Source organism: Rhineura floridana, chromosome 3 (assembly GCF_030035675.1).
Source record: "Rhineura floridana isolate rRhiFlo1 chromosome 3, rRhiFlo1.hap2, whole genome shotgun sequence".
In the NCBI taxonomy this organism is placed as follows: Eukaryota; Metazoa; Chordata; class Lepidosauria; order Squamata; family Rhineuridae; genus Rhineura; species Rhineura floridana.
In genome coordinates, this window is record NC_084482.1 from 221,762,864 (window position 1) to 222,049,301 (window position 286,438).

General features: G+C 45.5%; 7 protein-coding genes and 2 pseudogenes across 24 annotated transcripts; 2 read left to right on the forward strand and 7 right to left on the reverse strand.

Annotated features, from left to right (window-relative positions):
• Positions 1–3,357: 3,357 nt before the first annotated feature.
• On the forward strand, positions 3,358–34,167 carry LOC133381710 (zinc finger protein 208-like; annotated as a pseudogene).
• A 9,498-nt stretch (positions 34,168–43,665) lies between these two features.
• LOC133381714 (oocyte zinc finger protein XlCOF6-like) lies at positions 43,666–72,352 on the forward strand. The gene is made up of 4 exons (XM_061621122.1): positions 43,666–43,775; positions 46,796–46,870; positions 53,588–55,077; positions 70,055–72,352. The coding sequence occupies exons 1-4, from the start codon at positions 43,742–43,744 to the stop codon at positions 70,955–70,957; spliced, it is 2,502 nt and encodes an 833-aa protein (XP_061477106.1). The 5' UTR covers positions 43,666–43,741; the 3' UTR covers positions 70,958–72,352.
• Positions 72,353–91,519: 19,167 nt separating this feature from the next.
• Positions 91,520–141,831, reverse strand: LOC133381697 (zinc finger protein 420-like). Of its 2 annotated transcripts, XM_061621097.1 has the most exons (8): positions 141,750–141,831; positions 138,822–138,991; positions 137,897–138,041; positions 129,847–129,924; positions 127,256–128,341; positions 109,315–110,298; positions 99,290–99,299; positions 91,520–92,842 (listed from the first exon to the last, which is right to left on the reverse strand). In XM_061621097.1, the coding sequence occupies exons 1-8, from the start codon at positions 141,826–141,828 to the stop codon at positions 91,621–91,623; spliced, it is 3,774 nt and encodes a 1,257-aa protein (XP_061477081.1). In that variant the 5' UTR covers positions 141,829–141,831; the 3' UTR covers positions 91,520–91,620. The 2 variants fall into 2 exon arrangements, 1 of the variants encoding a protein (XP_061477081.1); XR_009761709.1 differs by lacking the exons at positions 91,520–92,842; positions 99,290–99,299; positions 127,256–128,341; ... (2 more) ...; positions 138,822–138,991; positions 141,750–141,831 and adding exons at positions 103,354–103,440; positions 110,943–111,020; positions 113,924–114,068; positions 122,567–123,043 and having other exon boundaries at positions 108,726–110,550.
• Positions 141,832–146,478: 4,647 nt separating this feature from the next.
• LOC133381699 (zinc finger protein 501-like) lies at positions 146,479–174,148 on the reverse strand. Of its 7 annotated transcripts, XM_061621105.1 has the most exons (6): positions 174,082–174,148; positions 170,201–170,371; positions 168,488–168,632; positions 165,642–167,798; positions 164,131–164,134; positions 146,479–148,692 (listed from the first exon to the last, which is right to left on the reverse strand). In XM_061621105.1, exons 2-6 carry the CDS (start codon positions 170,273–170,275, stop codon positions 147,810–147,812), a joined length of 3,264 nt encoding a protein of 1,087 aa, XP_061477089.1. In that variant the 5' UTR covers positions 170,276–170,371; positions 174,082–174,148; the 3' UTR covers positions 146,479–147,809. The 7 variants fall into 7 exon arrangements, with proteins under 7 accessions (XP_061477089.1, XP_061477088.1, XP_061477084.1 ...); XM_061621101.1 differs by lacking the exons at positions 164,131–164,134; positions 165,642–167,798; positions 168,488–168,632; positions 170,201–170,371; positions 174,082–174,148 and adding exons at positions 151,828–151,882; positions 153,623–153,799; positions 156,222–156,290 and having other exon boundaries at positions 146,480–149,299; XM_061621102.1 differs by lacking the exons at positions 164,131–164,134; positions 165,642–167,798; positions 168,488–168,632; positions 170,201–170,371; positions 174,082–174,148 and adding exons at positions 151,828–152,111; positions 153,623–153,799; positions 156,222–156,290 and having other exon boundaries at positions 146,480–149,296.
• Positions 174,149–176,896: 2,748 nt separating this feature from the next.
• LOC133381738 (zinc finger protein 883-like) lies at positions 176,897–187,130 on the reverse strand. 3 transcript variants are annotated; one of them, XM_061621128.1, is made up of 4 exons: positions 187,065–187,106; positions 184,907–185,083; positions 183,110–183,393; positions 176,897–180,581 (listed from the first exon to the last, which is right to left on the reverse strand). In XM_061621128.1, the coding sequence occupies exons 3-4, from the start codon at positions 183,162–183,164 to the stop codon at positions 178,648–178,650; spliced, it is 1,989 nt and encodes a 662-aa protein (XP_061477112.1). In that variant the 5' UTR covers positions 183,165–183,393; positions 184,907–185,083; positions 187,065–187,106; the 3' UTR covers positions 176,897–178,647. The 3 variants fall into 3 exon arrangements, with proteins under 3 accessions (XP_061477112.1, XP_061477110.1, XP_061477111.1); XM_061621126.1 differs by having other exon boundaries at positions 176,897–180,584; XM_061621127.1 differs by lacking the exon at positions 184,907–185,083 and having other exon boundaries at positions 176,897–180,584; positions 187,065–187,130.
• Positions 187,131–189,820: 2,690 nt separating this feature from the next.
• Positions 189,821–228,513, reverse strand: LOC133381741 (zinc finger protein OZF-like). Of its 2 annotated transcripts, none has more exons than XM_061621141.1 (4): positions 228,400–228,513; positions 194,055–194,225; positions 192,353–192,497; positions 189,821–191,660 (listed from the first exon to the last, which is right to left on the reverse strand). In XM_061621141.1, exons 1-4 carry the CDS (start codon positions 228,427–228,429, stop codon positions 190,315–190,317), a joined length of 1,692 nt encoding a protein of 563 aa, XP_061477125.1. In that variant the 5' UTR covers positions 228,430–228,513; the 3' UTR covers positions 189,821–190,314. The 2 variants fall into 2 exon arrangements, with proteins under 2 accessions (XP_061477125.1, XP_061477124.1); XM_061621140.1 differs by having other exon boundaries at positions 189,821–191,663.
• A 6,373-nt stretch (positions 228,514–234,886) lies between these two features.
• On the reverse strand, positions 234,887–245,809 carry LOC133381739 (zinc finger protein 883-like). 2 transcript variants are annotated; one of them, XM_061621130.1, is made up of 3 exons: positions 245,738–245,809; positions 242,901–243,135; positions 234,887–239,275 (listed from the first exon to the last, which is right to left on the reverse strand). In XM_061621130.1, exons 2-3 carry the CDS (start codon positions 242,953–242,955, stop codon positions 237,285–237,287), a joined length of 2,046 nt encoding a protein of 681 aa, XP_061477114.1. In that variant the 5' UTR covers positions 242,956–243,135; positions 245,738–245,809; the 3' UTR covers positions 234,887–237,284. The 2 variants fall into 2 exon arrangements, with proteins under 2 accessions (XP_061477114.1, XP_061477115.1); XM_061621131.1 differs by having other exon boundaries at positions 242,901–242,955; positions 245,738–245,767.
• A 7,180-nt stretch (positions 245,810–252,989) lies between these two features.
• LOC133381740 (zinc finger protein 420-like) lies at positions 252,990–283,032 on the reverse strand. 7 transcript variants are annotated; one of them, XM_061621138.1, is made up of 6 exons: positions 282,931–283,032; positions 281,366–281,452; positions 280,571–280,697; positions 272,827–272,904; positions 270,971–271,557; positions 252,990–258,661 (listed from the first exon to the last, which is right to left on the reverse strand). In XM_061621138.1, the coding sequence occupies exons 3-6, from the start codon at positions 280,659–280,661 to the stop codon at positions 257,435–257,437; spliced, it is 1,983 nt and encodes a 660-aa protein (XP_061477122.1). In that variant the 5' UTR covers positions 280,662–280,697; positions 281,366–281,452; positions 282,931–283,032; the 3' UTR covers positions 252,990–257,434. The 7 variants fall into 7 exon arrangements, with proteins under 7 accessions (XP_061477122.1, XP_061477117.1, XP_061477116.1 ...); XM_061621133.1 differs by lacking the exons at positions 270,971–271,557; positions 272,827–272,904; positions 280,571–280,697; positions 281,366–281,452; positions 282,931–283,032 and adding exons at positions 262,115–262,187; positions 264,926–264,986; positions 266,985–267,095 and having other exon boundaries at positions 252,990–258,912; XM_061621132.1 differs by lacking the exons at positions 270,971–271,557; positions 272,827–272,904; positions 280,571–280,697; positions 281,366–281,452; positions 282,931–283,032 and adding exons at positions 262,115–262,187; positions 264,926–264,986; positions 266,985–267,095 and having other exon boundaries at positions 252,990–258,915.
• On the reverse strand, positions 281,230–281,348 carry LOC133382563 (5S ribosomal RNA; annotated as a pseudogene).
• Positions 283,033–286,438: the final 3,406 nt, after the last annotated feature.

Sequence of the window (286,438 nt, forward strand, 5' to 3'; positions counted from 1 at the left end):
AGCTCTGACTGGGGGTCTGTGTCTCCTGGCGTGGCCAGCGTCCCCCCTGTCCAAAGCACAATATCTTGGCAGTGGTCGCAAGAGCCCTGTAATGTGGTCCAGGATGAGAGCCTGCGGCTAATGTAGTGGTTAGGGAATATTCTTCAACCCAACGGCCACATTTACACAAAAGCAGCCTTCCAAGGGCCAATTTCCTCAAGGGCCAGAGTGGGTGGAGCTATGGATGTGTCACTGACATGTGTATAGTAGAGTCTCTTGTAGCCAGGAACAAGTCAGACATTTATTCAGTGCAATTAATTAATTATTAGATTTATATCCTGCCCTTCCTCCCAGTAGGAGCCCAGGACAGCAATACAGAGCTCTCTAAGGAGCGGGGTCAGAGCACGGGGGGGGGAGAAAAAAACTGCTTTCCCTCCCAAATTTTCCACTTTTGTTATGGGCCTTCACAACTCTACAGTAGTGTAGTGGCAAATTCGGAAGTGCAGGGTCCATTGATGATGGCCATGCCCCCCTCCCATCCTGTTCCTGCTGGGTTGAGAATGAGATGCATGTTAATGCCTTCTCCCACAGCTAGAAGCCGAAAAGCATGGAAGGGCAAAGTGTTGGCTCCTGAGAAGAGTCTCAGTGGCTGGCTTCACCTCCTTTCACTCTGATTCACTCTAATTATCAGGAAAGAACAAGGAATCATGTTAGAAGACTCTTCTCAGTGGCTAATACACTCTCCTTTCTTGCTGATTGGCTCATAGGTTGCTGGAGACATGGGGACTCTGCTGAGAGCCTGCTCCCAAAAAAGTAAGGGGTCTAAGACCCCTCCCCCCCAGATCTATGCAGGTCTCTGGGTCTACTTTTGTTCAGCCCAGCCCACCTCACTGGATTGTTGTGAGGATAAACTTTTATGTGCCACTCTAGGTTTCAGACATCCACTCTGTGTGGGACCTTCCACATCTGTGGAAGTGTGTGTGTCTATTTATTGGAATCACAGTTTAATGCTGAACTATGTCCACAGAGACCCAGGTTCAAATCCCTGCTCAAGAGTGAAATTCAGGTGGTGTCCTGGGCCCAGTGACAGTGTTGTTGTGAAGACAAAAGGAGGGGGACAAATTATGTTTCCCACGGAGAGCTCATTAGAGGAAAGCCTGCACAGAAATATAAAAATGTATTGAAATGTTTGGATAAACCTATAATAAGCAAATCAACTTATTACCCCAGTTGCTCAACCCTGTGTGGTGAGTTTGCTGTTAAGCTTTCCACCTCGTGCATCACCTCTCCAACTTGGAGTAGTGTTCTGTAACTTGGTGCCCTCCAGGTATGGTTGGACCAACTCCCATCAGCCCTGGACAACATGGCAAAACGCCAGGGATGATGGGAGTTGTAGTCCAGAAATGTCTAAAGGTTAACTCAGATTATACAAGTGGATGGTACCAAATAACGTGTCCTGCTGATATTGAAATGGATGTATTGCAAGCAGTTCTTCATACTCTTTTCATTGCCCAGTGAGCTGAACCAGACTGAATGCATCTCACTTTTCCTCTCCCCATATTTCTGATGGAAAGACTGGAGGTGTTTTGCATCCCCAGGAAGCTCCAAGATGGAGTCATTTGACCAAATTCACCCCCAGTATTTCTTTACAATGTGTGCAAAACCTATTTTTTTGCCAACTGTCAGGGAGATGACATGGAATTAATATCTGTGCAGATTAAAATTTTAATTATATCCCTGATGAAAAGGGCCCAATAATAAAGCCTGAAATGGTTCACAATGTGACGAAGAAACTCTGTGGGGCTCAGGAATTAAAGACTTTGCGGAAGCAGAAGCAGAGATGAGAGGTGAGGGGTCCAAGATGGGTGAAATTCCTGGGGGCAGCAAAGGACAGAAGAGGTGCCCAAGCATGGAGAAAAGTCTGGAAGAAACTGGAGAATGTTCTGAGAGAGATTTGGGGCCTTTAAGGCCTTTTGCAGATCAAGCATTGTGGGGGAAAACAACAGAGGAAAGGGACGTGCCATTTTTTATTTGGATTGAGGCTGCTTATAACATTCAAACCTCTGGAACCCAAATTTGCATGAAGGATGAAATCCCTCCCATCCTCCGTCTCTACCCTGCAGGCCCTTGAGAGCTACTCCCTACAAAACGTGCATCGTGGTGAAAGCTGTGGGAGTCCCAGAGCTGGCCTAGTTTACTCCTCCCTCTCAGGCAGCGCCATGGCCTCAGAGGCACCGTCCGGATTGTCTCTTCTGTGGGATAGAGTGGAAAGAGCAGCCGGGCAGCCCAATCAGGTAAGGGGAGGATCATTGGGGGAGAGACCGAGGGGACAGCTGGGGTGCGTCTCCCTGAGCATAGCGGGGAGGGCTCTGGGAGAATACTACCTCTGAGGCTGCATAAGGAGAGCCTGCCGGATCAGGCCAATAGACCATCTGTTCCAGCAGCCGGTTCTTGCAGTGGCCGACCAGATGCCTGTGGGAAGCCTGCAAGCAGGACCTGAACACATGAGCACTCGCCCCACTTGTGATTCGGTGACACGTGTCTGGCAGAACTCTGGCAAAACTCCTAAAATACACTCTTGGAGAGGTGGGATCTTTTTTGAGAGTCAATCAAGCTCTGCCCTGCAATTGTGTCTGAGCAGTGTAAAATCCAGACATACTTACCCCCACAAAAGCTAAATAAAAAGTAACTGTACTAAAGAAATGCAAAGAAAAAGAGAGTGGGACAGCTTCAAGAGAGTCACAGGGCTTGGTACCAAAATACCTGATGGAACGCCTCTCCTGACACGAACCCACCCGTACACTACGCTTAACATCTAAGGCCCTCTTCCGGGTGCCCACTCCGAGGGAAACTCGGAGTCTGGCAATAAGGGAGAGGGCCTTCTGAGTGGTGGCCCCCAAATTATGGAATGATTTCTGTGATGAGGTGAGCCTGGCGCCAACACTGTTCTCTTTTCGGCGCCAGGTCAAGCCTTTCCTCTTCTCCCAGGCATTTTAGCATGTGCTTTTAAATTGCTTTTTAAAATGTGTTTTTAGATTTCTATATTGTTTTTGTGGTAAACCACCCAGAGAGCTTCGGCTATGGGGTTGTATATAAATGCAATAAAATCAATCAATTAATTAATTAATCCCAGCGTGCCCCACTGGTCAGGCTATTAGTACGATATGAACCAAAGTGTAGCTGCCAAGTGTCCTGCTCTGTTGCCATTCCCAGCATACTGCCTCTGGCAGTGGAGGGAATGCATTGCCATTGTGGCTCGTAGCCACTGATGTCCTGATCCTCCATGGATTTGTCCAATCCTCTTTGAAAGCTATTCAAGTTTTTGGCTGAGCAAATGGTACATGTTGGAGAAACTGCCTCTTCTTCTTTTTCCAGGATCTGTTGCCCTTCCAGGGTCTGGTGACCTTTGAGGAGGTAGCCGTGTATTTCACGGAGGAGGAATGGGCCCTGCTGGATCCCGACCAAAGAGCTCTGCACAGGGAAGTCATGGAGGAGAATTATGAGACGGTGGCCTCTCTCGGTAAGGGCACTTTCCCCCCTTGACTGATGAATGTTGAAGGTATGGATTTAGTACCTGTGCTATTTAACCTTCCACTGCAGGGATGCTGTCCACCTGCTTTGCATGTAGAAGGTCCGAGGTTTAGTCCCTGGCAGCTCCAAGAGGGGTGAAAGGATCCGGTAGGAGGTGCTGGGAAAGGTCTTTCTCTGCCTGACATCCACAGCTAGTTGCTGTAAGCAGGTGGGACTAGATGGACCAATTCTCTGATCTGGTAGAATGCAGCTTCCTCTGTTCTTGGGGCTTTTTGTTCATTCAGTGCGAAAAGTGCCCCTCGCTGCCGCCTTCTGCTGCCCCATGATGATAAATCTTACCTTGCAGCAGGAGGAGGAGAGGGCAGGAGCTCCCAAATTCCAGCAGAGCATCTTCTCCTGCATCCTCAACAGATGATTGACACTCTGTGCCTTGTACTCTAACCTCCCAGTGGGAAGAGATTCTCCCGGGAGCACCTCCTGCCTCCTCCCTCTTCCTTCCTCTGCCCAAAGGTCAGCTTTTGTCTTTGAAGCAGGAAGAAGCGGCAGTTTGGAGAAGAGGAAGCGGAGGTGGAGGCTACAGTTTGTAGGGAATGACCTCCAGAAGACAGGACAGAGAGCAAGATTTAGCTTTGCCAGCCCTGGTGGGAAGTCTGGAAACAGAAATGGAGCACAGAGACTCTTTGACTCAGGCAGGGACACAGCGAAGATAGGAGGCAAGAGGGACCCCGAGAAAGGCTCCTTGGCAGCTGGAACAAGGGCCGTTCCCTCAGCTAGCAGAGATCCCGGGAAAGCAGAAATTGCAGCAGCAACCTTGACGGGACCTTTGTTGCAGCAGGAAAGGGTCCAGAGAAGGCAGGAAGCTGAGGTACGGAAGGAAAAGCAGGGGAGGGTGATGGAGTCAGACCCCAGTTGACATGTGGGGCTAAGATAGATTTCAAGCAGCAAAAGGAACCGCACAAACTGGAACCCAGAGTGGGACCAGGAGTTCAGTTTTATCCACTTTTGGGAAAGGTTTCAAAGCAGATTCCCACATTGGTTAGCTGAGGGAGTTGTCTCTCCTGACCAGGTCATGTCCTGTGCATACGACTTGCAATGTCATCTCAGCTGAGAAGACCAATTTTACTCCTTAGGCTACTTTTTCCCATCAGGCCTCTTTGTTTCTGTTGGAAAGTGACCCATATAGAAGCCATTTTTAAAGCTCATATTATCAATATTGAGCTGGAGGGTCTCCGAGACTCATAAAGTAGTAGCCAGCCAACAACACCCTCACCTGTATGAATCTCCCGTGCTTTAAGATCAGCAGATGAGGCCTTCCTGGTGGTCCCTACACGGGATGAGGTACATGGTGATTTTTCAGTAAAGGCTCCTTGACATGGAACATTCTCCCTACGTCGGGCCTCATCTCTTTATACTTCCATGCCGTCGGTGAAGACACATCTTTTGGGGAAGGTGTTCAGAGGAAGACAGACCCGAAATTCCTGCTGCTTCTTATCTACTTCTTCTTTATTATAAACTGTCCTGTCCAAAAAGGTGACGTATAATTCACCTACATGACAATGAATAAGTAAATATCCACTAATAGCAGAGCTGTAAAAAAATGGAAGAAAATAACGAACTGATAACAGAAACCAGCAATGCGCAATATTGCACCTCATCTTCGTCTCTTCCCTCCTGCAGTAGCAGAAGCAAGACAGGCGTGTCCGTGTGTGATATACATAATAGTTTTTGCCGGCAGTTAGGTCTGACCAGGTGAACCAAGTGGCCAGAGATCCCAGCCAAGAATCTTTTTAGGTCTAGGAATATCTAATGGCCGATCAAGAAAGGAAATCTTTATCAGTGTCTATGTATAATTAACACGTCTAATTTACTATACTTTGTGGACATAGCCACATATCAGAACATAGGTCTTACACAGCACATACAAAGGGGATGTACGCTAACGTGTTGCATTTCAAAGGACAGCATAGGTCACATTGATTTCCATCTGAAAAGGAGTGATCTCACCTTTGCTGCGTGTGGACCTTAACACTCAGAGCAGGTGGTTCTTTCTTCGACCAGTGTCACGGACAACTGGTAAAAATCCCCAAGGCTGTCTGTCTTTTATAGCTCTAGTTTGTATCTATCTAGACCAGGGTTTCCCGACCTTTGAGCCACAGATGTTGTGGGACTACAACTCCCATCAGCCCCATCCAGCATGGCCAATGGTCAGGAATTATGGGAACTGTAGTCCAGCAACATCTGTGGACCAAAGGTTGGGAAACCCTGATCTAGACTCTGTCAGTTCATGCTCATATTACAACTATACTCTTGTTTCCATCATTTGAACTCTCATCCTAACCTGCATCTTGATGCTGATGTTGTATTCTGATAAGTTCTCTTGACTCACCCCTGTACAGCTCCAGCCATATATAGACATGATCATTGGCTGAATGCCCGGACTCCTTATACAATGTTGATACTTTACGGGAAAGAATTTATTTTGGAACTACTGTAAACAAAACTCAAAGGAAAAAAGACACTTTAACTGGCAGCTTGTCTTTTTACTCATGTTTTGGCTTGTATTGTTTGTGCTACTTTTCCACACATAATTTTATGTAAATCAATTATAAAGAATTGGAGATGGCCAATTTCTATAAATACAGGTGGCCTGTGACACAGTGAATTGCATCCGCTGTTGCTGACTTTACTAGGTTCTGCCCTAGTAGTTTGCAGCCTACTAAGAAGCTGGCTTTACTAGGTTCACCCCCAACAGGCATTTCAAGATGAGCTTCATGCCCAGTGGACGCATGTTCACAAGTGCCAGACTGACCCTACTTGGTCCACACAACTCTGTTGTATTCACCGAGAGCAGGACTTACCAGATCAAAATTATACCTTTTCTTATCTATAAAAATCTCTGTTTGTAAGGGCTGAATATTTTCTGGTCAAAAGTAACTAGTCTTGTCTATTTCCTTCAAAGAGTCGGACCTCCATTCGTGTTGGGAAGAAAGAAAAGATCCCTTTATCCAGTATCCCAAAGATGCGACATCAACAGGTAGATGTGCAGCTGCGTTGAGGCCCCATTTTGGTTTGGAAATTGTAGGATTTTTCAGTTCCTGTGTAATATGATTCGTTGCAGATTAATCAGGGTGTGAGTTCTCCTGGAGAACATCTTTGATGTCTTTAAGAAGAGCCTGCTGGATCAGGCCAATGGCAGCATGCCTATAGGAAGCAAGCAAGCAGGACCTGAGTGCAACCCTTGCCCCGTTGGGAGCACAGTGACTGTCTTAAAGCTGCAAAGTGCTCTCTGAAGCACCCTTCCCCCTCCTTTCATAGTGCAGGGAGGGAGGGAAAAAAGGTGCCTTTCAGATGGGCTGCCTGCCAGAGAAGTCCCATGCACAGCCGATCTTTCTAAAAAGCAGTGGCTTCCGAAAGGGAACAGGCACCCACAGCCAAGCTGAGCCCTTGGCTCGCCACCCCACACTGCTTCTTTCAACTTCAGGAGCTGAATGGGGCTGCTTCACAGAGCAGCGCTGAGAGGGAGAAGTGATTTCCATTCATTGGAAACAGCTTCCCCTACCTTGAGCAAAGACTCATTCAACCACTGATCAGCTGACTGGCAGGTGCAAGTGTGCCCCAGTCCAGCAAAGGAGCAATTGGCAGCCCATTTCAAGGTCCTGGTGGTTCTTTTGAAGCCTCACCTTTATCTGCCGCACATCTTATGTCAGATCGGAGGGTGGTGCCTTTATGTCCTCCCTGTAGACTTCCCATTCGCATCTGATCAGGCACTGTGAGGATGCTGGACTAGATATTTATTTTATTTATTTATTTAATTTAATTTATATACTGCCCTAAGCCAAAAAGGCTCTCTGGGCGGTGTACATAAGAGATAAAACAAGCCTATAGAAACCCTAAAGTTATAATTTCTGTTTAATCAGTATCTCTATATTGGCATTATAATTGCATTTAAAGCATCTTCCTTTCTTGCACGTGCGTCCCAGGTTACCTTCCTCAGTTTATCCAGGATGTCTCCCTTTCATCTCTGAAATTAGTTGGTCACTAGCCTTCCACATCACCTTCTTTCCAGGTTACCTTCCTCAATTTAGCTTTCTTGGAGCAAACCAGGATGTCTCCCTTTGCATCCTCCAGCTTGGTACTGTGCTTTGCGTAGAGACATTTAAAATTTCTTGTAACGAATTCACTCTTGCTTGCATTCATTTGTAAAATATCCCCTATACATGATGAAGCTTCATCTCCTTTGAAACTAGATTTTATAGAGTTTAAATCATTTGAACATTGACATGAAATCGAGCCTTCAGTGTCATCGGCCCAGTTCTCTGGAAAGCTCTGCCAACAGAGGTTCAGCAGGCGTCTTCTGTTTTAACTTCGAAGCGCCTGCTGAAAACATTTCTGTTACACCAGGCAGGCAATTAAGAGCATGATCTTTTCACAACACTTGACCTTTGTTTTTATTGTATATTTGATGTTTTTAATTTATGGTGGTTGCCTTTTCTTAACGTGTTGTAAACTGCTTTGACGTTTCTAATGGAATAGCGGTATACAAAGAGCCTATAAATGAATAAATTGATGTGATATCTCTGGAATCAGAAAAACAGCTGGAGCTAAGTGATGCCTTCACGTGCTCCCTGTAGACTTCCCATATGCATCCACTTTGGCACTGTGAGGATGCTGGAATAGATAGGCCTGTGGTCTGATCCAACCGGGCTGTTCATATAAGGAGGGGGAATGGCATCCAGGTTGAAGTTTCCTTCCCATCTGCTGAGAAATCCCCCAAATTAAGATAGCTGGATTGGTTTCCACAGTGTCACTGAATTGAGGTTTTTGAACAGTTTCTTGTCCACAAGAGACATTTGGATCTACATGTCCCTGTGCTATTCATCTCCAGGAGATCTAAGATCGTTCTTTGTTTTGGAGAGAGGAGAATAATTTCAGTTCAGAACTAACTAGCTTATCTGTATCTTTGAAAGAAATGTCAAACCTGGGCTTAGTCTCTTGGCTGGAAGAACAAGATCTAATTGTACAGGGCTTTGATGAAGGGGAGAGATCAGTCGGGCATTCCCCTTACGGTTCAGAGCATCATTGCAAACTCATGTAGTGTTGGTCTTTGGCCATCCCTGTCTTAGCTCAGCTAAGTTTAATCCCTTGAATCTTCAGGTGGAATTTAGAAGTGTCTTTATCTGAAAACCTGCAGAGCAGCTGCCAGCCAGTATTGACAGTACTGAGCTCGAGGGACCAGGGTCTGATTTAGTATATCACAACTTCATTTGTTCCTATATTTCTGTCTGACCGGCTGTTTTGACTGCAGTCAAATTATTATTAAGAATCAAGGAGAAGTGAGCTGTGCCCAGTTTGTCCTGTTCTGCAGTCTTGCTGCCCTTCTCTTCCCCCACACCCCACTTTTCATTGCATACTATTTTAGAAATATATATCACAGTTGTATGGCAGTAGGAGGAAACCCAGACAAATCTGGGCTTAGTGACATCAAGTGTTATATGGACCTGAAAGGAATTTATGTTGCTGTGTGAGACTGCAGGATATTCAGGTAACCTTGCTTTCATCTGGCCATGCAAAGATAAAAGGGGGAGAATAATGGAGATGCAAAAATAGAGAAGCAGATAATTGGGCTTCATCTGTGATGAAATGCTTTGTTTCTGCCTTGAAATTCCAATGTTTTTTTTTCAACCCTCTTCCCCCTCAGCAGGTGACCGGCAGAATGAGAATTATAGAAAACCGCAGATGGTGCCACTGGTAATAGCCAAGGCTGAGAGTCAAAAAGAGATATTTGGAAATCACAGGGGACCAAAAACGTCTGAAAGAAAGCAGCCAAAGAATGGGAGCAAGAAATCCTCTACTTGTCATAGTTTTCATCAAAGAACACACACCGGAGAAAAACCATTTAAATGCATGGAATGTGGAAAGAGCTTCAGTGTAAAAAATAGCCTTACTTCACATCACAGAACCCACACAGGAGAGAAACCATTTAAATGCAGGGAATGTGGAAAAAGCTTTACTCAGAACGATCATCTTACTTCACATAAAAGAACCCACACAGGAGAGAAACCTTTCAAATGCAGAGAGTGTGGAAAGAGCTTCAGTCTAAGCAGTAGCCTTAAATTACATCACCGAAAACACACAGGGGAGAAACCATATAAATGCATGGTGTGTGGAAAGAGCTTCAGTCAGAGCAGTGAGCTGACTTCGCATCAAAGAACCCACACAGGGGAGAAGCCATTTAAATGCAGGGAGTGTGGAAAGAGCTTCAGTCAGAGCAGTCACCTTACTTCGCATCAAAGAACACACACAGGGGAGAAACCATTTAAATGCATGGAGTGTGGAAAGAGCTTCAGTGTAAGCAATAAACTTACTTTACATCAGAGAACTCACACAGGGGAGAAGCCATTTAAATGCAAGCAGTGTGGAAAGAGCTTTAGACACAAGCGGTACCTTACAGTACATGAAAGAACCCACACTGGAGAAAAACCATTTAAATGCAGGGAATGTGGAAAGAGCTTCAGTCAGAGCAGTAAACTTACTTTACATCACAGAACACACACAGGGGAGAAACCATTTAAATGCAGAGAGTGTGGAAAGTGCTTCAGTCAGAACAGTAGCCTTACTTTACATGAAAGAACCCACACAGGCGAGAAACCATTTAAATGCAGGGAATGTGGAAAGAGCTTCAGTCAGAGCATTCACCTTACTTTGCATCACAGAACACACACAGGGGAGAAACCATTTAAATGCAGAGAGTGTGGAATGAGCTTCAGTCAGAGCAGTGACCTTACTTCGCATCAAAGAACTCACACAGGGGAGAAGCCATTTAAATGCAAGCAGTGTGGAAAGTGCTTCAGTCAGAACCATAGCCTTAATTTACATGAAAGAACCCACACAGGCGAGAAACCATTTAAATGCAGGGAATGTGGAAAGAGCTTCAGTCAGAGCAGTGACCTTACTTCGCATCAAAGAACTCACACAGGGGAGAAGCCATTTAAATGCAAGCAGTGTGGAAAGTGCTTCAGTCAGAACCATAGCCTTACTTTACATGAAAGAACCCACACAGGGGAGAAACCATTTAAATGCAGGGAATGTGGAAAGAGCTTCAGTCAGAGCTGTAAACTTACTTTACATCAAAGAACCCACACAGGGGAGAAGCCATTTAAATGCATGGAGTGCGGAAAGAGCTTCAGTCGAAGCAGTGACCTTACTTCGCATCAAAGAACCCACACAGGGGAGAAGCCATTTAAATGCAAAGAGTGTGGAGAGAACTTCAGTCAGAGTGGTAGCCTTACTTCACATCAAAGAACCCACACAGGGGAGAAGCCATTTAAATGCAGTGAGTGCGGAAAGAGCTTCAGTGTAAGCAGTAGCCTGATATTACATCACCGAACACACACAGGGGAGAAACCATTTAAATGCATGGAGTGTGGACAGGGCTTTAGTCAGAGAAGTAAGCTTACTTCACATCAGAGAACTCACACAGGGGAGAAGCCATTTAAATGCAGTGAGTGTGGAAAGAGCTTCAGTGTAAGCAATAGCCTGATATTACATCACCGAACACACACAGGGGAGAAACCATTTAAATGCATGGAGTGTGGACAAGGCTTTAGTCAGAGAAGTAAGCTTACTTCACATCAAAGAACCCACACAGGGGAGAAGCCATTTAAATGTAAGGAGTGTGGAAAGAGCTTCAGTCAGAGCAGTCACCTTACTTCGCATCAAATAACCCATACCGGGGAGAAACCATTTAAATGCAGGGAGTGTGGAAAGAGCTTCAGTCAGAACAGTCACCTTACTTCGCATCAAAGAACCCATACAGGGGAGAAACCATTTAAATGCAGGGAGTGTGGAAAGAGCTTCAGTCAGAACAGTCACCTTACTTCGCATCAAAGAACCCATACAGGGGAGAAACCGTTTAAATGCAGGGAGTGTGGAAAAAGCTTCATAGTAAGCAGTAGCCTTGTTTTACATCACAGAACCCACATGGGAGAAACCATTTAAATGTAGTGAGTGGAAAAAGGTTCAGTCAGAGCACACTTACTTCGCATGAAAAAACACTGTGGAGTAACTTTTTTAATGCACGGAGTATGGAAAGAGATTCAATGAAAGCAGTAGGCTTACATCACAGGGGATACACAGGAGAAACAATTGAAATGTAGGGAGTATGGAAATAACTTCAATGGGAGCTTTATTCTTCATCTTGCAGGCTACATAGATTAAAGCCCTATACAGGTGGGGGCCAGGATGCTTAAAAAATTATCTCACCTGTTATATATGCAGCCCATCACTGAAATCTGCAGAGGATGGCCTCTTACGCATACCATCTCTTTGGGAAGTCCACTGTGCATGATAGAGAAACCTGGCCTTTTGTGTGGTGGCATCTACTTTTTTGAACTTCCTCCTGTTACATATCAGACAGGTGTCTTTTTTGTGTGTGTGTGTGGTGCCTATAGAAGACCTTCCTTTTTCAACAAACCTTTTAAGGGCAGACCTTTATTACTGTTTTTATGGGATTTTAAAATGTTTTTCATTGGTTTGCATATGATTTTTTTATTATTGTTGGTATTTTTGAGATACTTTCAGGGAAGTGATTTATAAATGAAAATAAAATAATACTAGTCCTTGTTTCTAATGGTCTCCTTACTGATTGTTTTCATATAGTTTAGTTTAGCATACAGTTAACTGTTGATTTTATTGATTTTTAGTGTTTTTTAAATGTTGATTTTTTATTGACCATTTTAATGTACATTTTATATCCTTTATAAAATTCTTCTGCAGTGTACACATTTTATTAATATAAATAACTAAAAAATGTATTTTTGTGTATAACATGGTTTTTATTGGCCTCTCAATTGCGGAGTGCCACTGGGATCTATCCTCTCCCCCATGCTATTCAACATCTATGTAAAACCGCTGGGAGCCATCATCAGGAGATTCGGGCTGCAGTTTCACCAATATGCAGATGACACTCAGCTCTATCTCTCGTTTAAGTCCTCACCAGAGTTGGCTGTGGATACCATGTACAAGTGCCTGGATTCCGTAAGTGAATGGATGGGAAGGAATAGGCTGAAACTAAACCGCGACAAGACCGAGGTGTTGCTCATGGGGGACAAGAGAAGGTTGGGGGATATAGACCTGATGTTTAATGGGGTAAGATTACCCCTGAAAGACCAGGTCCGTAGCCTTGGGGTCATTCTTGACTCCCAGCTGTCTATGGAGGCTCAGGTCTCAGCAGTGAGCCGGGTGGCTTGGTGTCAATTACATCTGCTACGGAGGCTACAACCCTGCCTTCCTGTACATCTGCTCCCACGGGTGATACATGCCCTGGTCTCCTCTCGCTTAGACTACTGTAATGTGCTCTACGTGGGGTTACCCTTGAAAACGGTCCGGAAATTACAGCTGGTACAGAATGCGGCACCGCGCTTGATTAAGAACAGCCGTCGCCATGATCATATCACCCCGGTGTTAGTGGATCTACACTGGTTACCAGTTGTTTACCGGGTCCAATTCAAGGTGTTGGTATTGACCTTGAAACCCTATACAGTTCTGCCCAGTTTATCTGAAGAAGCGCTTCCAGCATCACCAATTATGCTGCATGACAAGATCAGCCACACAAGACCTTCTCTCGGTCCCATCAGTTAAAACAGTTAGGCTGGTGAGGACCAGAAAGAGGGCATTTTCGATTGTGGCCCCCACCCTCTGGAACTCCCTTCCTTTCAATCTTCGCCACACCCCCTCCCTGACAGGTTTCCGCCGGGCCTTAAAGACCTGGCTATTCAGGCAGGCCTATGGGGTCTCTGGGGATGGGTCAGTTTCTAATGTTGTTTAATGCTGTTTAATTTTAATTATTATATTTTTGGTTGTATTGTATTTTATCATGATATTGTACGTCGCCTAGAGTGGCCATTTATTCAGCCAGATAGGCGACTCAAAAATAAAATTTTATTTATTATTATTATTTATTATTTTGCTTAGATATTTTTTGTATTGGCTATTCTAACATCTTTCATAAAGTAAAATGAATTCACTAGTTTTCTGCTGATGTATTTTAAATACATTTTCCAAACTGATTTCACTCTGCAGTCTCATCTGGTCTCAGTGCTATTTCCTAGCAGGCAAATGAAGGACCTCACTGTCATCTGGTGCGCATAGAGAAAAGGAGTGAGAATTGGGTTTTGTCAGTGGTCACATAGCCAAATGGCTTCTCCAGGCAATAGAAGGGCCTTTAGAAAAGGCAGCAAAGCTGCAGAAAATCTCTGCTTAAATTATTGGGGGAGGCAGTTTGTTGGGATAGATAGTTCTGGGCCAGATATATGAATGGTCTGGTAACTTCAAACTAATCCATGTTGTGTAACTAATCCATGTTATGCAATTGTTAATGATGCTTCCCTGTAGTTTCTCTCTGGGAAGCAGTATGCCTCTGAATGCCATTTGCTGGGAATCACAAGTGTGAAGATTACTGACTGGGAGGTCAGTTGCACAACTGCTGAACTCGGGGACCAGGTTGCTTGAAGCACTTCCTGTTCCTGTCCCTTCCTGCCTCTTCCTTGGGATCTAGCCAGTAAAAGTGATTAGACTGGTGAGCTGGTGTTGTTGCTGTTGTTCCCAATGTAAATAACAGGTGCAGGTCAGGACCCCACTAGGGATCAACTGCCCTGCACTTTCAATTTAGTGTTGCAAAGCTCATCGTGCAATTGTTTGTTGCATGACTGGTATCTCCTCTAGTTTGGCCCTCAGACTGGCAGTGGCTGTCCAAGGTCCTGTTCTCCAGCCTTCTTGCCTGAGAGCCTTTTGACTGGAAAGTTCTTCTGCCTCCACCTCTTGCTCTCTGTCCAATGAGTAGGAGTCCCTCCCACAGGTTCCAGACTTTAATAACCTTGATTTTGAAAGTAGTTGTGTCAGAAACTCATTTCACAGAAAGCAAACTGGTGAGGTTTGGCCCAGAACTTGAATACAAGGCAGAGGTGGAGTCTGAGCCCAAGCACACAAGAGCACTTCTTTGAACCCAGTTTTTTTCCTGTGATAGCACATCTATTTCACAGAAGGCAAACTCTATTTCTCTCCCCCTTCTGCCAGCCTACTTGCCCCTCCAATCTCTCTTTCTCTCTCCCCAATTCACCAGCCATTCGCAACCTGGTAGCAGCACCAATAGTGCTGCTTAGTGGACCTACAAACAGCAAGAAAGGGTATTGCTGATCACCCCAGAGGTTCCTGGGTCATCCTGTGCTATCTCCCATTTCCCAACAAAAGGAGAGGCAGCAACATGTGTGGTTGGTGAATTTTGGTAGGTCTGGCTGATTGGGAAGTCGCCGTTCCGGACTTTTTTACGTAAAAATGTATTATAGCCCGGAATGGGTATCGGAACGTGGATTGTATGGACGTTTTGTGTCTTACTGCATGCATCCCATGTAGTCATGTGGGACTGGTGAATTTCAGAGGTCTGGCTTGCTAGGAAGTCGCCGTTCTGGGCTGTTCATTCATTCCGGAGGGCATTTTGGTTGTTAAAGTGTCGATAAAAATGCTATCGGAATGGTTTTTGTTCCTAAACGTTGTTCTCATGTGTCTCTAACACATCCTAGTGTTTTTGGCATCAATTTCTTTTCTAAAGAGCCCATTCCGGCGTGTTCCGTTCCAGCTTTTACACCGTCCCTCCTGAACACTTTACTTATTACACACAAATGTGTATATTGTATATATCACACAGCACACACGCACACACCTATCTTGCCACTGTTTCTGAGGGAGGCAAGAGAGGAAGAAGAGGTGCAATATTGGGACAGATGGGAGAGAGGAAACTGTTGGCAGTGGGGGGGCAGAAGCAGCTCTTGCCACTTAGTCCTCCGATGGGTTAAGGCAAGGAGTTCTGGTTCCTGGAGAGGCAGGAAGTCTTAATCACATGGAGGGGGGAGAGCATATTGAAGGGGAAGTGGGGGGGCTGTCTTCATTGGTATTCCGGGTAAAGAAAGTATTAGGCCCAGAGAGGAGGAAGCCGGAGCGTGCAGAGGGCAAAGAGGTGCAAGGGGGGGGATTTGGTATTTTTGTTGGGGGGTGAGGGAAAAGGAGGGAAGAGCCCCACTCCCCCCCTCTTCCTCAGGGGGACCCCTGCTGCATGCAGTCCATTTGCAGAGGGGGGTCCGAAGTGCCGCGTGGTTGGCCTTTCGAGGCCCTCTTGGAAGCCATCGCCCAGGCAAAGGGATGCAGCTGTTGGGGGTTGATGTCCTGTGTTGGTTTTGAGGGCCACAGTTGGGGGAGGGGAGCTGCCTTTGCAATTCGTGGGCCTGACAGGGGACTGGTGGGGGGAGGGGAGAGAGAAGGAAGGTTTGCTTTTTGGGAGGGGGAGGGGGTTGATGGAAGAGGCCCCTCTTCCCTCTGGGAACCCATAGAAAGTGCCCCAGAGCTGGAGGAAGAGCCCCTTTTGGATTTCCTAAACTGGAAGAGGGGCTGGTCAGTTTCCTTCCTGCCAGGCAAGACAAATGGAGGGATGGAGAGAGGAATCTGAACCTGACCAGGGTCTGAATGGGTTTCTAGAAGCTTTCAAGGCAGAGGATGGAGGAAATGGGTGAATAAATGCCCCCTCCTCAGCTGGGCTCCAGGGGAAGGGCTTCTCCAGACATCCCCCTGGAAGTTTGTTTGAGGGGAAGATCAACCCCCTTGGGGTGGACCTCAGCTTCTCTTGCAGGACTGGTCGATCTGTGGCGGTGCTGGGGGCAGAGTTTGGAAAAATTACTGTTTTAAACTACAACTCCCATCAGCCCCAGCCAGCATGGCCACTGGATTGGGCTGATGGGAGTTGTAGTTCAAAAAAATAACTCTTCCAAGCTCTGACTGGGGGTCTGTGTCTCCTGGTGTGGCCAGCCTCCCCCCTGTCCAAAGCACAATATCTTGGCAGTGGTCGCAACAGCCCTGTAATGTGGTCCAGGGTGAGAGCCTGCGGCTAATGTAGTGGTTAGGGAATATTCTTCAACCCAACGGCCACATTTACACACAAGCAGCCTTCGAAGCCCCAATTTCCTCAAGGGCCAGAGTGGGTGGAGCTATGGATGTGTCACTGACATGTGTATAGTAGAGTCTCTTGTAGCCAGGAACAAGTCAGACATTTCTTCAGTGCAATTAATTAATTATTAGATTTATATCCTGCCCTTCCTCCCAGTAGGAGCCCAGGACAGCAATACAGAGCTCTCTAAGGAGCGTGGTCAGAGCACGGGGGGCGGGAGAGAAAAAAACTGCTTTCCCTCCTAAATTTTCCAGTTTTGTTATGGGCCTTCACAACTCTACAGTAGTGTAGTGGCAAATTCAGAAGTGCAGGGTCCATTCATGATGGCCATGCCCCCCTCCCATCCTGTTCCTGCTGGGTTGAGAATGAGATGCATGTTAATGCGTTCTCCCACAGCTAGAAGCCGAAAAGCATGGAAGGGCAAAGTGTTGCCTACTGAGAAGAGTCTCAGTGGCTGACTTCACCTCCTTTCACTCTGATTCACTCTAATTATCAGGAAAGAACAAGGAAGCATGTTAGAAGACTCTTCTCAGTGGCTAATACACTCTCCTTTCTTGCTGATTGGCTCATAGGTTGCTGGAGGCATGGGGACTCTGCTGAGAGCCTGCTCCCAAAAAAGTAAGGGGTCTAAGACCTCTCCCCCCCCAGATCTATGCAGGTCTCTTGGTCTACTTTTGTTCAGCCCAGCCCACCTCACTGGATTGTTGTGAGGATAAACTTTTATGTGCCACTCTAGGTTTCAGACATCCACTCTGTGTGGGACCTTCCACATCTGTGGAAGTGTGTGTGTCTATTTATTGGAATCACAGTTTAATGCTGAACTATGTCCACAAAGACCCAGGTTCAAATCCCTGCTCAAGAGTGAAATTCAGGTGGTGTCCTGGGCCCAGTGACAGTGTTGTTGTGAAGACAAAAGGAGGGGGACAAATTATGTTTCCCACGGAGAGCTCATTAGAGGAAAGCCTGCACAGAAATATAAAAATATATTGAAATGTTTGGATAAACCTATAATAAGCAAATCAACTTATTACCCAAGTTGCTCAACCCTGTGTGGTGAGTTTGCTGTTAAGCTTTCCACCTCGTGCATCACCTCTCCAACTTGGAGTAGTGTTCTGTAACTTGGTGCCCTCCAGGTATGGTTGGACCAACTCCCATCAGCCCTGGACAACATGGCAAAACGCCAGGGATGATGGGAGTTGTAGTCCAGAAATGTCTAAAGGTTAACTCAGATTATACAAGTGGATGGTACCAAATAACGTGTCCTGCTGATCTTGAAATGGATGTATTGCAAGTAGTTCTTCATACTCTTTTCATTGCCCAGTGAGCTGAACCAGACTGAATGCATCTCACTTTTCCTCTCCCCATATTTCTGATGGAAAGACTGGAGGTGTTTTGCATCCCCAGGAAGCTCCAAGATGGAGTCATTTGACCAAATTCACCCCCAGTATTTCTTTACAATGTGTGCAAAACCTATTTTTTTGCCAACTGTCAGGGAGATGACATGGAATTAATATCTGTCCAGATTAAAATTTTAATTATATCCCTGATGAAAAGGGCCCAATAATAAAGCCTGAAATGGTTCACAATGTGACGAAGAAACTCTGTGGGGCTCAGGAATTAAAGACTTTGAGGAAGCAGAAGCAGAGATGAGAGGTGAGGGGTCCGAGATGGGTGAAATTCCTGGGGGTAGCAAAGGACAGAAGAGGTGCCCAAGCATGGAGAAAAGTCTGGAAGAAACTGGAGAATGTTCTGAGAGAGATTTGGGGCCTTTAAGGCCTTTTGCAGATCAAGCATTGTGGGGGAAAACAACAGAGGAAAGGGACGTGCCATTTATTTATTTGGATTGAGGCTGCTTATAACATTCAAACCTCTGGAACCCAAATTTGCATGAAGGATGAAATCCCTCCCATCCTCCGTCTCTCCCCTGCAGGCCCTTGAGAGCTGCTCCCTACAAAACGTGCATCGTGGTGAAAGCTGTGGGAGTCCCAGAGCTGGCCTAGTTTACTCCTCCCTCTCAGGCAGCCCCATGGCCTCAGAGGCACCGTCCGGATTGTCTCTTCTGTGGGATAGAGTGGAAAGAGCAGCTGGGCAGCCCAATCAGGTAAGGGGAGGATCATTGGGGGAGAGACCGAGGGGACAGCTGGGGTGCGTCTCCCTGAGCATAGCGGGGAGGGCTCTGGTAGAATACTACCTCTGAGGCTGCATAAGGAGAGCCTGCCGGATCAGGCCAATAGACCATCTGTTCCAGCAGCCGGTTCTTGCAGTGGCCGACCAGATGCCTGAGGGAAGCCTGCAAGCAGGACCTGAACACATGAGCACTCGCCCCACTTGTGATTCGGTGACACGTGTCTGGCAGAACTCTGGCAAAACTCCTAAAATACACTCTTGGAGAGGTGGGATCTTTTTTGAGAGTCAATCAAGCTCTGCCCTGCAATTGTGTCTGAGCAGTGTAAAATCCAGACATACTTACCCCCACAAAAGCTAAATAAAAAGTAACTGTACTAAAGAAATGCAAAGAAAAAGAGAGTGAGACAGCTTCAAGAGAGTCACACGGCTTGGTACCAAAATACCTGATGGAACGCCTCTCCTGACACGAACCCACCCGTACACTACGCTTAACATCTAAGGCCCTCCTCAGGGTGCCCACTCTGAGGGAAACTCGGAGTCTGGCAATAAGGGAGAGGGCCTTCTGAGTGGTGGCCCCCAAATTATGGAATGATTTCTGTGATGAGGTGAGCCTGGCGCCAACACTGTTCTCTTTTCGGTGCCAGGTCAAGACTTTCCTCTTCTCCCAGGCATTTTAGCATGTGCTTTTAAATTGCTTTTTAAAATGTATTTTCAGATTTCTATATTGCTTTTGTGGTAAACCACCCAGAGAGCTTCGGCTATGGGGTGGTTTATAAATGCAATAAAATTAATCAATTAATTAATTAATCCCAGCGTGCCCCACTGGTCAGGCTGTTAGTCCGATATGAACCAAAGTGTAGCTGCCAAGTGTCCTGCTCTGTTGCCATTCCCAGCATACTGCCTCTGGCAGTGGAGGGAATGCATTGCCATTGTGGCTCGTAGCCACTGATGTCCTGATCCTCCATGGATTTGTCCAATCTTCTTTGAAAGCTATTCAAGTGTTTGGCTGAGCAAATGGTACATGTTGGAGAAACTGCCTCTTCTTCTTTTTCCAGGATCTGTTGCCCTTCCAGGGTCTGGTGACCTTTGAGGAGGTGGCCGTGTATTTCACGGAGGAGGAATGGGCCCTGCTGGATCCCGGCCAAAGAGCTCTGCACAGGGAAGTCATGGAGGAGAATTATGAGACGGTGGCCTCTCTCGGTAAGGGCACTTTTCCCCCTTGACTGATGAATGTTGAAGGTATGGATTTAGTACCTGTGCTATTTAACCTTCCACTGCAGGGATGCTGTCGTGGAAATGGGTGCCTGGGACCTGGATATTTGGGGAGGGACTGCAGCTCAGAAGGGGAACACCTGCTTTGCATGTACAAGGTCCGAGGTTTAGTCCCTGGCAGCTCCAAGAGGGGTGAAAGGATCCGGTAGGAGGTGCTGGGAAAGGTCTTTCTCTGCCTGACATCCACAGCTAGTTGCTGTAAGCAGGCGGGACTAGATGGACCAATTCTCTGATCTGGTAGAATGCAGCTTCCTCTGTTCTTGGGGCTTTTTGATCATTCAGTGCGAAAAGTGCCCCTCCCTGCCGCCTTCTGCTGCCCCATGATGAAAAATCTTACCTTGCAGCAGGAGGAGGAGAGGGCAGGAGCTCCCAAACTCCAGCAGAGCATCTTCTCTTGCATCCTCAACAGATGATTGACACTCTGTGCCTTGTAGTCTAACCTCCCAGTGGGAAGAGATGCTCCCGGGAGCACCTCCTGCCTCCTCCCTCTTTCTTCCTCTGCCCAAAGGTCAGCTTTTGTCTTTGAAGCAGGAAGAAGCGGCAGTTTGGAGAAGAGGAAGCGGAGGTGGAGGCTACAATTTGTAGGGAATGACCTCCAGAAGACAGGACAGAGAGCAAGGTTTAGCTTTGCCAGCCCTGGTGGGAAGTCTGGAAACAGAAATGGAGCACAGAGACTCTTTGACTCAGGCAGGGACACAGTGAAGACAGGAGGCAAGAGGGACCCCGAGTAAGGCTCCTTGGCAGCTGGAACAAGGGCCATTCCCTCAGCTAGCAGAGATCCCGGGAAAGCAGAAATTGCAGCAGCAACCTTGACGGGACCTTTGTTGCAGCATGAAAGGGTCCAGAGAAGGCAGGAAGCTGAGGTACGGAAGGAAAAGCAGGGGAGGGTGATGGAGTCAGACCCCAGTTGACATGTGGGGCTAAGATAGATTTCAAGCAGCAAAAGGAACCGCACAAACTGGAACCCAGAGTGGGACCAGGAGTTCAGTTTTATCCACTTTTGGGAAAGGTTTCAAAGCAGATTCCCACATTGGTTAGCTGAGGGAGTTCTCTCTCCTGACCAGGTCATGTCCTGTGCATACGACTTGCAATGTCATCTCAGCTGAGAAGACCAATTTTACTCCTTAGGCTACTTTTTCCCATCAGGCCTCTTTGTTTCTGTTGCAAAGTGACCCATATAGAAGCCATTTTTAAAGCTCATATTGGCAATATTGAGATGGAGGGTCTCCCAGGCTCATAAATTAGTAGCCAGCCAACATCACCCTCACCTGTATGAATCTCCCGTGCTTTAATATCAGCAGATGAGGCCTTCCTGGTGGTCCCTACACGGGATGAGGTACATGGTCATTTTTCAGTAATGGCTCCTCGACATGGAACATTCTCCCTACGTTGGGCCTCGTCTCTTTATACTTCCATGCCGTCGGTGAAGACACATCTTTTGGGGAAGGTGTTCGGAGGAAGACAGACCCGAAATTTCTGCTGCTTTTAATAGTTGTCATTCAGTGTTTTATTGTGTGTTTGGATAGACTGTGGGAGTTTTTTGGGGATGTTTATATATTCTTATCTACTTCTTCTTTATTATAAACTGTCCTGTCCAAAATGGTGACGTATAATTCACCTACATGACAATCAATAAGTAAATATCCACTAATAGCAGAGCTGTAAAAAAATGGAAGAATATAACGAACTGATAACAGAAACCAGCAATGCCCAATATTGCACCTCATCTTCCTCTCTTGCCTCCTGCAGTAGCAGAAGCAAGACAGGCATGTGCGTGTGTGATATACATAATAGTTTCTGCCGGCAGTTAGGTCTGACCAGGTGAACCAAGTGGCCAGAGATCCCAGCCAAGAATCTTTTTAGGTCTAGGAATATCTAATGGCCGATCAAGAAAGGAAATCTTTATCAGCGTCTATGTATAATTAACACGTCTAATTTACTATACTTTGTGGACATAGCCACATATCAGAACATAGGTCTTACACAGCACATACAAAGGGGATGTACGCTAACGTGTTGCATTTCAAAGGACAGCATAGGTCACATTGATTTCCATCTGAAAAGGAGTGATCTCACCTTTGCTGCGTGTGGACCTTAACACTCAGAGCAGGTGGTTCTTTCTTCGACCAGTGTCACGAACAACTGGTAAAAATCCCCAAGGCTGTCTGTCTTTTATAGCTCTAGTTTGTATCTATCTAGACCAGGGTTTCCCGACCTTTGAGCCACAGATGTTGTGGGACTACAACTCCCATCAGCCCCATCCAGCATGGCCAATGGTCAGGAATTATGGGAACTGTAGTCCAGCAACATCTGTGGACCAAAGGTTGGGAAACCCTGATCTAGACTCTGTCAGTTCATGCTCATATTACTACTATACTCTTGTTTCCATCATTTGAACTCTCACCTAACCTGCATCTTGATGCTGATGTTGTATTCTGATAAGTTCTCCTGACTCACCCCTGTACAGCTTCAGCCATATATAGACATAATCATTGGCTGAATGCCCGGACTCCTTATAAAATGTTGATACTTTACGGGAAAGAATTTATTTTGGAACTATGTAAACAAAACTCAAAGGAAAAAAGACACTTTAACTGGCAGCTTGTCTTTTTACTCATGTTTTGGCTTGTATTGTTTGCGCTACTTTACCACACATAATTTTATGTAAATCAATTATAAAGAATTGGAGATGGCCAATTTCTATAAATACAGGTGGCCTGTGACACAGTGAATTGCATCCGCTGTTGCTGACTTTACTAGGTTCTGCCCTAGTAGTTTGCAGCCTACTAAGAAGCTGGCTTTACTAGGTTCACCCCCAACAAGCATTTCAAGATGAGCTTCATGCCCAGTGGACGCATGTTCACAAGTGCCAGACTGACCCTACTTGGTCCACACAACTCTGTTCTATTCACCGAGAGCAGGACTTACCAGATCAAAATTATACCTTTTCTTATCTATAAAAATCTCTGTTTGTAAGGGCTGAATATTTTCTGGTCAAAAGTAACTAGTCTTGTCTATTTCCTTCAAAGAGTCGGACCTCCGTTCGTGTTTGGAAGAAAGAAAAGATCCCTTTATCCAGTATCCCAAAGATGCGACATCAACAGGTAGATGTTCAGCTGCGTTGAGGCCCCATTTTGGTTTGGAAATTGTAGGATTTTTCAGTTCCTGTTTAATATGATTCGTTGCAGATTAATTGACCCATCAGGGTGTGAGTTCTCCTGGAGAACATCTTTGATGTCTTTAAGAAGATCAGGCCAATGGCAGCATGCCTATAGGAAGCAAGCAAGCAGGACCTGAGTGCAACCCTTGCCCCGTTGGGAGCACAGTGACTGTCTTAAAGCTGCAAAGTGCTCTCTGAAGCACCCTTCCCCCTCCTTTCATTGAGCAGGGGGGGAGGGGAAAAAGGTGCCTTTCAGATGGGCTGCCTGCCAGAGAAGTCCCATGCACAGCCGATCTTTCTAAAAAGCAGTGGCTTCCGAAAGGGAACAGGCACCCACAGCCAAGCTGAGCCCTCGGTTCGCCACCCCACGCTGCTTCTTTCAACTTCAGGAGCTGAATGGGGCTGCTTCACAGAGCAGCGCTGGGAGGGAGAAGTGATTTCCATTCAATGGAAACAGCTTCCCCTTCCTTGAGCAAAGACTCATTCAACCACTGATCAGCTGACTGGCAGGTGCAAGTGCGCCCCAGTCCAGCAAAGGAGCAATTGGCAGCCCGTTTCAAGGTCCTGGTGGTTCTTTTGAAGCCTCACCTTTATCTGGCACACATCTTATGTCAGATCGGAGGGTGGTGCCTTTATGTCCTCCCTGTAGACTTCCCATTCACATCTGATCAGGCACTGTGAGGATGCTGGACTAGATATTTATTTTATTTATTTATTTATTTAATTTAATTGATATACCGCCCTAAGCCAAAAAGGCTCTGTGGGCGGTGTACATGAGAGATAAAACAAGCACAATATATAAATACGATAAGTATAAAAAATCAAAGATCAAAACAAACAATAACAATGAACCAACAACGTCAAAATACAACAATAATGAAAATACTGATAAAATACACTATAAAATACAATTTAAAATACACTTTAAAATGCCTGGGAGTTTAAAAAGGTTTTCACCTGGCGCCGAAAGGATAGCAGTGTCGGTGCCAGGCGTACCTCATCGGGGGGACTATTCCACAGTTCGGGGGCCACTACCGAAAAGGCCCTAGTTCTAGTCACAACCCTCTGGGCTTCTCGATGGGATGGCACCCGTTGGAGGGCCTTAGATGTTGAGCGCAGTGTACGGGTAGGTTCATATTGGGAGAGGCGTTCCACCAGGTATTGCAGTCCCATGCCGTGTAGGGCTTTATAGGTCAAAACCAGCACTTTGAATTTAGCCCGGAAACAAATAGGAAGCCAGTGCAGATGAGCCAGAACAGGTGTTATATGAGCAGACCTTCTGGTCCACGTCAGTAATCTGGCCGCTGCATTCTGGACTAGCTTTAGTTTCTGAACTATCTTCAAGGGCAGCCCAACGTAGAGCGCATTGCAGTAGTCCAGCCTAGATGTTACCAGAGCGTGAACAACTGAGGCGAGGTCATCACTGTCCAGATAGGGACGTAGCTGGGCTACCAGTCGAAGATGGTAGAAAGCATTCCGTGCCACCGAGGCCACCTGGGTCTCGAGAGACAAGGAAGGATCGAAAAGAACTCCCAAGCTACGAACCTGTTCCTTCAAGGGGAGTGTAACCCCATCAAGAACAGGATGAACATCCTCCATCTGGGCAGTGAAGGCACTCACCAACAGCGTCTTGGTCTTGTCAGGATTGATCTTCAGTTTGTTAGCCCCCATCCAGTCCATTATCACGGCCAGGCAGCGGTTTAGCACATTAACAGCCTCACCTGAAGAGGATGAAAAGGAGAAATAGAGCTGCGTGTCATCAGCGTACTGGTGACAACGCACCCCAAAACTCCTGTTGACCACACCCAGTGGCTGCATGTAGATGTTAAAAAGCATGGGGGACAGTACCGATCCCTGCGGGACTCCACAATGGAGAGTCCAGGGTGTCGAGCAATGTTCCCCAAGCACTACCTTCTGGTGACGACCCACCAAGTAGGAGCGGAGCCACTGCCAAGCAGTACCCGCGACTCCCAACTCCGTGAGTCTCCCCAGAAGGATACCATGGTCAATGGTATCAAAAGCAGCTGAGAGATCAAGGAGAATCAACAGGGTCACACTCCCCCTGTCCCTCTCCCGACAGAGGTCATCGTACAGGGCGACCAAGGCTGTTTCGGTGCCATAACCGGGCCTAAAACCGGATTGAAATGGATCAAGATAATCAGTGTCATCCAAGAGCCTCTGGAGCTGGCCGGCAACCACCCGCTCCAGGATCTTGCCCAGGAACGGAACATTCGCCACAGGTCTATAGTTGTTCAAGTTATCTGGGTCCAAGGAGGGTTTCTTCAGGAGCGGTCTCACCACCGCCTCTTTTAGGCAGTCAGGGACCACTCCCTCTCTTAAAGAGGCATTTATTACCTCCTTGGCCCAGCCGGCAGTTCCGGTCCTGCCAGCTTTCACCAGCCAAGAGGGGCAAGGATCCAGTACAGATGTGGTCGCCCGCACCAGTCCAAGGATCCTGTCAACATCCTCAGGCTGCACAGTCTGAAACTCATCCAATAAATGAAGACAAGACCGTGATCTGGATACTTCATTAGGTCCAACTGCTATAATATTGGAGTCTAAGTCCCGGCGAATGCATGCGATCTTATCTTGGAAGTGCTCGGCGAACTCATCACAGCGGGCTACAGATGAATCTATAATATCCCGAGGACCAGAATGTAAAAGCCCTCGCACAATTTTAAAGAGCTCCGCTGGGCGGGAGAGTGATGACTTAATAGTATCAGCAAAATATCTCTTTTTTGCTGCCCTCACCGCTACTATATACTGCTAAGAACAAGCACTTACCCTGGTGTAATTGCATTCATCGGGAGTTCGCCTCCATCTGCACTCAAGCCTCCTCCTCTCTTGCTTCATCGCTCTCAGCTCCAAGGTATACCATGGAGCTGTATGAGCTCTGCATAGGAGGGGGCGCATGGGAGCGATCGTGTCAACCGCCCGGGTCATTTCCGTATTCCACAGTTCAACCAGGGCTTCGACAGGAGCGCCAGTCTTCTCAGTCGGAAAAACCCCCAGAGCCCTTTGGAAACCCTCAGGATCCATTAGTCTCCGGTTGTGGACCAATTTAATTGGTCCCCCGCCTTTGCAGAGGGAAAGGGCTGCTGTGAGCCTAAACTTCAGCAAGCGGTGATCTGTCCATGACAAAGGAATAGATGATAAATCCCCAACCTCCAGATCACCATCTCCATGTCCAGTGACGAAGATCAAATCAAGGGTATGTCCCGACACAAGCGTCGGGCCAGAAACAAATTGAGACAGCCCCATGGTTGTCATGGAAACCATGAAGTCCTGAGCCGCCCCAGATAAAGCAGATAGGCCTGTGGTCTGATTCCACAGGGCTGTTCTGAGGAAGAGCCGCTAGGCTGAAGTTCCTTTTCTACCTGCTGAGGAATCCCCCAAATTAAGATGGCTGGATTGGTTTCCACAGAGCCCCTGAGTGGAGATTTAGAAGCTGTAGAAGGATTTCACAACACTGAATCTTTATATACCCTCACGGATGTTCCCCCTTCTTACTTAAAGATGTTTTAATGTCAAATCTCTGAAATTAGTTGGTCACTAGCCTTCCACATCTCCTTCTTTCCTGGAAAGTGTCTGCCCTGACTACATAAGTTGTTTTCAAAGTGCACACTTGTTTGACTTTTTTAGATTAAACTTTGTGGTTTCTGTCTCCTTTTGGTTTTGCTTCTTGTGACCTTCGAGACTTTCTAAACCTCAAATATCAATCATTGGTGACCCAAAGTGACCTGCTCTTTTAAAGCTTTTCCCTAACAAATACTGATGCCATTTTATGATTAATTGAAACCTATAGAAACCCTAAAGTTATAATCTCTGTTTAATCAGTACCACTATATTGGCATTATAATTGCATTTAAAGCATCTTCCTTTCTTGCACGTGCGTCCCAGGTTACCTTCCTCAGTTTATCCAGGATGTCTCCCTTTCATCTCTGAAATTAGTTGGTCACTAGCCTTCCACATCACCTTCTTTCCAGGTTACCTTCCTCAGTTTAGCTTTCTTGGAGCAAACCAGGATGTCTCCCTTTGCATCCTCCAGCTTGCTACTGTGCTTTGCATAGAGACATTTAAAATTTCTTGTAACGAATTCACTCTTGCTTGCATTCATTTGTAAATTACTCCCTATCCATGATGAAGCTTCATCTCCTTTGAAACTAGATTTCATAGAGTTTAAATGATTTGAACATTGACATGAAATCGAGCCTTCAGTGTCATCGGCCCAGTTCTCTGGAAAGCTCTGCCAACAGAGGTTCAGCAGGCGTCTTCTGTTTTAACTTCGAAGCGCCTGCTGGAAACCTTTCTGTGCCGCCAGGCAGGCAATTAAGAGCATGCTCTTTTCACAACACTTGACCTTTGTTTTTATTGTATATTTGATGTTTTTAATTTATGGTGGTTGCCTTTTCTTAACGTGTTGTAAACTGCTTTGACGTTTCTAATGAAATAGCGGTGTACAAAGAGCCTATAAATGAATAAATAGATGTGATATCTCTGGAATCAGAAAAACAGCTGGAGCTAAGTGATGCCTTCATGTGCTCCCTGTAGACTTCCCATCTGCATCCACTTTGGCACTGTGAGGATGCTGGAATAGATAGGCCTGTGGTCTGATCCAGCCAGGCTGTTCATATAAGGAGGGGGAATGGCATCCAGGTTGAAGTTTCCTTCCCATCTGCTGAGAAATCCCCCAAATTAAGATAGCTGGATTGGTTTCCACAGTGTCACTGAATTGAGGTTTTTAAACAGTTTCTTGTCCACAAGAGACATTTGGATCTACATGTCCCTGTGCTATTCATCTCCAGGAGATCTAAGATCTTTCTTTGTTTTGGAGAGAGGAGAATAATTTCAGTTCAGAATTAATTAGCTTACCTGTATCTTTGAAAGAAATGTCAAACCTGGGCTTAGTCTGTTGGCTGGAAGAACAAGATCTAATTGTACAGGGCTTTGATGAAGGGGAGAGATCAGTCGGGCATTCCCCTTTCGGTTCAGAGCATCATTGCAAACTCGTGTAGTGTTGGTCTTTGGCCATCCCTGTCTTAGCTCAGCTAAATTTAATCCCTTGAATCTTCAGATGGAATTGGGAAGTGTATTTATCTGAAAACCTGCAGAGCAGCTGCCAGCCAGTATTGACAGTACTGAGCTCGAGGGACCAGGGTCTGAGCTAGTATATCACAACTTCATTTGTTCCTATATTCCTGTCTGACCGGCTCTTTTGACTGCAGTCAAATTATTAAGAATCAAGGAGAAGTGAGCTGTGCCCAGTTTGTCCTGTTCTGCAGAGTTGCTGCCCTTCTCTTCCCCCACACCCCACTTTTCATTGCATACTATTTTAGAAATATATATCACAGATGTATGGCAGTAGGAGGAAACCCAGACAAATCTGGGCTTAGTGACATCAAGTGTTATATGGACCTGAAAGGAATTTATGTTGCTGTGTGAGACTGCAGGATATTCAGGTAACCTTGCTTTCATCTGGCCATGCAAAGATAACGTAAAATCTTTATTATGGTCCAAGACCAGCGGTATAATTACGGATCCTCTGAATATCAGAGTGGAGATAGAATAGAATACAGTATCAGTGCAGTGAGAAAGCTAAAAAGCTAAAACCGGGTCCACATAGTAATCTAGCTAAAACCTTCATCTAATAGACATCGCATTAGGTCCCTCCTGCGAGCCATAGCAGCTGTGCAGAACGAGGCGACCTCAGAGTGATCCGTGATTCTGAATCTGCCATTAAATATTGTAAAATCATAGCTTCTGGGCTCAGAGGAAGATTAGATAAATGTGGGGAGATGAACTTAAGGCGGAGATCTGAATAAAAAGGGCAGCAAAGTAGTACAAGGTTCACTGTCTCCACCGCATCTGCTCCACAGGGGCAAGTTCGATCATAATAATCGACTCCCTTGTATCTACCCTCCATTAGTGCCGAGGGCAGAACATTGAATCGTGCCAGGGTAAAAGCTCTCCTGAGTTTCGGGGTAGATAAACTTGAAATGTAAGTGGCCAAGTTACAGGGATTTACATTAATACTGCATTGTGAATAAGCGGCAACTAGGCTCATGTTGTTCTGATACTCAACATCTTTGAGGCGTTGGATAATTGTTGTTTTAGCGGTCGTATGGCCTAGGGCACCAATCGCTGGGAGCGAACAACCGAGAGTTCCGAATTTGTGAATCATTACCCGATGCCATTGAGATTGGAAGGAATCTTCCAAAGTTAATGGGGGCAATCCCGTGGGTAAAAATAGCAGCTTCATCCAGTAGTTAAATCTTAATATCCAAGCGTGGGTCTCAATCAGAAGGGCACCTAATTCCAAGCATAAGGTCACACTGGGGACACATCTCGGAGCGCCCAAAACGGACCTCATGAATTTAGATTGTACCCTCTCCGACAATACGTAATTGCCTCCACTACAAATTTGGGTCCCATAAAGACGTTGAGGAAGCACCTTGGCGTTGAATACCTGGACTGCTGCCGGAATGTACTGACCGCCCTTTGTATAAAAGAAGGTCAGTAAAGCTCTGGCTGATTTCAGTGCTGGTGCAGCAGACTGGACAAAATGCTCATTCCAAGAACCTAAGGGATGGAATGCAATGCCAAGGTAACTGAAGGCGTTGACTTGGTCAATAATATGGTTGTCAATTTGCCAGCGGTGTTTATGTCTACTTTGGCGAAAACTAAAACCTTGCATTTCGCATAGTTAATTCTCAAAAGTTCATCCACACAAAAGGAGGCAAGTTCTCTTAAAAGATGACGTAAGCCCACCTGCGTTTGGGATAACAGGGCAATGTCGTCGGCCTATAGAAGACAGGTTAAATGTCTCCTTGCCAAGACAGGAGGGTGAGAGTTTACTGCCGACAGGCGTTTGTCAGTGAGTTTTATAGATATTGAATAGGGAGGAAGGGCTATGCAAAGATAAAAGGGGGAGAATTATGGAGATGTAAAAATAGAGAAGCAGATAATTGGGCTTCATCTGTGATGAAATGCTTTGTTTTTGCCTTGAAATTCCAATGTATTTTTTTCAACCCTCTTCCCCCTCAGCAGGTGACCGGCAGAATGAGGATTATAGAAAACCACAGATGGTGCCGCTGGTAATAGCCAAGACTGAGAGTCAAAAAGAGATATTTGGAAATCACAGGGGACCAAAATCGTCTGAAAGAAAGCAGCCAAAGAATGGGAGCAAGAAATCCTCTACTTGTCATAGTTTTCATCAAAGAACACACACCGGAGAAAAACCATTTAAATGCATGGAATGTGGAAAGAGCTTCAGTGTAAAAAATAGCCTTACTTCACATCACAGAACCCACACAGGGGAGAAACCATTTAAATGCAGGGAATGTGGAAAAAGCTTTACTCGGAACGATCATCTTACTTCACATAAAAGAACCCACACAGGAGTGAAACCTTTTAAATGCAGAGAGTGTGAAAAGAGCTTCAGTCTAAGCAGTAGCCTTAAATTACATCACCGAAAACACACAGGGGAGAAACCATTTAAATGCATGGTGTGTGGAAAGAGCTTCAGTCAGAGCAGTGACCTTACTTTGCATCAAAGAACCCACACAGGGGAGAAGCCATTTAAATGCAAAGAGTGTGGAAAGAGCTTCAGTCAGAGTGGTAACCTTACATTACATGAAAGAACACACACAGGGGAGAAACCATTTAAATGCATGGAGTGTGGACAGGGCTTTAGTCAGAGAAGTAAGCTTACTTCACATCAAAGAACCCACACAGGGGAGAAGCCATTTAAATGTAAGGAGTGTGGAAAGAACTTCAGTCAGGGCGGTCACCTTGCATCGCATCAAAGAACCCATACAGGGGAGAAGCCATTTAAATGCAGTGAGTGTGGAAAGAGCTTCAGTGTAAGCAGTAGCCTTACTACGCATCACAGAACCCACACAGTGGAGAAACCATTTAAATGCAGGGAATGTGGAAAAAGCTTTACTCAGAACAATCATCTTACTTCACATCAAAGAACCCACACAGGAGAGAAACCTTTTAAATGTATGGAGTGTGGAAAGAGCTTCAGTGTAAGCAATAAACTTATTTTACATCAGAGAACTCACACAGGGGAGAAGCCATTTAAATGCAAGCAGTGTGGAAAGAGCTTTAGACACAAGCGGTACCTTACAGTACATGAAAGAACCCACACTGGAGAAAAACCATTTAAATGCAGTGAGTTCGGAAAGAGCTTCAGTGTAAGCAGTAGCCTGAAATTACATCACCGAACACACACAGGGGAGAAACCATTTAAATGTATGGAGTGTGGAAAGAGCTTCAGTGTAAGCAATAAACTTATTTTACATCAGAGAACTCACACAGGGGAGAAGCCATTTAAATGCAAGCAGTGTGGAAAGAGCTTTAGACACAAGCGGTACCTTACAGTACATGAAAGAACCCACACTGGACAAAAACCAATTAAATGCAGTGAGTGCGGAAAGAGCTTCAGTGTAAGCAGTAGCCTGAAATTACATCACCGAACACACACAGGGGAGAAACCATTTAAATGCAGAGAGTGTGGAAAGTGCTTCAGTCAGAACGGTAGCCTTACTTTACATGAAAGAACCCACACAGGCGAGAAACCATTTAAATGCAGGGAATGTGGAAAGAGCTTCAGTCAGAGCATTCACCTTACTTTGCATCACAGAACACACACAGGGGAGAAACCATTTAAATGCAGAGAGTGTGGAATGAGCTTCAGTCAGAGCAGTGACCTTACTTCGCATCAAAGAACTCACACAGGGGAGAAGCCATTTAAATGCAAGCAGTGTGGAAAGTGCTTCAGTCAGAACAGTAGCCTTACTTTACATGAAAGAACCCACACAGGCGAGAAACCATTTAAATGCAGGGAATGTGGAAAGAGCTTCAGTCAGAGCAGTAAACTTACTTTACATCAAAGAACCCACACAGGTGAGAAGCCATTTAAATGCATGGAGTGTGGAAAGAGCTTCAGTCGAAGCAGTGACCTTACTTCGCATCAAAGAACCCACACAGAGGAGAAGCCATTTAAATGCAAAGAGTGTGGAAAGAGCTTCAGTCAGAGTAGTAGCCTTACTTCACATCAAAGAACCCACACAGCGGAGAAGCCATTTAAATGCAGTGAGTGCGGAAAGAGCTTTAGTGTAAGCAGTAGCCTGAAATTACATCACCGAACACACACAGGGGAGAAACCATTTAAATGCATGGAGTGTGGACAGGGCTTTAGTCAGAGAAGTAAGCTTACTTCACATCAAAGAACCCACACAGGGGAGAAGCCATTTAAATGCAGTGAGTGCGGAAAGAGCTTCAGTGTAAGCAGTAGCCTGAAATTCCATCACCAAACACACACAGGGGAGAAACCATTTAAATGCATGGAGTGTGGACAGGGCTTTAGTCAGAGAAGTAAGCCTACTTCACATCAAAGAACACACACAGGGGAGAAACCATTTAAATGCATGGAGTGTGGACACGGGTTTAGTGAGAGAAGTAAGCTTACTTCACATCAAAGAACCCACACGGGGGAGAAGCCATTTAAATGTAAGGAGTGTGGAAAGAGCTTCAGTCAGAGTGGTAACCTCAGGTTACATGAAAGAACACACACAGGGGAGAAACCATTTAAATGCAGTGAGTGCGGAAAGAGCTTCAGTCAGAGAAGTAAGCTTACTTTGCATCAAAGAACCCATACAGGGGAGAAACAATTTAAATGCCGTGAGTGTGGAAAGAGCTTCAGTCAGAGCAGTGACCTTATTTTACATCAAAGAACCCACACAGGGGAGAAGCCATTTAAATGCAAAGAGTGTGGAAAGAGCTTCAGTCAGAGTGGTAACCTCAGATTACATGAAAGAACACACACAGGGGAGAAACCATTTAAATGCAGTGAGTGCGGAAAGTGCTTCAGTGTAAGCATTAGCCTGAAATTACATCACCAAACACACACAGGGGAGAAACCATTTAAATGCAAGGAGTGTGGACAGGGCTTTAATAAGAGCAGTCACCTTACTTCACATCAAAGAACCCACACAGGGGAGAAGCCATATAAATGTAACGAGTGTGGAAAGAGCTTCAGTCAGAGCGGTCACCTTACTTCACATCAAAGAACACACACAGGGGAGAAACCGTTTAAATGCAAGTAGTGGGGAAAAAGCTTCAGTGTAAGCAGTAACCTTGTTTTACATCACAGAACCCACACGGGAGAAACCATTTAAATGTAGTGAGTGGAAAGAGGTTCAGTCAGAGCACACTTACTTCACATGAAAAAAACACTGTGGAGTAACTTTTTTAATGCATGGAGTATGGAAAGAGATTCAATGAAAGCAGTAGGCTTACATCACAGGGGATACACAGGAGAAACAATTTAAATGCAGGGAGTATGGAAAGAACTTCAATGGGAGCCTCTCTTCATCTTGCAGGCTACATAGATTAAAGCCCTATACAGGTTGGGGCCAGGATGCTTAAAAAATGGGCTGCATATTATATGTGCAGCCCATCACTGAAATCTGCAGAGGATGGCCTCTTACGCATACCATCTCATTAGGAAGTCCACTCTGTATGATAGAGAAACCTGGCCTTTTGTGTGGTGGCATCTACTTTTTTGAACTTCCTCCTGTTACATATCAGACAGGTGTTTTTTTTGTGTGGTGCCTATAGAAGACCTTCCTTTTTCAACAAACCTTTTAAGTGCAGAGCTTTATTACTGTTTCTGTGGGATTTTAAAAGGTAAAGGTGTCCCCGCACTTGTAGTCCGAGTCGTTTCTGACTCTCAGGGTGACGTCTTGCGACATTTACTAGACAGACCGTATATATGAGGTGGGACTGCCAGTTCCTTCCCCGGTCTTTCTTTACCCCCCAGCATATGCCTGGCACTCATTTTACTGACCAGGGATGGATGGGAGGCTGAGTGGACCTCGACCCCTTTTACCGGAGATTTGACTTCCTCCTTCTGTTGGAATCGAACTGCAGACGTGAGCAGAGCTTCGGCTGCGTTACTGCCGCTTACCACTCTGCGTCACGGAGGGTCTGTGTGGGATTTTAAAATGTTTTTAATTGGTTTGCATATGAAATGTTTTTTTTATTGTTGGTATTTTTGAGATACTTTCTGGGAAGTGATTTCTAAATGAAAATAAAATAATACTAGTCCTTGTTTCTAATGGTCTCCTTACTGATTGTTTTCATATAGTTTAGTTTAGCATACCTTTAACTGTTGATTTTATTGATTTTTAGTGTTTTTTAAATGTTGATTTTTTTATTGACCATTTTAATGTACATTTTATATTCTTTATAAAATACTTCTGCATTGTACACATTTTATTAATATAAATAACTAAAAAATGTATTTTTGTGTATAACATGGTTTTTATTTTGCTTAGATGTTTTTTGTATTGGCTATTCTAACATCTTTCATAAAGTAAAATGAATTCACTAGTTTTCTGCTGACGTATTTTAAATACATTTTCCAAACTGATTTCACTCCGCAGTCTCATCTGGTCTCAGTGCTATTTCCTAGCAGGCAAATGAAGGACCTCACTGTCATCTGGTGCGCATAGAGAAAAGGAGTGAGAATTGGGTTTTGTCAGCGGTCACATAGCCAAATGGCTTCTCCAGGCAATAGAAGGGCCTTTAGGAAAGGCAGCAAAGCTGCAGAAAATCTCAGCTTAAATTATTGGGGGAGGCAGTTTGTTGGGATGGATAGTTCTGGGCCAGATATATGAATGGTCTGGTAACTTCAAACTAATCCATGTTGTGTAACTAATCCATGTTATGCAATTGTTAATGATGCTTCCCTGTAGTTTCTCTCTGGGAAGCAGTATGCCTCTGAATGCCATTTTCTGGGAATCAGAAGTGTGAAGATTACTGACTGGGAGGTCAGTTGCACAACTGCTGATCTTGGGGACCAGGTTTCTTGAAGGACTCCCTGTTCCTGTCCCCTCCTGCCACTTCCTTGGGATCTAGCCAGTAAAAGTGATTAGACTGGTGAGCTGGTGTTATTGTTGTTGTTGTTCCCAATGTAAATAACAGGTGCACGTCAGGACCCCACTAGGGATCAGCTGCCCTGCACCTTCAATTTAGTGTTGCAAAGCTCATCGTGCAATTGTTTGTTGCATTATTGGTATCTCCTCTAGTTTGGCCCTCAGACTGGCAGTGGCTGTCCAAGGTCCTGTTCTCCAGCCTTCTTGCCTGAGAGCCTTTTGACTGAAAAGTTCTTCTGCCTCCACCTCGTGCACTCTGCCCAATGAGTAGGAGTCCCTCCCACAGGTTCCAGACTTTAATAACCTTGATTTTGAAAGTAGTTGTGTCAGAAACTCATTTCACAGAAAGCAAACTGGTGAGGTTTGGCCCAGAACTTGAATACAAGGCAGAGGTGGAGTCTGAGCCCAAGCACACAAGAGCACTTCTTTGAACCCAGTTTTTTTCCTGTGATAGCACATCTATTTCACAGAAGGCAAACTCTATTCTCTCCCCCTTCTGCCAGCTGACTTGACCCTCCAATCTCTCTTTCTCTCTCCCTCCCCAATTCACCAGCCATTCGCAACCTGGTAGCAGCACCAATAGTGCTGCTTAGTGGACCTACAAACAGCAAGAAAGGGTATTGCTGATCACCCCAGAGGTTCCTGGGTCATCCTGTGCTATCTCCCATTTCCCAACAAAAGGAGAGGCAGCAACATGTGTGGTTGGTGAATTTTGGTAGGTCTGGGTGATTGGGAAGTCGCTGTTTCGGGCTTTTTTACGTAAAAATGTATTATAGCCCGGAACGGGTATCGGAACGTGGTTTGCGTGGACGTTTTGTGTCTTACTGCATGCATCCCATGTAGTCATGTGGGACTGGTGAATTTCAGAGGTCTGGCTTGCTGGGAAGTCCCCGTTCGGGGCTGTTCATTCCGTTCTGGAGGGCATTTTGGTTGTTAAAGGGTTGATAAAAATGCTATCGGAATGGTTTTTGTTCCTAAACGTTGTTCTCGTGTGTCTCTAACACATCCTAGTGTTTTAGGCATCAATTTCTTTTCTAAAGAGCCCATTCCGGCGTGTTCCATTCCAGCTTTTACACCGTCCCTCCTGAACACTTTACTTATTACACACAAATGTGTATATTGTATATATCACACAGCACACACGCACACACCTATCTTGCCACTGTTTCTGAGGGAGGCAAGAGAGGAAGAAGAGGTGCAATATTGGGACAGATGGGAGGGAGGAGAATGTTGGCAGTGGGGGGGCAGAAGCAGCTCTTGCCACTTAGTCCTCCGATGGGTTAAGGCAAGGAGTTCTGGTTCCTAGAGAGGCAGGAAGTCTTAATCACATGGAGGGGGGAGAGCATATTGAAGGGGAAGTAGGAGGGCTGTCTTCATTGGTATTCAAGGTAAAGAAAGTATTAGGCCCAGAGAGGAGGAAGTCGGAGCGTGCAGAGGGCAAAGAGGTGCAAGGGGGGGGGGATTTGGTATTTTTGTTGGGGGGTGAGGGAAAAGGAGGGAAGAGCCCCACTCCCCTGCTGCATGCAATCCATTTGCAGAGGGGGGTCCGAAGTGCCGCGGGGTTGGCCTTTCGAGGCCCTCTTGGAAGCCATCGCCCAGGCAAAGGGATGCAGCTGTTGGGGGTTGATGTCCTGTGTTGGTTTTGAGGGCCACAGCTGGGGGAGGGGAGCTGCCTTTGCAATTCCTGGGCCTGACAGGGGACTGGTGGGGGGAGGGGAGAGAGAAGGAAGGTTTGCTTTTTGGGAGGGGGAGGGGGTTGATGGAAGAGGCCCCCCTTCCCTCTGGGAACCCATAGAAAGTGTGTGGAGGGGGCCTGATCCATGCAGTCCGGAGGCAAAGTGCGGCCAAAACTGTTTCCACTGAAGCTGCCCCCCAACCCTTTTGCAGGTCAGCCCATTCCCCCCAAGGATGGAACGCAGCTCAGGCAGGGGGGGAAGGGGGGACCTCTTGATGCAGCCTTGTTGGGGGCACATTGGAGGGGAGGGGAGAATGCTGTGCTGCTTTTCTGCCCCACAGCTGGAGGGAGAGCCCCTTTTGGATTTCCTCCACTGGAAGAGGGGCTGGTCAGTTTCCCTCCTGTCAGGCAAGGAAGATGGAGGGATGGAGAGAGGAATCTGAAACTGACTAGGCTCTGAATGGGCTTCTAGAAGCTTTCAAGGCAGAGGATGGAGGAAATGGGTGAATAAATGTCCCCTCCTCAGCTGGGCTCCAGGGGAAGAGGCTTCTCCAGACATCCCCTTGGGAGTGTGTTGGAGGGGAACATCGAAGCCCCCTTGGGGTGGATCTCAGCTTCTCTTGCAGGATTGGCCCATCTGTGGGGGTGCTGGCAGCCAGCGTCCCCCCTGTCCAAAGCACAATAGCTGGGCAGTGGTCGCAAGAGACCTGTAAGGTCTGTGGCTAATGTAGTGGTTAGGGAATATTTTTCAACCCGAGGGCCACATTTACGCACAAGCAGCAGTCCAAGGGCCAATTTACTGTCAAATGCCAGAGTGGGTAGAGCTATGGATGTGTCACTGACATTTGTAGAGTCTCTTGTAGCCAGGAACAAGTCAGACATTTCTTCAGCGCAATTAATTAATTATTAGATTTATATCCTGCCCTTCCTCCCAGTAGGAGCCCAGGAGAGCAACACAGAGCTCTCTAAGGAGCGGGGTCAGAGCACGGGGGGGAACTGCTTTCCCTCCCAAATTTTCCACTTTTGTTATGGGCCTTCACATCTCTACAGTAGTGTAGTGGCAAATTCAGAAGTGCAGGGTCGCTTCATCACAGCCATGCCCCCTCCCATCCTGTTCCTGCTGGGTTGAGAATGAGATGCATGTTAATGCCTTCTCCCACAGCTAGGAGCCAAAAAACATGGAAGGGCAAAGTGTTGCCTCCTGAGAAGAGTCTCAGTGGCTGACTTCACCTCCTTTCACTCTGATTCACTCTAATTATCAGGAAAGAACAAGGAAGCATGTTAGAAGACTCTTCTCAGTGGCTAATACACTCTCCTTTCTTGCTGATTGGCTCATAGGTTGCTGGAGACATGGGGACTCTGCTGAGAGCCTGCTCCCAAAAAAGTAAGGGGTCTAAGACCTCCCCCCCCAGATCTATGCAGGTCTCTGGGTCTACTTTTTTTCAGCCCAGCCCACCTCACTGGATTGTTGTGAGGATAAACTTTTATGTGCCACTCTAGATTTCAGACATCCACTCTGTGTGGGACCTTCCACATCTGTGGAAGTGTGTGTGTCTATGGTATTGGAATCATAGTTTAATGCTGAACTATGTCCACAGAGACCCAGGTTCATATCCCTGCTCAGGAGTGAAATTCAGGTAGTGTCCTGGGCCCAGTGACAGTGTTGTTGTGAAGACAAAAGGAGGGGGACAAATTATGTTTCCCATGGTGAGCTCATTAGAGGAAAGCCTGCATAGAAATATAAAAATATATTGAAATGTTTGGATAAACATATAATAAGCAAATCAACTTATTACCCCAGTTGCTCAACCCTGTGTGGTGAGTTTGCTGTTAAGCTTTCCACCTGGTGCATCACCTCTCCAACTTGGAGTAGTGTTCTGTAACTTGGTGCCCTCCAGGTATGGTTGGACCAACTCCCATCAGCCCTGGACAACATGGCAAAACGCCAGGGATGATGGGAGTTGTAGTCCAGAAATGTCTAAAGGTTAACTCAGATTATATAATTGGATGGTACCAAATAACGTGTCCTGCTGATCTTGAAATGGGTGTATTGCAAGTAGTTCTTCATACTCTTTTCATTGCCCAGTGAGCTGAACCAGACTGAATGCATCTCACTTTTCCTCTCCCCATATTTCTGATGGAAAGACTGGAGGTGTTTTGCATCCCCAGGAAGCTCCAAGATAAGAACATAAGAAGAGCCTGCTGGATCAGGCCAGTGGCCCATCTAGTCCAGCATCCTGTTCTCACAGTGGCCAACCAGGTGCCTGGGGGAAGCCCGCAAGCAGGACCCGAGTGCAAGAACACTCTCCCCTCCTGAGGCTTCCGGCAACTGGTTTTCAGAGCATGCTGCCTCTGACTAGGGTGCCAGAGCACAGCCATCATGGCTAGTAGCCATTGATAGCCCTGTCCTCCATGAATTTGTCTAATCTTCTTTTAAAGCCATCCAAGCTGGTGGCCATTACTGCATCTTGTGGGAGCAAATTCCATAGTTTAACTATGCGCTGAGTAAAGAAGTACTTCCTTTTGTCTGTCCTGAATCTTCCAACATTCAGCTTCTTTGAATGTCCACGAGTTCTAGTATTATGAGAGAGGGAGAAGAACTTTTCTCTATCCACTTTCTCAATGCCATGCATCATTTTATACACTTCTATCATGTCTCCTCTGACCCGCCTTTTCTCTAAACTAAAAAGCCCCAAATGCTGCAACCTTTCCTCGTAAGGGAGTCGCTCCATCCCCTTGATCATTCTGGTTGCCCTCTTCTGAACCTTTTCCAACTCTATAATATCCTTTTGGAGATGAGGCGACCAGAACTGTACACAGTATTCCAAATGCGGCCGCACCATAGATTTATACAACGGCATGATGATATCGGCTGTTTTATTTTCAATACCTTTCCTAATTATTGCTAGCATGGAATTTGCCTTTTTCACAGCTGCCGCACACTGGGTCGACATTTTCATCGTGCTGCCCACTACAACCCCAAGGTCTCTCTCCTGGTCGGTCACCGCCAGTTCAGACCCCATGAGCGTATATGTGAAATTAAGATTTTTTGCTCCAATATGCATAAGTTTACACTTGTTTATATTGAATTGCATTTGCCATTTTTCTGCCCATTCACTCAGTTTGGAGAGGTCTTTTTGGAGCTCTTCGCAATCCCTTTTTGTTTTAACAACCCTGAACAATTTAGTGTCATCAGCAAACTTGGCCACTTCACTGCTCACTCCTAATTCTAGGTCATTAATGAACAAGTTGAAAAGTACAGGTCCCAATACCGATCCTTGAGGGACTCCACTTTCTACAGCCCTCCATTGGGAGAACTGTCCGTTTATTCCTACTCTCTGCTTTCTGCTTCTTAACCAATTTCTTATCCACAAGAGGACCTCTCCTCTTATTCCATGACTGCTAAGCTTCCTCAGAAGCCTTTGGTGAGGTACCTTGTGAAATGGTTTTTGAAAGTCTAAGTACACTATGTCCACTGGATCACCTCTATCTATATGCTTGTTGACACTCTCAAAGAATTCTAATAGGTTACTGAGACAGGACTTTCCCTTGCAGAAGCCATGCTGGCTCTGCTTCAGCAGGGCTTGTTCTTCTATGTGCTTAGTTAATCTAGCTTTAATTCTACCAGTTTTCCTGGGACAGAAGTTAAGCTAACTGGCCTGTAATTTCCGGGATCCCCTCTGGATCCCTTTTTGAAGATTGGCGTTACATTTGCCACTTTCCAGTCCTCAGGCACAGAGGAGGACCCAAGGGACAAGTTACATATTTTAGTTAGCAGATCAGCAATTTCACATTTGAGTTCTTTGAGAACTCTCAGGTGGATGCCATCCGGGCCCGGTGATTTGTCAGTTTTTATATTGTCCATTAAGCTTAGAACTTCCTCTCTCGTTACCACTATTTGTCTCAGTTCCTCAGAATCCCTTCCTGCAAATATTAGTTCAGGTTCAGGGATCTGCCCTATATCTTCCACTGTGAAGACAGATGCAAAGAATTCATTTAGCTTCTCTGCAATCTCCTTATCGTTCTTTAGTACACCTTTGACTCCCTTATCATCCAAGGGTCCAATCGTCTCCCTAGATGGTCTCCTGCTTTGAATGTATTTATAGAATTTGTTGTTGTTGGTTTTTATGTTCTTAGCAATGTGCTCCTCAAATTCTTTTTTAGCATCCCTTATTGTCTTCTTGCATTTCTTTTGCCAGAGTTTGTGTTCTTTTTTATTTTCTTCATTCGGACAAGACTTCCATTTTTTGAAGGAAGACTTTTTGCCTCTAAGAGCTTATTTGACTTTGCTCGTTAACCATGCTGGCATCATCTTGGCCCTGGCGGTACCTTTTCTGATCTGCGGTATGCACTCCAGTTGAGCTTCTAATATAGTGTTTTTAAACAACTTCCAAGCATTTTCGAGTGATGTGACCCTCTGGACTTTGTTTTTCAGCTTTCTTTTTACCAATCCCCTCATTTTTGTGAAGTTTCCTCTTTTGAAGTCAAATGTGACCGTGTTGGATTTTCTTGGCAATTGGCCAGTTACATGTATGTTTAATTTAATAGCACTGTGGTCACTGCTCCCAATTGGTTCAACAACACTTACATCTTGCACCAGGTCCCGGTCCCCACTGAGGATTAAGTCCAGGGTTGCCGTCCCTCTGGTCGGTTCCATGACCAACTGGTCTAGGGAATAGTCATTTAGAATATCTAGAAACTTTGCTTCTTTGTCATGACTGGAACACATATGCAGCCAGTCTATGTCCGGGTAGTTGAAGTCACCCATTACTACCACATTTCCTAGTTTGGATGCTTCCTCAATTTCATATCTCATCTCAAGGTCTCCCTGAGCATTTTGATCAGGGGGACGATAGATCGTTCCCAGTATTAAGTCCCTCCTGGGGCATGTTATCACCACCCACAACGATTCTGTGGAGGAGTCTGCCTCTTTTGGGGTTTCGAGCTTGCTGGATTCAATGCCTTCTTTCATGTATAGAGCGACTCCGCCACCAATACGTCCTGCCCTGTCCTTCCGATATAGTTTATATCCAGGGATAACCGTATCCCACTGGTTTCCTCCATTCCACCAGGTCTCCGTTATGCTCACTATATCAATGCTCTCCTCTAAGACCAAGCACTCCAGTTCTCCCATCTTGGTTCGCAGGCTCCTAGCATTAGCGTACAGGCACTTGTAAGCAGGCCTGTGGTAATTTGACCAATTTCACCCCCAGTATTTCTTTACAATGTGTGCAAAACCTATTTTTTTGCCAACTGTCATGGAGATGACATGGAATTAATATCTGTGCAGATTAAATTTTTAATTATATCCCTGATGAAAAGGGCCCAGTAATAAAGCCTGAAATGGTTCACAATGTGACGAAGAAACTCTGTGGGGCTCAGGAATTAAAGACTTTGCGGAAGCAGAAGCAGAGATGAGAGGTGAGGGGTCCGAGATGGGTGAAATTCCTGGGGGTAGCAAAGGACAGAAGAGGTGCCCAAGCATGGTGAAAAGTCTGGAAGAAACTGGAGAATGTTCTGAGAGAGATTTGGGGCCTTTAAGGCCTTTTGCAGATCAAGCATTGTGGGGGAAAACAACAGAGGAAAGGGATGTGCCATTTATTGATTTGGATTGAGGCTGCTTGTAACATTCAAACCTCTGGAACCCAAATTTGCATGAAGAGTGAAATCCCTCCCATCCTCCGTCTCTCCCCTGCAGGCCCTTGAGAGCTGCTCCCTACAAAACATGTATTGTGGCGAAAGGTGTGGGAGTCCCAGAACTGGCCTAGTTTACTCCTCCCTCTCAGGCAGCGCCATGGCCTCAGAGGCACCATCCGGATTGTCTCTTCTCTGGGATAGAGTGGAAAGAGCAGCCGGGCAGCCCAATCAGGTAAGGGGAGGATCATTGGGGGAGAGACCGAGGGGACAGCTGGGGTGGATCTCCCTGAGCGTAGTGGGGAGGGCTCTGGGAGAATACTACCTCTGAGGCTGCATAAGGAGAGCCTGCCGGATCAGGCCAATAGCCCGTCTGTTCCAGCAGCCGGTTCTTGCAGTGGCCGACCAGATGCCTGTGGGAAGCCTGCAAGCAGGACCTGAACACATGAGCACTCGCCCCACTTGTGATTCGGTGACACGTGTCTGGCAGAACTCTGGCAAAACTCCTAAAATACACTCTTGGAGAGGTGGGATCTTTTTTGAGAGTCAATCAAGCTCTGCCCTGCAATTGTGTCTAAGTAGTGTAAAATCCAGAAATACTCACCCCCACAAAAGCTAAATAAAAAGTAACTGTACTAAAGAAATGCAAAGAAAAAGAGAGTGGGACAGCTTCAAGAGAGTCACACGGCTTGGTACCAAAATACCTGATGGAACGCCTCTCCTGACACGAACCCACCCGTACACTACGCTTAACATCTAAGGCCCTCTTCCGGGTGCCCACTCCGAGGGAAACTCGGAGTCCGGCAACAAGGGAGAGGCCCTTCTCAGTGGTGGCCCCCAAATTATGGAACGATTTCTGTGATGAGGTGAGCCTGGCGCCAACACTGTTATGTTTTCGGCGCCAGGTCAAGACTTTCCTCTTCTCCCAGGCATTTTAGCATGTGCTTTTAAATTGCTTTTTAAAATGTATTTTTAGATTTCTATATTGCTTTTGTGGTAAACCACCCAGAGAGCTTCGGCTATGGGGTTGTATATAAATGCAATAAAATCAATCAATTAATTAATTAATCCCAGCGTGCCCCACTGGTCAGGCTATTAGTACGATATGAACCAAAGTGTAGCTGCCAAGTGTCCTGCTCTGTTGCCATTCCCAGCATACTGCCTCTGGCAGTGGAGGGAATGCATTGCCATTGTGGCTCGTAGCCACTGATGTCCTGATCCTCCATGGATTTGTGCAATCCTCTTTGAAAGCTATTCAAGTTTTTGGCTGAGCAAATGGTACATGTTGGAGAAACTGCCTCTTCTTCTTTTTCCAGGATCTGTTGCCCTTCCAGGGTCTGGTGACCTTTGAGGAGGTGGCCGTGTATTTCACGGAGGAGGAATGGGCCCTGCTGGATCCCGGCCAAAGAGCTCTGCACAGGGAAGTCATGGAGGAGAATTATGAGACGGTGGCCTCTCTCGGTAAGGGCACTTTCCCCCCTTGACTCATCAATGCTAAAGATATGAATTTAGTACCTGTGCTATTTAACCTTCCCCGACAGGGATGTTGTTAGAGAAATGGGTGGCTGAGCCCCAGATATTTGGGGAAGGACTGCAGCTCAGAGGGGGAACACCTGCTTTGCATGTAGAAGGTCCTAGGTTCAGTCCCTGGTAGGTCCAAGAAGGGTGAAATGATCCTGTAGGAGTTGCTGGAAAAGAGGTGCTTTCTCTGCCTGAGATCCTGGAGATCCATTGGTAATTCTACTAGCCAAGGCTGGGCTAGATGGACAAATTCTCTGATCTGGTGTAATGCAACTTCCTCTGTTCTTGGGGCTTTTTGATCATTAAATGTGAGGAAGGAGCTCCAAAACCCCAGCAGAGCATCTTTTCCTGCATCCCCAGCAGGTAATAGACATTCTGTGACTTATACTCTAAACTCCCAGTGGGAAAAGATGCTCCTGGGAGCATCCAGTGCCTCCTCCCTTCCTCTGCCCAAAGGTCAGCTTTTGTCTTTGAAGCAGGAAGAAGTGGCAGTTCGGAGAAGAGGAAGCGGAGGTGGAGGCTACAGTTTGTAGGGAATGACCTCCAGAAGACAGGACAGAGAGCAAGATTTAGCTTTGCCAGCCCTGGTGGGAAGTCTGGAAACAGAAATGGAGCACAGAGACTGTTTGACTCAGGCAGGGACACAGCGAAGACAGGAGGCAAGAGGGACCCCGAGAAAGGCTCCTTGGCAGCTAGAACAAGGGCCGTTCCCTCAGCTAGCAGAGATCCCGGGAAAGCAGGAATTGCAGCAGCGCCCTTGACGGGAACTTTGCTGCAGCAGGAAAGGGTGCAGAGAAGGCAGGAAGCTGCGGTGGTGAATGAAAAGCAGGGGAGGGTGATGGAGTCAGACCCCAGTTGACATCTGGGGCTAAGAGAGATTTCAAGCAGCAAAAGGAACCGCACAAACTGGAACCCAGAGTGGGACCAGGAGTTCAGTTTTATCCACTTTTGGGAAAGGTTTCAAAGCAGATTCCCACATTGGTTAGCTGAGGGAGTTGTCTCTCCTGACCAGGTCATGTCCTGTGCATACGACTTGCAATGTCATCTCAGCTGAGAAGACCAATTTTAATCCTTAGGCTACTTTTTCCCATCAGGCCTCTTTGTTTCTGTTGCAAAGTGACCCATATAGAAGCCATTTTTAAAGCTCATATTATCAATATTGAGCTGGAGGGTCTCCCAGGCTCATAAAGTAGTAGCCAGCCAACATCACCTTCACCTGTATGAATCTCCCGTGCTTTAAGATCAGCAGATGAGGCCTTCCTGGTGGTCCCTACACGGGATGAAGTACATGGTGATTTTTCAGTAAAGGCTCCTTGACATGGAACATTCTCCCTACGTCGGGCCTCGTCTCTTTATACTTCCATGCTGTCGGTCAAGACACATCTTTTGGGGAAGGTGTTCGGAGGAAGACAGACCCGAAATTCCTGCTGCTTCTAATAGTTGTCATTCAGTGTTTTATTGTGTGTTTGGATAGACTGTGGGAGTTTTTTGGGATGTTTATATATTCTTATCTACTTCTTCTTTATTATAAACTGTCCTGTCCAAAAAGGTGACGTATAATTCACCTACATGACAATGAATAAATAAATATCCACTAATAGCAGAGCTGTAAAAAAATGGAAGAAAATAACGAACTGATAACAGAAACCAGCAATGCCCAATATTGCACCTCATCTTCCTCTCTTCCCTCCTGCAGTAGCAGAAGCAAGACAGGCGTGTGCGTGTGTGATATACATAATAGTTTTTGCCGGCAGTTAGGTCTGACCAGGTGAACCAAGTGGCCAGAGATCCCAGCCAGGAATCTTTTTAGGTCTAGGAATATCTAATGGCCGATCAAGAAAGGAAATCTTTATCAGTGTCTATGTATAATTAACACGTCTAATTTACTGTACTTTGTGGACATAGCCACATATCAGAACATAGGTCTTACACAGCACATACAAAGGGGATGTACGCTAACGTGTTGCATTTCAAAGGACAGCATAGGTCACATTGATTTCCATCTGAAAAGGAGTGATCTCACCTTTGCTGCGTGTGGACCTTAACACTCAGAGCAGGTGGTTCTTTCTTCGACCAGTGTCACGGACAACTGGTAAAAATCCCCAAGGCTGTCTGTCTTTTATAGCTCTAGTTTGTATCTATCTAGACCAGGGTTTCCCGACCTTTGAGCCACAGATGTTGTGGGACTACAACTCCCATCAGCCCCATCCAGCATGGCCAATGGTCAGGAATTATGGGAACTGTACTCCAGCAACATCTGTGGACCAAAGGTTGGGAAACCCTGATCTAGACTCTGTCAGTTCATGCTCATATTACTACTATACTCTTGTTTCCATCATTTGTACTCTCATCCTAACCTGCATCTTGATGCTGATGTTGTATTCTGATAAGTTCTCCTGACTCACCCCTGTACAGCTTCAGCCATATATAGACATGATAATTGGCTGAATGCCCGGACTCCTTATAAAATGTTGATACTTTACGGGAAAGAATTTATTTTGGAACTACTGTAAACAAAACTCAAAGGAAAAAAGACACTTTAACTGGCAGCTTGTCTTTTTATTCATGTTTTGGCTTGTATTGTTTGCGCTACTTTTCCACACATAATTTTATGTAAATCAATTATAAAGAATTGGAGATCGCCAATTTCTATAAATACAGGTGGCCTGTGACACAGTGAATTGCATCCGCTGTTGCTGACTTTACTAGGTTCTGCCCTAGTAGTCTGCAGCCTACTAAGAAGCTGGCTTTACTAGGTTCACCCCCAACAAGCATTTCAAGATGAGCTTCATGCCCAGTGGATGCATGTTCACAAGTGCCAGACTGACCCTACTTGGTCCACACAACTCTGTTGTATTCACCGAGAGCAGGACTTACCTTTGAAAAAAAAAAAATCTCTGTTTGTAACGGCTGAATATTTTCTGGTCAAAAGTAACTAGTCTTGTCTATTTCCTTCAAAGAGTCGGACCTCCATTCGTGTTGGGAAGAAAGAAAAGATCCCTTTATCCAGTATCCCAAAGATGCGACATCAACAGGTAGATGTTCAGCTGCGTTGAGGCCCCATTTTGGTTTGGAAATTGTAGGATTTTTCAGTTCCTGTGTAATATGATTCGTTGCAGATGAATCAGGGTGTGAGTTCTCCTGGAGAACATCTTTGATGTCTTTAAGAAGAGCCTGCTGGATCAGGCCAATGGCAGCATGCCTATAGGAAGCAAGCAAGCAGGACCTGAGTGCAACCCTTGCCCCGTTGGGAGCACAGTGACTGTCTTAAAGCTGCAAAGTGCTCTCTGAAGCACCCTTCCCCCTCCTTTCATAGTGCAGGGAGGGAGGGAAAAAAGGTGCCTTTCAGATGGGCTGCCTGCCAGAGAAGTCCCATGCACAACCGATCTTTCTAAAAAGCAGTGGCTTCCAAAAGGGAACAGGCACCCACAGCCAAGCTGAAACCCTTGGCTTGCTTCTTTCAACTTCAGGAGCTGAATGGGGCTGCTTCACAGAGCAGTGCTGGGAGGGAGAAGTGATTTCCATCCAATGGAAACAGCTTCCCCTTCTGTGAGCAAAGCCCCCTCCAACCACTGATCAGCTGACTGGCAGAAGTGCGCCCCAGTCCAGCAAAGGCGCAATTGGCAGCCCATTTCAAGGTCCTGGTGGTTCTTTTGAAGCCTCACCTTTATCTGCCGCACATCTGATGTCAGATCGGAGGGTGGTGCCTTTATGTCCTCCCTGTAGACTTCCCATTCGCATCTGATCAGGCACTGTGAGGATGCTGGACTAGATATTTATTTTATTTATTTATTTATTTAATTTAATTGATATACCGCCCTAAGCCAAAAAGGCTCTCTGGGCGGTGCGCATGAGAGATAAAACAAGCACAATATATAAATACGATAAGTATAAAAAATCAAAGATCAAAACAAACAATAACAAAGAACCAACAACGTCAAAATACAGCAATAATGAAAATACTGATAAAATACACTATAAAATACAATTTAAAATACACTTTAAAATGCCTGGGAGTATAAAAAGGTTTTCACCTGGCGCCGAAAGGATAGCAGCGTCGGTGCCAGGCGTACCTCATCGGGGAGACTATTCCACAGTTCGGGGGCCACTACCGAAAAGGCCCTAGTTCTAGTCACAACCCTCCAGGCTTCTCGATGGGATGGTACCCGGAGGAGGGCCTTAGATGTTGAGCGCAGTGTATGGGTAGGTTCATATTGGGAGAGGCGTTCCACCAGGTATTGCGGTCCCATGCCGTGTAGGGCTTTATAGGTCAAAACCAGCACTTTGAATTTAGCCCGGAAACAAATAGGAAGCCAGTGCAGATGAGCCAGAACAGGTGTTATATGAGCAGACCTTCTGGTCCACGTCAGTAATCTGGCCGCTGCATTCTGGACTAGCTTTAGTTTCCGAACTATCTTCAAGGGCAGCCCAACGTAGAGCGCATTGCAGTAGTCCAGCCTAGATGTTACCAGAGCGTGAACGACTGAGGCGAGGTCATCACTGTCCAGATAGGGACGTAGCTGGGCTACCAGTCGAAGATGGTAGAAAGCATTCCGTGCCACCGAGGCCACCTGGGTCTCGAGAGACAAGGAAGGATCGAAAAGAACTCCCAAGCTACGAACCTGTTCCTTCAAGGGGAGTGTAACCCCATCAAGAACAGGATGAACATCCTCCATCTGGGCAGTGAAGGCACTCACCAACAGCGTCTAGGTCTTGTCAGGATTGAGCTTCAGTTTGTTAGTCCCCATCCAGTCCATTATCACGGCCAGGCAGCGGTTTAGCACGTTAACAGCGTCACCTGAAGAGGATGAAAAGGAGAAATAGAGCTGCGTGTCATCAGCATACTGTTGACAACGCACCCCAAAACTCCTGTTGACCACACCCAGCGGCTGCATGTAGACGTTGAAAAGCATGGGGGACAGTACCGATCCCTGCAGAACTCCACAACGGAGAGTCCAGGGTGTCGAGCAATGTTCCCCAAGCACTACCTTCTGGTGACGACCCACCAAGTAGGAGCGGAGCCACTGCCAAGCAGTACCCCCAACTCCCAACTCCGTGAGTCTCCCCAGAAGGATACCATGGTCAATGGTATCAAAAGCAGCTGAGAGATCAAGGAGAATCAACAGGGTCACACTCCCCCTGTCCCTCTCCCGACAGAGGTCATCATACAGGGCGACCAAGCTGTTTCAGTGCCAAAACCGGGCCTAAAACCAGATTGAAACGGATCTAGATAATCAGTGTCATCCAAGAGTGTCTGGAGCTGGCCGGCAACCACCCGCTCCAGGATCTTGCCCTGGAATGGAACATTCGCCACAGGTCTATAGTTGTTCAAGTTATCTGGGTCCAAGGAGGATTTCTTCAGGAGCGGTCTCACCACCGCCTCTTTTAGGCAGTCAGGGACCACTCCCTCTCTTAAAGAGGCATTTATTACCTCCTTGGCCCAGCCGGCGGTTCCGGTCCTGCCAGCTTTCACCAGCCAAGAGGGGCAAGGATCCAGTACAGACGTGGTCACCCGCACCAGTCCAAGGATCCTGTCAACATCCTCAAGCTGCACAGACTGAAACTCATCCAATAAATGAGGACAAGACCGTGATCTGGATACTTCATTAGGTCCAACTGCTATAATATTGGAGTCTAAGTCCCGGCGAATGCATGCGATCTCATCTTGGAAGTGCTCGGCGAACTCATCACAGCGGGCTACAGATGAATCTATAATATCCCGAGGACCAGAATGTAAAAGCCCTCGCACAATTTTAAAGAGCTCCGCTGGGCAGGAGAGTGATGACTTAATAGTATCAGCAAAATATCTCTTTTTTGCTGCCCTCACCGCTACTATATACAGCTAAGAACAAGCACTTACCAAGGTGTAATTGCATTCATCGGGAGTTCGCCTCCATCTGCACTCAAGCCTCCTCCTCTCTTGCTTCATCGCTCTCAGCTCCAAGGTATACCATGGAGCTGTATGAGCTCTGCATAGGAGGGGGCGCATGGGAGCGATCGTGTCAACCGCCCGGGTCATTTCCGTATTCCACAGTTCAACCAGGGCTTCGACAGGAGCGCCAGTCTTCTCAGTCGGAAAAACCCCCAGAGCCCTTTGGAAACCCTCAGGATCCATTAGTCTCCGGGGGCGGACCAATTTAATTGGTCCCCCGCCTTTGCAGAGGGAAAGGGCTGCTGTGAGCCTAAACTTCAGCAAGCGGTGATCTGTCCATGACAAAGGAATAGATGATAAATCCCCAACCTCCAGATCACCATCTCCATGTCCAGTGACGAAGATCAAATCAAGGGTATGTCCCGACACATGCGTCGGGCCAGAAACAAATTGAGACAGCCCCATGGTTGTCATGGAAACCATGAAGTCCTGAGCCGCCCCAGATAAAGCAGATAGGCCTGTGGTCTGATTCCACAGGGCTGTTCTGAGGAAGAGCCGCTAGGTTGAAGTTCCTTTTCTACCTGCTGAGGAATCCCCCAAATTAAGATGGCTGGATTGGTTTCCACAGAGCCCCTGAGTGGAGATTTATGTACACCTCCAGGCAACTGGTCAGGAGGATAACTTGGGTCCCTGTACTAATCAGTTCCAGATCTAAAATCTTGGTTTGCTTTGGGGAGGAGAGGATAATTTGGGAATGTCAAAACTAGGCTTCACCTCTTGGCTGGAAGAGCATGATCCAGTTGTATGTGGCTCTGATGAAAGGGAGAGATCAGTAGGTATGGACTTGAAAGATGACTCAGGGAAGCCGTAGAAGGATTTCACAACACTGAATCTTGGTGGTCTCCAGGAACCCAGAGGGAGTACCCCAACACCGCAAATACCCCACGCTTCCCCCACATAGGTGTAGGGTTGGCAATAGCGTGTGCTATGTGCCTTTGAAGCACTCTCTATTTTCAGCAGTAATCAAAAGTGTGACATCAAATATAAATGCTTTCTTAAAAGAGGAAAGAGGAAAATTACAAGCATGCACATTCACTCTCAAATCAGCAAAGCTTCTCCAATGGCTCCTTAGCAGCAATGAAGTAGCTTGTAGGCATGAAAGATCTTCCTTACTCTGCCAGCTCAGCAGAGGGGCACCCCCATGCTCCAAAAGCAATGCCCAGGCTACTGGGACTAAGTGGTAGCTCAGAGAACATAGGATCCATCTTTGGATGGTCAGGGAGTGATGACGTGTTCTTTTTATACCCTCACCGATGTTCCCCCCTCTTACTTAAAGATGTTTTAATGTCAAATCTCTGAAATTAGTTGGTCACTACCCTTCCACATCTCCTTCTTTCCTGGAAAGTGTCTGCCCCTGACTACATAGGTTGTTTTCAAAGTGCACACTTGTTTGACTTTTTGAAATTAAACTTTGTGGTTTCTGTCTCCTTTTGGTTCTGCTATTTGTGACCTTCGGGACTTTCTAAACCTCAAATATCAATCATTGGTGACCCAAAGTGACCTGCTCTTTTAAAGCTTTTCCCTAACAAATACTGATGCCATTTTATGATCTACATGTCCCTGTGCTATTCATCTCCAGGAGATCTAAGATCGTTCTTTGTTATGGAGAGAGGAGAATAATTTCAGTTCAGAACTAACTAGCTTATCTGTATCTTTGAAAGAAATGTCAAACCTGGGCTTAGTCTCTTGGCTGGAAGAACAAGATCTAATTGTACAGGGCTTTGATGAAGGGGAGAGATCAGTCGGGCATTCCCCTTACGGTTCAGAGCACCATTGCAAACTCGTGTAGTGTTGGTCTTTGGCCATCCCTGTCTTAGCTCAGCTAAGTTTAATCCCTTGAATCTTCAGATGGAATTGGGAAGTGTCTTTATCTGAAAACCTGCAGAGCAGCTGCCAGCCAGTATTGACAGTACTGAGCTCGAGGGACCAGGGGTCTGATTCAGTATATCACAACTTCATTTGTTCCTATATTTCTGTCTGACCGGCTCTTTTGACTGCAGTCAAATTATTAAGAATCAAGGAGAAGTGAGCTCTGCCCAGTTTGTCCTGTTCTGCAGACTTGCTGCCCTTCTCTTCCCCCGCACCCCACTTTTCATTGCATACTATTTTAGAAATATATATCACAGTTGTATGGCAGTAGGAGGAAACCCAGACAAATCTGGGCTTAGTGACATCAAGTGTTATATGGACCTGAAAGGAATTTATGTTGCTGTGTGAGACTGCAGGATATTCAGGTAACCTTGCTTTCATCTGGCCATGCAAAGATAACGTAAAATCTTTATTACGGTCCAAGACCACCGGTATAATTACGGATCCTCTGAATATCAGAGTGGAGATAGAATACAATACAGTATCAGTGCAGTGAGAAAGCTAAAAAGCTAAAACCGGGTCCACATAGTAATCTAGCTAAAACCTTGATCTAATAGACATCGCATTAGGTCCCTCCTGCGAGCCATAGCAGCTGTGCAGAACGAGGCGACCTCAGAGTGATGCGTGATTTTGAATCTGCCATTAAATATTGTAAAATCATAGCTTCTGGGCTCAGAGGAAGATTAGATAAAAGTGGGGAGATGAACTTAAGGCGGAGATCTGAATAAGAAGGGCAGCAAAGTAGTACAAGGTTCACTGTCTCCACCGCATCTGCTCCACAGGGGCAAGTTCGATCATAATAATCGACTCCCTTGTATCTACCCTCCATTAGTGCCGAGGGCAGAACATTGAATCGTGCCAGGGTAAAAGCTCTCCTGAGTTTCGGGGTAGATAAACTTGAAATGTAAGTGGCCAAGATACAGGGATTTACATTAATATGGCATTGTGAATAAGTGGCAACTAGGCTCATGTTGTTCTGATACTCAACATCTTTGAGGCGTTGGATGATTGTTGTTTTAGCAGTCGTATGGCCTAGGGCACCAATCGCTGGGAGCGAAAAACCGAGAGTTCCGAATTTGTGAATCATTACCCGTTGCCATTGAGATTGGAAGGAATCTTCCAAAGTTAATGGGGGCAATCCCGTGGGTAAAAATAGCAGCTTCATCCAGTAGTTAAATTTTAATATCCAAGCGTGGGTCTCAATCAGAAGGGCACCTAATTCCAAGCATAAGGTCACACTGGGGACACATCTCGGAGCGCCCAAAACGGACCTCATGAATTTAGATTGTACCCTCTCCAACCATGCATAATTGCCTCCACTACAAATTTGGGTCCCGTAAAGAAGTTGAGGAAGCACCTTGGCGTTGAATACCTGGACTGCTGCCAGAATGTACTGACCGCCCTTTGTATAAAAGAAGGTCAGTAAAGCTCTGGCTGATTTCTGTGCGGTCGTAGCAGACTGGACAAAATGCGCATTCCAAGAACCTAAGGGATGGAATGCAATGCCAAGGTAACTGAAGGCGTTGACTTGGTCAATAATATGGTTGTCAATTTGCCAGCGGTGTTTATGTCTACTTTGGCGAAAACTAAAACCTTGCATTTCGCATAGTTAATTCTCAAAAGTTCATCCACACAAAAGGAGGCAAGTTCTCTTAAGAGATGACGTAAGCCCACCTGCGTTTGGGATAACAGGGCAATGTCGTCGGCATATAGAAGACAGGTTAAGTGTCTCCTTGCCAAGACAGGAGGGTGAGAGTTTACTGCCGACAGGCGTTTTGTCAGCGAGTTTTATACATATTGAATAGGGAGGGAGGGCCATGCAAAGATAAAAGGGGGAGAATTATGGAGATGCAAAAATAGAGAAGCAGATAATTGGGCTTCATCTGTGATGAAATGCTTTGTTTTTGCCTTGAAATTCCAATGTGTTTTTTTCAACCCTCTTCCCCCTCAGCAGGTGACCGGCAGAATGTGAATTATAGAAAACCACAGATTGTGCCACTGGTAATAGCCAAGACTGAGAGTCAAAAAGAGATATTTGGAAATCACAGGGGACCAAAAATGTCTGAAAGAAAGCAGCCAAAGAATGGGAGCAAGAAATCCTCTACTTGTCATAGTTTTCATCAAAGAACACACACCGGAGAAAAACCATTTAAATGCATGGAATGTGGAAAGAGCTTCAGTGTAAAAAATAGCCTTACTTCACATCACAGAACCCACACAGGAGAGAAACCATTTAAATGCAAGGAGTGTGGAAAGAGCTTCAGTGAGAGCAGTAAACTTACTTTACATCACAGAACCCACACAGGGGAGAAACCATTTAAATGCAGGGAGTGTGGAAAGTGCTTCAGTCAGAGCAGTCACCTTACTTTACATGAAAGAACCCATACAGGCGAGAAACCATTTAAATGCAGGGAGTGTGGAAAGTGCTTCAGTGTAAACAGTAACCTTACTTTACATGAAAGAACCCATACAGGGGAGAAACCATTTAAATGCAGGGAGTGTGGAAAGAGCTTCAGTCAGAGCAGTCACCTTACTTTACATCACAGAACCCACACAGGGGAGAAACCATTTAAATGCATGGAGTGTGGAAAGAGCTTCATTCAGAGCAGTGAGCTTACTTCGCATCAAAGAACCCACGCAGGGGAGAAACCATTTAAATGCATGGTGTGTGGAAAGAGCTTCCCTCAGAATGGTCAACTTACATCACATGAAAGAACCCACACAGGGGAGAAACCATTTAAATGCAGGGAGTGTGGAAAGAGCTTCAGTGTAAACAGTAAACTTATTTTACATCACAGAACCCACACAGGGGAGAAGCCATTTAAATGCAGTGAGTGTGGAAAGAGCTTCAGTCAGAGCAGTGAAGTTACTTTGCATCAAAGAACCCACACAGGGGAGAAGCCATTTAAATGCAAAGAGTGTGGAAAGCGCTTCAGTCAGAGCAGTCACCTTACATTACATGAAAGAACCCACACAGGGGAGAAACCTTTTAAATGCAGTGAGTGTGGAAAGAGCTTCAGTCTAAGCAGTAGCCTGAAATTACATCACCGGACTCACACAGGGGAGAAACCATTTAAATGCATGGAGTGTGGAAAGAGCTTGAGTCAGAGAGGTCACCTTACTTCGCATCAAAGAACCCATACAGGGGAGAAACCGTTTAAATGCAGGGAGTGTGGAAAAAGCTTCAGTCGAAGCTGTAGCCTTAAATTACATCACAGAACCCACACAGGGGAGAAACCATTTAAGTGCAAGGAGTGTGGAAAGAGCTTCAGTCGAAGCAGTAGCCTTAAATTACATCACAGAACCCACACAGGGGAGAAACCATTTAAATGCAGGGAGTGTGGAAAGAGCTTCAGTCGAAGCAGTCACCTTACTTTGCATCAAAGAACCCATACAGGGGAGGAACCGTTTAAATGCAGGGAGTGTGGAAAAAGCTTCAGTGTAAGCAGTAGCCTTGTTTTACATCACAGAACCCACACGGGAGAAACCATTTAAATGTAGTGAGTGGAAAGAGGTTCAGTCAGAGCACACTTACTTCGCATGAAAAAACACTATGGAGTAACTTTTTTAATGCACGGAGTATGGAAAGAGATTCAATGAAAGAAACAATTGAAATGTAGGGAGTATGGAAAGAACTTCAATGGGAGCTTTATTCTTCATCTTGCAGGCTACATAGATTAAAGCCCTATACAGGTTGGGGCCAGGATGCTTAAAAGATTATCTCACCTGTTATATATGCAGCCCAGCACTGAAGTCTGCAGAAGATGGCCTCTTACGCATACCATCTCATTGGGAAGTCCACTGTGCATGATAGAGAAACCTGGCCTTTTGTGTGGTGGCATCTACTTTTTTGAACTTCCTCCTGTTACATATCAGACAGGTGTCTTTTTTGTGTGTGTGTGTGGTGCCTATAGAAGACCTTTTTCAACAAACGTTTTAAGGGCAGACCTTTATTACTGTTTTTATGGGATTTTAAAATGTTTTTCATTGGTTTGCATATGATTTTTTTATTATTGTTGGTATTTTTGAGATACTTTCAGGGAAGTGATTTATAAATGAAAATAAAATAATACTAGTCCTTGTTTCTAATGGTCTCCTTACTGATTGTTTTCATATAGTTTAGTTTAGCATACCTTTAACTGTTGATTTTATTGATTTTTAGTGTTTTTTTAAATGTTGATTTTTTATTGACCATTTTAATGTACATTTTATATCCTTTATAAAATTCTTCTGCAGTGTACACATTTTATTAATATAAATAACTAAAACATGTATTTTTGTGTATAACATGGTTTTTATTGGCCTCTCAATTGCGGAGTGCCACTGGGATCTATCCTCTCCCCCATGCTATTCAACATCTATGTAAAACCGCTGGGAGCCATCATCAGGAGATTCGGGCTGCAGTGTCACCAATATGCAGATGACACTCAGCTCTATCTCTCGTTTAAGTCCTCACCAGAGTTGGCTGTGGATACCATGTACAAGTGCCTGGATTCTGTAAGTGAATGGATGGGAAGGAATAGGCTGAAACTAAACCCCGACAAGACCGAGGTGTTGCTCGTGGGGGACAAGAGAAGGTTGGGGGATATAGACCTGATGTTTAATGGGGTAAGATTACCCCTGAAAGACCAGGTCCGTAGCCTTGGGGTCATTCTTGACTCCCAGCTGTCTATGGAGGCTCAGGTCTCAGCAGTGAGCCGGGTGGCTTGGTGTCAATTACATCTGCTACGGAGGCTACAACCCTGCCTTCCTGTACATCTGCTCCCACGGGTGATACATGCCCTGGTCTCCTCTCACTTAGACTACTGTAATGTGCTCTACGTGGGGTTACCCTTGAAAACGGTCCGGAAATTACAGCTGGTACAGAATGCGGCGGCGCGCTTGATTAAGAACAGCCGTCGCCATGATCATATCACCCCGGTGTTAGTGGATCTACACTGGTTACCAGTTGTTTACTGGGTCCAATTCAAGGTGTTGGTATTGACCTTTAAAACCCTATACAGTTCCGGCCCAGTTTATCTGAAGGAGTGCTTCCAGCATCACCAATTATGCCGCATGACAAGATCAGCCACACAAGACCTTCTCTCGGTCCCATCAGTTAAAACAGCTAGGCTGGTGAGGACTAGAAAGAGGGCATTTTCGATTGTGGCCCCCACCCTCTGGAACTCCCTTTCGATCTTCGCCACACCCCCTCCCTGACAGGTTTCCGCCGGGCCTTAAAGACCTGGCTATTCAGGCAGGCCTATGGGGTCTCTGGGGATGGGTCAGTTTCTAATGTTGTTTAATGCTGTTTAATTTTATTATATTTTTGGTTGTATTGTATTTTATCATGATATTGTACGTCGCCTAGAGTGGCTGTTTATTCGGCCAGATAGGCGACTCAAAAATAAAATTTTATTTATTATTATTATTTATTATTTTGCTTAGATATTTTTTGTATTGGCTATTCTAACATCTTTCATAAAGTAAAATGAATTCACTACTTTTCTGCTGATGTATTTTAAATATATTTTCCAAACTGATTTCACTCCGCAGTCTCATCTGGTCTCAGTGCTATTTCCTAGCAGGCAAATGAAGGACCTCACTGTCATCTGGTGCGCATAGAGAAAAGGAGTGAGAATTGGGTTTTGTCAACGGTCACATAGCCAAATGGCTTCTCCAGGCAATAGAAGGGCCTTTAGGAAAGGCAGCAAAGCTGCAGAAAATCTCTGCTTAAATTATTGGGGGAGGCAGTTTGTTGGGATAGATAGTTCTGGGCCAGATATATCAATGGTCTGGTAACTTCAAACTAATCCATGTTGTGTAACTAATTCATGTTATGCAATTGTTAATGATGCTTCCCTGTAGTTTCTCTGTGGGAAGCAGTATGCCTCTGAATGCCATTTTCTGGGAATCAGAAGTGTGAAGATTACTGACTGGGAGGTCAGTTGCACAACTGCTGATCTTGGGGACTAGGTTGCTTGAAGCACTTCCTGTTCCTGTCCCTTCCTGCCTCTTCCTTGGGATCTAGCCAGTAAAAGTGATTAGACTGGTGAGCTGGTGGTGTTGTTGTTGTTCCCAATGTAAATAACAGGTGCATGTCAGGACCCCACTAGGGATCAACTGCCCTGCACCTTCAATTTAGTGTTGCAAAGCTCATCGTGCAATTGTTTGTTGCATGATTGGTATCTCCTCTAGTTTGGCCCTCAGACTGGCAGTGGCTGTCCAAGGTCCTGTTCTCCAGCCTTCTTGCCTGAGAGCCTTTTGACTGGAAAGTTCTTCTGCCTCCACCTCGTGCGCTCTGCCCAATGAGTAGGAGTCCCTCCCACAGGTTCCAGACTTTAATAACCTTGATTTTGAAAGTAGTTGTGTCAGAAACTCATTTCACAGAAAGCAAACTGGTGAGGTTTGGCCCAGAACTTGAATACAAGGCAGAGGTGGAGTCTGAGCCCAAGCACACAAGAGCACTTCTTTGAACCCAGTATTTTTCCTGTGATAGCACATCTATTTCACTGAAGGCAAACTCTATTTCTCTCCCCCTTCTGCCAGCCGACTTGCCCCTCCAATCTCTCTTTCTCTCTCCCCAATTTACCAGCCGTTCGCAACCTGATAGCAGCACCAATAGTGCTGCTTAGTGGACCTACAAACAGCAAGAAAAGGTATTGCTGATCACCCCAGAGGTTCCTGGGTCATCCTGTGTTATCTCCCATTTCCCAACAAAAGGAGAGGCAGCAACATGTCTGGCTGGTGAATTTTGGTAGGTCTGGCTGATTGGGAAGTCGCCGTTCCGGGCTTTTTTACGTAAAGAACGGGTATCGGAATGTGGTTTGCGTGGACGTTTTGTGTCTTATTGCATGCATCCCATGTAGTCATGTGGGACTGGTGAATTTCAGAGGTCTGGCTTGCTGGGAAGTCCCCGTTCGGGGCTGTTCATTCCGTTCCGGAGGGCATTTTGGTTGTTAAAGGGTTGATAAAAATGCTATCGGGATGGTTTTTGTTCCTAAATGTTGTTCTCATGTGTCTCTAACACATCCTAGTGTTTTTGGTATCAATTTCTTTTCTAAAGAGCCCATTCCGGCGTGTTCCGTTCCAGCTTTTACACCGTCCCTCCTGAACACTTTACTTTTTACACACAGATGTGTATATTGTATATATCACACAGCACACACGCCTATCTTGCCACTGCTTCTGCGGGAGGCAAGAGAGGAAGATGAGGTGCAATATTGGGACAGAAGGGAGGGAGGAGAATGTTGGCAGTGGGGGGGCAGAAGCAGCTTTTGCCACTTAGTCCTCCGATGGGTTAAGGCAAGGAGTTCTGGTTCCTGGAGAGGCAGGAAGTCTTAATCACATGGAGGGGGGAGGGAATATTGAAGGGGAAGTGGGGGGGCTGTCTTAATTCGTATTCCGGGTAAAGAAAGAATTCGTGCAGAGGAGAAAGAGGTGCAAAGGGGGTGGAGGATTTGGTATTTTTGTTGGGGGGTGAGGGAAGGGGGGGCCACTCCCTCCTTTTCCTCTGGCGGTCCCTGGTGCATGCAATCCATTTGCAAAATGCCGCGGGGTTGGCTTTGCAAGGCCGTCTTGGAAGCCAGAGCCCGGGCAAGGGGACGCAGCTTTGCAGAGGGGCACTTGGGGGGCGGCTGTATGTTGGGGGTTGATGTCCTGTGTTGTTTTGAGGGCCACAGCTGGGGGAGGGGAGCTGCCTTTGCAATTCCTGGGCCTGACAGGGGACTGATGAGGGAAGGAAGATTTGTTTTTTGGGAGGGGGAGGGGGTGATGGAAAAGCCCCCCCTTCCCTCTGGGAACCCATAGAAAGTGTGTGGAGGGGGCCTGATCCACGCAGTCCAGAGGCAAAGTGTGGCCAAAACTGTTTCCACTGAAGCTGCCCCCCAACCGTTTTGCAGGTCAGCCCATTCCCCCCAAGGATGGAATGCAGCTCAGGTAGGGGGAAAGGGGGGACCTCTTGATGCAGCCTTGTTGGGGGGCACATTGGAGGGGAGGGGAGAATGCTGTGCTGCTTTTCTGCCCCACAGCTGGAGGGAGAGCCCCTTTTGGATTTCCTCCACTGGAAGAGGGGCTGGTCAGTTTCCCTCCAACATCGAAGCCCCCTTGGGGTGGATCTCAGCTTCTCTTGCAGGATTGGCCCATCTGTGGGGGTGCTGGCAGCCAGCGTCCCCCCTGTCCAAAGCACAATAGCTGGGCAGTGGTCGCAAGAGCCCTGTAAGGCGGTCTCGGATGAGAGGCTGTGGCTAATGTAGTGGTTAGGGAATATTCTTCAACCCGAGGGCCACATTTACGCACAAGCAGCAGTCCAAGGGCCAATTTACTGTCAAATGCCAGAGTGGGTAGAGCTATGGATGTGTCACTGACATTTGTATAGTAGAGTCTCTTGTAGCCAGGAACAAGTCAGACATTTCTTCAGCGCAATTAATTAATTATTAGATTTATATCCTGCCCTTTCTCCCAGTAGGAGCCCAGGACAGCAATACAGAGCTCTCTAAGGAGCGGGGTCAGAGCACGGGGGGCGGGGGAGAGAAAAAAACTGCTTTCCCTCCAAATTTTCCACTTTTGTTATGGGCCTTCACATCTCTACAGTAGTGTAGTGGCAAATTCAGAAGTGCAGGGTCCATTCATGATAGCGATGCCCCCTCCCATCCTGTTCCTGCTGGGTTGAGAATGAGATGCATGTTAATGCCTTCTCCCACAGCCAGAAGCGAAAAGCATGGAAGGGCAAAGTGTTGCCTACTGAGAAGAGTCTCAGCGGCTGGTTTCACCTCCTTTCACTCTGATTCACTCTAATTATCAGGAAAGAACAAGGAAGCATGTTAGAAGATTCTTCTCAGTGGCTAATACACTCTCCTTTCTTGCTGATTGGCTCATAGGTTGCTGGAGACATGGGGACTCTGCTAAGAGCCTGCTCCCAAAAAAGTAAGGGGTCTAAGACCCCTCCCCCCCAGATCTATGCAGGTCTCTGGGTCTACTTTTGTTCAGCCCAGCCCACCTCACTGGATTGTTGTGAGGATAAACTTTTATGTGCCACTCTAGATTTCAGACATCCACTCTGTGTGGGACCTTCCACATCTGTGGAAGTGTGTGTGTCTATTGTATTGGAATCACAGTTTAATGCTGAACTATGTCCACAGAGACCCAGGTTCAAATCCCTGCTCAGGAGTGAAATTCAGGTGGTGTCCTGGTCCCAGTGACAGTGTTGTTGTGAAGACAAAAGGAGGGGGACAAATTATGTTTCCCACGGTGAGCTCATTAGAGGAAAGCCTGCATAGAAATATAAAAATATATTGAAATGTTTGGATAAACCTATAATAAGCAAATCAACTTATTACCCCAGTTGCTCAACCCTGGGTGGTGAGTTTGCTGTTAAGCTTTCCACCTTGTGCATCACCTCTCCAACTTGGAGTAGTGTTCTGTAACTTGGTGCCCTCCAGGTATGGTTGGACCAACTCCCATCAGCCCTGGACAACATGGCAAAATGCCAGGGATGATGGGAGTTGTAGTCCAGAAATGTCTAAAGGTTAACTCAGATTATACAAGTGGATGGTACCAAATAACGTGTCCTGCTGATCTTGAAATGGGTGTATTGCAAGTAGTTCTTCATACTCTTTTCATTGCCCAGTGAGCTGAACCAGACTGAATGCATCTCACTTTTCCTCTCCCCATATTTCTGATGGAAAGACTGGAGGTGTTTTGCATCCCCAGGAAGCTCCAAGATGGAGTCATTTGACCAAATTCACCCCCAGTATTTCTTTACAATGTGTGCAAAACCTATTTTTTTGCCAACTGTCAGGGAGATGACATGGAATTAATATCTGTGCAGATTAAAATTTTAATTATATCCATGATGAAAAGGGCCCAATAATAAAGCCTGAAATGGTTCACAATGTGATGAAGAAACTCTGTGGGGCTCAGGAATTAAAGACTTTGCGGAAGCAGAAGCAGAGATGAGAGGTGAGGGGTCCGACATGGGTGAAATTCCTGGGGGTAGCAAAGGACAGAAGAGGTGCCCAAGCGTGGAGAAAAGTCTGGAAGAAACTGGAGAATGTTCTGAGAGAGATTTGGGGCCTTTAAGGCCTTTTGCAGATCAAGCATTGTGGGGGAAAACAACAGAGGAAAGGGACGTGCCATTTATTGATTTGGATTGAGGCTGCTTATAACATTCAAACCTCTGGAACCCAAATTTGCATGAAGGATGAAATCCCTCCCATCCTCCGTCTCTCCCCTGCAGGCCTTTGAGAGCTGCTCCCTACGAAACGTGCATCATGGTGAAAGCTGTGGGAGTCCCAGAGCTGGCCTAGTTTACTCCTCCCTCTCAGGCAGCGCCATGGCCTCAGAGGCACCGTCCGGATCGTCTCTTTTGTGGGATAGAGTGGAAAGAGCAGCCGGGCAGCCCAATCAGGTAAGGGGAGGATCATTGGGGGAGAGACCGAGGGGACAGCTGGGGTGCGTCTCCCTGAGCATAGCAGGGAGGGCTCTGGGACAATACTACCTCTGAGGCTGCATAAGGAGAGCCTGCCGGATCAGGCCAATAGCCCGTCTGTTCCAGCAGCCGGTTCTTGCAGTGGCCGACCAGATGCCTGTGGGAAGCCTGCAAGCAGGACCTGAACACATGAGCACTCGCCCCACTTGTGATTCGGTGACACGTGTCTGGCAGAACTCTGGCAAAACTCCTAAAATACACTCTTGGAGAGGTGGGATCTTTTTTGAGAGTCAATCAAGCTCTGCCCTGCAATTGTGTCTAAGTAGTGTAAAATCCAGAAATACTCACCCCCACAAAATCTAAATAAAAAGTAACTGTACTAAAGAAATGCAAAGAAAAAGAGAGTGAGACAGCTTCAAGAGAGTCACACGGCTTGGTACCAAAATACCTGATGGAACGCCTCTCCTGACACGAACCCACCCGTATACTACGCTTAACATCTAAGGCCCTCCTCCGGGTGCCCACTCCGAGGGAAACTCGGAGTCTGGCAATAAGGGAGAGGGCCTTCTGAGTGGTGGCCCCCAAATTATGGAATGATTTCTGTGATGAGGTGAGCCTGGCGCCAACACTGTTATCTTTTCGGCGCCAGGTCAAGACTTTCCTCTTCTCCCAGGCATTTTAGCATGTGCTTTTAAATTGCTTTTTAAAATGTATTTTTAGATTTCTATACTGCTTTGTGGTAAACCACCCAGAGAGCTTCGGCTATGGGGTTGTATATAAATGCAATAAAATCAATCAATTAATTAATTAATCCCAGCGTGCCCCACTGGTCAGGCTATTAGTACGATATGAACCAAAGTGTAGCTGCCAAGTGTCATGCTCTGTTGCCATTCCCAGCATACTGCCTCTGGCAGTGGAGGGAATGCATTGCCATTGTGGCTCGTAGCCACTGATGTCCTGATCCTCCATGGATTTGTCCAATCCTCTTTGAAAGCTATTCAAGTTTTTGGCTGAGCAAATGGTACATGTTGGAGAAACTGCCTCTTCTTCTTCCAGGATCTGTTGCCCTTCCAGGGTCTGGTGACCTTTGAGGAGGTGGCCATGTATTTCACGGAGGAGGAATGGGCCCTGCTGGATCCTGGCCAAAGAGCTCTGCACAGGGAAGTCATGGAGGAGAATTATGAGACGGTGGCCTCTCTCGGTAAGGGCACTTTTCCCCCTTGACTGATGAATGCTGAAGATATGAATTTAGTACCTGTGCTATTTAACCTTCCCCGGCAGGGATTTTGTTAGAGAAATGGGTGGCTGAGCCCCAGATATTTGGGGAGGGACTGCAGCTCAGAGGGGGAACACCTGCTTTGCATGTAGAAGGTCCTTGGTTCATTCCCTGGTAGGTCCAAGAAGGGTGAAATCCTGTAGAGTTGCTGGAAAAGAGGTGCTTTCTCTGCCTGAGATCCTGGAGATCCATTGCTAGTTCTAGTAGCCAAGGCTGGGCTAGATGGACAAATTCTCTGATCTGGTGTAATGCAACTTCCTCTGTTCTTGGGGCTTTTTGATCATTCAATGTGAGGAAGGAGCTCCAAAACCCCAGCAGAGCATCTTCTCCTGCATCCCCAGCAGGTAATTGACACTCTGTGACTTATACTCTAAACTCCCAGTGGGAAGAGATGCTCCCGGGAGCACCTCCTGCCTCCTCCCTCTTCCTTCCTCTGCCCAAAGGCCAGCTTTTGTCTTTGAAGCAGGAAGAAGCGGCAGTTTGGAGAAGAGGAAGCGGAGGTGGAGGCTACAGTTTGTAGGGAATGACCTCCAGAAGACAGGACAGAGAGCAAGATTTAGCTTTGCCAGCCCTGGTGGGAAGTCTGGAAGCAGAACTGGAGCACAGAGACTCTTTGACTCAGGCAGAGACACAGCAAAGGCAGCAGGCAAGAAGGTCCCCGAGAAAGGCTCCCTGCCAGGTGGAACAAGGGCCGTTCCCTCAGCTAGCAGAGATCCCGGGAAGCAGGAATTGCAGCAGCGCCCTTGAAAGGGGACCTTTGCTCCGGCAGGAAAGGGTCCAGAGAAGGCAGGAAGCTGCGGTGATGAATGAAAAGCAGGGGAGAGTGATGGAGTCAGACCCCAGTTGACATCTGGGGCTAAGATAGATTTCAAGCAGCAAAAGGAACCGCACAAACTGGAACCCAGAGTGGGACCAGGAGTTCAGTTTTATCCACTTTTGGGAAAGGTTTCAAAGCAGATTCCCACATTGGTTAGCTGAGGGAGTTGTCTCTCCTGACCAGGTCATGTCCTGTGCATACGACTTGCAATGTCATCTCAGCTGAGAAGACCAATTTTACTCCTTAGGCTACTTTTTCCCATCAGGCCTCTTTGTTGCTGTTGCAAAGTGACCCATATAGAAGCCATTTTTAAATAAATAATTAATAAATAAAATTTTATTTGTGAGTCGCCTATGTGGCCGAATCAACGGCCACTCTAGGCGACATACAATAACACAATGAATACAATATATAATCAAAGAACCACAGTCAATAATTAGTCTAAAACCAGCCTTCCAATTAATAACATCATAAAAACTAATCTACCCCAGAAATCCTATAGGCCTGCCTGAACAGCCAGGTCTTCAAGGCCCGACAAAAACCCATCAGGGAGGGGGCATGGCGAAGGTCAAAAGGAAGGGAATTCCAGAGGGTGGGGGCCACAATCGAAAATGCCCTCTCTCTGGTCCACACCAGTCTGGCTGTTTTGACTGGAGGGACCGAGAGGAGGTCCTGTGTGGCTGATCTCGTCAGGCGGCATACTTGGTGATGCTGGTGGCGCTCCTTCAGATAAACTGAAGCTCATATTATCAATTTTTTAAAGCTCATATTGGCAATATTGAGATGGAGGGTCTCCCAGGCTCATAAAGTAGTAGCCAGCCAGCAACACCCTCACCTGTATGAATCTCCCGTGCTTTAAGATCAGCAGATGAGGCCTTCCTGGTGGTCCCTACACAGGATGAGGTACATGGTGATTTTTCAGTAAAGGCTCCTCGACATGGAACAGTCTCCCTACGTCGGGCCTTGTTTCTTTATATTTCCATGCCGTCGGTGAAGACATCTTTTTGGGAAGGTGTTCGGAGGAAGACAGACCCGAAATTCCTGCTGCTCTTAGTAGTTGTCATTCAGTGTTTTGTTGTGTATTTTGATGGACTGTGGGAGTTTTTGGGGATGTTTATATATTCTTATCTACTTGCTCTTTATTGTAAACTGTCCTGTGGCCTGTCCAAAAAGGTGACATATAATTCACCTACATGACAATGAATAAGTACATATCAGCTAATGGCAGAGCTGTAAAAAATGCAAGAAAATAACCGAGTGATAATCGTCATGAGATTGTAATTTCTGTGTAAAATGGTTTTTGCAACATGGCTCATCTGCAGAGAATTGTGGGGATTTCATCTTGGGAGGAGGTGGACTTGTGAGTAGGAAACTGTTTTTGTTTTCAGCTGTTGCTAATTGGGAGCTGGAGTGGTTATCTTGTTATCTGTCCAGAGCCTGGTACTCAAGGACATGCAGGCCTGAAAAGAGTTGAAATCAGGAAGGCAGGGGGGCCTGCTAAGGTGCAAAAAGTGCAGAAGCTTTGGGGAAATTACTTCATTAGAAAGCCCCCTGATTGGCTGAATCACTATGAATTGTTGCTGGGGGTTTTTTCCTTAAGTGTAAGGGGTGACACACCCATAGTCTTTGTTCCCCTGGTTTCCATCTAGACGGATGGTTAACTGAGTGGGGTTCCACTGCCTTCACTACCCTATGGATGCCTCTCTTAGGGGAGCTGAGTTTACAACAACTACCGCTTCAAGTAAGTAGAGGTAGTTTAGTTAGTTTTGTTATTTTTGGTTGTGTCTGAACTCTCTCATATGTCTTACCTAAATCCCTGGTTGGATGTGGGTTTTGAGGAATTGTTCTCCTGCTAGTGATTGTGCACTTATATTTTATTAATAAAGCCACTTCTGTTTACCTTTGTGTGTTCACTGAGTGAGAACAATTTGGTTCTGAATCCAGCACCTTGACCACTGACCACAAACTACCAAGAGTATATTTGGGGTTTAGCAGAGGGCTTCTAGACGAGGAGTGCCTGCTTGGCTCTTGTCTTAAGAAACCCTTGGTGTAATGTCTGGGCTCTGGGTTCCTGTGACTCAGAGTGAGAACCAGTAGAAGGGGTGGTGGCAGCCTATCTTCTACCTTGCAGGGTTGGTGTTGGTATGCACAGCCTTGGCAAGGGGGAAATTGGGTTCCAGATCAATAGCCCAAGGTGGGGTAATTGGGTTCGAAGCATGTACCGTGACCCTTGTGGGGGGTGCAGGGCATGACAGTAATAGAAACCAAAATGCTCAATATTGCACCTCATCTTCCTCTCTTCCCTCCTGCAGTAGCAGCAGCAAGACAGGCGTGTGTGTGTGTGTGTGTGTGCTGTGTGATATATATCATATACGCATTTGTGTGTAAAAGGTAATGTGTTCAGGGTAACAGAGCTAAAGTGCCCCCATTCCCACAGTTGCTTCCAGTGCTGGTGTCTTCCCCACTAGTACACTCCCTCTTCCCAATGCTGACTTTCTCAGCTCATACCTGGGCACCTTCTCCTGCATATTCCACCCTACGGCACCTTCTGCCCTGTCTCCAACTCAGGGAAACGTCCAACTTCAACCAATCTCAGAGGGTTGCCACATCCTTATTCCTCCCCGTGTGGCATGGTTCCACCTCGCAGCAGTCACTGTTCACATTACTGTTGCAATGGCCTCAAATCATCTCAATCTGAATGCAGGGGATTGAGAATTCTGGCGTCTCTCCCCTTGGTCCGCTCTCTGCCAGCTACCATATGACAAACTTTGTGATCACTTGAGCTTCCAACAGTTTTTGCCAGCAGTTAGGTCTGACCAGGTGAACCAAGTGGTTGGAGATCCCACCCAAGAAACTGCTTAGGTCTAGGAATATCTCAGGTAATTAATGGACAATCAACAAAGGAAATGTTTATCAGTGTCTATTTATAATTAACACATCTAATTTACTATACATTGTGGACATAGCCATATATCAGAACATAGATCTTACACAGCGCATACAAAGGGAGTGTACACTAATGTGTTACATTTCAAAGGACAGCATAGGTCACATTGCATTTCCATCTGAAAAGGAGTGATCTCACCTTTGTTGTGTGTGGGCCTTAACACTCAGAGCAGGTGGTTCTTTCTTCGACCAGTGTCACAGACAACTGGTAAAAATCCCTAAGGCTGTCTGTCTTTTATAGCTCTAGTTTGTATCTATCTAGACTTTGTCAGTTCATGTTCATATTACAACTATACTCTTATTTCCATCATTTGAACTCTCATCCTAACCCTACATCTTGATGCTGATGTTGTATTCTAATAAGTTCTCCTGACTCACCCCTTTACAGCTTCAGCCATATATAGACATGATCATTGGCTGAACGCTCAGACTCCTTATAAAATGTTCATACTACGGGAAACATTTTATTTTGAAACTACTGTAAACAAAACTCAAAGGAAAAAAGATTCTTTAAGTGGCAGCTTGTCTTTTTACTCTCATTTTGGCTTGTATTGTTTGCACCACTTTCCCCCACATAATTTTATATAAATCAATTATAAAGAATTTGAGGTGGCCAATTTTTATAAATACAGGTGGCTTGTGACACTGTGAATTGCATCCACTGTTGCTGGTTTTACTAGGTTCTGCCCTAGTTGGTTGCAACATCTAGGTTGCTGGCTTTACTAGGTTCTGCAGTGTCAACCCAACAGGCATTTCAAGATGAGCTTCATGCCCAGTGGACGCATGTTCACAAGTGCCAGACTGACCCTGCTTGGTCCACATGGCTCTGTTCTTACCAGATCAGTTATACCCTTTCTTATCTTTAATGTTTGTAATGGCTGAATATTTTCTGGTCAAAAGTAACTAGTCTTGTCTATTTCCTTCAAAGAATCGGACCTCCATTCGTGTTGGGAAGAAAGAGAAGATCCCTTTATCCAGGATCCCAAAGACGAGGTGACAGGAACAGGTAGATGTTCAGCTGCGTCATGAGGCCCGTTTTGGTTTGGGAATTGTAGGATTGTTCAGTTCCTGTATAATATCATTCCTGGCAGATTAATTGACCCACCAGGGTGTGAGTTCTCCTGGAGGACATCTTAGATGGCTTTAAGAACATAAGAAGAGCCTGTTGGATCAGGCCAATGGCCCCTCTAGTGCAGCACGTCTACGGGAAGCAAGCAGACAGGACCTGCATGCAACTGTTGCCCCCTCCTGCAGTTCCCAGCAACTGATATTTAGAAGTATACTGTCCCTGAGAGTGGATTTCTGAATGTTTGTTTTATTTGCTTTTATATCCTTTTAAGACTGTTTTATTCGTTGTAGGTTGTATTTTTGCTTTAATGATCCCGCTTAGAGCAGAGCTTTGCAACACTCCCCACTCTTCCCCTTTATACCCTCAATGCTGGAGGTTTAAGAGAGGAACGTGGGGAGACTGGGAAACGGAAGCTTATGAGAAGCAGGCAGGGAGGACCTGAGTGCAACCGTGGCCCCGTTGGGAGTACGGTGACTGTCTTCAAGCTGCAAAGTGCTCTCTGAAGCAGCCTTCCCCCCTCCTTTCATTGAGCAGGGAGGGGAGGGGGAAAAGGTGCCTTTCAGATGGGCTGCCTGCAGGAGAAGTCCCGTGCACAGCCGATCCTTCTAAAAAGCAGTGGCTTCCGAAAGGGAACAGGCACCCACAGCCAAGGTGAGCCCTTGGCTCACCACCCCAGACTGCTTCTTTCAACTTCAGGATCTGAATGGGGCTGCTTCACAGAGCAGCGCTGGGAGGGAGAAGTGATTTCCCTTCAGTGGTCAGGCATTCCCCTTACAGTTCAGAGCATCATTGCAAACTCATGTAGTGTTGGTCTTTGGCCATCCCTGTCTTAGCTCACCTCAGTTTAATCCCTTGAATCTTCAGGTGGAACTGATTGGCAGTACTGAGCTAGAGGGACCAGGGTCTGATTCAGTATACCAGACCTTCCTTTGTTCCTATATTCCTGTCTGACCGCCTCTTTTGACTACAGTCATTAGGAATCAAGGAGAAGTGAGCTGTGACCAGTTTGTCCTGTTCTGCAGTCTTGCTGCCCTTCTCTTCCCCCACACTCCACTTTTCATTGCATATTATTTTAGTAATGCATATCACAGATGTATGGCAGTAGAATAGCCAGATAAATCTGGGCTTAGTGACATCAAGTGTTATATGGACCTGAAAGGAATTTATGTTGCTGTGTGAGACTGTAGGATATTCAGGTAACCTTGGTTTCATCTGGCCATGCAAAGATAAAAGGGGGAGAATTATGGAGATGCAAAAATAGAGAAGCAGATAATTGGCTTGATCTGTGATGAAATGCTTTGTTTTTGCTTGAAATTCCAATTTCAACTCTCTTCCCCCCCAGCAGGTGACGGAGAGAAGAATGAGAATTATAGAGAACCGCAGATGGTGCCACTGGTAATAGGCAAGAGTGAGAGTCAAAAAGAGATGTTTGGAAATCACGGGGGACCAAAAACGTCTGAAAGAAATCAGTCAAAGAATGGGAGCAAGAAATCCTCTACTTCTCATACTCTTGATCAAAGAACACACACCGGAGAAAAACCATTTAAATGCAGGAAGTGTGGAAAGAGCTTCAGTGGCAATGGTCAACTTAAATTAGATGAAAGAACCCACACAGGCAAGAAACCATTTAAATGCATGGTGTGTGGAAAGAGCTTCAGTCGGAGACATAGCCTTACATTACATGAAAGTAGCCACACAGGGGAGAATCCATTTAAATGCATGGAGTGTGGAAAGAGCTTCAGTGTAAGCAGTAGACTTAAAGTACATCACAGAACCCACACAGGGGAGAAACTATTTAAATGCATGGTGTGTGGAAAGAGCTTCAGTCGGAGACATAGCCTTACATTACATGAAAGAAGCCACACAGGGGAGAATCCATTTAAATGCATGGAGTGTGGAAAGAGCTTCAATGTAAGCAGTAGACTTAAAGTACATCACAGAACCCACACAGGGGAGAAACCATTTAAATGCAGGGTGTGTGGAAAGCACTTCAGTCAAAGTGGTAGCCTTAAATTACATCACCGAACACACACAGGAGAGAAACCATTTCAATGCATGGAGTGTGGAAAGAGGTTCAGTCGGAGACATAGCCTTACATTACATGAAAGAAGCCACACAGGGGAGAATTCATTTCAATGTATGGAGTGTGGAAAGAGCTTCAATGTAAGCAGTAGCCTTATATTACATCACCGAAGCCACACAGGGGAGAATCCATTTAAATGCAGGGTGTGTGGAAAGAGCTTCCGTCAGAGCAGTAAGCTTACTTCACATGAAAGAAAGCACACAGGTGAGAAACCATTTAAATGCAGTGTGTGTGGAAAGCACTTCAGTCACAGCGGTAGCCTTAAATTACATCACCGAACACACACAGGAGAGAAACCATTTCAATGCATGGAGTGTGGAAACAGGTTCAGTCGGAGAGATAGCCTTACTTCACATCAAAGAACCCACACAGGGGAGAAACCATTTAAATGTAGGGAGTGTGGAAAGAGCTTCAGTGTAAGCAGTAGCCTTACTTCACATCAAAGAACCCACACAGGGGAGAAACCATTTCAATGCATGGAGTGTGGCAAGAACTTCAGTCAGAGCAGTAAGCTTACTTCACATGAAAGAACCCACACAGGCGAGAAACCATTTAAATGCATGGAGTGTGGAAAGAACTTCAGTCAGAGTAGCACCCTTACTTCGCATCACAGAACACACACAGGGGAGAAGCCATTTAAATGTAAGGAATGTGGAAAGAGCTTCAGTCAGAGCAGTAAGCTTACTTCACATCAAAGAACCCACACGGGAGCAACCATTTAAATTCAGGGAGTGTGGAAATAGCTTCAGTGTAAGCAGTAAACTTACTTTACATGAAAGAAAGCACATGGGTGAAACCATTTAAATGCAAGGAGTATGGAAAAAACTTCAATGGGAACCTTACTCTTCATCTTGCAAGCTAAATATATTAAAGCCCTAAATGGGTTGGGGCCAGGATATTTGAAAGATTATCTCATTTATTATATATGCAGCTAATCACTGAAGTCTGCAGAAGATGGCCTCTTACGCATACCATCTCCTTAGGAAGTCCACTCTGCATGATAAAGAAACGTGGCCTTTTGTGTGGTGGCATCTACTTTTTTGAACTTCCTCCTGTTACATATCAGACAGGTGTTTTTTTCTTTGTGGTGCCTATAGAAGACCTTCCTTTTTCAACTAACCTTTCAAGGGCAGAGCTTTATCACTGTTTCTATAGGATTTTAAAATATTTTTAATTGTTTTGCATATGAATTTGTTTTTATTGTTGGTATTTTTGAGATGCTTTCTGAGAAGTGATGTATAAATTAAAATAAAATAATGCTAATCGTTGTAATGGCCACTTTAGCGAGTGTTTTCATATAGTTTAGCATACCTTTGATTTTATTCATTTTTTTAGTGCTTTTTAAATGTTGATTTATTGATATTTTCAGTGTACATTTTATATTGTTTATAAAATGCTTCTGCAGAGTACACATTTTATTAACATAAATAACTCAACTAGTTTGGTTCACTTTATTTCCCCATTTAGTTATAATAATAAATAAATAATAAATTTAATTTATGTGTCGCCTATCTGGCCAATGGCCACTCTAGGCGACGTACATATAACAATTAAAATACAATACAATAAGATACATTAATACCATAATGCAGCAACAAGAGCAATACTAAAACAGGGTAAGAGGCTTTTCAATCATAACAGTTAACCCTCCCCGGATATCCCAAAGGCCTGTTGAAAGAGCCAGGTCTTTAAGGCTTTACAGAATACATTTAGGGAAGAGGCGTGCCGTAGATCTTGTGGGAGGGAGTTCCAGAAGGTGGGCGCCGCCACTGAGAATGCCCTCTCTCTAGTTCCCGCCAATCTAGCTGTTTCTGTCAGCGGGATTGAGAGAAGGCCCTGTGTGGCTGAACGTGTCGGGCGGCATAATTGGTGGCGTTGTAGGCGCTCCTTTAGATAAACTGGGCCGAAACCGTGTAGGGATTTAAAGGTTAATACCAACACCTTGAATTGGGCCCAGAAAATAACTGGAAGCCAGTGTAGATCGAACAACACTGGTGTGATGTGATCTCTATTCTTATGTATAACTATTCTTATGTATAACGTTATTTTTATTTTGCTTTGATATTTTTTGTATTGACTATTCTAACATCTTTCATAAAGAAAAATGAATTTGCTAGTTTTCTGCTGATGAATTTTAAATACATTTTCCAAACTGATTTCACTCCGCAGTCGCATCTGTCTCAGTCCTATTTCCTAGCAGGCAAATGATGGACCTCATTTTCATCTGGTGCTCACAGAGAAAAGGAGTGAGAATTGGGTTTTGTCAGCGGTCACGTAGACAAATGGGTTCTCCAGGCAATAGAAAGGCAAAGGCAGCAAAGCTGCAGAAAGAATGCTTAAGCTGTTGTAGGAGGCAGTTTGTTAGGATTGATAGTTCGGGCCAGATATATGAATGGTCTGGTAACTTCAAACTAATCCATGTCGTGTAACTAATCCATGTTGTGAGATTGTTAATGATGCTTCCCTGTAGTTTCTCTCTGGGAAGCAGTATGCCTCTGAATGCCATTTTCTGGGAATCACAAGTGTGAAGATTACTGACTGGGAGGTCAGTTGCACAACTGCTGAACTTGGGGACCAGGTTGCTTGAAGCACTTCCTGTTCCTCTCCCTTCCTGCCTCTTCCTTGGGATCTAGCCAGTAAAAGTGATTAGACTGGTGAGCTGGTGTGAAAGGTTGATGTACAAAAAGGCCTTCTGAGTGGAAAAAGAAAACCTTTCTTGTCCTTTTCTCAAAAGCTTTTTTAAAATGTTTGTCTCCCTCAAAAGCCTTTAATAGGGAGCAAAAATAAGGGTACCCCTCTAGGATGCACACCTTAATGTGGTGAGGGTGTCTGAGAGTGTTGAAGAAGCTGAGAGCAATGCCGTCAAGAGGCTAGACTCCTAACAAGGTCTTCCACGGTGGAATGGTCAAAGTTGAGACACCAGACTAAGATGCATCCAAACTCACAGGAAGGCAATGGTAAACCACCTCTGAATAGTTCTTACCACGCAAACCCTATGAACAGAGTATCCAAAATGCAACACAAGACAGTGCTGGAAGATGAGACCCCAGGTCAGAAGGCACTCACCGAGCTACTGGGGAAGAACAAAGGACAAGTATGAGTAGCGCTGTGACTAATGACGCAGCTGGGTCAAAGCCGAAAGGAAGCCCAGAGGCTGATGCGCACAGATGCGAAAGGAGAGTCCAAAGTTGTACAACGCACACAATAGGAACATAGAATGTGAGAAGCATGAACCAGGGAAAGTTAGAAATTATCAAGCAAGAAATGGAACGTATCAACATTCCAATGCTTGACGTGAGTGAACTAAAATGGACGGGAATGGGACATATTCACTCAGGCAACTACAAAATATTTTATGCCAGAAATGAGAAATTAAGAAGAAATGGAGTTGCTTTAATAGTGTGTGTATGTGTATCCAAACCTTATTGCCTAGCCATAAGCCTTTGCAGTGTACAATTTTAAAACGGAAGAGATAGCCAACATTAAAAAAATTTAAAACAAGTAGAACGACCGTATATCACTAAATAAAAAACGTATATCGCTAAATCATGTACATCAGATATAATAGGGAATAGATGGCCATGGTCCCCCTTAGGATTTATTTAGCACTTCTGCAACGTATTTCCCCCATAGCTTTTGTGCCGCAAGGGCAAATAGGGCCACCCTATGCGTGACAAACAAACTATTGAGAAATTTGGATCTGGGATGGGAGTATAATGGACACTCTAGCAGATAATGAAATAGGTCTTCAATCACATCTGCCCCACAAATACATACACGCTGATCCCTGGAGACCTGGCTATATCAGCCTGATAGGACCGCAGATGGCATTGTTTGGAATCTTAAGGCAGTAAATGCATGTCTAAGATTTAAAGGAATGGAATAGGCCAAATAATTTGCCCTCTGATGATCCGTTTCTATTGCTCCATACCACCTTGAGAATTTAGAGTTGCTAATAGCCAGGCAATCAGTCCAGTTGCTATGTTGAAAAATTGCTTCCTTCAACTTAGCTCGGTCTGCATCGATTGTGTTCAGAGTTGTTATATGGTACAGATGGTATAAACTCGATATTCTGGCACTCCAGCAGTTGTCCCTTACAGTCATGTCATGACATAATTTGGTTGGGGCATTTTTTATAGATTCCCAAAAATTTAACAGGGCATAATGAACACGAGCGCTGAGTTGAGGGAGGCCAAGCTCTGCTCGAAGAAATGCCGCCGGAGTACCCAGGGGAAGGCGCAGAAGTTTTCTTATGACCCTATTTTGGATTGCCTCAAGACTGGGCATAATGGAGGATTCCCAACCCCAAACCGGTGCCCCATATAGAGTCTGTGCAAGAACCTTGCTTGTGAAGATTTTCAAAGCGGGGAGGACAAGGTTGCCTCCTGCTGTTCTATAGAAACTCAGGATAACACCACATGATCTTAGGGCTGTAAGTTTGATTTGATTTATATGTTTTTTCCAGGAGAGATTGTCCTGGAAATAGACGCCCAAGTACTTAAAGGCACGGCATTGCTCAATTGGATGGCCATCTAAGAACCAAGAGAGATTCCGGGGCCTCTTGCCGAAGACCATGATTTTAGTTTTAGAATAGTTAATCATGAGATTTTCTTTTGCGCAGAATGCACTGCATTTCTTAAGCAGTCTCCTCAGACCAATTTGTGTGATGGATAATAGTATCATGTCATCAGCATATAAAAGTATCGACACTTTCCTATTTCCAAGGGCAGGGGGAAAGAATTCAGGGCCCATCAGTTCAGAAGTTATTTCATTAAGGTAGAAATTAAAGAGAAAAGGGGCCAATAAACAGCCCTGCTTTACTCCCTTATTGATGGCTATAGGTTCTGTGAGAGAGCCTGTAGAGCCCACCCTAACTCTAGCAGTGTTGTCGGAATAAAGTTCTCTAATGAGGAAAAGAAGGCGCTTATCTATATTAGTTTTAGCTAATTTAGCCCACAGCCTTGCTCTATCTATAGAGTCAAATGCCGCCGCCAAGTCCACAAAGGCGGCATATAGGTGTTTCGTAGGGCCCAGTATACTTTTCTTTGCAATGTGATATAACGTTAGACAATGATCTGTAGTGCTCTGGCCTTTACGAAAACCAGCTTGTACCGGGGAAGTAACCTGGTTAGTGGTTTCCCATTCTTCAACTTTGGATAACACATATTTAGAGTATAATTTAACCCCTGTATCAAGAAGGCTGATAGGGCGATAGTTGTTAGGTTCATGCTTCTCCCCTTTCTTGTAGATGGGGATAACAATGTTTTGCTTCCATCCCTCCGGGAGGATGCCAGTATTATTAATTTGTGTAAATAATTTGGCTACTGTGGGCGACCACCAATCCGAGAAATTTTTGAAAAGTTCAGGGGGGAGCATATCCTCACCGGGGGCTTTCCCCGATTTCAGAGTAGACATGAGTGTTTTTATTTGCGAAGCCAGGACTGGAGGCCAGTCTGGGAGGGGGAGGTCCAAATGATAAGAGGCCTCAAGGGGTCCAGTGGGGGCAGAGTATAACTTGCTGAAGTGTGCATGCCAGACTTCAGCAGGAATCTGCCAAGGGTTTAGGGGGCTTGATGTACGCATCCCTTTGGCCACCAGTTCCCAGAACGAGCATTCATCTTTTTTGCCCACGGCTTGATCTAATAGTTCCCATTGGGTTCTGGCATATATGTCTTTTTTGCATTTTAATAATGCCTTATATGAAGCGTACAAATAAACTAGGTGTGAGCGCTCAAAATTTTCTGGGTGTCTCGTTGCATGGTGGGCATAATTGGTTAGGTGGCGTTTTGCTAATTTGCAGTTCGATGGCCTTAATGCCGGCAGTTGTTTGTTTGAAGTCAGCAAGGGTCTCAGTAGGGACACGATTGATTGGTATGGCTTCGAAACGTCTGATTTGGATGATGGTATTATTTGTCTGATTAAAGCCGGGAGATTACTATGCAGAAATTCCGAGACAGAGGAGCACAGGGTCATAGACCATCGAACTCTCCGTTCAGAGATTTGAATGCCTTCCAGATTTAATTGTGGAAAGGGGGGGATTGAATATAATAACCTCATTTCCATTGATAGGGGGAAATGGTCACTTTCCACTCTAACAGTAATACCCATTTCTTTTTACGAGCCTTTTATGAGCTTTTTATGAGCCTGCGGGACCGTCTAGGGGATGAGGTCTTCTTCTGCAGTGCCTATTAAATTGTTAATTGAAGAAAGTGGTATCAGGCAAAGCAGCCCTACTCTAAACAGTGAATGAGTCGCTGGGCCAGCGCCATATCTTCTGACAACACGTTACTCCCATTTCCCCTTACCGTTGGCTTATATCTTGCAAAGTTTATATCTCATAGGACTCGTTAAAGCCGATTGACTCTAATTTCACCATGTTATGCCGGTTACCATAATTTAACCCAAGTAGGGTTTATATTGACTAAATCCACCTGGCATGCCCAAGCCTGTAAGAGATTAATCCTCAGGCACTGGCAAGCTAGGTAGAACCTCCTTTACATCCTGGCAAACACAATACGGCACTGCATTAATGCCACCTTTTGAGAGCCTCCCCGCCAAGGCGATGCGGATCGAGACGACATGAGAGGCTGGGAGAATCGGCTCTAACCCCCTCCCCTCTCCAAAACCGGAAAAATCTACCTAAGCCCTTTGAGGGGCAATTAAAAGTCACACACTTTTTTACTATGCATGAAGTGTTCCGAGGGGCTCTCTACTCCCATCCAACCTATACCCGCTGAATGCTCTTTTTGCTACAAGGACAACATTCAGTGGAATACAAGTGAATCCCAGGCTGTAAGTCTAGCTGATGAGATTGAGCAGGAGGAGAAGCAAGAGCTTAAAGAGCCAGGATGCCTAGCAGCAGGAACCCAAGAGACTGAAGCGCCACAGGACTTTCAAACTACCCCTAAAGTGCGTCCAGGAGATATTCTACCTAATCCTGTAGCATTTTGATCTTCTTCACCTGAACAAAAGAAGTCACCAATGATGAATCCCCGCCCTGAAAAGGATGTGGGCATGTGTAGCTCATCTAGTACTCCCTCTGTGCCCCATGGCTTAACAGATCATGTCGATCTTTCTGGGCTGGGGTCTTCTCTTTTGGGCTGGCTATTCATGTTGGTGTCAGAGATGGAAAAAGTAAAAGACTTCCTAACAGAAAGCAACTAACTATTGACAACCCTGGTTAAGTTATATCAAAAACCTGTTGTTCACTTAACACCAGATAGGCCGTCTCTGTCTCCGAAACCTATTACATCACCTCTTCCCACCGTGAGCAAGCTCACCGCATCGAACACAAGGCCTTGCCGGACCAAAAAAAAAAAAAAGATCCAATCCACCAAAGTAAAGAAGAGTAAAAACCTCAAAAGTCAAAAACTAGCTCGAGGCAGTAAAATGAATTTTTTAAAATTATTCAATTTATTGGAGAAGGGCCCAACTGTGATGAAAGAGAAAGAGACCCCCCTCTTCCCAAACCCTCTAACACGAGTGGGGTGGCAATACAAAAGGGGACTTGTTTTAATCTCGGCCCCCCTACTCTTCCTCACACCCTAGCTTCTGCCACATCCCCAGAAACTCAGGACTGGCATGATCCTCATCAAGATCTGTGGCAGGGATTTTTAATGAAAGAGTATGGGGAAAAGACACAGAAGCAACCCCCCAGTGTGCCAAGATGCTTTAATAGTGAGAAGTAATGTAGCAAAAGGAATTAGGAGCTATAAAGCAAGGTCTGAGCAAGTTATATCAATGAAACAGGGAACCTATTAACATAACCAAGTTCACGCTCCAACAGCAAACGCAGAAGAAGAGGAACTGGAAATATTTTATGCAGAAGTACAGGAGGAAATAGATCACACACCAAAACAAGATGTTCTGATAATCATGGGGGACTAGAATGCAAAAGCAGGGAACAGAGAAGAACTAGGAATTGTGGGGAAATGGGGCTTAGGAGATAGAAATGAAGCAGGAGAAAGACTTACTGAATTCTGTGAAGCCAATAATTTATTTCTTGCAAACATGTTTTTTGAGCAATCGGAAAGACGACTGTACACATGGACATAACCAGATGGTCAATATAGGAATCAAATTGATTATATAATTGGTAGCAGAAGATGGAGAAGTTCCATACTTTCTGCGAAAACAAGATCAGGAGCAGACTGTGGTACAGATCATGAAATGGTTGTATTGAAAATCAGTAATGTTAAAGAACAACGAAGCAGTCATCATGCCAAAATTCAATGTAAATAACATCCCTGAAGAATATAAAGATCAAATAAGGAACAGATTTGAGGCTTTAAACTTAATTGATAGAAAACCAGAAGAACTATGGAGTGAAGTCAGAGACAGTATCAGGGAAGAATGCAAAAAGACAATACCTCTAGTTAAAAAGAGAGAAAGACCTCAATGGATGACTGACAAATTTCTTAAAATGGTTAAAGAGAGAAGGAAAGCAAAAGGAGATAGAAACAAGGTCAGAACCCTAAATGCAACAATACAGCGACTAGTACGTAGGGACAAAGAGAACTATTACAATAGTGATTGTATAGAAATAGAAGAGGACAACAAAAAGGGAAGAACAAGAGCCCTATTCCAAAAGATTAAATTAAAGGAAAATTTAAACAAACAATCAACAGGGGAACACACTAACAGAGATAAGATAAAAGAAAGATGGAAGCAATCTCCTGAAGAACTCTATAAAAGAGATACAAGGATGACAGATTTATTCATGGAGGAACTGTATGTCAGGAACAGATGACATATCAGTAGAGTTGCCACAAGCTACTGAGAGTGAATCTGTCCACGTTTTTACACAAATGTGTTGCAAATATGGAAAACAAAACAATGGCCCACAGACTGGAAGCGTTCAATATACATCACAATTCCAAAGAAAGAGAATCCCAGGGAATGCAGTAATTATCAAACTATTGCCTTAATATCCCATGCAAGTAAAGTAATGCTCAAGATTCTACAACAAAGGCTCTTACCATATATGGAGAGAGAAATGCCAGATGTCCAAGCTGGATTTAGAAAAGGAAGAGGTACCAGATATATCGCATACGTTGGATAATGGAATGGATCAAGGAATTTCAGAAGAGAATCACCCTGTGCTTTATAGGTTACAACAAAGCTGTTCACTGTGTATGTCATCAAAAACTATGGAATGCTTTAAAAGAAATGGGGGTGCCACAGCATGTGACTGTCCTGATGCACAGCATAAACTGGACAATAGCTACTGTAAGGATAGAATATGGAGAAACTGATTGGTTCCCAATTGGAAAGGGTGTGAGACAGGGTGTACTTTATCACCCTATTTGTTTAATCTATATGCAGAACATATCATACTGAAAGCAGGGTTGGACCAAGATGAAGGAGGTGTGAAAACTGGAGGGAGAAATATCAATAATTTAAGGTATGCAGATGATACCGTATTACTAGCAGAAACCAGTAATGATTTGAAACAAATGCTGCTGAAAGTTGAAAAGGAAAGCACAAAAGCAGGACTACAGCTGAATGTCAAGAAGACTAAAGTAATGACAATAGAAGATTTTTGTAACTGTAAAGTTGACAATGAGGACATTGAACTTGTCAAGGATTATCAATATCTCAGCACAGTCATTAACCAAAATGGAGACAATAGTCAAGAAATCAGAAGAAGACTAGGACTGGGGAGGGCAGCTGTGAGGGAACTAGAAAAGGTCCTCAAATGCAAAGTGAGAAAAGTAAACAAGTGAATGGTGATCCAAATGTTTTTCATTCTCACGTTATGAAGCTAGCTGCCAGATGATGTATCACCTTCCCTATGCATGAAGTGTAGACTGAAAAAATAGCACCCAAGCCACCATTCAATACGTGTACGTGTTCTTTCCAACATGAATCTACAGGTCTCAAAAAGTAATGTGTGACAAGGTCCTCAAACACCTTATCACATGCCTCAAACATGGTCTTTTGTTCTACCAGCATGCCTTCACACCATCACTTTGCCAAAACATAAGGATAGGTAAATTGCTTTTAGGGAGGTTCACAATTACGATTTCCTGTTTATTTAATCTAAAAATATTTAAAATACATAAAAACAGCCAGGGGAAGACATTGGAGAAATATAAAATAAATACAAATAAAAAAGGGGGGGGGGAGGTGAAGAGGCCTTAAATGTGCTACTCACCATCTCTCAGCCTATCCTCCCCTCAGGATGAAAACAATGGAGAACCATGACCACCCCCAGGAAGAAGGGCACACTTAAAATGTAGAGGAAACAATCAGCTACAACCATAGTGTGAAATCAAATACTTATTGGGACACAGGATGAAGAAGTATTTATATAAACATGACTCTCAAATATGTTTATGAATTACATAATCTGTAAATATATTTATAGTGCAATCCGATGTTTGTTTACTCAGAAGCAAGTCCCACTGTATTCAATGGGGCTTACTCAAACTGGGAAGTGTGCAGAGAACTACAGCCTCAAGTGATAAAGAACTTGTTCTTTCAACTTGTTCTTTTAAGTTGAGACTTTATCCTAGTCTGAGTCTGTGTTGGAATTGCTTTTTAATATGTTTTTAAGCCTTTTCTTTTTTTTTAAAAAAAGATTTTTTTTAAAGCTTTTAAAAAATATTTTCAAAGATGTTTTAATATATTTTAAAGTCTGTTTTTTATGATGTTTTAAAGTGTTTTTAGTGCTTTTGTTTGCCGCCCTGGGGTCCTACTGCGAGGAAGGGCAGGATATAAATCAAATAATAAATAAATAAACTTCATTCACCCAACCCAAAATTCAGAATCATGCCTTTTTAGGCTGTTTTCCAACTGTTTATTCTTGCTTTATGGTTATTGGATTTTAAAGGGATTTATTTCTTATTGTGAGTTGCCTTGGTTTCCCAACCCTACCTCACAGGGTTGTTGGAAAGACTCCACACACACACACACACACACACACACACACACACACACACACACACACACACACAGTCTCTTTCTGTCTCCCTCCAGTCCTATTTTAAAGCAACTAGGCAGGTAGTACAGTTTTTATTCTGTAAGAAACTAATACTGATTTTTCTAAAACGAATACTGATTTTTCTGCAATGGCCAACTGGTTTGACAATAAACTATTATATGGGCTGTATGTATTTATACATCTGCAGTGTGTGTGTGTGTGTGTGTGCGTGTATTGAGTCTTTCCAACAACCCTGTGAGGTAGGGTTGGAAACCAAGGCAGCTCACAACAAGAAATAAAGCCATTTAAAATCCAATAACCATAAAAACAAGTATAAACAGTTGCAAAACAGCGTAAAGTGGCATGATTTGGAATTCTGGGTTGTGTGAATGAAGTTGCTTATCACTTGAGGTTGCATGTCTGTCCCTGTTTGAGTACGCACCACTGAATACACTGGGACTTGCTTCTGAATAAATAAACCTAGGATTGCACTATAAATATCTTTACAGTTTGTGTAAATAATAAATATATTTGATAGTCATGCTTATATAAATATTTCATCATTTATCATATTTTTGGTTTTTGGTTAGGAATCCTGACTGGTTGTGAGATGCTTAGTTTTCTGCCTTACTCATAGGAATCTTGTTGTGGTTGGTATGGTATTGCATTTAAGAAATCATGGTACGAAATGGCCTGAATCAGTATAAGGCAGATTCCTTGGTTCCTAAAAGTGGGAAGAGACTCAAGGGCCACAGTGACTCCAACATTTATTTATTTTTATTTACAACATTTATATACCGCTTTAATGTAAAAAAAATCTCAAAGCGGTTTACAGAAAGAATTAAAACAATAAAATTATTGGCAAAACTGTTAAGGACAGATACTTAAAAACATTCAAAATAATAAAATGAGCAATGAGTTAAAAACAGATTTAAAAACACAATAGCTTCTACATGCCTGGAGAGGCTTGCCTCAAGAAAACTGATTTTAGCAGGTGCTGAAAAGAGGCGTCTACCTAATTTCAATAGGCAAGGAGTTCCAAAGTGTAGGTGCTGCCACTTTACAGGACTGATTTCTTACAAGAGCAGAACAAGTACTATGTGGCACCCATAACATGGAAAGCACAGCTTGAACTTGGCCTGGTAGCAAATCAGCAACCAATGCAGATTTCAGAGCAGAGGTATTATGTGCTGATAGGATCTCACTCATGTCAGCAATTGTGCTGCAGCATTCTGCATTAACTGCAGTCCCCAGGTCAGGTTGTGCTGCATGGGGATTTCTGTGATCTTGGCTGACTGGCTGCTAGGATTTTTTTAGTTTGGGTTTTTGCTTATGAATCCTGACTGGTTGTGGGATGCTGAGTTTTCTGCCTTACTCATAGGAATCTTGTTGTGGTTGGTATGGTATTACATTTAGGAAAGTGATACTGCCTTTTGTGTTGTTTTTTCCTATTTGCATTTCACTTATCTTTAACCTCACTCCGTTACAGCCATAGAAGCAACAGCAGCAGATGCAAGGTAATTAACTCCCATTAGTGATAAGAGCAAGAATTTATAATTATTATTTTAATTAAAACAAGAGGCTTATGAGTACTTTGAAGAGGACCAGATATTTATTTTCTTTCTGAGCCCAGGACTAGGTCTTTCATGATGCACGGTGGTGGTGGGGGGAGCAGGAGAGTAGTCGATAAGACAGACATCCTGGCATTGGTAATCTAATTAGCAAGGTATGTGTGGGGTTGTTGCACACTTCCAGGCCCAGTTTCATTTTGAGTATGGAGGTGGAACCTGTGTAGACGTGGTTGATCAAAGGGAGAAGAAATTTTGAGTTAAGCAAAGCTCTGCTTTTATAAAATCTTACAGATACTTTGAATGTCTGAGTGCCTGCACCAGTAGAATACTGCAGGAACTTGTAAAACTTGCTGCAACAGTATTTACAACTGAGCATGTGATATGAAAGACTCCTTTTCCTAACATTTCTCCTCATATCCACAGGACTGTTGGTTGTACTGTCAGCCAGCTCTCGGATCTCCAGCTGCTGGTCAGTTGCTAATAACCCCCCCCTTATCCACGATTTGATCGTGGAGAAAGGTGCCGATCTTGCGTGTATTACCGAGACCTGGGTGGGTGAGCAGGGAGGAGTTGCTCTCTCCCAGCTCTGCCCACCTGGGTATTCGGTGCAGCACTGTGGTAGATCTGAGGGCCGGGGAGGTGGGGTTGCTGTGGTCTATAGGAGTTCTTTCTCTCTCACCAAGCACCCTGTCCAGACGGCGACTGGTTTGGAGTGTCTTCATCTTGTGCTGGGCCGAGGAGACAGACTGGGAATACTGTTGGTGTACCGCCCACCTTGCTGCCCAACGGCTTCCCTAGCTGAGCTGACTGAGATAGTCTCGGACGTATTGTTGAGGTCCCCCAGACTCGTAGTACTGGGGGATTTCAACATCCATGCCGAGGCTGTCTTGCTCTGGGTGGCTCAGGACTTCATGGCCTCCATGACAACCATGGGGCTGTCTCAAATTGTTACTGGCCCGACACATGTATCAGGACATACTCTTGATTTGATCTTCGCCACTGGTCATGGAGATGGTGATCTGAGGGTGGGGTATTTTTCAACTACTCCATTGTCATGGACAGATCACCGCTTGCTGAGTTTTAGACTCACAACAGCTCTTTCCCTCTGCAGAGGTGGGGGACCTATTAAGTTGGTCCACTCCCGGAGGCTTATGGATCCTGTAGCTTTCCAGAGGGCTCTGGGAGTTTTCCCGGCTGATAGCACTGGTGCTCCTGTCGAGGCCATGGTTGACCTGTGGAATACGGAGATGACCCGGGCCATCGACATGATCACTCCCGCGCGCCCCCTTCGGTGCAGAACTCATACAGCACCGTGGTATACCCCGGAGCTGAGAGTGATGAAGCAAGAGAGAAGGAGGCTAGAGTGCAGGTGGAGGCGAACTCCTGACGGATGTAATCATTCCTTGGTAAGTGCTTCCACTAAGTTGTACATAAAAGCAGTTAGGGCGGCGAAAAAGTCTTATTTTGCTACCACCATTAGATCATCCCTTTGCCGCCCAGCGGAGCTTTTTAGGGTGGCATGAGGGCTTTTACATTCTGGCCCTCATGATACTAAGGAAACATCGGAAGCCCGCTGCAACGAATTTGCGGAGCACTTCCAGGACAAGATTGTATGCATCCGTCAGGACTTAGACTCTGAGGTTATGACAGATGAATCCATTGAAGTGTCCAGAGCGCGGCCTTGTCCTTTATTATTGGATGAGTTTCAGTTGGTGCAGCTCGAGGAAGTGGACAAGGTGCTTGGAATGGTGCGGGCGACCACATCTGCTCTGGACCCCTGCCCATCTTGGCTGGTGAAGACTGGCAGGGCTGTAACCACCGGTTGGGCCAGGGAGGTGATAAATGCCTCCTTGAGAGAGGGAGTAGTCCCTGGCAGTCTCAAGGAGGCAGTAGTAAGACCTCTTTTAAAGAAACCTTCTTTGGACCGAGATGTGTTGAACAACTATAGACCGGTGGCGAATGTCCCTTTTTTGGGCAAGGTTTTGGAGCAGGTGGTCGCTGGCCAGCTCCAGGCGCTCTTGGATGAAACCGATTATCTGGATCCGTTTCAATCCGGTTTTAGGTCCGGTTTTGGCACTGAAACAGCCTTGGTCGCCCTGTATGATGACCTTTGTCGGGAGAGGGACAGGGGGAATGTGACTCTGTTGATTCTCCTTGATCTCTCAGCGGCGTTTGATACCATCGACCATGGTATCCTTCTGGGGAGGCTCGCAGAGTTGGGAGTTGGGGGCACTGCTTGGCAGTGGCTCCGCTCCTACTTAGCGGATCGTCGCCAGAAGGTAGTGCTTGGGGAACATTGCTCGACACCCTGGACTCTCCATTGTGGAGTCCCTCAGGGGTCGGTTTTGTCCCCTATGCTCTTTAACATCTACATGCAGCCTCTGGGTGCGGTCATCAGGAGTTTTGGAGTGCGTTGCCATCAGTACGCTGATGACACGCAGCTCTACTTCTCCTTTTCACCTTCTTCAGGTGAGGCTGTTGATGTGCTGAACCGTTGCCTGACCGCGATAATGGACTGGATGAGAGCTAATAAACTGAAAATCCAGACAAGACTGAGACACTGTTAGTGAGCTCTTTCCCTGCTCAGATGGTGGATGTTTCTCCTGTTCTAGATGGGGTTACACTCCCCTTGAAGGAACAGGTTCGTAGTTTGGGGGTCCTTTTTGACCCTTCCTTGTTGCTTGAGGCTCAAGTGGCCTCGGTGGCACGGAACACGTTCTATCATCTTCGCTTAGTAGCCCAACTACACCCCTATCTGGACAGTGATGATCTCGCCTCAGTTGTTCACGCTCTGGTAACTTCTAGACTGGATTACTGTAATGCGCTCTACGTTGGGCTGCCCTTGAAGACTGTTCGGAAACTTCAGCTAGTGCAAAATGCAGCAGCCAGGTTGCTGACGAGAACCCATCGGTCCGCGCATATAACACCTGTCCTGGCTCGCTTGCACTGGCTACCTATTTGTTTCCGAGCCAGATTCAAGGTGCTGGTTTTGACCTATAAAGCCTTACACGGTGTGGGACCGCAATACCTTGTGGAACGCCTCTCCCGCTATGAACCTACCCGCTCACTTCGTTCAGTATCTAAGGCCCTCCTCTGGGTACCAACTCACCAGGATGCCCGGAGGATTGTTACTAGATCTAGGGCCTTTTCTGTGGTGGCCCCCGAACTGTGGAACAGCTTACCGGAGGAGATACGCCTGGCGCCTACGGTTCTTTCTTTTAGGCGCCAGGTTAAGACCTGGTTATACTCCCAGGCATTTTAATGTTCATTGTTTTTATGTTTAATGTTTTAGTTTAATTTTGTTTGTTTTTTGTTACTGATTTTATTCTAATATTGTATTTTAATCTTGTTTTGTACACCGCCCAGAGAGCTATTAGCTATGGGCGGTTTAGAAATGAAATAAATAATAATAATAATAATAATTTTGGCTTCTTGTTTTTCTCCACCCACCACATCTCTGAAATATATCGTTTATGTAATGGTTAACCATACTAAAAAATGTAAATAAGTTTATTTCGGTCAATGACCAGCAAAGGTTAACCGTGCTGCTGCCCTGACTTACTTTATGTTTGTTGCTATTTTGTGTTTTTATTATGTTTTTATATTGATTGTGTATTTTTATTGTTTTTATTATATTTGTAAGCTGTGCTGAGCTCTATTTTTAACAGCAAAAGGGCAGGATATAAATCCTCTTACTCACTCAATAAATACTCCATAGTGTTGGAAACTAGTCTAGGCATTTAAGGCTGAAAATGTTGCTTTTAAAAAAAAGATTTCTCACATCTTTCCCCAGTTTTTGGTGGTAATTCCTAGGCACAAAAACCAAACAACTGGACAATCCAAATATGCAAATTAGCCAGCCCGGATTTGTGGAACTGGAATATGGCAACCCTATACTCAATGAGGATGGCAAAATGATAACAGATCATTTTGTCAAGGCAGAAGTGCTCAATTCCTACTTTGGCTCAGTCTTGTCCCCAAAAAGGGCCTATGACCCTCCCGGGAAACATGAACGAGAAGTGACAGGATTGGAGCTTGAGATTGATAGACAAATGGTCAAGGAATACCTAATCACTTTGAATGAGTTCAAATTGGCAGGGCCTGATAAAATGCATCTTAGAGTATTGAAGGAACTGGCTGAAGAACTCTCAGAACCGCTCTCTATTACCTTTGCGAAATCACGGAGGACTGGTGAAGTGCCGGATGACTGGAGGAGAGCTAATGTTGTCCCTATCTTTAAAAAGAGCAAGAAGGAGGAACTGGGGAACTACAGACCAGTCAGCCTAACATCAATCCCTGGAAGAATTCTGGAGCAGATTATAAAGCAGTCAATCTGTAAGCACCTTGAAAGCAATGCAGTGATTACTAGGAGCCAACATGGATTTCATAGAATCATAGAGTTGGAAGGGGCCTTGTAGGCCATCGAGTCCAACTCCCTGCTCACAGCAGGAAATCCACAGCTAGAGCATCTCCCGCAGATAGCTGTCCAGCCTCTGCTTGAAGACATCCAGCGAAGGGGATCCCACCACCTCCCTAGGCAGTCGGTTCCATTGCCAAACTGCCCTTACTGTCAAGAAGTTCCTTCTAATGTCCAATCTGAATCTACGCTCCTGCAACTTAAAACCATTAGACCTAGTCCTACCCTCTGGGGCAGCAGTGAACAAATCTGTACCCTCCTCTATTTATGAAGAACAAATCCTGCCAAACTAATCTCATCTCATTTTTTGATCGGGTAACCTCCCTTGTAGACTGTGGGAATGCTGTGGACATAATAAATCTCAACTTCAACAAAGCTTTTGACAAAGTGCTCCATGATATTCTCATTTGCAAGCTAGCTAAATGTGGGCTGGATGGAACAACTATTAGATGGATCCACAGTTGGCTCCAGAATCATATTCAAAGAGTGTATATCAATGGTTCCTTCTCAAACTGGGCAGAAGTATAGAGTGGGGTACCACAGGGCTCGGTCCTGGGCCCAGTGCTCTTCAACATTTTTATTAACAACTTGGATGAGGAGGTACAAAGCATGCTTATCAAATTTGCAGATGATACAAAATTGGGGGGCATAGCTAATACAGTGGAAGACAGAAACAAAATTCAAAGGGAACTCGATAGGCTGGAGCATTGGGCTGAAAACAACAGAATGAAATTCAACAGGGATAAATGCCAAGTTCTATACTTAGGAAAAATAAACCAAATGCACAGTTATAAGATGGGGAATAGTTGGCTCAGCAGTACGACATGTGAGAAGGATCTTGGAATTGTCATTGATCACAAGGTGAATATGAGCCAACAGTGTGATGTAGCTGCAAAAAAGGCAAATGCTATATTTGGCTGCATTAACAGAAGTATAGTTTCCAAATCATGTGAAGTATTAGTTCCCCTCTATTCAGCACTGGTTAGGCCTCATCTTGAATACTGTGTCCAGGTCTGGTCTCCGCACTTGAAGAAGGATGCAGACAAACTGGAACAGGTTCAGAGGAGGGCAACAAGGATGATCAGGGGACTGGAAACAAAGCCCTATGAGGAGAGACTGAAAGAACTGGGCATGTTGCCTGGAGAAGAGAAGACTGAGGGGAGATATGATAGCACTCTTCAAGTATATGAAAGGTTGTCACACAGAGGAGGGCCGGGATCTCTTCTCAATCGTCCCAGAGTGCAGGACATGGAATAATGGGATCAAGTTGCAGGAAGCCAGATTTTGACTGGACATCAGGAAAAACTTCCTGTCAGAGCCATACGACAATGGAACCAATTACCTAGAGAGGTAGTGGGCTCTCTGACACTGGAGGCATTCAAGAGGCAGCTGGACAGCCCTCTGTCGGGAATGCTTTGATTTGGATTCCTGCATTGAGCAGGGGGTTGGACTCGATGGCCTTATAGGCCCCTTCCAACACTACTATTCTATGATTCTATGAGAAATGTTAGCCTAATCCACAGAAAAAATATCACAGGAAAATCGAAACCCCCTTCTGTATAAAGACATGGCGGGCATGGAAGGGTGTCATAAAGAGAGCAGCCTGAATGAGAGGAGGAAGAGGAGGAAAACAGGAAAGCTTTCATTTATCGAGAGAAAATGGGGAGACAGAGCAAGATGAGAGCCAGTGTGTCTTAGTGGTTAGAGTGTTGGACTATGTTGGGTAGAAATGCAAGCGCTCCCCCTCCCCGCTGCAGGAGCGAGCTAACACAGCCCTGAGCCTGGGTAGGAGCACAAGCTTGACACTTTAAATACCTGTTTCAGTGGTTCAGCCAGATACCAAAAGTAAAGCAGACACACACACATAATTACTGCTTGATCAAGAGGGGTCTCTGAGCTGCACAGACAGGAGTCTGTCAGGGCAGAGAGCAACGTTTATTCATTGAAGCCTGATTTATATAGGTTTTATAAGCAAAACAAAGTATAATATCATAACAAAAGAATACAAAGGAATAGAGCATTACAGAGATAAAGCAAGCGCAGTTTCTTACCTTGTTACATTTCTTATAATTCTGAAGAAGCGAGGAAGTGATAAAGAACTTATACACCTGTCAATCTGAGAAGCTTAACTTGAGATAAGAACTGATGAAAAGCGAGGAAGAGGGTTAGATTGACACTAGTAAAAGATAAACAATAGGGCTAATGTGCCTGCCCACTCAGCAGTATGACGTAAATCTATGGCCAGCAAAGGATTTTGGAAACACTTCTTCCTTTGTGCTGACTTAGCTAAAATGTGCGGGATGTTATATAGTGAAGCAAGACAGAGAGAAATATCAACAATATCAGAGGGGATACACTTTATCTCTTTTCCAAGATGTTACAGCCTAAGAGGCGCCTTTGTGTATTCATCAGAGAGGAAACGAAACGTTCTATCATTCATTACGTCACTGGTTCTGAAAGCAATTTAGTATTTCTGAACAACTCTTGGGGCCTGGAAAAAATATTTCCTAACAACTACAACCTGGAAGACCCGGGTTCAAATCCCTACAAAGCCATGAAGCTCACTGGGTGACCTTGGGCTAGTCACTGCCTCTCAGCCTCAGAGGAAGGCAATGGTAAACCCCCTCTGAATATCGCTTATCAGGAAAAGCCTATTCATACTGTTGCCATGACTCGGGATCGACTTGAAGGCAGTCCATTTCCAGCCAGAGAGTATTGGGAACAAGAACCCCGGCACACAAACAGTTACAATCAACAATAACATTCAAACCACCGTCAGAAAGCAAGAATAACTTAGCCAACATACCTGCCTCATTCATGCTCCCTGTCAAGGCTTTTGAGGGAGAAAAAGCTTTTTAAAAAGCTTTTGAGAAAAGGACAATAGAGTGTTCCCCCCCCACTCAGAAGCCCTTTTTTTGTACATCATCCTTTCATACCAGCACACCAATCTAATCACTTTTACTGGCTAGATCCCAAGGTAGAGGCAGGAGGGGACAGGAACAGGGAGCTCTTCAAGCAACCTGGTCCCTGAGCTGTTCAGGGCTTTAAAGCAACTGTGCAACTTTATAACTGGGGAATCATTCTCTCCCCCATAATGTAGAAACACCTCCCTTGTCTGTGGATGAGCCAGTTCACCAACCTGCCAGTCAGTAATCTTCACACTTGTGATTCCCAGCAAATGGCATTCAGAGGCACGCTGCTTCCCACAGAGAAACTACAAGGAAGCATTATTAACCATTGCACAACCTGGATTAGTTACTCCTGAAAATTCTGCATGTTTGCAGTTGCCTTCCAGTAAATCAAACCATTGATATATCTGGCCCAGAACTATCTATCCCAAAAAACTGCCTCCCCCAATAAGTTAAGCAGATATTTTCTGCAGCTTTGCTGCCTTCCCAAAGACCCTTCTGTTGCCTGGAGAAGCCATTCTGGCTATGTGACCGCTGACAAAACCCAATTATCACTCCTTTTCTGTGTGAGCACCAGATGAAAGTGAAGTCCTTCTTTTCCCTGCTAGGAAATAGGACTGAGAGCAGATGCGACTGCGGAGTGAAATCAGTTTGGAAAATGTATTTAAAATACATTAGCAGAAAACTAGTGAATTCATCTTGCTTTATGAAAGATGTTAGACTAGTCAATGCAAAAAATATCAATGGAAAATAAAAACCATGTTATACATAAAAATAGTTAATAATTAAATGGGGAAATAAGGTGAAGCAAACTATGTATTTTAGTTATTTATATTAATAAAATGTGTACTCGGCAGAAGGATTTGATAAAGAATATAAAATGTACATCATAATTATCAATAAAAAAATCAACGTTTAAAAAAACTTTAAAAATGAGTAAAATCAACAGTTAAAAGTATGCTAAACTAAAGTATATGAAAACACTTAGTAAAGTGGCCATTACAAACAAGGGTTAGCATTATTTTATTTTCATTTATAAATCACTTCCCATAAAGTACCTCAAAAATACAATAAAACAAAGCAAAACAAAATTCATATGCAAAACAATTAAAAACATTTTCAAATCCCATAGAGACAGGGATAAAGCTCTGCCCTTAAAAGGTTTGTTGAAAAAGGAAGGTCTTCTATAGGCACCACAAAGAAAAAAAAACCACCTGTCTAATATGTAACAGGAGGACGTTCAAAAAAGTAGATGCCACCACACAAAAGGCCACGTTTCTCTATCATGCAGAGTGGACTTCCCAATGAGATGGTATGTGTAAGAGGCCATCCTCTGCAGATTTCAGTGATAGGCTGCATATATAATAGGTGAGATAATCTTTTAAGAATCCTGGACCCAACCTGTATAGGGCTTTAATCTATGTAGCCTGCAAGATGAAGAGAAAGGCTCCCATTGAAGTTCTTTCCATACTCCCTGCATTTAAATGGTTTCTCCCCTGTGTGTGTTCTGTGGTGTAATGTAAGCCTACTGCTGACATTGAAGCTCTTTCCACACTCCATGCATTTAAAAAGTCAATCCATAGTGTGTTCTTTGATGGAAAGTAAGGCTACTGCTCTGACTGAAGTGCTTTCCACACTCCTTGCATTTAAATGGTTTCTCCCCTGTGTGGGTTCTTTCATGTAATGTAAGGTGACCATTTTGACTGAAGCTCTTTTCACACTCCCTGCATTTAAATGGTTTCTCTCCTGTGTGTGTTCTGTGATGTAATTTAAGGCTACTGTTTACACTGAAGCTCTTTCCACACTCCTTGCATTTAAATGGTTTCTCACCTGTGTGGGTTCTTTCATGTAATGTAAGTTTACTGCTTCGACTGAAGCTCTTTCCACACTCCCTGCATTTAAATGGTTTCTCCCCTGTGTGGGTTCTGTAATGTAAAATAAGGTTACTGCTTACACTGAAGCTCTTTCCACACTCCCTGCATTTAAATGGTTTCTCCCCTGTGTGGGTTCTTTCATGTAATGTAAGGTGACCATTCTGACTAAAGCTCTTTCCACATTCCCTGCATTTAAATGGTTTCTCCCCTGTGTGGGTTCTGTGATGTAATATAAGGCTACTGCTTCCACTGAAACTCTTTCCACACACAATGCATTGAAATGGTTTCTCCCCTGTGTGGGTTCTTTGATGTGAAGTAAGTTTACTGCTCCGACTGAAGCTCTTTCCACACTCCATACATTTAAATGGTTTCTCCCCTGTGTGGGTTCTTTGATGCGAAGTAAGGTTACTGCTCTGACTGAAGCTCTTTCCACACTCACTGCATTTAAATGGTTTCTCCCCTGTGTGGGTTCTGTGATGTAAAGTAAGGCTACTGCTTACACTGAAGCTCTTTCCACACTCCCTGCATTTAAATGGTTTCTCCCCTGTATGGGTTCTTTGATGTAAAATAAAGCGATCATTCCTACTGAACCGCTTTCCACACTCCCTGCATTTAAATGGTTTCTCTCCTGTGTGGGTTCTTTGATGCTTTGTAAGATTACTGCTTACACTGAAGCTCTGTCCACACTCCAAGCATTTAAATGGTTTCTCCCCTGTGTGGGTTCGTTGATGTTTAGTAAGGCTACCGCTCTCACTGAAGTTCTGTCCACACTCCATGCATTTAAATGGTTTCTCCCCTGTGTGGGTTCTTTCATGTAAAGTAAGGCTACTGCTCTGACTGAAGCTCTTTCCACATTCCCTGCATTTAAATGGTTTCTCCCCTGTGTGGGTTCTTTGATGTACAGTAAGGTTACTTCCTACACTGAAGCACTGTCCACACTCCATGCATTTAAATGGTTTTTCTCCTGTGTGTGTTCTCAGATGTGAAGTAAGGCTATTCTTTACAGTGAAGCTCTTTCCACACTCGCTGCATTTAAATTGTTTTTCTCCGGTGTGTGTTCTTTGATGAACAGTATGAGAAGTAGAGGATTTCTTGCTCCCATTCTTTGACTGATTTCTTTCAGACGTTTTTGGTCCCCCGTGATTTCCAAACATCTCCTTTTGACTCTCACTCTTGGCTATTACCAGTGGCACCATCTGCGGTTCTCTATAATTTTCATTCTTCTGCCCATAACCTGGTGAGGGGGAAGAGGGTGAAAAAAAAATCAGTGGAATTTCAAGGCAAAAACAAAGCATTTCATCACAGATGAAGCCCAATTATCTGCTTCTAAATTTTTGCATCTCCATAATTCTCCCCCTTTTATCTTTGCATGCCCAGATGAAACCAAGATTACCTGAATATCCTACAGTCTCACACAGCAACATAAATTACTTTCAGGTCCATATAACACTCGATGTCACTAAGCCCAGATTTGTCTGGATTTTCCTCCTACTGTGATCTGCATTACTAAAATAATATGCGATAAACAGTGGGGTGAGGAGGAAGAGGAGGGCAGCCAGTCTGCAGAAGGGGACAAACGGCACAGCTCCTCGATTCTTAATAATTTGACTCCAGTCAAAAGAGGCAGTCAGACAGAAATATAGGAACCAAGGAAGTTGTGATATACTGAATCAGACCACTGGTCCCTCTAGCTCAATACTGTCTATACTGGCTGGCAGCTGCTCTGCAGGCTTTCAGATAAAGACCTTCCAAGTTCCACCTGAAGATTCAAGGGTTTAAACTTAGCTGAGATAAGACAGGGATGGCCAAAGACCAACACTACACGACTTTGCAAAGATGTTCTGAACTGTAACAAGAATGCGGAGTGTGTATTTCGCTGGCAACCACAGGTACGGCATCCTCATTTTGTTCCCGTTATAACCTTCCACAAGATATTTTCCAGATTCATACCAACTGATCTCTTCCATTCGTCTAAGCCCTGTACAATTGGATCTTGTTCTTCCAGCCAAGAGACAAACCCAGGTTTGACATTTCTTTCAAAGATACAGATACGCTAGTTAATTCTGAACTGAAATTATTCTCCCTTCTCCAAAACCAAGACAGATCTTAGATCTCCTGGAGATGAATAGCACAGGGGCGTGTAGATGCAAATGTCACTTGTGGACAGGAAACCGTACATAAATCTGAACTCAGTGGCAGTGTGGACACCAATCCAGCCATCTTAATTTGGTGGATTCCTCAGCAGATAGAAAAGAAACTTCAACCTGGAGAGGTTGAACAGCCCTGTTGGATCAGACCACAGGCCTATCTAGTCCAGCATCCTCACAGTGCCCATGTAGATGCATATGGGAAGTCTACAGGGCGGACATAAAGGTGTCACCCACCGATATGACATCAGATGTGCTGCAGGTAAAAGTGTTACTTGATTCACTCTATTATGCAGAATTATAGCTTATTTGCAGTATTTGTACATTTCAATAAATAGACGACTTTGTATACAGATTCCACGTTCAGCCCTGACGAAGGCCAAGTTCTATGTGGCCGAAATGCATTGGGCTTATTTTTTCAATAAATTCCAATGGAATTTTATCACCTGCGTTCCTTTTCTTCCAGCATCTTGGGGCTTCTCCCCTCCCTTCCCTCACCCTCAGGTAAAACAACCACCAGGACCTTGAAGTAGGCTGCCAATTGCTCCTTTGCTGGAGTGGGCGCACTTGCACCCGTCAGTCAGCTGATCAGAGGTTGGATGAGTCTTTGCTCAAGGAAGGGGAAGCTGTTTCCAATGAATGGAAATCACTTCTCCCTCCCAGCGCTGCTCTGTGAAGCAGCCCTGTTCAGCTCCTGAAGTTGAAAGAAGCAGCGTGGGGTGTCAAGTTAAGGGCTCAGCTTGGCTGTGGGTGCCTGTTCCCTTTGGGAAGCCACTGCATTTGGAAGGATCAGCTTTGCAAGGGAGTTCTCTGGCAGGCAGCCCATCCTTCCAAAAGGCACCTTTTCCCCCTCCCTCCCTGCTCAATGAATGGAGGGGGATGGCTGCTTCAGAGAGCACTTTGCAGCTTGTACACCGCCCTGGGAGCTGTTAGCTATAGGGCGGTTTAGAAATGCAATAAAATAAAATAAATAAATAAAATTTAAGACAGTCACAGTGCTCCCAATGGGGCAACAGTTGCATTCAGGTCCTGCCTGCACGCTTCTCACAGGCTTCCCTTTCCCAGTCTCCCCACATTCCTCTCTTAAACCTCCAGCATTGGGGGTATAAAGGGGAAGAGTAGGGATACTTGCAAAGTTCTGCTCTAAGCGGGATCATTAAAGCAAAAATACAACCTAAAACGAATAAAAAGTCTTAAAGGATATAAAAGCAAATAAAACAAACATTCAGAAATCCACTGTCAGGGACAGTATACTTCTAAATATCAGTTGCTGGGAACTGCAGGAGGGGGCAACAGTTGCATGCAGGTCCTGTCTGCTTGCTTCCCGTAGACATGCTGCACTAGAGGGGCCACTGGCTGATCCAACAGGCTCTTCTTCTGTTCTTAAAGCCATCTAAGACGTCCTCCAGGAGAACTCACACCCTGATGGGTCTATTAATCTGCCAGGAATGATATTACACAGGAACTGAAAAATCCTACAATTCCCAAACCAAAAAGGGCCTCCCAAAGCAGCTGAACATCTACCTGTTGATGTCGCCTCATCTTTGGGATCCTGGATAAAGGGATCTTCTCTTTGTTCCCAACACAAATGGAGGTCTGACTCTTTGAAGGAAGTAGACAAGACTAGTTACTTTTGACCAGAAAATATTCAGCCATTACAAACATTTCTTTAGAGATTGATCTCGTAAGTCCTGCCCTCAGTGAACAGAACAGAGTCGTGTGGACCAAGCAGGGTCAGTCTGGCACTTGTGAACATGCGTCCACTGGGCATGAAGCTCATCTTGAAATACCTGTTGGGGGTGGCACTGCAGAACCTAGTAAAGCCAGCAACAGCGGGCCATCTGCTCTGAGTGTTAAGCTCTACACACAACCAAGGTGAGATCACTCCTTTACAGATGGAAATGCAATGTGATGTACGCTGTCCTTTGAAATGTAACATCTTAGTGTACATCCCCTGTGCACGTGCTGTGTAAGACCTTGTTGTTGTTATGTGCCTCCAAGCCGACCACAACTTATGGCGACCCTATGAATCAGCAATCTCCAAGAGCATCTGTCATGAACCACCCTGTTCAGATCTTGTAAGTTCACGTCTGTGGCTTCCTTAGTGTAAGACCTAAGTTCTGATATACAGCTACGTCCACAAGGTATAGTAAATTAGATGTATTAATAATAAATACAAACTCATAAGCATTTCCTTTGTTGATTGTCCATTAATTACCTGAGATATTCCTAGACCTAAGCAGACTCTTAGGTGGGATCTCTGGCCACTAGGCTCACCTGGTCAGACCTAACTGCTGGGAAAAACCGTTGGAAGCTCAGGTGGCCACAAAGTTTGTCATATAAGTTAACTGGAAGATAGTGGACCAACGGGAGACGCCAGAATCCTTAATCCCGTGCAGCTGCATATTCATAGAATCATAGAGTTGGAAGGGACCTATAAGGCCATCAAGACCAACCCGCTGCTGAATGCAGGAATCCAAATTAAAGCATACCCAACAGGTGCCTGTCCAGCTGCCTCTTGAAGGCCTCCAGTGTTCGAGAACCCACCATCTCCCTAGGTCATTGGTTCCATTGTCATACCACTGTAACAGTTAGGAAGTTTCTCCTGATGTTCAGTCGAAATCTTGCTTCCTGAAACTTGAGCCCAATATTCCATGGCCTGCGCTATGGGATGATTGAGAAGAGATCCCGGCCCTCCTCTGTGTGACAATCTTTCAAGTACTTTAAAAGCGCTATCATATCTTCCCTCAGTCTTCACTTCTCAAGGCTAAACAGGCCCAGTTCTTTCAGTCTCTCCTCATAGGGCTTTGTTTCTAGTCCCCTGATCATCTTTGTTGCCCTCCTCTGAATCCATTCCAGTCTGTTTGCATCTTTCTTAAAGTGTGGTGCCCAGAACTGGATGCAGTATTTAAGACGAGTCTTAACCAATACTGAATAGAGGGGAACCAATACTTCACATGATTTGGAAACTATACTTCTGTTAATGCAGCCTAAAATAGCATTTGCCTTTTTTGCAGCCACACCACATGTTTGGCTCATATTCTGCTTGTGATCAGCAAAAGTCCCAAGATCCTTCTCACATGTAGTATTGCTGAGATGAGTATCCCTCATCTTATTAACTGTGCATTTGGTTTCTTTTTCCTACATGTAGAACTTTGCACTTTTTCCGGTTAAATTTCATTCTGTTGCTTTCAGCCCAATGCTGGAGTTGCAAAAATGTCATAATTGTTTTTGTAGATACTTATGTAAATGGCAGCATTCCACATAGTTTTTTGGTGGTGGAGAAAAACATTGCATAATTTTTAAGTAGCTGCCATGACACTGGCAGTCACGGAGCCACACACACACATTTAGCACAGAGAGAGAGACAGAGAGACCCCTTGGTTAGCTCAGGACAGCAGCAACAAGAGAGGGGTGGGGGTGGGATGGGGCGAGGTGGGAAACGTGGGTCAGTCTCATCATAATGTTTCCCATGCAAGTGATTCAGAATGCTCTCAGATATCTTGTTTGAAAAAGATGACATTGCAGGATGATTTCACAATTAACATTGAAGACATATGTAGCCAACTCGTATTGCATTATATTGCGATCATAATGATATTTTTTGTAATATATATTGGACAAATGGAAATCCTGTGATTGACACAATATCTTAATTATGAAAAAATAACATAAAATAGAGGGAGGATTGTAAAAAAAATGTTGCCAATTGCACTCGCAAAATCCATGCCGTTTACAGCCACGGCCAGCACCAAGACATGGGTGCCGCTCTGAAGGGACAGCGAATTAGTGAATTCAGTCAGGATGCAGTACCACGTTTGATTTTGTCGGATATTCTCCCCCATCCCTAGTGCACACAGGTCTATGGAGGAGGCTTCCTAACAGCGTTCTTGCAGGTATTTGCATATCAGGCTCTTTAGGACTTTAAATGCCAAAGTAAGCATCTTGAATTGGACTCACCAGCTGCAACTTCCAGACCACCTTCAAGGGCAGCCCCATGTACAGTACATTACAGTAGTAAAATATGGAGATAAACAGAGCATGGGTAACCGTGAACAGGCCATCCTGGTCACAGCCTGATGCAAGCACAGGGGTGCCCACCTTGATTCTCCAAACTGCCATTGCCGCTTCTTCCTGCTTCAAAGACAAAAGCTGACCTTTGGGCAGAGGAAGGAAGAGGGAGGAGGCAGCGGGTGCTCCCGGGAGCATCTCTTCCCACTGGGAGGTTAGAGTACAAGGCACAGAGTGTCAATCATCTGTTGAGGATGCAGGAGAAGATGCTCTGCTGGAGTTCGGGAGCTCCTGCCCTCTCCTTCTCCTGCTGCAAGGTAAGATTTTTCATCATGGGCCAGCGGAAGGCAGCAGGGAGGGGCACTTTTCGCATCGAATGATCAAAAAGCCCCAAGAACAGAGGAAGCTGCATTATACCAGATCAGAGAATTGGTCCATCTAGTCCAGCCTTAGAACTAGCAATGGATCTCCAGGATCTCAGGCAGAGAAAGCACCTCTTTTCCAGCAACTCCTACCTGATCTTTTCACCCCTCTTGGAGCTGACAGGACCTTCTACATGCAAAGCAGGTGTTCCCCTTCTGAGCTGCAGTCCCTCCCCAAATATCCGGGGCCCAGCCACCCATTTCCCTAACAGCATCCCAGCCGGGGAAGGTTAAACAGCACAGGTGCTAAATTCATAGCTTCAACATTCATTAGTCAAGGGGGAAAATAATGTCCCTACCGAGAGAGGCCACCGTCTCATAATTCTCCTCCATGACTTCCCTGTGCAGAGCTCTTTGGCCGGGATCCAGCAGGGCCCATTCCTCCTCCGTGAAATCCACGGCCACCTCCTCAAAGGTCACCAGACCCTGGAAGGGCAACAGATCCTGGAAGAAGAAGAAGAGGCAGTTTCTCCAACATGTACCATTTGCTCAGCCTAAAAAGTGAACAGCTTTCAAAGAGGATTGGACAAATCCATGGAGGATCAGGACATCAGTGGCTACGAGCCACAATGGCAAGGCATTGCCTCCACTGCCAGAGGCAGTATGCTGGGAATGGCAACAGAGCAGTTCACTGGGCAGCTACACTTTGGTTCAGATTGGACTAATAGGTAAAGCCTCACCAGTGGGGCACGCTGGGATGCCTCCCTTCTTGACCCCCTCTAGTTTCATGACGAGTTTAATCCCAGAAACGGTTTCACTTTGGTTTCACAACATTGGACCTGCTCCACTCTCTTTCTCTTTGCATTTCCTTAGTATAGTTACTCTTTATTTAGCTGTTGTGGGGGTGAGTATTTCAGGGTTTTAGACTGCTCTGACATCAGGCAGTGTTTGATTGACCTCAAAAAAGATCCCACCTCTCTAAGAGTGTATTTTAGGAGTCATGTCTGTGCATGCGAATTCTGCCAGACACGTGTAACCAGATCACAAGTGGGGCGAGTGCTCTTGTGGTCAGGTCCTCCTTGCAGGCTTCCCACAGGCATCTGGTCGGCCACTGCAAGAACCAGGTGCTGGAACAGACGGGCTATTGGCCTGATCCAGCAAGCTCTCCTTATGGACCTTCAGAAGTAGTATTCTCCCAGAGCGCTCCCCACTACTCACAGGGAGATCCACCCCAGCTGTCCCCTCTGTCTTCCTCCAATGATCCTCTCCTTACCTGATGGGGCTGCCCAGCTGCTCTTTCCACTCTATCCCACAGAAGAGACAATCCGGACGGTGCCTCTGAGGCCATGGCGCTGCCTGAGAGGGAGGAGTAAACTAGGCCAGCTCTGGGACTCCCACGGCTTTCGCCACGATGCACATTTTGTAGGGAGCAGCTCTCAAGTGCCTGCAGGGGGGAGAAACGGGGGATGGGAGGGATTTCATCCTTCATGCCAATTTGGGTTTCAGAGGTTTGAATATTATAAGCAGCCTCAATCCAACTAAATAAATGGCACGTCCCTTTCCTCTGTTGTTTACCCCCACAATGATTGATCTGCAAAAGGCCTTAAAGGTCCCAAATCTCTCTCAGAAGCTTCCCCAGTTTCTTCCAGACTTTTCTCCATGCTTGGGCACCTCTTGTGTCCTTTGCCACCCCCAGGAATTTCACCCATCTCAGACTACCTCCTCTCTCATCTCTCCTTCTGCAAAGCCTTTAATTCCTGCTCACCACAGAGTTTCTTCTCCAAGTTGTGAACAATTTTAGGTTTTATTATTGGGCCCTTTTCATCATGAATATAATTAAAAACTTAGTCTGCACGGATATTAATTACATGTCATGTCCCTGACAGTTGGCCTAAAAATAGGTTTTGCACTTATTGTAAGGAAATGGTGGGGGTGAATTTGGTCAAATGACTCCATCTCGGAGCTTCCTGGGGATGCAAAAAGCCTCCACCTTTTCCAGCAGAAATACGGGGAGAGAAACATTGACCTGCATTCACTCTAGTTCAGCTCACTGGGCAATGAAAAGAGTATGAAGAACTACCTGCAATACATCTATGTCAAAATCAGCAGGAGAAATTATTGGTACCATCTACTTGTATAATCCGAGATAACCTTTAGATGATTTTGAACCACAGTTCCCATCAGCCCCAGCAGGTATGGTGAACAGACAAGATAAATGGGAGTTGTAGTTCAACAACTTCTGGAGGGCCAAAGGTTCCTCACACCTGCTTTACATTCTTGGACTACAACTCCCATCATCCCTGGCGTTTGGCCATGTTGTCTGGGGCTGATGGGAGTTGCAGTCCAACCTTACCTGGAGGGCACCAGGTTATAAAACAGTGCTCCGAGTTGGACAGGTGATGCACAAGGTGGAAATCTTAACAGCAAAGTCATCTACTGTATAGGGTTGAACAACTGAGGCATTTAATTGTTATTATTGTTATCCATACATTTTATTATATTTTTATATTTCTATGCAGGCCTTCCTCTAATGAGCTCTCAGTGGGAAACATAATTTGTCCCCCCCTTTGGCCTTCACCACAACATTGTCACTGGGCTCAGGACACCACCTGAATTTCACTCCTGAGCAGGGATTTGAACCTGGGTCCCTGTGGACATAGTTCAGCATTTAACTGTGATTCCACAGTTGCACAGATGTGGAAGATCCCACGCAGAGTGGATGTCCAAAATCTAAAGTGGCACATAAAAGTTCTGCACTGCTTATCCTCACAACAATCCAGTGAGGTGGGCTGGGCTGAAAAAAAGGAGTCACTGGCCCAAGTTCACCCAGGGACCTGCATAGACGACTGGGGATTTGATTCTGGGCCTCCCTGGTAGAGATGCAGGGGTGTAGTCCTCCAGGGTCTCAGGGGGTGTTAGACTCTTAACTTTTTGGGAGGAGGGTCTCAGCAGAATCCCCATGTCTCCAGCAACCTATGAGCCAATCAGCATGAAAGGAGAGTGTATTAGCCACTGAGAAGACTGTGGGAGAAGGACCTCATTCTCAACCCAGCAGAAAGAAAAACAGCATGGGAGGGGACATGGCTATCATGAATGGACCCTGCACTTCTGAATTTGCCACTGAACTATTGTAGAGATGTGAAGGCCCATAACAAAAGTGGAAAATTTTGGAGGGAAAGCAGTTTTTTTCTCCCCCCCCCCCCCGAGCTCTCTGTCCCCTTTCCGTAGGAAGGGCGGGATATAAATCTATTAATTAATTAATTAATTAACAAATAATTGTGTTGAAGAAACTTCTCACTTGATCCTGGCTACAACTCTACTATACAAATATCAGTGACACATCCACCCACTTTGACCTTTGACAGGAAATTGGCCCTTGGAAGTCTGCTTATGCGTAAATGTGCCCTTGGGTTGAAGAATATTCCCTAAGCACTGCATTAGCCACAGGCTCTCATCCTGGACCACCTTACAGGGCAGCTGCAACCACTGCCAAGATATTGTGCTTTGGACAGGGGGGAGGCTGGCCACGTGAGGAGAGACAGACCCCCAGCACCCCCACAGATGGGCCAATCCTGCAAGAGAAGCTGAGATCCACCCCAAGGGGGCTTCAGTCTTCCCCTTCAATGAACTCCTGAGGGGATGGCTGGAGAAGCCCCTTCCCCTCCAGTCCAGCTGAGGAGGGGGCATTTATTCACCCATTTCCTCCATCCTCTGCCTTGAGACTTTTTAGAAGCCCATTCACATCCTGGTCAGTTTCAGATTCCTCTCTCCATCTTCCTTGCCTGACAGGAGGGAAACTGACCAGCCCCTGTTCCAGTTTAGGAAATCCAAAAGGATCTCACCCTGCAGCTCTGGGGCAGAAAAGCAGCACAGCAAACCCCTCCCCTCCAATGCGCCCCCCAACAAGGCTGTTTCCTCTGCATCAAGAGGTCCCCCCTTTCCCCCCTGCCTGAGCTGCGTTTCCTCCCTGGGGGGACTGGGCTGACCTGCAACAGGGGTGAGGGGGGACAGCTCCAGTGGAAACAGTTTTGCCCACACTTTGCAGCTGGACTGCATAGATCACCTCCCCACCCTTTCTATGGATTCCCTCCACCTGTTCCCCCAACCTCCAAATCATGTTGCACCTCTTTTCTCTCTTCCTCCTCGTGGCCTATTTCTCTTCCCGGATTATGAATGGAACCCCTCCCTCCTTTTCCCTATTTATTATTCTCTCTTCCCCCCCACTTCCTGCCTCTCTAGGAACGACAACTCGGTTCCTTTACCCACTGGAGGACCGAGTCTTCCTCCCTCCATCGCCACTCTCCTCCTCCTCCTCTTCCCCCCGCTGTTGTCTTAGGGCCGCAGCTGCTCCAAGGGTTTGGGGGGCACTTTCCACCGGGGGTCCCTCCCCCCTGCACAGCCTAAAGGGCCTTTGCAGACAGCTTCAGAAACACTCAACTCCATTGACGTCTCAGCGCTCTGACGTCACCCCGTTTCGACGCAAATAAGGACTAAGTTCCGCCTCCCTGTGATGTAAGACATCAGCACTCTCATTTTTGTTGGCCAGACTGAATCCAGCAAAGGTTTAAGTTCTTTTGGCTTCAGTGAAAATCTCAGCCTGGGTGTTGTGTAAACGTTTGCATCAACATTTTAAAAACTTTTATTATTATTATTATTAAAGAACAAAATTAACAAAAACTGGGAATTTCATCTCCTATGATACAAAGTGTAATTGAAACATAAATTGTAGTATGATGTCATGCCCCCCATATGACCATTTCCCCCCCTCCACCCGCTGGCAGACCACAGGACTGGGCAATACTGCAATCCAAATATATATATGTTTCGCTGCTGCTGACAGTTGTCCATGCAAGTCATGCTCCGAAGCATACATGATAAATCCTCTTGTTTTTTCCAGCCCTTGGATAAGGAGATGTTCCAAATATTTCTCAGCCAAGTCAAGATGTTCAAGTCGTTTAGTTCTTTCCATAGCTGAACCACCGTCTGGCTGCTGGCAAAAGCAAGAATGATACCAAGTCCTTAAATTTAACGTCTACATTCTGTCCTTCATATACTGTTCAGTGGCACAAGCAAATACTAATAACCCCTGTAATCCGGAGGAGTTCTCTCTGCACCTCCCCTCCCAAAAAAAACTGAATTCAGGGCAGATCCACCAGAGAGGAAAATATTGGATCCCACCGTTGAGCGCCTGACTGCAAGCCATTTTTAAAAGCCATTTTATATTTTCTATGCTTATTTTAAGTGTTCTATTATACATTATTACATTTTTTTAACAATACTTGCATCATGTTTTTAAAAGGACGACTTGCTGCTCCAGAAATACTGATAGTTATTTCTTATTTATTTATTTATTTATTAAATTCATATCCCGCCTTTCCTCCCAGTAGGAGCCCAGGGCGGCAAACAAAAGCACTAAAAACACTCTAAAACATCATAAAAACAGACTTTAAAACATATTAAAACAAAACATCTTTAAAAACATGTTAAACAAAACACCTTTAAAAATATCTTTTTTTAAAAAAACCAAGCTTTAAAATGAGCCTCTGTGCATATAAATTAGCATACACAATGCTTATGCAAATATGTTAACTTTTATCCACTTTTTTTGGTATTACATAACTTGGCACTCGGGAGCCAGTGTGGTGTAGTGGTTAAAGTGTTGGATTACGACCTGGGAGACCAGAGTTCGGATCCCCACACAGCCATGAAGCGCACTGGGCGACCTTGGGCCAGTCACTGCCTCTGAACCTCAGAGGAAGGCAATGGTAAACCCCCTCTGAATGCCGCTTACCAGGAAAACCCTATTCATAGGGTCGCCATAAGCTGGGATCGACGACTGGAAGGCAGTCCATTTTCATTTCAACTGGGCACTGTAATTTCACAGGAGGTGGGAGGGGGAGGGTTGTCAGTTTTGGTCTGAACGGAGCTGGACTCATGCCTGACTGAGTGAACTGGAATTGATGCCTCAGTTAACCAGCAGAACATACTCTGCACATTTCGTTGTGAAACTGGATATTGTTGACTCACCCCCAACTGCACACATTCACTGTGCAGAGCTTGGAAAAGTTACTTTTTTGAACTACAGTGCCCATCAGCCCAATCCAGTGGCCATGCTGGCTGGGGCTGATGGGAGTTGTAGTTCAAAAAAGTAACTTTTCCAAGCTCTGGCAGGGTACCCAGTCCATCTGCCTCATCTGAACCCAAGGATCCCCTGATGTTGTGTGTTCCCTCTCCTCCATGTGTGTGCGTGCATCCACGCCCTCACCTACCTGTCTCCACTTCCCTTCCCCTGGAGCTACAGGGGCCCCTGAGGGGCTCCTCCGCTCCCCTTCCGCAATCCACTTCCCTCTTCCTCCTTTCCTGGCCTGTCCCTTGCTGCTGTTGCAGCCGCTGTTCTTGCTGCGCCGTTGTCCTCCTCTCCTTGGTGAGGCCTCTGCTCACCCACACAGGCCACAGCAGCGTCAGGCCCCCCTCCTGTCGCGGCTTTTCCGTCGCCATCATCCTCCAGGCCGAACCTCAAGGCCACCACGGATTGCTGGACCAAACAAGGCAGCTGCAGTTCCCAGGCCACCCTTGCCGGGACTTCCTGGGTGCAACTGCAGGTGGCAGGAAATACCGCAGGATCTCTGCTTTGCCTTGGCAGTTGTCCACATATGGGGCCCTCGGGCACTGCGTGTCCATATAACTCGCTTTCCTTGACATGCAGTGCCCCGTGGCACAGCTGCCTCTGGAAACCCAGCAGCCGCTTGGGCACTCTCGGGTCCTTGAAAGCTGCTCTTACCTTCTCCCATTGCTCTGCCTCTTCCTTGGCCTCGACCCCCTCCTCGGCCTGCTCCCTGCTCCACTCCTCCCGGACCCTCCTCAGGAGTTCCTGCCGGTGCACCCGAGCAAAGTGATTGCTCGCAATGCCTGCGTAGAGCCACTGCCGCACCCGCTTCCACCTGAGGTTTGAAACACTGAGACCCTGGCTGAGACGTCCCATGACATCAGCCACCTCCACGCTTGTTCCAGATGCCAGGGGAAAGGGCCCTGCACGACTTATCCCTTATATACCCAGCCGATCACTGCGCTCGGCAGGTGAGGGCCTCCTGCAGATAACATCTCATCAGGAGGTTTGTTCTCCACAGCAGGGCCGCTTCCGGCTTCTTGTTCGGGGCCCAACTCTGCCCCATTAAGAGGGCATCCAGATATCCGGACAGGAAGGAGGGGGGCCTGGGAATGGTGGCCCGCATGGCTGCAGCCTTTCTGGCCTACAATCTTGGCAGGGCAGCAGAGGAGGAAGAGCAGCCAAAGCCGCAGGGGCTCAAGTAGCGGGTCAGAGAATCATAGAATAGCAGAGTTGGAAGGGGCCTATAAGGCCATCAAGTCCAACCTCCTGCGCAATGCAGGAATCCAAATCAAAGCATTCCTGACAGATGGCTGTCCAGGTCAGTAATAGAAATACATGTACTCTGTGAATGTGGCTGATTTTGAATTAATTTCAACAAATTATGAGACCACTGACAGAAAAAAGTCCAACGGGGGTCTAGATTATTTTACTCTTGTTTTAGATTTTGAATTCTCTCTAAGTGTTTTGTGTATCACCATGAAAACTTATAGGATTGTTAAGAAAGCGTTTCTGAGTTGAGGACTATAAATTTTGTAAGATTTTGTTTTGAAACGAGCTAATGGAAAGAAGAATGGCATGGGTGGTGTTTTCAATTTAACATTGCATAATGTCAAAAATCCACACTGGCTATAGTATACAGCCACGAGCCACTCAAGCAGAAGAGGTTATGCTTTTCACCTTACTTCCTAAGAACCTGTGGCTGCCCAAGAGACCTCCCCTCTCTGTCCAGGAATCTTTTTGCTGACCACATCCTAGTCTTCCCTGCCTTTTCTGAGGCATGTGTTAAGAACCAATTTTGCATTTGGTTTAAACTCTTCCTAAAGTCACCCTAGTGTAAGTGTGAAGTTTATCAGTTTTGTTTAATGTATTTAGTAAGTGTGCTAATTCCCTCTAGACAAGAAAGTAATTACCACTTGATGTAATAAATTTACTTTTGCCTTATGTCTGTGTCTATGTTAACTTTTGGTGCTCCAACCTCTGGGGTACATCCAGGGGTCATCATCAAAAGATTCTTAATTGATCGTCAGGATTGTATGTGAGAATGGCAGGTTTGCATGCAACCTGCACCCTTCACAACGGTTTGGTGGACAAATGTGTGCAGACACAGGTTAATTAACCAATGTATTGGTTAAGAAATATGCCAGGACCTAATTTCATTCTGGAACTAAACTGTTACACCTGGATACTCTGTAGAACTTGGTACCCCTCCTTAACCCCCTTTCCTTCTCTTTTTCTCTGCATGTTTCATGCGTGTATGTTTGATGTTGTCCACAGGTGTTTTCCTGGTGGGACTCCATCCCACTCCTTTTTCTACAGGCTGCCCCCTCCTAGCCCTGTCTGATCCGCCACCCACCCCCAGAGGAAGAGGAGGCAGGAGAAGAGGGGGTCCCCAGGCCAAAGGATATAGCGGAGGCGTCTGCAACAGCCTCTCAGCAGGGCCGACCGCAGAAGAGGAACAGGAAGAGGAGGTGCAACAACACTGGGCAAGAGACAGGCTGCAGGCTAGAGCAGGAAAGCATCTGCTTAATTTCAACTGTGGGGAGTCGACATTCAGCAGATATTCACCCACCCCAGCCTGCAGCCTGTCACTTGCTCCGTTGTGTGGTGGTGCCTCCTCTTCCTCTTCCTGTTCCTCTTCATCTTTCATGGTTTGGCGCTGCTGGGGAGGCTGTTGCTGCAGCCTCCTCTGTTGTTCAGCCCCAAGGCCCTTTCTCTCCTGCCTCCTTCTTCTCCATCCTAGTGGGGAGGTGGATCAGCAGTGCCGGTGAGTCCACAGGGTGTGTGTGTGAGAAAGGGTGGTGGTGAAGGGTGTGGTTGCCCAAGGGGGCGTGGCATGAAGAATCTCTGCACTTCTAAATTTGCCACTACACCCGATTGACCCACAATTCATGTCAATGTGTTCTGTTGAAATAACTTTGTGAAAGGGTTAGGGAACCCATGAAATGTTTGAAGTGTCTTCTTCTTTGGGGGGGGGGGGATTTGATGGTGATGCTCTTTGAATTGCATTTGTGTCTTAGTGAACGCTCATAGTCTGCTTGCCACTTCAGAAACTATTACTTTTTTAAAAAATTGTGCACCAAACAATGCATCATAGCTTTTTTGCTTATTTCAGGGAAGTTTACTGGGAGGTCTATCCAAACTGCACTGGAAGCTTTAGTCAGCTTTTCTGGGAGAGGGATCCAGATTTAAAAAGCCTGAGGGGGTGAACTGGGGGATATTGGGAACAAGAAGTTTATAAATATTATAACTTTATAATATTATAAATATTATAAATATAAAATGTACATTAAAATTATCAATAACAAAAATCAACATTTAAAAAACTCTAAAAAGTGAATAAAATCAACAGTTAGGCATACTAAACTAAACTGGATGAAAACACTTGGTAAAGTAGCCATTACAAACAAGGATTAGCATTATTTATTTTCATTTATAAATCGCTTCTGAGAAAGGATTCCATCAGCTATTGATCTCCCCTTTCCTACCACATTTAGGAGCTAAAAGCAACTAGGCCTTAATGTGGCTGGGTCTTTGATTGCAGAAATCATATCAAGCATAAAATAGAGAGTATTTAGAAACAGTCTAAGGGTTCAAAAAACAAGTTGTGGTTCGTTAAAGAAATGCGTCAACAGAAATGTTCAGTTTGAAATGAGTTTGGACTGCACTAGAAGGGTATGAACTGATTGTGTTATAGGATGGCATCCAGCAATCTGGTATATGGATGGGCACGGCCCAAGGTGGGACAAAGGTGCACCCATGGGCATCACATTTAACCATAAATAGATATCTTTGTGCTTTTGCTGTCACATGTATTATGATGTATAATGACTTTATAAACTCATGTATCAAGGGTATCACTCAGAGACGGTCCCTGATGACACTCTCCTGATGGCCATCAGTATATGTTTCCTTGCTTAATAAACTTCTGTCCTTCTGGCTGCTTGATTTTAATTAAATTGAGTTTTGTAGGTGTTTTCCTTCCACACTTCCCATAAAGTACGTCAAAAATACCAACAATAAAAACAAAAACAAAACATTCCATATGCAAAACAATTAAAAACATTTTCAAATCCCACAGAGACAGGGATAAAGACCTGTCCTTAAAAGGTTTGTTGAAAAAGGAAGGTCTTCAATAGGCACCACAAAGAAAAAAAAAGAGACAATACCTGTCTGATATGTAGCAGGAGGAAGTTCAAAAAAGGAGATGCCACCACACAAAAGGCCACGTTTCTCTATCATGCAGAGTGGACTTCAAAATGAGATGGTATACGAAAGAGGCCATCTTCTGCAGACTTCAGTGATTGGCTGCATATATAACAGGTGAGATAATATTTTCGGCATCCTGGTCCCAACCTGTATAGCGCTTTAATGTGTGTAGCCTGCAAGATGACAAGTACAGCTCACATTGAAGTTCTTGCCCTCCCTGCATTTAAATGGTTTCTCCCCTGTGTGTGTTCTGTGGTGTAATGCAAAGCTACTGTTTACACTGAAGCTCTTTCCACACTCCATGCATTTAAAAAAAATGAAGTTAGGCTACTGCTCTGATGGAAGCGCTTTCCACACTCCCTGCATTTAAATCAGAGCTTGGAGAAGTTACTTTTTTGAACTACAACTCCCATCGGCCCAATCCAGTGGCCATGCTGGTTGGGGCTGATGGGAGTTGTAGTTCAAAAAAAGTAACATTTCCAGGCTCTGATTTAAATGGTTTCTTGACTGTGTGGGTTCTTTCATGTAATGTAAGGTGACCATTCTGACTGAAGTTCTTGCCACACTCCCTGCATTTAAATGGTTTCTCCCCTGTGTGGGTTCTGTGATGTAATTTAAGGCTACTGCTTCGACTGAAGCTCTTGCCACACTCCCTGCATTTAAATGGTTTCTCCCCTGTGTGTATTCTGTGATGTAATTTAAGCCTATTGCTTACACTGAAGCTCTTTCCACACTCCCTGCATTTAAATGGTTTCTCTCCTGTGTGGGTTCTTTCATGTACTGTAAGATCACCATTCTGACTGAAGCTCTTGCCACACTCCCTGCATTTAAATGGTTTCTCCCCTGTGTGCTTTCTTTCATGTAAAGTAAGTTTACTGCTTACACTGAAGCTCTTTCCACACTCCCTGCATTTAAATGGTTTCTCCCCTGTATGGATTCTGTGATGTAAATTAAGGTTACTGCTTACACTGAAGCTCTTTCCACAGTCCATGCATTTAAATGGTTTCTCCCCTGTGTGGGTTCTGTGATGTAATATAAGGCTACTGCTTATACGGTAACTCTTTCCACACACAATGCATTGAAATGGTTTCTCCCCTGTGTGGGTTCTTTGATGTGAAGTAAGTTTACAGCTCCGACTGAAGCTCTTTCCACACTCCACACACTTAAATGGTTTCTCTCCAGTGTGGGTTCTTTGATGCTTCATAAGATTACTGCTCTGACTGAAGCTCTTTCCACACTCCCTGCATTGAAATGGTTTCTCCCCTGTGTGGGTTCTTTGATGTGAAGTAAGCTGACCATTTTGACTGAAGCGCTTTCCACACTCCCTGCATTTAAATGGTTTCTCTCCTGTGTGGGTTCTGTGATGCTTTGTAAGATTACTGCTTACACTGAAGCTCTGTCCACACTCCATGCATTTAAATGGTTTCTCCCCTGTGTGGGTTCTTTCATGTAAAGTAAGGCTACTGCTCTGACTGAAGCTCTTTCCACATTCCCTGCATTTAAATGGTTTCTCCCCTGTATGGGTTCTTTGATGTACAGTAAAGCGATCATTCCGACTGAAGCTCTTTCCACACTCCATGCATTTAAATGGTTTCTCTCCAGTGTGTATTCTTTGATTAAAAATATGAGAAGTAGAAGATTCCTTGTTCCCATTCTTTGACTGCTTTCTTTCAGACGTTTTTGGTCCCCTGTGATTTCCAAACATCTCTTTTTGACTCTCAGTCTTGGCTATTACCAGTGGCACCATCTGTGGTTCTCTAGAATTCTCATTCTTCTCCCCATCACCTGGTGAGGGGGGAGAGGGTGTGAAAAAAATCAGTGGAATCTCAAGGCAAAAACAAAGCATTTCATTACAGATCAAGCCCAATTATCTGCTTCTCTATTTTTGCATGTCCATAATTCTCCCCCATTTATCTTTGCATGCCCCGATGAAACCAAGGTTACCTGAATATCCTACAGTCTCACACAGCAACATAAATTACTTTCAGGTCTTGATGTCACTAAGCCCAGATTGGTCTGGGTTTTCCTCCTACTGCCATACAACTGTGATATGCATTACTAAAATAACTCACACCCTGATGGGTTAATTAATCTGCCAGGAATGATATTACACAGGAACTGAAAAATCCTACAATTCTTAAACCAAAAAGGGCCTCACGATGCAGCTGAACATCTACCTGTTGACATTGCCCCTTCTTTGGGATCCTGGATAAAGGGATCTTCTCTTTCTTCCCAACACGAATGGAGGTCCGACTCTTTGAAGGAAACAGACAAGACTAGTTACTTTTGACCAGAAAATATTCAGCCATTACAAACAGAGATTTTTATAGATAAGAAAAGGTGTAATTTTGATCTGGTAAGTCCTGCCCTTGGTGAACAGAACAGGGCCATGTGGACCAAGCAGGGTCAGTCCTTGTGAACATGCGTCCACTGGGCATGAAGCTCATCTTGAAATGCCTGTTGGGGATCAACCTAGTAAAGCCAGCATCCATGGATGCAATTCACTGTGTCACACGCCACCTGTATTTATAGAAATTGGCCATCTTAAATTCTTTATAATTTATTTAATATAACATTATGTGGGGAAAAGTGGTGGAAACAATACAAGCCAAAATACGAGTAAAAAGACAAGCCACCAGTTAAAGAGTCTTTTTTCCTTTGAGTTCCAAAAAAATGTTTCCTGTAAAGTACCAATATTTTATGAGTCTGGGAGTTCAGCTAATGATTATGTCTATGTATGGCTGAAGCTGTTAAGGGTGAGTCAGGAAAACTTATTAGAATACAACATCAAGATGCAGGGTTAGGATGAGAATTCAAACATAAGGTAAAAAGAGAGAAATAAGAGTACAGTAGTAATATGAGCATCAACTGACAAAGTCTAGATAGGTACAAACTAGACCTATAAAAGACACGCAGTCTTAGGCATTTTTCCCAGTTGTCCTGACACTGGTCGAAGAAAGAACCTGTTAAGGTTCACACGCAGCAAAACTGAGACCACTCCTTTACAGATGGAAATGCAATGTGACATATGCTGTCCTTTGAAATGTAACATTAGTGTACATCCCCTGTGCATATGCTATGTAAGATCTATGTTCTGATATGTGACTCTTATTCCTTGTGCGCTTGCTCAGTCTTGCACGTTGTGCGTTAGTTTAGTTGTGGTTATAAGTATTTAGCTAATTCCCTCATGCCAAAGAAATGTTACGGATATTGTTGCTGACTTAACCCCACTGTCATAATAGATATGTTTTGTGGCTGAGCAATTCTCCACTGAAATGTTAAATGTGTGTATGCATCTTCAATAAATATCCCCATTTTTAAGACCTGTGTGAGTGTAATGGGTGAATCGGGCAAGATGCGCTACTGCCACTGTCTAAAGATCCTAATTCAGAAGACTCCTAGCACATGTGTCTGTGCACACAGGGATAGGATTCGCTCCATGGTGCCACATGGATTGCAAAAGTCCGTCGTTTCTTTATTAGTGCATCCTTCTTTTGCTTCCGCTTTCTCCAATGCTTGCCGATTCAATCTGCTGTGCGCGTTTTGGGGTGATTCAATCCACAGGTTTGTTTGTTTTTTCAGGGTTGCAAAAATGTCATAATTGTTTTTGTAGATACTTATGTAAATGACATAGTTTTTTTGGCAGCAGGGAACAACACTGCATAATTTTTAAGTAACTGCCGTGACACTGTCTGTCACTGTCAGTCACACACACACACACACATTTAGCAGAGAGAGAGAGAGAAATAGAGAGCAGCAACAAAAGGGGAGCAGGGTGGGGGCGGGGCGAGATGGGTAACGTGGGTCAGTCTCATCGTCGTAAAGTTTCCCGTGCAAGAGATTCAGAATGCTCTGAGATATCTTGTTTGAAAAACATGACACTGCTGGATGATTTCATATGTAGCCTACTCGTATTGCATTATATTGAGATAATAATGTGGTGGGGGATTTTTTGTATTATATAATGGACAAATGCAAATCCTGTGCTTGACACAATATCTTAAAAAATTACATAAAATAAGGGGAGGATTATAAAAAAAATGTTGCCAATCACACTCATGGCCACAAAATCCATGCTGATTACAGCCACGGCCCGCACCAAGAGATGGGGGCCGCTCTGAAGGGACAGCGAATTAGTGAATTCAGTCGGGATCCAGTACCATGTTCGATTTTGTCAGATATTCTCCCCCATCCCTACTGCACACAGTTCTATGGAGGAGGCTTCCTAACAGCTTTCTTGCAGGTATTTGCATCTCAGGCTCGTTAGGGCTTTAAATACCAAAATAAGCATCTTGAATTGTGCTCAGAAAACAACTGGCAACCAGTGTTGCACTTTTAATAAAGGGATAATAGCCACACAACTTGCATTCTGCACCAGTTGCAACTTCCAGACCACCTTCAAGGGCAGCCCCATGTACAGCAAATTACAGTAGTCCAATATGGAGATTACCAGAGCATGGGTAGCCATGAACAGACCATCCCGCTCACAGCCTGATCCAAGCACAATGGTGCCCACCTTGATTCTCCAAACTGCCATTGCCGCTTCTTCCTGCTTCAAAGACAAAAGCTGACCTTTGGGCAGAGGAAGGAAGAGGGAGGAGGCAGCAGGTGCTCCCGGGAGCATCTCTTCCCACTGGGGGTTTAGAGTACAAGGCACAGAGTGTCAATCATCTGTTGAGGATGCAGGAGAAGATGCTCTGCTGGAGTTTGGGAGCTCCTGCCCTCTCCTCCTCCTGCTGCAAGGTAAGATTTTTCATCATGGGGCAGCAGAAGGTGGCAGGGAGGGGCACTTTTCACATCGAATGATCAAAAAGCCCCAAGAACAGAGGAAGCTGCATTATACCAGATCAGAGAATTGGTCCATCTAGTCCAGCCTTAGAAGTAGCAATGGATCTCCAGGATCTCAGGCAGAGAAAGCACCTCTTTTCCAGCAACTCCTACTGGATCATTTCACCCTTCTCGGAGCTGCCAGGGATTGAACCTAGGATCTTCTACATGCAAAGCAAGTGTTGCCCCTCTGAGCTGCAGTCCCTCCCCAAATATCCGGGGCCCAGGTACCCAGTTCCCTAACAGCATCCCTGCCGGAGAAGGTTAAACAGCACAGGTGCTAAATTTGTACCTTCAACATTCATCAGTCAAGGGGGAAAAGTGCCCTTACCAAGAGAGGCCACCGTCTCATAATTCTCCTCCATGACTTCCCTGTGCAGAGCTCTTTGGCCGGGATCCAGCAGGGCCCATTCCTCCTCCGTGAAATCCACAGCCACCTCCTCAAAGGTCACCAGACCCTGGAAGGGCAACAGATCCTGGAAGAAGGAGAAGAGGCAGTTTCTCCAACATGCACCAGTCACCCAGCCTAAAAAGTGAATATCTTTCAAAGAGGATTCGACAAATCCATGGAGGACAAGGACATCAGTGGCTATGAGCCACAATGGCAATGCATTCCCTCCACTGCCGGAGACAGTATGCTGGGAATTGCAACATAGTAGGCCAGTGGTAGCTTCACTTTGATTAATACTGGACTAATTCGGTAAAGCCTGACCAGTGGGGCATGCTGGGATGACTCCCTAACTGACCCCCTCTCGTTTCATGACATGAGTTTAATCCCAGAAACGGCTTGACTCTGGTTTCACACCATTGGACCTGCCACACCCTCTTTCTTTCTTTAGCTTGTGTATGTGTGAGTATTTCTGGGTTTTAGTTTCCAGCATCCTGTGAGCCAATCAGCAAGAAAGGAGAGTGTATTAGCCACTGAGAAGAGTCTTCTAACATACTTCCTTATTCTTTCCTCCTAATTAGAGTGAATCAGAGTGAAAGAGTGAAGACTCTTCTCAGTAGCTAACACTCTGCCCTTTCATGCTTATTGGCTCCTAGCTGTGGGAGAAGGCATTAACAAGGATCTCATTCTCAAACCCAGCAGGAAAAACAAGAGGATGGGAGGGGGCATGGCTATCATGAAGAGACCCTGCACTTCTGAATTTGCCACTACCCTACTGTAGAGATGTGAAGGCCTATAACAAAAGAGGAAAGTGTTGGGGGGAAAGCAGGTTTTTTCTTGTCCCCCCCTGCACTCTGACCCTGCAGGGGGGAGGGTGGCCACGCCAGGAGAGAAAGACCCCCAGCACCCCCGCAGATGGGCCAATCCTGCAAGAGCAGCTGGGATCCACCACAAGCGGGCTTTGATCTCCTTCAACAAACTGGTCAGTTTCAGATTTCGCTGTCCATCTCTCCAGTTTCCTTGCCTGGCAGGAGGGGAACTGACCAGACTCTCTTCCAGTTTAAGAAATCCAACAGAGGGTGTTCCTCCAGCTCTGGGGCAGAAAAACAGCCCAGCAAACCTCTCCCCTCCAATGTGCCCCCCCCGACAAGGTTGTTTCCTCTGCATCAAGAGGTCCCCCCTTTTCCTCCTGCCTGAGCTGTGCGTCATCCCTGGGGAGTCTGGGCTGACCTGCAAAAGAGGAGTGAGGGGTGGCAGCTTCAGTGGAAACAGTTTTGGCCACACTTTGCAGCTGGACTGCGTAGTTCAGCCCCCCTCCCCACACCCCCTTTCTATGGACTCCCAAAAGAAAACCCTCCTCCCCCCCCAATCATGTTGCACCTCTTCTTCCTATGGGGTTTTATATCGAAGCAAAGCCTAAAAGGCCCTATTACTACCACCTACTTACGACAGAAGGAAAACACACACACACATAAACTAATCGCAATAAACCGAACCAATCTACATTCTTGCATAAATCGCCAAATGGCCGGTAACACTAAAGTCGGCAGATTACAGTCCCTGAGAAGGACTCCCAAGTCCCCCACTGGAGCTCCTCTATCAGCTAACAGACTAATAAAAGACTGCCTTTCGTCTCTATATCGTAAACAATCCCATAGGATACGGTCTATCGTCTCACACACCCCACAAACATCACAAACACCCGAAATCACTCGCCCTATACTGAAACGATTATGACGAGCTGCACAATGCCCTGTTACAACACGCAGTAGACAAACTTGTTGCACTCAACAAGGTTGATTAAATATTTGAAAATCACTCAAAGCAGGGCAAGAGGAAAACACTCTACGTCCTGTAATATCAGCTTCCCACCGATGTTGCCGTTCCATAACCATTTCCCTCTGAAGACAACATTTAACTTCTCTTTGTAATAAAGGCAAGGAGACATCAACAACTGAACGCTGCAAAGCAGTCTTTGCAGTTAAATCAGCCAGTTCATTCCCCAGTATCCCTACATGGGCAGGTATCCAACAAAACTCAAGGCAGATTCCCACGGAGCGAAGTTCTGTATTTAAAGTCCATATTTCATTAATCACATCATTTTTGCAGGCTACACCACCAGACTGAATGGCCTGCAAGCCCGAAAGAGAGTCTGATAAAAAGCAGAACATTGTCTGGTCTAACATCCTTAATCCACTCAAGAGCCAAAAGAATAGCCATCAACTCTGCCGTGAATATTGAAACCCAATTGGATAGCCGAAAACCCTTTTTAATCTCTAAATAAGTGATACAAAAAGCTGCACTCACTTTGCCATCAGAGGAATCCTGGGAACCATCAGTAAAGATCATACAACAGTGTCTCTACCGAGAAAAAATATAATCTAAAGCTAAGTTTTTTAAACCCAAACCCCCAGACCCCTGAGACAGCAATTTACTAATGTGCACATCCACCAAAGGGGGAATCCATAACCAACCATATAAAAATGTAAATGTACTGCCTTCAAGTCAATTCTGACTTATGACAACTCTATAAATAGTACAACACCTTCACCACTACACCACACTGGCTCTCACAACCAACCATAACAACTGGAAATAATTTTCCTTGGAATTGTTGCAGGAGCGAAAGTATGGCCTATACCTGCCAGGTCCGATCCTGGGAGGCCCTAATCAATACCAAGGATTGGCACTTTAATTAGATTCTTTTATTGAATACAAGCAATGGAGCCACACTCAGATAGATTCTCAGTGTAAGCCCCCCGAATGACTACACGCAGGGAGTATATACAGCCTTATAATGACGTAAATTAATTATACAGCTGTTACACAGTTAAACAAAGAAAGTATACATTTGAGAATAACATTGGCATCAGCAATTCTATATCCAGATATACTCATGTCAAAACAACTTGCTTGTTCCTTTCCCACAAAGTGACCATTTCCCTGCATACCTATACCCTATTTCCTAACTGCATCTTGGCAAGCACAGCGTGCTTTTCCCATTTCCTCTCAGAAGCAGTTTCAGCACTCCTATTAATAATAATCTTGCTGTCTTGCTAAAACCAGTGGCCTATTCAGTTTTGGGAGCTCACAGAAGCCTGAACCAAAGATTTCGTCAACAGAATAAAACTATTAACTATGCTATACTTGCAAAACAGCACGGGGAGAAGTAACAAAAGCCCCGTTAATTATTCTCAGAGCCCGGGACTGAACAACTTCAAGTTGCTGTAATAAAGTGGAAGAAGCTGATGCATAGGCCTGACAGCCATAATCCAGCAAAGGTCGTATATAGGCATGATAAAACATCAAAAGAATCTTCCTATCCGCTCACCATGTACTTCCAGAAATAGCCCTTAGCATATTTAACCTAAATTTACTTTTCCAAAGCACAGAATCAAGATAGGCTTTCCATGTTAATTTACTGTCAAAAAGTACTCCAAGAAACTTAAAATTTGGTACCATTTGGATACTACCCTCATCTAACTGCAAATTGATGGGCACAGAAAACCTTCATCGAGTAAAAACCATACCTACAGTTTTGCTTGAAGAAAAACAAAGACCCCAAGAATTACCCCAATCCACTTTACTCAAAGCCACATTAAGGCAGGGTTCAGCAACCTGGAGAGATCTACTCCGAATCCATAATGCACAATCATTGGCATACAAACTAACAGCAACCCCACTGGCAATCATGGAAGGAAGATCATTGATCATAATGTTTAAAAGGGTGGGACTAACTACATTCCCCTGGGGAATACCATTATCCAGCAAACAGGCCTCAGAGAAAACCAAACCCACCTGGACCTCGATTTCCGGCCTTGCAAAAAATCACACAGCCACCAAAAAATCCTCCTCCCCCGCAAACCCAATTGAAACAGTTTATACACCAAGCCCTCCTTCCAAACCATATAATAAGCCTTTTCAATATCAAGAAAAACAGCAACTAAACATTCCCTGGAGCAAAAACTCTTCCAGACTTCTGTTTCCAATCGAATGATGTGCTCCATAGAATGTCAACCACTACAAAAACCACTTTGTACAGGCGTCAAAAATCATAGAATCATAGAATAGTAGAGTTGGAAGGGGCCTATAAGGCCATCGAGTCCAATCCCCTGCTCAATGCAGGAATCCAAATCAAAGCATTCCTGACAGAGGGCTGTCCAGCTGCCTCTTGAATGCCTCCAGTGTTGGAGAGCCCACTACCTCTCTAGTAATTGGTTCCATTGGCATATGGCTCTAACAGTTAGGAGGTTAGAGGTTAAGAGGTTATGCCTCTCCAAAAAAGCCACCAACCTAGCAGTAAGCATACGTTCCATAATCTTGCACATACAAGAAGTACAATAGGCCTATAGGAATTAGGATCAGACAGAATAAGAACATATGAACATAAGAAGAGCCTGCTGGATCAGGCCAGTGGCGCATCTAGTCCAGCATCCTGTTCTCACAGTGGCCAACCAGGTGCCTGGGGGAAGCCCGCAAGCAGGACCCGAGTGCAAGAACACTCTCCCCTCCTGAGGCTTCCGGCAACTGGTTTTCAGAGCATGCTGCCTCTGACTAGGGTGGCACAGCACAGCCATTATGGCTAGTAGCCATTGATAGCCCTGTCCTCCATGAATTTGTCTAATCTTCTTTTAAAGCCATCCAAGCTGGTGGCCATTACTGCGTCTAGTGGGAGCAAATTCCATAGTTTAACTATGCGCTGAGTAAAGAAGTACTTCCTTTTATCTGTCCTGAATCTTCCAACATTCAGCTTCTTTGAATGTCCATGAGTTCTAGTATTATGAGAGAGGGAGAAGAACTTTTCTCTATCCACTTTCTCAATGCCATGCATAATTTTATACACTTCTATTATGTCTCCTCTGACCCACCTTTTCTCTAAACTAAAAAGCCCCAAATGCTGCAACCTTTCCTCGTAAGGGAGTCGCTCCATCCCCTTGATCGTTCTGGTTGCCCTCTTCTGAACCTTTTCCAACTCTATAATATCCTTTTTGAGATGAGGCGACCAGAACTGTACACAGTATTCCAAATGCGGCCGCACCATAGATTTATACAACGGCATTATGATATCGGCTGTTTTATTTTCAATACCTTTCCTAATTATCCCTAGCATGGAATTTGCCTTTTTCACAGCTGCAGCACACTGGGTCGACATTTTCATCGTGCTGTCCACAACCCCGAGGTCTTTCTCCTGGTCGGTCACCGCCAGTTCAGACCCCATGAGCGTATATGTGAAATTCAGATTTTTTGCTCCAATATGCATAATTTTACACTTCTTCCCTGGTTTACCAATAGGGACAACAACTACAGGTTTCCATCCTTCAGGCAACATACCTGTTTTCCACACCAGATTATAAAAGGTAAGAAGTGCTATCAAACACTTACTAGATAAGTGTTAAAATATTTCATATGCAATATTGTCTTCCCCAGGAGAAGTATTCTTACTTCTATACACTGAGGTTTCCAGTTCCCAAAGAGAAAAATCTATATTCAACACATCATCATGTGGTGACCAATCATTTAAAATATCCTTATTAGATTTAAGAAAACCCTCCCACCGGAGTTTAAATGCCTCTGACCAGTTATCAATAATACAAACCTTTTGAAACACCTTTGACAGAATGTTAGCTTTCTCAACAACAGTAGTACAAACTCCTGAGTCAGTGACCAGAGCAGGAATAGGCCACGAATACCACTCATTGCCCTCAGCTGGTGATACAGTGGGCTTGCGTGTTCCAATGAACCCTGTGAGCGATGCCGTCGGGAGTCATGTACTCCCAGCAGGGTCACCCATGGCGGTAAGGTCAAGGGAGAGGAACCAGACAAAGAACGATCCAAGAAAGTCCTCAATGGCAGAACAGGAGGAGGATAACAATGTGTATGTTACAACGGCTGTGAAGGAGGATGAAGGCTGCAGCAGATAAAAGACTTCCAATCGTCGTGGTACCCATGCCATTGGATCAAAGCTTTTTTCTGTCAAGATTGTGTGTTGATCATTATGCACCGATCTCTCCACATAAAACAAATTCACGCACAGGCGTCTTCTAACCAAACCATGAAAATGATGACTACAGAAACGTCACCAGCTATCCCTCTTTGCACTTCTAAGAGTCCTTTTAACCCAGGCTTTACAACGTTTATACTCCATTAAGTTTTCCCCACAGAAAAAACGCCTAACTTTCCGAAAAGCAGCATTATGAGCACGGATCACTGTACTACAATCCTCAGTCCCCCAGGGCACTACAGGATGGAGTCTTTGCAGTGGTCTACACTTTAGAATAGCCTGAGAAGCAGCATCCAATAAGCCAGTCGTAAAATTAGTATGAAATACTTCAACATCATCCACTCCAACACTTGTGCTGAGATAATACCCAGTCAGCCTTTTTTAAAATTCCACGAAGGGATCGAGTTTGTACCATCAATACAGCCCTTCCCCTTATCGATAATTTTCACAGGAAAGTGATCACTCCCCAGAGTACTTTCCTGAAAAACCTCCAATCCACAAAGAACAGCAACATCTCTAGAAAGAATTCCTAAATCCAAACAAGACAGATGACCGGTATAAGAATCAAAACAAGTAGGAGTTCCATCATTTAAAACAACCAAATCAACATCATCACAAAATTCCTCCAGACATTTCCCGTTACTATCAATATTACTACTGCCCCAAAGGGAATTATGACTATTAAAATCACCACAAAAAAACACAAGGTCCTTTTTTCCCTTCCAAAACACTAGCCAATCCTTCCACATCAATATGAAGGCAAGGATTATAGAGATTAACAATTCTTAAAATATTAGAGGAATCTGCTAAAGGAACATCCACTGCAAGATATTCAAAAGCCGTTTCTTTCACTGACAGCTCCAGAAACCCCAAGGGTCCGACACCCCCACCTACTCCATCAACTCGATCTCTATGGAGGGAAACATAACCCAATAGCTTAAAAGCTCCTATCTGGATAGGGAGAACCTCACGTCAGTTATCCATGCTCTGGTAACCTCTAAATTAGATTACTGCAATGCGCTCTATGTGGGGCTGCCTTTGAAGACAGTTTGGAAACTGCAGCTCGTACAAAATGCAGCGGCCAGACTGATAACGGGGACCAGGCGGTCCGAACACATAACACCGATTCTGGCCCGCTTGCATTGGCTGCCTATATGTTTCCAGGCCCGGTTCAAGGTGCTGGTTCTAACCTATAAAGCTTTACACGGCGCGGGACCACAATATCTGGTGGAACGCATCTCCCAATATGAACCTACCTGTACACTACGCTCAACATCAAAGACCCTCCTCCGGGTGCCTACTCATAGGGAAGCTCGGAGGGTGGCAACAAGAAAAAGGGCCTTCTCAGTAGTGGCCCCCGAATTGTGGAATAGTCTTCCTGATGAGGTACGCCTGGCACCAACATTACTATCTTTTCGGCGCCAGGTTAAAACCTTCCTCTTCTCCCAGGCATTTTAATATGTGTTTTAATATGTGTTTAATATGTGTTATAAACGTTTTAGATTTAATAATTTTTAAGGAAGCCCATTTTTACTGTTGTTTGAATTTGTTCTAAAATGTGTTTTATTGTATTTTGATATTGATTGTTGTGAACCGCCCAGGGAGCTTCGGCTATGGGGCGGTATATAAATTTAATAAAATAAATAAATAAATAAATAATAAATAAAATCCAACGGCTCAGATAACCAAGTTTCTTGGATACAATTGAACTATTTACTTACTTACTTACTGTATTTATATACCGCCCCATAGCCGAAGCTCTCTGGGCGGTTTACAATAACTAAAAACACTAAAAGCAAATATACAAATTTAAAAACACATCTTTTAAAAACAATTTAAAACACAATTTCAAACAATTTAAAACACATGCTATGAACATTCCAGCTCAAATTTCAAATACCAGAGCAATTAAATTTCAATACCAGAGCAATTAAACTTCAGGGCTTCCTAGTAATTCATAAATCCGTTCCATAATTAAATCCTCCACTCCCAGAAACCTTCCAGCAGCCTTTAAAATAATCAACATTTTTCAGTGTGTTTTTCTGAGCAGTCCAATTAATCATTTCCACCATAAAAGTTACAAACCGCTCCTTTTAAACAAGTAATAAATCAGCATCTTCCACCCCCTTACGTAACCCAGATATAGGATTAACCATTGGGGAAGGAAAAGGGCTCGCAGTGACTTTATCAACCCCTTTATTCTTCTCCTTATAACACACAACAGCTGCTGCACAGGGAATTCCCAGTTTCACTCTCATAGCTTGAATATCCCAGGACTTCTGAGCCGCTGCGCAACCCCTAAACATTGGACTATGAGCTCCCCCACAATTACAACATACTGGAGTGGAAGAACCATTACATTGATCAAAGGAGCAAAGCTTGGAAAAGTAACTTTTCCAAGCTCTGCAAAGGAGAGAGGACAACCACACTTCCCACATCGAATACCGCCCTGACACACAGCAGCCACATGCCCAAAAACCTGGCAACGAAAACAACGAAGGGGAGGGGGAATGTAAGGTCCAAGCCTAAAAGCCTGATCCCGTCCTGCAATAGAAAAAAAAAACAGTTGTAGATGGACTACTCACCATCTAACCGCTTATCTTCAGTAACTCTTGCTCCCCTAAAGACCTCTTAACATCAGCCTCAGAAACATCCATCGGAACTCCTACATACAACTCCCCGTGTCTCTGCCAGGAAACGAGGCAGTTGGCAAGATATTTTATGTTTCCCTAAAGTCCTGAGATTTAACACTTTATCAGCCTGTTCCTTGCTCTCGCTTTGTACTAGCAAATCACCTCCTTGCACGCGCTGCGCCCGCATTATATCCCCAACAGCTTTCTTTAGCCACTCTGCCAACTTGACCGGATTCACATCTCCCACTTTTCTGTCTCGTGCAACGGATTTAATCACAACAAAATGCCCCGACTCCGTCCTCCCCTGAGTAAAGACAGCAACGCCACGCCTGCCACCAATTTCTTCTTCTTAGCCTGAGCCCCTGCCTGCCTCTTCCGCGTGACCCTCTTTACTCTTCCGGACATTAGAGGGCAGGATTTCTTCCATCCTCCTTCACACCACTCACCCTAACAACAGCTTCAGTTCCTCCCTACTCTAGCCCTCCCTAACACCACAACTTTCCCAATGACATGTTGCACCTCTTTTTTCTCTCTTCCTATTTCTCTTCCCGGATTATGAATGGAGACCATGCTCCTCGTTGCCTCCCATTTATTATTATCTCTCTCCCCCCCACACACACACACTTCCTGCTTCTCTAGGAATCACAACTTGGTTCCTTTACCCACTGGAGGACCGAGTCCCCTTCCTTCGCCGCTCTCCTCTTCCTCTACGCCCCTGCTGTTGTCTTGGGGCTGCAGCTGCTCCAAGGCATTGAGGGGGCACTTTGCAGCAGGGGGTCCCTTCCCCCAGGCTCTGCCTCCCCCCCTGCACAGCTTAAAGGGCCTTTGCTGACAGCTTCAACTCCATTGAGTTTCTCAGCGCTCTGACGTCACCCTGTTTCGATGCAAATAAGGACTAAATTCCTCCTCCCTGTGACATCATTCTTTGTCAGGCTGAATTCAGCAGAGGCAGTTATTTTTGGCTTCGATGAAAATCTCAGCCTGGGTGTTTGCGTAAACGTTTGCATCAACATTTTTTAAAAAATTGTGTTATTATTAAAGAACGAAATTAACAAAAACTTGGCATTGCTTCTGGAACAATACAAAGTGTAATTGAAACATGTTCAATGTCCTCATTGACAACTGTAAAGTTACATAAATCTTCTGTTGTCATTACTTTAGTCTTTTTGACGTTCAGCTGTAGTCCTGCTTTTGTACTTTTTCCTCTTTAACTTTCATCAGCATTCGTTTCACATCATTACTGGTTTCTGCTAACACCCCATGGTCCCTCTTCCCCATCTGACTCCTCTCCTTGCTCCAAGTCTCTCAGGGTCTGGGCGCAACAAACCCTGTTGGACTTTTGTCTGTGAGTGGTCTCATAATTTGTTGAAATTAATTAAAAATCAGCCATGTTCACAGAGTACATGCATTCCCATTACTGACCTTGCCCCATACTCTGACCTTCATCTTCTGCAGTATAAAAGTTAAAAAAGGCCTGGCTGATTTTGAATTAATTTAAGAAAATTAACCTTCGAGTCTATGATAGTGCAGGCCTACTCAGTAAGAACCAACTGTCAGTGTTCTAAAAAGACCACTTGTTTAGCTTGGCTAATCAGGGTCCCCCACCCACACCAGACACTTATTCCACTTTAAACAGTCCTGGCTTTCCCCAAAGAATCTTGGGAAGTGTAGTTTGTGAAGGGTGCTAAGAGTTGATAGGACAATCCTATTCCCCTGACAAAGCTCCAGTGGCCAGAGTAGTTTAACAGTCAGTCTCTCTTCTGGAGATAGTAGCTCTGAGAGGGATATAGGGTATTTCCTAACAGTTCTGATCACCAGTACTACAGTGGCAAACTCAGAAGTGCAGGGTCCCTTCATGATAGTCACAGCCATGACTCTGCCAATGCTTTTTTTTTTTTGCTGCTGAGCTGAGAATGTGATCCTTGTTAATGCCTTCTCCAACAACAACAGCCAATAAGCCTATGAGCCGATAAGCATTAAAGGGGAGAGTGTTAGAAGACTCTTCACAGTGGCTAACACATTCCCCTTTCAAACTGCTTGGTTCATAGGATGCTGGAGAAATAGGGACTCTGCTGGGACCCTGCTTCTAAAAAAGTAAGGGGGCTAAGACCCTCTGAATTCCTGGATGACTATGGCCCTGCTTATAATTCTCTGCCATGATTTCCCTGCACAGAGCAACTTTACCCTCAAAGTGCCTTGCAAATATCTCACAGTGGGCCTCCGAAGGGTCAAAGACTCCATTTCCTGGAGTTGATGTCAACAGACCCCTGACAATACGGAAAAGCTCCACCGGACGGCTACTTGAGGATGCGATGGAAGTACAGAAGTGGGCTTTATTTGCTGCCCTCACTACCACACAGTAGGCACTGTTATATTTTACTCCTGCCCGATCAGCCTCACAGCACGTCTTTCGCCACTTCTGCTCTAGCCGTCATCCAGCCTGTTTCATTGCCCTTAGCTCACTGGTGTACCAAGGTGCAAGCCAGGCTCCACAATGGCAGAGAGGGCGCTCAGGGGCAACCATGTCAAGAGCCCGACTCTCCTCGCTGTTCCACAGCGTGACAAGGTCTTCAACAGAGTCATCTGCTCTATCTACTGGGAACTCCCCCAGGGCATTCAGGAATCCTTTGGATTCCATTAGTCTCTGGGAAGACCATCTTAATCTGTCCACCACCCCTGCAGGGAAAGATCAGAGCTACTAGTCTAAACTTCACCAGGAAGTGGTCTGACCAGGACAATGGGGTGACATCCCCCTCATCTCTAGACCACCCCTTCCTCCATCTAAAGCAAAAACCAAGTCGAGGGTGTGCCCTGCCCTATGAGTTGGGCTGGGGACAACTTGAGACAGCCCCATGGTAGTCATGGAGGCAATGAAGTCCCAACCCGGAACACTAGAGGCAGCCTCAGCATGGACAATGAAGTCACCCAGCACTATCGTTCTGGGCTCCTCTAATGCCACAGCCGAGATGACCTCTGCCAGCTCAATCAGAGAAGCTGCCGGGCAGCAGGGTGGACGGTACACCAGCAGCAACCCTAGTTTACTGTCTCCTTGGCCCGACATCAGGTGCAGGCCCTCACAGCCAGCTCCAGGACAGAGTGGTTTCCTGGTGACAGTGATGGAAGTTCTGTACACCACAGCAACTCTGCCCCCCCATCCCTGCAGCCTGTGCTGGTGTTGCACCGAGTATCCAGGTGGGCAAAGCTGGGTCAGATCAACTCCTCCCAGCTCACCCACCCAGGTCTCGGTAATGCACACCAAATCAGCACCTTCATCCATCTTACTGTGTTCCGATCTGGTGCGCAATGAGGAACCCATCCATGAGAAGAGCGGGAGGAACAAGGAGTGGATAGCATTGCCCTCATCTTCTATGGCAATTCACCCCCCCATGGCTATACTTCCCTCTACCCGTGACACTGAAATTGGGGTGGCATCACCCATGTCCCTCCTTACTAAGACTCCTCCTAAACACCTGATATGGACCCAACAAGAGCCCACCAACAAAACCTATCTGAGCCAATTGTCCCAGTAGGCTTCTGCGAGAATTGGGAACAGTCAGACGCACTCAATATTTATCACACAGGGCACATCTACTCCCCCTCTGTCTCACACCCAGGGAGGGCCAGCCTTCTGCCAGTTACAGACTCTCACTCTGAAGGCATCTGGCAACTTACTCCTATTATTCAGTTCACTGCACAGGCTCCCACCCTGCACAGGAACTACACATGAGCCATACGCTCTCCCCACTACCAACCTCCCCCAGATTGATTAGGAGAAAAAGAAAGAGAGTGGCACCCTCACCCTCGGGACTCCCTAAGGGGCTCCCCTTTGGTGGTGACCCCGCCGGCGGCAGACCCGCCACCCAAGGGAAGCTGGGCTTTTATGCCTCCTGACCCAGCCAGTAGCTGAGGCAAAAGGCTGCAAGACTAACTGCAGCCTCTCTCGGGAGCAAGGGTCAGGCAGGGGGTCCCAGTCCTTGCAGCGCTTACCAGGGATGTCAGCTGTCTCAAAAGACAGCAACCCAGGAGGGAGCAGCAAGCACCCAGATGCTCAGAGACTCACTCCCAGGGCAGGTCTTCTTCAGTGCTTCTTCTAGTGCTGCAGCTGTTCCAGTAGTGCTGCAGTTAAAGGTTTGCTAAAGTAAACTGTATGAAAACACTTGGTAAAGTGGCCATTACAAACAAGGATTAGTGCTATTTATTTTCATGTATAAATCACTTCCCATAAAGTACCTCAAAAATACCAACAATAAAAACAAAACAAAAAAGCATTTTGTATGCAAAACAATTAAAAACATTTTCAAATCCCATAGAGACATGGAAAAAGTTCTGTCCTTAAAAGGTTTGTTGAAAAAGAAAGGCCTTCTATAGGCACCACAAGGAAAAAAACAAACACCTCTCTGATATGTAACAGGAGGAAGTTCAAAAAGGCAGATGCCACCACAGAAAAGGCCAGGTTTATATATGAAGCAAAGAGGACTTCCTGATGCTACTGCTCTGACTGAAGAGCTTTCCACAGTTTGTGCATTTAAATGGTTTCTCCTTTGTGGGTTCTTTCATGTAATATAAGGTGATCATTCTGACTGAAGCTCTTGCCACACTCCATGCACTGAAATGATTTCTCCCCTGTGTGGGTTCTTTGATGTGAAGTAAGGTTACTGCTCCGACTGAAGCTCTTTCCACACTCCATGCATTTAAATGCTTTCACCCCTGTGTGGGTTCTTTGATGTGAAGTAAGGCTACTGCTCTGACGGAAGCTCTTGCCACACTCCCTGCATTTAAATGGTTTCTCCCCTGTGTGGGTTCTGTGATGTAATTTAAGGCTATTGCTAACACGGAAGCTCTTTCCACACTCCTTGCATTGAAATGGTTTCTCTCCTGTATGTGTTCTGTAATGTAATTTAAGGTTACCGCTTACACTGAAGCTCTTTCCACAGTCCTTGCATTTAAATGGTTTCTCCCCTGTGTGGGTTCTTTCATGATATTTAAAGCTACTGTTCCGACTGAAGCTCTTTCCACACTCCCTGCATTGAAATGGCTTCTCCCCTGTGTGAGTTCTTTCATGTAATGTAAGATGACCATTCTGACTGAAGCTCTTTCCACACTCCCTGCATTTAAATTGTTTCTCCCCTGTGTGGGTTCTGTGATGTAATATAAGGCTACTGCTTACACTGAAGCTCTTTCCACATTCCATGCATTGAAATGGTTTCTCCCCTGTGTGGGTCCTTTGATGTGAAGTAAGGTTATTCTTTGCACTGAAGCTCTTTCCACATTCCATGCACTTAAATGGTTTTTCTCCTGTATGGGTTCTGTGATGTGAAGTAAGGCTATTCTTTACACTGAAGCTCTTTCCACACTCCATGCACTGAAATGGTTTTTCTCCTGTGTGGGTCCTTTGATGAGAAGTAAGATTATTCTTTACACTGAAACCCTTTCCACACTCCATGCATTTAAATGGTTTTTCTCCTGTGTGGGTTCTCTGATGTGAAATAAGGCTATTCTTCACACTGAAGCTCTTTCCACACTCCATGCATTTAAATGGTGTTTCTCCAGTGTGTGTTCTTTGATGAGAAGAAGAGGATTTCTTGCTCCCATTCTTTGGCTGGTTTCTTTCAGACTTTTTTGGTCCTCCGTGATTTCCAAACATCTCTTTTTGACCTTCACTCTTGGCTATTACCAGTGGCACCATCCGTGGTTCTGTATAATTCTCATTCTTCTGCCTGTCACCTGCTGAAGGGGAAGAGGGTTGAAATTGGAATTTCAAGGCAAAAACAAAGCATTTCATCACAGATCAAGTACAATAATCTGCTTCTCTAGTTTGCAGATAAGAGAGAAATCAACTACTTTTGAAATGTGGTGCTGGAGGAGAGCTTTGCGCATACCATGGACTGCGATAAAGACAAATAATTGGGTGTTAGAACAAATTAAACCAAAACTATCATTAGAAGCTAAAATGATGAAACTGAGGTTGTCATACTTTGGACACATCATGAGAATACCTGATTCACTAGAAAAGACAATAATGCTGGGAAAAACAGAAGGGAGTAGAAAAGGAGGAAGGCCAAACAAGAGATGGATTGATTGCATAAAGGAAGCCACAGACCTAAACTTGCAAGATCTGAACAGGGTGGTTCATGACAGATGCTCTTGGAGGCCACTGATTCATAGGGTCGCCATAAGTCATAATCGACTTGAAGGGACATAACAACAAGCAATAGGTGCAGGGGCCAGCTTTTCATACATCAAACGTTCCCATTGTTTTAAAAATATATTTTTTGGTCCTGGCTTTTGCTGAACTAGAGGCCTGGTGGGAAGCCCTGGTAGCGTGCCAAATTAAGTTCACTTTTTTGTTGCATTTCACTTGCATCTGCCAGTCAGCTGATGAGCAGTCAGAGGGGGCTTTGCTCAAGGAAGGGGAAGCTGTTCCTAATGAAGGCAGATCACTTCTCCCTCCCAGTGCTGCTCTGTGAAGCAGCCCCACTCAGATCCTGAAGTTGAAAGAAGCAGCGTGGGGTGGTGAGCCAAGGGCTCAGCTTGGCTGTGGGTGCCTCTTCCCTTTTGGAAGCCACTGCTTTTTAGAAGGATCGGCTGTGCACGGGACTTCTCCTGCAGGCAGCCCATCTGAAAGGCACCTTTTTCCCCTTCCCCTCCCTGCTCAATGAAAGGAGGGGGGAGGCTGCTTCAGAGAGCACTTTGCAGCTTGAAGACAGTCACCATGCTCCCAATGGGGCCACGGTTGCACTCAGGTCCTGCCTGCACTCTTCCCTTAGGCTTCCCTTCCCAGTCTCCCTGCATTCCTCTCTTAAATCTCTAGCAAATGGGAACCATGGGGAGCGTTGCAAAGCTCTGCTCTAAGCAGGATCATTAAAACAAAAATACAACCTAAAATGAATGAAACAGTTTTGAAAGGATATAAAAGCAAATAAAACAAACATTCAGAAATCCACTGTCAGGCACAGTATACTTCTAAGTGTCAGTTGCTGGGAACTACAGGAGGGGGCAACAGTTGCATTCAGGTCCTGTTTGCTTGCTTCCCATAGGCATGCTGCACTAGAGGGGCCACTGGCCTGATCCAGCAGTCTCTTCTTATGTTCTTAAAGCCATCTAAGATGTCCTCCAGGAGAACTCATACCCTGGTGGGTCAATTAATCTGCCAGGAATTATATTATACAGGAACTGAAAAATCCTACAATTCCCAAACCAAAACGGGCCTCATGATGCAGCTGAACATCTACCTGTTGATGTCGCCTTGTCTTTAGGATCCTGGATAAAAGGATCTTTTCTTTTTTCCCAACACGACTGGAGGTCCGACTCTTTGAAGGAAATAGACGAGACTAGTTACTTTTGAACAGAAAATATTCAGTCATTACAAATAGAGATTTTTATAGATAAGAAAAGGTGTACTTTTGATCTGGTAAGAACAGAGGCATGTAAACAGAGCAGAGCAGAGCAGAGCTTGGAAGATTACTTTTAAAAAGTAATAAATTACAGTTACAATTACCTGGCCCAAAAAAGTAGTAATTACCGTTACAATTACAATTGCTCTGAAAGTAACTGATTACTTTACTTTTTTCTCAAAAGTAATCACTACAATTACATTTCAGTTACTTTTTTTAAAAAACTCCTACAAGGTGCTGGCCTTGGCTGCTGCACATCTAAGAAGCCTAAAACAATATTAAAAATAAACACACACACACAGGGGGTAGTAGAGTAAAAAAATTTATCCATAAGATTAACATAATGGCATAACAGAATCTCACATCCCCCCAAGCAATGAAGATACCCCAACTCTTGAAATCAAATTTTACACTTGAAATGCTTTTATAATGTTTTTGTTATGTCTCAAAAGAACAAGATGCTCAAAGAGCATGTCAGACAAGGAATGTCTTTTTACAGTCATTACGTTGCCACCAGTACTGAACAGGCGTTCTACTGCGGCGCTTGAAGGCATGCCTGTGTTGTGCTGCAAAAAACACCGCAGCACACGTGGAAAGCCATGGAGTGATGACACTTCCCTGCTGGGAGACCTCAGGTACCTCACCAGTTCCTCCTCAGCAGTGTCCACTGCTGACTTCTTGCCCTGGGGCAGAAAGTTAAAGAAGTCATCTGCTAAGTCATCTCCTTCCTGGTCTTTATCTGAAGACTGATCACTGTCCTCATTAAGTACACCCATCTTTATTTCAGCTTTCAACAAGGCTTCCATTGTGTATCTAAGAAAGAGAGAGGATATGTTAACACATATATGTTAGGAAACCACCGTCTGCTCCTGATTTCCTGATGCTTGTCATGTCCCCTGGTTCAGGGTCCAGCCTGAGCCTGTGGGTGATGACATGGAAGGTAGGAAGGTGACCAAGTCACCACACTCATGGGGCAGCACAGCAGACCCTTAAGGATTACCTGCAGCAACCCAAGGTTGTGATGAGGAGCCCCAGGAAGAAAAGGCCCAGCCCCTGCCTACCACCTTAAGCCCTCTGATGCCTCCCTTGAGACAACATTTCCCTTGGAGTAATCCACCCAAAGGGCTTCCCTAATGTTCTTACTTGTTGGTATGGGTGGTGGCCTGACACGATTCCAGCCAATCTAGCTTGAAGCGAGGGTGTAGGCAGGCTGCCAGAAGAAGCCTCTTGTCCTCCCAGATAGCTGCAAACCGCTTTCTTAGGGCTTCGCGCACACCTCTCAGCAGCTGAAAACAGTATGTGTACCTCTCAGGTTTGTTTTCCAGTCCTTCTAACTTGCGGTCCAGATTGCAGAGCGTTGGTAGCAAATACCCCATGAACATGCCGTTCTCCCGTTGCAGGATATCTAGGGACTGGGCTAGTGGCTCCATAATCTCTGTGTATTCCTGTACCACTTCAATCTCAGCAGCTGTGATCCTGGACAAGGAGCAGCGGTCCATTATGGCATGCATTTTTAGTGGCACAGTTGACAGGAGCTCATGTAGTTGCTTCAGTGCATCAAAGGTGGAATTCCACCTGGTCTTATTCGGTACCTTCAGATACACACCACATTGCGCACGGATATACTCAGCAATCTGGGCTGACTGGTTCTGCTTGGACCACAACTTGCTGCACTTTCCCATCAAGGAACGAAACTGTTTCTTGAAAACAGTTCTTGAAGACTACTTTTGGAGGAGTCAGAAAGCATGGCCTCTATGTCTTGTGTTGCCACAAGGTTGAGGGTGTGGCTAGCACATCTCTGGTGTGGTGGTAAAACAAAATCCTCTCCTGAGTCTGCAGCTTCTTCCTCTGCCTCAGGTCCTGTGTCCAGGATCTCACAGATAGGCACGAACTCCACCTCAGCCTCCTCCTCCTCCTGGTTATCACCATCATCGTCACTGGTGCCTGCAGCTTCCACTGGTTCTTTGGCCATGAAAACTCTGAACGCTTTCACAAAGTTGGAGCCATTGTCTGTAGTAGTGCACATAACTTTGTTGTGGATCCTGTACTGCACATGTACATCATGCAGTGCTTTGGAAAGGACATCATATGTATGGCGCCCCTTCAGACGCTTACAAGCCAAGGCCCCGACCTCACGTTTCAGGGTAGTTGGGTTGATCCAGTGGGCTGTTACCCCAAAGGAACTCTTCTTGCCATTGGTCCAACAATCTGCAGTGGTTGCTATATATGCCACAGCACCCATTCGGTTTGCAAGAGTTTCTCTCATGTGGCATGCTCTCTTCTCAATTCCGTCTCTCAGAGTCTTGGCACATATGATGGTGAGATCTTTGGGGAGTCCAATGCGAACCAGATTAATGAATGATGGTTTGTCCACAGTCTGAAGTGGTAATGTCTCCTCTACAATGAAATCAATGATTCTCCTGTTGAGATTGCTCTGGGTGACAGGCTCCCTGCCAGATCCCCACCTCTCAAGGGTTGTCTGCTGCTGCTTCAGCATTTTGGGAGGAGGGGTGTCATGCATTGGTTCAGGAAGGCCACGTCTCCTTGCCTTTATTGCTCCTTCAATTGCTCTCAGCTTCTCAGGGTGTGCCCTCTGAGGAAGAAGAACAAAGCATGAATCCAAGAAAAAATGGAAGAGGAACTTCACAATTTAAACATAAATAGACAATGGACACTCTTTGAGGACCAGCATGACAAAGGCTTACCTCAAAATGTTTCTTCACATTGGATGAGGAGGAAACAGCTGATCTCAGATTTTTGATCCTTGGAAGGCAGTAATTGCATCGTACAACAACATTTTCCCCACTCTGGCTCACAAATGTACAAGCTTTCTCAAAGCCAAACCATGGTACTTGCTGTTCTGCAGATGTGGCTGTGGGCAACTGGCACTGCTTCATGCCCTCCTCCTCCTCGTGCACAGGGCCTCCTTTCTGAACCTCACTTTCTAGTTTTGCCTCCTCAGGATCAACAAGCTGTGACTCAAGTGGCCGCACTAACTGACTGCTGCTCTCAGCAGCAAAACCTGCAACAGGCGTCTCTGTAATAAACAAGAGATAATGCTCCTATATGGGTGAACTTCAGCTGTGATGTGCCCCCATCTCTTCCCCATGCTGCAAGATGCCCCAGTCAGAGTGGAAGTAAGCAGGTCGATAGCACAATTAAAAGAGATCCTATCTGCATCATTTTTGCTCACTGAATAACCCTGCCTGGGCCAGTCTAACCTACTATCTCACAGGGTTGTTGTGAGAACAAAATGAGACTAGGGTTCAAATCCCCACATAGCCATGAAGCTCACTGGGTGACCTTGGGCCAGTCACTGCCTCTCAGCCTCATGAAAACCCTATTCATAGGGTCACCATAAGTTGGAATCAACTTGAAGGCGGTACATATATTTTTTATTTTGAATATGATGATTATGATAATAAATATGCAGCATTTCAAATTAATTCTGTATGAGAAGCATTCCATGCCAAGCTTGGAAAACCAAGGATGAGGTATAAAATGTAGACAAAAATACTTTTGACAAAATGCCGTTTATCTTTTATATCTATATCTATAATTAGCAATACAGCTGAATGATGTATGTAAAGTATTTTTTCTTTCCCTTTTTTTATTAATATTTTAGTACTACTGCTAAAGTTCTGATGAAAGAATAAAGCATTCATTAGCCAAATTCAAATGATTAGAACACATCACATAAATTCCACTGAAGTTGGAGTTTTTGCCATAGAAAATGAAAAAAACATATAACCTATGATAGCCCAATAGACAATCAGAACTAATATAAAACCCTATTGCTTCTCATTTGCAAATCTTGCAAGATCTAAGGTAACTCTAGATCATGTGAGTTCAGGTGATGCATGTTATGTACATTTGTATAGATATTAGCAGAGATTGTCAACAGTCTATCTCTCTCTTGGACTGGGAATCTCTCTCTTTCTCACAGAACATGAGTTTGAGAGCTGGGGGACTGAGAGGAAGAGCTGCAAGGACCCTACTTCTCACCTCATCTCTGCCAAGAACAAAAAAATCAGCCTTAAGCCATTTATTATACGCCTAATGATTTTTTATTTTTATTATTATTATTACTGACACAGTTTTTGTCCCACATACAATTCAGTCTTGTGATTAAACAGGACAAAAATACAAATAAAAAGAAAGATGGAGTTCAAATAAATATACAATAAAAAGCTAGCCGGCATTTTAAAAGGCAGGAGTGCTCTGTCTGGATAAATACAGCACACAGCTATGCATGGGAACAAGGGGGAGAGTTCAAAAAGGGGGGGAAGGAAGAGAAGTTTGAGGCCGAAGTTTCAGAAGTGCCTTGTGATTGATGGAGGGGGCGGCAACGAGGTAAGGAGAGGCAGTGGGGGGAGCAGAAGGGGCCGTGGGGGGCACACACATACACACACACACACACAAATCATCATCACTCACCTCCACAGCTCTTCGCCATTCTGCTGCTGCCTTCTCCTCCGTTGTCCTTGCCCTGGCTTTTTCCTCCTGCGTCCATTTTGTCCTCTCAGACGCTAGCAGGCCCTGCCTATTCACCTCTTCCCTCATGCCTCCTAACACAGATCACGAGGGAAGAGAGAGTCTGCGCAGAGGTCCAATCAGTGTGAGGCACATGTCTTGTGTTAACCAATCACAGCCAGGAGCTGACTTCCCCTTGTTCCCACCCCCAAGTAACGTCCAACCTAACGTGGAAACGTTAAAGTTGCAGCTGAAAAGTAGGGAAATTACTAGTTGTTCCGTTACTTGCCAAATGTAATGGAATTACCCACTTGTTATTTAAAATTGTAACGAATTACAAGTAACTTGTTAAAAATAACGAGTTACTTCCAAGCTCTGGAGCAGAGTCATGTGGACCAAGCAGGGTCAGTCTGGCACTTGTGAACATGCATCCACTGGGCAGGAAGCTCATCTTGAAATGCCTGTTGGGGGTGGCACTGCAGAACCTAGTAAAGCCAGCAACAGCGGATGCAATTCACTGAGTCACAGGCCACCTCTATTTATAGAAATTGGCCATCTTCTTTATAATTGATTTATATAAAGTTATGTGGGAAAATGTGGTGCAAACAGTACAAGCCAAAATGAGAGTAAAAAGAGAAGCTGCCACTGAAAGAGTCTTTTTTTCTTTGAGTTTTGTTTACAATATTTCCAAAATAAGCGTTTCCTGTAAAGAATCAACATATTATAAGGAGTCTGGGCGTTCAGCCAACGATTGTGTCTGTGTATGGCTGAAGCTGTTAAGGGTGAGTCAGGAGTACTTATTAGAATACAACATCAAGATGCAGAGTTAGGATGAGAATTCAAATAGATGTTAAAAAGATAGAAATAAGAGGATAGTAGTAACATGAGCGTGAACTGACAGACAGCCTTAGGGATTTCTACCAGTTGTCCGTGACACTGGTCGAAGAAAGAACCACCTGCTCTGAGTGTTAAGGCCCACACACAACAAAGGTGAGACCACTCCTTTTCAGATGGAAATGCAATGTGACCTATGCTGTCCTTTGAAATGTAACACGTTAGTGTACATTCCCTTTGTACGTGCTGTGTAAGACCTATGTTCTGATATGTGGCTATGTCCACAAGGTATAGTAAATTAGATGTATTAATAATAACTGATAAGGATTCCTTTGTTGATTGTCCATTAGATATTCCTAGACCTAAGAAGATTAAGCATCTTGAATTGGGCTCAGAAAACAACTGGCAACCAGTGTTGCACTTTTAACATAGGGATAATAGACTCACAAGCAGCCCCATGTACAGCACATGACAGTAGTCCAATATGGAGATTACCAGAGCATGGGTAGCCATGAACAGACCATCCTGCTCACAGCCTGATGCAAGCACAATGGTGCCCACCTTGATTCTCCAAACTGCCACTGCTGCTTCTTCCTGCTTCAAAGACAAAATCTGACCTTTGGGCAGAGGAAGGAAGAGAGAGGAGGCAGTGGGTGCTCCTGTGAGCATCGCTTCCCACTGGGGTTTTTTATTTTTTATTTATTATTAAATTTGTTAGTCGCCCATCTGGCTGGTTGTCCAGCCACTCTGGGCGACGTACAAGATAAAACAGTACATAAACAGTTAAAAATTTAAAAAACAGTAAAAACTAATCCGTCCCAAAAGCCTGCCTAAAAAAACAGGTTTTCAGGGTCTGGCGGAAGCTCATTATAGATGGGGCATGGCGTAGATCATTTGGGAGAAAATTCCATAGGGTGGGGGCTATTATTGAGAAGGCCCTCTCTCGAGTCCTCACCAGTCTAGCTGTTTTGACTGGTGGGATCGAGAGAAGGTCTTCTGAGGCTGATCTTGTTGAGCGGCATCCCTGTCGATGCTGGAGGCGCTCCTTCAGATAGGCTGGGCCACAACCGTATAGGGTTTTAAAGGTTAAGACCAACACCTTGAATTGGGCTCGGTACACAACCGGTAACCAATGCAACTCCTTCAGCACAGGAGTGATGTGATCTGTACGGCGGCTGCCTGTAATCAGGCGCGCCGCTGCATTCTGTACCAGCTGTAACTTCCGAACCGTTTTCAAGGGTAACCCACGTAGAGCGCATTACAGTAGTCTAGGCGAGTGGTGATCAGGGCATGCACCACCGGTGGGAGCAGATGATTGGGAAGGTAGGGGCATAGCCTCCGTATCAGATGAAGCTGATACAGAGCTGCCCGGCTCACAGCTGACACTTGAGCCTCCATGGACAGCTGGGAGTCAAGAATGACCCCCAGGCTACGGACCTGGTCTTTCAGGGGCAGTCATACCCCGTTAAGCACCAGGTCTATATCTCCCAGCCTTCCCTTGTCTCCCACAACCAGCACTTCGGTTTTGTCAGGATTCAGCTTCAGCTTATTCCTTCCCATCTAGCCACTCACCGACTCCAGACACTTGGACATGGTTTCCACAGCCAACCTTGGTGAAAATTTAAATGAGAGATAGAGCTGTGTGTCATCCGCATACTGATGACACAGCAGCCCAAATCTCCTGATGATTGCTCCCAGCGGCTTTATATAGATGTTAAAAAGCATTGGAGAAAGGATAGAACCCTGTGGCACCCCACAAGTGAGGGGCCAGGGATCTGAAACCTCCTCCTCCAGTGCTACTCTTTGGTATCTCCCAGAGAGGAAGGAATGGAACCACTGCAATACAGTGCTCCCAATACCTAACCTCTGCAGGCGGTACAAGAGGATAGCGTGGTCAACGGTATCAAAAGCCGCTGAGAGGTCGAGGAGGACAAGGAAGGTGCATTCGCCTCTATCCCATGCCCTTCTCATATCATCTACCAAGGCGACCAAGGCTGTTTCAGTCCCATGTCCCGGTCTGACATGGGACTGACATGGGACTGACATGGGACTGACATGGGACTCCCGGTTTAGAGTATAAGTCACAGAGTCTGTTGAGGATGCAAGAAAAGATGCTCTGCTGGGGTTTAGGAGCTGCTGCCCTCTCCTTCTCCTGCTGCAAGATAATATTTTTGATCCTGGGGCATCGGAAGGCGGCAGGGAGGGGCACTTTTCACATCGAATGATCAAAAAGCCCCAAGAACCGAGGAAGTTGCCTTATACCAGATCAGAGAATTTGTCCATCTAGCCTAGTCTTGGCTACTAGAACTAGCAATGGATGTCCAAGATCTCAGGCACAGAAAGACCTTTCCCAGCACCTCCTACCGGATCCTTTTACTCCTCTTGGAGCTGCCACGGACTAAACCTCGGACCTTCTACATGCAAAGCAGGTGTTCTCCCCCTGAGCTGCAGTCCCTCCCCAAATATCCAGGGCCCAGGCACCCATTTCCACGACAGCATCCCTGCAGTGGAAGGTCAAATAGCACAGGTACTAAATCCATACCTTCAACATTCATCAGTCAAGGGGGAAAAGTGCCCTTACCGAGAGAGGCCACCGTCTCATAATTCTCCTCCATGACTTCCTTATGCAGAGCTCTTTGGCCGGGATCCAGCAGGGCCCATTCCTCCTCCGTGAAATACACGGCCACCTCCTCGAAGGTCACCAGACCCTGGAAGGGCAACAGATCCTGGAAGAAGAAGAAGAGGCAGTTTCTCCAACATGTACCATTTGCTCAGCCAAAAACTTGAATAGCTTTCAAAGAAGATTGGACAAATCCATGGAGGATCAGGACAACAGTGGCTACGAGCCACAATGGCAAGGCATTGCCTCCACTGCCAGAGGCAGTATGCTGGGAATTGCAACAAAACAGGCCAGTGGTAGCTTCACTTTGATTCATATTGGACTAACAGGGTAAAGCCTCACCAGTGGGGCACGCTGGGATGACTCCCTGCTTGACTCCCCTCTCGCTTCATGACATGAGTTTAATCGCAGAAATGGTTTCACTTTGGTTTCACACCATTGGACCGGCTCCACACTCTTTTGCTTTGCATTTTCTTAGCATAGTTACTTTTTATTTAGCTTTTCTGGGGGTTAGTATTTCTGAGTTTTAAACTGTTTAGACACAATTTCAAGGCAGTGCTTGACTGACTTTCAAAAAAGATCCTACCTCTCTAAGAGTGTATTTTAGGAGTCACGTGTGTGCATGCAAATTCTGCCAGACACGTGTCACCGGATCACAAGTGGGGCGAGTGCTCTTGTATTCAGGTCCTGCTTGCAGGCTTCCCACAGGCATCTGGTTGGCCACTGCAAGAACCGGGTACTGGAAGAGACGGGCTATTGGCCTGATCCAGCAGGCTCTCCTTCTGCAGCCTCAGAAGTAGTATTCTCCCAGAGCCCTCCCCACCACGCACAGGGAGATCCACCCCAACTGTCCCCTCTGTCTTTCCCGCAGTGATCCTTCCCTTACCTGATGGGGCTGCCCGGCTGCTCTTTCCACTCCATCCCAGAGAAAAGACAATCCGGACGGTGCCTCTGAGGCCATGGCGCTGCCTGAGAGGGAGGAGTAAACTAGGCCAGCTCTGGGACTCCCACAGCTTTCACCACGATGCACGTTTTGTAGGGAGCAGCTCTCAAGGGCTGGCAGGGGAGAGACGAGGGATGGGAGGGATTTCACTCTTCATGCCAATTTGGGTTTCAGAGGTTTGAATATTATAAGCAGCCTCAATCCAAATAAATAAATGGTACGTCCCTTTCCTGTGTAGTATTCCCCCACAATGCTTGATCTGCAAAAGGCCTTAAAGGCCCCAAATCTCTCTCAGAACATTCTCCAGTTTCTTCCAGACTTTTCTCCATGCTTGGGCACCTCTTGTGTCTTTAGCCACCCCCAGGAATTTCACCCATCTTGGACCCCTCGCCTCTCATCTCTGCTTCTGCTTCCACAAAGCCTTTAATTCCTGCTCACCACAAGTTGTGAACCATTTCAGGCTTTTATTATTGGGCCCTTTTCACCATGCGTATGATTAAAAACTTAATCTGCACAGATATTAATTCCATGTAGTGTCCCTGACAGTTAGCACACATTGTCTTGGATTCAGTCAAATGACTCCAACTCAGAGTTTCCTGGGGATGCAAAACACCTCCACTCTTTCCATCAGAAATATGTGGAAAGGAACACTGACCTGCATTCAGTCTGGTTCAGCTCACTGGGCAATGAAAAGAGTATGAAGAACTACTTGCAATACATCCAGGTCAAAATCAGCAGGATGCATTGTTGGTACCATCCAGTTGTATTAGCCAAGTTAACCTTTAGATGTTTTTGAACCACAACTCCCATCAGCCCCAGCAAGTATGGTCAACAGACAAGAATGATGGGAGTTGTAGTTCAGCAACATCTGGAGGGCCAAAGGTTCCTAATACCTGCTTTAGATGTTCTGGACTACAACCCCCATCACCTCTGGCATTTGGCCATGTTTTCTGGGGTTGATGGGAGCTGCAGTACAACCATACTAGGAGGGCACCAGGTTACAGAACGCTGCTCCAAGTTGGACAGGTGATGCACAAGGTGGAAAGCTTAACAGGAAACTCACCACACAGGATTAAGCAACTGAGGCAATAAGTGGATCTACTTATAATATTTTTATCCATACATTTATTCTATTTTTATATTTCTATGCAAGCCTTCCTCTAATGAGCTCTCAGTGGGAAATATAATTTGCCTCCCCTTTTGTCTTCACAACAACACTGGGCCTAGGACACCACCTGAATTTCACTCCTGAGCAGGGATTTGAATCTGGGTCCCTGTGGACATAGTATTAAAATGTGATTCCAATAATACAATAGACACAAACACCTGCACAGAAGTTGACGGTCCCACACAGAGTGGATGTCCAAAAATCTGGAGTGGAACATAAAAATTCTGCACTGTTTATCCTCACAACAATCCAGTGAGGTGGGCTGGGAGGAATAATAGTAGCCCCTGCCAGGAGACCTGCACAGATGACTGGGGATTTGATTCTGGGCCCCCTTCTAAAGATCCAGAGCTGTAGCTGTCCATGGTCTCCGGGGATCTTAGACCCCTTACTTTTTTGGGAGCAGGGTCTCAGCAGGGTTCCATGTCTACAGCAACCTATGAGCCAATCAGCATGAAAGGAGAGTGTACTAGCCACTCAGAAGAGTGTTCTAACAGACTTCCGTGTTCCTTCCTGCTAATTAGCATGAATCAGAGTGAAAAGTGGTGAGTCAGCCACTGAGAAGACTCTTCCCAGTAGCTAACACTCTGCTCTTTCATGCTTATTGGCTCCTAGTTGTGGGAGAAGGTATGGACAAGGATCTCATTCTCGACCCAGCAGAAAAGAAAAGAGGTTAGGAGAGGGCATGGCTATCATGAAGGGACTCTGCCCTTCTAATGTGAAGGCCTATAACAAAAGCGGAAAAAAATATTTCTGGTCTCCCCCCCACAGGGCTCTGACCCGGCACCTTACAGAGCTCTGTATTGCTGCTCTTGGCTACCACTGGCTACCACTGGGAGGAAGGGCGGGATATAAATTATATAAATAATTGTGTTGAAGAAACCTCTGACTTGTTCCTGGCTACAAGATACAAATGTCAGTGGCACATCCATAACTCCACCCACTTTGGCCTTTGACAGCAAATTGGCCCTTGGAAGGCTGCTGGTGTGTACATGTGGCCCTCGGGTTGAAGAATATTTCCTAACCACTACGTTAGACACAGGCTCTCATCCTGGACTACCTTACAGGGTTGTTGTGAACACTTCCCAGCTACTGTGCTTTGGACACCCCCCCTGCCCCCTTAAGCACTCTGAGACCCTCCTGCCAAGGCCAGGCAGGGGGGAGGCTGGCCGCGCCAGGAGAGAAAGACCCCCAGCTCCCCCACAGATGGGCCAATCCTGCAAGAGAAGCTGAGATCCACTCCAAGGGGTTCGATGTTCCCCTCCAACACACTCCCAAGGGGATGTCTGGAGAAGCCCCTTCCCCTCCAGTCCAGCTGAGGAGGGGGCATTTATTCACCCATTTCCTCCATCCTCTCCCTCGAAAGCTTCTAGAAGCCCATTCAGAGCCTGGTCAGTTTCAGATTCCTCTCTCCATCTTCCTTGACCGGCACATGAGAAACTGACCAGGCTCTCTTCAGCTCCAGGAAATCCTCCCTCCAGCTGTGGGGCAGGAAAGCAGCGCAGCATTCTCCCCTCCCCTCCAATGTGCCCCCCAACAAGGCTGTTTCTTCATCAAGAGGTCTCCCCTTTCCCCCCTGCCTGAGCTGCGTTCAGTGATAACTTTGCAGCTGGACGGCGTAGTTCAGCCCCCTCCCCCTCCCCTTTCTATGGATTCCCAAAGGAAAACCCTCCCCCTCTTCCCCCCGCCCCCCAATCATGTTGCACCTCTTTTTTCTCTCTTCCTCCTCGTGGCCAAGTTCTCTTCCCGGATTATGAATGGAAACCGCTCCCCCCTCTCCCCCATCCATTATTCTGCCCCCCCCACACACACTTCCTGCCCCTCTAGGAACCAGAACTCGGTTCCATACACTGGAGGACCGAGTCTCCCTCCCTCCCTCGCCACTCTCCTCCTCCTCCTCTACCCCCCCCCCACGCTGTTCTGTTGGGGCAGCACCTGCAAGGGATGGGGGGGGCAGTTTGCAGCAGGGGGTCGCTCCCCCCTGCACAGCCTCAAGGGCCTTTGCTGACAGCTTCAGAAACACTCAACTCCATTGACGTCTCTCAGCGCTCTGACGTCACCCTGTTTCGACGCAAATAAGGACTAAGTTCTTCCTGTGATGTAAGACATCAGCACTCTCATTTTTGTTGGTCACGCTGAATTCAGCTTACCATGAAAACCCATGGGATCGACTTGAAGGCAGTCCATTTCCATTTTGGCTTTAGTTAAAATCTCAGCCTGGGTGTTTGTGTCAATGTTTGCATCAACATTTAAAAAAAAATATTATTATTATTAAAGAACAAAATCACTGTATGGCATAATGTCCCCATATGATTGTTGTTGTTATGTGCCTTCAAGTTCATTACGATTTATGGCAACCCTATGAATCTGCAACCTTCAATAGCATCTATCATGAATCACCCTGTTCAGATCTTGTAAGTTCAGGTCTGTGCCTTCCTCTATGGAATCAATCCATCTCTTGTTTGGCCTTCCTCCTTTTCTACTCCCTGCTGTTTTTCCCGGCATTATTGTCTTTTCTAGTGAACCATGTCTTCTCATGATGTGTCCAAAGTAGGATAACCTCAGTTTCATCATTTTAGCTTCTAGTGATAGTTCTGGTTTAATTTGTTCTAACACCCAATTATTTGCCTTTTTTTGCAGTCCATGGTATCCGCAAAGCTCTCCTCCAGCACCACATTTCAAAGGAGGTGGCTTTTCTCTCATCCACTTTTTTCACTGTCCAACTTTTATTTATTTATTTTTATTTATTAAATTTATTTATACCCCGCCTTTCGGCCAAAGGCCCCTCAAGGTGGCTGGAAGTGCATCCATACATAGAGATCGGGAATACCATGGTCTGAATGATCCTGATTTAATGTTCAGTGAGGCGTCTTTGCATTTGAGGACCTTTTCTAGTTCTCTCACAGCTGCCCTCCCCAATCCTAGCCTTCTTCTGATTTCTTGACTATTGTCTCCATTTTGGTTAATGATTGTGCCGAGGTATTGATAATCCTTGACAAGTTCAATGTCCTCATTGTTAACGGTAAAGTAACTTAAATCTTCTGTTGTCATTACTTTAGTCTTTTTGTCATTCAGCTGCAGTCTTGCTTTTGTGCTTTCCTCTTTAACTTTCATCAGCATTTGTTTCAAATCATCACTGGTTTCTGCTAGTAGTATGGTATCGTCTGCATATCTTTAATTATTTCTCCCCGAGGGAACTGTTCTCCCTTCAGTCTCACTGCAACAACAGTGCCAGACCCTCCATAAATGTCCAATTGCACAATGGGTCTGGTTCTGCTTAAAAACATAAGAACATAAGAAGAGCCTGCTGGATCAGGCCAGTGGCCCATCTAGTCCAGCATCCTGTTCTCACAGTGGCCAACCAGGTGCCTGGGGAAAGCCCGCAAGCAGGACCCGAGTGCAAGAACACTCTGCCCTCCTGAGTCTTCCGGCAACTGGTTTTCAGAAGCATGCTGCCTCTGACTAGGCTGGCACAGCACAGCCATCATGGCTAGTAGCCATTGATAGCCCTGTCCTCCATGAATTTGTCTAATCTTCTTTTAAAGCCTTCCAAGCTGGTGGCCATTACTGCATCTTGTGCGAGCAAATTCCATAGTTGAACTATGCGCTGAGTAAAGAAGTACTTCCTTTTGTCTGTCCTGAATCTTCCAACATTCAGCTTCTTTGAATGTTTCTAAATGTTTCTGCTTCTAAAGAATAGATGCAACTGAAACATATTCAGTCGCGTTTGTGACCTTTATAGCAGGCAGTTGCGCTGGGGACAGAGGGGGAAGCGGCGCGCTGGCATTTGCGTTTAGACCATCAGGAAGGAGCCACCTTAGCAACAGCCTGTGCCCAAGCAGATAAATGGTCGGAAAGGCTACAATTCCCTTTCTCCTGCCTTATGTGGTACTACCTGAGTTAAATGAAGCCCTCAAGTGGTCTTCAAAAGGCAACACTGGGGTCACACAGGGGGAGTTTCCCCCCCAGGTATCACCAAGTGGTCAGGACTAGAAAATAAGGGGCATCCCTGGCAATTAGTAGCAATTGGAGGGCAGATAAGGAAACACCAAACAGCAATATATCTTTACTTACCAATCAAGCTGCCAGGAGGGAGTTGAACTGGGGGATGAAAAAAATTGAATACTTATTGTAACTTTCCTCCAAGGAGCTCCAAGTGGTGTGCAGGGTTACCCTCCTCTCCATTTTATCCTAACAACAATTCTGTAAGGTTGAGAAATGGCGACTGGCCTAAGGTCAGCCAGTGAGATTCATGGTTCAGTGGGGATTCAAACCCTGGTCTCCCAGGCTGCATATAATTACTTACCCCTGAAGTCTGGTTGACGGAGTCTGGGAAAAGATTTTTTTTTGTTGTTATGTGCCTCTAAGTCGATTACAACTTATGGCGACCCTATGAATCAGTGACCTCCAAGAGCATCTGTCATGAAACACCCTGTTCAAATCTTGTAAGTTCAGGTCTGTGGCTTCATTTATGGAATCGGTCCATCTCTTGTTTGGCCTTCCTCTTTTTCTACTCCCTTCTCTTTTCCCCAGCATTATTATCTTTTAAAATTCTTGGAGATGATCCTGTTGAGGAGGAAGTCTACAGGCTTGTAATAACTGGCATTTTGCCTTCTTTTGTGTGAGAGAGAGACAGAAAGGGTAATGTACATTAAGGGAGAGGCTTTTCCCCACAAGTTAGATTTCTGAATGAGAAATAATCTTCACACCAATGCTCCCACCCTAAACATATTTGTCTGGAGAACATCCTACCAATTTTGATGTAGCCGGTGAGCTACAGATTTCAGCACTATTTTAATTTCAGGTGTGTGTGTGAGAGAGACATGGGGACTTTTTTTAAGGGGAGACCCCCCTCCCCATTTCTCTCTGCCACTGGCTATGCAAATAATGAATTGGCAGGAAAACGTATTCTGCTGTGGTTTGGGGGCACCTGCCCTCTCCCGCTGCAAGGTAAAGCTTTTGGCCTTGGAGCAGCTGAAGGCTGCAGGGATGGGAACTGGGATCTTCGGCCTGCAAGGAGGTGCTCTCCCAGTGAGCTACTGATCTCCCTCCCTAAAGCTCCAGGGCACCTGGCCCAGGCACCCGGCCCCATAACAGCTTCCCTGCAGAAGTGGAATAAATCATAGAAATACTAACGTCATACCTTCAGCACCTATCATTCAGGGGAAAAAATGTTCCCCACCTAGAGAGTCCACATTCCAACAATCAGTTGTGTAGTGGCAAATTCAGAAGTGCAGGATAGTCACAGCCGTGCCCTCTCCTATCCTTTTCTCTGCTGCTGCTGACTGAATGTTTCAAATGCATCTATTCTTTAGAACGCAGAGGCAGACCCGTTGTGCAACTGGACGTTTGTGGAGTGTGAGGGCTCTAGGGTGGTCCGCTGGTACACGAATCATGGCGCAAGTCTTTTCTGCTGATATTTTGGAGGACACGTGGTTTGTTATTTTTTTGTATTCCCCAATCTGAAGTAACCACCATCGGCACAATTAGTGTCCCGGGTCTACCACTGCCGTTGTAGTGAGTTTGGGGGGAGGGGAAACAGTTCCCTCAAGGAGAAAAATAAGCGACCAGGCAACTCTCCTTCTGCATGTCGCTCATTTAGAGATGGAGGCAGTATTAATTTGAGAAAACATTTTTTCCAGTTGGAACGACATAAAAAACCCCTCCCCCACAAGTCCTAACTAATGCATGCAAATGCAAGCTTAGGCAAGTGCAATGCATCTGGGACTCAATTCCTCTTTGTGCCATCTTGGAGCTCTGCAATTGGGGGTGGAACTCCTGGCCTGATCCCACCTACGTTTGTTTAATTAAAAGCATTTCTAGGCTGCTTAATGGTTAAAATCTCTAAGCGGTGTCCAAACATAAAAACAGCACCCCAAAAACAGAAATGAGGCAGTAACAAGGTCCAATCTTATGGGCCAGAGAAAACCTGGAAAAAAGATCCGTCCTTACAAGACGTCCGAAGCAGAAGCACCATCACAGCAGGAAGAATCCAAAGTTTCTTCTGTGGCAGGGAAAAAAATGCTCAGTTTTTTGGCCCCTGAAGAGACCTCAGAGGGACTCCCTTTAGCCTCCAGCCAGCTGCTTGGTGCCGAAAGCGTGTCTCCAAAGGAGGTTGGTCAGTGTCCGCCTTTGAACTTTGTCAGGTATCTATCACCTGAAGTCATGACATCAGGTGATTGACGGATGGGTGGCTCTGCCAGCCCGTGAAAGATGCCTGGGGTGTGTGTGGAGAGTTAGGAATTTGCCACCTGTGCATGCACACCCACACTTAAGAAAGTTGGAGGTGCGTTTATTACCTGTTGCGTGTTTAGCCCCTTGAGAAATTTTTGATTGAACGGAGGAGTATTAATCTTCACCATAAGCAAAGCAACGGTCCAAATCTGGCCTTGTAATGCTGCTGAGTTCAGCTAGCTCCTTTTTCTGAGCAGAGTCTTTCTGTGCAGACTGAGCTGCATGTCCTTCTGCCCGGAGGGACCAGCCCTTTGCCTCAAAGCCTTTCCAGTCCCATGACCCCCTCCCCATATACACTGGAACACAATCGCTGATTGTACGTTTCTTTCTTTCTGTTTATTGTAGTGGCTTTTGTATCTTTTGTCTTTCTGTATATTTAAAATCTAATTTAAAAAAACACAACTGTTAAAAAGTACATCTCCTTCACTTTGGGATGAACACCAAATCCAGTTCGCAAAACAGAAACATCTGTTGATTTGATTCTGCCGTGACCCTAAAGCAGAGATGGCCCTCTTCCGTCTGCGCTTTCATATTTGGTCCTTGAAGGATGTCATGACACGTTTGTACGTCTCGAAGCTTGTTAAAATTAGCAAATTGAAAACATCTGTGGAACTTGATTTCCCCCCTCCTTCGAGATCATCCAATTCGACCACGGATCCCCACACTTTTGCTCATTGTATGAAGACACACTTGAGCTGGTAAACACACTCCGGTGATGCTAATCTTAACTAGCTGCCCTTACTTCTGCCTGCAACTAATAATAGGTTGGAATCCAAGTCAAGATGTCTGGCCTCCACCTCCAGAAGTTGAGAAACAATATACAATGTTATATATGTATATATCCCACCATTCCACTGAAACATGTAACACAAAGCAGACACTTCACTGTAATGTCCTACCCAAGTTTTATCCTGAAGATGTGTATGGTTCAAAGGGCACCCTTTAAACAGAAGGAGGTATTCTAAGAGTTTACCTATGGATCCCTCTGCTGAGCAAAGAAAGCACTCATGTTTAGAAGCCCTTGAACATCTTAATGTTTCAAAAGCTCAGAATTATTAGCCTTGTTGAATTTGCAAAGCAGAGAACTGCATTATTCCAGTGATCCCCTTTGTAATGCATAAAGAAATTCTCCTCTCGCTTAATCCATCTATTACTTCCAAGGAGAAAGCAAAATAAATGCATTATTGCTAACCACATTCAAAAACATTACATATACGGAATGTGAAAATATTAGTCCTCCTTTTTGTCTGTATTCAAAGCTTGCCAACCATTTTCAACAGGTTACATTGAGTTACGGTGTTTCTCCAGCAGTGGTTGGGAACCTCTAGTTCTGCAAGAGATATGGATACTTATAATCTAGTGTGATATTTTTATAGTGGCTCCTCCATATGGATTCTTTGATGTGAGATGAAGTATGTTTTCCATCGAAAGCTCTTCCCACACTACAAGCACTTATATGGTTTCCGGTGTGGATTTTCTGATGAGAAGTAAAGTGTGTACTCCACCTAAAGCTCTTTCCACATTCTAAGCATTTATATGGTTTCTCCCGTGTGAGTTCTCTTATGTGAAGTAAGGGATGAGCTGTGGGCGAACGTCCTTCCACATTCCAAACATTTATATGGTTTCTCTCCTGTGTGGATTCTGCTATGTGAACTAAGTTCTGAGCTATGCCTGAAACTCTTTCCACACTCAAAGCAGTTATATGGTTTCTCTCCTGTGTGGATTTTCTGATGAGAAGTAAGACTTGAGCTACAATTGAAGCTTTTTCCACATTCAAAGCACGTATTCTTTTCTCCTCTGTGCATCTTTTGATGCGTACTAAGGCTTGTACTCTGATTGAAGCTCTTTCCACACTCAAAGCACTTATACGGCTTCTCCCCTGTGTGGATTCTGTGATGACAAGTAAGGTATGTCTTATTACTGAAGCTCTTCCCACATGTCGTGCATTTATATGGTTTCTCTCCTGTGTGGATCCGCTGATGCACTGTAAGGTGTGAACTCTGACTGAAGCTCTTTCCACACTCCCAGCATTTATATGGTTTCTTGCCAGTGTGAGTCCTCTGATGGGAAGAAAGATGTGAACTCTGACTGAAGCTCTTTCCACATTCTAAGCATTTATATGGTTTCTCCCCTGTGTGAGTTCTCTTATGTGAAGTAAGGGACGCGCTGTGGGCGAACGTCCTTCCACATTCCAAACATTTATATGGTTTCTCTCCTGTGTGGATTCTGCTATGTGAACTAAGTTCTGAGCTAAGCCTGAAACTCTTTCCACACTCAAAGCAGGTATATGGTTTCACCCCTGTGTGAAGTCTTTGATGTGAAGTAAGGCTAGAGCTATGGCTAAAGCTCTTTCCACATTCCACACATCTATATGGTTTTTCTCCTGTGTGAATTCTCTGATGTGAAATAAGAAGCCTGTTCTGAGTGAAGTTTTTTCCACACTCCATGCAACTATACAGTCTCCCTGCCATGTGAATTCTACAATGTTTAGTGAGGGCTCTTCTCTTACTAAAGCTCTTTCCACATTGCAAGCATTTAAATATTTTTTCTCCTGTGTGGACTCGCTGATGTAAACTAAGGTGTGAACTCTGACTGAAGGTCTTCCCACACTCCACACATTTATGTGGTTTCTCTTCTGTGTGAATTCTCTGATGTGAAGCAATATGTGAAATCTGACTGAAACTTTTTCCACAGGGAATGCGGAAAAGAATCACGCAGGGAGAATCCCCTGTGTGGATTCTACAGTGTGAGTGAAGGTGAGATTTACTCTCGAATATTTTGCCACATGAAGGACACTCATGCTTCCTATTCCTCTTCTGATGGTTTTTCTGGACTGGGATTTGACAGGAGTTATCGGCCTGGGTAAGAGTGGCTTTATTCCTCTCATTCTCCGCTTGGCTTTCCTCCTGACTTCTTGTTAAGTCTTGATCTCCCAAGGTTTCTTCCTTCACTTCACCCTCGGCTATTTCTGATGAGACCCGATATGGCTTCCGAGAATGATGACTGTCCTGTCCCTCACCTGCTAGAATTAAGAGAGAATCCAAATAAAGGATGCAATCCCAGTTACAAATGCAGTGAGATTTGCTTATTAGACTTGTTAGTCACTTGTCACATAGAGGTCTCCAAATGACCTACAATGTCTTTAAATACATAAAGACACTACAATATTAAAACATTCACACACCACACTTGCCATTCATGAGAACATACAAAACAACCACTAATGCCTTGGGAAGGAAAGTAACAAGTCCACTGCTGCCTAGACCAGTAGTGTAGTGGCAAATTCAGAAGTGCAGGGTCCCTTCATGACAGTCACAGCCATGTCCCTCCCCCTTTTTTTGCTGTATGGTTGACATTGAGAACCTTGTTCATGCCTTCTCTCACAACAGTATATGTCCCTAGGAGCCAATAAGCATGAAAGGGGAGAGTGTTAGCTACTGAGAAGAATCTTCTCAGTGGCCGACTCACCTCCCTTCACTCTGATTGGCTCCAATCAGCAGGAAAGGACAAGGAAGCATGTTAGAAGACTCTTCTCAATGGCTAACGCACTCCCCTTTCATGCTGATTGGCTCATAGGATGCTGGAGACATACGGACCCTGCTCTCCAAAACAGTAAGGGGTCCAAGCCTCTCTGAGACCCTGCACAACTACACCACTAGACTAGACAGATTAAGGCTTGCATGAATTTAGCCTACGAATCACTCAAGGTACCTGTGCCAAAACATATGCCAGCCCATTCAGCCACGTCAAGAGCAACATGGGACAGCCTCTTCTGAAAATAACATACCTACGTGGGTTTTGTAGGGCTGCGATGGGAGCCACATCAGCTATGTTTCTTAAGCACTACAAAATATGCTCGGATTGGGGCAAGACAGTCTGCACACATAACACCAATCGTGGCACGACCGGATTGGCTACCACTTCATTGCTTGGCCCAGTTCAGACTGCAGGTTTTGACCTACAAAGCCTTATGCGGCTCAGGACCCCAATATCTCCCCAGATAGCTTCTCACCAGGTGAACCTACTCAGACCCTGTGTATGTCATCTGAGACCCTTTTCTGTGTGCCCCTTCTGAGGGAGGTGGAGTGACACACACAAAAATGGCCTTCTTCGTGGTGGCTCCGTTTGTAGAATGTTCTCCCCAGGGAGGTATGCCTGGTAGCATCACTACACTAAGGTGGATGCAGATGAGCTCAGTTTTTCCTTTTCATTTGGCTCAAGCTAACAGAGCAGCTGGACCCATCCAAGTCCAACATGGCCCAGTAAGTTTGACGCAGCAGGAGGCATCAGTGAGAAATCTTCCTTAAACTCTCATACTCTGATTCCAGCACCATGTTGCTGAACACTCTGCGCTCTGGTCTTCCTCCCATTCTGTCCCCTTTCAGGTGGGGGACACTATTATCATTATTATTATTATTATTAATTAGATTTATATCCCACCCTTTCTCCCAGCAGGAGCCCAGGGCGGCAAACAAAAGCACTAAAAACACTCTAAAACATCATAAAAACAGACTTTAAAACATATTAAAACAAAACATCTTTAAATGCTTGCCACCTTCCTCCCTGTTCCAGCAAAGGGGGAAATCCTAGGAGGGGCATTAATTCTGAGGTGACTCTGGGCCTTTGACCTGTTCAGGCTAGTGGAGGGTGCGACTGATTCAGCGTTTACACCCCGTATAAAATTTGTGAACAAAGAAACCCAGCATGAGGGATATGCTGTGTGATCTCCAAACGGGCACAAATTCGCAGCCCATTGGGCCAAGCCAGTCCTGAGTGAGAACGCAAGGAGCCCACTGTGATGTTCCTATATATTAGTGTATATATGGTAAGTGCTGGTTGTTTAGAGTATACATGGTAAGTAGTGAAAGAGGAGGGGGAGTGAATGGGCAATAGAATGCTTGATGATTGGCTGAATGTTTAAAATGGCTGACAGTATAAATGAAAGGATGACAGGTAAATCTGGGGGAATGTGAGGTGGTGAATTGTGGAATCTGGGGGGAGAAGAGAAAGAGTGGATTGCTTGGTGGGGTTTAGAGAGTTGTTTGCCAGGAGGGAGGTGGAGTTCGGATTAGTATTGAGTAAAACCATATGCTTATGTGCCTTAAGAAGAAATCTTGTTAATCTTGTTAGCTTTGTTATCTGTAATAAATACTTAATTTGGTTTACCAAAGGCCTGATCCTTGGCTGGGGTTTCACAGACCAGAAGGGAGGGTAAGGTAATGACCAAGGCTGAAGGGGAACTGTAACAAATGGTGGCAGCGGTGAAGAGAATAACAATACCAGTATTCAGAGTCTCTGGGAATACTAGTATTGGGACGTTACTGGTGGTTGCCTAGCAGGGGGATCTGTTGAGATCTGTGCTAGAGCGGGGAGAGAAATCATAAGAGAGAGCGGTCCGGACTGGTGGAGTCCCTGGTGGTGCCTAGAGACAGGCAGTAACCACGAGCAGGTAGGAACCTGACAGGGAGAGCCAGGGAAGGACGCATCACACCCACCAGCCCTCCAAGGAAGACCCTCAATCCCTAAGCAGCAAAGGGTCCCACCACATACCTGAGCAGCTGCTTGCAGATCCTTTCTTGAGACCTTTGAGAAATGGATCCTCCATCTAGGAGAGGAGATCAGATCAGGTTTGGAGCAAGCAGACAGGCTAGTATCTTCTGACTGATCCAGGCTTTCCTCAGCAACCCCGTTCTATATCTCCCCCCCAAGTGGGCAAGAGGAGGTAAGATGAAGCTCCTCTAACTCCTGCACACGGGGAAGGTCCATGGCTCAGTCAGTAGAACATCTGCTTTGCATGCAGAAGGTCCCAGGTTCAAACCCAGAGATGTGAAGGCCTGGAAAAAACCACGGGAAAAATCATAATAAACAGTGCCTAGAACCTTTGAAAAAAAGTCTATTCATTTGTCCATCATTTTCTCTTCAGAAATATGTACATTTTGAAAACATTGCAATATCCCAGATACGTTCATCTGGAGCAACAATAATCCCCTTCCTCCCCCCCCCCCATGCTGTTAACTTTTACAATGCTTATTTTTGCACTTCGAAATACTTCCAAATCGTTCTCTAATACTATATTTTTAAAATGATTTAATACTAATATTTTGGGATCATTCAATACTTGCAAGATGGATTTGACCCTTCTGCATCTAGCACTTTTTAATATCAACAGCTGTAAGAAAACTGCCTGCTATTCCCTATGCATGGCACTTTTAAGGAACTGTCCGTGGATTATATTATATTGTATATTAATATCAGACTGGGCTGGAAAGGTTTATTGTGCCTGAATCAGACTCTGGCCTTATGCATTTTAGTAACTGATAAATAATATCACCTGATATTGCGTGTTAAGGATTGATAAAGGATTTTTAAAAGTTAGGAAGTTTGTCTAAGTGGAATGAACTGGAACAGCCGTAGTATGTTTTGAAATGAATTGGAAGTAGATGACCGTGATGCTTTCGTCAGTAATATCCAGTTCTCGTATAGCTCTTCTTGGGCTGTGAACTGTGTTGGAGACACACTTTTGGAAATGCAGCACACAAATCAAAGTAAATTTTGCTATTTATGTAACTTGTTTTTAATGTTTGCTTTATTAGCATTTTTAATGACTTTTTAAATACTGCATATTGGAAACTGCTTAGAGGTCTTTTGTTCTAGTAAGTAAATAAAACATATATAGAAAAAATAAAAATAAATCATAAACAAGTAAGTCAATCACAACACACCGAAGATGCCTCCGCCTTGTTTATATAATAAGAGAAATCATTTAAATCCAGCCATGCCCTTAAAATGACCCCCAAAAGCCATGAACTTGGCTTGGCTGGATGAGAAGGGGTAGTGAGCCCTCAGTGGAGAAATGCTGTGTATATGTCTGTCTGCTTAGGGGTGTTCACACATTACATTTAGTAAGTATACAATCCTTGCACCTGTGCGCACAATAGCAGAGCTGTTGAAATCATGAGGTACACACTCTTTCACACAAACACTTGTACCTGTGCAGAGACAGCTTGCACCTGTGTTCAGTGTAATGTGTGAACACGCCTCTTGTGTTTTGTGCTTCGGAAATGATTTCTGTGCCCTCTCTTGATGTCAGACGGTAACTGTCGGAATACAAGGCCTCGTGCTCTTAACTATGTTGCAGGCCTGTTGAGTGGTACCTGCTGGGGCACAGGCTTTGAAAGTGGGGAGGAGGGCAGAGAGGTTTATAGGGGGGCCTGGATCACGTAAATGCATTCTGATTAGCCTGATAAACTAAAGGCTCTGATTGGCTGGACATTCTCATCAGCGAAGAACAGGCCGTTATCTGGCAGAGTTAGGTTAAGAAATATGCCCTGTGCAAAGGTCTTACCAGTAGTATGTTGCTCAAAACGGGTTTTTAAAACCTGTCCGAGCAGCCAGAAGTACAACCGGAGGAGCTTTGGGGCAGGTCAGAGGCAGATTGTCCTCAGTAGCTGGGGTGGGTTGTGAATGAATCCGGCTGAGGGAATTTGGCCACCACTTAGAGGGTCTCTGAGTCCTCAAGCACCTTTAAGACCCCAAAATAAACAGATATATAAATATAAATAAATATCAGAATCTCCTAATGTACAGAGTATGTGCTTCACTGAGCTCTGCAGGCACCTGATCAGTTAACTGAAGAAGGAGGGCTTGTTTTCGTTTTTCTGTTGTGAAAGAGGCAGGTTGAGCCTGAATGCAGATCCACACCATACCTTTAAAGCACATCCAACTCACATCCAAAGCGCATGACTTCCCCCAAAGCATCCTGGGAAGTGTAGTTTCCTCCTCAAAGCTATGGTTCCCACCACCCTCAACAAACTACAGTTCCCGTGATTGTGTGGTGGGATTCATGGGCTTGGAACGTGCATTGAATGTGCTTTAAATGCATGGTGCGGAGGGGTCTGCCCTGAGATCAGCCTTTTGATTTCTGCCTCCCTTCGCGGGCTGGGCTCCCCTGCCCTCTCCCTGCCCTTCCATTGCCCCCTCCTCTGCCTTACCTTCCCATCCAGCCACCCTCCAGTCACGGGAGTGGTGGGCTGGGGGCTCCTCCTTCCCTGCACCCATAGACCCTCTAGAAGCATCATCATCTAGCTTTTTTATGCTGAGTCGGGCCACCGGCCCATCTAGCTCAGCAATGTCGACACCAAGTTGCAGGGCCTCCCCAGGGGTTTTCAGGCAAGGGTCTCTCGCAGCCAAGGCTCCCTGGAGAGGCTGCCGCCTTTGGGGAACTTCTGCATGCAAAGCAACTGCTCTGCCACTAAGGAGCCGGGGGCCCTTCCCCAAAGGGAGCCTCACCCTTGGGATGATGCACCTTGGGGAAGGGGGGGTCTCCTGTATTCTCTTCTCAGCGCCCCCTTTTCCCAATCAGCAGCTGCCTTCCTCCTCATGGCTCCCTTTGGGCTGAACTGGGGGGGGTCCACATGTATCCCCCATCTGGAAAAGTCCCTTTCCTGGGAGGGCTTCTCTCCTACAGAGTCCACACACACACACACCCTACCTTGGGAAAGGTAGACTCTCCCGCATTGCAGAAGCTCTCCCTACAAGGCCACCCAAAATGGAGGAGGAAGAGACTCTCTCTCCCCCATCCCCCATCCCAGTCTTCACTGCACTCTGCAGGTGAGGGCCTCCTGCAGATACCACCTTATCCGGAGGTCCATTAGCATGGTGGCACCTACCCTGTGGAACTCCCTACCCTTAAATATTAGACAGGCGTCATCTCTGTTATCTTTTTGGTGCCTACTGAAGACCTTCCTCTTTCAACAAGCCTTTTAAGTAGAGATCGTATCCCAGTCTGCGTCAAAGTCTTGCTTTAAAAGATGTTTTTAAAGTTTTTTTAAAATGATGTTTTTACAGATGTTTTATATGTTTTAAAGTCCTTTGTTTTTAAGATGTTTTAAAGTGTTTTTAGTGTTCTTGTTTGCCACCCCAGGGTCTTTCTGGGAAGAAGGCTAGGATATAAATTTAATCAATTTTTTAAAAGGAACTAAAAAATAAAATTAAATGCCATGCGTAATTTTATTCACTTCTATCTTGTTGCCTCTGACTTCCTTTTTCTCTAGATTAAAAAGACACAGATGCTGCAACCTTTCCTCCTAGGGGAGCTGCTCCATCCCTTTGATCATGTTAGTTGCCCTTTTCTGAACTTTTTCCAGGTCTACAATATCCTTTCCAAGGTGAGGCGACCAAAACTATACACAGTATTCCAAATGAGGCCGTGTGTGTGTGGTACTTTGGACCCCTACAGCAGTATGAAGCCTTTCTGCCGATGCGGATGTTACCAAGGCAAGAGCGAGGCTGGCCGCACCAGGAGAGACAGACCCCCAGCACCCCTCCGTTGGGCCAATCCTGCAAGGGAAGCTGAGATCCACCCCAAGGGGGTTCGATCTCCCCCTCCAGCAAACTCCCAAGGGGATGTCTGGAGAAGCCCCTTCCCCTGGAGCCCAGCTGAGGAGGAGGCATTTATTCACCCGTTTCCTCCATCCTCTGCCTTGAAAGCTTCTAGAAGACCATTCAGAGCCTGGTCAGTTTCAGATTCCTCTCTCCATCTTCCTTGACTGGCAGGAGGGAAACTGACCAGCCTCTCTTCCAGTTTAGGAAATCCAAAAGGGGCTCTCCCTCCAGCTCTGGGGCAGAAAGGGAGCACAGTAAACCCCTCCCCTCCAATGCGCCCCCCAACAAGGCTGTTTCCTCTGCATCAAAAGCTCCCCCTTTCCCCCTGCCTGAACTGTGTTTCATTCTGGGGGGGCACTGGGCTGACCTGCAAAGAGGGTACGGGGGGCAGCTTCAGTGGAAACCGTTTTGGCCACACTTTGCAGCTGGACTGTAAGGCTCAGCCCCCCAATTTCTATGGATTCCCAGAGAGGACGGGGGCTCTCCCATCATTTCCCCCTCAATCCCCATCCCTCCAACAAAAGAAAAGCCTCCTTTTCTCCCGCCCCCATATGTTGCACCTTTTTCTCCTTAGCCTCCTCCACGTGGCTTACTTCTCTTCCTGGAACACGAATAGAGGACCCACATTCCCCTTTTAATACTCTCTCCCTCCCCCCCCCCCCGCTCCTTGTGATTAAGACTTCTTGCCTCTCTAGGAACCAGAGCTCAGTTCCTTAACCCATCGGAGGACTGAGCGGCTTCTTTCTCCTCCCAGCCCACAACTGCAAGCCAAAGATTTCCTTTCCTCCCCCCAACACACACGCTACTCTGCCTTTTTGTTTTACTGCAGGGTTGAGGATGAGATCCTTGTCAATACCTTCTCCCGCAACAGATGTCCCTAAGCTAATAAGCGTAAAAGGGAGTGTTAGCTACTGAGAAGAGTCTTCTTCTCACAAGAATATATGGTTACATTTTAATGATTACTTTTAAATGATATGTGGTTACATTTTAATCTTAATGATATGTGGTTACTTTTAAATGGTACTTTCATTAAAATGTTTAAGGATTGTAAGCTGCTGCGAGTTATTTCCAAAGGAGCTTCTAAAGGAGTTATTTCTAAAGGAAATGATTTCTTCTCGATCATCCCGCATTGTAGGACTTGCAGGAAGCCAGTTTTCGACTGAACATCAGGAAAAACTTCATAAGAACATAAGAACATAAGAAGAGCCTGCTGGATCAGGCCAGTGGCCCATCTAGTCCAGCATCCTGTTCTCACAGTGGCCAACCAGGTGCCTTGGGGAAGCCCGCAAGCAGGACCCGAGTGCAAGAACACTCTCCCCTCCTGAGGCTTCCGGCAACTGGTTTTCAGAAGCATGCTGCCTCTGACTAGGGTGGCAGAGCACAGCCATCATGGCTAGTAGCCATTGATAGCCCTGTCCTCCATTAATTTGTCTAATCTTCTTTTAAAGCCGTCCAAGCTGGTGGCCATTACTGCATCTTGTGGGAGCAAATTCCATAGTTTAACTATGCGCTGAGTAAAGAAGTACTTCCTTTTGTCTGTCCTGAATCTTCCAACATTCAGCTTCTTTGAATGTCCACGAGTTCTAGTATTATGAGAGAGGGAGAAGAACTTTTCTCTATCCACTTTCTCAATGCCATGCATAATTTTATACACTTCTGTCATGTCTCCTCTGACCCGCCTTTTCTCTAAACTAAAAAGCCCCAAATGCTGCAACCTTTCCTCGTAAGGGAGTCGCTCCATCCCCTTGATCATTCTGGTTGCCCTCTTCTGAACCTTTTCCAACTCTAGAATATCCTTTTTGAGATGAGGCGACCAGAACTGTACACAGTATTCCAAATGCGGCCGCACCATAGATTTATACAACGGCATTATGATATCGGCTGTTTTATTTTCAATACCTTTCCTAATTATCGCTAGCATGGAATTTGCCTTTTTCACAGCTGCTGCACACTTCCTAACTGTTAGAGCGGTACAACAATGGAACCAATGACCTAGGGAGGTGATGGGCTCTCCAACAATTTGGATTCCTGCATTGAGCAGGGGGTTGGACTTGATGGCCTTAGAGGCCCCTTCCAACTCTAGTATTTCATGGTTCTATGATTCTAAGTCAGCATTCACAACTTTTATACAAATGTCTCTTATCCTATTTTGGGGGGGATGCATAACTGCCCAGTTTAATTTCGCAAGAGAGGGAGGGAGAAGGATGTTAGCTTGTGCCTGGACATATTTAAAGTGACCATCTGAACTATATCAACTGTCTTAATAACGTTGCTTCCTCCCTGCTAAAACAAGATCAGCACAGCACAGCACATATCTTTCTATTATTTGGGCTGATTGCAGGTGTTGCCACCACTCACCATATGCTCAGAGGCACATGTTACCAAATTCTTCCAAGCTACGCAGGAAGTGGATTGGACTGTGAAAGAACAACCCAAATTGTGTTTGCATTTTGTCAAATTTGTAGGGCAGTACAATATCTCAGAGAGGTCAGGTGTCCTGCTCCCCTGGTGCATTCACTATAGCTGCCCAATTTCCCTGCTTTTTAAAGTTTGATAAAAATATCTGTGGGCTATAGGTATGTTCTTAAACCTTATGGTTTTTTGCCTATTAGTGAATGAAAACACTTGGTAAAGTGGCCATTACAAACAAGGATTAGCATTATTTGTTTTCATTTATAAATCGCTTCCCTTAAAGTATCTCATATGCAAAACAATCAAAAACATTTTCAAAACCCATAGAGACAGGGATAAAGATCTCTCCTACAGTAGGGAGAAGAGCCTGGCTGGGAGTCCAGAGTCTGTGAGTTCAAATCCCCGCTCGTGTCTCCTGGGGGTCAAGGGCCAGCTAAAGATCACCCCCACAACGAATGCCTCAGGGGTGACATGCCCTGCCACCTGTGCAGCCGTGGGCAAGCTGCATAATCCCAAGGAGCCCAGTTGCCCCCCAGCTGGCGGTTGCAGACAAGGAAGGGGCTGGCTTGTGTAGCTGTCGCGAGCTGAGCAGGCCCTAGCTAGGTGGAGAGGACTCACCTCAGAGGGAGGCAATGGTAAACCCCCTCTGAAAACTGCCTACCATGAAAACCCTGTTCATAGTAGGGATCAAGTTGAAGGCAGTCCATTTCCATTTTTTAAAAGCGGTTTGTTGAAAAAGGTCTTTAATAGGCACCACAAAGGAAAGAGACAACACCTGGCTGATATGTAACAGGAGAAGGTTCAAAAAGGTAGATGCCACTGTCAGGCCCTTCCGTCTGGATCCGACCTCAGGCCACCCCCTGACAGGATCCCACCTCAGGCACCTGGTTTTTATATGGTTCTCTCACTCGCTCTAGCTCAGATCTCGCAAGATCCTACTGCTAGGCAGCACCACCAGCCACTCCGTTTCACAATATTGCCTCGAGACTTTGCCTTAGTCTTCTTCTGGCTTATTGTTACTTTGTGTCTGGGTGCACTTGCAGGCCACAACCCCCCTGTGTCTTTGTGCCTATAAAGTGTTGGCCTGTAATGTGTTCTGTGTGTCTCACAGAAAGAGGCTCTGGAAACCTGAAGCAGAACAGTTAAGCAGAACAAGAGAGTGTGCCAGGTCTGCCAAGGTCAGCAGCTGGTTGACAAGGGCAACCGCTGAGATAAGAAGGGAACTCCAGGCAGCTCTGGTGTGGGGGAAAGTTTGTATGGAAGAAGGACTGCGTTTGTTAACTTTAGTGTCAGTAAAAGACTCTTACAAAGTACTTTGCCTGGCCTGTATTATTCCGGTTCGGACCTGCTCCAGTGCCTCTGCACTGTACGGTATCAACACGCGCTGCAACACGGGTTATGGGCCCAGCATACCGTACAAAGCAAGCGGTTCTGGTGCTGTTCTGATCCGGTGCTGAAGAGAGAGAAAGCAGGAAAATAGAGGCAAGTAAAAGAGTGAGCTACATGGCAATCAACCTGACGACCGGGATGGCGATGGAAAGATTGAGTGCCGTTAATTATGCCAGTTGGAAGTGGAGAATGAAAGCAGTTCTGGTCAAAGAAGATTTGTATGACGTGATAGAAAAACCCCCTCCGGCCGCTCCATCAGCAGCGTGGACGAAGAAAGACAAGAAAGCGAAAGCATTGATTATTCTAGGGCTGTCTGATACTCAACTGCTACACGTAAGGAATGAGCCGACAGCATACCAGATGTGGGAGACACTAAAGGCTGCCCATGTGCAACAAACAGCAGGGAGCCGGCTGTGTTTAGCGAGGAAACTTTATCAGATGCGTTTTACAGATGAAGTGACTATGAGTGAGCATCTTGCTGAATTTCGTAGATTGTTTGCTGAGCTTCAAGATAGAGGAGTGAATCACAGTGACATTCAAATGATTTATATCATTTTATCTTCATTTGATCAAAAATGGGACAATTTGGTGACAAGTATGGAAACGTTACCTGATGGGACTTTAACTTTGGACTTTGTGGAACAAAAGCTGCAACAGGAATGGAACAGAAGACAAGAGAGTAAAAGGACTGAGTCTAAAGAGGCTGAAGCTGCACATCAGAATTATTCAAGCAACAGGCAAGAGAATAAAACTTGTTATTTTTGTGGGTCCCGGGGACATATACAGAGACATTGTTTAAGTAAGAAGAGGAGAAACAGAGACAATGGATGGCAGAAACCAAGTGTAAACTTTATTGCTGAGAAGGACACTAAAACACTTAGCACTAAATGGCTTTTGGACAGCGGGGCATCTAATTGCCTGATTACTGACGCAAGTTTGTTTTACACTTCAAAGCCTGTGCAAGAGAAGATTTATCTGGCTGACGGATCAACTCGGGACGCAATTGCAAGAGGCACGATAAGGTTAAGTAATTTGAGAACGATATTGACAGATGTATTATTAGTTACTGATTTAAAATGTAACATTCTTTCAGTGAGAAAATTAACTCAGATTGGTTGTAAAATAACTTTTGAAGGGAATAGATGCATTGTGCAGAAAGGCAATGTAATATGTATGCAGGGGAAATTACAAGACTCAATGTTCATAGTTCAGAGTGAGCATGCTGAATCTACATGTGCCTGGTTAGGAGTGAATAAAAACATACACGAAAATTGCATCCATGAGTGGCACAGAAGATTAGGGCACGCAAACTTTGAGAAGATTAAAAACACCCCAAAGCATAGTAAAGACTTAAAGCTAACAAATTGTGAGCATGTGGATGAGTGTGATGCATGCTATAAAACAAAAATGACAGTGGCACCAATTAATCAGAGCGTTGAAAGTACTACCACAGAACCTTATCAGCTTATACATGTTGATTTGGCAGGACCTTTCCAGAGTTCAAAAGGAGGGGCAAGATTCTACTTAGTGATTGTTGATGATTTTTCTAGATTTACACATGTATATTTATTGAAAAAGAAAAGTGAAGCGGAGGACAAATTACGTGCGTTTATACAGAGAACAGAGACACAATATGGGGTTGTTATTAAAAATATAAAATCAGACCAGGGGGGCGAATTTACAAGTAATACATTGAAAGCATATCTTGAAAAAAAGGGAATAATCCAAAGTCTCACTGCTCCCTTCAGCCCATTTTCCAACGGAACTGCAGAGAGGAGGAACAGGTCTCTGCAGGATTCAATGAGAGCTATGCTAGAGGATGCAGACTTGAATAAAACATATTGGGGTGAATGTATTTTGTATACTGTATACATACAAAACCGTCTTGTACACAGAATGATTGGAATGTCTCCCTATGAAAAGTTGACAGGGAGAAAACCCGGGCTAAAACACATTTAGCGTTTTGGAGCAAAATGCTGGGTGCATGTTTCTAAGCAGAAAAGACATGGAAAAATGGCCCCAAGAGCTCAGGCAGGTCGTGTTTTGGGATTTCAAAATGCGTTTTATAGAATTTGGTTTCAAAGCAAAGTTTCTAGATATTCTAAATGACTATTCCCTAGACCAGTTGGTCATGGAACCGACCAGAGGGATGGCAACCCTGGACTTAATCCTCAGTGGGGACCGGGACCTGGTGCAAGATGTAAGTGTTGTTGAACCGATTGGGAGCAGTGACCACAGTGCTATTAAATTAAACATACATGTAACTGGCCAATTGCCAAGAAAATCCAACACGGTCACATTTGACTTCAAAAGAGGAAACTTCACAAAAATGAGGGGATTGGTAAAAAGAAAGCTGAAAAACAAAGTCCAGAGGGTCACATCACTCGAAAATGCTTGGAAGTTGTTTAAAAACACTATATTAGAAGCTCAACTGGAGTGCATACTGCAGATCAGAAAAGGTACCGCCAGGGCCAAGAAGATGCCAGCATGGTTAACGAGCAAAGTCAAGGAAGCTCTTAGAGGCAAAAAGTCTTCCTTCAAAAAATGGAAGTCTTGTCCAAATGAAGAAAATAAAAAAGAACACAAACTGTGGCAAAAGAAATGCAAGAAGACAATGAGGGATGCTAAAAAAGAATTTGAGGAGCACATTGCTAAGAACATAAAAACCAACAACAAAATATTCTATAAATACATTCAAAGCAGGAGACCATCTAGGGAGACAATTGGACCCTTGGATGATAAGGGAGTCAAAGGTGTACTAAAGAACGATAAGGAGATTGCAGAGAAGCTAAATGAATTCTTTGCATCTGTCTTCACAGTGGAAGATATACGGCAGATCCCTGAACCTGAACTAACATTTGCAGGAAGGGATTCTGAGGAACTGAGACAAATAGTGGTAACGAGAGAGGAAGTTCTAAGCTTAATGGACAATATAAAAACTGACAAATCACCGGGCCCGGATGGCATCCACCCGAGAGTTCTCAAAGAACTCAAAGGTGAAATTGCTGATCTGCTAACTAAAATATGCAACTTGTCCCTTGGGTCCTCCTCCGTGCCTGAGGACTGGAAAGTGGCCAATGTAACGCCAATCTTCAAAAAGGGATCCAGAGGGGATCCCGGAAATTACAGGCCAGTTAGCTTAACTTCTGTCCCTGGAAAACTGGTAGAAAGTATTATTAAAGCTAGATTAACTAAGCACATAGAAGAACAAGCCTTGCTGAAACAGAGCCAGCATGGCTTCTGCAAGGGAAAGTCCTGTCTCAGTAACCTATTAGAATTCTTTGAGAGTGTCAACAAGCATATAGATAGAGGAGATCCAGTGGACATAGTGTACTTAGACTTTCAAAAAGCATTTGACAAGGTACCTCACCAAAGGCTTCTGAGGAAGCTTAGCAGTCATGGAATAAGAGGAGAGGTCCTCTTGTGGATAAGAAATTGGTTAAGAAGCAGAAAGCAGAGAGTAGGAATAAACGGACAGTTCTCCCAATGGAGGGCTGTAGAAAGTGGAGTCCCTCAAGGATCGGTATTGGGACCTGTACTTTTCAACTTGTTCATTAATGACCTAGAATTAGGAGTGAGCAGTGAAGTGGCCAAGTTTGCTGACGACACTAAATTGTTCAGGGTTGTTAAAACAAAAAGGGATTGCGAAGAGCTCCAAAAAGACCTCTCCAAACTGAGTGAATGGGTGGAAAAATGGCAAATGCAATTCAATATAAACAAGTGTAAAATTATGCATATTGGAGCAAAAAATCTGAATTTCACATATACGCTCATGGGGTCTGAACTGGCGGTGACCGACCAGGAGAGAGACCTCAGGGTTGTAGTGGACAGTACGATGAAAATGTCGACCCAGTGTGCGGCAGCTGTGAAAAAGGCAAATTCCATGCTAGCGATAATTAGGAAAGGTATTGAAAATAAAACAGCCGATATCATAATGCCGTTGTATAAATCTATGGTGCGGACGCATTTGGAATACTGTGTACAGTTCTGGTCGCCTCATCTCAAAAAGGATATTATAGAGTTGGAAAAGGTTCAGAAGAGGGCAACCAGAATGATCAAGGGGATGGAGCGACTCCCTTACGAGGAAAGGTTGCAGCATTTGGGGCTTTTTAGTTTAGAGAAAAGGCGGGTCAGAGGAGACATGATAGAAGTGTATAAAATTATGCATGGCATTGAGAAAGTGGATAGAGAAAAGTTCTTCTCCCTCTCTCATAATACGAGAACTCGTGGACATTCAAAGAAGCTGAATGTTGGAAGATTCAGGACAGACAAAAGGAAGTACTTCTTTACTCAGCGCATAGTTAAACTATGGAATTTGCTCCCACAAGATGCAGTAATGGCCACCAGCTTGGATGGCTTTAAAAGAAGATTAGACAAATTCATGGAGGACAGGGCTATCAATGGCTACTAGCCGTGATGGCTGTGCTCTGCCACCCTAGTCAGAGGCAGCATGCTTCTGAAAACCAGTTGCCGGAAGCCTCAGGAGGGGAGAGTGTTCTTGCACTCGGGTCCTGCTTGCGGGCTTCCCCCAGGCACCTGGTTGGCCACTGTGAGAACAGGATGCTGGACTAGATGGGCCACTGGCCTGATCCAGCAGGCTCTTCTTATGTTCTTATGTTACCTGAGAAACAACAAGTAGTATTAAGCAGAAGCATTAAAGTAGTAGACCAGCCTTGGAAAGACAGTCAAACAATTGTGCTTGATGACGCAAGCAGACAAAGTGCAGTAGATATTCCTTTTGGTCATCAAATACCCTTAAGAACTGCGTTAACTGATATGATTAAGGGTGGCAAATGTAATGTTAAAAGACTCAGAAGTGAGGACATAGCGATGCAGGATACAGCAGTGCCAGGGACTAGTGCAGGCTCAAGTGCAGGTGCAGGTACAATAAAGGATGAAAGTGAAGAAGAAATGGAAATTGAAAGTGTCAGACATTCTGAAAGAACAACCAAAGGAAAACCACCACATAGATTCACATTCAATGTAACACAACACAAGGTGGATGAGACAGATGAATATCCTACAGAATGGGTAAAAGAAGGGCCAATAGACACTGAAACAATGGATCTAATGTGGAAGTACTGTACTGAGTAATGAAATGTAAATGTATTGGAATGCAAATGAAAGTAAATGAACTGTATGAATAAAGAAACAAAACAAGAAATGAAATGTAAAGAGATACTGTATTAAGTAATGAAAAACAAAAATGTACATATGTGTAGTGAAATGAATAGGAATGGAAATTTGTATTATGAAAAATGAAACAAGATGAATGTATATTGCTTTCTGTGAGTCACAGGTGGGGGCTGTTGGCCTGTAATGTGTTCTGTGTGTCTCACAGAAAGAGGCTCTGGAAACCTGAAGCAAAAGAGTTAAGCAGAGCAAGAGAGTGTGCCAGGTCTGCCAAGGTCAGCAGCTGGTTGACAAGGGCAACCGCTGAGATAAGAAGGGAACTCAAGGCAGCTCTGGTGTGGGGGAAAGTTTGTATGGAAGGAGGACTGCGTTTGTTAACTTTAGTGTCAGTAAAAGACTCTTACAAAGTACTTTGCCTGGCCTGTATTATTCCGGTTCGGACCTGCTCCAGTGCCTCTGCACTGTACGGTATCAACACGCGCTGCAACATAAAGTATACAGCCCTGGGTTGCTCTGGATACCTGATGATGTTACACTCTCTCTTCACCGCTGCCACCATTTGATATTGTTTCTCCACCTTGATAAATACCCTGCCCACCCTTCTGGTCTGTGAAAGCCCCAGCCAAGGATCAGGCATTAGGTAAACCAAGAAAAAAATTATTTATAAACACCAGGAAATAACACGATTACTTAAGGTAAATTTAACAAGCGTATGGTTTCATATATTGTCTTACTCTTTATGTTTCTATTCATATATAGTCACAGCCACCACACAAAAGACTAGGTTTCTATACCATACAGAGTGGACCTCCTGATGAGGTGGTATGCGTAAGAGGCCAACTTCTGCAGACTTCAGTGATTGGCTGCATATGTAACAGGTGAGACAATCTTTTGGGCATCCTGGTCCCAGCCTGTATAGGGCTTTAATCTGTGTAGCCTGCAAGATGACGAGTACGGCTCACATTGAAGTTCTTTCCATACTCCCTGCATTTAAATGGTTTCTTCCTTGTGGGTTCTTTCATGTAATGTAAGGTGACCATTCTGACTGAAGCTCCTTCCACACTCACTGCATTTAAATGGTTTCTCCCCTGTGTGGGTTCTTTCATGTACTGTAAGGTGACTATTCTGACTGAAGCACTTGCCACACTCCCTGCATTTAAATGGTTTCTCCCCTGTGTGTTTTCTGTGATGTAATTTAAGTTTACTGCTCTGACTGAAGCTCTTGCCACACTCCCTGCATTTAAATGGTTTCTCCCCTGTGTGGGTTCGTTCATGTGTAGTAAGGTTACAATTCTGACTGAAGCACTTGCCACACTCCCTGCATTTAAACAGTTTCTCCCCTGTGTGTTTTCTCTGATGTAAACTAAGTTTACTGCTCTGACTGAAGCTCTTGCCACACTCCATGCATTTAAATGGTTTCTCCCCTGTGTGGGTTCGTTCATGTGTAGTAAGGTTACAATTCTGACTGAAGCACTTGCCACACTCCATGCATTTAAATGGTTTCTCCCCTGTGTGTTTTCTCTGATGTAATGTAAGTTTACTGCTCTGACTGAAGCTCTTGCCACACTCCCTGCATTTAAATGGTTTCTCCCCTGTGTGTGTTCGGTGATGTAAAGTAAGTTTACTGCTCTGACTGAAGCTCTTGCCACACTCCATGCATTTAAATGGTTTCTCTGTGTGCGTTCTTTGATGTAATGTAAGGTGACCATTCTGATGAAAGCACTTGCCACACTCCTTGCATTTAAATAGTTTCTCCCCTGTGTGTTTTCTCTGATGTAATTTAAGTTTACTGCTCTGACTGAAGCTCTTGCTACACTCCATGCATTTAAATGGTTTCTCCCCTGTGTGGGTTCGTTCATGTGTAGTAAGGTTACAATTCTGACTGAAGCACTTGCCACACTCCCTGCATTTAAATGGTTTCTCGCCTGTGTGTTTTCTCTGATGTAAAGTAAGTTTACTGCTCTGACTGAAACTCTTGCCACACTCCATGCATTTAAACGGTTTCTCACCTGTGTGTGTTCGGTGATGTAAAGTAAGTTTACTGTTCTGACTGAAGCTCTTGCCACACTCCATGCATTTAAATGGTTTCTCCCCTGTGTGTATCCTGTGATGTAAAGTAAGTTTACTGCTCTGACTGAAGCTCTTGCCACACTCACTGCATTTAAATGGTTTCTCCGTGTGCGTTCTTTGATGTAATGTAAGGTGACCATTCTGACGAAAGCACTTTCCACACTCCCTGCATTTAAACGGTTTCTCCCCTGTATGGATTCTGTGATGTAAAGTAAGTTTACTGCTCCGACTGAAGCTCTTTCCACACTCCATGCATTTAAATGGTTTCTCCCCTGTATGGATTCTGTGATGTAAATTAAGTTTACAGCTCTGACTGAAACTCTTTCCACACTCCACACATTTAAACGGTTTCTCCCCTGTGTGTGTTCTGTGATGTAAAGTAAGTTTACTGTTCTGACTGAAGCTCTTGCCACACTCCACACATTTAAATGGCTTCTCCCCTGTGTGGGTTCTTTGGTGCGAAGTAAGGTTATTCTTTACACTGAAGCTCTTTCCACACTCCATGCATTTAAATGGTTTCACCCCTGTATGGATTCTGTGATGTAAATTAAGTTTACACCTCTGACTGAAGCTCTTTCCACACTCCACACATTTAAACGGTTTCTCCCCTGTGTGTGTTCTGTGATGTAAAGTAAGTTTACTGCTCCGATTGAAGCTCTTTCCACACTCCACACATTTAAATAGTTTCTCCCCTATGTGGCTTCTTTGATGTGAAGTAAGGTTATTCTTTACACTGAAGCTCTTTCCACACTCCCTGCATTTAAAGAGTTTCTCACCTGTGTGCTTCCTTTCATGTAAAGTACAGCAATCTTTCCTACTGAAGCACTTTCCACACTCCCTGCATTTAAAGAGTTTCTCCCCTGTGTGGGTTCTGAGATGTAAAGTAAAGTGATAATTCCGAGTGAAGCTCTTCCCACACTCCATGCATTTAAATGGTTTTTTTCCGGTGTGTGTTCTTTGATGAAAAGTATGAGAAGTAGAGGCTTTCTTGCTCCCATTCTTTGACTGATTTCTTTCAGACGTTTTTGGTCTCCTGTGATTTCCAAAGATCTCCTTTTGACCCTCACTCTTGGCTATTTCCAGTGGCACCATCAGCGGTTCTCCATAATTGTCATTCTTCTGTCCATCACCTGCTGAGGGGGAAGAGGGTCGGGGGAAAAAACACATTGGAATTTCAAGGCAAAAACAAAGCATTTCATCATAGATTAAGCCCAATTATCTGCTTCTAAATTTTTGCATCTCCATAATTCTCCCCCTTTTATCTTTGCATGCCCAGATGAAACCAAGAGTACCTGAATATCCTACAGTCTCACACAGCAACATAAATTCCTTTCAGGTCCATATAATACTCGATGTCACTAAGCCCAGATTGGTCTGGGTCTTCCTCCTACTGCCATACAACTGTGATGTGCATTTCTAAAACAATATGCAATAAGCAGTGGGGTGAGGAGGAAGAGGAGGGCAGCAAGTCTGCAGAAGAGGACAAACTGAGCACAGCTCACTTCACCTTGGTTCCTAATAATTGAACTGCAGTCAAAAGAGGCAGCCAGACAGAAATATAGGAACCAAGCAAGTTCTGATATCCTGAATACATTTCCCAGCACCTTCTACCAGATCATTTCACCCCTGTTAGAGCTGCCAGGGACTGAACCTGGGATCTTCTACATGCAAAGCAGGTGTTCTCCCCATGAGCTGCAGTCCCTCCCCAAATATCCAGGACCCAGGCACTCATTTCCATGACAGCATCCCTGCAGGTTAAATGGCACAGGTACTAAATTCATATCTTCAACATTCATCAGTCAAGGGGGGAAAGTGTCCTTACCGAGAGAGGCCACCATCTCATAATTCTCCTCCATGACTTCCCTGTGCAGAGCTCTTTGGCCAGGATCCAGCAGGGCCCATTCCTCCTCTGTGAAATACACGGCCACCTCTTCAAAGGTCACCAGACCCTGGAAGGGCAACAGATCCTGGAAAAAGAAGGAGAAGAGGCAGTTTCTCCAACATGCACCATTCGCCCATCCTAAAAAATGAATATCTTTCAAAGAGGATTGGACAAATCCATGGAGGATCAGGACATCAGTGGCTACGAGCTACAATGGCAATGCATTGCCTCCGCTGCCAGAGGCAGTATGCTGGGAATGGCAACAGAGCAGGACACTTGACAGCTACACTTTGGTTCATATTGGACTAATAGCCTGACCAGTGGGGCATGCTGGGATGACTCCCTTCTTGACCCCCTCTCATTTCATGACATGGGTTTAATCACAGAAAGAGTTTCACTTTCGTTTCACACCATTGGACCTGCTCCATCTTCTTTTTCTTTGCATTTCCTTAGCATAGTTACTCTTTATTTAGCTTTTGTGGGTCTGAGTATTTCTGGATTTTAGACTTCTCAAACACAATTGCAGGGCAGTGCTTGATTGACTCTCGAGCAAGATCCCACCTCTCCAAGAGTGTATTTTAAGAGTCACGTGTGTACACACAAATTCTGCCAGACACGTGTCACCGAATCACAAGTGGGGAGAGTGCTCGTGTGTTCAGATCCTCCTTGCAGGCTTCCCACAGGCATCTGGTCGGCCACTGCAAGAACCGGCTGCTGGAACAGACGGGCTATTGGCCTGATCAGGCAGGCTCTCCTTATACAGCCTCAGAAGTAGTATTCTCCCAGAGCCCTTGTGATGTTCCTGTATATATATGACTGTAAATATGGTAAGTGCGGGTTTATTAGAGTGTATATGGTAAGTGGACTGAGTGAGAGGGGGGAGTACATGGGCTGGAATGCTGGAGAATTTTGTATTATGATTGGCTGAGCGTTTGAGTGTCTGAAGGTATAAATGAGAGGATGACAGTTGAAAGGGAGGTTCTGTTGGTTGGAGTGGGTTGGAGTTGGTATTGTGGGTTGGATTAGATTAGGCTGGTAGTGAGACAGGTTATTGACGACTAGAAACATAAAGAGTTACGCATCTGATGAAACCATATAAGTAATCCTGTTATTCCTGTGTATATAAACAAATATTTCTTGGTTTACCTAACGCCTGATCCTTGGCTGGGTTTACACAGACCAGAAAGGTGGGCAGGGCATATACCAAGGTGGAGAAACAGTATCAATGGTGGCAGCGGTGAAGAGGTCGTGTGACATCATCAGGTATCCAGAGCAATCCAGGGCTGTATTCTTTATAGGCACAAAGATACAGGGGGGTTGTGGCCTGCAAGTGCACCCAGACACAAAGTATCAATAGGCCTGGAGGAGACTAAGGCACATCCTCAAGGCAATACTGAATTACTGAGAGTGACTGGTGGTGCTGCCTAGCAGTGGGATCTTGAGAGATCTTTGCTAGAGCCTGTGAGAGAACCATTTAAAAACCAGGACCCTGAGGTGGGACAGTGACAAGGCGGTAGCCACAGGCGGGATCCTAGCAGGTGGTGGCCTGAGGTGGGATCCTGACAGAAGGGTCCTGACAGCCCTCCCCACAACGCTCAGGGAGATCCACCCCAGCTGTCCCCTCCGTCTCTCCCCCAATGATCCACCTCTTACCTGACGGGGCTGCCCGGCTGCTCTTTCCACTCTATCCCAGAGAAGAGACAATCCGGACGGTGCCTCTGAGGCCATGGTGCTGCCCGAGAGGGAGGAGTAAACTAGGCCACCTCTGGGACTCCCACACCTTTCGCCACGAGACACGTTTTGTAGGGAGCAGCTCTCAAGGGCCTGCAGGGGAGAGACAGCGGATGGGAGGGATTTCATCCTTCATGCAAATTTGGGTTTCAGAGGTTTGAATGCATTCAGTCTGGTTCAGGTCACCGGGCAATGAAAAGCGTATGAAGAACTACTTGCAATACATCCAGGTCAAAATCAGCAGGATGCATTGGTACCATCCTCTTGTATAATCTGAGTTAACCTTTAGATGATTTTGAACCACAATTCCCATCAGCCCCAGCAAGTATGGTCAATGGTGAAGAATGATGGGAGTTGCAGTTCAGCAACATCTGGAGGGCCAAAGGTTCCTCACACCTGCTTTAGATGTTCTGGACTACAACTCCCATCATCCTTGGCGTTTGGCCATGTTGTCTGGGGCTGATGGGAGTTGCAGTCCAACCATACCTGGAGGGCACCAGGTTACAGAACGCTGCTCCAAGTTGGACAGACGGTGCACAAGGTGGAAAGCTTAACAGGAAACTCACTCACCACACAGGGTTGAGCGACTGAGGCAATAAGTTGGTCTACTTATTATATTTTTATCCATTTTTTTTATATGTTTCTACATAGGCCTTCCTCTAATGAGCTCTCAGTGGGAAACATAATTTGTCCCCCCCCTCCTTTTGTCTTCACAGCAACACTGTCACTAGGCCCAGGACACCACTTCAATTTCGCTCCTGAGCAGGGATTTGAACCTGGGTCCCTGTGGACATAGTTCAGCATTTAACTGTGATTCCAATAATACAATAGACACACACACACACTTGCAGAGATGTGGAAGCTCCCACACAGAGTGGTTGTCTGAAATCTAGAGTGGAACATAAAAGTTGTCCAGTGTTTATCCTCACAACAATCCAGTGAGGTGGGCTGGGCTGAAAAAAAGTAGTCACTTGCCCAAGGTCACCCAGGGACCTGCATAGATGACTGGGGATTTGATTCTGGCCCCTCTTCTAAAGATGCAGGGGTGTAGTCATCCAGGGTCTCCGGGGGTCTTAGACCCCTTACTTTTTTGGGAGCAGGGTCTCAGCAGGGTCGCCATGCCTCCAGCAACCTATGAGCCAATCAGCATGAAAGGAGAATGTACTAGCCACTCAGAAGAGTCTTCCAACAGACTTCCGTGTTCCTTCTTGCTATTTATTTATTTATTAAATTTATTAGTCGCCCATCTGGCTGGTTGTCCAGCCACTCTGGGCAACGTACAAGATAAAAAAACAATACATTAAAATTTAAAACCATAACAGTAAAAACCTAATCCACCCCAAAAGCCTGCCTGAAGAGCCAGGTCTTCAAGGCCCGGCGGAAGCTCATCATAGAAGGGGCATGGTGGAGATCATTTGGGAGAGAGTTCCACAGGGTGGGGGCCACTATTGAAAAAGCCCTCTCTCTAGTCCTCACCAGTCTAGCTGTTTTAACCGGTGGGATCGAGAGAAGGTCTTCTGAGGCTGATCTTGTTGAGCGGCATCCCTGACGATGCTGGAAGCGCTCCTTCAGATACACTGGGCTAAAACCGTGTAGGGTTTTAAAGGTCAAAACCAACACCTTGAATTGGGCCCGGTAAACAACCGGTAGCCAGTGCAACTCCTTCAGCACTGGAGTGATGTGATCTTGCCAGCGGCTGCCTTTAATCAGACGAGTCGCAGCATTCTGTACCAGTTGCAGCTTCCGGACCGTTTTCAAGGGTAACGCCACATAGAGCGCATTACAGTGGTCTAGGAGAGAGGTGACCAGGGCATGTACTACCGGTGGGAGCAGATGGTTGGGAAGGTAGGGGCGCAGCCTCCGTATCAGATGGAGTTGATACAGTGCTGCCCGGCTCACAGCCGAGACTTGAGCCTCCATGGACAGCTGGGAGTCAAGAATGACCCCCAGGCTGCAGACCTGGTCTTTCAGGGACAATCGTACCCCATTGAGCACCAGGTCCACATCCCCCAGCCTTCCCTTGTCTCCCACAAACAGTACCTCGGTTTTGTCAGGGTTCAGCTTCAGCTTATTCCTTCCCATCCAGCCACTCACCGACTCCAGGCACTTGGGACAGGGTTTCTACAGCCAACCTCGGTGCAGATTTAAATGAGAGATAGAGCTGCGTGTCATTCGCATACTGGTGACACTGCAGCCCAAATCTCCTGATGATTGCCCCCAGCGGCTTTATATAGATGTTGAACGGCATCGGGGAGAGGATGGAACCCTGTGGCACCCCACAAGTGAGAGGCCAAGGATCCGAGAGCTCATCCTCCAATGCCACTCTTTGGTACCTACCAGAGAGGAAGGAATGGAACCACTGCAATACAGTGCCCCCCATGCCTAACCTCTTCAGGCGGTCCAGGAGGATAACGTGGTCAACGGTATCGAAAGCCGCTGAGAGATCAAGGAGGACAAGGAAGGTGCATTCGCCCCTATCCCACGCCCTCCTCATATCATCTACCAAGGCGACCAAGTCTGTTTCAGTGCCATGTCCAGGCCTGAAGCCCAATTGAAATGGATTGAAATTAGCGTGAATCAGAGTGAAAAGAGGTGAGTCAGCCACTGAGAAGACTCTTCCCAGTAGCTAGCACTCTGCCCTTTATGCTTATTGGCTCCTAGTTGTGGGAGAAGGCATGAACAAGGATCTCATTCTCAACCCAGCAGGAAAGAAAAGAGGTTAGGAGAGGGCATGGCTATCATGAAGGGACTCTGCCCTTCTGATGTGAAGGCCTATAACAAAAATGGAAAATTTTAGAGGGAAAGCAGTTTATTTCTGGTCCCGTCCCCCGTCCCCCCCGCAGTGCTCTGACCCTGCTCTTTAGAGAGCTTTGTATTGCTGCCCTCGTCTACCACTGGGAGGAAGGGCGAGATAAAAACCTAATTAATTAATAATTGTGTTGAAGAAACCTCTGACTTGTTCCTGGCTACAAGAGGCTCCACCATACAAATGTCAGTGACACATCCATAGCTCCACCCACTTTGGCCTTTCACTGGAAATTGGCCCTTGGAAGGCTGCTTGTGCATAAATGTGGCCCTCGGGTTGAAGAATATTCCCTAACCACTACATTAGCCACAGGCTCTCATCCTGGACAGCCTTACAGGGCTGTTGCGACCACTGTCCAGCTATTGTGCTTTGGACAGGGGGCGAGGCTGGCTGCGCCAGGTGAGACAGACCCTCAGCACCCCCGCAGATGGACCAATCCTGCAAGACAAGCTGAGATCCACTCCAAGGGGTTCGATGTTCCCTTCCAACACACTCCGAAGGGGATGTCTGGAGAAGCCCCTTCCCCTGGAGCCCAGCTGAGGAGGGGGCATTTATTCACCCACTTCCTCCATCCTCCGCCTTGAAAGCTTCTAGAAGCCCATTCCGAGCCTGGTCAGGTTCAGATTCCTCTCTCCATCTTCCTTGACTGGCAGGAGGGAAACTGACCAGCCCCTCTTCAGCTGCAGGAAATCCTCCCTCCAGCTGTGGGGACAGGAAAGCAGCACAGCATTCTCCCCTCCCCTCCCCTCCAATGCGCCCCCCAACAAGGCTGTTTCCTCTGCATCAAGAGGTCCCCCCTTTCCCCCCTGCCTGAGCTGCGTTTCCTCCCTGGGGGCACTGGGCTGACCTGCAACAGGGGTGAGGGGGGACAGCTTCAGTGATAACACCTGGGTCATACCTTGCAGCTGGACTGCGTAGTTCTGCCCCCTCCCCCTTTCTATGGATTCCCGAAGGAAAACCCTCCCCCTCTTCCCCCCACCCCCCAACCATGTTGCACCTCTTTGTTCTCTCTTCCTCCTCGTGGCCAAGTTCCTGGATTATGAATGGAGACCGCTCCCCCCTCTCCCCCATTCATTATTCTGCCCCCCACACACTTCCTGCCTCTCTAGGAACCACATCTCGGTTCCTTAGCCCACTGGAGGACCGAGTCTTCCTCCCTCCCTCCCCACTCTCCTCCTCCTCCTCTACCCCCCCACGCTGTTCTGTTGGGGCAGCACCTGCAAGGGATGGGGGGGCAGTTTGCAGCAGGGGGTCCCTCCCCCCTGCACAGCCTAAAGGGCCTTTGCTGAGAGCTTCAGAAACACTCAACTCCATTGACGTCTCTCAGCGCTCTGACGTCACCCTGTTTCGACGCAAATAAAGACTAAGTTTCTCCTCCCTGTGATGTAACACATCAGCACTCTCATTTTTGTTGGTCAGACTGAATTCAGCAAAGTTGTAAGTTCTAGGCAATGGTAAACTCCCTCTGAATACCGGCACCATGAAAACCCATGGGATCGACTTGAAGGCAGTCCAGTTACATTCTGGCTTCAGTTAAAATCTCAGCCTGGGTGTGTGTGTAAACGTTTGCATCAACTTTTTTTTTTAAAAAAAAAATATTATTAAAGAACGAAATCACTCTATGGCGTAATGTCCCCATATGATTGTTGTTGTTATGTGCCTCCAAATCGATTACGATTTATGGCAACCCTGTGAATCTGCTACCTCCAAGAGCATCTGTCATGAATCACCCTGTTCGGATCTTGTAAGTTCAGGTCTGTGCCTTCCTCTATGGAATCAGTCCATCTCTTGTTTGGCCTTCGTCTTTTTCTACTCCCTTCTGTTTTCCCAAGCATTATTATCTTTTAAAATTCTTGGAGATGATCCTGTTGAGGAGGAAGTCTACAGGCTTGTAATAACTGGCATTTTGCCTTCGTTTGTGTGAGAGAGAGACAGAAAGGGTAATGTACATTAAGGGAGAGGCTTTTCCCCACAAGTTAGATTTCTGAATGAGAAATAATCTTCACACCAATGCTCCCACCCTAAACATATTTGTCTGGAGAACATCCTACCAATTTTGATGTAGCCGGTGAGCTACAGATTTCAGCACTATTTTAATTTCAGGTGTGTGTGAGAGAGACATGGGGACTTTTTTTAAGGGGAGACCCCCCTCCCCATTTCTCTCTGCCACTGGCTATACAAATAATGAATTGGCAGGAAAACGTATTCTGCTGTGGTTTGGGGGCACCTGCCCTCTCCCGCTGCAAGGTAAAGCTTTTGGCCTTGAAGCAGCTGAAGGCTGCAGGGATGGGAACTGGGATCTTCGGTCTGCAAGGAGGTGCTCTCCCAGTGAGCTACTGATCTCCCTCCCTAAAGCTCCAGGGCACCTGGCCCAGGCACCCGGCCCCATAACAGCTTCCCTGCAGAAATGGAATAAATCATAGAAATACTAACGTCATACCTTCAGCACCTATCAGTCAGGGGAAAAAATGTTCCCCACCTAGAGAGTCCACATTCCAACAATCAGTTGTGTAGTGGCAAATTCAGAAGTGCAGGATAGTCACAGCCGTGCCCTCTCCTATCCTTTTCTCTGCTGCTGCTGACCGAATGTTTCAAATGCATCTATTCTTTAGAACGCAGAGGCAGACCCGTTGTGCAACTGGACGTTTGTGGAGTGTGAGGGCTCTAGGGTGGTCCGTTGGTACACGAATCATGGCGCAAGTCTTTTCTGCTGATATTTTGGAGGACACGTGGTTTGTTATTTTTTTGTATTCCCCAATCTGAAGTAACCACCATCGGCACAATTAGTGTCCCGGGTCTACCACTGCCGTTGTAGTGAGTTTGGGGGGAGGGGAAACAGTTCCCTCAAGGAGAAAAATAAGCGACCAGGCAACTCTCCTTCTGCATGTCGCTCATTTAGAGATGGAGGCAGTATTAATTTGAGAAAACATTTTTTCCAGTTGGAACGACATAAAAAACCCCTCCCCCACAAGTCCTAACTAATGCATGCAAATGCAAGCTTAGGCAAGTGCAATGCATCTGGGACTCAATTCCTCTTTCTGCCATCTTGGAGCTCTGCAATTGGGGGTGGGGTGGGTGGAACTCCTGGCCTGATCCCACCTACGTTTGTTTAATTAAAAGCATTTCTAGGCTGCTTAATGGTTAAAATCTCTAAGCGGTGTCCAAACATAAAAACAGCACCCCAAAAACAGAAATGAGGCAGTAACAAGGTCCAATCTTATGGGGCAGAGAAAACCTGGAAAAAAGATCCGTCCTTACAAGACGTCCGAAGCAGAAGCACCATCACAGCAGGAAGAATCCAAACAGTTTCTTCTGTGGCAGGGAAAAAAATGCTCAGTTTTTTGGCCCCTGAAGAGACCTCAGAGAGACTCCCTTTAGCCTCCAGCCAGCTGGTTGGTGCTGAAAGCGTGTCTCCAAAGGAGGTTGTTCAGTCAGTGTCCGCCTTTGAACTTTGTCAGGTATCTATCACCTGAAGTCATGACATCAGGTGATTGACGGATAGGTGGCTCTGCCAGCCCGTGAAAGATGCCTGGGGTGTGTGTGGAGAGTTAGGAATTTGCCACCTGTGCATGCACACCCACACTTAAGAAAGTTGGAGGTGCGTTTATTACCTGTTGCGTGTTTAGCCCCTTGAGAAACTTTTGATTGAACGGAGGAGTATTAATCTTCACAATAAGCAAAGCAATGGTCCAAATCTGGCCTTGTAATGCTGCTGAGTTCAGCTAGCTCCTTTTTCTGAGCAGAGTCTTTCTGTGCAGACTGAGCTGCATGTCCTTCTGCCCGGAGGGACCAGTCCTTTGCCTCAAAGCCTTTCCAGTCCCATGACCCCCTCCCCATATACACTGGAACACAATCGCTTATTGTACGTTTCTTTCTTTCTGTTTATTGTAGTGGCTTTTTTTGGTCTTTCTGTATATAAACATTTAAAATCTAATTTAAAAAAACACAACTGTTAAAAAGTACATTTTCTTCACTTTGGGATGAACACGAAATCCAGTTCGCAAAAGAGAAACATCTGTTGATTTGATTCTGCCCTGACCCTAAGACACGGATGTCCCACTTCTGTCTGCGCTTTCATATTTGGTCCTTGAAGGGTGTCATGACAAGTTTGTACGTCTCAAAGCTTGTTAAAATTAGCAAATTGAAAACATCTGTGGAACTTGATTTCCCCCCCTCCTTCGAGATCATCCAGTTCGACCACGGATCCCCACACTTTTGCTCATTGTATGAAGACACACTTGAGCTGGTAAACACACTCCGGTGATGCTAATCTTAACTAGCTGCCCTTACTTCTGCCTGCAACTAATAATAGGTTGGAATCCAAGTCAAGATGTCTGGCCTCCTCCTCCAGAAGTTGAGAAACAATATACAGTGTTATATATGTATATATCCCACCATTCCACTGAAAGGGAACTACACCAACAGACATGTAACATAAGGCAGACACTTCACTGTAATATCCTACCCAGGTTTTATCCTGAAGATGTGTATGGTTCAAAGGGCACCCTTTAAACAGAAGGAGGTATTCTAAGAGTTTACCTATGGATCCCTCTGCTGAGCAAAGAAAGCACTCGTGTTTAGAAGCCCTTGAACATCTTAATGTTTTAAAAGCTCAGAAATATTAGCCTTGTTGAATTTGCAAAGCAGAGAACTGCATTATTCCAGTGATCCCCTTTGTAATGCATAAAGAAATTCTCCTCTCGCTTAATCCATCTATTACCCAAGGAGAAAGCAAAATAAATGCATTATTGCTAACCACATTCAAAAACATTACATATACAGAATGTGAAAATATTAGTCCTCCTTTTTGTCTGTATTCAAAGCTTGCCAACCATTTTCAACAGGTTACATTGAGTTACGGTGTTCCTCTAACAGTGGTTGGGAACCTCTAGATCCCCCCACCTCCAGAAAACACAAACGGGTCAGCATCTCCTCAGAGTGAACATGCTCCAACCGTGAATGGACTCCAGGCTCTTTGTAGTTCCAGAAGTCCATTTCTGTGCCTTTCTTAGCTTCATGAAGTCTTCTTTGAGAAGTGACAAGAATGGCAGACAGGATTCTAAATGTTGCTGCACTAAACGTAAGTACAGTTCAGGGCTGCTAGCTATATTTGGAGACTTGCTTCTTTGCTTGCTAAAGGCCAGTCACGTTACTACCGCTGGGTGAATATGCTTCCATAATGGCCTTTGAGGGCTGAAATGTGTTTCTTCAGTGAGCCACCCAAAGAAGAAAGAGGTCAGAGTTTTGCTGCTGGCTGGAAGAGGGATGCTGTTTTATCCTTTGTGAATTCCTTGAAGTTCTGCAAGAAATATGGATACTTATAATCTAGTGTGATATTTTTATAGTGGCTCCTCCATATGGATTCTTTGATGTGAGATGAAGTATGTTTTCCATCAAAAGCTCTTCCCACACTACAAGCATTTATATGGTTTCTCTGCTGGTGTGGATTTTCTGATGAGAAGTAAAGTTTGTAGTCCACCTAAAGCTCTTTCCACACTCCAAGCACTTATATGGTTTCTCTCCTGTATGGATTTTTTGATGAGAAGTAAAGTGTGTACTCCACCTAAAGCTTTCCACACTCCAAGCATTTATATGGTTTCTCTCCTGTGTGGATTTTCTGAAGAGAAGTAAGACTTGAGCTACAACTGATGCTCTTTCCACATTCAAAGCACGTATTCTTTTCCCCTCTGTGCATCTTTTGATGCGTACTAAGGCTTGTACTCTGACTGAAGCTCTTTCCACACTCAAAGCACTTATACGGCTTCTCCCCTGTGTGGATTCTGTGATGACAAGTAAGGCATGTCTTATTACTGAAGCTCTTCCCACATGTCGTGCATTTATATGGTTTCTCCCCTGTGTGGATCCGCTGATGCACTGTAAGGTGTGAACTCTGACTGAAGCTCTTTCCACACTCCCAGCATTTATATGGTTTCTTGCCAGTGTGAGTCCTCTGATGGGAAGAAAGATGTGACCTCTGACTGAAGCTCTTTCCACATTCTAAGCATTTATATGGTTTCTCCCCTGTGTGAGTTCTCTTATGTGAAGTAAGGGACGCGCTGTGGGCGAACGTCCTTCCACATTCCAAACATCTATATGGTTTCTCTCCTGTGTGGATCCGCCGATGCACAGTAAGCTGTGAACTCTGACTGAAGCTCTTTCCACACTCCCAGCATTTATATGGTTTCTCCCCTGTGTGAGTCCTCTGATGTGAAGAAAGATGTGAACTCTGACTGAAGCTCTTTCCACATTCCAAGCATTTATATGGTTTCTCCCCTGTGTGAGTTCTCTTATGTGAAGTAAGGGACGCGCTGTGGGCGAACGTCCTTCCACATTCCAAACATTTATATGGTTTCTCTCCTGTGTGGATTCTGCTATGTGAACTAAGTTCTGAGCTAAGCCTGAAACTCTTTCCACACTCAAAGCAGTTATATGGTTTCACCCCTGTGTGAAGTCTTTGATGTGAAGTAAGGCTAGAGCTATGGCTAAAGCTCTTTCCACATTCCACACATCTATATGGTTTTTCTCCTGTGTGAATTCTTTGATGTGAAATAAGAAGCCTGTTCTCACTGAATTTTTCCCCACACTCCATGCAATCATACACTCTCCCTGCCATGTGAATTCTACAATGTTTAGTGAGGGCTGTCCTCTTACTAAAGCTCTTTCCACATTCCAAGCATTTAAATATTTTTTCTCCTGTGTGGACTCGCTGATGCAAATTAAGGTGCGAACTCTGACTGAAGCTCTTCCCACACTCCAAGCATTTATATGGTTTCTCCCCTGTGTGGGTTCTCTGATGTACAGCAAGCTGTGTGCGAAGACGGAATCTCTTCCCGCACTCCATGCATATAAATGGTTTCTCTCCTGTGTGGATTCTGCTATGTGAACTAAGTTTTGAGCTATGCTTGAAACTCTTTCCACACTCAAAGCAGGTATACGGTTTCACCCCTGTGTGAAGTCTTTGATGTGAAGTAAGGCTAGAGCTATGGATAAAGCTCTTTCCACAATCCAAGCATTTAAATATTTTTTCTCCTGTGTGGACTCGCTGATGTAAACTAAGGTGTGAACTCTGACTGAAGGTCTTCCCACACTCCACACATTTATGTGGTTTCTCTTCTGTGTGAATTCTCTGATGTGAAGCAATATGTGAAATCTGACTGAAACTCTTTCCACAGGGAATGCGGAAAAGAATCATGCGGGGAATATCCCCCGTGTGGATTCTACAGTGTGAGTGAAGGTGAGATTTACTCTCGAATATTTTGCCACATGAAGGACACTCATGCTTCCTATTCCTCTTCTGATGGTTTTTGTGGACTGGGATTTGACAGGAGTTATCGGCCTGGGTAAGAGTGGCTTTATTCCTCCCATTCTCCGCTTGGCTTTCCTCCTGACTTCTTGTTAACTCTTGATCTCCCAAGGTTTCTTCCTTCACTTCACCCTCGGCTATTTCTGATGAGACCCGATATGGCTCCCGAGAATGATGACTGTCCTGTCCCTCACCTGCTAGAATTAAGAGAAAATCCAAATAAAGGATGCAATCCCAGTTACAAATGCAGTGAGATTTGCTTATTAGACTTGTTAGTCACTTGTCACATAGAGGTCTCCAAATGACCTACAATGTCTTTAAATACATAAAGACATTACAATATTAAAACATTCGCACACCACACTTGCCATTCATGAGAACATACAAAACAACCACTAATGCCTTGGGAAGGAAAGTAACAAGTCCACTGCTGCCTAGACCAGTAGTGTAGTGGCAAATTCAGAAGTGCAGGGTCCCTTCATGACAGTCACAGCCATGTCCCTCCCCCTTTTTTTGCTGTATGGTTAACATTGAGAACCTTGTTCATGCCTTCTCTCACAACAATAGACGTCCCTAGGAGCCAATAAGCATGAAAGGGGAGTGTTAGCTACTGAGAAGAATCTTCTCAGTGGCCGACTCACCTCCCTTCACTCTGATTGGCTCCAATCAGCAGGAAAGGGCAAGGAAGCATGTTAGAAGACTCTTCTCAATGGCTAACGCACTCCCCTTTCATGCTGATTGGCTCATAGGATGCTGGAGACATACGGACCCTGCTCCCCAAAAGAGTAAGGGCTCCAAGCCTCTCTGAGACCCTGAACAACTATACCACTAGACTAGACAGATTAAGGCTTGCATGAATTTAGCCTACGAATCACTCAAGGTACCTGTGCCAAAACATACGCCAGCCCACTCAGCCAGGTCAGGTGCAACATGGGACAGCCTCTTCTGAAAATAACACACCTACGTGGGTTTTGTAGGGCTGCGATGGGGGCCACATCAGCTATGTTTCTTAAGCGCTACAAAATATGCTGGATTGGGGCAACACAGTCTGCACACATAACACCAATCCTGGCACGACCGGATTGGCTACCACTTCATTGCTGGGCCCAGTTCAGACTGCAGGTTTTGACCTACAAAGCTTTATGTGGCTCAGGACCCCAATATCTCCCCAGATATCTTCTCCCCAGGTGAACCTACTCAGACCCCGTGTATGTCATCTGAGACCCTTTTCTGTGTGCCCCTTCTGAGGGAGGTGGAGTGACACACACAAAAATGGCCTTCTTCGTGGTGGCTCCGTTTGTAGAATGTTCTCCCCAGGGAGGTATGCCTGGTAGCATCACTACACTAAGGTGGATGCAGATGAGCTCAGTTTTTCCTTTTCATTTGGCTCAAGCTAACAGAGCAGCTGGACCCATCCAAGTCCAACATGGCCCAGTAAGTTTGACGCAGCAGGAGGCATCAGTGAGAAATCTTCCTTAAACTCTCATACTCTGATTCCAGCACCATGTTGCTGAACACTCTGCGCTCTGGTCTTCCTCCCATTCTGTCCCCTTTCAGGTGGGGGACACTATTATCATTATTATTATTATTATTAATTAGATTTATATCCCACCCTTTCTCCCAGCAGGAGCCCAGGGCGGCAAACAAAAGCACTAAAAACACTCTAAAACATCATAAAAACAGACTTTAAAACATATTAAAACAAAACATCTTTAAATGCTTGCCACCTTCCTCCCTGTTCCAGCAAAGGGGGAAATCCTAGGAGGGGCATTAATTCTGAGGTGACTCTGGGCCTTTGACCTGTTCAGGCTAGTGGAGGGTGCGACTGATTCAGCGTTTACACCCCGTATAAAATTTGTGAACAAAGAAACCCAGCATGAGGGATATGCTGTGTGATCTCCAAACGGGCACAAATTCGCAGCCCATTGGGCCAAGCCAGTCCTGAGTGAGAACGCAAGGAGCCCACTGTGATGTTCCTATATATTAGTGTATATATGGTAAGTGCTGGTTGTTTAGAGTATACATGGTAAGTAGTGAAAGAGGAGGGGGAGTGAATGGGCAATAGAATGCTTGATGATTGGCTGAATGTTTAAAATGGCTGACAGTATAAATGAAAGGATGACAGGTAAATCTGGGGGAATGTGAGGTGGTGAATTGTGGAATCTGGGGGGAGAAGAGAAAGAGTGGATTGCTTGGTGGGGTTTAGAGAGTTGTTTGCCAGGAGGGAGGTGGAGTTCGGATTAGTATTGAGTAAAACCATATGCTTATGTGCCTTAAGAAGAAATCTTGTTAATCTTGTTAGCTTTGTTATCTGTAATAAATACTTAATTTGGTTTACCAAAGGCCTGATCCTTGGCTGGGGTTTCACAGACCAGAAGGGAGGGTAAGGTAATGACCAAGGCTGAAGGGGAACTGTAACAAATGGTGGCAGCGGTGAAGAGAATAACAATACCAGTATTCAGAGTCTCTGGGAATACTAGTATTGGGACGTTACTGGTGGTTGCCTAGCAGGGGGATCTGTTGAGATCTGTGCTAGAGCGGGGAGAGAAATCATAAGAGAGAGCGGTCCGGACTGGTGGAGTCCCTGGTGGTGCCTAGAGACAGGCAGTAACCACGAGCAGGTAGGAACCTGACAGGGAGAGCCAGGGAAGGACGCATCACACCCACCAGCCCTCCAAGGAAGACCCTCAATCCCTAAGCAGCAAAGGGTCCCACCACATACCTGAGCAGCTGCTTGCAGATCCTTTCTTGAGACCTTTGAGAAATGGATCCTCCATCTAGGAGAGGAGATCAGATCAGGTTTGGAGCAAGCAGACAGGCTAGTATCTTCTGACTGATCCAGGCTTTCCTCAGCAACCCCGTTCTATATCTCCCCCCCAAGTGGGCAAGAGGAGGTAAGATGAAGCTCCTCTAACTCCTGCACACGGGGAAGGTCCATGGCTCAGTCAGTAGAACATCTGCTTTGCATGCAGAAGGTCCCAGGTTCAAACCCAGAGATGTGAAGGCCTGGAAAAAACCACGGGAAAAATCATAATAAACAGTGCCTAGAACCTTTGAAAAAAAGTCTATTCATTTGTCCATCATTTTCTCTTCAGAAATATGTACATTTTGAAAACATTGCAATATCCCAGATACGTTCATCTGGAGCAACAATAATCCCCTTCCTCCCCCCCCCCCCCACGCTGTTAACTTTTACAATGCTTATTTTTGCACTTCGAAATACTCCCAAATCGTTCTCTAATACTATATTTTTAAAATGATTTAATACTAATATTTTGGGATCATTCAATACTTGCAAGATGGATTTGACCCTTCTGCATCTAGCACTTTTTAATATCAACAGCTGTAAGAAAACTGCCTGCTATTCCCTACGCATGGCACTTTTAAGGAACTGTCCGTGGATTATATTATATTGTATATTAATATCAGACTGGGCTGGAAAGGTTTATTGTGCCTGAATCAGACTCTGGCCTTATGCATTTTAGTAACTGATAAATAATATCACCTGATATTGCGTGTTAAGGATTGATAAAGGATTTTTAAAAGTTAGGAAGTTTGTCTAAGTGGAATGAACTGGAACAGCCGTAGTATGTTTTGAAATGAATTGGAACTAGATGACCGTGATGCTTTCGTCAGTAATATCCAGTTCTCGTATAACTCTTCTTGGGCTGTGAACTGTGTTGGAGACACACTTTTGGAAATGCAGCACACAAATCAAAGTAAATTTTGCTATTTATGTAACTTGTTTTTAATGTTTGCTTTATTAGCATTTTTAATGACTTTTTAAATACTGCATATTGGAAACTGCTTAGAGGTCTTTTGTTCTAGTAAGTAAATAAAACATATATAGAAAAAATAAAAATAAATCATAAACAAGTAAGTCAATCACAACACACCGAAGATGCCTCCGCCTTGTTTATATAATAAGAGAAATCATTTAAATCCAGCCATGCCCTTAAAATGACCCCCAAAAGCCATGAACTTGGCTTGGCTGGATGAGAAGGGGTAGTGAGCCCTCAGTGGAGAAATGCTGTGTATATGTCTGTCTGCTTAGGGGTGTTCACACATTACATTTAGTAAGTATACAATCCTTGCACCTGTGCGCACAATAGCAGAGCTGTTGAAATCATGAGGTACACACTCTTTCACACAAACACTTGTACCTGTGCAGAGACAGCTTGCACCTGTGTTCAGTGTAATGTGTGAACACGCCTCTTGTGTTTTGTGCTTCGGAAATGATTTCTGTGCCCTCTCTTGATGTCAGACGGTAACTGTCGGAATACAAGGCCTCGTGCTCTTAACTATGTTGCAGGCCTGTTGAGTGGTACCTGCTGGGGCACAGGCTTTGAAAGTGGGGAGGAGGGCAGAGAGGTTTATAGGGGGGCCTGGATCACGTAAATGCATTCTGATTAGCCTGATAAACTAAAGGCTCTGATTGGCTGGACATTCTCATCAGCGAAGAACGGGCCGTTATCTGGCAGAGTTAGGTTAAGAAATCTGCCCTGCGCAAAGGTCTTACCAGTAGTATGTTGCTCAAAACGGGTTTTTAAAACCTGTCCGAGCCGCCAGAAGTACAACCGGAGGAGCTTTGGGGCAGGTCAGAGGCAGATTGTCCTCAGTAGCTGGGGTGGGTTGTGAATGAATCCGGCTGAGGGAATTTGGCCACCACTTAGAGGGTCTCCGAGTTCTCAAGCACCTTTAAGACCCCAAAATAAACAGATATATAAATATAAATAAATATCAGAATCTCCTAATGTACAGAGTATGTGCTTCACTGAGCTTCTTCCCTGCACCCAGAGACCCTCTAGAAGCATCATCATCTAGCTTTTTTATGCCGAGTCGGGCCACCGGCCCATCTAGCTCAGCAATGCCGACACCAAGTTGCAGGGCCTCCCCAGGGGTTTTCAGGCAAGGGTCTCTCGCAGCCAAGGCTCCCTGGAGAGGCTGCCGCCTTTGGGGAACTTCTGCATGCAAAGCAACTGCTCTGCCACTAAGGAGCCGGGGGCCCTTCCCCAAAGGGAGCCTCACCCTTGGGATGATGCACCTTGGGGAAGGGGGGGGGGTCTCCTGCATTCTCTTCTCAGCGCCCTCTTTTCCCAATCAGCAGCTGCCTTACTCCTCATGGCTCCCTTTGGGCTGAACTGGGGGGGGTCCACATGTATCCCCCATCTGGAAAAGTCCCTTTCCTGGGAGGGCTTCTCTCCTACAGAGTCCACACACACACACACCCTACCTTGGGAAAGGTAGACTCTCCCGCATTGCAGAAGCTCTCCCTACAAGGCCACCCAAAATGGAGGAGGAAGAGACTCTCTCTCCCCCATCCCAGTCTTCACTGCACTCTGCAGGTGAGGGCCTCCTGCAGATACCACCTTATCCGGAGGTCCATTAGCATGGTGGCACCTACCCTGAACTCCCTACCCTTAAATATTAGACAGGCGTCATCTCTGTTATCTTTTTGGTGCCTACTGAAGACCTTCCTCTTTCAACAAGCCTTTTAAGTAGAGATCGTATCCCAGTCTGCGTCAAAGTCTTGCTTTAAAAGATGTTTTTAAAGTTTTTTTAAAATGATGTTTTTACAGATGTTTTATATGTTTTAAAGTCCTTTGTTTTTAAGATGTTTTAAAGTGTTTTTAGTGTTCTTGTTTGCCACCCCAGGGTCTTTCTGGGAAGAAGGCTAGGATATAAATTTAATCAATTTTTTAAAAGGAACTAAAAAATAAAATTAAATGCCATGCGTAATTTTATTCACTTCTACCTTGTTGCCTCTGACTTCCCTTTTCTCTAGATTAAAAAAAACACAAATGCTGCAAACTTTCCTCCTAGGGGAGCCACTCCATCCCCTTGATCATGTTAGTTGCCCTTTTCTGAACCTTTTCCAGGTCTACAATATCCCTTCCAAGGTGAGGCGACCAAAACTATATACAGTATTCCAAATGAGGCCGTGTGTGTGTGGTACTTTGGACCCCTACAGCAGTATGAAGCCTTTCTGCCGATGCGGATGTTACCAAGGCAAGAGCGAGGCTGGCCGCACCAGGAGAGACAGACCCCCAGCACCCCTCCGTTGGGCCAATCCTGCAAGGGAAGCTGAGATCCACCCCAAGGGGGTTCGATCTCCCCCTCCAGCAAACTCCCAAGGGGATGTCTGGAGAAGCCCCTTCCCCTGGAGCCCAGCTGAGGAGGAGGCATTTATTCACCCATTTCCTCCATCCTCTGCCATGAAAGCTTCTAGAAGCCCATTCAGAGCCTGGTCAGTTTCAGATTCCTCTCTCCATCTTCCTTGACTGGCAGGAGGGAAACTGACCAGCCCGTCTTCCAGTTTAGGAAATCCAAAAGGGGCTCTCCCTCCAGCTCTGGGGCAGAAAGGGAGCACAGCAAACCCCTATCCTCCAATGCGCCCCCCAACAAGGCTGTTTCCTCTGCATCAAGAGCTCCCCCTTTCCCCCTGCCTGAACTGTGTTTCATTCTGGGGGGGCACTGGGCTGACCTGCCAAGAGGGTGCGGGGGGCAGCTTCAGTGGAAACCGTTTTGGCCACACTTTGCAGCTGGACTGTAAGGCTCAGCCCCCCAATTTCTATGGATTCCCAGAGGGGACGGGGCCTCTCCCATCATTTCCCCCTCAATCCCCATCCCTCCAACAAAAGAAAAGCCTCCTTCTCTCCCGCCCCCATATGTTGCACCTTTTTCTCCTTTGCCTCCTCCACGTGGCTTACTTCTCTTCCTGGAACACGAATAGAGGACCCACATTCCCCTTTTAATACTCTCTCCCTCCCCCCCACTCCTTGTGATTAAGACTTCTTGCCTCTCTAGGAACCAGAGCTCAGTTCCTTAACCCATCGGAGGACTGAGCGGCTTCTTTCTCCTCCCAGCCCACAACTGCAAGCCAAAGATTTCCTTTCCTCCCCCCAACACACACGCTACTCTGCCTTTTTGTTTTACTGCAGGGTTGAGGATGAGATCCTTGTCAATACCTTCTCCCGCAACAGATGTCCCTAAGCTAATAAGCGTAAAAGGGAGTGTTAGCTACTGAGAAGAGTCTTCTTCTCACAATGATATATGGTTACATTTTAATGATTACTTTTAAATGATATGTGGTTACATTTTAATCTTAATGATATGTGGTTACTTTTAAATGGTACTTTCATTAAAATGTTTAAGGATGGTAAGCTGCTGCGAGTTATTTCCAAAGGAGCTTCTAAAGGAGTTATTTCTAAAGGAAATGATTTCTTCTCGATCATCCCGGATTGTAGGACTTGCAGGAAGCCAGTTTTCGACTGAACATCAGGAAAAACTTCCTAACTGTTAGAGCGGTACGACAATGGAACCAATGACCTAGGGAGGTGATGGGCTCTCCAACAATTTGGATTCCTGCATTGAGCAGGGGGTTGGACTTGATGGCCTTAGAGGCCCCTTCCAACTCTAGTATTTCATGGTTCTATGATTCTAAGTCAGCATTCACAACTTTTATACAAATGTCTCTTATCCTATTTTGGGGGGGGGATGCATAACTGCCCACTTTAATTTCGCAAGAGAGGGAGGGAGAAGGATGTTAGCTTGTGCCTGGACATATTTAAAGTGACCATCTGAACTATATCAACTGTCTTAATAACGTTGCTTCCTCCCTGCTAAAACAAGATCAGCACAGCACAGCACATATCTTTCTATTATTTGGGCTGATTGCAGGTGTTGCCACCACTCACCATATGCTCAGAGGCACATGTTACCAAATTCTTCCAAGCTACGCAGGAAGTGGATTGGACTGTGAAAGAACAACCCAAATTGTGTTTGCATTTTGTCAAATTTGTAGGGCAGTACAATATCTCAGAGAGGTCAGGTGTCCTGCTCCCCTGGTGCATTCACTATAGCTGCCCAATTTCCCTGCTTTTTAAAGTTTGATAAAAATATCTGTGGGCTATAGGTATGTTCTTAAACCTTATGGTTTTTTGCCTATTAGTGAATGAAAACACTTGGTAAAGTGGCCATTACAAACAAGGATTAGCATTATTTGTTTTCATTTATAAATCGCTTCCCTTAAAGTATCTCATATGCAAACCAACTCATCAGGATGCCCGGAGGAATGTTGTTAGATCTAGGGCCTTTTCTGTGGTGGCCCCCGAACTGTGGAACAGCCTACCTGTGGAGATACGCCTGGCGCCTTCGGTACTTTCTTTTAGGCGCCAGGTTAAGACCTGGCTATACTCCCAGGCATTTTAATGTTCAATGTGTTTCATTTAATTTTTTTTTTTCTTGTTGCTGATTTTATTGTAATATTGTATTTTAATCTTGTTTTGTGCACCGCCCAGAGAGCTATTCGCTATGGGCGGTTTAAAAATGAAATAAATAAATAAATAAATAAATATAAACAATCAAAAACATTTTCAAAACCCATAGAGACAGGGATAAAGATCTGTCCTACAGTAGGGAGAAGAGCCTGGCTGGGAGTCCAGAGTCTGTGAGTTCAAATCCCCCGCTCGTGTCTCCTGGGGGTCAAGGGCCAGCTAAAGATCACCCCCACAACGAGTGCCTCAGGGGTGACATGCCCTGCCACCTGTGCAGCCGTGGGCAAGCTGCATAATCCCAAGGAGCCCAGTTGCCCCCCAGCTGGCGGTTGCAGACAAGGAAGGGGCTGGCTTGTGTAGCTGTAGCAAGCTGAGCAGGCCCTAGCTAGGTGGAGAGGACTCACCTCAGAGGGAGGCAATGGTAAACCCCCTCTGAATACCGCCTACTATGAAAACCCTGTTCATAGTAGGGATCAAGCTGAAGGCAGTCCATTTCCATTTTTTAAAAGCGGTTTGTTGAAAAAGGTCTTCAATAGGCACCACAAAGAAAAGAGACAACACCTGGCTGATATGTAACAGGAAGAGGTTCAAAAAGGTAGATGCCACTGTCAGGCCCTTCCGTCTGGATCCGACCTCAGGCCACCCCCTGCCAGGATCCCACCTCAGGCACCTGGTTTTTAAATGGTTCTCTCACTCGCTCTAGCACAGATCTCGCAAGATCCTACTGCTAGGCAGCACCACCAGCTACTCCATTTCACAATATTGCCTCGAGACTTTGCCTTAGTCTTCTTCTGGCTTATTGTTACTTTGTGTCTGGGTGCACTTGCAGGCCACAACCCCCCTGTATCTTTGTGCCTATAAAGTATACAGCCCTGGGTTGCTCTGGATACCTGATGATGTTACACTCTCTCTTCACCGCTGCCACCATTTGATATTGTTTCTCCACCTTGGTAAATACCCTGCCCACCCTTCTGGTCTGTGAAAGCCCCAGCCAAGGATCAGGCGTTAGGTAAACCAAGAAAAAAATTATTTAACAAGCATATGGTTTCATATATTGTGTTACTCTTTATGTTTCTATTCATATATAGTCACAGCCACCACACAAAAGGCTAGGTTTCTATACCATACAGAGTGGACCTCCTGATGAGATGGTATGCGTAAGAGGCCAACTTTTGCAGACTTCAGTGATTGGCTGCATATATAACAGGTGAGATAATCTTTTGGGCATCTTGGTCCCAACCTGTATAGGGCTTTAATCTGTGTAGCCTGCAAGATGACGAGTACGGCTCACATTGAAGTTCTTTCCATACTCCCTGCATTTAAATGGTTTCTCCCGCGTGTGTTCTGTGGTGTAATGCAAGGCGACTGCTTACCTTGAAGCTGTTTCCACACTCCCTGCATTTAAAAAAATGAAGTTAGGCTACTGCTCTGACGGAAGTGCTTTCCATACTCCATGCATTTATATGGTTTCTCCCTTGTGGGTTCTTTCATGTATTGTAAGGTGACCATTCTGACTGAAGCTCCTTCCACACTCACTGCATTTAAATGGTTTCTCCCCTGTGTGGGTTCTTTCATGTACTGTAAGGTGACTATTCTGACTGAAGCACTTGCCACACTCCCTGCATTTAAATGGTTTCTCCCCTGTGTGGGTTCATTCATGTGCAGTAAGGTTACAATTCTGACTGAAGCACTTGCCACACTCCATGCATTTAAACAGTTTCTCCCCTGTGTTTTCTCTGATGTAAACTAAGTTTACTGCTCTGACTGAAGCTCTTGCCACACTCCATGCATTTAAATGATTTCCCCCTGTGTGGGTTCGTTCATGTGTAGTAAGGTTACAATTCTGACTGAAGCACTTGCCACACTCCCTGCATTTAAATGGTTTCTCGCCTGTGTGTTTTCTCTGATGTAAAGTAAGTTTACTGCTCTGACTGAAGCTCTTGCCACACTCCATGCATTTAAATGGTTTCTCCGTGTGCGTTCTTTGATGTAATGTAAGTTGACCATTCTGACGAAAGCACTTTCCATACTCCCTGCATTTAAACGGTTTCTCCCCTGTATAGATTCTGTGATGTAAAGTAAGTTTACTGCTCCAACTGAAGCTCTTTCCACACTCCATGCATTTAAATGACTTCTCCCCTGTGTGGGTTCTTTGGCGTGAAGTAAGGTTATTCTTTACACTGAAGCTCTTGCCACACTCCACACATTTAAATGGCTTCTCCCCTGTGTGGGTTCTTTGGTGTGAAGTAAGGTTATTCTTTACACTGAAGCTCTTGCCACACTCCATGCATTTAAACAGTTTCTCCCCTGTGTGTTTTCTCTGATGTAAACTAAGTTTACTGCTCTGACTAAAGCTCTTGCCACACTCCATGCATTTAAATGGTTTCACCGCTGTGTGGGTTCGTTCATGTGTAGTAAGGTTATAATTCTGACTGAAGCACTTGCCACACTCCCTGCATTTAAATGGTTTCTCACCTGTGTGTTTTCTGTGATGTAAAGTAAGTTTACTGCTCTGACTGAAGCTCTTTCCACACTCCACACATTTAAATAGTTTCTCCCCTATGTGGCTTCTTTGATGTGAAGTAAGGTTATTCTTTACACTGAAGCTCTTTCCACACTCCCTGCATTTAAAGAGTTTCTCACCTGTGTGCTTCCTTTCATGTAAAGTACAGCAATCTTTCCTACTGAAGCACTTTCCACACTCCCTGCATTTAAAGAGTTTCTCCCCTGTGTGGGTTCTGAGATGTAAAGTAAAGTGATAATTCCGAGTGAAGCTCTTTCCACACTCCATGCATTGAAATGGTTTTTCTCTGGTGTGTGTTCTTTGATGAAAAGTATGAGAAGTAGAGGCTTTCTTGCTCCCATTCTTTGACTGATTTCTTTCAGACGTTTTTGGTCTCCTGTGATTTCCAAAGATCTCCTTTTGACCCTCACTCTTGGCTATTTCCAGTGGCACCATCAGCGGTTCTCCATAATTGTCATTCTTCTGTCCATCACCTGCTGAGGGGGAAGAGGGTCGGGGGAAAAAACACATTGGAATTTCAAGGCAAAACCAAAGCATTTCATCATAGATTAAGCCCAATTATCTGCTTCTAAATTTTTGCATCTCCATAATTCTCCCCCTTTTATCTTTGCATGCCCAGATGAAACCAAGAGTACCTGAATATCCTACAGTCTCACACAGCAACATAAATTCCTTTCAGGTCCATATAACACTCGATGTCACTAAGCCCAGATTGGTCTGGGTCTTCCTCCTACTGCCATACAACCGTGATATGCATTTCTAAAATAATATGCAATAAGCAGTGGGGTGAGGAGGAAGAGGAGGGCAGCAAGTCTGCAGAAGAGGACAAACTGAGCACAGCTCACTTCTCCTTGGTTCCTAATAATTGAACTGCAGTCAAAAGAGGCAGCCAGACAGAAATATAGGAACCAAGCAAGTTCGGATATCCTGAATACATTTCCCAGCACCTTCTACCAGATCATTTCACCCCTGTTGGAGCAGCCAGGGACTGAACCTGGGATCTTCTACATGCAAAGCAGGTGTTCTCCCCATGAGCTGCAGTCCCTCCCCAAATATCCAGGACCCAGGCACTCATTTCCATGACAGCATCCCTGCAGGTTAAATGGCACAGGTACTAAATTCATATCTTCAACATTCATCAGTCAAGGGGGGAGAGTGTCCTTACCGAGAGAGGCCACCATCTCATAATTCTCCTCTATGACTTCCCTGTGCAGAGCTCTTTGGCCAGGATCCAGCAGGGCCCATTCCTCCTCTGTGAAATACACAGCCATCTCTTCAAAGGTCACCAGACCCTGGAAGGGCAACAGATCCTGGAAAAAGAAGGAGAAGAGGCAGTTTCTCCAACATGCACCATTCGCCCATCCTAAAAAGTGAATATCTTTCAAAGAGGATTGGACAAATCCATGGAGGATCAGGACATCAGTGGCTACGAGCTACAATGGCAATGCATTGCCTCCGCTGCCAGAGGCAGTATGCTGGGAATGGCAACAGAGCAGGACACTTGACAGCTACACTTTGGTTCATATCGGACTAATAGCCTGACCAGTGGGGCATGCTGGGATGACTCCCTTCTTGACCCCCTCTCATTTCATGACATGGGTTTAATCACAGAAAGAGTTTCACTTTCGTTTCACACCATTGGACCTGCTCCATCTTCTTTTTCTTTGCATTTCCTTAGCATAGTTACTCTTTATTTAGCTTTTGTGGGTCTGAGTATTTCTGGATTTTAGACTTCTCAAACACAATTGCAGGGCAGTGCTTGATTGACTCTCGAGCAAGATCCCACCTCTCCAAGAGTGTATTTTAAGAGTCACGTGTGTACACACAAATTCTGCCAGACACGTGTCACCGAATCACGTGGGGAGAGTGCTCGTGTGTTCAGGTCCTCCTTGCAGGCTTCCCACAGGCATCTGGTCAGCCACTGCAAGAACCGGCTGCTGGAACAGACGGGCTATTGGCCTGATCAGGCAGGCTCTCCTTATACAGCCTCAGAAGTAGTATTCTCCCAGAGCCCTTGTGATGTTCCTGTATATATATGACTGTAAATATGGTAAGTGCGGGTTTATTAGAGTGTATATGGTAAGTGAGAGGGGGGAGTACATGGGCTGGAATGCTGGAGAATTTTGTATTATGATTGGCTGAGCGTTTGAGTGTCTGAAGATATAAATGAGAGGATGACAGTTGAAAGGGAGGTTCTGTTGGTTGGAGTGGGTTGGAGTTGGTATTGTGGGTTGGATTAGATTAGGCTGGTAGTGAGACAGGTTATTGACGACTAGAAACATAAAGAGTTACGCATCTGATGAAACCATATAAGTAATCCTGTTATTCCTGTGTATATAAACAAATATTTCTTGGTTTACCTAACGCCTGATCCTTGGCTGGGTTTACACAGACCAGAAAGGTGGGCAGGGCATATACCAAGGTGGAGAAACAGTATCAATGGTGGCAGCGGTGAAGAGGTCGTGTGACATCATCAGGTATCCAGAGCAATCCAGGGCTGTATTCTTTATAGGCACAAAGATACAGGGGGGTTGTGGCCTGCAAGTGCACCCAGACACAAAGTATCAATAGGCCTGGAGGAGACTAAGGCACATCCTCAAGGCAATATTGAATTACTGAGAGTGACTGGTGGTGCTGCCTAGCAGTGGGATCTTGAGAGATCTTTGCTAGAGCCTGTGAGAGAACCATTTAAAAACCAGGACCCTGAGGTGGGACAGTGACAAGGTGGTAGCCACAGGCGGGATCCTAGCAGGTGGTGGCCTGAGGTGGGATCCTGACAGAAGGGTCCTGACAGCCCTCCCCACAACGCTCAGGGAGATCCACCCCAGCTGTCCCCTCCGACTCTCCCCCAATGATCCTCCCCTTACCTGACGGGGCTGCCCGGCTGCTCTTTCCACTCTATCCCAGAGAAGAGACGATCCGGACGGTGCCTCTGAGGCCATGGTGCTGCCCGAGAGGGAGGAGTAAACTAGGCCACCTCTGGGACTCCCACACCTTTCGCCACGAGGCACGTTTTGTAGGGAGCAGCTCTCAAGGGCCTGCAGGGGAGAGACAGCGGATGGGAGGGATTTCATCCTTCATGCAAATTTGGGTTTCAGAGGTTTGAATGCATTCAGTCTGGTTCAGCTCACTGGGCAATGAAAAGCATATGAAGAACTACTTGCAATACATCCAGGTCAAAATCAGCAGGATGCATTGGTACCATCCTCTTGTATAATCTGAGTTAACCTTTAGATGTTTTTGAACCACAACTCCCATCAGCCCCAGCAAGTATGGTCAATGGTGAAGAATGATGGGAGTTGCAGTTCAGCAACATCTGGAGGGCCAAAGGTTCCTCACACCTGCTTTAGATGTTCTGGAGTATAACTACCATCATCCCTGGCGTTCGGCCATGTTGTCTGGGGCTGATGGGAGTTGCAGTCCAACCATACCTGGAGGGCACCAGGTTACAGAACGCTGCTCCAACTTGGACAGATGGTGCACAAGGTGGAAAGCTTAACAGGAAACTCACTCACCACACAGGGTTGAGTGACTGAGGCAATAAGTTGGTCTACTTATTATATTTTTATCCATTTTTTTATGTTTCTACAGAGGCCTTCCTCTAATGAGCTCTCAGTAGGAAACATAATTTGTCCCCCCCCTCCTTTTGTCTTCACACCAACACTGTCACTAGGCCCAGGACACCACTTCAATTTCGCTCCTGAGCAGGGATTTGAACCTGGGTCCCTGTGGACATGTATACCCTGTACAGTCTGTTATTTCCAGCAAGCAAGTAGAGGCCTATAGCAAGATATTATAGCCTTATGTTAAGCATATATTCAGTATGTATTTGCTAGTGAGCCTGAAGGCTTGTATTCCCCTTTCAGGCCCCTGCACCCCATAATCATCTGAAAACCTAACCTAGGAAAGGGCATGATGACCTGCCCAGTATAATGCTGGGAATGTACCTTGTTAGTTAGAGAGGCATCAAAGGAGCCCAATTAGGCATATATTCAAGAATATGTTATCAGCAAGGTGTTTCATAGTTGGCTTAAGCCTAGGTTATATTCCAAAAGTAGGTCGATGGGTCAAGGGACGGTTAATGAGCAGTTGCTTGTTAGTGCAGCCAGGTGGACGAGTCAAAGGACGGTCAAAAGAAAGATAGTATAGCAACTGCTTGTTAGCAGAGATAGAAGTGAAGATATAGTAGGCATATAGTGTGTTAAGGATGGGTGCCCGGGTGTTTCCATATAGTTTTCTAGCAATTAGTTGGCTTTTGAAGATGTCCTGTGAGAAGGTCAAATAACCAATTATCGGTGTTATGCTGTAATGTTCAATGCATGAAAAATATCATTTGTGTATGTAACCCTGGCAGCATTGTATGTAATCATGCCAATGCCACATGCTAGCTTCAATACTATAAAAATGTTTCTTGTGCCCAGTATGGGTGTTCAGTCTGACACTAGCTTCTGCAGGGCTGTGCGGCTGTTCCACTTTTATTGGGAATACTTGGCTGTATGCTGTAAGTTACTCAATAAATTTTAACTCTTTGTAAGCAAATCTCTTGTCTGCATCTCATCTCTGGTAACCCAAAAACAACCTGGAGGTACACAATTGGCGCAGCGAGCAGGGTTACTAGACGTGAGTATGTTTAGACTCAGGGGGAAAGAGGAAGTAACGGAAGTCGAAGTGCAAAATCGCCTTCTGGGCTGGCCGCAACATGAAATGTGGGGACCAGTGGCCAAGAAGATATCTGTACTGATGGGACAGATGGCTTGGCCAGAAATAGAGAAGGACTGCACACCAGCTGGTCTGGTGACAGCTGTTGAGTCCTTGAGGCTGGAAAAGTGGTCAGCTAGGGAAAAACAGCGTGCAGGAACTCTAGCTTGGCTTTTGCCGACAGCTGTGCGAGGTGCCGGGCAACAGGAGCTGGAATGGAAGTTAAAGGCAGGAAAGCTCGAGGATGAGCTAGGAAAAGAAAGAGATATCAGAGTCCTGACTAGGGAAACGTTGCAGGACAGTCTTGCCACTAATGAAGCACAGGAAGATTGCACACCAGCTAGGAAGAAGAGCAGGGTACGGAACCTGTGGTGGAGAGCTGAAAAATGGGCAGGAAGGCTAATTCGCCGAGCCCAGAAGAAATGCCTGAAGCATGCCAAAGTGCATAGCATCATCACCTCTCTGGAAACTGAAGAACAGGGAGAGGGGGAAGGTGAGACGGCAGCTAATCATAAGAACATAAGAACATAAGAACATAAGAAGAGCCTGCTGGATCAGGCCAGTGGCCCATCTAGTCCAGCATCCTGTTCTCACAGTGGCCAACCAGGTGCCTGGGGGAAGCCCGCAAGCAGGACCCGAGTGCAAGAACACTCTCCCCTCCTGAGGCTTCTGGCAACTGGTTTTCAGAAGCATGCTGCCTCTGACTAGGGTGGCAGAGCACAGCCATCACAGCTAGTAGCCATTGATAGCCCTGTCCTCCATGAATTTGTCTAATCTTCTTTTAAAGCCGTCCAAGCTGGTGGCCATTACTGCATCTTGTGGGAGCAAATTCCATATTTTAACTATGCGCTGAGTAAAGAAGTACTTCCTTTTGTCTGTCCTGAATCTTCCAACATTCAGCTTCTTTGAATGTCCACGAGTTCTAGTATTATGAGAGAGGGAGAAGAACTTTTCTCTATCCACTTTCTCAATGCCATGCATAATTTTATACACTTCTATCATGTCTCCTCTGACCCGCCTTTTTTCTAAACTAAAAAGCCCCAAATGCTGCAACCTTTCCTCGTAAGGGAGTCGCTCCATCCCCTTGATCATTCTGGTTGCCCTCTTCTGAACCTTTTCCAACTCTAGAATATCCTTTTTGAGATGAGGCGACCAGAACTGTACACAGTATTCCAAATGCGGCCGCACCATAGATTTATACAACGGCATTATGATATCGGCTGTTTTATTTTCAATACCTTTCCTAGTTATCGCTAGCATGGAATTTGCCTTTTTCACAGCTGCCGCACACTGGGTCGACATTTTCATCATGCTGTCCACTACAACCCCGAGGTCTCTCTCCTGGTCGGTCACCGCCAGTTCAGACCCCATGAGCGTATATGTGAAATTAAGATTTTTTGCTCCAATATGCATAATTTTACACTTGTTTATATTGAATTGCATTTGCCATTTTTCTGCCCATTCACTCAGTTTGGAGAGGTCTTTTTGGAGCTCTTCGCAATCCCTTTTTCTTTTAACAACCCTGAACAATTTAGTGTCGTCAGCAAACTTGGCCACTTCACTGCTCACTCCTAATTCTAGGTCATTAATGAACAAGTTGAAAAGTACAGGTCCCAATACCGATCCTTGAGGGACTCCACTTTCTACAGCCCTCCATTGGGAGAACTGTCCATTTATTCCTACTCTCTGCTTTCTGCTTCTCAGAAAATCCTCTCTAAGAGAAGGGAGAGTGCCAGGAAAAGAGAGTCTCTGGAGAGGAAAAGGAGACCCCGTATGAGGAAGAAAACGCCCTGCCTGATCAACTGCTGCAAGGGGGCAAGAGTGGCCCAGGAGTCCAGCTGCAGGGCACCCAGAATGGGCAGCTGGAGGGAGAAGACTATGAAGAGTGGCAGTCAGCAGCCGAGGAAGATGAAAAAGAAACTGTGTTCATCCTGGAGCCTGCCGGGGGGCAGGACAGCAAAGAGCTGGAAGTCAAGCCCGGGGGGCAGGACAGCAAAGAGCTGGAAGTCAAGCCCCAAGTGTTGAAGAAAGAGGAAGCCCTGTATGAGGAGATGGGAGTCCTGCCGGAACCCTGGCAGCAAAGGGGAGAGATATTTGAAGAAGAGACCCCCTGTGAGGTGGCAGCCTTATCTGTGCAGCTACAGCAAGAGATCAAAAGTGACCCAGACGTCCAGCTGCAGAGCACCCAGACTGGGGTGGCTAAAGAGGCCCAGATGGTGAATGAGCGGCTGGAGGGCGTGGACTGCGAAGAGTTGCCGTCAGTAATGGAGGAAGAAGAAGCTGTGAGTATGCCAGAGCCTGCCAGGGGGAGGACTGTGGAGAGCTGGAAGCAAACCCCCTGGTAAAGGAAGAAACTTTAGAGCAAGCTCAAGTAGGGGCTGAAGAGGGGATACTGCTGATGAATTCCTCTGTTCTGTGTGAGCAAATACCGGAGAAGGAATGTGTGGGAGATGGGCAGCTGCTGCCGGCTCTTTTCACTCTGTGTGCTAGAGAAACAGAGCAGGGAGAGGGAGGGGCATGCCCACCAGACCTTTGCATTCTGTGTGCTCCTATTACAGAGACCGTGCCAAAAGAGAAGCCCTTCGTTCCGTGTGTGCCAGCTGCGAAAGGGAAGAAGCAGATGGGAGTTCAAGTCCATGCAGAGCTCCCAGTGTCTGCAGAGATGAGTGAGTTAAGATTCCCCAGTGACATGGCCCCTGGGATGCACCATGATGATCCCAGAAAGGGAGAAGCAAGTCCTATGATGGGGGCAGTGCCTGGGCGCATTCCAGCCGTAACAAGCACCCCGCGCCCTGTGAAGGTTAAAAGGCAAGGGAGGGTTGTCTACATTTGTTTGAGCCCCTGATTATTTGTGGAAAAGAGCAAAAGCAATTTCTTGCTGCCAACCTGGGAGGGTTGGGCCAGCTAATTGTAAAGAAGATTCCGCCCGATAAAGACTCACAGGACACTGGCTTGCAGCAGGGAGCGGCTGTTGCCTACCAGCCAGAAGACCAAACCCTCTCTTGGAAAGAAGAGCAAGGTCAGCCGAGTCAGGGGGTGGAATGGTGTGCTGTTTGGGCAGTGATCACAGGTGAGACAAGAGTGTCCCTGCATGTCCACATAAGCCCCTGGGCGAAGAGTAAAGAAGTAAAGAAATGGGCAGAAGAGGAAGGAGTGGCTTGGATCTACCCTCCAACAGCAGCTGCCCTAATCGAAAGAACCAGCGGTCTGAAACAGCAAATCAAACTGCTGACAGTCAGGTCGGATTGGAAGCACTGGAAAGGAAGAAACCCGGAAGAAGCCAGCCATCTACTCAGTCAGAGAGGGCTCCTAGGGGGTCACCCATGGAGCGGCTTGTGAATCCTCCTTCCCTTCAGAAAGCAGGGGGGCACGTGTGGGCACAGCTGCTGGAAATCGTTGGCTTAGCAGCAGAAGAGATTCCTGGATGGCCTCTTCAACAGAAGACCTGTTGCGTACTGCCAAGGAGACACAGCTGTTCCTGGAGAGGAATCCTGGCACCCTGCCTGTGGCCACAGAAATCAGCTTGAACTGGAACCTCCTGAAACCAACGTTAGGGAACAGCCATGTGGGCAACCACATGGTCTGGGGGGTGAGAAGTTATGCGCATGAAACTGTATGCTGGTTGGTGAGTAAGAATTTTCTTAATGCTGGCAGTGTTGCTATGTATATGTAACTGTGTGCGATAAGAGCACTTCCTCGATGATTTTAGCATTGCCTTTAAAAAAAAAAGGCTGCTGAATGCTTAAGATTTATTATGGTGTGTCTGTTAGTATGTGGGAGTGTGTATAGTTGGTTGGGGGGAGGGAGAGAATTAAGGTCTTTGTTCTTCCTCTTTCAGTTATGATACAGCTTACTGCATGCTTATGGATATTATGCTGTATTCCATTGGTCTGGACAGCGTCTGAAGTCAACGCCTATGTAGAACTCAGCTATAGCCTGGCCAAGCTGGAAAACCAATATGACTGCTGGATTTGCTCAGTGATGCTTCATCATGCTGTTGGTTTTCCTTTAATGGTGGTGGATTTTAATAAAAGCTTATTGTGTGCGTTTTATGATTCTCTAAATGAAACCAAATAATTGCAGAAATCCTCACAGTTAGTAGTCACCCCACAAGATACTGAGGGAGGACCCAAGTGGTTTGATGTGAGGGCCACCCAAGCCAGAGCAGTTAGAATAGATACTCATAAGTCTAATGCCACTGTCTGGATCAGGGGAGGATTTGAGCAGTTACATGATGGTTTAGGATGGATCACCCCCTTGAGAGTAAATGCCCCACCACAGCCTGAAGTCTGTTGGGAACAAGTAAAGCATAGCAGAACAGAAGCTAGGTTACAGAGGCGAGTGGGCTTCAATAGGGGGTGTCAGGCAGTGCACACATGTCCCACTCCTAGTGATAGTGAGCAGGGCTGGATATGTACTAGTTGGACCCTACGCCCTGGCATTAACTGGGGAGCCCCTAATGGGAGTTATTGGATATGTGGAGAAAAGGCCTGGCCATGGTTGCCCTCAGGATGGATAGGAAGATGTTCTCTGGGATTGTTATGGGGTCCACACAGATTTGAGAAAACCCTAAAGAGCCTTTTAGTGGGGAATTATAGAGCTTGGAAAGTCAGATGGCAAAGGGACATCTTTAGCTCAGCTGAGTATGCCTGGGCCCTGTTTCCTGGCGGAGGGGTGGCTAACATAATGTATAAGGTAAACACTTTTGGAAGAGCAATGGAAGTGGCTACAGAGTGTAATCAATCATAGTGTAGCAGCCTTATATCAGCAAAGTAGTAGAATTAAGCATTTGGAAGAAGATTCCTTCTTAAATCCTATTTTAGAGTGGTTTCAAGGAATAGGAGGCTGGTGGAAACAATTATTCTCTATTGGGCTCACTCTTATTTGTGGTGTTATATTCATATGCATATGCTTGTCTTGCTGGCGCAGTTTTAATGGGTAAATAGATATATGGAACCCTGGGTGGTCAAACGACTAGGGCAACGAAGAACCGCCCCCCCTCGGGGGTAAGAAGAGCAATGTAACGCGAAGAGTATTGACACGTCCTTTGATCATCCAGGGGTGGAATGTATACCCTGTACCAGTCTGTTATTTCCAGCAAGCAAGTAGAGGCCTATAGCAAGATATTATAGCCTTATGTTAAGCATATATTCAGTATGTATTTGCTAGTGAGCCTGAAGGCTTGTATTCCCCTTTCAGGCTCCTGCACCCCATATTCATCTGAAAACCTAAGCTAGGAAAGGGCATGGTGACCTGCCCAGTATAATGCTGGGAATGTACCTTGTTAGTTAGAGAGGCATCAAAGGAGCCCAATTAGGCATATATTCAAGAATATGTTATCAGCAAGGTGTTTCATAGTTGGCTTAAGCCTAGGTTATATTCCAAAAGTAGGTTGATGGGTCAAGGGACGGTTAATGAGCAGTTGCTTGTTAGTGCAGCCAGGTGGACGAGTCAAAGGACGGTCAAAAGAAAGATAGCATAGCAACTGCTTGTTAGCAGAGATAGAAGTGAAGATATAGTAGTCAGTGAAAGACTGGGCGGCAGGCGCTGGAAAGGTGCTGTGGGCAGACCATGCCAGCATAGGGGAACAGGGGGTAGATGCATTATACCCATCCCCTGTTCCGGGTCTGCCCAAAACCAGACAATAACTGGGGGACGCAAGGTTCCTACCGACCTTCGTCTGCTGTTGTGCAATGCCAGGTCTGTGGTACAAAAAACTTCACTCATCCACGACATGATCTTGGATGAGTGTGCAGACCTGGCATGTATTACGGAGACTTGGCTGGATGAGGCCTCTGCACCCATTCTCGAGGCCATGTGTCCGCCGGGTTTCCGCAGCGCACAGCAGCCGAGGGTGGGTAGGCGGGGAGGGGGTGTGGCAGTCATTTACCGGGAGTCCTTGGTTTTTGCCAGATCTCCTCTCCATAGGACCAAGTTTGTTGACTATATGTACTGGAGGTTGGGCCCGAAGGGCAGTTTAGAGATCCTGCTTGTGTACCGCCCACCCCGCTGCACAGCAGACTCCCTGGCCAAGGTGCTGGAGGTGGTCTCGGCTGTGCGGGCATTGTCCCCAGAATTGTTAGTGCTGGGTGACTTCAACGTGCATGCCGGGACCACTCTCACTGGAGCCCCTTGGGATTTCCTGGAAACCATGGCTTCCTGGGAACTGCACCTCAGTAATACTGGGCCCACCCATGTAGCCGGTCATGCTCTCAACCTTGTGTTTGTCCTGGGAGAGGAGAAAAGTGCTCTGAAGTTGGGAATGGTTCTTTCCATTCCTGTGTCATGGTCAGATCACCATCTGGTAAACATGGACTTCACGTTGCCACACCCTCTCCGCAGGAGTGATGGACCTATTAGAATGGTCCACCCCAGGCGCCTGATGGATCCTGATGGATTCCTGACTGCGCTAGGGGAACTGGAACCTGCTGAAGGTTGCCCGGTTGAAACCCTGGTGATGGAGTGGAATGGAAAGATCACCGGGGCGTTAGACCGGGTGGCTCCGAAACGTCCTCTCCCCCTGAATAGAACTCAGTTAGCACCGTGGTATACACCACGGCTGCGTACTCTGAGACAGGAGGTGAGACGACTAGAACGCCGGTGGCGGAAATCCCGCTCCGAAGGTGTCCGGACACAAGTTAGAGCAGCAGTAACTGCCTACCAAGTGGCAATAAGGACAGAAAAGAAGGCTTTCTTTACTGCCTCTATTACGTCTGCAGAGTGCTGTCCCAGGAGGTTGTTCCAAGTGGTCCGAAGCCTGGTCGGTCCAGTTGCTCAGGAACCCTTGGAACAGTCAAAAGCCTCCTGTGACACTTTGGCTAAGCACTTTGCTGATAAAATCGAACACATACGGAGCTCGATCCCATGCGCCGTGGATACAGTGAATGAATCAGCGTTGACCAGTTGCATGCCGGTATGCTGGGATCATTTTCAGCCTCTCTCTTCTGAGGATGTGGACAAGGTGCTTTCGACTGTAAGGCCTACCACCTGTCTAACTGACCCTTGCCCATCATGGCTCATCATGAGATGCAGAGAGAAGTTGGGTGAGGGGATCAAGGCGGTGGTAAACGCATCCTTGAAAGAGGGTGTGATGCCATCAGCCCTCAAGGAGGCAATTGTAAAGCCCATCTTAAAGAAGCCCTCCTTGGATCCCCAAGTTTTTAATAACTTTCGCCCAATTTCGAATTTACCATTCTTGGGCAAGGTCATTGAGCGAGTGGTGGCCAATCAGTTGTCGACACACTTGGATGAAACGGATTACTTAGATCCATACCAATCGGGCTTCAGGACTGGTCACGGAACTGAAACAGCCTTGGTCGCTCTGGTAGATGATATGAGGAGGGCATTAGATAGGGGAGAATTTACCTTCCTTGTCCTCCTCGATCTCTCAGCGGCTTTTGATACTGTCGACCAAAGTATCCTTTTATATCGCCTAGAGGGATTGGGAATAGGAGGCACTGTATTACGGTGGTTCTGCTCCTTTCTCTCTGATAGGTACCAACAGGTGGCATTGGGGGAGGAGGTTTCAGACCCTTGGCCTCTCAGTTGTGGTGTGCCACAGGGTTCTATCCTCTCTCCCATGCTATTTAACATCTATATGAAGCTGCTGGGGGCAATCATCAGGAGATTTGGGCTGCAGTGTCACCAATATGCGGATGACACTCAGCTCTATCTCTCATTTAAATCTTCACCAGAGTTGGCTGTGGAGACCGTGTCCAAGTGCCTGGAGTCCGTGAGTGGATGGATGGGAAGGAATAGGCTGAAACTGAACCCCGACAAGACTGAGGTACTGCTCGTGGGGGACAAGAGAAGGTTGGGAACCGTTGACCTGAAGTTCAATGGGGTGAGTTTACCCCTAAAGGACCAGGTCCGCAGCCTAGGGGTTGTACTTGATTCCAAGCTGTCCATGGAGGCTCAGATTTCGGCTGTGAGCCGGGCAGTTTGGTACCAACTACACCTTATACGTAGGCTGCAACCCTACCTTCCTGTTCATCAGCTCCCACTGGTAGTACATGCCCTGGTCACCTCTCGATTAGATTACTGTAATGCGCTCTACGTGGGGTTACCCTTGAAAACGGTCCGGAAACTACAACTTATTCAAAATGCGGCGGCTCGATTACTCACAAACAGTCGTCGCCGGGACCACATCACGCCAGTGTTGTTCGATCTACACTGGCTTCCAGTTGTTTTCCGGGCCCAATTCAAGGTGTTGGTTTTAACCTTTAAATCCCTACACGGTCTTGGCCCAGTTTATCTAAAGGAGCACATACAACGCCACCAATCATGCCACCTGACAAGATCGGCCACACAAGGCCTTCTCTCAGTCCCACCAACCAAAGCAGCTAGGTTGGCGGGCACTAGAGAGAGGGCCTTTTCAGTGGTGGCCCCCACCCTCTGGAACTCCCTCCCACAAGATCTTCGGCACATCTCTTCCCTGAAAATGTTCCTCAAGGCCTTAAAGACCTGGCTTTTTCAGCAGGCTTTCGGGACTTCTAGGGAGGCTTAATATTCTTCTGTTGTAAATGCCTCCTATTATGTATTGTTTGCTCTTATAATTTATATTATTTCACTGTATTTTTGTATTGTATTCTGCCATATTTATTGTATGTACGTCGCCTAGAGTGGCCACTGGCCAGATAGGCGACACATAAATTAAATTTATTTATTTATTTATTTATTTAGGCATATAGTGTGTTAAGGATGGGTGCCCGGGTGTTTCCATATAGTTTTCTAGCAATTAGTTGGCTTTTGAAGATGTCCTGTGAGAAGGTCAAATAACCAATTATCGGTGTTATGCTGTAATGTTCAATGCATGAAAAATATCATTTGTGTATGTAACCCTGCCAACATTGTATGTAATCATGCCAATGCCACATGCTAGCTTCAATACTATAAAAATGTTTCTTGTGCCCAGTATGGGTGTTCAGTCTGACACTAGCTTCTGCAGGGCTGTGCAGCTGTTCCACTTTTATTGGGAATACTTGGCTGTATGCTGTAAGTTACTCAATAAATTTTAACTCTTTGTAAGCAAATCTCTTGTCTGCATCTCATCTCTGGTAACCCAAAAACAACCTGGAGGTACACAGGACATAGTTCAGCATTTAACTGTGATTCCAATAATACAATAGACACACACACACACTTGCAGAGATGTGGAAGTTCCCACACAGAGTGGTTGTCTGAAATCTAGAGTGGAACATAAAAGTTGTCCAGTGTTTATCCTCACAACAATCCAGTGAGGTGGGCTGGGCTGAAAAAAAGTAGTCACTTGCCCAAGGTCACCCAGGGACCTGCATAGATGACTGGGGATTTGATTCTGGCCCCTCTTCTAAAGATGCAGGGGTGTAGTCATCTGGGGTCTCCGGGGGTCTTAGACCCCTTACTTTTTTGGGAGCAGGGTCTCAGCAGGGTCCCCACGTCTCCAGCAACCTATGAGCCAATCAGCATGAAAGAAGAATGTACTAGCCACTCAGAAGAGTCTTCCAACAGACTTCCGTGTTCCTTCCTGCTAATTAGCGTGAATCAGAGTGAAAAGAGGTGAGTCAGCCACTGAGAAGACTCTTCCCAGTAGCTAGCACTCTGCCCTTTATGCTTATTGGCTCCTAGTTGTGGGAGAAGGCATGAACAAGGATCTCATTCTCAACCCAGCAGGAAAGAAAAGAGGTTAGGAGAGGGCATGGCTATCATGAAGGGACTCTGCCCTTCTGATGTGAAGGCCTATAACAAAAATGGAAAATTTTAGAGGGAAAGCAGTTTATTTCTGGTCCCGTCCCCCGTCCCCCCCGCAGTGCTCTGACCCTGCTCCTTAGAGAGCTTTGTATTGCTGCCCTCGTCTACCACTGGGAGGAAGGGCGAGATATAAAGCTAATTAATTAATAATTGTGTTGAAGAAACCTCTGACTTGTTCCTGGCTACAAGACGCTCTACCATACAAATGTCAGTGACACATCCATAGCTCCACCCACTTTGGCCTTTCACTGGAAATTGGCCCTTGGAAGGCTGCTTGTGCATAAATGTGGCCCTCGGGTTGAAGAATATTCCCTAACCACTACATTAGCCACAGGCTCTCATCCTGGACCGCCTTACAGGGCTGTTGCGACCACTGTCCAGCTATTGTGCTTTGGACAGGGGGGAGGCTGGCTGCGCCAGGTGAGACAGACCCTCAGCACCCCCGCAGATGGACCAATCCTGCAAGAGAAGCTGTTTCCTCTGCATCAAGAGGTCCCCCCTTTCCCCCCTGCCTGAGCTGTGTTTCCTCCCTGGGGGGACTGGGCTGACCTGCAACAGGGGTGAGGGGGGGCAGCTTCAGTGGTAACACCTGGGTCATACTTTGCAGCTGGACTGCGTAGTTCTGCTCCCTCCCCCAACCCCTTCCTATGGATTCCCAAAGGAAAACCCTCCCCCTCTTCCCCCCACCCACCAATCATGTTGCACCTCTTTGTTCTCTCTTCCTCCTCGTGGCCAAGTTCTCTTCCTGGATTATCAATGGAGACCGCTCCCCCCTCTCCCCCATTCATTATTCTGCCCCCCACACACTTCCTGCCTCTCTAGGAACCACATCTCGGTTCCTTAGCCCACTGGGTGACCGAGTCTTCCTCCCTCCCTCCCCACTCTTCTCCTCCTCCTCTACCCCCCCCCACGCTGTTCTGCTGGGGCAGCACCTGCAAGGGATGGGGGGGCAGTTTGCAGCAGGGGGTCCTGTGATGTTCCTATATATTAGTGTATATATGGTAAGTGCTGGTTGTTTAGAGTATACATGGTAAGTAGTGAAAGAGGAGGGGGAGTGAATGGGCAATAGAATGCTTGATGATTGGCTGAATGTTTAAAATGGCTGACAGTATAAATGAAAGGATGACAGGTAAATCCGGGGGAATGTGAGGTGGTGAATTGTGGAATCTGGGGGGAGAAGAGAAAGAGTGGATTGCTTGGTGGGGTTTAGAGAGTTGTTTACCAGGAGGGAGGTGGAGTTCGGATTAGTATTGAGTAAAACCATATGCTTATGTGCCTTAAGAAGAAATCTTGTTAATCTTGTTAGCTTTGTTATCTGTAAGAAATACTTAATTTGGTTTACCAAAGGCCTGATCCTTGGCTGGGGTTTCACAGACCAGAAGGGAGGGTAAGGTAATGACCAAGGCTGAAGGGGAACTGTAACAAATGGTGGCAGCGGTGAAGAGAATAACAATACCAGTATTCAGAGTCTCTGGGAATACTAGTATTGGGACGTTACTGGTGGTTGCCTAGCAGGGGGATCTGTTGAGATCTGTGCTAGAGTGGGGAGAGAAATCATAAGAGAGAGCGGTCCGGACTGGTGGAGTCCCTGGTGGTGCCTAGAGACAGGCAGTAACCATGAGCGGGTAGGAACCTGACAGGGAGAGCCAGAGAAGGACGCATCACACGTGGTGGCAGTAGCGGTGGGATACGAACAACAGAGAATCCAGATACGAACCAAAGAGAGTCCCAAAGACACGTGGTGACAAAGGAGACTACGTCACAGGTGTTGGCTGTAGCAGTGAGATACGAATACTAGACAATCCCTAATAGTTGTGTGGCAAACAGAAATAACAAAACAAGATTACTTGTGAGAGTGACTGGCAAAGTGTGTGTGGCAAAGAGTGAGTGAACTCAAACGCCATGGCTGAATACATAAAAATGAAAAGAGAGGAGCTGGTGGAGAAGTGCATAACATTCAATTTACCTCACGAGGGTAAAGGGGTAGATGAATTGAGGGTAGCACTTATAGGATTTGCAACTGCCCAGCAAAAACAGCCTGTCAGAGAAGAGACCCCAGAAGGATATTTAAGCAATCCCGCTTATATAGAGTACTTGAGAGAGAAGTTAAGATGGGAGGCTGAGGAAAAAGACAAGCAGAGGGAGTTGGAAGCTGAGAGATTGAGGATGGAAGGTGCAGAGAAGGAAAAACAGAGGGAGTTGGAAATTGAGAGAATGAGATTGGGGTTTGAGGAGAGGGAGAAGCAACGAGCAGTGGATGCTGAATTACAAGTAGAAATTTGATAGAGAGAAATTTCACTCTGAGGAGACAAGGAAAGAGAGAGATGGAGCAAAAATAAAAATTACTCCAAAGGATTTTGCTGTCTATGAGCCTGGTCAAGATCCTCAAATTTACCTCAGCACCTTTGAAAAAGCAGCTCAGTTGTGGGGGCTACCTGAAGATAAATACATGCAGTATTTATCAAACCTGATTAAAGGGGAATTGGCTGAGGTATACCAATATTTCCCCTCAGACAAGCCCGTCACCTATGCTGAATTCAAAGAAGCAGTGTTTAAAAGATTCAGACTGGGGCCTGATTATTTTAGAAAGTTTTTCAGAAATTGCCAGATACAGACAGGGAGGTCTTTTGTGGAACTGGGAGCAAAGTTGATGGATATATTTGGAAAGTGGATGAGTAGTGCCAAAGCTCAGTCAGTGGAAGAGGTGAAAAGCCTCATGATACTGGATCAATTATACCATCAGTTACCACCAGAAATAAGGCTCCTGGTCAAAGACCGTTCCCCTACATCTGTGCAGGAGGCCGCAGAGATGGCGGATCACTTCGCCTCCAATAGAACTGGGTGGGTGGGGAAAACATCAAGAGAGTTTAAACCCAGACCATATAGTGCTGGCAGAAGGGATGTGGTACTACAGCGAGTGAGTCCTCCATTAAAATCTGAAGGGCACAGGGTACCCCAGAGTGGATCTGTGTACCCTAAAAGTGAGGAGAAATTATGCTACAAATGTGGTAGACCAGGGCACCTACGTTTTCAATGTGAGGTTGCCAACCCCAGTAGTAATCCTGCTCAGACAAGGGCAGTGAAAACAGAGCCCAAGGCTTTAGAAACAGCAAAAAAGGTTCAGTTTTGCCAGATAAACTGGACAGAAGTAACAGACCTTGATTCAAGTCTGAGAGAGGAAGTGAGAGTACAAGGCAAATTATTGGGCATTGCTTGATACTGGTGCCGCTCAGACGTTACTGAGGCCAGATTTAATAAAATCTGAAGAAATATTACCTCAGGAAACAGTGACTATCCAAGGAGTGAGGGGTCAACCAGAAAGTTTGCCTGTGGCCCTGGTGGAAATGACTTGGAGAGGCCGAGAGGGCCGATATAAAGTAGGCATTAATGCCCAGCAACAAGAACCAGTAATACTGGGATGGGATGTAATGGGCGCCCAAGGAAAGATCTATGTAGTGACCAGACAGCAAATTGGCAGAGAAAAAGAAGCCATATTAAGGGGGGCTGAAACAAACAGGGTGGAATCTGTTAGCCAGCCTCAGGTCACCATAGCAACCACTAGCAGGCCTGCTGAAGGAGACAGACTGTATCAAGTGGTCTCTGGGGAAGAAGCAGATCAATTCAGGGAAGAGCTGCATCAAGATATAAGTCTGAAGCAGATAAAGGAACAAGCGCTGACCCAACAGATTCCTTTCACTGACAAACTGAGGAATCAAGTTGTGTGTGAGAATGGGATTTTATATAGACTGTGGATGCCTGCTGAGAGAAAGGATGAATGTGAACCAGTGAAGCAATTGATAGTACCTAGCAAATACAGAACCAGATTGCTAGAGGTAGCCCACGATGTCCCATGTGCAGGACATCTGGGAATAAAAAAGACCAAGAGGAGATTGGCTGCACATCATTATTGGCCAAATATCTCCAAGGATGTAAAACAACATTGTCTATCTTGTGGAATATGCCAAAAGGTGGGAAAGAGTGGAGTAAAGACCAAGGCACCCTTAAAGCCCCTTCCTATAATTGGACAACCCTTTTATAGAGTGGGAATAGATTTGGTGGGCCCTTTTTCCAAACCCACAAGGCATGGCAAGAAATATCTAGTGGTGGTGGTGGATTTTGCCACCAGGTACCCAGACGCAGAAGCACTGAGATCTGTAGAAGCCCCTGTAGTGGCAGAGGCTTTATTAAAAATCTTTATGAGGCTGGGTTTCCCTCAAGAAGTGCTGACAGATCAAGGCAGTGTATTCATGGGAGAAGTGATGCAATGTATGTGGAAATGTTGTGGTCTAAAACATCTAAAGACCACTACTTACCATCCCGCCACTAATGGGCTAACTGAGAGATTCAATGGCGTTTTGAAGGGCATGATAAGAAGCTATGTTCAAGATCACCCACAAGACTGGGATGAACGTTTGGGATGCTTCTTATTTGCATACAGAGAAGTCCCTCAGGAGTCAACAGGCTTCACACCCTTTGAACTAATGTTTACTAGAAAAGTGAGGGGACATTTGGAACTGCTAAAAAATTCATGGGAAGGAACTCTGGGAGAGTACAAAACTTCTGTAGTAGATTTTGTATTGGAATTCCGCAATAAATTAACATCAATGATGGAAGTAGTGAAAGAGAATTTGAGTCATGCACAGGAGAAGCAAAGTTACTGGTATGACAGAACAGCCAGAGAACGTGTGTATGATGTGGGAGATATGGTTATGGCGTTCATACCCAGGAAACATGACAAATTACAGGCTAACTGGGAAGGACCATATACCATCAGAGAAAGGCTTGACACAGTGACATATGTAATCACCACAGATCAATTAAACAAAAGCAAAGTGGTTCATGTAAATATGTTGAAGCCTTACCATACCAGGGATGCACAGGTGTTGCAAGTTACCTTATTCCCTGAGGGAAGTGGGCCTGAACTTCCAGATTTGGTACAGGAAAGCAAAGACAAAGGAGGGGTAGATCAAGTGGAATGGTCAGAGGAGGTAGAGGAGGAAGTAAAAGAGGAGATTCTGAGAGTTTTGAAAACCTATAGGAATCTCTTTAGCAACAAACCTGGCCGAACCAGTATAGTTATACATTCCATTGATACTGGAGATCATGCCCCAATCAGATCTGTTCCGTACCGTGCGAATGGGAAAGTTTTGAATGAGATAAAAAAGGAGGTGGAAGAGATGCTGGAATTAGGAGTGATCAGGGAATCCATCAGTCCCTGGGCCTCAAGTATTGTCCTGGTTCCGAAAAAAGATGGAACGACAAGGTTTTGCATTGATTATCGGCTAATCAATAAAATTACTGTCCCAGATGTGTATCCTATGCCTAGGGTAGACGCTGTGTTAGAGTTATTGGGGGCAGCAACCATTATCTCTACACTAGATCTCTGTAAAGGATTTTGGCAAATGGAACTAGACGAGCAATCCAGAGCCAAAACTGCCTTCAGTACACCAGATGGGTTATATGAGTTTGTGACCTTACCCATGGGACTAAGGAACTCACCAAGTTCATTTCAGAGGCTAATCAATACTGTGTTGCGAGGCATGTCAGATTTTGCAGTGGCCTATATCGATGACGTGGCCATTTTTAGCGAGTCGGTGCCTGAGCATGTTCAACACCTGACAACAGTATTGGAGGCCTTAAGAAAAGCAGGCCTCACAATAAAAGCTAAGAAATGCCAGTTTGGACAAAAGGAAGTAATCTATTTAGGACATAAGGTGGGGAGTGGGAAAATCACCCCCTTATGGAGCAAGGTGGAGGCAATACAAGCGTGGCCGATCCCCTTAACCAAAAAACAAGTAAGGGCATTTCTGGGTGTGGCTGGTTTTTATAGGAAGTTTGTGAGAAATTTTGGGGAAATAGCAACCCCCTTGCATGAATTGACCAAGAAGAAGTGTTCTGAGTGTGTGGTATGGACGGATGAATGTCAGAAGGCTTTTGATCTGCTGAAGCAAGCCTTGTGCCAAGGACCCATATTAATAGCACCAGACTATGAGCAACCATTCATCGTGGCTACAGATGTGTCAGACCTCACGCTGGGAGTCGTCTTGCTGCAGGAGAGAGAAGGCACCAGACATCCAGTGGCGTATCTGAGTCGCAAGCTGACGCCGAGGGAGAAAAACTATTCGTCGGTCCAGAAGGAGTGCCTAGCGGTCGTGTGGGGACTGAACAAGTTGCGCCCATACGTGTGGGGATGAAGATTCACAGTGACTACGGATCATCGGGCCTTGTTATGGTTGCAGACTATGAAAAACCATAACACTATGCTGCAGAGGTGGTCCTGGGCCCTACAGGACTATCAAGTGGACTTCCAGTTCATCAAAGGCAAGGACAATGTACTGGCCGATGGACTTTCCAGGCAAGTGGCTGGGACTGCAGTGACGTGACCAGACAGAGGAACAAAGAAAGACATTTTCCCCATAGAGACTTTTATTTGTTAACGCGACGTATAAATCCTGGAACAGGAATAATACTCTGTCGTTGTTTAAGGGGGGGGAAATGTGATGTTCCTATATATTAGTGTATATATGGTAAGTGCTGGTTGTTTAGAGTATACATGGTAAGTAGTGAAAGAGGAGGGGGAGTGAATGGGCAATAGAATGCTTGATGATTGGCTGAATGTTTAAAATGGCTGACAGTATAAATGAAAGGATGACAGGTAAATCTGGGGGAATGTGAGGTGGTGAATTGTGGAATCTGGGGGGAGAAGAGAAAGAGTGGATTGCTTGGTGGGGTTTAGAGAGTTGTTTACCAGGAGGGAGGTGGAGTTCGGATTAGTATTGAGTAAAACCATATGCTTATGTGCCTTAAGAAGAAATCTTGTTAATCTTGTTAGCTTTGTTATCTGTAATAAATACTTAATTTGGTTTACCAAAGGCCTGATCCTTGGCTGGGGTTTCACAGACCAGAAGGGAGGGTAAGATAATGACCAAGGCTGAAGGGGAACTGTAACAAATGGTGGCAGCGGTGAAGAGAATAACAATACCAGTATTCAGAGTCTCTGGGAATACTAGTATTGGGACGTTACTGGTGGTTGCCTAGCAGGGGGATCTGTTGAGATCTGTGCTAGAGCGGGGAGAGAAATCATAAGAGAGAGCGGTCCGGACTGGTGGAGTCCCTGGTGGTGCCTAGAGACAGGCAGTAACCACGAGCAGGTAGGAACCTGACAGAAAGAGCCAGGGAAGGACGCATCACAGGTCCCTCCCCCCTGCACAGCCTAAAGGGCCTTTGCTGACAGCTTCAGAAACACTCAACTCCATTGACGCCTCTCAGCGCTCTGACGTCACCCTGTTTCGACGCAAATGAAGACTGAGTTTCTCCTCCCTGTGATGTAAGACATCAGCACTCTCATTTTTGTTGGTCAGACCCCAGGCAATGTTCTACGCAATGGTAAACTCCCTCTGAATACCGGCACCATGAAAACCCATGGGATCGACTTGAAGGCAGTCCAGTTACATTCTGGCTTCAGTTAAAATCTCAGCCTGGGTGCGTGTGTAAACGTTTGCATCAACTTTTTTTTTTTTAAATTATTATTAAAGAACGAAATCACTCTATGGAGTAATGTCCCCATATGGTTGTTGTTGTTATGTGCCTCCAAATCGATTACGATTTATGGCAACCCTGTGAATCTGCTACCTCCAAGAGCATCTGTCATGAATCACCCTGTTCGGATCTTGTAAGTTCAGGTCTGTGCCTTCCTCTATGGAATCAATCCATCTCTTGTTTGGCCTTCCTCTTTTTCTACTCCCTTCTGTTTTCCCCAGCATTATTATCTTTTAAAATTCTTGGAGATGATCCTGTTGAGGAGGAAGTCTACAGGCTTGTAATAACTGGCATTTTGCCTTCTTTTGTGTGAGAGAGAGACAGAAAGGGCAATGTACATTAAGGGAGAGGCTTTTCCCCACAAGTTAGATTTCTGAATGAGAAATAATCTTCACACCAATGCTCCCACCCTAAACATATTTGTCTGGAGAACATCCTACCAATTTTGATGTAGCCGGTGAGCTATAGATTTCTGCAGTATTTTAATTTCAGGTGTGTGTGTGTGAGACATGGGGACTTTTTTTAAGGGGAGACCCCCCTCCCCATTTCTCTCTGCCACTGGCTATGCAAATAATGAATTGGGAGGAGAAGGTATTCTGCTGTGGTTTGGGGGCACCTGCCCTCTCCCGCTGCAAGGTAAAGCTTTTGGCCTTGAAGCAGCTGAAGGCTGCAGGGATGGGAACTGGGATCTTCGGTCTGCAAGGAGGTGCTCTCCCAGTGAGCTACTGATCTCCCTCCCTAAAGCTCCAGGGCACCTGGCCCAGGCACCCGGCCCCATAACAGCTTCCCTGCAGAAGTGAAATAAATCATAGAAATATTAACGTCATACCTTCAGCACCTATCAGTCAGGGGAAAAAATGTTCCCCACCTAGAGAGTCCACATTCCAACAATCAGTTGTGTAGTGGCAAATTCAGAAGTGCAGGATAGTCACAGCCGTGCCCTCTCCTATCCTTTTCTCTGCTGCTGCTGACTGAATGTTTCAAATGCATCTATTCTTTAGAACGCAGAGGCAGACCCGTTGTGCAACTGGACGTTTGTGGAGTGTGAGGGCTCTAGGGTGGTCCGTTGGTACACGAATCATGGCGCAAGTCTTTTCTGCTGATATTGTGGAGGACACGTGGTTTGTTATTTTTTTGCATTCCCCAATCTGAAGTAACCACCATCGGCACAATTAGTGTCCCGGGTCTACCACTGCCGTTGTAGTGAGTTTGGGGGCAACTCAACCAGGCAACTCTCCTTCTGCAGGTCGCTCAGTTAGAGATGGAGGCAGTATTAATTTGAGAAAACATTTTTTCCAATTGGAACTACATATTTATTTATTTATTTATTTATTTATTTATTTGCAGATTTATATCCCGCTCTAGTTCAGAGATTTCAAATTCAGAGCGGTGAACAAAGTAAATAATTCACTACTACAGAATCATACAAAGTATAACAATAATTGCTAAAAAGTCAGAAACGTTTCCCTTTAAAAATTAAAAGCTTGATAAAATAAAAAAGTTTTGGTCCGACGATGAAAGTCCATAAGAGAGGGAGAGAGCCGTATCTCAAGTGGTAGATTGTTCCAAAAGGTAGGTGCTGCGACAGAAAAAGCTTGTTTTCTAATGGCCATTTGGCGGATGGTAAAAGTTGATGGAACCCTAAGGGTGTATTCAGCACTTGATCTCATGGGCCAATGGGTTTTAAATTTAAAGAGACGGTTCGCCAAGTACGTCTGTGCTAATCCATGTATAGCTTTAAACGTTAAAACCAGTAACTTAAACTGGTGTCGAAATTCTATGGGGAGCCAATGTAGATGATATAGAAGAGGCGTGGTATGGGCCTGAGGGCCAGTTCTTGTGATCATCCTTGCCGCTGCTCTTTGTACCAATTTGAGCGGTCGAAGCGATCTAATCGGAAGTCCAACATACAAGGAATTACAATAATCCAGCCGTGAAGTTACCAAGGCTTGGGTTACTTTTCTTAGATCAGCCATTCCTAAAAATGGTTGCAGTTGGAGGACCAGCTTTAATTTGGCAAATGCAGCTCTTGAGACAGCCGCAACTTGAGGTTCTAAGGTCAAATTTGAATCCAGAATTATGCCCAAGCTACGGACTTGAGTCTTCAGAGGGAGTAGTATTCCATCCAGTGATGGTAAAAATCCGGTTTCTTGAGGAGAACTTTTTCCAATAAGGATGACCTCTGTCTTTTCTGGATTTAACTTCAGTTTGTTTCTGGTCATCCAATTCTGAATTGCCGTGAGACATAGGTTAAGAGGAAGGATGGCCTCTTTGTCATTTGGTGGAAAAGAACAATAAAGCTGCGTATCGTCCGCATACTGATGGTAATGAATTCCAAATTTTTGAATGATCTTGCCTAGAGGCCTCATATAAATGTTAAATAACAACGGGGATAGGACAGAGCCCTGCGGAACGCCATATCTTAAAGGCCAGGGTTCTGAACAATAATCCCCGAGGGCAACTTTTTGAAGTCTGCCTTCTAGGAAGGAGTGGAGCCACTGTAGGATCAAGCCTTTAAGTCCAATTTCCGAGAGACGATCTAGCAAGATGTCATGATCGATAGTGTCGAAAGCGGCTGATAAATCTAATAGAACTAGTAGTGACAAATTACCCTTATCTAATTCTAGCCGAAGGTTGTCAATTAATGTGACTAAGGCTGTTTCTGTCCCATGATTTGACCTGAAACCTGATTGTAAGGAGTCGTAGCGGTCGATGGTGTCGATGAATGTTTGTAACTGTGTAGCTACGACTCTTTCGATGACTTTACTCAGGAAAGGCAAGTTTGACACCGGGCGAAAATTATTAAGCACTGTGGGATCAAGAGAGGGTTTTTTTAATAGTGGTATAACAATAGCTTCTTTCAGGCATTCAGGTAAGCGGCCTTGTTGTAAAGAAAAATTAACAATTATACTAAGCCAATTTGCCAATTCAGCTTTTGATGTTTTTATAAGCCAGGAGGGGCATGGATCAAGTAAACAGGTAGTTGGATTCATTCTACTGAGAAACTGAGGGATGTCATCCGGAAGAAAAGGTTGGAATGTGGAAAAGATGGAAGGGCAGACCGTTTCTGATATGACGATATTTGCGTCTGTCACCTCAGTATGATCTAAGGTAGATCGGATCTGTTCGACCTTTGCCTCAAAGAATGTGGCAAATTCCTGGCAACAGACCTGGGAATAAACTGGGTGGGAAGCAGATTGAGGCGGATGCAGAAGACCATTTACTATGCGATAAAGTTCTTTTGGTTGGTTTCCCGCTGAGGCAATTGCTGTCGAATAAAAGCGTCTTTGGGCTGTCAATCTAGCCGAGGCGTAGAAATTGGCAAATTTCTTTGCATGTATTCGATCAGATGGACTTTTTGTCTTTTGCCAACGCCTTTCTAGACATCGATAAGAACGTTTTATTTTCAAAAGATCACTCAAAAACCAAGGGGCGGATTTAGGTCTGGTTGTTTTCAGTGGACGGAGAGGAGCTATTGCATCCACTATCTCAGTCATCATATTGTTCCACGAGTTAGTCAAAATATCAATGTGCACTCCCGTAGAGGGGCTTGTATACTTCTTAAGCTTGGCTATGAACGTATCAGGGTCTAATAATCTTTTGGGGCGGTATAGTTTAGTAGGGGGCGTAGTCCTGGGAGATGAAAATTATGCTGATAATTTAAATCGAATCAGATGATGATCAGACCATAATAGTGGAGAGATCGTAATGTTATCTATACGAAAATCGTTTAAGTCTAGGTGTGATTGAAAAATGAAATCAAGGGTATGGCCTGCAGTGTGAGTTGAGGCCTGTACTAATTGTTGTAACCCCAGAGTGGACATCATAGTCAAGAAATCTTGTACTGATCGAAGAGAAGGGGAGTCCACATGAATGTTGAAATCTCCCAATATTAAAAGTTTTGGAGATTCCAACATCAGTCCTGAGATTAAATCAAATAGTTCCAACATTGAATCAGTTGGGGAGTGAGGAGGACGATAAATTAATAAAATTACAATAGGATCCTGATGACCAAGCTTTAGACCAAGGAGTTCAAAACCTGGATAATTTTTGTAAGGTAATCTGGATAACAAGATGGTTTCGTGATAAATAAAGGCTACACCCCCCCCCCTCGATTGTCAAGTCTCGGTTGGTGAAGAGCAGAGTATCCCGGGGGGCAGAGGCTGTTTAGATTAGCTCCACCTGAGTCTTCAAGCCAAGTTTCGGTTATACATGCGAAATCAGCGCATTCATCTTTAATCAAATCATAGATGAAAGCCGTCTTGTTATTTACTGATCTCGCATTAAAAAGTAACATTGAATAGTTCATATGTATTGGTATGTTCAAGACGGAGTTTTCGGTTCTTTGTGAGACTCGAGTAGAAGTTACTAGGCAAAGTGATGAACAAAAGCTCTTAAAGTGATGAGGAGTGTTTGATCGATTATATTTTCCTTGCCCTAAAATTGTTGATATAGGAGTGACGATCATATTATTGGCCTGTTCATTCTTGGATCCATTTGATGCTAAAGGGGATCCATAAATATTAGGCCGCCATTGCTCAATGGTTCAGCATTGAGATTGAGATGCCTCAGCGACTGGAGTCATAGACTTAGCGTATTCTGCATCTACAAGTTCCATGGTTGAGGGAGGAAGTGCTGGGGAGATAGTCAACATAGTATCAGCAACAACCACCTCAGGATTAGAGATGGGAAGCTTATTCTGGAGAGTTAAGAAAAGGTTCTGTAAATTATCAGTGATCTCACTTTGGATATCAACAGAAAAGTTGGGGAATTTAAATATTAAATCATCAATGTTCTTATCCAAAAAAATGGAAGATTGCAGTTGTTTATCGTCAAAATTCACTGATGCCTTATAGGCCGTGGTCTTTTGCAGTTGAAAAGTTGTATTGTTTATTTGGGAATCAGAGATTAAAGCAGTATATCCTGGGACCGCAGTGTTCGAATATCTGGCGCCATAGCCAAGTGGTTGACTGGAGATGTTTGCGAATTAAAAGCAGGACGTGCCGGTAATAGAGAATAACAACCCCTCCCCCACAAGTCCAAACTAGTGCATGCAAACGCAAGCTTAGGCAAGTGCAATGCATCTGGGACTCAATTCCTCTTTCTGCCATCTTGGAGCTCTGCAATTGGGGGTGGGGTGGGTGGAACTCCTGGCCTGATCCCACCTACGTTTGTTTAATTAAAAGCATTTCTAGGCTGCTTAATGGTTACAATCTCTAAGCGGCGTCCAAACATAAAAACAGCACCCCAAAAACAGAAATGAGGCAGTAACAAGGTCCAATCTTATGGGGCAGAGAAAACTTGGGAAAAAGATCCGTCCTTACAAGACGTCCGAAGCAGAAGCACCATCACAGCAGGAAGAATCCAAACAGCTTCCTCTGTGGCAGGGGAAAAAATGCTCAGTTTTTTGGCCCCTGAAGAGACCTCAGAGGGACTCCCTTTAGCCTCCAGCCAGCTGCTTGGTGCTGAAAGCGTGTCTCCAAAGGAGGTTGGTCAGTGTCCGCCTTTGAACCTTGTCAGGTATCTATCACCTGAAGTCATGACACCAGGTGATTGACGGATAGGTGGCTCTGCCAGCCCGTGAAAGATGCCTGGGGGGGGGAGTTAGGAATTTGCCACCTGTGCATGCACACCCACACTTAAGAAAGTTGGAGGTGCGTTTATTACCTGTTGCGTGTTTAGCCCCTTGAGAAATTTTTGATTGAACGGAGTATTAATCTTCACAATAAGCAAAGCAATGGTCCAAATCTGGCCTTATAATGCTGCTGAGTTCAGCTAGCTCCTTTTTCTGAGCAGTCTTTCTGTGCAGACTGAGCTGCATGTCCTTCTGCCCGGAGGGACCAGCCCTTTGCCTCAAAGCCTTTCCAGTCCCATGACCCCCTCCCCATATACACTGGAACACAATCGCTTATTGTACATTTCTTTCTTTCTGTTTATTGTAGTGGCTTTTTTTGGTCTTTCTGTATATAAACATTTAAAATCTAATTAAAAAAAACACAACTGTTAAAAAGTACATTTTCTTCACTTTGGGATGAACACGAAATCCAGTTCGCAAAAGAGAAACATCTGTTGATTTGATTCTGCCCTGACCCTAAGACAGGGATGTCCCACTTCCATCTGCGCTTTCATATTTGGTCCTTGAAGGGTGTCATGACAAGTTTGTACGTCTCGAAGCTTGTTAAAATTAGCAAATTGAAAATGTCTGTGGAACTTGATTTCCCCCCTCCTTCGAGATCATCCAATTCGACCACGGATGCCCACATTTTTGCTCATTGTATGAAGACACACTTGAGCTGGTAAACACACTCCGGTGACGTTAATCTTAACTAGCTGCCCTTACTTCTGCCTGCAACTAATAATAGGTTGGAATCTAACTCAAGATGTCTGGCCTCCTCCTCCAGAAGATGAGAAACAATGTACACTATTATATAAGTGTGCACATATGTATATTCACTAATAGGCAAAAAACCTTGTGGTTTAAGGATGTACCTATAGCCCACAGCTATTTCTATCAAACTTTAAAAAGCAGGGAAATTGGGCAGCTAGTGAATGCACCGGGGAGCAGGAGACCTGAACTCCTCTCTGAGATATTGTACTGCCCTACAAATTGGTCAAAATGCGAACACCATTTGGGTTGATCTTTCACAGTTCAATTCCAAGCTTGGAAGAATTTGGTAACATGTGCCTCTGAGCATATGGTGAGTGGTGGCAACACCTGCCATCTCCAAAGATAATTATATTTGTGTATGTTTGTTGGTGTTCTTCTTACTTTGCTTCTTTTCTGTGTTACTAATGTTTCTACAGAGAATCTAAACTAGAACATTTTATTTTCCTCATTATTCATCCCAGAAATCTGTGTCAAATTTATTTTTATTAATTTCAAAGCCTTTTTAGTGGTCAGTGTCATATGATGGTGAAGACATCCTTTCGTGTTTCAAATTGGAGGTTAATTTCTATTTCTATTTTGGGTGCTTTAACAGTTGAATCTGAAACTGTAGTTTGATGAAAAATCAGACTGATTCCAATATGTTGCTACTTCAGGAGTGACTCTAGCTGTTGGGAAAAAGAGGATGCATGTTTTCAGCCTTCTATGTTTAAACCACTTCATTTAAGGCAAGGTAGGCACGGTCAATTAAAAACATAGAGCACACCTAGCATTTTGCTAGAATATATTTCACCTCCCACTGTTTTATCTTGTGCAAACTGAGACACTCCTGAGGTCCACTGGAGACTATTCTGCAGAAGTCAGTGCCATTATTATGTTTGGAGTTTTTTTAGTGTAAATTTTGCAAAGTGTTGCTGTACTTCACATATTCGCAGAAATAGAAACAAAAGAAAATGATTTCCTATAGGAAACTTCACTAAAATTGCAAAGGAAATCAGACATATTCAAAGTGACCATCTGAACTATATCAACTGTCTGAATAATGTTGCTTCCTCCCTGCTAAAACAAGATCAGCACAGCACATGTCTTATTTCTGTTATTTGGGCTGATTGCAGGTGTTGCCACCACTCACCATATGCTCAGAGGCATGTTACCAAATTCTTCCAAGCTACACAGGAAGTGGATTGGACTGTGAAAGACCAACCCAAATGGTGTTTGCATTTTGACCAATTTGTAGGGCCGTACAATATCTCAGAGAGGAGTTCAGGTCTCCTGGTCCCCTGGTGCATTCACTATAGCTGCCCAATTTCCCTGCTTTTTAAAGTTTGATAGAAATAGCTGTGGGCTATAGGTACACTCTTAAACCGCAAGGTTTTTTGCCTATTAGTGATTTTCCCTGCTTTTTAATCCAGGAGGTAAGAGATGGGATCCTGTGCAAATTAGCACCAGCAGTAACAGAAATAGTTCAGCAGTGTATTTTAAATGTTATACTACCATCAAGAATGCCTTTACCTTTACAAGAGGGTCATGGCTTAGTGGCAGAGAACATGCTTTGCATGCTAAAGTCCCCACATTCAATACCCAGCATCTCCAATTAGGGCTGGGAGAGATCCTTATCTGAAATCTTGTCAGTCAATACTGAGCTAGGGACGTCTATTATAGGAGAAGGCATTAAAAAGGATCTTATTCTCAATGCAGCAGCAAAAAAGGAGGAGGGGCATGGCTGTGACTATCATGAAGAGACCCTGCACTTTTTAATTTGCTACTGCACTACTGGTCAGAAACAGAAAAACCACTTGGCCACCTCATTAGTGTAATATGGTATTACACTAACTGCAAATATTTGATGCCCCTGCAAATGTTTAATGATGACCTTCTGTTCTCTGCAAAAGATGAAAAGGAAAATGCCTCTTCCCTATACAGCAAAGGCTTTCACAAAAGTGGAAAGCAGTAGCCAACACAACGGCCAACACAGGACTAATTTCAGACAGTGAGTGAGTGAAAGAGATTTAAGATTAAACAACCAAGAGCTAAATTCAAGATTAAAGTGTTGAAAACAAAGAGTCGCATCAAATCTCAAAATAACTACAGCAATGTTATGAGCACAGGTCAAACAGCCACACACACTTCAAACAAAAAGCATTTGAGCGTTTGTCATTTATAAACCCATTTAAGGATTTATACCACCAGCATCAACCCAAACACCAGAAGCCTCTACTTTTCTCCCATGAGTGGGAAAGCAATGATCCCTCCACCCATTGCCGCCCTGGGCTCCTTCTAGGAGGAATGGTGGGATATAAATTTAATAAATTAAAGAAATCAATCTGCTGCTACAGTCAATTTAAAAGTTCTTTTCAAAAAAGAAAAAGCACAAAACCAAGAGACTGAACAACACTGGACTACACTTCAGGGTTGTCATACACAACTCCCTCTCGGGGCCCCCCCCCCAATATCTGTACAGCCATACTAGGCTACTTTGCAGGGTTGCTGTAACATGGCTGCTGTAACCTATTTATTTATTTATTTATTAAATTTATTAGTCGCCCATCTGGCTGGCTGTCCAGCCACTCTGGGCGATGTACAAAATAAAAACATACAAATACATTAAAATATTAAAAATCTCAACAATAATAATAAAACCTAACCCAACCTATGCATTCTCCATCACTATATCCACCCCTCCCCACTGCTCCACTATGCATATACTAATGGTGTGTGTGTGTGTGAGAGAGAGAGAGAGTGAGAGAGAGAGAGAGAGAGAGAGATTTAAGATCCAAGAGCTAAATTCAGGATTAAAGTGTTACAAACAAAGAGTCTCATACAATCTCAAAATAACTACAACAATGTTATGAGCACAGGTCAAACAGCCACACACACTGCAAACAAAAAGTATTTGAGCTTTTGTCATTTATAAACCCATTTAAGGATAGGGGGTGGGGGTGGCAGGGCGATTGAGCCAGCGGAAAGAGCAGGCTGCGGGAGACAGCAGGGATGGGAACACACACACACATCACCGTCACTCACCTCCATTCTGCTGCTGCCTTCTCCGTCATCCTTGCCCTGTGCCTTTCTCCCTCCACCATCCATTTTTCTCTTTCTCTCTCTCCTAACTGTCTGGCTGTCCATTTCCTCCCTCATGCTTCCTTACACAGAGCACGGGGGAAGAGCAACGCTGACCAGAAGGCCAGTGTGAGTCACATGTAGGGCTGCTTATTCCAATTCTACAAATCCGGGCAGGCTGATTTGCATATTATGCAAATGATAAATTAGTTGCATAATTTGCATAGTATGCAAATAATGTCCTGATTAGGCAAATTAATCATATTAAAAGTTGCATTGTCCAGTTTTGTTTTGTGCCTAGCAATTACCACCAAAAACTGGGGGAGGATTTGAAGATTTAAAAAAATCCTTCATTTTCAACCTTAAATGCCTATTATGGAATATTTATTTATTAAGAGGATATATATCCTGCCTTTCCACTGTTAAAAACGGAGTTCAGGGCAGCTTACAAACATAAAAACAATAAAAATGCACAATCATTGTAAAAACATAATAAAAACACAACAAACATAAAACAAGTCAATGCAGCACTATAAAAATCATACATCTTTTAACGCAAATAGAAATCAAGATTTCAATATTATCAGCTCTGTCAATCATCATCTAAAAGGAGCATGTCTGGGCATGTAATAAGTGTCTTTAGTACACCGATTCTCACATATCCGATCAGAGAGAGGGGAAATGCAGCCTTCTATGATAAAGGCTGGAACATGATGGAGACCTGGGTGATGGCACCTTTATTAAAAAAGAAAATAAAAATGCAGTGAATTCTAGAGACCTGGCAAGCTGTGGTAGCATTATACAGGGTAGCTGTTCCATTCCTTAAGGGGGGGAAGATTACACCCCCCCACTGCATTGAATATATGCATTGCGAGAGGGAGCGCCTCTGTGTGTATGTATATATATACACATGCATGTAGGTATACATGCACACACACACACACATATCCATCCCTGGGGAGATGGAAGTAGGGTGGTCTTTGGTGGAGAGATGCCTGCCAGTCATTTTGAAGAAGGGTATGTATCAAAAAATACTTTTTAGCCTTTTCTGAATTGCTGAACAGAGGCTCTGTCAGGCAACAGGGTGAGTGAGGCAGCATTCCAATGCAACTTCACTTAGGAGTAAGCACCATTTAACAAGGTGGGTGCAGGGCTGAAAATGCAAATGCTAGTATCACTGCCTTTTCTACAGAGAGGTTTGCTTTTATGTCTTGTATCTGTTCAGGGGAGGGAGTGTTTGGTGGAATCAAACCCTTTTATTCCATCCTCCATGATGACAGGCAGACCCTCCCATTGCATTCGCCACTTCAGACACATATCCTGAGAAACAGGCAACTGAGATGAAAGCTGCTTCTCCTTGCTGACTCAACCAGAAAGTGGAGCAGCTGCATGTGTTGATCAAGTGGGCATGTGCAGTTTTCTAACCTGCTAGATTCTGCAGATGCAGCAGGCAAGCAGACTAAAATTCTTCATTTTTCCAGGACAACTGTGGTGTCTCTCATTGGCTAAGAACAATGGAAGGCAGGAATTAGGGTTGCCAGGTCAGAAGCATCCCAAACCCTGAAATTTCAGGGGTGGGCCAGAGGAAGTACTCCTGAGTGATGTCAGGGGGTGCGCCTGAGTGATGTCACAGGGATGGGCCCTAGTGCTGCCATTAAGCATGATACATTAAGCATCAATCACAGTTGTGTAGAGCATACAATGAAATTTTTTTTTTTTTCTGATTGAAAATTAAGACAGAAATCTTAGCTAAAATATGAAGCCCGGGTAGGGAACATTTAATCTAGCTCATTTGCTTTCAGCAAGAAGGGTTTAAGTGCCCCCAGGCCAGTCACCAGAAGGCCATTGTAGGAAGAAAGGAGCCTAGTGTTGTGGAGATGTTAGATGGGAACACTCAGGAGTAAAGATGGATGTCCCCAAAGGCAGCAATTCTAAACACACTTACTAAGGGACTAAGCACCACAGAACTCAACAAGACTTACTTCTGAGTAGCTATAGCATGGATTGTGATGTTGGTAAACCTTAACTATGGATCCTCTGCAAAGACATCCATATCCAAACAGGGTTGGCAACCCCCTGCCTGCAGTGCCCTGCCCGTATCTTTTAACATGGCTGCTCCAAAATTCTTAACAGATTTGACCCTTCAGAAAGAGGTCTGAGAAAAGAATATGAGTAAGAAGTTTCTCTACCCTTTCTGTCTACCTTGTGGACTGCTATAAACTCACTTTGACAGCCAACCCAATTCCAGTGAGCAATAATGGACAGAGAAAAAACACACATGGTTTGGTCTTCTTTCATACGCAGCAGCTTGGGAACAACAGTTGCAGCCACACTTCCAAATATATGAATTCTCTTTTACCACTATTGGGCAAACTGTCATGCAACCAACAAGGTGCACCACCAGTGGGTTTAAGGGGGTTGTCCTGAGCACATGGAACCACTGCTGTTGCTTCTATGGCTGTAACTGAGTGAGGTTAAAGATAAGTGAAATGCAAATAGAAAAAACAACACCACAAAAGCCAGTAACACTTTCCTAAATGCAATACCATACCAACCACAACAAGATTCCTATGAATAAGGCAGAAAACTCTGCATCCCACAACCAGTCAGGATTCATAACCAAAAACCAAAACTAAAAAAATCCTGGCAGACAGTCAGCCAAGGTCACAGAAATCCCCATGCAGCACAACCTGACCTGGGGACTTCAGTTAACGCAGAATGCTGCAGCACAATTGCTGACATGAGTGAGATCCTATCAGCACATTACACCCCTGCTCTGAAATCGGCATTGGTTGCTGATTTGCTACCAGGCCAAGTTCAAGCTGTGCTTTCCATGTTATGGGTGCCACATAGTACTTGTTCTGCCCTTGTAAGAAATCAGTCCTGTAAAGTGGCAGCGCCTACGCTTTGGAACTCCCTGCTTATTGACATTAGGCAGACGCCTCTTTTCAGCACCTGCTAAAATCAGTTTTCTTGAGGCAAGCCTCTCCAGGCATGTAGAAGCTATTGTGTTTTTAAATCTGTTTTTAACTCATTGTTGGTTTTATTATTTTGAACTTTTTAAAATATCTGTCCTTAACGCTTTTGCCAATAATTTTATTGTTTTAATTCTTTCTGTAAACACCTTTGAGATTTTTTACACTAAAGCGGTATATAAATGTTGTAAATAAAAATACATCAATAAATGTTGGAGTCACTGTGGCCCTTGAGTCTCTTCCCACTTTTAGGAACCAAGGAATCTGCCTTATACTGACTCAGGCCATTTCGTACCATTTAACTCAGTACTCATGACATGGACTAGCATTGGCTCTCCAGGATTCCAGGCAATAGTCTTTTCCAGGAATTGAATTTTGGACCTTGCATGCAAAGCATATGCCCTAACTGTCATGAACCTGTATATGTTCATGAGTTATTAAAAATTATATGTAACATCTTGGTTCCAGCAAAGAACTCTGGGAGTTCCAACCGTTAGAAAAACAGGCCTCTGCAAGAGTAAAAAAATGTTAAGTTTCGGTTTCCAGCTGAAGACGGTTAAGGGAAGCCTAAACAGAAGCATCTGGCTATCTGTGCTGATTAACAAGAGCCTGACACTCAAGGCCATCCTGGCCTGGGAAGTCTGAAACACCATTTGGGAGGGGGGCCTGGAAGGTGTGCAAAAGTCGAGAAACATCTAGAAAGGGATTACATCAGAAAACTCCTGATTGGTTAATTAAACTTGGACCGTTGGGATTCTTTTTCCTTAAGTATAAGGCTGGGGACCCATAGTCTTTGTTCCCTCAGGAAGGTTCTGAAAGGTTCCTTCTGACTGGTGCCTATGGGAGGCAACCTAAGCAGAGTTCCATCGCTTTGTGACTGATGCCAATTTCTCTTAGGAGAGACGCCACTGCAACCAACTACCTCATGTGTAAGTAGAGAAGGTTAGATAGGTTGTTATTTTCTTGTTGTGTGAATGAATTCTCTTAGATGTACCTAAACCCCTGTTTGGGTGTATGGTCTTAAAGGATTACTTGCTGCTATATTTTAATGTGCACTTATATTTTGAATAAAGCTACTTCTATTTAACCTGGTGTGTTCATTGAGGGGAAGGGTGGTTCTGAATCCAGCACCTTGACCAACTCAGCTATGCAACTACCAAGGAGGGAAAAGGAGTAAAAGCTTAATTCTAATTTGTGGGGTTTTACCAGAGGCTTCCTGACAAGGAGTGTAATTTTGGCTCTTGTCTTATAGGACCTTGGTTTACCTATTTTCTGGGCTCAGAGTTCCCCTAGCTCTGAGTGGAACCAGTAAGGGGTGGTGGTAGCCTACTTTCTACCTTGCAGGGTTGGTGTTAGTTTACACAGCCTTGGCAAGGAGGAATTTGATATTTGGTTTCCAGAACAATTACCCTAAGGGTGGGAATTGGGTCTGAAGCATGACTTCTGGTGCCTTGAGGGGCTCAGGGGCATGACACTAATGATGAGCTACAACCCTCCCGTTTAAAAAAGTATCTTTTAAAAATTTTCTTTGCAATTCACTCTTGAATGCACATCATACCTAGGGCAGATCCACACCATTTATTTATAGCACATTCAACACCCATTTGAAGCACATGAATCCCACCACAGAATCATAGGAATTTTCATTTGTTAAGGGTGGTGAGAACTATAACTGTGAGGGGGAAACTACACTTCCCAGGATTCTTTAGGCGAAGTCATGGGCTTTAAATGTGAGTTGGATGTGCTTTAAATGTGTTGATCTACTTAATCAACTTTGCCTGCATGTAAATCGTTTTAATTAATTTTTCAAAATGGAAATGAGCTATAAAGTATACTGGGTGACCATGTGCTACTCACCATCTCTCAGTCTATCCTCCCCTCAGGATGAAAACAATGGAGAACCATGACCACCCCCAGAAAGAAGGGCACACTTAAAATGTAGAGAAAAAATCAACTATAACCATAGTGTGAAATCAAATACTTATTAGGATGCAGTATGAAGAAATATTTATATAAACATGACTATCAAATATGTTTATTAATTACACAATCTGTAAAGATATTTATAGTGCAATCCAATGTTTGTTTACTCAGAAGTAAGTCCTAATGTATTCAATGGGGCTTACTAAACTGGGAAGTGTGCAGAGAACTACAGCCTCAAGTGATAACGAACTTGTTCTTTCAACAAGCCTTTTAAGCTGAGACCTTATCCCAGTCTGAGTCTGTGTTGGAATTGGTTTTTAATATGTTTTAAGTCTTTTCTTTTTTTAAAAAAATATATTTTTAAACCTTTTTAAAAATGTTTTCAAAGTTGTTTTAATAGATTTTAAAGTCTGTTTTTTATGATGTTTTAAAGTGTTTTTAGTGCTTTTGTTTGCCGCCCTGGGGTCCTACTGGGAGGAAGGGCAGGATATAAATCAAATAATAAATAAATAAACTTCATTCACCCAACCCAAAATTCAGAATCATGCCTCTTTAGGCTGTTTTCCAACTGTTTATTCTTGCTTTATGGTTACTGGATTTTAAATGGCTTTATTTCTTGTTGTGAGCTGCCTTGGTTTCCAACCCTACCTCACAGTGGTGTTGGAAAGACTACACACACACACTGCAGATGTATAAATACATACAGCCCATATAATAGTTTATTGTCAAACCAATTGGTCATTGCAAAAAATCAGTATTAATTTTAAACAAATCAGTATTAGTTTCCTACATAATAAAAAACTGTAATACCTAAGTAAGCCCTGCCTAATTGCTTTAAAACAGGACTGGAGAACAACAGAAAGAAAGTCCCCCCCCCCATTTTTTTAACTCTTTCCCACTCACCTCCCATCTGCTGCTGCTTTCTCCCTCCATTTTCCGCCATTTTCTCTCTTTCTCTCTCTTGCTTCCTCACACAGAGCAAGCTCAGCAGAAGGCCAGTGTGAGTCACATGTCTGTTGCCCACCAATCACAGGAGCAGACTTCCCCCCCCCCTCTGTCTCTGGGTTCCTCACACAGATTCAAGCTCAGCAGAAGGCCAGTGTGAGTCACATGTCTGTTGCCCACCAATCACAGGAGCAGACTTCCCCTGCTTCCTCCAAGTAACTGGAAGGGGAGAGAGAGTGAAACTGAAAGAAGTATTTCTTCTGCGCTGTCCCGTTCAGAGCCGAAAGAATTAGGCTGGAGCAGAGCTTGGAAAAGTTACTTTTTTGAACTACAACTCCCATCAGCCCAATCCAGTGGCCATTCTGGCTGGGGCTGATGGGAGTTGTAGTTCAAAAAAAGTAACTTTTCCAAGCTCTGGGCTGGAGTGTGTGTGCAAGTAAATCTCGTTTTATTAGAGTAATGGATACATCAAAGGCATTGTGCTTCATAGGAGACCCTACGCTAACTCACTAGAGTCCCTAACTATACTCTAGACATGCTCTGCAGTGTGTGAAGGAAGTTGACTCAACAACCCCCACTGGGAGCGGCAGGCTTATATAGGAATTGTTTTTGAACGTATCTCTGACTCCTTCGTAATTCCTGTCTTTGCCCTGTCCGTTTCTGGCAGCGACGGAAACGAGGAGACAGGGGACGTGCATCCAACAGCTCATCTGAAGACACCTGCTCCCGAGCAACGGGCTCGAGGTCATGGGGCGGTGCCACACTGGAATCCTCCTGGGAACTGCTTGGTAAAGGAGGAGCTGGCACTGACTCTGAAGCTTCCCCCCACAAGTCCTCTGCATCAACTGGGGGCAGTGCGCTCAGCTCCTCAGAAAGGGCGTTACTCATGGGAACTGGCTGGAGAGTAGGCTGCCCCCCTCCCGCACGATCCTGCTCAGACACAACAATCCCCAACTCTGCTTCTTCTGGCTGCGGAGGTGCCTGAAACTCATGCCTCCCCCCTTCCTGTCCCTTCTGAGTTGGCTGCAGCGCAACATCATCCCCCCCTCCATGCTTTAACCCTTCCCACCCCTGAGGTCTAGGTTTCTCTGGATAAGCCTCATGGAATTCTCTCACCAAAGTCGGAGCGTACACATTCTCCTCCGTTTCCCAGGAACGTTCAGTTGGATCGTACCCCTTCCAATGAATCAGGTACTGAAGATGCCCTCGGCGTTTTCGCAAGTCCAAAATCTGTTCTACTTCGTATTCCTCCTCCCCCTCCACCAACAACGGCGGCGCGGGCTCCACTCGTGGACGGTGAGGGTCGGGGGCAGCGTCCTTGGTCAACAATGCCCTGTGGAAGACTGGGTGCATCTTGAAGGTGGGTGGCAATTTTAGTCTGTAAGCCACGGGGTTAATCTGAGCCTCCACCTCAAAGGGCCCTACACGCCGATCCTGCAGTTTACGACACCGGCCAGGCATAGCTAGGAAATGTGTAGAGATCCAGACCTGGTCTCCCACTCGTATGAGGTCCCCCTCTCTCCGATGCTGGTCAGCTGCGCATTTGTAATCCGCTTTGGCCTGTTCTAGTTGCTCTTGGAGTAGCTGTTGCATAGCGTGGAGTTCCTGCAAGTAATCCTCAGCAGCTGGGACTGAGAGACTGTCCTTTGGGGCAGGGAAGGCTCAGGGGTGGTAGCCAAAATTGGCGAAGAAAGGAGTCTGTTGCGTGTGCGAATGCACAGCATTATTATAGGCAAATTCTGCTAAATGCAGGTAGGACATCCAGTTGTCCTGCTGATATCCCACAAAACAATGTAAATATTGTTGCAACACTGTGTTGACCCTCTTGGACTGCCCATCCATTTGGGGATGATGGGCGGACGACAGTCTCAACTCACTTTGCAGCAACTTCCACAACGCTTGCCAAAAACCCAAGGTGAATTGTGTGCCCCGATCGGAAACCAGGCTGTCTGGCAGACCGTGCAGCCGATACACATTTTGCACGTACAACTTGGCAGTGTCTTGAGCACTTGGGAGCCCTGTGCACGGAATGAAGTGAGCCATTTTCGAGAAGGCATCAACGACCACCAAAACTGTGGTTTTCCCCTGCGAAGGTGGAAGGTCTGTTATAAAATCCATAGTAATCATTCGCCAAGGTCCTCCTGGGGTAGGGAGGGGTTCCAGTAGCCCCGGTGGCTTCCCGGTGGCATGTTTAGCCCTCATGCAAGTGGGGCAAGAGCGAACGTAATACTCTACGTCCTTCTTCACCTTGGGCCACCAGAAGTCCCGAGTGACAGCTTGAATGGTCTTAAAAACCCCAAAGTGGCCTGCCGTGGGGGCGTCATGGCACTGACATAGTACTCTCCCTTGCAGTTCTCCGGGGGGCACATAAACAGCTTCCTGATGGTGCAGTATGCCATCCTTCCAGATAAGGTCCTTCTGTTCTGCCTGGGGTGACGCGCCGTCTTCGATCCGCTGCTCCTGCACGAAAGGATCCTGTTGTTGCGCATCACGCACTTCAGCTTCCCAAGAATCTTGGCAGGCCCCTACTACTCCCTGCTCGGGAGGGATTATGTACTGTAACGGTCTTCGGGTGGGATCCCTCAGAAATTCTGGCTTCCTCGAGAGGGCATCAGCCCACTTATTCTGTGCTTGGGAGATATAACGAATTTTAAAATGGAACCGTGCGAAGAACTGAGCCCAGCGCACTTGCCTCTGGTTGAGTTTACGGGCGATATGAAGACTCTCTAGATTACGATGGTCCGTGTGCACCTCAGTTTCATGCTGCACCCCTTCCAGATGGTGTCTCCAGGCTTCAAAGGCATCCCTAATGGCTAATAGCTCCTTTTCCCACACAGTGTAGTTTTGTTCAGAGTCGGTTAGCTTTCTGGAAAAGTAAGCACAAGGCATCAGTTCTCCCCCTTTCTGGGCCGGTTGCAAAAGAACCCCTCCGATTGCGATGTCTGACACATCCGTCTCTACCACAAAAGGGAGCGCCGGGTCGGCATGCTGTAGTATGGGTTCGGTAGCAAACCTTCGCTTCAGGCTTTCGAAAGTCTCTTGTGCAGCTTCTGTCCAGTGGAAAGGTCCTGAGCCCTTCAGGCAATCCGTGAGTGGTGCAGTCTGATGGGAGTAGTTGGCTATGAAACGATGGTAGTAATTCGCAAAGCCCAAGAAGTGCTGCAAATCCTTCTTGGTCTTGGGGGGTTGCCACATGAGTACACAACAAACTTTCTCTGGGTCCATTTCTACTCCTGCTGGCGATATCCAATACCCCAGAAAGTCCAACGTGGTTAGGTCAAACCCACACTTTTCCAGTTTCGCGTAAAGATGGTGTTCCCGTAACTTCTGCAGCACTGCACGCACATGTGAGTCATGTTCTTTGGGAGTATCTGAGTAAATCAAAATATCATCCAGATAAACTATCATGAAGCAGTCCACAAAGTCCCGGAAGATGTCATTCATGAAACTTTGGAAGACTCCAGGTGCTCCTGACAACCCATATGGCATTACTAAATACTCAAACTGACCATAATGGGTCTTAAACGCTGCCTTCCATTCATGGCCTGCCTTAATCCTCACCAAGCTGTAAGCTCCTCTCAAGTCCAGTTTCGTGAAAATTTTGGCGGAACGCAACCTCTCCAACATTTCCCTAATGAGCGGCAGCGGGTAACTATTGGGGATAGTGAGCTGGTTTAGGGCCCGATAATCATTACAGGGACGGAGATCCCCCTTTTTTCTTCACAAACAGCAGGGGTGCACCAGCGGGGGACTGCGAAGGGCGAATGAAGCCTTTCTTCAAATTGGTGTCCAGAAACTCCCTTAACGCTGCCAACTCTGGTTCAGATGGAGAGTAGATCTGCCCGGCGGGGATGCGTGGTCCAGGCACCAAATCAATGGCACAATCATAGGGCCGGTGAGGAGGGAGTTGCTCCGGTTCCTTTTTATCGAAGATGTCCCGAAAACTCCCATACTTCGCGGGCAAGGTTATCTCCCTTGGGGGAGACGCTCCTGCCAACACCTGTGGCTCCTCTTCAGGCTGGCAATGTTGATGGCAGTACTTAGAGGTAAAAACCACCACAGCTTCATCCCAAAAGATTGTGGGGTTGTGTCTAACCAGCCAAGGCATACTTAACACCACCGGGAAACGAGGCAAGGACGCCACATAGAACGACAGGTCTTCCCGATGCCCAGGGACCTTCACCTCCACAGACTCGGTCACCCGAGTCACCCCCCCAGACTTCAGAGGCTGGCCATCTATAGTTTCCACTGCCAACGGCTGGCTCAGTTCTCTTGTGGGAATAGCGTGGTGTAGCGCCAACTCCCGGTCTATGAAACAAGAGGATGCTCCGCTGTCGATCATAGCCTTGGCTAAGAAGCTCTCGCCTGAGGATAGGGTGATGCGAATGGGCAACAGAAGGGCCCCTTGGGAGGGAAGGGGTCGTAACGGAGGCTCAGTGTCTGTAGCCCCCAGTTTTCCGGCGGCTGGGATCTTCCGGCTTTGGCTGCACAATTTCTGGTGAGGTGTCCAGACTTTCCGCAATAGAGACACAGTCCTTCCCTCTGGCGTCTTTCCCTCTACTCCTCTGTCAATCGTGGTCTAGCCCCCCCAATCTGCATGGGCTCCTCTCCCGAGACAGTAGGGATGCCAGGATTGGGCACAGGGCATGCATGGGGCAGCGGAGCAGCAACCTGACTCTGTGAAGGCTCCATTCTTCGCTCCAACTTCCTTCCTTCTAAGCGGCTGTCTATCTGCAAACTCAGTTGAATCAAACCCCTCAGTGAGTCGGGGTGTGTGGAGTGCGCCAGTTCATCCAACACTTCTGGACTCAGTCCATTTCTGTAGAAGTACATCAAGGCTGGGTCATTGTACTCCGTCTCCTGAGACAAAACATGAAAAGCATTCGTGTATTGCCCTAAAGACCCCTTTCCCTGTCTCAGGGTCCCTAACTGGCGGGCAACTGTCTCCTTCCTCTGGGGGTCTTGGAACATGTCCCCCATCGCATTCTTGAAGGTGTCAAACTGGCACACTATTTGGTCATTGCGAATCAAATACGGGGTGGCCCATTTTGCCACATCCCCTTCCAAAAAATTATGATGAACGCCACCTTCGCATCATCAGTTGGGAAGTCAGCTCTGTGCACTTGAATGTACAATTCACATTGGGCTAGAAACGTGGCAAACTGTTCACTCTGGCCCCCGTATCGCACGGGTAGCCCCACTGGAGACTTCACAGGGGCGGCCGCCCCGGGAGGCGCTGCCTGGACTTGGGCGACCAAGGCATGGAGATTCTGGTTATCCACTTGCAAGGCTTGCGTTTGTTACGAGGCAGGGCCATGGAGCCTGCTAAACTACAATTCCCACCCCACACCCCCACCTAATGGTATGGCTGGTTATGCTTTCCCACGAGGTTTTGTGCAAAGAGTAACAAGAAATTAAGATACAAAACTAAAGCTACAGCATAAATGTTCTGCATAATTGTTATCTTGTCCTTTGGCAAATTTCCCTCACCCACAGTGAATCCCATTGTTTGTTAGGAGCCTTAGTTTTCAGGGTCAGTTAGAGATACACACACACATACACAACATCACCAGACTTTCATACCCTCCTTGGCAGGAGGGGGAGAGAGGAAACAAAGTATTTTAAAACCGAGGCTTGAAGGTAGAAAAAGAGGGAGGAGAGGAAGAAAGAGGAAGGGGGGCTGAGGAACATCAGAGCTCCGACACACGTGTACGACGCTCTCAAGGAACGCATCAAGGACTGCAGGGACAGAACCGGGGAGACTCTGGGTCTCGGTGCAAAACCTTGAGACCAAGAGATCCCTTCCTGGTTTTGGATCAGAGCTCTTTCACATAGCTTCAGCTGCATTCAATTGCCCACTCAGGGCCTAGGAGAGGTAATCATTCTTATTTTTTATAGTAATAGGTTCCTTTGATTTCTTTAGTATAAAGTTATGAATGGGTTAGGATATTAATGATTAATGCTGCCACGCACCCAAGTAATTCTGTAATGCTTTCCTACTCTTTCTCTCAATAAAATCAAGCTTTGCTTTATTTTGGTTTGGACCTGCATTTCTTGGGTTAAATATATACACCATTTAAGCACATTTCAGGGCAAAGCGCTTGTTTTATCCCTAGCAAAAGATCCCCTCCTCTCAAGGAGGTGTTTCATGGGACATGAGGGTGGCAAATGCACACACTCAGGTTCCCAAGAGCACATGTCATAACATGTTGCGGCTCTGAGGTTTTGATTCTCGGCTTGTAGGGCTTGCGTAGTCACTCGGAGGTTCTGGATCTCGGCATACAAGGCTTCCATGGTGATAGGTACTCCCCCTCTGGCTCCATTCTGGTCCATGTCATCCACCATGGGAACAGGTTCGAGTAGGGATGGTGGTTGAGTCAAACTGTCCCATTCAGAGCCGAAAGAATGAGGCTGGAGTGTGTGTGCAAGTAAATCTCATTTTATTAGAGTAATGGATACATCAAAGGCATTGCGCTTCATAGGAAACCCTACGCTAACTCACTAGAGTCCCTAACTATACTCTAGACATGCTCTGCAGTGTGTGAAGGAAGTTGACTCAACGACCCCCACTGGGAGCGGCAGGCTTATATAGGAAATGTTTTTGAACGTAATCTCTTACTCCTTCGTAATTCCTGTCTTTGCCCTGTCAGTTTCTGGCAGCGACGGAAACGAGGAGACAGGGGACGTGCATCCAACAGCTCATCTGAAGACACCTGCTCCCGAGTAACAGGCTCGAGGTCAGGGGGCGGTGCCATGCTGGAATCCTCCTGGGAACTGCTTGGAAAAGGAGGAGGTGGCACTGACTCTGAAGCTTCCTCCCCCAAGTCCTCTGCTTCAACTGGGGGCAGTGCGCTCGGCTCCTCAGAAAGGGCATTACTCGTGGGAACTGGCTGAAGAGCAGGCTGCCCCCCTCCCGCACGATCCTGCTCAGACACAACAATCCCTAACTCGGCTTCTTCTGGCTGCGGAGGTGCCTGAAACTCATGCCTCCCCCCTTCCTGTCCCTTCTGAGTTGGCTGCAGCGCAACATGTGCATGCAGTACGTTATAATCCATTCTAATGCATTTTTTAATCAATTAATTAAAAATAAACCATGCCTTTTTTAATTTAAACCTAGTACAGATGAAGTACTGTGTTTGGGGCAAGCTCGGGCAATTGATTAGGGATATCTTAGAGTCATCTCTGAGTTGTAATCAAGGACAACAGATTATGTCAATTTCAAGAAAAAAAAGTCCAAACGGCTTCTAGCTTTTTCCCTCCCGTTTTTCACTTTAACCTGTGGATTCTCCGTGGGGGGCTTGTGTATCACCAAGAAAACTTCCAGAGTTGTAGAGCAAGCGATTCTGAATCCAACAGTATAAGCCTTGTAAGTTTTTGTTTTGAATTGGGACTATACAAAGCACTAGAAAGGGGTGTGGGGGGTTATTTTCATTTAACATGGTAGAACGCAAAAAATCCCTACTGACTATAGTATACAGCCACTCTCGTGACTGTATAATATCCCACCATTCCACTGAAAGGGAACGACACCAACAGACATGTAACAGTTAGGCAGACACTTCACTGTAATGTCCTCCCCGTGTTTTATCCTGAAGATGTGTATGGTTCAAAGGGCACCCTTTAAATGGAAGGAGGTAATCTAAGAGTTTACCTATGGATCCCTCTTCTGAGCAAAGAAAGCACTCATGTTTAGAAGCCGTTGAACATCTTAATGTTTCAAAAGCTCAGAATTATTAGACTTGTTGAATTTGCAAAGCAGAGAACTGCATCATTCCAGTGACAACCTTTGTAATGCATAAAGAAATTCTCCTCTCGCTTAATCCATCTATTACTTCCAAGGAGAAAGCAAAATAAATGCATTATTGCTAACCACATTCAAAAACATTACATATACAGAATGTGAAAATATTAGTCCTCCTTTTTGTCTGTATTCAAAGCTTGCCAACCAGTAAATCTTGGCTCTCTTAACTAAGAACTGCTCTGCAAAATCCCACCTGAAGTCCATGGGAGGGCTCCCATCCTATCTCCAACAGCACCCGATGGATGCCCACAGGGGTTCAAAAGTGGCACATGAATGTCCAGCTCTGTCCCAGTTCTCTTCCCCCAGCATGTACTTACATATACAGAGTGAAAATATTAGTCCTTCCTTTTGTCTATATTCAAAGCTTGCCAACCATTTTCAACAGGTGACACTGAGTTACGGTGTTTCTCCAACAGTGGTTGGGAACCTCTAGATCCCCCCACCTCCAAAAAACAGAAACGGGTCAGCATCTCCTCAGAGTGAACATGCTCCAACCGTGAATGGGCTCCAGGCTCTTTGTAGTTCCAGAAGTCCATTTCTGTGCCTTTCTTAGCTTCACGAAATCTTCTTTGAGAAGTGACAAGGATGGCAGACAGGATTCTAAATGTTGCTGCACTAAACGTATGTACAGTTCAGGGCTGCTAGCTATATTTGGAGACTTGCTTCTTTGCTTGCTAAAGGCCAGTCACGTTACTACCGCTGGGTGAATATGCTTCCATAATGGCCTTTGAGGGCTGAAATGTGTTTCTTCAGTGAGCCACCCAAAGAAGAAAGAGGTCAGAGTTTTGCTGCTGGCTGGAAGAGGGATGCTGTTTTATCCTTTGTGAATTCCTTGAAGTTCTGCAAGAGATATGGATACTTATAACCTAGTGTGATATTTTTATAGTGGCTCCTCCATATGGATTCTTTGATGTGAGATGAAGTATGCTTTCCATCGAAAGCTCTTCCCACACTACAAGCACTTATATGGTTTCCTGTGTGGATTTTCTGATGAGAAGTAAAGTGTGTACTCCACCAAAAGCTCTTTCCACATTCTAAGCATTTATATGGTTTCTCCCGTGTGAGTTCTCTTATGTGAAGTAAGGGATGAGCTGTGGGCGAACGTCCTTCCACATTCCAAACATTTATATGGTTTCTCTCCTGTGTGGATTCTGCTATGTGAACTAAGTTCTGAGCTATGCCTGAAACTCTTTCCACACTCCAAGCATTTATATCGTTTCTCTCCTGTGTGGATTTTCTGATGAGAAGTAAAGTGTGTATTCCGTGTAAAGCTCTTTCCACACTCCAAGCACTTATATTGTTTCTCTCCTGTGTGGATTTTGTGATGAGAAATAAGACCTGAGCTACCACTGAAGCTTTTTCCACATTCAAAGCATGCATACTTTTCCCCTCTGTGCATCTTTTGATGCGTACTAAGGCTTGCATTCTGACTGAAGCTCTTTCCACACTCAAAGCACTTATACGGCTTCTCCCCTGTATGGATTCTGTGATGACAAGTAAGGTATGTCCTAGTACTGAAGCTCTTCCCACATGTCATGCATTTATATGGCTTCTCTCCTGTGTGGATCCGCTGATGCACAGTAAGGTGTGAACTCTGATTGAAGCTCTTCCCACACTCCCAGCACTGATATGGTTTCTTGCCAGTGTGAGTCCTCTGATGGGAAGAAAGATGTGACCTCTGACTGAAGCTCTTTCCACATTCCAAGCATTTAAATGGTTTCTCCCCTGTGTGAGTTCTCTTATGTGAAGTAAGGGATGAGCTGTGGGCGAACGTCCTTCCACATTCCAAACATTTATATGGTTTCTCTCCTGTGTGGATTCTGCTATGTGAACTAAGTTGTGAGCTAAGCCTGAAACTCTTTCCACAATCAAAGCAGGTATATGGTTTCACTCCTGTGTGAAGTGTTCGATGTGAAATAAAGTTAGAGCTATGGCTAAAGTTCTTTCCACATTCCAAGCATTTAAATGGATTCTCCCCTGTGTGAGTTCTCTTATGTGAAGTAAGGGACACGCTATGGGCAAATGTCCTTCCACATTCCAAACATTTATATGGTTTCTCTCCTGTGTGAAGTTTTTGATGTGAAATAAGGTTATAGCTACGGCTAAAGTTCTTTCCACATTCCAAGCATTTAAATGGATTCTCCCCTGTGTGAGTTCTCTTATGTGAAGTAAGGGACACGCTATGGGCAAATGTCCTTCCACATTCCAAACATTTATATGGTTTCTCTCCTGTGTGGATTTTGCTATGTGAATTAAGTTGTGAGCTAAGCCTGAAACTCTTTCCACACTCAAAGCAGGTATATGGTTTCACCCCTGTGTGATTTTTTTGATGTGAAGAAAGGCTAGAGCTATGGCTAAAGCTCTTTCCACATTCCACACATCTATATGGTTCTTCTCCTGTGTGGATTCTCTGATGTGAAATAAGATGACAGTTCCGAGTGAATTCTTTTCCACACTCCATGCAATTATATGGTCTCCCTGCTGTGTGAATTCCACAATGTTTAGTGAGGGCTGTCCTCTTACTAAAGCTCTTTCCACATTTCAAGCATTTAAATATTTTTTCTCCTGTGTGGACTCGCTGATGTAAACTAAGGTGTGAACTCTGACTGAAGGTCTTCCCACACTCCACACATTTATGTGGTTTCTCTTCTGTGTGAATTCTCCGATGTGAAGCAATATGTGAAATCTGACTGAAACTCTTTCCGCAGGGAATGCGGAAAAGAATCACGTGGGGAGAATCCCCTGTGTGGATTCTACAGTGTGAGTGAAGGTGAGATTTACTCTCGAATATTTTGCCACATGAAGGACACTCATGCTTCTCCTTCGTCTTGTGATGGTTTTTCTGGACTGGGATTTGACATGAGTTATCGGCCTGGGTATGAGTGGCTTTATTCCTCCCATTCTCCGCTTGGCTTTCCTCCTGACTTCTTGTTAACTCTTGATCTCCAAAGGTTTCTTCCTTCACTTCAGGCGTGGCTATTTCTGATGAGACTTGATGTGGCTCCCGAGAAGGATGACTGTCCTGTCCCTCACCTGCCAGAATTAAGAGAGAATCCCAATAAAGGATGTAATCCCAGTTACAATCCCAGTGAGACTTGCTGTAAATGCTGATCAGTGCTGAGAGAAAGCCTTGCTTGCTAAGGAACAACCAGGAATGCACTTGAAGGCTCCCAATTGATCCTTTGCAGCCACAGCTTTACCTGTCCCACACCTGATGTCCCATATGTTATCACGCATCGGGCAGGTGGCCATGATTTAAGGAAAACAGCCTCTCAGCCCCAATTAGGAACCTTGCCGGGCCTAATTCTGCCTGCAGGCTGGAAGTTCCCCATTGCCAACTTGGAAGCGTCAGCTGCTGCAAGATGCAACAGTCTGTCTCTTTGCAGTCAACGCTTCAAGAGGATGATTCACAGGCAATGTGAGCCCCTTCAGACCTTTCTCTCTCTCTCTTTCTCCTCCTCCCCCCTAAAGCTGCTGAAACTCTGGAGACCTTTGTTCTGCACTAAGGTCCAGTAGAATAATGCCTTCTCTTTGGGGCCGATTTATCACCTTAATTTTCTGGGGGCTTCTTTCCTCTGCAATCCTACCCTTATGGTGGGAAAACCATTTACCTTCCCCAATTTTTTTTGCTGGAGGGCAGTATTATTATTATTAATTTGACTTGTTAGTTGCTTGTTACACAGAAGTCTACAAGCAATATACATATTTAAAAATATTAACATAAATACATTATAATATTAACACATTCATACACAACACTTGCCATTCATGAAAATATGCAGAACAACCGCTAATGCCTTGGGAAAGAAAGTATGATGTCTCTAGAAACCAATCAGCATGAAAGGGGAGAGTGTTAGCTACTGAGAAGTGTCTTATCAGTGGCTGACTCACCTCCCTTCATTCTGATTGGCTCCAATCAGCAGGAAAGGACAAGGAAGCATGTTAGAAGACTCTTTTCAATGGCTAACACACTCCCCTTTCATGCCGATTGGCTCGTAGGATGCTGGAGACATAGGGACCCTGCTCCCAAAAAAGTAAGTGGTCTAAGACCCCCTGAGACCCTGAATGACTACACCACTGGTCTAGACAGATCAAGGCTTGCATGAATTTAGCTTATGAATCATTCAAGGTACCTGTGCCAAAACATATGCCAGCCCACTCAGCCAGGTCAAGAGCAACATGGGACAGCCTCTTCTGAAAATAACACACCTATGTGGGTTTTGTAGGGCTGCGATGGGGGCCACACCAACTATGTTTCTTAAGCACTACAAAATATGCTCAGACCGGGGCAACACAGTCTGCACACATAACACCAATCCTGGCACGACAACATTGGCTACCACTTCATTGCTGGGCCCAGTTCAGACTGCTGGTTTTGACCTACAAAGCCTTATGTGGCTCAGGACCCCAATATCTCTGGGACTGCTTCTCCCCAGATGAACCCACTCAGACCCTGCATTTTGTCATCTGAGACTCTCCTCTGTGTGCCCCTTCTGAGGGTGATGCAGTGGAATGGAAAAAAAGGCCTTCTCAGTGGTGGCTCCCTTTTCTGGAATGTTCTCCCAGGTAGGCATGCCTGGTTCCATCACTATCTGGCTTTTGGAGCCAGGCTAAAACATTTATATTTTCCCCAGCGCTTGCACTTTAATTTTCTGCTTATCTTTTTTTTTGTGGGGGGGGGGAGTAGAGATTGGATCTGCTCTTTTATTATTAGTACATTTTAGGTTATTTTAACTCTTCTTACACTTGTTTGTAATGCTGGGGTTTAAGCAGCAACTAAACAACAATAACACAAGTGAGCCGTTGGGAGACAAGTCCTGCAAGCGCTTCCTTAGTTTTCAGGCAGCTGCTCTTTAATTTTCCTGTCCTAACGTCCCACATTGAACGCCTCGGTGGTGTTCAGTGGAGGGCAAGGACCCCCCCGCTTGGAGGTCAGCTGCCCGCTTATTTGTGTACATAGCTACAAGTTGACAGCAGGAGGCTATCTGTGCCACTCTCCTTAATATGTCTATTACTTCTGTGAGCTCTGGAGCTACTCGTTCAGCTTGCCATCAACTGTTCAAAAGGAAGGACAGCAAAGCAAGACCTGCGTTTCCTGTAGTTGGGTGCTGCAGGAAGCCCTTGACTTTACCAACATGATGACAACAGCGATCATAGAAGCGAGGCTGCCGATTTGCAAGAGACAGGTTCTTGTGTTAATTCAGAAAGCCCGAAACAGCTTGGGCCCAGCACTGTTTTAAGGACCTTCTGATCCCTTACGTTCCACCTCAATCACTGAAATCCTCTGACGGGACACTTTGTGGTTCTCCATGCCCCTGAGGTTCCGTCGGCCTTTACTTGGAACCGGGGTTTATACTAAAAGCAGCCAGCACGCTGCCTGCCCCCAAACTATTCAAGGAATTAGTCGCATAATATACCATTAGGAGGGCTTTTTTGGTGACAGTACTCACCAGTACGGAGTACAGCAGGGCCCCACTCATACGGCGGGTTACGTTCCGGACCCCCGCTGTAAAGCGAAAAACGCTGTAAAAGCGGAACAAGCGCTGTATAAGTGGGGCTTTAGTCTAATTGCATCTAATTGAGACCACCGCATTCGCGAAGTGCCTCAAAGTGAAGCGCCCTAAAGCGGGGCCCTACTGTACAAGCACCTCTTCTTTTGCTGTCCATGCCAGCCATTTTGTGCTGGGACCCACAGTCGTACTTTTATCAAGATATGAGTACCGGCACCTCATTTTTTTACTGAAAAAAAAGCACTGACTAGTACTATAAGGTTATAAAGATTTGAATGGAACCAGTATTTATCTTCACTTTCTGTTTCTTTTCATCTTTTCTCATCTATTTCTTTTTTAGAAATCACCTAGCTCCTTTTAAAACTCCATATGCTCAGTTGCACAAAAACTTACCGCACGTTGCACAACTTTTTTTGACACTGCACTAAACGTGCCGAGCTGCACGTTAGAATTATTCAGACAGGCCTTTACAATGTGAATATCTTTTTTTTTTACCAGCCAGTATTTATTGATGTTTTGTCGTTGCTGTTTGTACAACACAGCCTTGTTGCATTTTCCCAAAAGCATGGTTTAAAAATATTTAAATATCCAAGTCCAACATGGCTAAGTAAGTTTGACTCAGCAGGTGCCATCAGTGAGGAATCTTCCTTAAATTCTCATACTCTGATTCCAGCACCATTTTGCGGAACAGTCTGCGCTCTGGTCTTCCTCCCATTCTGTCCCCTTTCAGGTGGGGGACACTATTGTTATTATTATTATTATTATTATTAATTAGATTTATTTCCCACCCTTTCTCCCAGCAGGAGCCCAGCACAGCAAACAAAAGCACTAAAAACACTTTAACACTTGCCACCTTCCTCCCTGTTCCAGCAAAGGGGGAAATCCTAGGAGGGGCATTAATTCTGAGGTGACTCTGGGCCTTTGACCTGTTCAGCCTAGTGGAGGGTGGGACTGATTCAGCGTTTACACCCCGTATAAACATTTGTGAAGAAAGAAACCCAGCGTGAGGGAGATGCTGTGTGATCTCCAAACGGGCACAAATTCGCAGCCCGTTGGGCCAAGCCAGTCCTGGGTGAGAACGCAAGGAGCCCACCAGCCCTCCAAGGAAGCCCCTCAATCCCTAAGCAGCGAAGGGTCCCACCACATACCTGAACAGCTGCTTGCAGATCCTTTCTTGAGACCTTTGACAAATGGATCCTCCATCTAGGAGAGGAGATCAGATCAGGTTTGGAGCAAGCAGACAGGCTAGTAGCTTCTGACTGATCCAGGCTTTCCTCAGCAACCCCTTCCTATTTCTCCCCCCCAAGTGGGCAAGAGGACGTAAGATGAAGCTCCTCTAACTTCTGCACACGGGGAAGGTCCATGGCTCAGTTAGTAGAACATCTGCTTTGCATGCAGAAGGTCCCAGGTTCAAACCCAGAGATGTGAAGGCCCGGAAAAAAACACACAGAAAAATCATAATAAACAGTGCCCAGAACCTTTTTTTAAAAGTCTATATATTTGCCCATTATTTTCTCTTCAGAAATGTGTACATTTTGATAACATTGCAATATCCCAGACACGTTCAAACTATTCTGAAAATGAAGGAGGAAAGCTCCCCCTCGCCCCCCTGCGCTGGTAGCCTTTTACAATCCTTATTTCTGAACTTCCAAATCCTTCTCTAATATTATATTTTTAAAATGATTTAATACTTGTATTTTGGGATCATTCAGTACTTGCAAGATGGATTTGTTCTGCATCTAGCACTTTTTAATATCAGCAGCTGCAAGAAAACTGCCTGCTATTCCCTAAGCATGGCACTTTTAAGGAACTGTCCACGGATTATATTATAATGTATATTAATATCAGACTGGGCTGGAAAGGTTTATTGTGCCTGAATCACTCTGGCTTTATGTATTTTAGCAACTGATAAATATCAGCTGATACTGCGTGTTAAGGATTGATGAAGGAGTTTTAAAAGTTAGGAAGTTTGTCTAAGTGGAATGAACTGGAACAGCTGTAGTATGTTTTGAAATGAATTGGAAGTAGATGACCGTGATGCTTTCATCAGTAATATCCAGTTCTTGTATAGGTATTCTTGGGCTCTGAACTGTGTAGGGGACAACTTTGTGGAAATGCAGCACACAAATAAAAGTAATTTTTGTTATTTATGTAACTTGTTTTTAATGTTTTGTTATGGGTTTGGGGTTGAGATGGATGATTTCTAAGAGTCCCCTTCCAGCCTCTGCGCTGCTGGCCAGATCTCCCTTTGTTAGTATAAACTGTCACATAGAGGAGGGTACAGATTTGTTCTCTGCTGCCCCAGAGGGTAGGACTAGGTCTAATGGTTTTAAGTTGCAGGAGCGTAGATTCAGATTGGACATTAGAAGGAACTTCTTGACAGTAAGGGCAGTTCGGCAATGGAACCGACTGCCTAGGGAGGTGGTGGGATCCCTTCGCTGGATGTCTTCAAGCAGAGGCTGGACAGCTGTCTGCGGGAGATGCTCTAGCTGTGGATTTCCTGCTGTGAGCAGGGGGTTGGACTCGATGGCCTACAAGGCCCCTTCCAACTCTATGATTCTATGATTCTATAATAGAGTGGCCAGGTGAGTTAATGGGCCTATCAAGTGCCCATTAACTGGTGAAATGGGTCATGGAGATCCTATTGTTATTGAAACTCTTCAGGAGAGACTCCCCCCCTTCCTTGACCTAGGAGAGGTTTGTGTTTGGAGTTGTGGCTGGGAACGGCTGGGAACTGGAGGCAGGCAGAGAGACTAGCTCTCTGCACCATGGCTTTGGGGTGCCTCCTGTAACCCTGTTGGAAAAGCTGGATATTGGACTGCTGATGCCTTGAACCTCTCCATCCTAAGCTCAGGTTGCAATGTGTGTAAATAAACAAACCATATTTCATAAAGACACCACAGACTCCGCTGACCTTCTTCCCGAGGAAACCAAACCCTGGGCGAGTGCAGGGACCCCTGGAAATCTCACCGCTTGGAGATTGGGGTGGTGCGCAACAGTTTGTTTTATTAGTATTTTAACGACTTTTTAAATACTGCATATTGGAAACTGCTTAGAGGTCTTTTGTTCTAGTTAGTAAATAAAAATGAATAAAAAAAAATAAAATCATAAATAAAGAAAACAATAATAACTCACTGAGAATGGTTCTGCCTGGTTTAAATAATGAGAGAAATAGTTTAAATCCAGCCAGTCCCCCCCCCCAAAAAAAGCCTTGAACTTGGCTAGATGAGGAGTAGCGAGCTCTCGGTGGAAAAATGCTATGTATATGTCTGTCTGCTTAGGGGTGTTCACACATCACATTCAATGAGTGTACAATCCGTGCACCTCTGTGCACAATAGTGGAGCTGTTGAAATAAGAGGTGCATACTTTTTCACACAAACACTTGTACCTGGGTAGAGACAGCTTGCACCTGTGTCCAGTGTAATGTCTGAACAAGCCTCTTGAGTTTTGTGCTTTGGAAAAAGTTTCTGTGATTTGGACACCCCCTTCCTCCCATTAACACTCTGAGGCACTCCTGCCAATGTGCAGGCTTCCAAGGCCAGGCAGGGGGGAGGCTGGCAGCGCCAGGAGAGACTGACCCCCAGCACCCCCACAGATGGGCCAATCCTGCAAGAGAAGTTGAGATCCACCCCAAGGGGACTTCCATGTTCCCCTCCAACAAACTTCCAGGGGGATATCTGGAAATCCAAAAGGGGCTCTCCCTCCAGCTGTGGGCAGAAAAGCAGCACAGCAAACCCCTCCCCTCCAACATGTGCCCCCCAACAAGGCTACATCAAGACCCCCCCTCTTTCCCCCCTGCCTGAGCTGTGCGTCATCCCTGGGGGGACTGGGCTGAGCTGCAAATGGTGTGTGGGGGGGCACCTTCAGTGGAAACAGTTTGGCAGCTGGACGGTGTGGATCAGCCCCCCTCCCGCCACACCCCTTTCTATGGATTCCCCCCCAAAAAACCCTCCTCTTCCCTCCAACCCCGAAATCATGTTGCACCTCTTTTTTCTCTCTTCCTCCTCGTGGCCCATTTCTCCTCCCGGATTATGAATGGAGACCCCTCCCCACTTTCCTTCCATTCATTATTCTCTCTCCCCCCACTTCCTGCCTCTCTAGGAACCACAACTCTGTTCCTTTACCCACTGGAGGACCGAGTCTGCCTCCCTCCTTCGCCACTCTCCTCCTCCTCCTCTACCCCCCTGCTGTTGTGTTGGGGCTGCTCCAAGGGATTGGGGGGGAGCGCGCTTTCCTCTCCCCCTGCACACCCTAAAGATTGTTCACAGCTTCAGAAACACTCACTGAAGTTTCTCAGCGCTCTGACGTCACCGTTTCGACGCAAATGAGGAGTAAGTTCCTCCTCCCTGTGATGTCATTATTTTTATTTGTCAGGCTGAATTCAGCAGTGGCGGCTGCTTTTAAGTTCTTTGGCTCCAGTGAAAATCTCAGCTTGGGTGTCTGTGTAAACCTTTGCAACAAAATAGGAAATGGATAGCCTTCAAGTCTATTCCGACTTATGGTGACCCTATGAATAGGGTTTTCGTGGTCAGCGGTATCCAGAGGGGACTTACCATTGCCTTCCTGTGAGGCTGAGAGGCAGTGACTGGCCCAAGGTCACCCAGGGAGCTTCATGGCTATGTGGGGATTCGAACCCTCGTCTTTCAGGTCGTAGTCCAACACTTTAACCACTACACCACACTGGCTCTTTAACATCTTACACACATTTTAAAAAAATCTTTAGAAACATCTTTAAAAGCAAAAATGATGACCCTTCTGGAGAAATTTTTGGTGGTCTGGCTGAATTCAGCAAAGGTTTAAGTTCTTTTGGCTTCAGTTAAAATCTCAGCCTGGGTGTCTGTGTAAATGTTTATATCAACCTTTTTTAAAATTTTATTATTATTATTATTAAAGAACAAAAGTAACAAAAACTGGGCATTGCATCTTGTATGATACAAAGCATAATTGAAACATGAATGATAGTATGGCGTCATGCCCCCATATGACCATTTGCCCCCCACTTCTCTCCCCCCACTTCCACCTTTGATAGACCACGGGACTGGACAATATTGCAATCCAAATATGTAGAAAAGGGGGGGGAAAACATTTAACCATATTGTCCATGCAAGTTATGTTCCGAAGCATACATGATAAATCCTCGTTTTTTCCAGCCCTCAAATAAGGCAATGTTCTAAACATTTCTCAGTCAAGTAGAGATGTTCAAGTCGTTCAGTCCTTTCCATCGTTGAACCACCGTCTGGCGTGCCACCAAAAAGCAAGAATGATGTTGTCATGTGTCTTCAAGTTCTTAAATTTAACATCCACATTCTGACCTTCGTAAAAATGGAAATCGACTGCCTTCAAGTCGATCCCGACTTATGGCGACCCTGTGAATAGGGTTTTCATGTTAAACAGCATTCAGAGGGGGTTTATCATTGCCTTCCTCCGAGGCTGAGGCAGTGACTGGCCCAAGGTCACCCAGTGAGCTTCATGGTTGTGTGGGCATTCAAATCCGGGTCTCCCAGGTCGTAGCCCAACACCCTAACCACTATACCACACTGGCTCCTTTATATACTGATAGTAAAAATAGTTCAGTGGCACAAACAAATATTAACCCCAGTAATCTGGAGGAGTTCTCTGTGTACCTCCCCTCCCCCAAAAAATCTGAATTTGGGGGCAGGTGCACCAGAGATAAAAATATTGGATCCCACTACTGAGCACCTGACTGCAAGCCATTTTTAAAAAGTCATTTTGTATTTTCTGCACTTATTGTTAGTTTTCTCAGTTTATTATACATTATTACATTTTTATTATACATTATTATATTTTTAACAATACTTGCATTACGTTTTTAAAGGATGGCTAGCTGCTCCAGTAATATTAACAGTTATTTATTAGATTTACATCCCGCTCTTCCTCCCAGGAACCCAGGGCGGCAAGCAAAAACACTCTAAAACATCATAAAAACAGACTAAATATACATTAAAACAAAACACATTTAAAAACATATTAAAACATCTTTTTAAAAAAGTGTTTTTTAAAAAAAGCTTTAAATGAGCTTCTATGCATATAAATTAGCACACACAACATTTATGCAAATATCTGTTTTCGTTTATCCAATTTTTTGGTGATGCATAACTGGGCATGATGAAACCGAGGTTATGATTATGAAATGATGAAACTGAGGTTATTATACTTCGGACACAAGACAGGATTCACTAAAAGAGACAATAATGCTGGGGAAAACAGAAGGGAGTAAAAATTTGAACTCACAGACTCTGGCCTCCCAGCCAGGCTCTCCTCCCCACTGTGAGTAGAAAAAGAGGAAGGCCAAACAAGAGATGGACTGATTCCATAAAAGAAGCCACATACCTGAACTTGCAAGATCTGAACAGGGTGGATTACAACAGATGCTATTGGAGGTTGCTGATTCATGGGGTTACCATAAGTCGTAATTGACTTAAAGACACATAACACCAATAAGAACTGGGCACCATAATTTTGCAGGAGGGGGGAGGGGGAGAGATATCGGGTTTGGCCTGACAGAGCTGGACTCATGCCTGACTGAATGAACTGGACTGATGTGTCAGTTAGCCAGTGGTGTAGTCATCCAAGGTCTCGTGTGTGTGTGTGTCTTACACCCCTTACTGTTTTGGAAGCAGGGTTCCTATGTCTCCAGCATACAAGCCAATCAGCATGAAAGGAGGGTATGTTAGCTACTGAGAAGAGTCATCTAACATGCTTCCCTGTCCCTTCCTGCTGATGGGAGCCAATCAGAGTGAGAGGAAGTGAGTCATCCACTGAGAAGACTCTTCTCAGTAGCTAACATTCTCCCCTTTCATGCTCATTGGCTACTAGTGACGTCTGTTGCTACTAGGGACATCTGTTGCTACTAGGGACATCTGTGGGAGACGGCATGAACAAGGATCTCATTTTCAACACAGAAGCAAAAAAAGGGGGAGGGTGTGGCTGTGACTATCATGAAAGGACCCTGCACTTTTGAATTTGCCACCACTACACTACTGCAGTTAACCAACAGAACATATTTTGCACATTTTTTTGGTCAAATGCTAGAACTGGATATTAGTTAAGTTAGTTGAAACTCCCGTCTATTCAGTCTCCAAGGGTACCCCTGTCCATCTGCCTCATCTAAACTCAAGGCTCCCCTGGTGGTGCGTGTTTCCTCTCCGCCACCCTTACCGCAGCAATCCGGTAGGTTGAAGACCTTTGTGGCCAGGAAGGCCAGCACTGCAGGGATAGTTTTTGCCAAGTCAGAAGAGACGGCAGCCAAGAAGATGATGCTGAAGGCCCTTTGTTGGAGAAGGCAAGTTGCTTTCCTTGGCCGGCTGATGAAGAGGAAGGAGGACAGAAAGGAGAGCAGGAGGGAGACAAGGAGGATGAAGGAGAGGTCCCGGTTGTTGGCTTTGACTATCGGAATCATTGCCCCCTCCTATTACAGTGCAGAAGACCTGGGATGAAACGAGTGTTGTGAGCGTGGGTGTACGGATGTGTGTGAACGGCTCTGGCTGGCATGAAGCCCCCAGAAGGTTATCCACGAGGGAATCCGGCAGCTGCAAAATGTCCCCCACCCCTGCCTTTGGCTCTGGAACTTCTGGCCATTGCCCCATGTGTGGCAAACCCCAAGCACACCTGACCTCAAGGCCACTGTTTGAGGGAAGAGCTGTGTGGCAGGAGGGTGCAAGGGCACTTCCAGTCAGGGGGGAAATGGATGGATGGGGGCGAGTGGAAGGCAGTGCCACTTCTCATCAGGGTCTCTCCATCACGCTGATTCAGGAGAAGTTCAGTTTGAGAAAGAGAAAAACCAACACAGTGGCAAACTGGGAACGTGGTGCTAGGTGGATGTGGGGAGATCCGGACATTTCCCTGCTCTTTTGTCCATTACTAGAAAGCTCTGGGGTGCAAATGTCTCCTGTGCCATCGACGGCTTGGACTCAGATTTAGGGCAGGCGAGGACTATGTGGGTGTGAGGTTGTGAAGCCTTGACAGGCCGCCCTCAGCATTAGGAAAGTCTTGCACAGAGAGCTCAGCGTCTTCTAAAACTCCTCCTGCTTAGTTGAGAGGAGCGGTCACAAGGGAGGAGGCTCTTCCAGGCAGGCACAGGACAGTCTGGCATCTTCTGCTGAGGCTGCTGCTGCTGCTGGCTTCTACAGACTGTGGGCTACTGAAGGCAAAATGCCCCTTGACTTTGGAGAGGGATCAGATAGGCTCTTTCAATTATTACAGGCCAGGAGACCACCTCATTAGCGCGGTCATCTCTTCCACAACTGATTTATTTCATCCAGATGCCTTCAACAAGCCTGTCTACCTGCTTTTTGTGGTGAAGGAGGTACTGCTGCCCCACCTCCTACCCATTTTAAGAGCTCCAAATAGCCCCAGTGACCAGCCTCTTTCCTGCTCCTAGTAAATCCCTGTCCTGTTTTCTCTTTGGGGGAGACTTTAGGGATGCACCAGTGGGAAGGCACTGCTGAATGCTTAGCCTGCCTTCTCAGATACTGTCCCTGCTGAGGTCCTGTAATGGATGGTAACACAGGACAATGGTCTCTCTCTGCTGTAATGTTAATGTACAGAATAGACATCCCCTTTTCTTTTAAGCCTCTGTGAGCATTTGCAGATGAAGCGCGTCTGCATGTGAGTGTGGCTGCTATGACATCCCTTCATCTGCAGTTTGTAATAACTAGGGATGTGGGAGATTCAGTTCGCATTTAAAGGTAAGTCTAGCTAATCCGCACTTTCTGAAACAATACATGAATATAGCCATCTGTTGGAATTTGCACTTACCTGAATTATGCAGTGCAATTCTCTAGCCAATTAATGAATAGAAAAATGCATTTACTAGGGTAAAAATGGAAATGGACTGCCTTCAAGTCGATCCAGACTTATGGCGGCCCTATGAATAGAGTTTTCATGGTAAGCAGTATTCAGAGGGGGTTTACCATTGCCTTCCTCTGAGGCTGAGAGGCAGTGAATGACCCAAGGACACCCAGGGAGCTTCCTGGCTGTGTGGGGATTTGAACCCTGATCTCCCAGGTCATAGTCCAACACTCTAACCACTACACAACACTACTCAGAGGTGATTTACCATTGCCTTCCTCTGAGGCTGAGAGGCAGTGAATGGCCCAAGTGAGCTTCATGGCTGTGTGGGGATTCGAACCCTGGCCCCCAGGTCGTAATCAAGGGTGCATTAAAATGCATAGATTCAAGAAAATAACCTTTAAAATGCACTATGCTAGGAAAATTGCTTTGCAGAAACGTGTATATGTGTATATTAGACAAAACTGCCTAGTACATTGCGAACTAATGTGGAAATATGCTGCCGCATGCAATTTCCACAAATGAGGGAAACTCGACTACATAATTTATATAATTTCCAAATCATGTGAAGTACCAGTTCCCCTCTGTTCGGAACCAGTTAGGCCTCATCTTGAGTACTACACACAGACACAGCACTTCAAGGACACAGACAAACTGGAACGGGTTCAGAGGAAGGCAACGAGGATGATCAGGGGACTGGAAACAAAGCCCCATGAGGAGAGACTGAAAGAACTGGGGATGTTTAGCCTTGCAAAGTGAAGACTGAGGGGAGATACTGTATGATAGCACTTGAAAGGTTGCCACACAGAGGAGGGTTGCTAGTAATCAACTTCAGCATCGTCAGTCCTAGTGTGTTGGATGGATCTCATGCAGGAGGACCTGAGCACTAAAACAAGGGAGATCAGATAGCTGGAAAAGGGGCAGGCTGGAAACTGGTTTTTGTCACTGCAAAAGCTGGCAAGAGGGGTGGGGTCCCCTTGCAGCTGACTAGGGAGGAACTGCACTGATCCCCCATGCCCCAGCCCCAATTATTTGCCGTCTTGAGTGATGGCAGGACTATTGCTTTGGGGGCAACTTTCAGTACTGGATAAAGAGCAAAAGTGTACCTCAGAAGAGAAAGGGCTGGAAATATGGGGGTGTCCAGTACGGTGGAGGACCCCTGGTGAAATGTGCCCCCCCATTACCCCAGGGGTGTAGTCATTAAGGGTCACGGGGGGTCATAGACCCATTACCTTTTTGGGAGCAGGGTCCCAGCTAAGTCCCTTTGTATGAGCCAATCAGCATGAAAAGGGAGGGTGGTAGCCACTGGTAACGGTCCTTGTCCTTTCGTTCTGATTGGAGCCAATCAGAGTGAAAAGTGGTGAGTCAGCCACTGAGAAGACTCTTCTCAGTAACTAACACACAGTCTCCCTTCATGTTGATTGGCACCTAGGGATGTCTGTTGTAGTGGCGTGTGGACTCCAAATAGGACAGGGAAATTAAGGGAAAGTGGAAAAGGGAACGTGGCTGTGGCCTGACTATGAAGAAAGGACCCTGCACTTCTAAATTTGCCACTACGCTACTGCACTACCCTACATTCCCTGGAGCAGCTGTAGTCCTAACACTGTAGCAGGGGTGAAGATGAAAGGGGACAAGGACAGAGACTCTCAGCCAGCCCTACTGATGGACCGAGCACAGGGTGGACTGGATACAGGGTCTGTTCCTCACCCTTCACATTGTTCCCTTTCACAAAGCTCAGAAAACAAAAATAGCAACTAGCAAGCTGCAGCCTCTCTCTCTCTCACGCACACCCACCCACCACCTCGCTTGCATGCACATTCAACACAGCTCTCTCTCTCTTTGTTGTTGTTGTTGTTATGTGCCTCCTGTGAATCAGCGACCTCCAAGAGCGTCTGTCATAAGGGGATGAAAGCATGCCCTCCCTGCCTCACCTATCAATAAAACAATCACACACACAAATGCAAACTGGGGTGGAGCGGGAGAGGAGCGAGGGAGAATGACAGACTCGAGTTGGAGAAAGGAAGAACGTGCCCACTAGGCTTTTTGTGTTCGCGTACGTGCGTGTCAGCGTCCTAAGAGATCAGGCACAGCAATTAAAGGGTTAAAATACTAAAGATTAAAAAGGAAGTCCAGAGAGGCTTCCCTGATAATATCTATAATTACTAGAGATTAAAAAGGAAGTCCAGAGAGGCTTCCCTGATAATATCTATAATTACTAGAGATTAAAAAGGAAGTCCAGAGAGGCTTCCCTGATAATATCTATAATTACTAGAGATTAAAAAGGAAGTCCAGAGAGGCTTCCCTGATAATATCTATAATTACTAGAGATTAAAAGGGAAGTCAGGGAAGACCAGACAGCCTCTTTGACTTCCCTTTTAGTCTCTAGTAACAGGGGTTAATCTCTAAAGAGTGAACTCTTTCCACCTTGTTCCTAATTCCTACTTTAGCTTCACTGCATGAATTCAAACCAGAGGAGGCTGAAGTGGGGAAAGAAAAAAAAAAAAGACCGGATGGGGCTGCATTCCAGTTGGGCGGAATATGGGACCAGCCATCAGACTCCAACCCAAATCACTAGCCTATTGCCTGTGGTTCTTTCCTCTGTGCTGACACCTTCTTCCACCTTCTCTTTACCTCCTCACACGTTACAATCCTTTCTCTTACCTGCTGTTCTTACCTTTTCTGTGTGGCTTCACAGCCATTCCACCACACTTCCAGCGACAATTCTTTCTCATCTTTTCAAAGAATGCCCTTTTTGTAACATTCATGTGAATTTTGAGATATATTTTATTATTGTTATATATTGTTTTGTATACGATTCACTTTCTTTTCATTTTACGTACGTTAGAGATTTTTTGCCCAGTTACGTTACCTAAAATGTGGATTATTGTTGTTAATTATTAGCAACTGTACTGAATGTAGAATTTATATTGATTTTTGTAAAACCACTTTGGGATTTTTTTGAAATATAAAGGGGTATACAAGTCAAATAAATAAATAAATCTCCCCTTCCCACCGCACTAAATTCTACCCCACCACAGAGAGGGGGTACTCAGCACAACGCTCTTCCTTTGTAATTCAGCAGAACACGAGCCCAAAACGGCTGCTGGGCTGCTGACTGAAGGGGACATATAGCCTGAACAGGTTTCCTGAAATGGGAAGAGGGAGGATGTGAAGCAGGAAGGAAGGAAATGGAAGCAGGGCCCCTGGAGGCATTAGGAACTTAGCACTGAGATCCATAAATGGATCCCCTCCTTTGCCCAGCAAGGAATGTTTCCTAGACCCCGCCCAATTTCAGGTTGAAGGGAGTGGGGGTGAGGATGATGCGGCATCCCTGGTCCCTCCAACTCTTGCCTCCTCCAGCCATCAGACTCCTGCTGTCACTTCCCACCCACCCCCAGCTGCATGCGCAGCATTTAGTGATGGGACAGGCAAGTGGGACATGAGGGTGGGCTTATTGAAGCTCACGCTGTCTGTATTGGGGGTGTGGCTGGGAGCACCTTCTCCGCAATCCACGGCAAAGTCGAGAGCTGACACTGCTGTGGATCGTGGCGCAGGAGCACACCCCTCCCACCCTGAGGAGGGGCCCTTCAGGGGCCCCTTGGCCAGAGCCCAACCTGGCCACCTTCTGGCGCTGTCCCTGTTTGCTAGATTTGAAAGCTCTCACCTTTCCTTACTTCTCGTAATTCCGTGAAGCCTCGATGTTGTTTGCTAGGGTGCGTTGTGTGGAGGAAGGCAACCATTGATCCCCCAAGACAGAGGTGCTACTGACTCTCAAAACTGCAGGGTTAAGTACAGTTTGAGTCTCCACTGGGGTACATGTAAATTGGGAGGGGAAGTGCAAACGTGACATGCGAAGACAAATGGAGAAATTTGGAATTGTCAGCAGGGGCTCTGGCGTTACCAGATGTGTTTTCTGATAAGACCCCTGTCTCCCGAGAAATGTTTACTCTGAATTCCTGGCCTTAGGCGATTGACCTCTTACTCCCTAAAAGTCACAAGATCTCACAACCTTTGTTCAGATGGTCCCATTATTTGTTGGGGGTGTCTGTTTCTTTTTGGTGACACACAAACTCATAAATGCTGGGTTCTTCCCGTGAGAGTCAGGATGGCTTCTGGCATTTCCAGACACCTCACAGCCGCATCTCTTGTGATGGAGACGGGAACCCTGCATGTTTGGGAAGTGAGACTAACCGGCATTGCACACAGAAGATTGCCGGTTCCTGTCCCTGCAGACTTCAGCTGCTCCAAGCCCCAGCAGAATACCTTCTCCTGCCAATTCATTATTGGCATAGCCAGTGGCAGAGGGAGATGAGTGGGGCCCTCCCCCCTAAAAAAAATCCCCAGTCTCACTTCCCCGCCCACTACTGGAAATTAAAATAGGGCTGAAATCTGAAGCACGCCGACTCCATCAAAATCAGTAGGATGTAAGAGCACTGATGTGAAATGTAAACATTATTTCTCATTCAGAAATCTAACTTGTGGGAGAAAGCCACATCTCCCCCATGCCCTTTCTGAGTCTCCCCTCCCCCTCTACTGGTAATGCTCCATGGAGTTGCTGGGAACCCGAAGGCAAAATGCCCGTTGAGTCCAGGGGGAAAAATGGAGCACTGACTTCCTCATCAGCAGGATCATATCTCCAAAACATTTTCATCAACAACTTCCATACATCTTTTCCCAGACCCCATTAACCAGACTTCAATCATTATATGCAGATGGCTGTTTTGCTTCAACTTCACTCCGATGGGTCCTAGTTATTGAGGAAATGGCCCCTGTTTTAGGGCTAAGGAGCCTGTGGCCCTCCAAATGTTGCTGGACTGCAGCTCCCATCATCCCGCGTCGTTGGCCTTGATGTCTGGGGCCAATGGAGTCCAACAAACTCTGGCCACATTCACACCATACATTTATTCCACCCTTATTCCGCTTTAAACAGTCCTGGCTTCCCCCAAAGAACCCTGGGAAGTGAAGTTTGAGAAGGGTGCTGAGTGCCGTGAGGAGACTCCAATTTCCCTCTCAGAGAGCTACAATTCTCAGAGTAGTTTAACAGTCACTCTCTCCTCCCAGAGAACTCTGGGAATTCTATCTCTGTGAAGGGAATTTCGTTATGTGCCTTCAAGTCGATTACGACTTATGGCAACCCTATGAAGCAGCGACCTCCAATAGCATCTGTCTTGAACCACCCTGTCCAGATCTTGTAAGTTCTGTGGCTTCCTTTATGGCATCTCTTGTTTAGCCTTCCTCTTTTTCTACTCACAGTGGGGAGGAGAGCCTGGCTGGGAGTCTGTGAGTTCAAATCCCTGCTCGTGGGTGTCAAGGGCCAGCTAAAGATCACCCCCACAGTGAGTGGCTCAGGGGTTACGTGCCCTGCCACCTGTGCAGCTGTGGGCAAGCTGCATAGCTCCAAGGAGCCCAGTTGCCCCCCAGCTGGCAGTTGCAGACAAGGAAGGGACTGGCTTGTGCAGCTGTGACAAGCTGAGCAGGCCCTAGGCAGCTGGGGAGGACTAGCCTCAGAGGGAGGCAATGGTAAAGCCCCTCTGAATACCGCTTACCATGAAATCCCTATTCATAGGGTAGCCATAAGTCAGGATCGACTTGAAGGCAATCCATTTCCATTTTCTCCTAACAACTCTTCACAAACTACAGTTCCAAAGATTCTTCAGGTGAAGCCATGACTGTTTAAAATGGAATAATGGGGAACTCCATGCTTTGCGGATATTATGGACGATGACAAAGACAAATAATTGGGTGTTAGAACAAATTAAATCAGAACTATCACCAAGCTAAAATGATGAAACTGGGAACGGGAACTACACCAACACACATGTAACTTAGACACTTCACTGGAATTTCCTACCAATGTTTTATCCTGAAGATGTGTATGGTTCAAAGGGCACCCTTTAAAGGGAAGCAGCTATTCTAAGAGTTTATTCCTCTGCTGAGCAAAGAAAACACTCATGTTTAGAAGCCCTTGAACACCTTAATTTTTCAAAAGCTCAGAATTATTAGCCTTGTTGAATTTGCAAAACAGAGAACAGTATTATTCCAGTTATCCCCTTTGTAATACATTAAGAAATTCTAATCTCTTAATCTGTCTATTACTTCCAAAGAGAAAGCAAAATAAATGCATTATTGCTAACCACATTCATAAACTACGCAATTATTACCAAGAACAAGCAGTAAATCTTGGCCTTCTTAACTAAGAACTGCTTTGCAAAATCCCACCCTATCTCCAAGAGCACCCAATAGATGCCCACAGGGGTTCAGAAGTGGCACACGAACGTCCAGCTCTGTCCCTGTTTTTTCCCCACAGCATGTACTTACATATACAGAGTGAAAATATTAGTCCTTCCTCTTGTCTGTATTCAAAGCTTGCCAACCATTTTCAACAGGTGACACCGAGTTCTGGTGTTTCTCCAACAGTTGTTGGGAACCTCTAGATCCCCCCACCCCCAAAAAAACACTAACGGGTCAGCATCTCCTCAGAGTGAACATGCTCCAACCGTGAATGGGCTCCAGGCTCTTTGTAGTTCCAGAAGTCCATTTCTGTGCCTTTCTTAGCTTCATGAAATCTTCTTTGAGAAGTGACAAGAATGGCAGACAGGATTCTAAATGTTGCTGCACTAAACGTATGTACAGTTCAGGGCTGCTAGCTATATTTGGAGACTTGCTTCTTTGCTTGCTAAAGGCCAGTCATGTTACTACCGCTGGGTGAATATGCTTCCATAATGGCCTTTGAGGGCTGTAATATGTTTCTTCAATGCGCCACCCAAAGAAGAAATAGGTCAGAGTTTTACTGCTGGGTAGAAGAGGGATGCTCTTTTATCCTTTCTGAATTCAGCAAGAAATATAAATACTTCTAGCAGTGTGATATTTTTATAGTGACTCCCCTATATGGATTCTTTGATGTAGTATGAAGTTTGCACTCCACCGAAAGCTCTTTCCACACTCCAAGCACTTATATGGTTTCTCTCCTGTGTGGATTTTCTGATGAGAAGTAAGACTTGAGCTACAATTGAAGCTTTTTCCACATTCAAAGCATGCATACTTTTCCCCTCTGTGAATTTTTTGATGCGTACTAAGGCTTGTACTCTGACTGAAGCTCTTTCCACACTCAAAGCACTTATACGGCTTCTCCCCTGTATGGATTCTGTGATGACAAGTAAGGTATGTCCTATTACTGAAGCTCTTCCCACATGTCATGCATTTATATGGTTTCTCTCCTGTGTGGATCCGCTGATGCACAGTAAGGTGTGAACTCTGACTGAAGCTCTTTCCACACTCCCAGCATTTATATGGTTTCTTGCCAGTATGAGTCCTCTGATGTGAAGAAAGATGTGGACTCTGACTGAAGCTCTTTCCACATTCTAAGCATTTATATGGTTTCTCCCCTGTGTGAGTTCTCTTATGTGAAGTAAGGGACGCGCTGTGGGCGAACGTCCTTCCACATTCCAAACATTTATATGGTTTCTCTCCTGTGTGGATTCTGCTATGTGAACTAAGTTCTGAGCTATGTCTGAAACTCTTTCCACACTCAAAGCAGGTATACGGTTTCACTCCTGTGTGAAGTTTTTGATGTGAAATAAGGTTAGAGCTATGGCTAAAGTTCTTTCCACATTCCACACATTTATATGGTTTTTCTCCTGTGTGAATTCTTCGATGTGAAACAAGATGCTTGTTCTCAGTGAATTTTTTCCCACACTCGATGCAACTATATGGTCTCCCTGCTGTGTGAATTCCACAATGTTTAGTGAGGGCTGTGGTCTTACTAAAGCTCTTTCCACATTCCAAGCATTTAAATATTTTTTCTCTTGTGTGGACTCGCTGATGCAAATTAAGGTGCGAACTCTGACTGAAGCTCTTCCCACACTCCATGCATTTATGTGGTTTCTCTCTTGTGTGAATTATCTGATGTGAAGCAAAATGTGAAATCTGACTAAAACTCTTCCCACACTCCAAGCATTTATATGGTTTCTCCCCTGTGTGGGTTCTCTGATGTACAGCAAGCTGTGTGCGAAGACGGAATCTCTTTCCGCACTCCATGCATATAAATGGTTTCTCCCCTGTGTGGATTCTACAGTGTGAGTTAAGGTTAGATTTACTCTTGAATATTTTGCCACAAGAAGGACACTCATGCTTCATCTTCCTCTTGTGATGGTTTTTCTGGACTGGGATTTGACAGGAGTTATCGGCCTGGGTAAGAGTGGCTTTATTCCTCCCATTCTCCGCTTGGCTTTCCTCCTGACTTCTTGTTAACTCTTGATCTCCAAAGGTTTCTTCCTTCACTTCACGCTTGGCAATTTCTGATGAGAGCCAACATGGCTCCCGAGAAGGATGACTGTCCTGTTCATCACCTGCTAGAATTAAGAGAGAATCCCAACAAAGGATGTAATCCCAGTTACAATCCCAGTGAGACTTGCTGTAAATGCTGATCGGTGCTGACAGAAAGCCTTGCTTGCCAAGGAACAACCAGGAATGCACTTGAAGGCTCCCAATTGATCCTTTGCAGCCACAGCTTTACCTGTCCCACACCTGATGTCACATGTGGCATGGATTGAGGCAAACAGCCTCACAGCCCGTTAGGAACCTTGCCGGGCCTAATTTTGCCTGCAGGCTGGAAGCATCAGCTGCTGCAAAACCTAAGAGTCCGTGTCTCCTTGCAGAGGAGGGAGCCTATTCAGGGTACCACTCCAAGAAGGTGCTGGGGTTCCCTTTCAGACCCTGTAAGCTGACACTGTTGTTATTGCCCTTTACGTTGATTTTATTCTTACTGCCAGGGCCGTGGAGTCGGAGTTGTGAGCAATTTTGGGTGGAGTCGGTAGAAATGTGCCGACTCCGACTTCAAAATAAAACTAATGTTTTAATATTAATATTAATGGAGTCGGACAGTAGAGAAATAGAGGAGTCGAAGGTCTGATGTACCGATTCCACAGCCCTGCTTACTACCATGCTTACAGTGTCCATGCTTTGAGAGGCTGATTCGCAGGCAATGGGGCAGAATGCAGCATTCAATGAATCAGTTTGGCTTCCACACCCCTTTCCAAGCTTAACGTTAGCGAGGGACGCTTTCCTTCCCAAGGAAGGCTTTTGGTGATAACGGGGACAGGCATGAGCTAGTGGCTCTTTGGCAAGCCAAGCCTGAGAGCAGGGCAAGTAAGCTGCGTTAATAACTCTGGGGGGCAGAAATGGGCCAGAGCTGAAGGCCATCTTAAGCTTGGGGTGTGCGTGGATTTCTACTGCTCCTTCCTAATGTCTTGCATTGCTGTTTAGTTCTCTTTTTCCAGCATCTTCAGTAGGACATTGCACGGGAAGAGTTGTTAATCTTTGCAAACTCTCCCTGGTGGCCATACATCTCTCTCTCTCTTTCTCTGATGGAGATTCTGTCACTGCTTTCTTTATAGGCTTGCAACGCTTGGGGTCCTCCTTGATTCATCCCTTTCATCTCATACCTAAGCCCGTCCTACGCTCTGGGTGCTTCTCCCATTTCTGCTTCTCCAAGTTCCATCCCTTTCCCCACCATGATAGCTGCTGAAACCCAGAACAGTCTCTGCAGACCTTTGTTCTGGACTAATGTCCACTACAATAATGCCTTCTCTTCTGGGCCCACTTCTGACCTTAATTTTCTGGGGGCTTCTTCTCTCTCCTACCTCTATGGTGGTAAAACCATTTATCTTCCCCAATATATATACAATGTATTTAATAAACATAAATACATTATAATATTAACACACTCATACAAAACACTTACTATTCATAAACCCATACAAAACCACCACTAATGCCTTGGGAAGGAAAGTAACAAGTCCACTGCTGTCTAGACCAGTAGTGTAGTGGCAAATTCAGAAGTGCAGGGTCCCTTCATGACAGTCACAGCCACGCCCCTCCCCTTACTTCTGCTGTACTCCTGAGAGCATGCCTTCTCCCGCAATAATAGGTGTCCCTAGGAGCGAATCAGCATGAAAGGGGAGGGTGTTAACTACTGAGAAGTGTCTTATCAGTGGCTGACTCACCTTCCATCACTCTGATTGGCTCCAATCAGCAGGAAAGGACAAGGAAGCATGTTAGAAGACTCTTCTCAATGGCTAACACACTCCCCTTTCATGCCGATTGGCTCTTAGGATGCTGGAGACATAGGGACCCTGCTGGGACCCTGCTCCCCAAAATGTAAGAGGTCTAAGACCCCCTGAGACCCTGAATGACTACACCACTGGTCTAGACAGATCAAGGCTTGCATGAATTTAGCCTACGAATCATTCAAGGTACCTGTGCCAAAACATACGCCAGCCCACTCAGCCAGGTCAAGAGCAACATGGGACAGCCTCTTCTGAAAATAACACACCTATGTGGGTTTTGTAGGGCTGCGATGGGAGCCACATCAGCTATGTTTCTTAAGCACTACAAAATATGCTCAAACCAGGGCAACACAGTCTGCACAGATAACACTAATCCTGGCATGACTGCATTGGCTACCACTTCTTTTCTTGGCCCAGTTCAGACTGCTGGTTTTGACCTACAAAGCCTTATGCGGCTCAGGACCCCAGTATCTCTGGGACTGCTTCTCCCCAGATGAACCCACTCAGACCCTGCGTTTGTTATCTGAGACCCTCCTCTGTGTGCCCCTTCTGAGGGAGGCGGAGTGACACACAAAAGAGGCCTTCTCCGTGGTGGCTCCCCATATGTGGAATGTTCTCCTCAGAGAGGGATGCCTGGTACGATCACTATCTGGTTTTTGGAGCCAGGCTAAAATATTTATATTTTTCCCAGCCTTTGCACCTTAATTTTCTGCTCATCTTTTTGTTGGGGGGGGGGGTTAGAGTTTGGATCTGCTCTTTTATATGTATTATTGGTACATTTTAGGTTACTTTAACTCTGGTTACACTTGTTTTTAATGCTTATATTTGTAAACAACAACACAAGTCTGCTTTTGGTAGACAAGTCCTGCAAGCACTGTTTTCAGGCAGCTGTTCTCTGATTTTCCTGTCCTAACATCCCACATGCCTCTGTGGTGTTGAATGGAGGGCAAGGACCCCCCTCTTGGGGTTCAGCCACCATCTCATTCATGGGCATAGCTACACAAAATGGCTACTCCAAAATGGAGGAGGAGGTGTGCTGCTCTTCTTAAAATGTCTATTACATCTGTGAGCCCTGGACTTGCCGTGAACTGTTCAAAAAGAGAAAGCAACACTTGCATTTCCTGGCACTGGACGCTAGAGGAAAGTCCCGACTCTGGCAACGTGATGATAGCAGCGGCCATAGGAGTGAGGTTGCCAATTTGCAAGAGACAGGTTCAACGTTCTTGTGTTAATTCAGAAAGCCCGAAACAGCTTGGGCCCAGAACTGTTTTAAGGACCTTCTGATCCCTTACGTTCCACCTCAATCACTGAAATCCTCTGACGGGACACTTTGTGGTTCTCCATGCCCCTGAGGTTCAGTCAGCCTTTACTTGGAACCGGGGTTTATACTAAAAGCAGCCAGCACGCTGCCTGCCCCCAAACTATTCAAGGAATTAGTCGCATAATATACCATTAGGAGGGCTTTTTTGGTGACAGTACTCACCAGTACGGAGTACAGCAGGGCCCCACTCATACGGCGGGTTACGTTCCGGACCCCCGCTGTAAAGCGAAAAACGCTGTAAAAGCGGAACAAGTTGGGTAGTTGGGTGCTGCAGGAAGCCCTTGACCTTACCAACGTGATGACAATAGCGATCATAGAAGTGAGGCTGCCAATTTGCAAGAGACAGGTTCTTGTGTTAATCCAGAAAGCCCGAAACAGCTTGGGCCCAGAACTGTTTTAAGGACCTTCTGATCCCTTACGTTCCACCTCAATCACTGAAATCCTCTGACGGGACACTTTGTGGTTCTCCATGCCCCTGAGGTTCCGTCGGCCTTTACTTGGAACCGGGGTTTATACTAAAAGCAGCCAGCACGCTGCCTGCCCCCAAACTATTCAAGGCATTGAAAAATGGAAATGAAATGGAAATGGATTGCCTTCAAGGAATTAGTCCCATAATATACCATTAGAAGGACTTTTTTGGTCACACCAGTATGGAGTACAAGCACCTCTCTTTGTTGGCTGCCCATGCCAGCCATTTTATGCTGGGACCCACAGTCGTATTTTTATCAAGATATGAGTACTGGAACATCATTTTTGACTGGAAAAAAAAAGCACTGACTAGTACTATAAGGTTATAAAGATTTGAATGGAAGAAGTATTTATCTTCATTTTCTGTCTCTTTCCATCTTTTCTCATCTATTTCTTTTTTTAGAAACTACCTTGGAAAAATGGAAATGGACTGCCTTCAAGTTGATCCCGCCTTATGGTGACCTTATGAATAGGGCTTTCATGGTAAGTGGTATTCAGAGGTGGCTTACCATTGCCTTCCTCTGAGGCTCAGAGGCAGTGACAGGCCCAAGGTCACTTCATGGCTGTGTGGGGATTTGAACCCTGGTCTCCCAAGTCGTAGTCCAACACTCTAACCACTACACCACACTGGCTCTCTAGAAACTACATTATTCCTTCTTAAATTTTTTGACACTGCACAAAACGTGCCGAGCTGCACGTTAGAATAAACCTTGCTTGGGACTGCACCCATAGTGTGTGGCTGGACCTGCCCTGTGGAACTCTCTGCTGTGTTCCTGACTCCTTTTAGGGATATCTTAAAAACAGCGTTATTCAGATGGGCCTTTGCAATGTGCATTCTTTTCTTTTTTTACCAGCCAATATTTATTGATGTTTTGTTGCTGCTGGTGTATACAGCTTTGTTGCATTCTCCCAAAAGCATGGTTTAAAAATATTTAAATATTTATTAAAAAAAAAACACCAAAACGTAACGGGAGTGAGGCTAAAGGTGTGGAAAGGCAGCGACAGAAGAGAGCCTGAGAAAGGCGGCTGCATATGAGCTTTTTCCTTTTAATTTGGACAGAGCTAAACCAGCAGCTGGACCCATCCAAGTCCAACATGGCCTAGTAAGTTTGACGCAGCAGGAGGCATCAGTGAGAAATCTTCCTTAAACTCTCATACTGATTCCAGCACCATGTTGATGAACACTCTGCGCTCTGGTCTTCCTCCCATTCTGTCACCTTTCAGGTTGGGGACACTATTATCATTATCGTTATTATTATTAATTAGATTTATATCCCACCCTTTCTCCCAGCAGGAGTCCAGGGCGGCAAACAAAAGCACTAAAAACACTTCAGTGCTTGACACCTTCCTCCCTGTTCCAGCAAAGGGGGAAATCCCAGGAGGGGCATTAATTCTCTGATCGGATGGTGGATATATACCCTGTCCTGGACGGGGTTACACTCCCCCTAAAGGAGCGGGTTCGTAGTCTGGGAGTCTTTTTAGACTCTTCCCTCTCACTTGAGGCTCAAGTAGCCTCGGTGGCAAGGAATGCGTTCTACCAGCTTCGGTTGGTAGCCCAGCTACGTCCCTATTTGAGTAAAGAGGACCTTACATCAGTGGTACATGCTCTGGTAACCTCGCATTTGGATTACTGCAATGCGCTCTACGTAGGGCTACCTCTGAAGACAGTTCGGAAGCTACAGCTAGTGCAAAATGCACTAGTGCAAAATGCGGCAGCCAGACTGCTAACAAGAACTAAGCGGTCTGAGCATATAACACCTGTTCTAGCCCGCTTGCACTGGCTGCCAATATGCTTCCGGGCTAGATTCAAAGTGTTGGTGTTAACCTATAAAGCCTTATACGGTGCGGGACCACGATACCTGTTGGAACGCCTCTCCCGATATGAACCGGCCCGTACACTACGTTCTACTATGAAGGCCCTCCTCCGGGTTCCAACTCATAGAGAGGCCCGGAGGGTGGTGACAAGATCTAGGGCCTTCTCAGTGGTGGCCCCCAAACTATGGAACAGTCTCCCTGAGGAAGTGCGCTTGGTGCCGACACTGCTTTCTTTTCGGCGTCAAGTTAAAACCTTCCTTTTCTCTGAAGCATTTTAATTTAATGTTAATTTAATTTTAAAATTTTGCTGTAATTGATTTTAGATTGTCTTTGTTTTATTGTATCATATTGTGATTTATTGTATTTTCTATGTTCACCGCCCAGAGAGCTATTGCTAGTCGGGCGGTATATAAGTTTAACAAATAAAATAAATAAATAAATAATTCTGAGGTGGCTCTGGGCCTTTGGCCTGCTCAGCCTAGTGGAGGGTGGGACTGATTCAGCGTTCACACCCCGTATAAAAGTTGCGAAGAAAGAAACCCAGTGTGAGGGAGATGCCGTGTGCTCTACAAATGGGCATGAATTCACAGCCTGTTTGGTCAAGCCAGTCCTGGGTGAGAACGCAAGGAGCCCACCAGCCCTCCAAGGAAGACCCTCAATCCCTAAGCAGCAAAGGGTCCCACCACATACCTGAGCAGCTGCTTGCAGATCCTTCTTCTTTCTTGAGACCTTTGACAAATGGACCGTCCATCTAGGAGAGGAGATCAGATCAGGTTTGGAGCAAGCAGACGGGCTAGTAACTTCTGACTGATCCAAGCTTTCCACAGCAACCCCTTCCTATATGTCCCCCCCAAGTGGGCAAGAGAAGGTAAGATGAAGCCCCTCTGACTCCTGCACATGGGGAAGGTCCATGGCTCAGTCAGTAGAACATCTGCTTTGCATGCAGAAGGTCCCAGGTTCAAACCCAGAGATGCGAAGGCCCGGGAAAAAAACACGGACAAACCTTTTTAAAAAGTCCATTCATTTGTCCATAATTTTCTCTTCCGAAATGTGTACATTTTGTTAACATTGCAATATCCCCGACACGTTCAAACTGCTCTGAAACTGGACGAGAAATGCTCCCCTTCCCCCCCCTCCACCCAGTAACCTTTTACAATGCTTATTTTTGCACTTCCAAATCCTTCTCTAATACTATATTTTTAAAATGATTTAATACTAATATTTTGGGATCATTCAATACTTGCAAGATGGATTTGACCCTTCTGCATCTAGCACTTTTTAATATCAACAGCTGTAAGAAAACTGCCTGCTATTCCCTATGCATGGCACTTTTAAGGAACTGTCCGTGGATTATATTATATTGTATATTAATATCAGACTGGGCTGGAAAGGTTTATTGTGCCTGAATCAGACACTGGATTTATGCATTTTAGCAACTGATAAATAATATCAACAGATATTGCGTGTTAAGGATTGATAAAGGATTTTTAAAAGTTAGAATGTTTGTCTAAGTAACAGCTATAGTATGTTTTGAAATGAATTGGAACTAGATGGCAGTAATCCTTTCATCAGTAACATCCAGTTCTTGTATAGCTATTCTTGGGCTATGAACCATGTTGGAGAATTTGTGGAAATGCAGCATTCAAATAAAAGTATTTTTTTGTTATTTCTGGCAGAGTTAGGTTAAGAAAGCTCCCTGCGCAAAGGTCTTCCCAGTAGTATGTCGCTCAAAACGGGTTTTTAAAACCTGTCGAAGCAGCCAGAAGTACAACCGGAGGAGCTTTGGGGAGGGTCAGATTGTCCTCTGTAGCTGGGGTGGGTTGTGAATGAATCCGGCTGAGAGGATTTGGTTGCCACTTAGAGGGTCTCCGAGTCCTCAAGCACCTTTAAGACCCCAAAATAAACAGATATATAAATATAAATAAATATCAGAATCCCCTAATGTACAGAATATCTGCTTCACTGAGGTTTGCAAGCACCTGATCAGTTCCCTGAAGAAGGAGGGTTTGTTTTTCATTTTCTGTTGGGAAAGAGGCAGGTTGAGCCTGAATGCAGATCCACACCATACCTTTAAAGCACATTCAAGTTGCATTTAAGGCATGTGACTTCCCCCAAAGCATCCTGGGAACCATAGTTTCCCCCTCACAGCTATGGCTCCCACCACCCTTAACAAACTACAGTTCCCGTGATTCTGTGGTGGGATTCATGGGCTTGGAACGTGCATTGAATGTGCTTTAAATGCATGGTGCGGAGGGGTCTGCCCTGAGATCAGCCTTTTGATTTCTGCCTCCCTTTGCGGGCTGGGCTCCCCTGCCCTCTCCCAGCCCTTCCATCGCCCCCTCCTCTGCCTTACCTTCCCATCCAGCCACCCTCCGGTCACAGGAGTGGTGGGCTGGGGGCTCCTCCTTCCCTGCACCCAGAGACCCTCTAGAAGCATCATCATCTAGCTTTTTTATGCCGAGTCGGGCCACCGGCCCATCTAGCTCAGCAATGTCGACACCAAGTTGCAGGGCCTCCCCAGGGGTTTTCAGGCAAGGGTCTCTCGCAGCCAAGGCTCCCTGGAGAGGCTCCCGCCTTTGGGGAACTTCTGCATGCAAAGCAACTGCTCTGCCACTAAGGAGCCGGGGGCCCTTCCCCAAAGGGAGCCTCACCCTTGGGATGATGCACCTTGGGGAAGGGTGGTCTCCTGTATTCTCTTCTCAGCGCCCCTTTTTTCCAATCAGCAGCTGCCTTCCTCCTCATGGCTCACTTTGGGCTGAACTGGGGGGTCCGCATGCATCTCCTCATCTGGACCTGCACCTTTCCTCCTCTGGGAGGACTTCCTTCCTGCAGAGCACACGCCAACATGCCTGCACACACTCCCTACCTTGGGAAAGGTAGACTCTCCTGCACTGCTACTTCCCTGCAATCTTCCAAAATGGAGGAGGAAGTGGCTCTCTCCTTCTGCCCCCTCCTCCTAGCCCTCTCTAGGAATGCAAGCACTGGTTTTAACCCTTGGAAAACCTCCCCTCCAAAAAACCTGTCTATCAAGAGATTCCTTTCTCTTGTGGGGAGAAGCACAGCTGGTATAGCACAGTGAGGAGGAGAGCCTGGCTGGGAGTCCAGAGCCTGTGAGTTCAAATCCCCCTCGTGTCAAGGGCCAGCTAAAGATCACCCCCACAGTGAGTGGCTCAGGGGTTACGTGCCCTGCCACCTGTGCAGCTGTGGGCAAGCTGCATAGTCCCAAGGAGCCCAGTTGCCCCCCAGCTGGCGGTTGCGGACAAGGAAAGGGCTGGCTTGTGCAGCTGTGGCAAGCATCCTCTTCTCACAGTTCCATCTGGTATTTGGAAGCACATCGCCTCTGGGCATGGAGGCAGAGCACAGGCATTTAATTGTGGATTGACAAGGCAGGGGTGGGAGGTATAAAATGAAAAGCCCTCTGGCAAGGGTCATAGCGCAGTAGCAGCACATCTGTGTTGCATGCCAAAGGTCTCAGATACTACTAGACCCATTACTACTAGCCCAGGGGTTTCCAAACAGTGGTCTGTGGATTTATGGTTGAAAGCAGGAAATGGCACTTGCATCTATTGCTTCTCTTTATTTTTTTCATGTTGTATTTTCATTGTATTACATTTTAAATCTATAGAATGCAATATATAACAAATAAAAAGGTGCAATTAAAAATACTGTTATGGGTTTCGGGGTTGAGATAGATGATTTCTATGAGTCCCCTTCCAGCTTCCGATTTGGAACCCTGCACCAGGTGGTGAGAAACCTGGTATGCTGAGTCTCTGGTAGTCTAATAGAGTGGCCAGGTAGGCTAATGGGTCTATCAAGTGCCCATTAACTGGCAAATGGACCAGGGCAATCCTATGGTTACTGAAACTCTTCAGAACAACCCCCCCCAAAAAAGAGGCTCATGTTTTTAGTTTAATGTCATCTATTATATTTATATGTTGGTCTCCGACCATAATAATAAACTTACTTGACTCCAGCTTTGCAGTGAATCAGACTGTTGATGTATCAAACCAGGATTGTTCACCTCAGCAAGCACAGCTCCCCCAAGGACGTAGGCTGCAATCCAATACACACTTACCTGGGAGTAAGTCCCACTGAACCCAGTAGAGCAGACTTCTGAGTAGATGTTTATTAGATTGCACTGTTAAGCAAAGACTTTCCCCAGCCCCGCCGCCTTTCCCACAGGTCCCTCTCTTGCCCAGAGAAGCCAGTTTTCCTATGTGAATGGAGACAAAACTTCAATTCTCCCTCCCTCCCTCCCTCCCCTGCTAGCTGGTACCCGAGGAAAGAGAGGTCCTCCGCTTGCCCTGGTGCAGGAGACGGTTGTGACCAGATATGACCCCAGAGGCTGAAATCCATTTCAAAAATTTATTTAAAATATGTCAGCAGAAGACCAGTGAATGTATTCCACAATGAGTTATCAATGGAAAAGGAAAAGAGCATTATTGACAATAATAAACACAATTAGGATCCAAGGATTAGGTGGGAAAAACAGTTTTGATTTAAAGCACCAGGTATGAAGCGCCTATACTGTATTTTATGCTACAATTGAATGTTATGGAATGCAAGTTGTTAACAGAAAACGTAAATAAAAGAAGCCTGAAAATGCAATCAAAAATCATACTGCACCCAGAACAGCGCATTACAATTGCTACAGCAGACAGAAAAGTTATTTGGTGGCCCGCCAGCACTATCGGCAATTTTCAAGTGGTTCACATGGGGGGGGGGGAGTTTGGGAACCTCAGCTGTAGCATTTCAATGTAAGAGAAGCAAATTGTTACTTAAACCAGAGGAGAATTCTAGATAACGGGCTCTTGCAGCTAAACGCCTGCTCCCGTCAGAGAATACTGAAGGGGACCGACAAAGGGAAAAAGACAATAATGGAGGGGGAAGAGAAATAGGCCTGCAGCATGCAGAGGACAAAGAAGTGCAATATATCGGGGTGACTGTGGGGAGAGGGGAAGAAAAATGATTTGCTTGGGGGAGGAGAAAGGAAGAACTCTCTCCAGCCCCTCTCTGGTTATCTACCCACAGCAGGCCCGATCCATTCTCACCCTCTTGTTGTCGACCTGAAAATGGCTAAAAAAACTGAACAAATTTCAGATGGAGACTCCAATCTGAAACCACCACGGCTGGCTCCACCATTAAGCCAAGTGAGGCAGCTAACGTAGCCATCAGTTACAGCTGTTGTGAACGGCCACCAATTACATAAATGTAAGCCTAAACAAAGGCATAAATTGCATTTGACAGAAACTGCAAAAATGTAAGCGCTTAAACGTAGTTCCCATACATCTTCACCCTTGGGTCCCCAGATGTTCATGGACTACAACCCCCATTGCCCTCGGGCAAAGGTGGCAGAGGACGACGGGACTTGTAGTCTAAAAACATGTGGGGACCCAAAGGTGAACAACAGTGCCATACGTTGCAACTTCTGCCTTTCAGTTCCATCAGACACTACACAGACATATATAAACTCTTGCCCAGCATCTGGTGAAGTAGAATCTAGTTAACAAAAGCTTTCACCATATTAATATTATGTCCCTTGTAGTGAAGGTGAGTGTCACGTGTGATCACGTACACAGGGCCCAGAAATCCATATATTGAATAATATACAATTAATCATGAAAGGTAGGCTTCACAGCTGATTTTTCCATTCATTTAGCCTAGCTGTGCCCAGCAAAGCAAAGCATGAACAAATCTTGCAGCTCAGCTTTCCCATGATCTCATGCTGTAGATAAGGCTGTTTTTGCTAGCTTGAATTCATGCACTCTTCCCCCTTGAGAAGATGAAGCCAGCTCTGGGCAGTTTCTAGAAGGGAGGGAGGCCCCAGCTGACGACAGATTCAGAAAGGAGGAAGAGGTCTGTTAAAATCCTAGGCTGGCAGGCTATTTTCTCCATTCTTGCTCTGGGAGGAGCATCCACCTGCCTGGGTAAACAGCCCAGGAGCAACTCCCTGTTACAAATCCTTTGGGAACCAGTGTAACATCAGTTGGAGATTGGCGTCTACAAATTTAGAGGAGCATATGTGTATTTCCTTGTATATATTCTATTTTTTGCATTCATATTCCAATTCACTGTAGTCTTTTCATGCATATGGCCTTGTTCACATTGGTATACCTCGAATCTGTTTTGACTGGGTCCTGAGTGAATCAGGTCCCAAGACTGAAACACCCCTCTTTCCACATTCCCTGAATTTCTAGTATTTTCCTGTTTTGGTTCTTTCACGCACAGTAACACTTCTGCTATAAATGAAGCTTTTTTCATGCTCATTGGATATCTGTGGCTTTCCTTTGTGCGGATTCTTTTATGTGAAGTAAGCTTACTGCTGTCACTAAAGCTCTTTTCACATTCCATATAGGGGTTCCCTCTTGTCGGTTTGCAGATGCACAGTAAGACTACTACTCACAGAAGCTCTCTCCACACTCCATACGTTTATATGACTTCATCCCTGTGGGTTCGTTGATGATGAGAAAGATGACCACTCTGACTAAAGCTCTTTCCACACTCCATGCATTTAAATGGCTTCTCTCCTGTGTGCATTATTTGATGACGAATAAGGTTACTGCTTTCACTGAAGCTCTTTCCACACTCCATGCATTTAAACAGTTTCTCTCTTGTGTGGGTTCTTTGATGACGAATAAGGTTACTGCTCTCACTGAAGCTCTTTCCACATTCCATGCATTTAAATGATTTCTCCCCTGTGTGGGTTCTTTGATGTTTAATTACATCACCACTCACACTGAAGCTCTTTCCACACATCATGCATTGAAATGGTTTCTCTCCTGTGTGGGTTCTTTGATGTAAAGTAAGACTACTACTCAGACTGAAACTCTTTCCACATTCCATGCATTTAAATGGTTTCTCCCCTGTGTGGATCCTCTGATGTAAAGTAAGATTGCCACTCACACAGAAGCTCTTTCCACACACCATGCATTTGAAAGGTTTCTCCCCTGTGTGGGTTCTTTGATGTAAAGTAAGATTACTACTCCGATTAAAGCTCTTTCCACACTCCATGCACTGAAATGGCTTCTCCCCTGTGTGGATTCTGTAATGTATGTTTAATTGCGATTTATAGCTAAATATTTTCCCACACACTGGACATATTTCCCTCCTATTTCCTTTGCGATCTTCCTTTGAAACCAGAATTTCACGGACTTCAGCACCCTGAGAAGTAGAGGATGTATTTTCCCCGTTCTCCGACTTACTTTCTTCACAGATTTGGGATTCTCTTTCACTTACTGACATCTGTTCCCATGCTTCACACTTGGCTTCTTCCAATGATACCGCCGATGGCTCCTGGTAATACTCATTGTTCTGCCAATCATCTGTTTGTGGGGAGGAAGAAAAAGAAAATATTTTTTTGAATTTCAAGGCAAAAATAAAAAGGAGGGGGAAGTCTCATTACAGATCAAGTCCAATTAGCTACTTCAGTGATTTTAATATATTCAAGTTTATCCCCCATTCTATCTCTATGCCCAGCTGAAATGGAGGTTTCCTTCTGAACATGCCAGAATCCAAGACAAAAATATCAATTCCTTTCCAGTCCATATCCCTCTTGACGAAAGTAGGTGCATGTACAGTATATCTACTCCCTCCCTCCCATGTAATAAATTCCAACAAGATTATGCAGTGAGAAGTTGTGGAAGGGATTGACATGCAGAAGGGCTGAGTTCGAATCTCCACACAGCCATGAAGCTCACTGGGTGACCTTGGGCCAGTCACTGCCTCTCAGCCTCAGAGGGAGGCAATGGTAAATCACCTCTGATACTGCTTACCATGACAACACTATTCATAGGGTCACCCATAAGTCAGACTCCACTTGAACGCAGTCCATTTCCATTGCACAATGCTCATCAGGAGAACTCACGGCCTGATTGGTCAGTCTGCCCTGGATGTTATCACACAGTGTCTTGGTCAACCCGGTTGGAGTCAGCTAAGTCAGTTTTCTCCATTATGTTTAATGTGAAATCTCAGCTTAGAGTGTTTCACAGATCAGCTTACAGATCATACCAAACTCTATCTCTACGCAGCATAACTAGGCATGACAACTCAAGCTAAGATGTTGTCGCAGCAGTTAGACACTGCCCTTGAGACCCTCTCTCTTTGCATGGGGGAGGTTTCTCTGAATGGGACTGGGGTAGCAAGTGGGCACAGGTTGATCAGTTGGTGCTAACTGCTCGTGCCTGCACATCTGCCTGTGCGTCCTTGGTGATGGGGTGGAGGCAGGTCAGCCAGATTCTCCTTGGACACTGCCTCTAGTTTAGCCTCAGATTCCTTCTCCTCGCTACGAGCTGTGGTTTGGGCGACAAGAGAGGGCCGAGTGGAGGAACAGGGGCTGGCTCATTGTCAGACAAAGTTTCTCCAGTTATAACTGGAACTAAGGGGGTGGAGCTGTCACTGTCTAAAGTGCTGAAGCCTTCTCCTGTTTCAGCCCCCTCCCACTGCAGCCCACCGGGCCCCTCCCCAGGATCCCAGGCTTCGTCCTCCTCCTCCTCACTCCCAAGAACTCTCCATGGAGCCCATGACACACAGGAACAGAGAAATCCTTCAACTCCTAGACCAACAAGGGCCCCACAACACAGCAATATGGCTACCTGTTGATGTCTCCCCTTCTTGGTAATCCAGGATAAGGGAATCTTCTCTTATTTTCCAGCAGGAATCGAGATCTGTTTCTTTCAACCAAACAGACAAGACTAATTACTTTTGCTTACAAAACATCCAGACATTCCAAGTCAAGCAATATGAAGCTAAGACTATATGAAGCTCACATGGGATGTAAAACTCAGCCTGGGAGCCATCTCTCCTTCTCCAAAAGTGAGTCAGGACTGTCCTTTGATTTTTTAAAAATTTTTTTTAAGGATTCTCCCTCATCAAAAGTTCCCAGGGTGTGTTAAACAAGGTAAGTGTAAAGAAAGTCTGGTTTTGCTGCATGTTTGCTAATAAAGATGGTTCTGTGGCAAGGAATTGTGGGGGAAACATCTTGCGTGAATTAGGGCCTATAGCAGGCCGCGTGACTGTCAGTTCTCACAGTTGAATCCAGTTAATTAAGCAGTTAGTGAGAACACCTGCTTATCAGCTTGAGACTGGTACCTCAAGGCCATAGGCCTGGGAAGGTTGAAGAAACTGTGCGACCCTTAGGTGTGGAAGCTCTATAAAATTTCATCATCAAGAAGCCCTCTGATTGACTAATTAGTTCCTGGTTGTTGCCAGGCTTTCCCCCATAAAAGTAGAGTTAAGATTTTGGTCTTTGTTCCACAACGTTCCTTGGTGTTACCTGATGTTGGGGTTTCATCTTCCTAATTCTATCCAGGCCATACATTCTTTGGGGATATGTGGAACCATGAAGTTACTTTGCTGGCCTTCCTACGAGCACAGACTAAGCTAGGCAGATTTGTCATTTTGCCCTGTGATTTGAACTCTATGCATTTTACCTAACCTTCTGGGTGTTTGGTTTTAAGAAATATTTTGCTGCTATACTTTTGCATTTGTAATTTTATTTTAATAAAGACTACTTCTAATTTATCAGTGTGTGTTCACTGTAGGGGAAACGCGACTCTGAATCCAGCACCTTGACCATTTAGCTATATAGTTATACAGACTACCGTATAACTGGGTATTTTGCCTTAAGGCTCCAAGGAAAGGAGTGCATCTCTGTCTTTTGTAATCCTTGGTAGGTCTATTTCTGGCACTATGGGTTTCACCTTGGCCCAGAGTGGTTTAAAGGGTGGTGGAAGTCTACCTACCATGCAGGGTTGGTGTTGGTTTAACTCAGCCCGGGTAAGGGAGGCACGGGTTGTGCCTGGCCAGGATTCATTGCCCTGGAGTTGGGGGTTGACCCTAGGAGTTCTTCACTATATGTAGTTATAACAGATAAACTTTTACACTGTTCCAAATGGAACAGGACAGTACAAATTCCACAAAAGTGGTGGGTCCCTTAACTGTCAAAGGCCAAGATAGAGATAAAGATATTACATCTTCAGCATACAGTGAAAGCTGTACAACAAAAACTAAACACACTTCCTTGGGGAGGGTGTTCCATAATTCAGGGACTGCTGAGCTGCCAATCCCTGCATTTGAGGGTGGCAGCGCTACCAAGACATGCAGAGGGGGCTCCCTTAATACCCAAGAAAAGCTCAGTAGGGGATTGGAGACGATCCTTCAGAAACTGGGGCCTAAGTCTAACGTGAGCAACCTGAATTAGGCCCTGAAACAAATTTGTAACCACACATGAGAACATAAGAGCCTGCTGGATTAGGCCTACAGTCCATCTATTTCGGCATTCTCACGGTCGCCATCCAGGTGCCTAAGGAAAGCCTACAAGCAAGACCTAAATGTAACAGCACTCTGCTCGCCTGCGGTTTCCAGCAACTGGAATTCAGAATCATACAGCCCCTGACAGTGAAAGTAGAACACAGCTATCAGGGTTAGTAGACATTAATAGCCTTTACCTTCCATGCATTTTTAATATTTACCGTATATTCCGGCGTATAAGACGACTTTTTAACCCTGGAAAATCTTCTCCAAAGTCGGGGGTCGTCTTATACGCCGGATGTCGTCTTATTAGGGTTGCCATATTGCCCGGATAGCTGGGTTTTACCCGGATTCTAAGCATGCCACCCGGCGCCCGGCTAGCCCCTTAGGTGGCCCGGATTCTCAGCTTTCATTTAAAAAAAAAATTAAGTTTCTAGGTGGTGCGGTTCTCGAGATATATATAAAAACGTCAGGCACCCCCCCGGTTAAATCTTTTTTTAAACTACTGTATAGCACTTCGTAGCTTTAACCCCGCCCGTTCAGGATTTCAGCCAATCAGTGAAGTGTTTGTTTGGTGGCAGTGTCTGCAAAACCTCATTGCGAGGCCAGAAAATGGTGGTTTCCCCTCCTGTTTATCTGAAAATCTCATAAATTGGGTAGGTATATACATTTCAGTTTTTCCCCCTCTTGCGTGTAGGAGTCAGATCCTGGGCAGTGTTTTGAAAACCTTCCCAATAGTTGCTTTTGGGGGTAAAAACAGTGCTAATCCCATATGTCCAGAGTAAATCCTATTGAATTCAGTAGGAATTACTTTTGAGTAGACATGATTATGAATGTGCTGAAAATCAATGGGACTTTGGAGTGAATGTAAAAAAGAATTGTGTTTGTGTTCTCTTTCTGCCCCCCCCCCCAGTCCTATTTTAAAGCAAGTAGGCAGGGCTTACTTAGGTATTGCAGTTTTTATTCTGTAGGAAACTAATACTGGTTTTTAAAAAACTAATACTGATTTTTCTGCAATGACCAATTGGTTTGACAATAAACTATTATATGGGCTGTATGTATTTATACATCTGCAGTGTGTGTGTGTGTGTATGGAGTCTTTCCAACACCCCTCTGAGATAGGGTTGCAAACCAAGGCAGCTCACAACAAGAAATAAAGCCATTTAAAATCCAATAACCATAAAAACAAGTATAAACAGTTGCAAAACAGTGTAAAGTGGCATGATTCGGAATTTTGGGTTGTGTGAATGAAGTTGCTTATCACTTGAGGTTGCATTTCTGTCCCTGTTTGAGTAAGTTCCACTGAATACACTGGGACTTGCTTCTGAATAAATAAATTTAGGATTGCACTATAAATATCTTTACAGTTGGTGTAAATAATAAATATATTTGATAGTTATGCTTATATAAATATTTCTTCATTTATCATATTTTTGGTTTTTGGTTAGGAATCCTGACTGGTTGTGGGATGCTGAGTTTTTTGCCTTATAGGAATCTTGTTGTGGTTGGTATGGTATTACATTTAGGAAAGTGTTACTGCCTTTTGTGTTGTTTTTTTCCTATTTGCATTTCACTTATCTTTAACCTCACTCCGTTACAGCCATAGAAGCAACAGCAGCATATGCAAGATAATTAACTCCCATTAGTGATAAGAACAAGAATTTATCATTATTATTTCAATTAAAACAAGAGGCTTATCAATACTTTGAAGAGGACCAGATATTTATTTTCTTTCTGAGCCCAGGACTGGGTCTTTCATGATGCCCGGTGTGTGTGTGTGTGTGTGTGTGGGGGAGCAGGAGAGTAGTCGATAAGACAGACATCCTGGCATTGATAATCGAATTAGCAAGGTATGTGTGGGGTTGTTGTACACTTCCAGGCTCAGTTTCATTTTGAGTATGCAGGTGGAACCTGTGCAGATGTGGTTATCAAAGGAAGAAGAAATTTTGAGTTAAGCAAAGCTCTGCTTTTTGTTTGATTAAGCAGGGGTAGTCTTATACGGCGGGTATATCCCAAACTCTATATTTTAACTGGAAAAGTTGGGGGTCGTCTTATACACCCAGTCGTCTTATACGCCGGAATATATGGTATTAATATATCAAAATCCTGCCATTCCTTTAAGGAGCTCAAAGTGGCAGACATGGTTCTCCTCCTTCTCCATTTCATCCTCACAGCCACCTTGTGAGGTAGGTTAGGCTGCGAGACCCCCTAGGTCCTAGCCCAACACTCTAAGTTTGCTGACGACACTAAATTGTTCAGGGTTGTTAAAACAAAAAGGGATTGCGAAGAGCTCCAAAAAGACCTCTCCAAACTGAGTGAATGGGCAGAAAAACGGCAAATGCAATTCAATATAAACAAGTGTAAAATTATGCATATTGGAGCAAAAAATCTGAATTTCACATATACGCTCATGGGGTCTGAACTGGCGGTGACCGACCAGGAGAGAGACCTGGGGGTTGTGGTGGACAGCACGATGAAAATGTCGACCCAGTGTGCGGCAGCTGTGAAAAAGGCAAAGTTCATGCTAGCGATAATTAGGAAAGGTATTGAAAATAAAACAGCCGATATCATAATGCCGTTGTATAAATCAATGGTGCGGCCGCATTTGGAATACTGTGTACAGTTCTGGTCGCCTCATCTCAAAAAGGATATTCTAGAGTTGGAAAAGGTTCAGAAGAGGGCAACCAGAATGATCAAGGGGATGGAGCGACTCCCTTACGAGGAAAGGTTGCAGCATTTGGGGCTTTTTAGTTTAGAGAAAAGGTGGGTCAGAGGAGACATGATAGAAGTGTATAAAATTATGCATGGCATTGAGAAAGTGGATAGAGAAAAGTTCTTCTCCCTCTCTCATAATACTAGAACTCGTGGACATTCAAAGAAGCTGAATGTTGGAAGATTCAGGACAGACAAAAGGAAGTACTTCTTTACTCAGCGCATAGTTAAACTATGGAATTTGCTCCCACAAGATGCAGTAATGGCCACCAGCTTGGACGGCTTTAAAAGAAGATTAGACAAATTCATGGAGGACAGGGCTATCAATGGGTACTAGCCGTGATGGCTGTGCTCTGCCACCCTAGTCAGAGGCAGCATGCTTCTGAAAACCAGTTGCCGGAAGCCTCAGGAGGGGAGAGTGTTCTTGCACTCGGGTCCTGCTTGCGGGCTTCCCCCAGGCACCTGGTTGGCCACTGTGAGAACAGGATGCTGGACTAGATGGGCCACTGGCCTGATCCAGCAGGCTCTTCTTACGTTCTTATGTTCTAACCATTACACTGTACTGGCTCTGGGGGAAGCTGACAGGAGCTGTGGAGGGTCCTTTTCAGAACACTCTCCCTCCTGGGATGAAGGTGAACAAAGTGCCAAAGAGGCTTGCACAGAGATACTGCACACAAGCGTTTACTGATTCTCTCTCTGTATGTGCTCAATAAATATCCCAATTTTTAAAACATTTTGAGCATAACTTCATGAGTAAATCTGCCAAGATGCGCTGTTGGCACTGTCTAAAGATCCTAATTCACAAGAGTATGCGAGACACGGATAGTGGAGACTTGCTAAGAGTGTTCTTGCAGATGTTTGCATCTGAAGCAGTTTAGGGCTTAAAATGCCAAAGTGGACATCTTGAATTGGGCTCAGAAAACAACCTTGCTGTTTTAATATAGCGGTAACATGCTCACAACCTGCTGCCCCTACCAGCACTCACGTTGTAGCATTTTGCACCAGTTTGAATTTCCAGACCATCTTCAAGGGGAGCCCCATTACAGAGCACACTACAGTTGTCCAACAGTAGACCATAGCCAGGCCATCCCTATTCAGATATCTAGATGCAAGTGTCGAAGTCACCTGCAGAGAGATACCGTATACAAGCGTTTCTTGATTAAATATTAGATATTTAAATATTAAATATTAGACAAGCGCCATCTCTGTTATCTTTTCGGCACCTACTACAAGACCTGCCTCTTTCAACATGCCTTTTAAGCAGTGACCTTATCCCAGTCTGCACCTGTGTTGGAATTGCTTTTAAAGATGTTTTTCCAGCTTTTTTTTAAAGTGGTTCGTCAAGCTTTTTTTTTTTTAAAAAAGATGTTTTTAAAGATATTTTGTTTTAATATGTTTTAAAGGATGCTTTGTTGTAATATATTTTAAAGTCTGTTTTAATGATGTGTTTTTGGTGCTTTTGTCTGCTGCCCTGGGCTCCTGCTGGGGGGAAGGGTGGGATATAAATCTAATAAACAAATAAATATTGCCATAGTCAGCATATTAGCTGAAGTTGGGCATGGGTGCTGCTAGTTACTGAGGCCACTGGGCCTCCAGTGACAAAGATGGTCCCAGGGGCACCCCCAAAGCATTCACCTGCCTTTAAGCACTCACAACCCTTTAAGAAAAGCTAATTCTGCCAACTCCTAGACATGGGGACCGCCTACCCATAGCACTTCCATCCTGTCTGGATTTAGCTTTAATTTTTGGCCTATATCTAGCCCATTACTAGAGTGGGGGTCCTTGGCTAGGCTCAGGATTCTGCGATTCATCACTGCCTCCAGGCAGTGGTTCAGGACTTGCCCTGCCTAACCTGGTACTGAAACAGAGAGACAGAGTCGACTGTGCTTAGACTATTTTAATAAGGCTTTAGCCTTATTTTAATTTCCAGTCTATGACTCAGTTATAATTTGTGAATGAAAACAGTCTCGCAGCGGTAGCGGTGTGAGAAATTTTAAAGTGGAGGGAGATGTTTTGATGTGTTTTTAGTGCTTTTGTTTGCCACCCTGGGCTCCTGCTGGGAGGAAGGGTGGGATATAAATCAAATAATGAATGAATAAATAATAAAATTTGTCATGGAGAGAGCTTCCCACCTCCTACTGGCACCAGAAAATCAGGAAAAAAAGTATGAATCAGAAACAACCAGAGAATCTTCAAAATTGCAAATGCTAAACAAAGTGCGGAAGACCCCAATGTTTTCCAGTCCCTACTGGGGGTGCCATGAGCTTAGGCAAGGACCCCTCCCCCACCTCAAATGCTTGCAGGCAAGGTCCAGGTGAGTACAGCCCTGCTCACAGCCTGAGGCAAGCACAGCGGTGCCCACCTAGATTCTGCAGTCTGCCACCACCGACTCTTTCTGCTTCACTGCCTGCAAGCTAATCTTTGGACACAGGAAGGAAGCGAGAGGAGGCAGTGGGTGCTCCCAGGCTCCAGGGGAACATCTTTTCCCACTGGGGGTTTAGAGTACAAGTCACAGAGTTTCAGTTACCTGCTGGGGATGCAGAAGAAGATGTTCTGCTGGGGCCTCGGTGCACCTGCCTTCTTCTCCTACTGCAAGATAAGTCTTTTGGTCCTGGGGCAGCCGAAGGCAGAAGGGAGGGGCACTTTTCACATCAAATGACCAGAAAGGCCAAAGAACAGAGGAAGCTACATTATACCAGATCAGAGAATTTGTCCATCTAGCCCAGCCTTAGCTACGAGAACTAGCAATGGATCTCCAGGATCTCAGCCATAGAAAGCACCTCTTTCCCAGCGACTCCTACCGGATCATTTCAACTCTCTTGGAGCTGCCAGGAATTGAACCTAGGATCTTCTACATGAAAAGCAGCTACTCTCCCCCTGAGCTGCGGTCCCTTCCCAAACATCCAGGGCCCAGGCACCCCATTTCCATACCAGCATCCCTGCAGTGCAGTGGCACAGAATCATAGAATAGTAGAGTTGGAAGGGGCCTATAAGGCCATCGAGTCCAACCCCCTGCGCAATGCAGGAATCCAAATCAAAGCATTCCTGACAGATGGCTGTCCAGCTGCCTCTTGAATGCCTCCAGTGTCAGAGAGCCCACTGCCTCTCTAGGTAGTTGGTTCCATTGTCGTATGGCTCTAACAGTTAGGAAGTTTTTCCTGATGTCCAGTCAAAATCTGGCTTCCTGCAACTTGAGCCCATTATTCCGTGTCTTGCATTCTGGGACGATCGAGAAGAGATCCCGGCCCTCCTCTATGTGACAACCTTTCATGTTCTTGAAGAGTGCTATCATATCTCATATCATATTGCAAATGGCAAAAATACCAAATCCATATCTTCAATACTTATCAGTGAAGAAAAAAAAAGTGACCTTACCTACAGAGTCCACCGTCCCATAATCCTCCTCTACGACTTCCATGTGCAGAGCTCCTTGGCCAGGATCCAGCAGGGCCCACTCCTTCTCCATGGAATACACAGCCACCTCCTTGAAGGTCAACAGACTCTGGAAGAAGAAGAGGAAAACGTAATTCCTCCAAAATGCAACATTTCCCCTAATCTGAAAAGGGTAACGGGGTAGTTGCATGAAGGCTTTTTGTTGTTTTATCAGCCCCTATACCTAGGTCGCTCTGAGATCCTGCAGCGATGGCAGCCAACTCAGATGGCTTTAAAAGATTAGACAAATTTATGGAGGGCAAGACTCTAGCCTCTAGCAAGGCTCTGAGCAACAGTACTTGGAGATCACTGCTTTCTGGGTTCCTGTAGGCATCTGGTTGGCCAGGATGCTGGGCTAGGTGAGCCACTGGCCTGATCCAGCAGGCTCTTCTTGTGCAGCATGAAAAGTACACACAAAAAGCCATTCTTTCAGACCCACACAACAAAGACAGAGAGAACCTGGCTGTCCCCTGATTTTGTTACAGTATATTCCTTCAAGTCGATCATGACTTATGGCAACCCTATGAATCTTCTTTTGGATATATTCATTGGGTTTTCATGGCAAGAGATATTCAGAGGTAGTTTACCACTGCCTTCCCCTAAGCCTACGGCACCGGGTATTCCCAGACAGTCTCCCATCCAAGTACTAACCAGGACTGACCCTGCTTACCTTCCATGAGCAGACAGGATCGGGCGTTTTCAGGCTAATATGGCCGTCGACTTGTCCCGATTACTTACCTGATAGGGCTATCCAGTCACTCTTTCCACTCCAAACCCCTCAAAAAAGTGGCGATCCAGTCAGTGCCTTTGAGGCTGCTGCACTGCCTATGGGAGAGGTGAGGAATGAGATGGAAATTAGGCCACGACACGCATTAAAGCAGGGAGCAGTTCCCAAGTGCCTGCAGGGGAGAGATGAATGCCATCCTTTACACAAGCTTGGATTTTAGGGGTTTAAATATTATAAGCAGCCTGAAGCTTTTTGGGGGAGGTGAACGTCAAGAAGACTAAAGTAATGACAACAGAATATTTAATATAATTTAATATAACTTTAAAGTTGACAGTGAGGACATTGAACTTGTCAAGGATTATCAGTACCTCAGCACAGAGTCATTAACCAAAATGGAGACAATAGTCAAGAAATCAGAAGGAGGCTAGGACTGGGGAGGGCAGCTGTGAGAAAATTAGAAAAGGTCCTCAAATGCAAAGATATATCACTGAACAATAAAGTCAGGATCATTCATACCATGGTATTCCCGACTAATACTAAATGCACGACTAAATAAATGACACATTGCTTCCTTCTGTTATTTTCCTTCAAGCTGAGTTTGCCTCCAAACTATTCTCCATGCCTAGAAAGGTCTTGCCTCCTTCTCCACCCCTTTAGAGGACAGGCTGTACCTAATAGGCAAAAAACCTTGCAGTTTAAGAACGTACCTATAGCCCACAGGTATTTCTATCCAACTTTAAAAAGCAGGGAAATTGGGCAGCTATAGTGAATGCACCAGGGGAGCAGGAGACCTGAACTCCTCTCTGAGATATTGTACTGCCCTACAAATTAATGCAAACACAATTTTGATTGGTCTTTCACAGTCTAATCCACTTCCTGTGTAGTTTGAGACACAAACGCATCACATCAGCACCCCCATCCCCTAAATTGCACCCCGCCCCGCATAGTAGGGCTGCTCCCTTTCTGCCAAGGCCACCTCACCTGATCAGCCCCTTAACCTATAGATTCCAAGAGGGGAACTGGGATGGGTGGGGAACTCTCCCCCCCCCGAAAAAAAAGCATGTTGGTCGTTCCCCAAACTCACCCCAACAGCCCCCACCTTTGTGACTACCTTTGTCCATTTCTCTCTCCTCTTCTCCCCTTAAATATATTTTTCTTTTCTCGGGATGCAAAAGGTGTCTCTGTCTAGCTCAAGGGCGCAAAAGGAGCGGGAGGAGGGAGCACTTATTTATTTATTCCCTCCAGCCTCTCCCTGGGGAGTTTTTGGAAGGTCCTTAAGAAAAGCCTGGCTAGTTTTCAGGTCCTGATGACCCCTTGGATAGACGGGGGGGGGGGTGACCAAGCGTTTTTCAGGAAGTCCAAAATGTGTCTCCCGTCCAGTTCTGGCGCACAGAAGCAGCAACAGCAAATCCTCCCCATGTGCCGCCGCCCCCCCGGCAAAGCACCCTTCTCTTCTGCCAGAGCTGCATATCCCCCCTCCCCATTCCCTCTTTTTTGGGTCAGCAAAATCTCCCTCCCTCCAAATATATATATATATATATATATATATATATATATATATATATCAGTTGCACACCTCTTTGTTCTCTTCCTCCGCCCCAGGCCTCCTTCTCTTCCTGGAATATGGAGAAAGGCGCCATCCCACCCCTTCAGTGTTGGCTCCTTTTGATTGCAACTTCCTGCCTCTCTAGGAAGCGCACCGCGGTTCACTGGTCCGCTGGAGGACTGAGTAGCTCCCTCCACCACCACCCCTCAAATTTTAACATTCCCGCCTCCAAACCCCACCTCACCCATTTTGTTCCCTGTACTGGACTTGTGACTGGTGCTGATGCCACGTTTTGCACAAACATCCATTACACAAGTTGCAATCCTGGTTGGGGGAGGAGGTCAGAGAATCACAGGCAGGAGGAATTAAGTCTGGATTTGCACCCAGACCCGAGAGAAAGGTTCTTTTTTTTTTTTTTTGCTGCAAAAGCTCACCTGCGCCGCCCCCCCCCCATTGCAAAGCTCTGCTGCAAACTGCAACGGAGCTGGGTCGGTGCTGAAGCCGTTAGCAAAGGCGTTAGGCAGGCAGAAAAGCCCTTTCGGCTGGGGAGGGGGCAGAGATGAGGGGTCCCCTTGCAGCTGACTACGGGGGAGGAAGGCTGGGAAACCCCAGCCCTACTGGTCTCTCCCTACGCCCCCCGCCCCAATAATCTGCCATTTGAGTGATAAGGTCCTCCAATTTGATGGGGGGGGGCAAAGGATGAAATTTGCTGGAGCAGCTGCGGCTCCTACACAACAGCGGGGGGGGGTGGGAACTCGCAGCGAGCCAGCCAGCCCCTCCCACCTGTCAAAGGGGGGGGAACGGAGGGAGGAAATCACCGGCTTGCATACAGGGATGCTGGGTAACCTCTTGCAAAGCAGTCCTCCGAACTGAGTTCTGGCTCCTAGAGAGGCAGGGCAGATTTTTTTGGGGGGGGAGAAAAAGAGAGAATATGGGAGGGGGGGGTCTCCATTCATAATCCGGGAAGAGAAATTGGTCTGGAGAGGAGGACAAAGAGTGGCAACATTGTTTTTGGGGGGGGCAGAGAGGAAAAGGCAAGAAGAGACCCCCGCACTCCCCCTTTCCCTCTGGGTTTCCATAGGCAGGGGCCTGATCTGTGCACCCCAGTTGCAAAGTGGTCTACCTGCTACAGGGTCCCCCTTTCTAAGATGCTCTTTTGAAGCCGCCCCTCCCCACAGCAGAGAGACACTCACTCTCTTTCTGCAACCCGGGAAGGGGGCCTTGCTGCAGAGGAAACAGCCATATTTTTGGGGGGGGGATGCTTCCTGGGGGTGCTGTTGCAGTGCGACCTTCGTGCCCCAGAGCTGGAGGAGAGACCCCACTTTGGATTGCCAGAGAGGAAGAAAATTTTAAATGGGGAGGAAGAGGTGTAGACCCACATTGGAGGGGGGAATGACCCGCTGATGTCACAACGCAGAGGCGGGGAACTAAAATGGGCTGCCTTCAAGTTGATCCCGACTTATGGAGACCCTATGAATCGGGTTTTCATGGTAAGAGGTATTCAGAAGGAGTTTTACCATTGCCTCCGTCTGAGGCTGAGAGGCAGTGACTGGCCCAAGGTCACCCACTGAGCTTCATGGCTGTGTGGGGATTCAAACCCTGGTCTCCCAGGTCGTAGTCCAACACTCTAACCACTACACCACACTGACTCTCTGGGGAACTAAAGCCTGTGCTTTTTTTTTTGGAGGGTGAGAAGCTAGTTTCTCCTCTCCATCCCTCCTCTTGGTGGCCATAAGTTAAGGGACTGATCTGGTGGGTCTGCCTTAGCTGGAAGGAAACAGTCTTACTGGGTGTGTCCGTGTGAAAATGCCTGTGTTAAAATGTTCGAGTTTGTATTTTTCATGGTGAGTTTCAGTGGGTTGGTATGGCAAGTGGCAGTTGAAGGGCAGATAGGGAATTAACCTTTGAAGGGACAGGGACGAGTTTTTGAGAGGGCTAGCGTTGGATGGGTATTTTATTTATTTCCCAGTGTGGTGTAGTGGTTAAGGTGTTGGACTATGACCTAGGAGACCAGGGTTCGAATCCCCACACAGCCATAAAGCTCGCTAGGTGACCTTGGGTTAGTCACTGCCTCTCAGCCTCAGAGGAAGACAATGGTAAACCACCTCTGAATAGTGTTTACCATGAAAACCCTATTCATAGGGTCACCATAAATTGGGATCGACTTGAAGGCAGTCCATTTCCATTTTTTCTTCCTCCCAGTAGGAGCCCAGGGTGGCAAACAAAAGCACAAAAAGCACTCTAAAACATCATAAAAACAGAGTTTAAAATATATTAAAAACAAAACATCTTCGTTGTTGTTATGTGCCTTCAAGTTGATTATGACTTCTGGCGACCCTGTGAATCAGTGACCTCCAAGAGCATCTGTCATGAACCACCCTGTTCAGATCTTGTAAGTTCAGGTCTGTGGCTTCCTTTATGGAATCAATCCATCTCTTGTTTGGCCTTCCTCTTTTTCTACTCCCTTGTGTTTTCCCCAGCATTATTGTATTTTCTAGTGAATCATGTCTTCTCATGATGTGTCCAAAGTATGAGAACCTCAGTTTCATCATTTTAGTTTCTAGGGGTAGTTCTGGTTTAATTTGTTCTAACACCCAATTATTTGTCTTTTTCACAGTGCATGGTATCCGCAAAGCATCTTTAAAAACATATTAAAGCAAAACATTTAGCAGTGGGAAGTGAGGCAGGATTGTTTGTAGTAATAAAGGAACTTCCAGCCACATCCACACCAGACCTTTATGTCACTTTAGACAGTCATGGCTTCTCCCAAAGAATCCTAGGAAGTGTAGTTTGTGAGGGGGCTGAGAGTTGCTAGGAGATGCCCTGTTCTCCTCACAGAGCTTCAATCCCCAGATGAGGGGCTGACTGTTAAACCACTCTGGCCTCGAGCTCTGTCAGGAGGATAGGAGTAATGGTGAAGTAGATGCATTCCTGGACATTACTTCTTTACCAGAAACCTTAGGACCTGAGGTAGGAATAGCATGGAAAGAATAGGGATAGGTTCCTACACCCACTCATAGATGGTGGGGGCAGATTCAAGAGGAGCTTTAAAAGGTGCCTACCTGGCACTCCCCCCCTCCTAGCCCTGGGAGAAAGCAAGATCTCTCTTTAATGCAAAGCAAATGCACAGACTGGTCAGTTTCACCTAGGAAAGCAAAGGCACAGCCTTGAAAGTTCACCCACAGCAAAGCTGAGCTGATCAGTTTCACCTTAAACAAACAAAAAGCTTTCCTTAAAAGGAACTTGGTTCCTGGAGGACTCATTAGCTGAGGTATTACTATATATGGATAAAAAATAAAATAGTTAAATAAACATATTATCTCACTTGCCCAAAATACAACCCTATAAGGTTAGCAAGAATGCTGTTAAGCTTTCTCTCTCGTCCACTGCCTGCTCAATCTGAAGCAGGTTTTTGCAACCTGGTGCTGTCCCGGTGTTGTTGGGCTGCATTGCAAATGGTCAGGGATGATGGTAGTGGTAGTCCACAGATCATACAAGTCGATGATGTCAGTGATGTGTCCTGCTGTTCCTAACATAG

Bases quoted from the DNA above. Each gene is read 5' to 3' on its own strand.
- LOC133381714 (XM_061621122.1), top strand. From the start codon at position 43,742: ATGGAGGAGAATTATGAGACGGTGGCCTCTCTCG. The intron at 43,776-46,795 runs GTAAGGGCACTT...TTTCCTTCAAAG, and splicing joins TGAGACGGTGGCCTCTCTCG to AGTCGGACCTCCATTCGTGT. The intron at 46,871-53,587 runs GTAGATGTTCAG...CTTCCCCCTCAG, and splicing joins CAAAGATGCGACATCAACAG to CAGGTGACCGGCAGAATGTG.
- LOC133381697 (XM_061621097.1), bottom strand. From the start codon at position 141,828: ATGGGGGAGAGGGGGGAGCGGTTTCCATTCATAATCCGGGAAGAGAAC. The intron at 138,042-138,821 runs GTAAGGGAAGGA...TTCTTCTTCCAG, and splicing joins CAGCCGGGCAGCCCCATCAG to GATCTGTTGCCCTTCCAGGG. The intron at 110,299-127,255 runs ATCAAAGAACCC...GCTTTACTGTAC, and splicing joins GAGCAGTAACCTTACTTCAC to ATCAAAGAACCCATACAGGG.
- LOC133381699 (XM_061621105.1), bottom strand. From the start codon at position 170,275: ATGGCCTCAGAGGCACCGTCCGGATTGTCTCTTCTCTGGGATAGAGTG. The intron at 168,633-170,200 runs GTAAGAGGTGGA...TTCTTTTTCCAG, and splicing joins CAGCCGGGCAGCCCCGTCAG to GATCTGTTGCCCTTCCAGGG. The intron at 167,799-168,487 runs GTAAGGACACTT...CTTCCCCCTCAG, and splicing joins TGAGATGGTGGCCTCTCTCG to CAGGTGATGGACAGAAGAAT.
- LOC133381738 (XM_061621127.1), bottom strand. From the start codon at position 183,164: ATGGAGGATCCATTTCTCAAAGGTCTCAAGAAAGGATCTGCAAGCAGC. The intron at 180,585-183,109 runs GTATGTGGTGGG...TCTTAATTCTAG, and splicing joins ATCTGCAAGCAGCTGCTCAG to CAGGTGAGGGACAGGACAGT.
- LOC133381741 (XM_061621140.1), bottom strand. From the start codon at position 228,429: ATGGAGGGAGAAAGCAGCAGCAGATGGGAG. The intron at 192,498-194,054 runs GTAAGGGGAGGA...TTCTTTTTCCAG, and splicing joins CAGCCGGGCAGCCCCGTCAG to GATCTGTTGCCCTTCCAGGG. The intron at 191,664-192,352 runs GTAAGGACACTC...CTTCCCCCTCAG, and splicing joins TGAGATGGTGGCCTCTCTCG to CAGGTGATGGACAGAAGAAT.
- LOC133381739 (XM_061621130.1), bottom strand. From the start codon at position 242,955: ATGGAGGATCCATTTGTCAAAGGTCTCAAGAAAGGATCTGCAAGCAGC. The intron at 239,276-242,900 runs GTATGTGGTGGG...TAATTCTGGCAG, and splicing joins ATCTGCAAGCAGCTGTTCAG to GTGAGGGACAGGACAGTCAT.
- LOC133381740 (XM_061621138.1), bottom strand. From the start codon at position 280,661: ATGGAGAAGGAGTGGGCCCTGCTGGATCCTGGCCAAGGAGCTCTGCAC. The intron at 272,905-280,570 runs GTAAGGTCACTT...TTTGGTTGAAAG, and splicing joins TGGGACGGTGGACTCTGTAG to AAACAGATCTCGATTCCTGC. The intron at 271,558-272,826 runs GTAGCCATATTG...CCCCACAAACAG, and splicing joins AGAAGGGGAGACATCAACAG to ATGATTGGCAGAACAATGAG.